Below are 287,618 nucleotides of genomic sequence, written 5' to 3' on the forward strand. Positions count from 1 at the left end.
CTGCATTGAACAGCAGAGCAGTTAAAAGACTAATACCCACTTAACAACACAGTATAAAGCAACTATTTCCAAACAGAACTTACTTTGAGATTGTGATTTAGCTCCCAATTAATTCAAATGATTCCTCCCTTTGAAGTTTATTTTCATTAGCTGACATCTGCAGATTCTTAGAACAAAATGTAACAGGATGTAGGTTTTTGAAACATTTTAATAGGAATTCTGAATTTTGCCTTCCATATGTAAGGCGAGTGGGCAAATACTTATCTATATAAATTCATATAATTTCATTGGCTTCAGTACAGATATGCTAATCTACATCACATGACAATTTGTTCTATTTTATGTAACTGAAAGCAAATACAGGATGATTTTAGCTTCGAAATGTATTTGAAAAAAAGTCATTGGTAGAATAATTGGGAGGAACAACATTGAATCCAGACATACAGTTAAATCCAAAGTAGCTACCATGCCATCATATTGTGTGTCACACCTTTGAACGTTCAAAAAAGTTTACAATGCCCTAAATCCCAAACAGAGAGAAAGCAAGGAAGAAAACAACAGACAGCATTTTACTTCTGTACAGACTGGATTAGGATAAGAGGTTCTGATTTTGGCAGGATACTGTGCATTCATGGTTTATTGCTTGATAAAAGAATTAGTTTTGTTGAGATATTGTTGGAAATACTGTGAATGTTATTCTTGTCATAAGAGAACAAAGAAACCCGCCTTGCCGGTGCTCTTATCCAGCAGATTATTCTTCCCTGATAGTTCTGAAGGATGTATATTAAGCTGTTAAAAAGCATTGTAATCAACTCATTATAATCAACTGATTCATTACTGAAGGCAAGGTGCTTCTAGGAAACTTAGCTACAGAACAAGTTGTAGTTTAGATTTAATTTTCCTGATGCTTATAAATATTTTTTTAAACTTTACTTTTCAGGTGATTCCTCCTTTATCTTGTTTTAGTGCATTTACATTTTATTCATTTTTTGCCTGCTCCATTCTTGCCCTGACCAGCTGCCAGTTTGCTGTTAGGCTGTCTTCTCAAAGTTGTGGTTTTGAAGCTCTTGCTGAGAAGGGTCTCCATCTCTCACTTGCCACAGAAACATTCTAGGCGCCAGCTATTAATCCAAAGGTGAGCAATGCCACCATGTCTAGCTGGGCTTTAGCAGACAGCCATTACTCTGTATCCAAATACACGGCTGAAGTGGCTAAGCACAAGAAATATTTTTACCCTCTGAATGAGAGGCTGCAGTTAAACGACGCTCTTGCTGCAGCTAAAACAGATTAACAGGTGAGCGAGCACTCCCCCTCCACGTATGTTACAGCTCTCCCAGGGATGGCCGAGTGGCTGAGCTCAGCTGTTCGTTCTGCTGCAGAGGCCAGGGATTCAGGCTAGCTTTTAGGCTTCATAACATAGTGACTGCAACACTAATTAATCTCCTTTTGGATACAGCACTGAGTCTTCTACCGTTATTAGGGGTGTTGCTCACTTAATGTCCTTAGTACAACATTTATACTGGAAATTATGGGGAAGTGGGATTCGGTCTGTGAAGGCAGCCTAGGTACTATGCTAGTCATGCATTCCATTTGCTGTACTCTGCCTTTATTGCCACAGACATTTCTGGTTTACCTTTGTTTTAATTTAAAATAGAGAAATTAATGGAACCTGGCTCAGGGATCTGACTGCTATTAGTATGTATCCTGAGTTGCAGTTTTGCTCTCCTTAGTGTAAGTGCATTATGCTGCGTGTCCTTGCAATGGAGTCTGAAGGCACCAATAGCTCTCAGTTATATGCGGGCAATGTCTCCCAGCATTCAAATAATTTCTGTAAAGTACAAGCAGAATGGACTGTGTTTGCAACCTTAACTTCAGCATCGCCTTATCTTTTCCCAACTGTGAATAAGCTTACAAAGCTTTTGAATAGTGTTTATTTAAAATGCAGAGTCTGCATCTGCATATTAGATACATCTGCGTATCAGACGAAAGTTCTCCATAAACAATTAGGAGTCAAGGCCATCACTATGTTGTCTGACAGACAATTTTCTCCTAATCTAGAATAACATTTTCTGTTGGAGATAAAATGTGGTCTTTCAAAGATATACTACTGCTTGCCATTTCAAGTGTTTGGGAGGAAGATTCTAAGGTTGGAAAAAAATCATACTATGTATTTTCAGAAAAAGAGAAGAGGGAGATTATAAAGAAGCTCATGAAACAAATATCACGAGGAAGATTCAGAAAAAAACCTGTTAAACTACTTTTTAGTAATCACCTAGAAAATAATAAATTGATTAAAATTAGCCAATGTGAGATTGTCAACAAAACTCCATATGAAACAAACTGAATTTTTTCTTTGATTCGTAACTGACCTCATGGATACTGATGAAGCAGTAGATGTGCTATATGTCTGCATCAGCGACATTCATTACATACTCAGCGTGAGGTTCTCATCACTAAGCTGAGGAAATACTGTGTAGGTGGGTCATGAGTGGGTAAGCGATTGCCTCTGAAGTAATTCTCAAAAACTAAGTATCAGTTGTGTACTATCAAACCAGGAGGATGTTTCAAGCAGGTTCCTGAAGGGTTCTGATCTCAGCTACATTCTATTAAATAGGTTAATGGACAAATTGGATAAGGAAATAAAAGGTCATAAAATTAGCAGATGACTACAAGAAACAAGGAGATAGCTAAAAGCATTTTGAAGAACAGAATAGGAATTAAAGATAATCTCGAAAAATCAGAGATGGCCTAAAATCAGTAAGGTAAAATTCAACAGACAAGTGCAAAGTACTACCCAGAGGAAGCAGAGCTCAAATCCTCAAATAAAAATAGATAAGGGATAACTACGAAGCAATATGTTTTGAAAGGTTATGAGGATTACATAGCATTACAGACTCAAGTAGTGGTCAATACTGTGGTGAAGGCGAAAAAGCAGGCAAACCTCAATGTGGGGTGTATTAAAAGAGAATTTTACATACCCTGCAGAAGATGCATAGCAGGAGGCCATGTCTGGGACACCTAGAGAAACAGGCTAACAAAATGGACAGTCAAGAGAACAGCAGGACCAACAACAGTTTTAGAAAGCATAGTCTGTTAAGAAATTTGATTTATTTAGCCCAGAGAAAGGAAGAAAAAGAGTAAGTCAAAGTGGTCTTTTGCAGACAAATGCTAGTTTATGGTGATTGTGCTCTGAGAAGAAGAAAGCAAAGAACCAAAGAAAGTAAAGACTTTGGTATAGTAAGGAACCCCTTCACCCTACACTTGGTGCTAAGGCGATGAAACCTGGAACAAGGTAGTTGGCTGTGGAGTCTACCTGAATGGAAGTTCTCTGAGAGAAAGGTAGATAAACTCCTGCCAGAGACAGTCGTGCTCTAACATAATGTTGCCACAATGCAGGAGTGCTGTACTGGGTAACCTCTGTGAGGTTCTTCTGTCTCAATGTTTCTAAGAAAATATCCAGTGGGTTTGAACTTCTCACTACAAGTGAACATTAATTGACAGTTAAGCTCTTGCTGCTGCTTCCATCAGCTTCTAAGTAAGAACTTTTGTACTCTACATTTTGGCTATTTCGTATTTCTTTTTTATTTCTCTGAAATATTTAGGTGATGGTTTTAATTCATTTGTGAGAGGAAACAAGAGAACTAAGGAAACCTAGTTTCAAATGGATTTGTGTTCACTCTGTCTCTCACCCTCTGCTGCAACAAACCCAGCATCTCTCCTAGCCCCTGTGTACTCTTTGCGTTGCACTTTAAAGCCTTGTGGCACTGTGCCCACCACCAACAGTGCTACCAGCTCCCCCTTGACTTTCTGAATTCTCCCCCACTAGCCCCCTCTACTGTTCCCTGTCTTTTGGGTAGGGAGCACATGCTCCAGTTGTTTTGGGGTATATTTACACTTAGTGGCCAACATGAGCGGCCAAATAAAAGACCAGAGGCAATGTAACTCTTGAACTCACTCTGCAGCTTTCCCCCCAGCACGAAAATGAACATGGTTTGCTTTCTTTGACCCAGCTGTGAGTTTCACAACACTTGTAGATGCCTGCAGAAACTTTGAGATCTTTGCACTGCTGCCAGAATTAGCTGAAATGAACTAATGGGATCAGAAATTATTGGCAGACAGAGAGGACTCATCAGACAGACAAAAAAAATGACTGCAAGAACATGATTTCTTTAGGTAATCAAGCTAAAAGTAAGAGTACTTTTATTTTAAAAACACTTTATTTTTCTTGTGGTTTTGAATACCATAAGCAATGATTTTGATAAACATCAGTTTATCAAAACAGTTTCTGTTTTGTGAGAGAAATACAACACATCATTCTCAAAGTTTTAGCACTTACTCTTGCTGAGTATACTCTGTATATCACCTAATTAGCTTAAGATAAAAATTAATATGTAGCTGAGGTTTTCAATACATTCCACAGCTACAACAGTTTTTCCTTTGTTCCAATTGGTTTAAACAATGCAATAATTCTGATGCTTCTAGCATTTCAAATAGTTCAGATAAACAAGATCTTTTTGTATAGGTCATACTCGGAGAAAGCAGGTTACGCTTACTCTAGTCTTTTAAAAACTGCTAACATTTTGCACTGCTATTTTTTCTACACTGTAATTAGAGTCAGGTTGAGCTCACGTGACATCTAAATGCAGACTTCTAGCCTGATAGGTAATACAATCAATCGAGACCTTCATGTACAGGTACTTTGAATGCAGCAGTGGTGACAGTTGTAACAACTCAGAAATATGCAGGACAGTGGTTAGATGCCTCTTGATTCCTCGCTGCTGGATGGCTTGAAGCAGCACCTCTGGCAGAACTGAGGCAGAAGCAGAGGAAACATTATTCAGTCACAGTAATCTTGTGTCTCAGGGACTCCCAGTCCATTTTCACATTATACTGGTCACAGCTGAACAGATTTCTGGCACAGTCAACTGATTACAAATGACAGGCCGGAATCATCAGTGCATTTTAATATTAAAATAAAAATACAATGATCAAAGGTTCCTACATCTCTTCCAATCCTTGGTTAACATCATGTAAATAAAATATTTGGTGGATTTCTTTAATCTAAGAGGATACTATCTTTCCATATTGCCAGTGCCCTGGATCTGGGCAATGAATGGTAGGCTTTGGGACCCACAGCATAGTTTTTGCAAAGCTGTAAGGTGATGCACATTTGCAATGGCTTTAAAATCTGTTTGTGCCTCATTTTGGACCTGGCTGCACACAATAGCTGCTTGGGAGCAGGTCTGAACTGACTGCAGGAGGAAGCCCTAGAGGACAAAGAAAGGCTCTTTGAACCCTCTGCGATGCAGCTGTACATGACCGAACAACGACTCCGGCACCCTTAATGAGAAAGTCCTCCAGCTAACCTCTCATCCTCTCCCTCTGACTCTGGTAGCACAGAGAGCACAAACACAGAGCAAACTGATGAGACAGGAAAAAGAGAGCCTTCTGACTCTGAGATAAGGGAGACACTTCCAGCAGCTGGAGTTGTGCTATAACCCGTTTGGGTCTTTGCTCCCGGCAAACTTTCAGGTTAAGAACAACAGCTTCTGGGGGTGTTAGTGAGGGACAAGGGGGCGGGGGGAGCGGTGGGTGCTACTAGAAAAGGGTATTTGGAAGGACCGTGAGGAGATCAGGACATAGAAGGAACTTGCTATGCAAGTACATTAAAGGGATATTTGATCATCCTGAGAACGTGTGAACATGGCCACTTAGCAGGCCTAGTGCAATTTAGATAGGTATTAGAAGTCAGGCTACAGTAGGGGAAGTGAATTCCCATCAGGGAACTGACCTTTCCTTTAGAGCAGTCTTTGACAGTCGGTACAGAGAATCAGCACAGGCGCACCGTTAAAAAAAAAAGCTTGTTTTATTTATGTTGCCACTGATATCTCCCCATGTAACTGATCCCATGTTAGCCTAGCTCAGTCCTGACAGCTGCTCCTATCAAAAGCCCCGGTTCCCACTTATCCATAGCAAACGATGCATCTTTAGGTATTTGTTCAGTGCAGACTTGGAAGCACAGACTCCCTGTGCTGTGCTAAACTGTAAATACCAGCTTCTGAGTTGCTCAGTATATGCAGTTTCTAAATAATCTCACAGGCTCTTCACTTGAGGGAAAGTTCAGTACAAGTAAATTATTCTTAAGCAGTGAATATCCTCCTTAACTGCAAGCAGCGAGAAAAAAAAAAAGTATTTATAACTTTCTCTTATCTACATGATATTACAATTATTAAAGGTGACCACGGGCAAAGATATAGTGCATTACATCACTAGGATATATGGACTGCAAACATAATTTACACTTAGCTATATTAGAATGACTATTCCTTTAAGTATCGTTTCAAATAATTCTAAAATAAGAGTATGCCTTAAGGAGCAGATATATCTTGTTGGTGGTTTAAAATTAGATCATATATTCTGCATGACTGAAATCTGCTCCTTATAGGATGTGCATGCACATGTGCGTGGGGGAGAAAGAAAAAAAAAAGGATCCTCTTTTTACTACTCTTTTCATCTGCACTTTTGAATTCCAAAATGGAGTTTTATATTAAACCAGAATGGAAGTAATTGTAATTAGGAGATTTTGCTGTGGACTACCTCCTCCAAAATTCACCCTTTGCTAACAGCCTCCTGTCACAAGCCCCTCATCCAACAGTAAGATACTGAGCAGGTGAATACTTCTGCCAAAGAAAATGCACAAAAAGTTAAACGTATGTTTAAATGCTTTGCTAAAATAGATCCGTATTACTGATCATGATGGCCCCACAACTGATGGCTTATCTGGAAAATCTTAACTACATCTTCAATGCATTTGTGTTGTTCCAAAGGTGGTTTCAGCGGGGCAGGAGGAAAGCGAGGCGATCAGCCAGCGCTGCTTTGGCCCCATGCAGGTGCTCTGGAGGTCAGCGTTGAAAGCCACTGGATTAAGGGCTTAGTTTTGAAGAGAGGAGTAGGAATTAGCATCGTGGTGTTAAAACACCAAGGGAAAAAAGGAGGAAAGATTATGGTTACAGAAATACGACCAGCCAGCCACTGTAGCTGAAGGGAGAGGGAAGTGGCTCAGTTCCCATTAGGGCGGGACGCACTCCGTGTCTGGGCTGTTCTGTGGCACGCCTGAGGTGAGGGAGACAGGCGCGGCAGCCCAAGCGAGGCGCCCGGGGAACTTGCGGACCACAGGGCTATCTTGGCTGTGGGCCCGGAAGCCCCAGAAGAGAAAGTTGCCCGTGCCCACCCAGACACCACGCCCTCCACCAAACGCCTCCCTTCTCCCTCCCGGGGCAGCCCGGCCGGCCCCAGGCGTCCCGGGGGAAGCCGAGGAGCGGGCCCGTGCCCTCCCTGCCACCCTCCCACAGCACCGCTTGAGGCAAGGGCGCCTTCCTCACAGCGGCACGCAGCCCACCCTCCGCGGATCATCGCTGCTGTAGCCGCCTTCCCCCAGAACGCCGGGCTTCTCCCGTTGTCATCCCCTTCGCCCCACAGCGGGGTGGGAGGCGGAGATATTTTTAACACCGCCCCCCCCTCCCCCGCCCCTCAGCCCCAACGGCTGCTGCCTGGCGGCGGTTCCCGCCGACTCGCCCCCCCTGCGCACAGGCACGGGGCGCCGCTCCACGCCCGGCCAGCAGGTGTCGCTGCCACACTCCCCGGGCAAGCCCCGCGCTGCGCCGCACCGGCCCGCGGGCGGCGGGGGCGGCGGGGGCGGCGCGGTGGAGCCTCACCCACCCCCCCTCGCGGGTCGGTTCCCCACCCGCGACCCCCGCCCCTCGGCCGAGGGGAAAGCGGAGCGGCTGCCGGTGCGGCGGGCGGGTCCCCCGCCTCCGCCCCGAGCTGGGCCGGCGGCAGGTGAAGCGAGGTGCCTCGACGCCTCTCCGCGGCGGCGGCGGCGGCGGCGGCACCGCCTCCCTCAGCGCCGCACGGCGCCGTCCTCCTGCCCCGTGAATGGCTGCCGGCTGACTGACAGGCGAGGCGGCCACACAGGGCGGCAGCTGCCTGGCGTACACCTATAAGGGCCGGCGGGGAAGGGGTACCGGGCGGTGAAGGGCTGCCCGCGGCGGAGCTGCCCGGTGAGCGGCCGCCCGCAGCCGGGGCGGGGGGGGGGGGGGCTGGTCCTCGCTCGGAGAGCCGAGCGGCCCGCGGAGGCGGGCGCCCGCCCGCCCGCTCCCCGGGAGCAGCCCCGCCTGCCTAGCCCCGCCGATCTCCGCAGCAAGTGGCAGTCCCGCGCCGCGGGCCACCCCCCCACCCCCCAACGCCCCTCCGGCAGCGGCGCCCGAAGGATGCGGAGCGGCGGAGCGCGGGCGGCGGCGGGGCGCCGCGGGGGGACCCGCCGCTGCGCCGGGCGCGGGCGCCGCCGCCCCTGCGGGCTGCGCCGGGCGGCGGCTCAGTGAGCGCGGTGGCCGCGGCGGGAGGAGGCGCAGGCGGGCTCGCCGCTGCCGTCGCCGGAGGGGCTGCGAGCCGCTCCGGGCCGGCGGTGGGGCTGCGCGGCGCCCCGCGCTGGGGAAGGCGCGGGCGGCGCCGCCGCCACAGGTGACTCGCGGGCCGGGGGCCGCTTTCCGTCCCGCTGCCGCTCGGCCGCCCCTGCGCGTTCGCGCCCCTGCGCCGCGGCCGCCTGCGCGAAGCCCGTCTTCAGCCACTTCGCCGTGCCTGCGCGACCGGGAGCGCCGGGGGACATGGCTTTGCTCCGGCTCCTTCTCCTCTTGCTCCTCGCCCAGCGGGGGCTCGGGGCTGCCGCCGGCCAAGGGCAGGCGGTGCGCGGCCGGGAGCGGGCGCTTAGAGGGAGGCCGCCTATTTACAACCACATCAAGAGCCGGGAGCCTCCGCCGGCCCCGCGGAGCCGCTCTACGGAGAGCACCATCTTGGCGCAGCGGCTCGCCGAGGAGGTGCCCCAGGACGTGGCCTCGTTCCTCTACACGGGCGACTCCCGGGAGCTGCGGCGTGCCAACTGCTCCGGGCGGTACGAGCTGGCCAGCCTCGCCGGCAAGTCGCGCTTCACCTCGCACCCCACCCTGCACGGGGCCCTGGACACCCTCACCCACGCCACCAACTTCCTCAACATGATCCTCCAGAGCAATAAGTCGCGGGAGCAGAACTTGCAGGAGGACCTGGAGTGGTACCGCGCCTTGATCAGGAGCCTGCTGGAGGGGGACCCCAACATCTCCAGGGCAGCTATCACTTTCAGCACAGAGCCTTTCTCCTCCACCCCCCAGGTTTTCCTCCAGGCCAGCAGGCACGAGAGCCAGGTCCTCCTGCAGGACTTGTCCTCCTCGGCTCACCGCCTGGCCAACGCCTCTGTGGAAACAGAGTGGTTCCACAGCTTGAAGCGCAAGTGGAGGCCGCATCTGCACAGGAAGGTCTTGAACACGGGCCCCAAAACTTTGGAGAACAGCTGGAAGAGGCGGGAGAGCTTCGCTGCTGATAAGAACCACATCAGGTGGTCCTCGCCTTACCTGGAGTGTGAGAATGGGAATTACAAACCCGGCTGGCTAGTGACTCTCTCGGCGGCTTTCTATGGGCTGCGGGCAAACCTCCTCCCCGAGTTCAGGTAGGAGGAGTGTTCCTCTGCTTGCTTTCTATCGAGAAGGGTGTAGGATGGGGTTTTGGTTCTGCCCCCCTCCTAGGGAGGGCATGCTGTGGCTCTGGAGTGACCCGATCAACCCTTGCCAGGTGGGTTGCTCAGTCACACCACAGAGCAACCTCAGGCCTTCCTGTTGAGCTCTTACCTTTGTGTGCCTTAGGGAGCTGTTGCTCGGTAAAAGAGTCGCGTTCATCTCCATCTGTAAGACAGCATTTGCTTTACCTGCTCCCATTGAAACAGGTGTGCATGTGGGTTACGTTCCTGGTGTGCTTCTGGTGGGGAGAGAAGAGCAGCAGTTGCCAGTTGTAGTTTATTTCTGACTGCAAAAAGAAAACGTTTACTGAGGTGTTATTTCTTTCTTACTACGCTGCGTAATTAAACCTAGCTTGACCTCAGCTATGATTTTAACCAGCTGGGAAACAAGACTTTTATGCCAGTAAACTGTGATTTCTGGTCTCCAGAGCACATCCACTGTGGGGTGCTCAAGCCTGGTCAGTGGTCAGTATGATTGTAGGTAAATAAGTATTTGAGACTGCAGTTCTGTCATAGTGCATGTGGCTATAACCTGAACTGGCAGTAGGAAAGCTTTCCTTAGGACACCCCCCAGTTACATAGCTGTGGAGCTGCTACCTGGCATACGGAAAGTATTGCTTATTTTTTTTTTTATTGCTGTTGCCACCAGGACTTTGCCACTGGGCTGCAGCTAGCAGAGAGGAGGATATAAAAAGGTCTTTTCTTGTGTCTTTGTATTTTGATAGCAAAGAGGGATTTCTCCAAAGAATGAGAGCAACCTGTGGGGTATGAGATGCCAGATTTTCCCACTGGCACTTCTGTGGTGGGGCTCACCAGTAGCTCTATCCCTTGGGGAATGTGCACTGCCCAGAAACAGCTGGTGTTCCTCAGGGGATGAGAGAGGAGCACAGAATTTGCTTTGTGCTGTGAATCACTAGGTAAAGATAGACAAGAGCACAGCAGACGCTGAAGAGATTTTGCCACACCTAGGTGTTGAGGCAATGGTGTTTGTGAATACTGGTTTTCTTGGCTTAGTCTGAAATCCAGTGGGATCAAATAGATGTGAATGCAGTCATGCATCCTTGGGAGGGGTGGGGGGGCACCAAAACCCAAACAAACCAGAAACTGTTGAATAAAGAGTGGCTGCTTATTACTCAATTGAATTACCTTTTGCCCTGAAGCTTTCACATTTATGGGGCTGGTAGGGTTAAGGTAAAATGAGATCATCTGCAGGCTGTTTGTTGCTGAGTTTGTCTCAAGACCAAAACCCAAGAATAGCTCTGCTGCAGAGCTCTTCTGGACCCTAGCAGGGGGTCCAGAAAAGTTCAGGAAACTTCTCATAGATCATTGAAATGCAGTGTTTCACACTTGATGAACTTCAGGATGCAGATGAAAGCTAGTGTAAGCTGTTGGGGATAGAGGTTCACATAACCTGAAGAACCACCAGGCTGGGGGGTGGGATGGCAGCCACTAACCAGCTGTCTGAGAATTTAGATCCTGATATAAAGCTTTAACTTAAATAAGCTTCAATCTTGACTTCAGAGAAGAGAAGAGACTTGTCCTCTAAGCAGAAGAGTGTAAAGCTGCAATCTCAGCTCTGTGCTGAGATCCTGTGATGCCAGGAAGCACCTCAGTGGTACAGGTTTCTGCTGTGGTAGCTCTGGTGTGCGGAACACACCAGGTCCATTTTGGAATAACCCTGGCCGACCAAGGCAACCAGTAGAGGTCCTCCTGGGTGCAGTACAAAGTACTGCCTTCACTTCCTCAGCTTCCCAGCCTCTGTTTACCATGTGGGAGTCACTTCAGTTGAAGAAATAGAATAACCTGTTGTAACTCTGATACTTCATAGGGCACCCGCTAAGCACATCTAAGTTCAGAGAACCTCCTTTTTTTTTTTTTTTTTTAGAAGATCTTGTGATGGGGTATGCTGTGCAAGTTCAAACTGTTGTATTGCTGTTGTACTGAACAGTTAGGACAAAACTAACAAAGTTTTGTTGTATCAAAACCAGAGATGAGTTGGTAAACATTTCTGAGAAAACAGGCCAGTAAGTTTTTGGTAACTGGATAAGGAAGCAGGTGGAAGAAGTATATGCACATACACATATATATTTATGCACACAAACACACACATATTCTGGCAAGGCTAAATGATAGTTCCCATCTTTGTGGTTTGAGGTATGTTACATGAAAGATGGGCTTCTAATAAAAGCTTATTATTTGGGATATTGAAAAAGTAACTCTGCAGCTGCATAGGAAATGCTATAAACAAAATACACTTCTCCTAAGACTTGTGGAATGTCTTAATATTTGCCCAAAGTTTTCTATAATTGATGGGCACAAGCCTCAGTGTGAGTTCTTAAGGGAAGAAATGGTTTAAAGTATAAGCATGTGATATAATAAAAATGTGACTCTAATGTTATTAGAACATTAGTATTAATTGCTTTAAGGTGCCTCTTGAAATAAGTTTCATTTCCTCTCACCAACTGTCTTTGAGTAACACAATGGTTTAACTTCAAATTCCTGTTTAAGGCCCAAATGGTAAAAAGCAGTATGTATTAACCTTCATCTTTTAAGAAAGCTACAATGGTTCTCCCAACACAGGACCTCTGAACCATCTGTTAGGAACATGGTAATGGATTGGTTTACGTGCTCTTTCCATTTAATAGTCTAGCATAAGATCATTGATGGTAATTTAATGCATGTCCCTTTAATACTCTTCTAACAGTTTATGTACTTTCTTCTTTGCTGACATTAGGTTTATGGCATGGTACATTAGGGTAAGAGACATTGAGGAACACATTATCTCCAGGGAAGAGAGTTCTTGCAGATTACAGAAGGAAAGCCTTTGCTCCTGCTTCTTGGTTTCTCATCTGTTGCAGTAACAGATGGGGTATGTCATGTGGTGTAGCAATGGAAAGAGTTTAATGAAGGCAATACTAATAATTACTACTGGTTATGTTCAATACATGCTACTACTGCAATGCTGTTGTCAATGACATTCTGAAAGTGCAGCAAAAAAACCCAACAACAACAAAAAAGCTTTTTTCTTCATGTTGTGAAGGGTTATAGTGCCTTCTGCCAGAGGAAGGGAGTGTTACAGGCAGGGGGCTCTCACAAGCAGCTTGCTATCTGTCTTTAATTTCATCTCCCACCTTCTGCCCTCCTTCACAAGAGATGACAGCCAAACTGTCCAAAGTGAAGGCCGAGGAAGGCGAGAGAATATGGTTGTTAAGTTGTCTTGCCAAGGCTAGCACAGTAGGCCAATACTGAGATGAAATGGAGAAACCAAAGACAACTTGATAAACAGAGGCTGTTGAGGCCCAGTGGGACCACATTAGCCCAGTGCAATGCTAAGCGAGCGGTGCTGACTGTCCACAGCTTCTTAGCAGTGCTTGCTGGTGTTTTGTCTGCATTCACTGGTTTTTGGTCTGCCCAAAGTGCAGGGAGAGAACTTTACCACCTGCTTACAAAATACAGTGTAGGCGCTCATTCAGAAATGAGGATCCACAGAGAGTAGAGGTAATCATTTGGTGATATTAATCATTCCTTTATCCTTTCTTAAAAATTCTAAGCTGATGCAGTTTGCAGCTGGAGTTCACCATCTTATGTCCTAATCGCTCTACAACTCTAGTGCCGCAGAGGGTAGACGATAGCATTTGTCACTGATCTTCTGTGACCCTCCTCTGCTACTTCCTATTACACAATGAGAATGAATCATATTCCATGGCACATGGTGATCCAGCTGGTCTCTTTGCAGCCCTACAGTGGAAGTGGAAATGTGTGAGAAGCTGCATGTTTTGAGTACATTTCCTTCTCTAAAAGTATTTGCTTGGCCCCTGGAGAGGACGTGGGAGGTTTTAATTGCTTTAGCAGTCTAGGAGGCCAGTGGGGAGGATCACTCCTTGATCTGGAAGAAAGATGCGCAAGTAGTTAGCTACTAGGAACATACAAGTTTAAGAAAAAAAAAAAAAAGTCCTCCAAAGTCATTGAGTTGATCTCCTGCTGTCACAAGCCCACTTAATGTCATCAGCCGACCAATCTCCATCTTAAAGTAGGTAAGTTTCCCTCTTGACTTGCCACTCCACTGGCATGCCAGGCCTAATGGTTGCATAGCTTCTGATTTCTGATCTAAATTTATTCACAGTCAGTTCTCATCCATTTATTCCTGTTCCAGAGCTGCTTTCTATCTGAAATAGCACTCTTCACTGATGTTTACTGCCCTGACCTATTTATAGGCAGCAGTCCCTTCTCCACCTTTGTTTACTAGACTACACAAAACAGCTTTCTTTAGTCTCTGTTATAAGCTCTCTGTTGCCATGGTCCCTCTTCTCAAGTCTTGTTCCAGTATTTCTTGAATGCTGTTAGTCAGATTCATGTGCAGTGTTTCAGCCTTGTGTAATGACATCAGTTATCCCCAAGCCCTGATGAATGAATTGCTGCTTTTGCAGTTCAAAAATGTTCTCTTGCGTGCTGTTCTCATTTTCTTTAATGTTGTATTGTAATATGTCAACATCTTGGGAACTGGTCATCACTCGCACTATTTTTCATCTGGGAGGTCAGGATATCTTTAGCATACAAGGATGTTTTTTCCTTCCCACCATGTTCCAACAATGCCAGGTAGTTTTTTCACCAAATCCAAGGCAGTATTTGCAATCTTTTTTAAGAACTATTGGGAGAATGCAACGGAATAATGGATGTTTTGGCAGAAAGGTAAAAAATCAGCAAGCTGAGCAAGTTGGGTTTTTTGTTTGTTTTTTGTTTTTTTTGAACCATGATGTGTTCTGGAGCATTTACAGATAACTTCATTCTGAAGTTTGGCTGAATCAAGTGTTACCTCGTAATATTTTTTTGTCTTCCTGACATTTGGTACTTCTCTCAATTATTGGAAAGGTATTCCTTGGTGCAAAGATTAATCTTTATTGCACAGTTAAATTTAGCTGTTTTTTCCCAAAGGCAGTGTAATGTAGTGATTTCCACTGTACTATTAACAATGACTCAGACCACTCCAGTGTTAGGCCATACATAATGGAGCTTTTAGTTAAGGAAACATTATTGAAGGCAAATTAAACCATGGAGGTAGAAGTATATATGACAAATAAGTAATTTCTTAGGGAATATACGTGATTTCATCTTCTGCTAAATATTTCACAGCTATTAAGTTGTTTGGTAAAATAATGTCCTAGTTTCAGCTGGGATAGAGTTAACTGTCTTCCTAGTAGCTGGTAGGTGCTATGTTTTTTGAGTTCAGTATGTGAAGAATGTTGATAACACTGATGTTTTCAGTTGTTGCTAAGTAATGTTTAGTCTAAAGTCAAGGATTTTTCAGCTTCTCATGCCCAGCCAGCAAGAAAGCTGGGGGGGCACAAGAAGTTGGCACAGGACACAGCCAAGGCAGCTGACCCAAACTGGCCAAAGGGGTATTCCATACCATGGGACGTCACATCCAGTATAGGAACTGGGGGGAGTGGGGGCGGGGAATTGCCGCTCGGGGATTAACTGGGTGTCAGTTGGCGGGTGGTGAGCAATTGCGTTGCGCATCATTTGTACATTCCAATCCTTTTATTATTGCTGTTGTCATTTTATTAGTGTTATCATTATTAGTTTCTTCTTTTCTGTTCTATTAAACTTTTCTTATCTCAATCCATGGGTTTTGCTTCTTTTCCCGATTTTCTCCCCCATCCCACTGGGGGGGGGGGGGGGGGGGGTGGGTGAGCGGCTGCGTGGTGCTTAGTTGCTGGCTGGGGTTAAACCATGACAAATAACCATAAATGTAGACATAAAAAAAGAGAGATTGTAAAAGTTAGTTACCTTTTTCTTTTAAATGTGGTTTAATTTCTTCCTTTAGCCCCCTTTTTTAGTTTCCCCCCAATGTCTATTTAGTCTTGGTACTAAACTAAGAAAGAAAATTCATTTTAACTGTTTAAGGAGACTTCCTAATTTTTTGTGATGATACATTAGTTGTATAATCCTGAAAGTATTTTAAAATGGTGAGGCTGAAATTTTTTTCTATAACACCCGCTGGCCCATATAACATGATTGAAGGTGTGGGTGGATTTAGAACAGGTTTTAAAAATGAAAAGGAATAATTTGTTTCCTAGAACTTCTGAAAGTCTTGGATTTATATTCCTGAAAAGAGGTGAGAACAAAGAAACGTCTTCCTATGATTTACTGTCTGCTTATAGAAACCCCCAGTATATTGTAAGTATTCTCTAGACAATCAATTATGTCTCTGACTTTTTTGTACAGGGTCATGGATAAGGATAGAAAACTGGATGGTGATGAAACAAAAGGAACAATAAGTAGGGATTTCTTTTTTAGAAACATGATTCAGCTTTCTTCACTATTGGAGAAACAGAAGCGAGTCTTTGAAGAAAGAAGTTAAATATGGCCAGCAGAGGACTGAAACACATACTGTATGTCCACAGTTATGTAGCACATGGTAGGTAGGTTGCAATAAAAGGAACTAGCTTTTTGGGTCAAGCTGCTGTTTCCACTCCTCTGTTCTCTACCCCTATCCCCCTTGAGCAAGGCTTCCAGCACAGCAGGCTGTCAAAACTCTTTTGAAGGGAACGGATGTGTGACAGTCCTTACTATCTGAGATTCAGTTCCAGGACTGTCACCTCCTATTCTGTCTATTCATGAACCTGGGCTGAGATGGAAAAATGTTCCTAAAGGTAAGAAAAAAACATTGCTGTGTTAAGTCAGATGAAAGGCTTACCTAGCCCTTTCTCCAAAAGCAGCTTCTGTCAGGTGCTTAGGGAAGAATGTAAGAGCAGTGAAAGTGCCAAATTCTCTTGTCTTGGTTATATCCCATTTACAAATAATAAGCAATAAAAAATAAATAAATTGTTTTTCAGACTATCTGAATGAGTGTTGGATTAAACTGATCTCTGTGATTCTAATTCACTTTTTAACCCGTTTTTGTCTTCTGCAATGTAGTTTGGCATTGAATTCCATAATCTAATTATGAACTGTTTGGAGAAAAAAAAAATTCTTTTCTGTTTTTAAATTTGCTCCATGAATCTAAATTCATTAGGAGATCTCAGATTCTTGTGATTAAAAAAAACACTTTAGAAAGTGTTCATTCATCTTCTCTGTGTCAGTCAGATTTTGTTGTAGGTTATACTAAGTATTTTTAGCATCTGCAGACTTTGTCACTGGTCACCCATTTGTGGTTGTCTGTGAATGTGTTGAACAAAGACGGGATAGTTGTGGTGCCTAGCTTGTTAACCACCCTGCATGTGAAAGCTCACTTTTGTCACATTGATACTCTCAAGAGTGGCTCAAAGGTTGGAGCCTTCCTGTCACTAAAGTGTGCAGTGATGAAAAAAATTCATTTTCTCCAAAGGCTGTCTCTACTCTGAGCAATTTTTATATCTTTGTTGTCTGTTGGCCTTACAGATTCTACTTCAGGCTTCCTTTTTGTGAGGTATTTTAAAAGTTTTTAGTTAGTAGACCCTATGTTTTCAACATGTTGCTTCTAAAAATGTCTTTTGTTTTTGTCTTAACATTCTTGTAGTTTTGTTATGTTCCTTGCCCAGGTTTATGGCTCTCCATTTTCCTGGCTGTTTGTTTTGTGGTTTTTTTTTAATGTTGGATTAATGTTGGATTCTGCTTACTTTTATGTTTTAAAATTCCCTTATTACATTTAAATAAATCTTCAGTGTCAGAAGATTGGGTATAGTTAGGCTGAGGCCATCTCTCCTGTGTGGGATCCTTCTAATTCAAATGCTTTTCTTGTATCATTTTCTATACTGTTCCTTGATGCCCTTTCTTTCCACCTGTCTCTGACCCCATGGATAGTAATGGGAACATTAAAAAAAAATACTGGTTTCTTACTAAATAGCTTGAGTTTGGCTCCAAGACCTTTTTTCATAGGGAGAATCTAATGTAAGTGGTACCCCACCATCACCAACACATCACATTCCTATACGATGTGATGCTTTGTGACAGAGTTAAGACACTGGCAGCAACTTGAACATCCTCAAGCAAAAAAACCATCACCGCCCCTCGAAGCATCTAGGAAGCTCTCTGACTAAACTGCAGGGAAATCCCCAGAGAGGCAGCTCTGTGTGCCATAAATCTGAAATAATTCTTCAGACAACAGAGGATTCATCGTTAAGTATTCCACCCTTGTAGTACTGTTCCAAATGGCCTAAAGGGATTTTCTGTGCAGGTGAATCCTAATTCATATGCCCACACTGCTATACCTTACTCTTCAGTTAAGCTTCATTTAAGTGAAAGCTGGCTCTCCTGTGAAAATGTGTGCTGAAAAGCAGCAGTCATGCTATGGCTGAGGAATTAAGTAGGTCTGTCTCTGTCCTGTTAGTAAGAAATTAGTGGTAACTGCGTGACCACATCAAAATCATATTGTATGTAACACCCCAGTAGCTTTTTGTGAATCTGGCTGGATATGCAGAGGTAATAGTTTTAAAAACGTTTAAGTGATGCGGAATCCTAAATTTTAACTTTCAAAAGCAATTTGAACCTGCAGAAGCTGCTGATTCCAGTAAGACTTATGACTGAAAGTCACTCACTTGTGAATTTGACACCAGGATTATTTTTGGATACTCAGTTGATGGTACATTGAAGGAGCTTCAGGTGTCAGGTAGTATGCACTGTTTGAAAATTAACATTCTTGAGAGTGTCAGCCTCCAAAATGAGAATGGTCAGAAAAGGTATTGCCCTGAAAACACTGGCTATACTAATTACAGTGTGCTTTTATCTAGAGGTGTGGGCATTTGCAGATTTGGGATGGCTGTAGAGAATTTGTTGTTCTTATCTCCTTGTTTTGTGGTAAGGATGACTTATGATGGCCAGCATGGAGGGGTGAATGGATATGGCAGCAAGAATCTAAGCAGGCATTTAGATTTGGGGGATGACGTCTGCTTCAGCATGTGATAACCATGTCTTATACCTTAATTATGGCTGCTTGCAATGCTTACAGGTGCAAAAATAAGTGTACAAACTTAGAAGACAAACTTTGAATGCCTGTTTAGCTAAGCTGTGGTGACCTCTGTGCCAAAAAGCTTCTGAAGATCTAGAGGACAAAGATATTGTTTATCACCATTTAAATGTTGGCAGGCTATTATTCTGTGCAGTTCTGGCTTAAGCTGGCTGGGTGAAAGAGAACATGCTCCTTCTGCCTTTTTTTTTTTATGATGTAACAGTAGAGGCAAAAAAAAATTCTTCTGTAGATACAGGTTTTACAACATGTTGTTACAGTGAAATATTATAACTACTGAAACTATCAAGATAGCTAGTAGGTTGGGAAAATAAGCTTAAATCAATTTCTGGCACAGATTTCAAGCAAACAGCATGCCAACAAACAGTGGTACTAGAAATTAAGACAGACATGAAAGCCTCTTAAAACAAACCTCTGACCTGACAGAAAATCCTTGATGACATCATTCTTCAATGATTATCTATTATGTACAATTCAACTAATATCTTCTTAAATACATGTTAAACAAGAATGTGCACTCCTTAAGTATCTATTTTGTGTAAGGACTGTAAAATTCTGGCAGAAAACAAATATTTATTGTTATAAGGAGATTAACAAAATTTACTTACTTGCCAGATGGTCCCCAATTACAAGTAATATTGTTACTAACTTATCACTGTGGCTTGGGTTCAGCCAGGCAGCATTGTCAGTGTGGATGAATGTGTTATGCTGACAAGCTGAGTCTACTCTTGTACTGTTGATATTTGTCTTGGTTGCTTCTATCAAGATAGCAGAGCTGCAATTATTCCCAGTTAGTTCAATAAATATAATACAGGTAGTTGGTCCATATACATTCTAGGAGGATGTGTTCTTCCATATATTCCATTTTCCGAATGCTGAATCAAAAATAACTGAAAATGTGGGTGGCTAAAACAGGCTGTGCCAGCTACTGTATTAATCACAGATGAATTTCAGAAATATATCATCATGTACATACTGGTGCACTCTCTGGGTAATAGCGGTGGGGTACAAGTCTGAGACTGTGTTTAAAATGGCAAAGCATCCCAAATGAATGCAGTAGAATTCTTGTATGCTTAAAGAATATTTTCTTTTGAAAGTGTTATATCCTCAAGTAGTTGCAGACCCTGTTACTACCTCACCAGAACTGTGATGTTACCATGAAGCATGAACATCTGTTGCAGAGGTGTAGTGAAAAAAACCCAATGTGTGCACCATGGGGGAAAAAAATGGAATGCCTATGGTAGATTGTAACTGTCAGGAAAGATTGTTTTCATATGCCTGCTTCTGGAGTGTACTGTTACTCCTTCCTGTAGATTTTCACCCTAGAAATTTGTAAAGCTCTGAGAAAAGGAAAGAGCAGAACAATTTAATCATATCGGAAGTTCAGTTTGTGCTACAGAAGAGCTGCAGACAGGAGAAGAGTGTGGGTAGAAATGTTTGTATTGAGTTCATGAAGACTGGGTTTTGTGAAAGGCAAACATTCTTGTAAGATAAGTTTTAACACAAGAGAAGCAAAGGGAAAAACGCATTTAGTTTCAAATGGAAGAATTGTCTAGTGTTTCTAGAAGTACTATGAAAATATTTTGAAATTAGATGATTTTCAGGCCTGCAAGACTTGACAGGGAGCTCCTGACAAAACTCTAAGCATAAAATGAAAGTACACAAGAGGTGGAAGCAGAGTCAGATAACCTGGGAGGAATGTGGAGACATGGTCTGGGCATGGCTGTGAACACGAGCGTCTTGTATTAGAAATGGTGTGGCCAGCAGGACTAGGGAAGTGATTGTTCCCCTGTACTAGGTACTGGTCACACCTCAAATCCTGTGTTCGGTTTTGGGCCACTCACTACAGGAAAGACATTGAGGTGCTGGAGTGTGTCCAGAGAAGGGCAACCAAGTTGGTGAAGGGTCTAGAGCACAAGTCTTATGAGGAGCGGCTGAGGGACCTGGGATTGTTTAGTCTGGAGAAAAGGAGGCTGAGGGGAGACCTTATCGCTCTCTACAACTACCTGAAAGGAGGCCGTAGCGAGGTGGGTGTGGGTCTCTTCTCCCAAGTAACAAGTGATAGGACAAGAGGAGATGGCCTCAAGTTGCACCGGGGGAGATTTACATTGGATATTAGGAAATATTTCTTCACCGAAAGGGTTCTCAAGCATTGGAACAGGCTGCCCTGGGAAGTGGTTGAGTCACCATCCCTGGAGGTACTTAAAAGATGTGTAGACATGGTGCTTAGGGACATGGTTTAGTGGTGGACCTTGGCAGTGTTAGGTTAATGGTTGGAGTCGATGATCTTAAAGGTCTTTTCCAACCAAAATGATTCTATGATTTTATGCATGGGTAGGGTTAGGGAAACCAGAGCCCGTATGGGGCTGAATCTGGTGAGGGACATGAAGGGCAACAAGAAGTAAGTATACTGGTGGCAAAACTAGGACTAAGGAGAATGTGGGCCTGCTGCTGAATGGGGCAGTGAACTTTGTGACAGAGGACGTGGAAAAGGCAGAGGTACTTGATGTCTTCCAAGAACTATAGGCTGATCAGCCTCACCTCAATCCCTGGAAAGACGATGGAGCAAATCTTCCTGAAAACCACTTCTGAAACACACAAAGGAGAAGAATGTGATTGGGAGTGGTCAGCGTGGGTTAAGGGGAAGGGGAAGCAGTGTTTAACCAACCCAGTAGCCTTCTGTGTATAGATGACTGGAATCCAGCTGGAGGCCAGCCACTATTGATAGACCCCAGGGGTTGATGCTGGAGCCAATTCTGTTTAACATTTTCATTTAGTGGTCTGCACAATAGGCTAGGGTGTGCTCTTAGCAAGTTCGCAGATGACAAAAATTGGGACGAGTGGCTGAGAGACCAGATGGTTGTGTTGCCATTCAGGGGGGCTGAAACAGGCTAGAGAAATGAGCAAACAAGAGCCTTGTGAAGTTCAGCAAAGGGAAATGCCAAGTGCTGCAGCTGTGAGGGAGTAACCCCATGCACCAGTACAGGCCAGGGGCTTAATGACTGGAAAGCAGCTTTGCAGAAAAGGCCTAGGGGGTCCTGGTGGACACCAGTTTGACATGAATCACCAATGTGTGCTTGCGGCAAAGATGACTGACAGCCTCCTGGGCTACGAGAGGAAGAGCATTGCCAAAAGGTTGAGGGAGGTGATCGTTCCTCTTTACCCAGCCTGGTGGGGCTCCATCAGGAGTGCTGTGTCCACTTCTGGGGTCCTTGGTACAAGAGACATGATGTACTGGAGTGAGCCTAGTGAAGGGCCACAAAGATGATTAAAGATTGGAGCATCTGGCAGACAAGAAGGGCTGAACGAGCTGGGACTTTTCAGCCTGGAGAAGAAAAGGCTCCAGGGGGATCTTACACATGTGTGTAAATACCTGATGGAAAAGTGTAAAGGAGACAGAGCCAGACTTTTCTCAGGGGTAGTCAGTGAAAGGCCAAAGTACAAGAGGTACAAATTGAAATACAAGAAATTCCATTTAAACATCAGAAAACCTTTTTTGACACTGTGAGGGTGGTCAGACAATAGATCAGGTTTCCCAGAGGTGGTGAAGTCTCCCGTTATCGGAGGTATTAAAAAACCCAACTGAACTGAGCCTGCTTTGAGCAGGTGGTTGGACTGGATGATCACAAGAGGTTTCTTCCAATGACAGCTGTTGTATGGATCTGTGATTTTTCACATCTATTTTGAACAAAATAATTGTATTAAAGAGTTTTCAAAGGATACAAGTTATTTAATCAATTCTGATGTGAAATTCTGGAAGTACATTTTCTTTCTTTCCGTCATGTGGCTCTGAGCATTAGGATGTTATCCTGCCTTCTGCCTCTTGGCCCACTAGAACATGCCACTAATTCTTCAAATTGCAGCATGTCTGGTACAAGACCATACTCGCATGCTTGCTCAGTGTGCTTACTGTCTGTAATTCCTCTGGCTTGTATGTGTTGTCTTTCTCAGAAGTAACCTCTAGGTAAGTTTTCTTTTGAAAATTTTTATATCCCTTTGTACTGACACGGTGCTTCTACAGGATCTGCTCATGATACCACACAGCAAACTGTTAAGGTGTTTCTCCTTTCCTAGCAGTGATTAGTTTACCCTTAATTTGTAATATGTACCTCTATCTTTGTGGAAGTGTTTGTAGAGGGAAAGAGGAGTTTCCTCTCCTATCAGTTAAAAACAAAATGTACACAAGGGAAAAGCTTTCCATGTAAAGGGAAATAACAACCTACTTCCCTAAGGTGCTTGAGAGTCTCCCAGGTGAATCTGTTGCAGTCCTAATAAGGATGTATCATCACTGTTTTTTCTACTGTACAAACTGATTTCTTTAGAGTAGTCAGAATGATGCTAATGCTTGAGAGATCCTTGCCAAGGTGCCTGGATAACATAAACTAGGAGAGCAAGGAGTAGTGTTGGCCCTGGTCCTACTGCCTGCTTCGTGCCTGTATGCAGCCACGGTGAGATTATTCACTTGCAGAACAGGTCCTGTCCCCAGCCCACATGCTAATATTTATGCTCAGGTCCAGAAAATACTAGAAACCTACCTGATGGGATCTGCATGTGAACAGATGAGGAATTAGTTACCTCTACTCCTATGAGCATCTGAGACGGATACCTTGTTATCAGGTTAAGATAATCCACTAACATCATATGAAGAGTTAGTCTGTACAGTCTGTATAGTCTGGCAGTTTTCCCCTTGAGGTTGTTGGTCACCTGGAACACAGAAAAAACAGTTCATTGGAATGGAAGCGTAGTTTTAGCAGTCTGTGGAGAAGCTGCTGTTCAAAACAAGAGTGGAAAGGCATAAAGCTGTAAACTAAAAATATTTCTGAATATTCTAGAAGCATGGTGTGTGCTATTTCAAATTGAACTTACTAGGGCCAGCACTTAAATATTTCAGGTCATTTCTAAGTGTGCCCAGCATCAGATTATTTAGATTTTAGACAGCAGACAGAGGAAGATGAAGTGCACCTATAATATCTAACTTCCTACTGGCTACCCTACACAATTTCCTAATGCATTCTTCTTCAGATCACTTAAATGATGTGCTTGTGTTTCTCCAATGACTATATAGCATGTCTGAAGATGAATGTCCAAATACAGCTGTTGTGGACACTTTGCACTTGGCTGTACTGGGGCTAGGGATGAGGGAGCGGTATTGTCCTGGTTTTGATCAAGCTTACTTTCTTATGCCTATTCTGATTTTGTTCATAAGTGGCCTCTCAGATATATGGCTTTGTAGCTCTATAATAATAATATATACTGAGCTTTAATTAAAAGAGGCAACATGCTTTGAGGTGAGCGAGGTGTTCTTGAGATAGAATTTGGGCCATGCCCTTGGTAGTCCACAGCCTGAAAGGAGCAATGATGGTGTTTGTAGTCATGGAAGTTCAGGCTGTGGAAATCAAAACTTGTGGCTGAAATGGTTGACTTAAAAGGAGTGGCACCCTAGATTTAAGAAACCACTACAGAGCACTCATCTGTTACGAGTGAGTCTGTGTAATGATCTAACTATCCAAAGTTGCATACTGATATTTTTGCTAAGTCCAGACAGCAGTGAAGCAGTTACAGATATGTGCTCTCACAAGATGATGCTATAAATGTTCTATGTACAAAGTCATTCTGGAGGTTATTTTAGAGAGAATAAAGACATTTTTGAAGGCTTTTTTAAAGATATGCAACTACGGTCTTACAGCCTTTTTTCTTTTGGTGATTTCAGAGTTGTTTATAAAACAGAGCATTGGCTTTGAAATTGAGTTGTTAGCTTTTCAGTCAAAAAAATTTGAGGGAAACTACTGATGATGAAAACTTGAGCATTCTTGGCATGGAACTAATACAGTTTAGACAGCCCTTGAGGACCTATGTATGTAGGAAATTTTTTTGTTTGTTTGTTTCACAGACATCAGTAGCCTACTCCTGGCTCATGCTACCTTTCTGCTGTATCGGGCATTATACCAGCACCAGCTGGCTGAGATGGGGAGAGAGGGGTTTGGGTGTCTGCTGGGGGAGGGCGCTGAGCTGAGGAGGAGAGGTCTGAAGTCACTGAAGGTCGGGGTGTCTCTGGGGAGAGTACAAAAAGGGTTTTGCCAGTTGTTTTGGTAAATAGCATTCCCTGGAGCAAAGGGGAGGATGTCGTTGTCACCGGGCATGGGGTTAAGGTGCAGTGCCTGGTACCGTACTTGGGGTCGGCTGGCGAGGTTGCTGGCCTCGGAAAAAGTAGTGCAGGTTGGTTGTTGTATTTTAGTTCTTTGCTGCATTGTAAAATATGAAGGGCATTAAATTGTTTGAGTGTATAACTTCTTACCTGCCACCTTACACTTACTCAGTGCATTAGATTTACTGAGCTTTTGTAATACATCTCAGTAAGGTCTAATGTAAGAATGTGTCTCTGCAGTTGTGGCTTTGGGAACATGATACTTCTCTGTTTTCAGACTTTTCATCAAATTCTGTATTTAGAAGAAAGATGTAGCTCCGCTTTGCAGGCTACAGCATCATAAAGAAGTTGAACCTATTTCTGTAGTCTCGGTGTTCAAGGCTGTTTTTCTCTATTTTCAGAGGTGTTGTCAAAGTCGACATCAATCTACAGAAGGTGGACATTGACCAGTGTTCGAGTGAGGGGTGGTTCTCGGGGACGCACAGGTGTCATCTCAACAATTCTGAGGTATGTCTGTCCTTAAGGGACTGAGCTACACTTCAATAACAAGTCTTTCCACTATGAATAATTTTCTGTAGTATAAACACTATCTATTTTATAGACTTTAAATGTTGTTTGTAGGCTGAAAAAAAAAAATCTTTCTGTGCAGGGTGTTATGGTATGCATGAGTTTCAGGAATGCCTGCATTTTAGAATATTGGTGTTAAATAAAACAGAAGCTAAGTTATTGTGCAGAAATAACAGCTGTAGGGAAAGAGTATTACTAGTGAAATGATTTATGAAGTTCTGCTTGTAAGTCAAACAATTATTTTACACTCAAAATCAAAATAGGCTTTTAATGTCAGCATCACTTTTGACTGGACCGCCTTGCAAAATACAGTGAAAGTAGCTCAAATGCTAATAATTATTCAGAAAAACATGGGCTTTTGGTAGAAGGATACAGAATAACAGACAGACTTGGATACTGTAATTCTTTCTTAATAGGAATGCCAACATTTTGACAGAGCTGACTAAATGTTTCTGTTCAGCTCCTTCCTGCTTCCCCTTTCTTCTGTAGGTCTGTGCCTGGCTCTGTCTGTCAGCATATCATAGATCATTCAGCCTGGCCAGTCATATGTGTTCAATGAAACTTTAAACCAAAATGCATTCAATGATTTTTCTTTTTATTGTGGCATATGATGTTGTTTTCAAAGTCACTCATTTGTTTTCTGCGATACAAGGCACCTTGGGCACTTCTGTGCTTTCAGAAAGGACAACTAAAATGTAGGGAAAGTTGATGGTTGTCTATCAGAAGTGAGGAGATGTTTGCCTAATTTGTTATAAAATTCCAGTTTATCAAAGCCAAATCTAAATTTAGGAAAATAATTGGTTTTGATGAATTTGTCTACTAACATTTTTGAGCAAGAAAAACTCAGAAGTTTTGTAAACATCCTTTTCGTTATTTTTCACTTGACTTTTTTTCTTAAAATAAACTTGAAATGAGAAATCAAGTAGTCTTTGATAAAGACTAATTTTAAATGAAATATTTCTGCAAATAGAAAAAAAAGGGATTTTTTTGTCAAGTACTTTTTGACTTCTGAATTCAATTTTTTAATATCTCATTTTTCTTCCTAGAAGACAATATTGTTTCCCATGAGATCTAGTAAACCTTGTTTTCTAACATATGCTAGTTATCCTGAATGTTGTTATATATTTTGGCAAGTGCTTCTCCTTTTCCTAATGTTTTATGAGCAAAATTGTCAGCAGAGAGGTGGGTTTGGAAGTTGCATCTCTTGCTGCAACCAAGAAGAGGGGGGGGGAAAAATCCCTATGAGAAGACTAAGAAAAAACAAAGCAAAAGTGAAATGGAGAAAATTAAGTAGGATCAATGGTGGGCTTTAACACAGCTTTGATCTGGTTCAAAGCCTGTTGTTGGCTGTAATGTACTCTGAATCGTGGTCTGTATTCTTAATATATAGGAAAACAGAATCTGAGTCAAATCAAACTGGATATAATTACACAAATACACTCCCCTTCCAAATCTAAGTCCTTAAGAGTGTGTCCTGGAGAGAACAATGCAAAAAGCTACTCTCTCTGGAAGAATTTGTTGGAGAAGGGGGGTAAATAAAAGGATTTTTTTTACTTCCCTGAAAATGAATTGTGAAGAGTGAAAAAAAAAGTAGGTTTTATTTCTCTGTGGAATTCACTCCGATTATGAAAAGGAGCTTTCTTCATGAATATGACATTTAGGAAAATCTACCTTCTATTTTATTATTGCACGTGAGGCAAGCGGAGTGTCATTTAGGAAACTGAGTGCAGAATGAAATTCTGCATGAAAAACAACCTTAAGGGTTACAGCAAGTTTTCTATGACTTGCAAAAACATTTTAATTCCACCATCTTTAGTGTCTCAATGGGCAAGCTGGAAAATATCACCTCTATGATGTGGATTCTTACTGTGCATGAGAAACTGAGGTGGCTGTCATGGACCACTGATGCAGAGTTGGTGTCTCTACCAGCTTTGAACCAGGACTGGGTTCTTGGCATTCTGGGCTTCACTCTCCTGCTGAGAGGATGGTAGGCATTTCTGATCTGCTGAACGAGAGAATAACATTTCTTTTACTTAAAAGGTACATTACAGATCAGTTCTTCATGTTGGGATTCTGGGTTGTGTTGTTGTAAAGCTGGCTGTGCTCAAGTAAGTTTCTTTGCAGAGCTTTTATTTACCAGACTCATTTGCACTGTCGTTTTTACTTCTCTTTTTTTCCCCTGTCCCTGTTTATTCTTCATAGTGGGTTTTTTTGTTCTTTAGTGCTAACAAAGACTGCTCTACATAGTTTACAATAATATTTTTTTCGTATAACACTTCTACTACTGTTGAGTCCAGCCTGATATATCAGTGTAAAACCAGAGCTGCTTTGTGCTCTTTTGACAATAGAAAGCACTACGTTTGCTGGTGTTACAAAGGATGTCTTATTTTTCATACTGGACAGTTGCATGGTTTTGTCATTTTGTTTTAGTAGGCCTACTGCGATGCTGTAGTCTGTGAGTTCCTGTGATGCAAAAAGGAATTAAAATATGCATTCCAGGGCAGAAGTTTTTTAATGAGTGATGCTGTATATGTGAGTGGCTCATGTTCACACCTAAAGGTGGTAATAACATGGCTAAGGAGACGAATGCCACTTCATGAATGGCTTTTCATCTTGTATGTAGAGCAAAAACCTGCCAGCTGTTTTTCCTTCTCCATGGCACTTATTAGAGTGTTAAATCAACAAGGCTCTCATGACTAAGAGAAGGGTATATAGGTAATACAAACCTCCTCCAAAATGAAACTTGCAAGCAGGGAGTGCCTTTCCTTATTATGCCTGAAGAGGATGAGACTCCTTGCTTAATAACAGTGACCCTGGGGATGGGGAGTTGCTGGGAACAATCTACAGAGGTTTCTCTCCTTTTACCCTATAGTCACCACTTTAGGAGAGTTCAGTCTGATGGAGACTTCTTCCTTTACAAGCTGGTCCCATATTCTGCTCTTCACACTTTGTTTCATTGGAATCTACTGTGTGGAATAAGGGTAAATTACATAGTTGTGCAACAATGCTTTTGACGTAGTTTGCCTTATAAATGCTAATGAAATTATATTGCCCATCCCCTCTTTTATCATCTTAGAGGCAGATACAGAAATACCTGCTGATGCTGGAATGCTCTGTCCCAGATTACAAAGACTGTCCCCAGCATAGTAAGGAAGAGAACGGAGATCTCTGGATTTCCAGTTCTGCTTAATTTAGACCCACCTTCCTCTCTTTAGTTTTCTTAGGTGACTTGAGTATTTAGTGCAGCATAGCCTTTCCATAGACTGTTTGGTAAGCCTTTGCCATAGTGAATTTCTGATTTGGCTCTAAAAGTCTGTTTGCTGAATAGCCCATACTTGGCTGGGCTACCAGTGCCTTTAAAGCTAAGGCACAAAACTAAATATTTCAGAGAGAAAACTCCCCTCTTCCCTAACACTATGAAAATATAGCAAGTGACAGAGGAAGGGCAAGGGTGTGTCTTAGGGAATGGACAAGAGGAGGAAAAAAACCAACTTACCGATTACTAAAATGCTTCTTTACTTTGTCTTTTATTTCAGTTAATTTTATAGTGGCTAAAATCTACTAGACACATTGCTGACATTTTCCTACTTTCTGTGCTGTCCTGAAGTGTTTATCTTCTCAATAAAAATCAATTGAAAGGGGGGAGATGGAGGTGCATTATGGTGAATGTAAATATATAGTAAACCAGTGGTCTGTATGTGCGAGACAGAAAAAAAGAAGGAATGGATGGGACCCAACTTCTACCAGAAAATAAATAGGTTGGTTTTGGAAGTACTGTATTGCCTTCACGTGCTCTGGCACAGAATCACTAGGAGATTATGCTAACAGTGACATTGGGATTTGGCTTTGGAAGGTCATCAGGAGTAACCTGATTATGTGATGGAATAGTTCTAGTGCTACTCCTTGCTTGAAAGAAGAATAATGTGTGGTTGGAGAATTAAAGAATATTATGACTCCAATACACAAAATGCTTAGACATACATACTATTCTTCCTTTAACTGCCACCTGTCCTTAGATTTAGGTGTTCCTCAGGAGATGGATTGGTGACTCTTAAATATCTTGCTTTATGTATGGTGCCCCCAAATACAAAACAAAAGCAAGAGGTGGGAACTTTAGATTCCCCATTTTTAAACTGACAACCTAAATTCCTAATATACAGTCATATTTCCTCTTGATTTGTTCTCTTTTTTGCACAGGACCGATATATCCCTGATTTCATAGCAGCCTAGATGAACTGGGAGAACAAGAATGCCCTCTTTCAACCTCAGGATGACTGGAAACTTCCCAGTCTAATTAGGCAGGAAGTTAGGTGAGACCTTACACAGGAAAGCCAAACTGCATTAGTGGCTACAGTGTATTTCAGTTGTGATTTTTTTTTTTCCTCTCTTTTTATTAAATTGTATAGGCCAAAAAGAGGTTGTTGGCCAGGTGTTCTTTTCTTGACCTGAGGGAAGAAGGCACAACTCATGGTGAAGCATAGAGAGCTATGTTCTCCTTCCTGCCCCCTCTACCTTGACACCCAAATAGGGAACAGTTTCCCCCAAAAAACACATGGGCAAGAGATTTGGATTCTGTGGGGCTGCAACAGATGAGACGGGTAATATCTGCAGGGTTAGAAATAATTAAAATGAATTGGGTAAAGAACAAAATGATGCAGATAATTCTGAAATTAACAAACATAGGAAAAATAGTCACCCAATAACAAATCCAAAGTAATTTCATTGTACAGGCAAAGCTGGTTATGGGGATAAGAAAACATGCGTTTTTTTACCCTGTTTGAAATCATAGAAGATTTTTCTTTTAATATATTAGATTCCTTCCCCATACATGCTGGCAGCAGCTGCTGGCACTTTTAGTAACAACTTTAGAGTCTGTGTTGAGACACCAACAATAAAATCAAGGCTGAGGAGCATCTGAAGAAATCAGCCGGCATAGTCCATTGAGCTCCGCCAAATGCCTCCAACCAGTAGCATCACTCCATGAAAAACGGCAGCAGACTCCACGCTGTTCCCCCATCCTTAATGAGACTGCCAACAGCTTGCAATGTGAGGCAGGCTCAGCTGACATCCCTTTGGGTTTCAACAGTATTCCACAAATGACAACGTGCAAAAATATCTAGAGGGAATGAGAGAGGCAGATTAAAAAAAAAAGTGGCATTGCTGTCTGTATATAGTGTGTGTATGTCTGTGTTTGTAGAAAGATGCATAGGCCTACTGTGTGTGTATTTATTCTGCACAAACACAAAACCAATTGAGAAAGGAAAACAAATTATCAGTACAGCCAAAATCTTTTTTTCTGTTGTTTAGTAAAACATTTGGGACCATCGTATTTTATTATACTGTATGTAGTGTTACAGACAACCAACTGAAAAAGGGGGAGGCGGGGGTTATTAAAAATAAAATTGTAATGGGATCTGAGTTGGGAGAGAGGAAAAAACCCAGCACTTCGCAGGTTTTTCAAACAGATGCTTTCCAGTGCCCTTGTCAAACTGGGAAAAGGCTATTAATGCACATATTCTGTGGGAGGGGAAGCATGATGAGATTAACATCCAAAGTCATAACTAAGTGGATCATGCCCAGTATTACTGGTTTTGCTTATTACTTGCCTGTGTTTTCTGTCCTGTCCATTAGGAAAGATGCAGTCAGAAATGAGGAAAAATTTGAAAAGAAAGCTGTTTGGTGATTCAATCTGAGTGAACAGGGTTTATGGAATATAGTTAACTTCTAATTTGGAAATAATCATCACCCATGGAGCTACAGACTGCATCCAAGATGGGGCAAGAGAAGTGCCCAGCTACAGATTGCATCCAAGATAGGGCAAGCGAAGTACCCAAACGAGGACAGAAAGCGTACATCAGGATGTATTTCCTCTTAGAAGAAAAGAAGTTCTTTAGTGGTAGAATACAAATACTAAATGCTATATCAAATCCTGGGCTAAAGGGGCAATCTAAGACAGAAGGGGGAGCAGCTCAGTTCAGTACACAAATAAAGAAAACATAGCCAGCACTTCTTGGATCCAAAAGCAGAAAGGCATATCTGTTCTCTCAGACTGACGGCTGCTCACAGAACTTGGTGTATTTGAAGAGCATGCAGTGACACAAAGAACACATTTCAGATGCTATTTTAAAAATAACTTTGCATCATCTGCATTCATGGGAAAAGTCCCTTTATGACAGTATACCATATCTAATCTGGTGTTCCCCCAGACACAATTACATAAAATAAGGTGGAGGTTTGTCAGAGCTTTTACTGATAAACAAGGTGCTGTGAAAACCAACTTTCAGTTTAAGGAAGAAGCAGGTTGCTTAGCTACAGCATCTTTGCCTTTTAAGAAAAAAATTTAAGTGTTTCTGTGTTTTGCTGGAGCTAATCTTGGTTATCAGTGTTTTCTTCAGAAGAAAACCTTTGCAACAATTCCTTTCATCCTAGTTAGCAGTGTTAACTTGAGTATTTAAATACATCTGGGTCAGTTCTATTTGCTGCTGTTTTCCCCCAGAGTTAAAAAGTGAAAAGCAGTAGGTGATTGGTTGAATGATGCTGACAAAAATTAAAATAGCAGGGAGGTATTTGGTTTCTCTTGCAGCTGACAGGCAATGATAGCATTGCATCAATTACCAGGTCTTTCAGATCTATTGCTACAGCTTTCAGGTGTTTCTCTGCTGGACAGAGCATCCTATTAGGCAATGCCAATTAGCTGAACTGGTGGTTCTCTGCATCTGTTTGGGAAGGAAAGAGGTGAGGCCCAAAAGTTTAGGTAGCTGCAGGGACATGGACAAAATATACCTGGTGGGAGCAGAGGGGAAGTGCAGAGAGGGGGATGGGCACAGGGAAGAGCTCTTCCCTGGAGAGAGACTGAGAAACTGACTGTGACTGGGGCAAGAGACAGAAGATCAGGGTCTATTGGGAGCCACAGAAGATCTTGCAGCAAAGAGCCTGGGGACTGTAACCAGGCTGGACTGTTCTCCTTTGGCAGGCTGGCTGTGAGTTACTTTTCCCAGATATGAAGTGCCAGTAGCTGTATCGGATCTAGGTATAAACAGAGCACAGCTTCATTCAAGGTGCTCCTTTGTTATCACTACATTCGGAGGACTGTACAATATCTGAAAAATGTCTCTAGTAGCATTAAGCACATTTAGATATATGCAATTAGATAAATATACAGCATTTTGGTATCAAAGCATCTGGTCCATCCTATGTGAGATTTGATACACTTATCTGGGAAGATACGCAACTACTTTCATATCGTGTGAGATAATATAAAGACTGTTAACCCATCTTACAGCTGGGACACAGAGGCAGAATTATCTCTAAACTGATAGACACCCTGACTCAAACTGAGGTGTGATCTCCAGGCGTGCAAATTACCCTCTGCACAGTTTGGTTTCTTCAGTAAAGGTATGCCAAGCTTGTCATCTGGAAGGGAGTCCTGATGTGCTCCAGCTAGGGCCCAGGCTGAATCATCTTCGGAGTGGGATTTTGGGGTGCATTACAGCATGCATCCACCCCATCCTTCAGATACTTCCAGGAAGGGTTAAGCATCCTGATATATTTTTCAAACCTGTGTTAGACCAGCTTTGTAGCTTTCTTAGTGATCTTGATTTGTGATAGCATTCTGGTCAAAAACGAAGCCACCCAACCTTCTCTTAGCTAAAAGCACTGTTGCTGCGCTTGCTGTCATTGCAAAGGACACCAGCACCCTATGAACGGTGCAGACTCTGTTCCTGACTTGCATGCCTAGCTGTTTGCTTACTCAGACAATATACTGCAGAGGGTTTTTTTAGTTGTTAAAATATGAAAATTCTGCTCATGCATGGCACATATTCTACAGTTAATTATTTTTGTTGAAAAAACATGGACTTGAGAAACAGTAAACTAAGGGAAAAAAACCTCGTTGTCTGCCTTATTTAATTAAAACTTTTAAAAAATGTAGCAACTGTTCCTCCTGCTTTTTCTATACTTCATGATACCTGCACAAGAGACAAGTTTAGCCTTGAGAAGATAGTTAATTCCTCTTTTTCTATAACAAATTAAAATTAGATTGAAAACATATTAAAGATCCCAAGATGAAAAACTAGAGAGAATAGCTGCTGAATCTTCATATTCAAAGCAATGTACTGAGCCATAGTAATAGCCTGAATGGAAACAAACTCATTTAGTTTTATTTTTGGAGCACAATTTTATAGTGCTAGATGTTCAGATACCATCATTTCTGTTGGTGACTTCTGGTAGGAGGTAAATTTTTTTTGCAAATGAAAAAGAACTGCTTTTGGTTTACTTATGCTTTTGTTTAGATCCCAGTGATTCACATGATTTGTTCTTCTAGTTTGCATTTGCTGGTACTGTAAACTGATGGCTATCAGGTCATCCATTCACTGAGCAGGGACTGGTCTCCTAGAAATTTCTCAGTCTTTACTAACCTACTTAATATCTTCTTTTGTGTTTCTTCATTGCTTTGTTGCCCTGTGCTATTTTAGATCATGAATATATTAAGCACCAGTACTAACACGGGAATGCAGAACACTTGATTTTTGATCTTTATCTTTTTGTATATTTCTTCTTTTCTTTTTATGTTTTGGCTAGTTTATAAGCCATTACTGAGCTTCATCGTATTACTGCTTTTCTTTCTTATTCATCTCCTCTAAGGGTTTTACTCTTCTTTCTGTCAGTGAATAAGTAGTGAAAGAAAACACACTTCTCCCCAACACCTTATGCATGTAAACTTCTTAAGTAAGATATTTACTGTCTTTGATTCCTCCTTTACTTGGAAGAGATGGTGAGGAAAAGTAGATGTTACTGTAGAGACAAATAAGACAATTTTATATTTGTCATACTGCACTGTTTTCTTCTTGCAGCAGGATCAGAATTCTTCTGCAGTTAAATTTAGTCCCTAGATTTACCACAACTGTTGTTCACAGGGCAATCAGTTCCCATTTACTTGCACAAAATAGAAAGTAGGATTTGCTTACTGAGCTCCACTGTCAGAATACAGTAGTTACTTCTTTTATACCACCAATTTAATCTAATATTTCTGTTAATTTTTTCATCTTTCAGATATGGTTGGCTAGGGGAAAAAAGAATTTCATGGAGTGGTATAACTGTGTATTCTAATTTAGGCAAAGTGAGTCCTGTAACTTTCATCTAAAACAGTTATGGTCTTACTCTTACGTTTGAAAATAAAGCTAGCTAGGTTGGCCTGACCTGAGAAACAAACTGAGCTTTCTCTATAGCAACCCTCAAATATTTTTTGTCTGTATGTTTTTATGTATACGTTTACTTACAGCTAATCTGTGTATGCGTGTGCATATGTGTGAACATCATATAAATGCACACACGTGCATGCCTGTATATACATATATAGGGAACTGTGAATGACTTGGTTGTTTGCACATAGGCATTTCGCTAGAACTGTTCTGTGATGAGATGTTGCAGAGGCTGGGGAGATACTGGTCCTTGTCTCGCGCCTAACCTATGCACCAGTACAGGTTGCAGGGCTGAATGGCTGGAAAGCAGCTTTGCAGGAAAGGCTCAGCGGGTCCTGGTAGACATCAAGTTGACCACGAGCCAGCAGTGTACCCTTGCGGCAAAGGCGACCGACAGCCTCCGGGGCTGTGTTAGGCAGAGCATTGCCAGCTGGTCAAGAAAGATGATCTTTCCCCAGCCTGGTGAGGCAGCATCTGGAGGACTCTGTCCCCGGAGGGCTGTGTCCAGTTCTGGGCTCCCCAGTTCAAGAGACATGGATGTACTGGAGTTAGTCCAGCGAAGGGCCACCAGAATGATTAAGGGTTTGGAGCATCTGTTGAACGAGGTGAGGCTGAGCGAGCTGGGACTGTTCAGCATGGAGAAGAAAAGGTTCGGGGGATTTCATCTGTGTGTGTAAATACGTGATGGAAAGGTGTAAAGGAGAGAGAGCCAGACTCTACTCAGGGGTGGTCAGTGACAGAACAAGAGGCAATGGACACAAACTGAAACAGAAAAAGAATGTTTTTTTTCACACTGTGAGGGTAGTCAGACACTGGAACAGGCTGCCCAGAGATATGGTGGAGTCTCCGTTGTTGGAGATATTCAGAACTTGAATGTACACAGCACTGGGCAACCTGTCCTAGCTGAGCCTGCTCTGAGCAGGGGTTGGGACTGGATGATCTCCAGAGGTGCCTTCCAGCCTCAGCTGCTGTGTGATTCTGTGGTCAGCTCTTCTTTCATCTTTCGTGTGATTTGTTTTTCCTGTCTGATTTATATCTGGAGAATATGGTATCCCTTTTGAGCTCTGTGTTTCCACTCTGTTTTGTTCATGCTTGTGTCAAGACTCTCCTCCATTGCTAACTGCTTTTCCTCACCAGTTGTTTCTTTTAAACTTCTCATAAGTGTGTGAAGATTTGCATGTGAGTTTTTTTGAGAAATCATTTATCTCTGATGCTTCCTCTATAACAAGTTCACTTTTTTCTCCTACTACAATAGGAGAAATAGAGTATATTCAGATTCTTATTTTTTAGTTAATAGCTGCAAACATATCTACTTATTTACTTTCAGAACTTTGAAAGCTGATTTACTAGAGATAATACTAAGATTTTTGAATGATGATACTGGCTTGCTGCTTGGGCTAGGATTGAAATATTTTTATCCCTTCATGTATGTTATCTAAGTATCTAATGGTTAGAGCTTTGAAAGGGGGGAAGATCTGTAATATAGTCATGGTAGTGGGATTTATTTGGACAACATACGCTGCATTATAAGATGTGAGTTTTCTGAACAGACCAAATTAGTCTACAATGTATAAGATACTGTCCTAGAGATAAAGGAGAATTGCTAGGGCTGTTCAGTAAATTGTTATTGACTAGTCTGAAATTATGACGTTTTGATACTTGTTTTCATCCTGAAATGGAGTAAAACCAACACCAGCAGTGCATTTTCCTGAATTAACATTTTTTAAAAAAGTATTAATTTTGAAATATGAAAATATGTATTTCAGGGAGCTGCTCTAGGAAATTGTATAATTTGAAAGACTGATAAAACTTGATTAAAAATGTGCATTAGTTTTAATCTTTTCTTATGGGGAAAAAAATGAGAAAAAGACATTTTGAGAAAGTCCTGTTGTATGGTAATGGAAAACGGCTTGGTAATAACATTTGGAGCAATTCTAGAAACCTATGTGCCAGTCAAAGCACCACCAAAAACATGTCCTTTTTTCCTCTTGAAAGTTTTAGAAACTTTTGATACCATTTGTCCAATTCCATCGCTAATCATATCTATCTTATGCTGTTGGATAGTCATTGTGTTTTTTAGCTAAACCAAAACAGTTTGTCTCTCTTCCAAGAAAAGAAGTCAAATAAAGCAGCACTCCAGACCTTGTAAACTTTTACAAGACATGATAAAACATCTTTATATTCCAATATGTGCAAGACATGGCACAAATTGGTTTTAAGCATGCAAGAGCAAACATTTGCCCTGTAGAGCTTGAACTCTTGAATTCATATTGTTCCAGAGCCCTTCAAAGTGAATACTGCATTACACTAGCTGAAGGAGGCATTTCTTGGTAGTTCAATTATACAGAATTTTTATGTGGATAACTAATAGGATGCTTGTTTGAAATAAATGTCTAAATAAAATGCTCCAATTGTCGTGATATGAATCTTCTGAAATATTTTTGTGAAAAATTCCAAGACCAATTAGGGTTTTTTTTTCTGGTAATGGAATGAAGTTTAATTTTGAAGTTTGAGTTTTCTTGCAGGATAGGACTCCATAATAATGATTGCTTTCTAAGGGACTGCTTTATTGCTACATAGTCTGTGTAATTATAAAAAGCGATTTTTCTGAAGTATTACTCAGTAAGCCACTTAAACAAGAATTATTTTTACAGGTTTAGTGCGTATTTCAGTTATGTTTCATTTCCATAGGTGATTGAGAGTTGTTTTTAATTATGCGTCACTGGATTATTCTAGCTGCTTTCTAACATTGCTTAACAAAAATGATACCTTATGGCAGTCATTTTTGTTACAAGTGTAACCTAAAAATATTTTCTTCGGTGATTACATGATTATAAGGAGTCACATTTTGCATCTTTATCATTGTATTGTACTGCACCAAATTTAAAAGTGTTTTCCCTATTTGTATAACTTTGTCATTACACTGCTAAATGATGACAATGTTGGAACACCTGGAATAATTAAGAGATGCATCAATTTTGAGGTCTTCACTTCTCACTGAATTTTCCATAGCTCTTGAGTTAATTCTGTGATTAAGTGTATATGTATGTTACACAAGGAATCACTGCCACATCTCACAGATGTATGAAAGAAAGGAAAGTTGGTGTGTATGTGAAGCACTACGTATGCCAGTGGTATCCTATGGCTGCAGAAGGCTCCCCCTTCCCCTTATTAAGCTAGAGCTACAAGCTTCAATGTCCTATTGAGAAAAGAGTGATGAAAGAAGAGGAAGGCTTGAAAAGGATGAATTCTATACAACAGCAGAATACTTACCTGCTTAGTAAGAGTTGCATGACAAGAATAACACTGTTAACGTTGTTAGCATTAACTCTTATTTACAGTGAAAGAGCGTCTCACTTGTAGATTGCAAACATCAAATGTTTGACTTTGCCTGTGCTTACATTCCAGTCCATTTGCTTTCTCTAAAGATATAAACACTGTTACAAAGAACAGTCCTTGGGTTTTTTCCCTATTATTTCTTGCCGTTAAGTCCCAGATAATTTTGGCTTGCAAGTGTGAGTATGTTTATAGTTATCCATTCAGACGTTCCATAGCTGTATGATTTCATAACAATAGCTTTACATTAGGAATTGGTGTTTCAGTCTGGAGCATGCAGACAGTCCTCACTAACATGATTTTAATCCTTGTTTGATCCTGAAGAACAGAGGCAGTAATCTGTGATCTCTGCAAAGGTGAGCGGAGCTGCTGACCTGTTGCACTGGCGCTCAGAGCCCCTGTTGTGCTTTGTTCTATGACCAGCTTTTTCAAGTATCCTCTGTAGCGAAGCATTTTAGATCTTGGAGGGAGAATGAAGGCAAATGGGATATGTTCTTTCCTCTTGCAACAAAGGCTGATCAGCTCACCATTCAGTGGGTCATTCTCCCTTTTTCACCTTCTCAGGTACTATTGATCTTCTTGTCAATTTAACCATCAGTACAAGCAACGTACTCTTAGTAAGTATAGCTCTGTGGACGTGGTCCAAATCGTTGAGGTCAGACTGGTTTCTGGCAGGCATTCATTCTGATTTCTGGAGCACCTCTGTGCAGGTTATAAAAAGTCTTGTTTCTGCTTCCTCTTTTGGAAAAGAGACCCCTTTTATTTTCTGAAATAAAATAACCACTTACCTTACTAGCAGCATTTCCCTTCATTTTTGGAATGACTGCGGATATCACAGTGGTCATATTCTACCTTTTAAGAAGCAGCTTTATATTGATAGCCACCACTGTAGTAATGTGTTTTTAATGTTTTCTTTCATTGGCAGTTTATTTGAGTGGAGGTGAAATCTGACTCTGTCTAGCACCTGGTGCAATGGGACCCTTGGGCTGTTTGGCTGTCTTGGATGTTACCAATAATTATTTTCACCTTTTGATACAGTGTCCTAATGGGGACAATCAGACCTGAAAGGGTCTTTCTCCTTCTCCTTCTTTCACCTTCTTCCCCCACTAAATCCCACACCATACTTTGCCTTTTTGGTAAAAAACAACCCCAAACAAGTGTGTAATTTGTGCTCTTGTGTCTGGAGTCTTATTTTAAATGGGAGTCTCTAGCTTAGCCTAGCCTTAGTTTTAGATTGTGTTCTTGGTTTTGGGAAGTATGCAGGTATAAATGAAGCTATTTGTGTGCAACTCTGCCTTAAATCTGTTTTTGCTTTTTTGCTCTCTACAATGACTATCCAGTGAAATGCTTTGGAGTTTTAGCTTTTCTTTCTAACTATATTTCTGATCTCTTCTATTATTCTCTTCCTATTATTTTTGCTTTCTTACCAGCTTATGTAGCACCTCTGGTAAATATGCTGGAATGCATTGGGTTAAAGTGAGTTCTGAAACCAGCAAAAACTTGTGTATTGTACAAACGTGTGTTTAGGCGTGCAGGGAGCAGCAGACTGCTGCATCCTCCCTTGGACCTGGGTCTTCCTCTTCTCTGATCTACGTGAAATCCCTTCTGCTGTCTGATAGCCAGGCCACTGGAGGGGGGTGTGTGTGTGTGTGTGAAGGTATAGTTATACATTCGTTTGTGTTGTTTATTTTGCGCTCATCACTATGAGTGCATATGCATTGGAGACTGGTGATATTTGCACTGTTAACCAGGAAAATCAAATCCAAATATGGTCCAACCTCTTCTCTCTCTGGTTTTCAAATGCAGACCAGATACCTTTCTGGAAGACCCTTATTAGCCATTCACATGCTTTTAGGATCCAGGCAGAGGTGTTCTTTTTGAAGCGGTGTGGTCTGTACTATATAGTTGGTCAGATTATATTACCTAATACTGCTCTTTGCCTTAAAATATAGTCAATAAAGTCACAGAAGTGCTGAATCATTTCATCACATGTACCTTTGGTCCTGTTACTCTTTTGGTTGCTGAGGGTTTTTGAAGTAAGTGTCTCCCCCCACTTTGATGTCTTTTCTAAACTAAATTGGCTGAGAGTCTTCCAAACCCAGACAATTACACAACAGTCCGGTGTGATTTTTATTTAGTCTAACCCCATTAGAGAGATTCCTGCTTCAGAGCTGGTTTCCCTTCTGCTTCAGCCACTAACATTTGTGAACTTTTTGCCATTAACAGCATAGCACATGTGGAAAAAACCCAAATCTTCTTTAAAACTGTAAAATGTTACTACTCTGTAATGAATTTCAAGAAGACAGGAGTTAATGTGGTTGCTCTAGAATTCCTGGTTGCTGGACTGTGGAGCAAACGCCAGTATGTTCCTAGGGCTGCACAGGATGAGTGGCTGCAGGGTGGTACTGTGAAGGTCTCTGCCTCTCCTGTGAGGGGTGAAAATGCAGAAATGGCAGCATCTGGCCCACCAAATCAGGAGCTTCTCTCTATTTTGAACCAGTTCTGCTCATATATATGGAAACACTTCTTAGCACAGCCAAACAAAAATAGAGCAGTAGTAGAAGAACCTTTTTTTTTCCTTCATGCATCTTCCTCAGACTTGTTAACCTGGTGGACAGTTAAGAGCCTAATTCCTATTAAGCTTGTGTCTGTAATGAAAATCAAGGGAAGATGTCCAGCAGGCCTCTGACAATTTTCTTTGCACGTTCGTGAATATCCCTGCTACATTTTGATTACAGAACTAGTCTGGTTTATTTGCTACATCGCATCTTGTTGAGAGAAACAAGGCGATGCATTGGGGTGCTGTGGCAGCCCGAGAGCCTTGTGGGGAGCACCACTGCACTGGTGACATCTCTCTCTCCCTGAAGATAGTCTGTAAGACGAAAAACAACAACGAGATTTTGGATGCTTGCCCGAGACTGCCAGTTTGGCTTTTGGAGAGGAAAAGCTACAGACGTGAACTGAGTGGATCTTGTTCAGGATAGATACAAGAAGGGTGGAGCCTCATAATAACAGTCTTAGACAATCTTTATGCAGAAGACAGCAGGTTTTTAAAGAAACAGCACAGCTTTTTTAAAGCAACTTGCACAGTTTGCACATTCACCTCAAAATACTGTGGCCAGACATCTGTAAGGAAAAAGTCCAGGTTCAGAACAGCAGACATTAGACTTCTTTAATTTTGTCTTTTTCTCTTTTTCTCTCTACTTGTATAAAGTAGATTCTCCCTTAAGCCGCTGCTAACACTGATCTTGTGAGAGTTGACTCAAGAAACTACTGACTGAAACGTAAAGATTATGTATTGGAAGGATGTTGAGTTGTCAAAACATCTAAAGATATTTACAGTGTAGATTCCCAAATTGGTATTTTTTTCAGCACTCCTTCAAAATAGTGGTGTTTTTATCTATTCCCCTTTCTCACAAAGAATTGCTTTTTCTTGCCTCTGTCAAAATGCCATTAACTGACATTTCAGATCTGATGGTCCTGAACGTAGAGGCACAATCTGATCTTCACAGGAAGGGCCCCCGGTATAGCTTCTTCAGGAGAAATGACGATGAGGATGTGTTCTGCAATGTGACACCATGTGCCAGAGTTGCTCTAGTTCTTACAGAGACAAATATTAAGAAATTTTCCCCCAAAAGGCCCACTTGTACTGGGAAAATACGTGATGGGTTCTATGTTACAGGTATAAGGAATACAGACATGTTTATTGTCATGTAAGTAAATGTTCCTAAAAGCAAATGTAAGTCAGACTTGAAAAATTTGCAATCAAGTGGACTGTATTCAAGCCAAGGAAAAGGGATAGGATGATAGGGAAAACGTCCCACTTAGTGGGAAAGGCCCATGGTTTTCCTGTTTTTCTTCTTTCCAGTTGTTTGTGTTTTTTTTTTTTTTTAATGTTTTGTAATGGATCAGGTTATCAATAACAAAGTAAGTTTTTAGGGCAGCAATTAACAATACTGGGATGGATTTAGACCTGGCTGGGCAATTTTGGGTGATCCCTTTCCTCATGCTGGATAGGAAGCTTGGAAACAAACTGCTTTTTCTTCTGACTTGCACTGAAAATATTTATAGTCACAAAAGTTAACGTATGTTGAACTACATCAACCTCTGTCCATGAAAGTCATGCCATTAAGTTAGTTGTTGTATAAGGACAGTAGTTTAAAAGCAGGTTTGTATTTGGCTGTATACAGTCACTTTGAAGTGATTAAAGCATTAATGCCTGGTTTGTCAGTACACCCAAGTGAATTCTGAGAGAGGAACCGTGTGCTTTTGCCATAGTGCCTTGCTGCATGCTATTGCTTTGTAGGACACAGCTCAGCATCTTCTAGGTCACAATGAGAAGATCCTTTCTTAGGTTTTTTTTTTTCCTCCTAGAACTTAAAAATTACAGCAATATTCTGTTGATAAAATAAAAGTTGTTTTTAGGTATGAGAAGTAATGAGGAAAAGAGATCAGCAGACTTCTTAGCTAAAAAGAATATAATTGTAATGAAAGATAAATAACAGGAGCCTTTTACTGGTGGTAGGATATTAACTAAACAAATCAGATGGGGAAAAAGCCATTTTATTAAATTTCAAATATGTAAACACTGAGAAGAATGCAGTCCTATTAATTTAATTGTTTTCATTAAGGTAAGTGAACCATTTTTGTTTAGTAGAGCACTATGTCAGAAGCTGTTATAATGTAAGTTAGCACTAACTTATTCTTTAGACTCTAAATTTAGACTTCTTCTGTACCTAAATTTCTATCAGGCATTTTTTTTACTGGAAAATCCCTGGTTTTAATGTTAGTTTTAGATTATCCAGAACAAAAGTAATGCCAAAGCTGCTCTGTAATAAGACAATTTTTTACCCAGTAGGAGTATAGTTCTGCCATTAGAGGAGACAAGGATTCCTAAGAAATTTTCAGAAAAAGCAGAGCAAGAAGCTGTTCCCATAGAGATGATAATAAGCACCTATAAAGTTAGTCTGTCCACAGGGTGATCTCAGGGTTTTCAAGTACACCATATCTACCTGCACCCTAGGTTCCTACTTGAGAGCCATGGTGATAGTTTGGGCAGGCCAGGCAGTCCTCTTCAGCTGTTGGACCAAGCCTTCTGAGGGATCTGGTACTGACTTCAAGCATGATTTGAAGGACCACAGAAATTTGGCAATTATTAACTTACATTTTGGGATGAAATGAGGACAAAAAAGTCTGCTGTGGTTGGTTGAACAGTTACGTCTTGTTTTACTCTTTTCTCACTGATGTTTGGCTGTAAAAGTTCATACTACTAAGTCATTTATACATAATCTCGGGGCTCGTGGCTGAAGATGCTAGGAGGAAGGAATTAACTGTGTAAATCTAAAAGAATGCAAAAACCTGTTCTTAGTGTGTAAACTTGGCATTATTACTCAGAGTACGAGATGTTTTGTCTTAAGGGCACCTTGAATTAGAAAACATTGAAAACTATTTTTTAATTTCTGTGCATTGATTTTAATAGTAATCTTAAAAAAACCCCAACAATAAAAGAACCCAGGGGGAATAGTTCCCACAAGTACTATGTAGGGAGTTCCAGAAAGAAAGTGATACTGAACTGAGTGTGAGTAGAAAAACTGGTTGCAATTTCAGAGGAAATTCTGAACTTCTTTCTGTAATCAGAAATGTCTTTGTATTCCTGACAGATTTCTGCATTAATACTATGTTACTTTATATGGAAGCAGAGTAACTTTAGTTGAGAAGCTGAAAATCCCTTCCTCTCCGCAGAATATTACTGCAGAAGAACCACAGAGGAAGTGTGTCTTTTGGTTTTGAGGTAAATGTAATCCTTTCAAGAGTAGTTTAAAAGATTTTTAAAAAAACACCACCAAACACAAAAACCAACCAAAAAAAAAACCAACCCAAAATCCCAGACATAACCATCTTCCTGATCATTTTTGTGGATAGTGCTTTGCTTTAATTTTTGGCGTTTCAAACAAAAGTAACACATTTTATTTATCTTGGTGTGGTGGTAGAAAGTGGGAATGCTTTTTTTCAGCAAGAAAATCAGTGTTCCCCATCCTCCTTTAGCCATCCACAGCCCAAGGAAGATTTCAGGCCAATTCAAGTAAAATACTTTTGGTTCGCACACTGGAGTGAAAAAGTGTTTGGAGAGATCTAATTGCAGGAGCTCCAAGACCTGTAGCTTTAAAACCATTGCAGTTGTGTAAAAGTTGCACTAAGACCATAGGAGTTGGCGGTGCCATGTGGACCTGCACAAGTATGGCTACTGCACGTAAAGTCAACAGAAGTTGGTCTGGTATAGGTCTGAGAGATGTTCAGCTTTGCTCCTCATTGGACAGTGCTGCTGTTGACTTCAGTTTAGGACTGAACTTCTCACTGCAGAAGTTTATCCTGCAAATGATTGAATGTTATCAGACGGTCTTTGAATTCAGAAAGTAATGATTAAGGCTTTTGAAAGCATTTAGACGTTTCCAAAGCTTTCTAAAATGCTTATTTAGGGAGAAACTACTGTATTAAAAGTTCACAAGAGTATGGGTTGTTTATGGGTGAAAGGACCCTAAATCCATTAAAATGGCCTCTCTGAAATACCTTTGTTCTTCACTCCCCCATGCATCTTCTCTCTTCTTGCCATGTGAGCACAAATGGACATTTGTCTGCCACCTTCTGCATGAGTGCTTGAGCTTCTTTCATTAAATCAGGCAGATGCCCGGTGCTTGGTATCTTCCCAATGCAAGTGGCAAAATCTGCTATGCTATTTTACAGGTGTCCCCACAACAGCTGGAAGTTTATTAGTATTCTATAGCATCCTGTGGCCTTTAGGAGGACATGAGTTGCTGAGGGCTTTCTTGGAAGAAGGTGGGAAAACCATTACTTTTGCTTTTGCTCTGCCTGAGAAGTCAAAGTAGATCAAATAACTCCATTATGCAAACAAGTAATGGATACATTATTCATCTGTGTCGCTCCCAGTTCATGCATTTTGTATATGATCTATTTCCTTCCATTTAATGAAGAAGCTAAAAACCCCTTGATCCTGCACTAAGTAGCTTGCTTTTTAAAAATTACTTTAACAATGGTCTTCCCAGTACTGGCTTGTAAGAAGCCAGATCAAGGTCAGGGCGTCCAGTTTACCCAAAGTAAAAAGGCTGGACCTAGTTTTAAAATTGGAAACTCCAGCAGTGGACATAATTTTCAAGAATTGTTTTACTGCTGCAGTTGGTTTTTATATAATAACTGAGTTTGCTTTTATATAATTGCGTGCCTGGATGAGATGAGAAAAACTTCTGATTTGAGAACTAGGTATTTTAAGAAAGAGCCCAACTGAAATACTGTGTGGTAGTGCGTAAGCCGACACAGGCAGGACACAGGAACAACCACAAAACCATGGATGAAATACAAAGAGTAAACTTCTTCTCATTACCTCGCACACCGGGAGATCTCCGAATCAGCAGCCGGGCAGGGGCACACAAGCGGGAACGCAGGCACCGTGGAGCTCGGCCTGTGCTAGAGAGAGAGAGATTTTGAACCTGCTGCTTTTGCCTGTACATCAGGGATTTTTTGCAGGCGTTGTTTTGCACTGTGCTTTGATCTTTCCCACAGCAGGGCATGTTCAATAGCGTGCCTCCGAATGTGTCACAGGCCTATGTTATCTGAACACAGATGTTCTACTTGTCAAGCACACAAGACTAAACAACGTTTAGTATGATATATGTGGTTTTTGACACCCCAGCCGCAAGTCACTTCAGTGTGTTTACAACCCTCCTCGCTAATCTTCCGTTATTTTCCCACAGGTAGGGAGCATATCTTGCTGCTTGTTTCATGTCTCATTCTTACCGTGGCAGGAGGAAGTAGAATACTTGAAGATTATTGAGGATTAATACTGACAGTTTAATAAAGGGTTACTTTTTCCTCTTGCTTACACAGGGTTTATATGAATGTGATTGCACAGACTCGAAGGGAACTGCTTCCAAGTTAGGCTCTCAAATCATCATTGCGTTTTTGAGCAATTTCAACCTAGAGGCATTGCTCTAGCAACTGTCACATGTAAGGTGTTTAGTTCTCCCAAAGGTCCCCAAACATGACACAGAGGGGTTTTTTAATTATTATTCTTTCCTTTCTGTTTTATATTTGTGGCTACTACCAAATTTCTATATTCATGATGTCTTACAGATGTTTTCACTTTAAATTCCACACATAAAAACTCAACTTGAAATCTCAAAATTAATATATGCTCTTGCTTCTTTATACAAGACAAAATCAGGGTCATGTTTGTTCAACCACATTAGTGTGTCATGTAGATACCAGTGATTGAATTCAGAAATAAGAATGAAATTCATTTATCCATTTGAAACTAAGTTACTTGGTCTTTAAGGTACTTGAGGAGCACCTTTCTCCAAAGTTGTGTGTGTGTGTTACTGCTAAAATGAGGGGAAAAAATTTCCTGGGTGCCATCTTTCCTCCCATCCAGCTCTATAGCAGGACCAAACTTACAGACAGTTTGAGCAATTTGCTATTGTGTTTAACCCTGAGTGTTAAATGCAAGCACGTATCTAAACAATTTCCAGTTCTTTTTTTTTAATGTTTTGGGTTTAAATGTTGTTTTGACATTGCTTTTCCCAAGTATTTGTATGCACGTTGTCTACAATATTTGTCAATTAATCAGTAGGTAGCAATGACGATAATGAAAGGTAAGCAAACTAATATGCACGTGTAGTCTGTGAAAAGACTTCCAGGGCTTACCCTGTATGGTTGGCTGTACCAAAATGGAATTTTTATTTATGAACCATTACTATAATTAAATTCCAATTTTTTTTAGGTTGTGTATTCCCACTGGAAAATAAGAAAAGTAGGTCAAAAAGCATGACTGTAAATATACAAGCTGTTTTTGGAAGCAGAGCTAAGCTCTTGGAGACTTTGTAAGTTCAGTTCTTTTGTGACTGATAGGTGCTGAGCACTCTGAAGGTTTTTTCCTAAGAATGTAGTGAAAAATTGAGGCATTACATTTCTCAGGAATTTAATGACAATACCTGTGTTGTCTTTAGTGCCTATAGGATTGTTAAATGTTAATGACCTTATTTTAGAAAATCAGTGCTGGGAAGAAAGGCTTGAGAGCCTTGTTTCCATATAACACTGCAAACGACAACAAGAGAATCAGCAATAAAGGAGCCAACAATAAGGTTGGCTGTCTGAAGTCTTTCGCCCTCAGATGAAAACTCTGAACTTGAATCTGTTTGCAGATTGGTTCAAGGTCCTAGATCAGGAAAACATCAGGAACAGGACAGAAGGACTTAAACCTCAGTGGTACTGAAATGCCACCTTAATTTTCAGCACAAGCTTAAGTGCGTTCCTGATATGAAGTGTGGCTTGGAAGGGACTGAAGAAATGAGGTCAGTATATTGTAAAACCTGTTTTCAATCAGAAAAGGGTACAAGACCACTCTCTTTGGGTATGTGGGCGACCCATCTTTGTAATGAATTTTTTTACATGCCTCCAGGAGGCTGTGTAGGATTGTTTGACTGAAAAAGATTGTTTGATAGGTCCATCTTGTGTCACTCTTTTCTGGCAAAAGTATTTTCAGACTTAAATGAGGACAAAAGTGACAAAAGTTGGTCCATAAGACAACTTCCATCTACCTAGCCCGGGTAGCTGTAGTAGCAAAGAAAGATAGGTAACACAGAGTTTGGGACAGATTACACCAATTTACTCCTGTCTGTATGTTGCCTGGTTAAGTACAGGTAGCTGAGTTGTTTCCTCTTCATGCTGGAGACATGATTTCCCAAGTGTTGCATAAATACTTATAGGACACCATACCTCATAAGTAATGTCAAAAAAGTAGGAACTATATGAAGAGAAAAAAAGATGAGGAAAATGCCATGACGAATGGCATAATCTTGCCTGTGCTAATCAAAAGGATGTGTCAGTATTTGTCCGAGTAAGTGAACACTAGAAACCTCTCTGGTCTGACAGACACAAAGCAAGTCATTTTTATTTGAAGACTGATAAAGGCATGCAAAGAAGCTAAGAGTGCTTATGTATCATCCAGTGAGCTTGGTGAGACTCCCCAGGCAAAGAAAACAGCGTGTGTTTGGGGTTCATTTCATGGTGAGGAGGGACAGCAACAGAGGTTGGGGGAAATCAAACAGATGGGTTGAGCCCTGTAGATCTCATTTGTTATCTACTGAGAATCTCTTCAGTCTCAGTTCTCTTGCAAAAGTGATAATTTCCCTACTGAGTAAAATTCACATTTTTTTAACTTGTCAGCATTGTCATAGCAGTAGAACTGATTATTAGTTTTAATAGAGCAGAAAGAAATACTGGAATTTTCTTGTTGACCTGGACCACTGTATAGGTCCCTACCAGTGCTTAGTAGAAACAGGGAAATCTTTTTATGTCAGTAGAAAGATGAAATGATGCTCAAGTTGTATCACAACTCTGTTGTTAGAAGCATGATGAATATAAATTTAATGAAATACGGGACCATTCCCATTGTATTCTCTGAGAAAGATGCTTATTACCCTTCTCTACTTCAGTTACACAGGAGCTCTACTGGGTATAGTGGGGTGATGTTAGAAAAAAAGTGTTATTTAATGTAAGAGTTGCAGAATCTAGGAATCCTCATGTCTTAGTCACCCACTATAAAGTATATTTTAAAACATCCATTTTTATTTAATCAGAAATGATTAAAAGCTATTTTCAAGCTTTTTTTTTATTTTGTTCTTCCACCTTCAGTCTCCATCTCAGCAGTCTCCAGGTTTCTTACAACATAGAAACATTTCAGTCCAGACAGTCCTTTTTGCAAGATGTGGTATTAGCTGATTCTAAGGGATTCCTTGCTTAAAAGGGAAAGAGGAATGTTTACTGGGTGGTTAACACAGGAAGAGCCATCACCCTCTGCATCCACAGCTTGTTCTGATTAAGATCAGTTGGCTTGCCATTGGATAAAGATGCATTTTTCATTAAGGTTTCATAAGACCAAGAACGATACATAGTTTTATGCATGTCTTTTTGGCATCTAAACCAATGTATTTCTTTCCTTTTTTTTTTAAATGAATAGCGATGCTGAATAATTTTTTATTTCTTAGGAGAAATGATTCTCACTGTCACCCTAGTCCCAACTAGCCCTACCTACTGTGAACATTAAAAGCAGAGTCATGTTTTTAACCCAGAAAAAGCTAATGGATTCTGTCATCCGTTTTTGCAGAAGGAACAGCCATGTTCCATCAGTCTGCTGTTATTTTTATTTCAGATCATTTTTCTCTTGCTTTCAGGAAAGTCTTCATGGTTGTGTTCACTGTATTATCACTGTAATAGACTGCAGCTGCTCTTTCACAGTCTTCTACCTTTGCAGAATGCCAAGATTATAAGTATTTCAAGGTGAAGCAAACAAAAATCAAAGGCACCAGCTGAATTGCCAACTGATAGAGTCAGGCATAGGGACTGAACAAAAAGCCTTCTAGTCTTATGTTATTACTCAAAGAGAGTACCCCAGATGCTTTCTTTGTTACATCTCTTGTGAAACAATTCTGTGCAGTAATTTCCTGAGAAAAGAAATCAAAAGACCAAGCCCTTGTGCAGCACGGGTTACCTAGAGTTAGCAATGAATTCCTGCATGAAATTGGTAGACTACAAGGCAATGACTTGGAGAGGGAGATCCCCTCTTGGTTTTACATTTCAAATGGTAAATAACCTGTTTGGTGGCATGATAGATTTTCTGGTGATAATAAGTCTGTTATTCCATATTCGCATTTGTCTAGCTTCAGTTTGTTTTTCATCATGAATCTCATAAGCAGATTCAGAGATAACATGTAAATATCAGCCTTGCTGTGCCACATATCTAAAGATCTCTTTTACTATTGAATAACTTCTTCCACTATAGATACTTGGTTGGTAATCAAATAAAAATTGCCACCTTTGTGAAAATGTTTCAGTCTGAACAACTCAGTCTTTTTTATCATGAAGAATTCTTCCTGTAAAGCCCATTTTCTAGTGTTCAGCTCATTTTTATGGATCTTTTCCTGAATTTACTCCAGTCTACCACTGATCATTCACAGAATGTATACACCAGGAATAGGCACACATCTCAGAATGTGCTTCACCACTGCTGAATTCAGAGATGATATAATCTCCCTACTTCACTATTTGATATTTTTTCCTGGTATTATATTAAAAGATTGTGTTCTCTTTTAGTCTTTCAGGTGACTGGAATGTTTACCTTTGTTCTTTTAACATGTTTAGACTTCTGACTGGATCAAAACTTTGGGAAAAAAAAATAAAAATGGGTGGTATCTTTACCCAAACTGTGAGCTGAATGTAGCTGTTAGTGAAATAGGAAGTGATTTTCATAAATTTTGTATGCACTGATATTTTTACTCGTTTTTTTGCCGCTGTTAAGAATTTGCATTGTGAAATACCTGCAAGTAGTGTGTTTGTATATCAGTAGCTGATATCAAAAAGAAAAAGAATGGGAAATTTGAAGTGAGCTGTGCTTGCAGATCTGTGATGCTTCAGTATTTACCTAGGATGCTTCCCTAAATGGGTTACTTACTTGAACCAACCATTATTATTTTGTTGGTTGGCCTGTTGCTGGTATGTCTATTACATCTTGCAGCACTTAAAACATGCCACTGAAAATAGCAGGTGGCATAATACCAAATGGTTTTAATTATCACTCTTCAGAGGCAATATTCAACAATATAGCATGCCTAGGTATCAGTTTTCCTTAAAACTTTCCAGATATGTTTACTTCAGTTTGAACTGGATGTTTTAATCTTTAGTGCGTTACTCAGAGTCACTGCGCCAGTGCTTAATGTCAGCTTTATTGAAGTAAGTCTTGGCTAAATTATCTGAAATCAATGGAGTTGCCCTGATGGACTGAAATCTGAAACTTTTAAAATAGCTTTGTCTACTAGGGGTGGGAGGAACCACTGTCTTTGTATAATTCTGGTTAAACAATTTTATTTGTCTCTACAGCATGTTTGTAATTACTCATTCAGTTTCAACAAGGTTTCTATAAAGGTATTTGATCTTGGTTGAATTTCTTCCAGTGATCTATAACCAACCACATGAGATGACAGGCTGTTCCAAAAGTTTGTGACTTTAATTGGTGAAAATAATAAACTTATTTCCATTCTGAGGTTATGTAACTTCAATTTCTAATAATTGGAATGAGTCAGGCCACTTTGTTGGACAAAGAGGCAACCAGTACTAGAAGTCTGTCTGGCAGAGAAGTATTTATGAAACTAACTGATTATTTTATTTTTTAGTAAATTAGAGTATCATTGTGCATGTTTCCCAAACTTTGACTCATTCCTATAGCTGTTTTTGACTTCTTCCTTTTATTTGTCCATATTTTTTCTGAAATTTGGATGCTAAGACAGGACACTGTCTTTCAACTGTGGCCTCATGAGTGCGATAGTATGATATTAACATTGTATCTTCACTTTTGCAATATTCATCTCCTGATATATGCCAAGATCAACTCTGCTGTCTTAGCAGTCAAGAGTAATTGGTGATGAATTTTGATCACTAATTTCTAAACCTTCAGAAGTCCTTGAGAGTTTCCTTTCCCCTATTTCAAGTTCAATCGTTATCAGGCTCCTAAGTATTTTCTGAAGATCTGAACTGCAGTCATGTTCTGTGTAACTGCTTTCTGTAACACTGTCCTTCATCTACCTTAGCTCCTTACTCCTTTAGGTATAAAATTTCAGGTAGAGCTATGCTAAATTGATTGTTCTATGAACTTCCTTAACTGGCTGTGAAATTCTTTTTTTTCCTATGTAATCTTAGTAGCACTTAGTTTTGATTATGCCCTTCTTGTAAACAGTGGTTTTCCAAGTTTGGCTTTCCATTTCCTAGGATACCAGGAGAAGTTTCCCATGTGTTAAGAAGGGAAAAAATATCTCTGCTCTTCTTTCAAACTGAATGCTTTTTTACATTAACTACTTACGCATTTGATATTAGGTGAAGAAGGTGACTGAATTTATTCATTCAAATTAGGTATCTTCGACATACTGTGTGAGTTACCTGCCCAAGCCTGGTTTTAGTTTTGGTGTCAGAAGATTAAAGTAACCCTACCCAGACTGTTGGCCCTGCATTTCTTGCTACTAAGAGTTAATGCTTTTCGTTATCCAGAACTGAAGCATTTTGCGTCATTATTTTGGGTAAAATTTTGTTCTGCTCATATAAATGAGACATTTTTGTAGAGGTTTCTGTAGCAGAAGGGCAGTGTGGCCTGTTGGACATATACTTTTTCCTTTGTAGTTTCAGCAGTAACTTGGCACCAGGAGCAACAGGGGTACAGATGAAGCTTCAGGTTGTAGTAGCTACATGACAGGTCTAGACATCCCTGTCTGGCTGGAACTGTTCTGAAAACAGAATGTCCTGGCATCCTGATGCAAATGGTCGGGATGTTTTTGTCCTGATGTTTTCTCAGGGCATGAGAATTTTTTTTTTCTACAAACTGCAGCTGTAGGAATTAAGCTGTTTCTGAGCCTCAGCTGTGATATGTGCACCATGTTGTGTTATGGAACCTGACACAGAGCAGGTCTCTGTCACATGCACCAAGTGGCTATAAAGAATATAGAAAAAAATAATTTACAAAAATCCCAAACAGAAAAAAAAGCACATGTATTTAGAAACAGAAGAAATGATTTTGTGTTTCTATTGCAAATTCCTGAGGTTATTCATTGAAGGTTTGAGTTGTGTCTAAATATTAGCTGTTCATTGTAAATCTTTCTTCATAAAACTGATTATCAGATGTTCTGTGGCCTTTTAAAATTGACAGCACTCAATTTTTGAAGACCTACAAATTAGTAAGGTCCAGCCAAATGAATGATGAATTACAGGTACACAGTGTCACAGCAAGGCTGAGCTGTCTTGTTCCTCTGTCTGCTTTGTAGCCTGTATCACAACCCTTTGCTTCTGTGTTAGATACACCCATAGGCACTGCTGTGCAGTGCCTGTGTTTTTCCGCAGTCAGCATTTTGGAGTGTGGAGGTCACAATAAGTGGTTAAAACTCCCATCAGCTTGAACCATTCATGGTCAGCAGTGGCAATAATTCACTGGGTGGTTTGGTCTACATCTTTTCCAGCGACTTTTCTGGGTGTCTTGGCCCAGTACACTCCGAATAGAGTAGCTGGATCTCCCTTACCCTGAAGATGCTGATCTGCTTCTGCCCTGAGCTGCTGTTGTCATCCAAATAGAAAGTAAAATGCTTCCCTCTCTTCTCTGTGATACAGTTAAATATTACCAAAGGGCTAACTTGGAGTGTCAAAATAAATCCTGTAATAAAGTGATGACTTTATGAAAAACGTCGAATTCTTTTCAGTCTGTACAGTTAGGATAGTTCTTCATGCTGATACGTGACTGTTGGCCTGGGAGAAGCAGATCTTCCTCTATTAGCACAGAAAAAGTAAATCTACTATCTTCAAAAGTATTCTTAGCTTTTGCAACCAAGTTCTGAGAGTTTACTCTGTTCTTATATAGTGTAATATTTTGCTTCAAGTTAGTGACTGTTGCCCCTGTAGAGCAAGCATCAGCATTTGTTGGGAGCTGGATGTGTTTCCTATGACTGTATTTCAGTTATATCTGGAAACTTGCTCACTGATATTTTTAGCCTGTTCTTGTCTTAGCACATTTCTAATTTTTGCTCTTTCTTCTTGCTTGTGTCTGAACAGTTTTGTTATTTCCTGCTGGCTAATGGCTTCTAGTAGGAAAGGCTGCTGCTGTGGTAATAGATTTTGATAGACACAATTCAAAGCTTCAGGAAAGCAAAATATGATCTACTTAGGCTGTCACTAACATAACAGAAGAAAGATAATTCTATAGAACAAATGAAAGCCCTTTAGTCTTGTGAAATTTTGTTTCTGCTCTTCTGGAGAAGTCTTCCTAGAATTGATACTCTGCTATCTTGAAAACAACAAAACCACTAACTTTACTTATTAAGATTTGTGTCTGTGTTTTCTCCGTGAGAGCCAATGCATACAAAATCCTACAAGGCTGATCAGACTTAAATGCTGGCTCGACTGGGGTAAAATGGCTCGGCTCCCAGCCTCTGCTTAGTATAGCATGTTTTGCAGGGAAAAAGTGGTTTTATTCTGCCTCTAGCTGTGTTACAAGAAATTGCAAATTGTCCCTCCCTGTTCACTTTCTCTGTGGCATTTTATAAACTTGAATCGTGCCTCTAGTGAAGCATGTCTTTTCCAAGCTGGAGAGTCCCACTCTGTTCTGTTCCTCACACTCATGTACATTTTCTCCTTAATTTTTTTTTTTTTTTTGCTTTGTCAGTATTGCTTTTGGCACAAGGGAGCTGTCAGCTGAAGGTCCCATGAGAAGCACAGGTCAGAAGCACTCTCAGCTTTCTCCATCAGGAGCGGTGCTTAGAGGTGGCAGGGCCACAGCGTCCAAAGTGTTTCCATTCCTTTCCTCTTTGGACTTGGATGCACAGTTGTGCCTTGGCTAAGAAGGCACCAGGAGCCTGTGCTGACCACTTGGCTTCCATGAGGTGTTGGTTCTGTGTTTATTGAGGCCAAGAACTGTACAGGTTCGGCTACAATTGCCAGTAGTTTCCTTGACAACTGTGCTGTTATTCAGGGTATACATCAATACACTGTATTCTACTGTAAGAGTATAGACTACAGCATAGAGAGGCAATGCCTGTCCCTATGGAAGCTGTTTTTCTTTTAAATTAAAGTAGCTATCCCATAGTTCATTTTAATCTTGAAAATACAATTTGAGCTATTAAGTGTTTCTAATTTTAGGGCTGACGTTAGCATCTTTACCCAAGTAGCAGACCATGGCTGTATATGAGAACTAAGATTAAAAGGGTTGTAGCCTCCTCCCCTTACCTCCTCAGAAGCATTGCCTGGAGTGGTAGGTAGCATCAGGTACATCAGGTGGTGTGGTGGTGGCTAGCTGGCATTGAAGTCCGCTTTGACCCTTACAGCCTAGTCCACTGTGGCAGTATAGAGCACTGAGTATATAGAATGGAATTATAGAATCATTGAATGGTTTGGGTTGGAAGGGACCTTAAAGACCCCTTCCAACCCCTCTGCCCTTGTTTGTCCTTAAACTAATGTTTAAAATTATTTACAATATGAAGGCCAGTACTTTAGCACTGTTTTTAAAATACATTTTTCAGATAATGATCTTTCTAGTTTAAAAAGAAGTCTGTGAAAACACTACTTGGAACACACATGTCTGGTATGGTAAATACCAGGAGAATGCACTGGATAATGTTGGATAAGCAGAATGTACAATTTGTCAGCAAGCATCATTCCCAAATTCAATCAATTGCTAAAAAACTAAGCAGTTAGTAATCAGAACTAAATCAAATGGGAAAAAAATTCAGAATGAAAAATTTGAAGTTGTTCTAGTTATGAATGTCTGGTTATTTTTATTTCTTATTTAAGTGTTAAATTGACTTTTGTGTTCGTGAAGCACATAGTGTGATGTGTTCAATAAATTAATAGCCAAGTGAGATGGTGTGCAAGAGGAAAAGTAACAGATCTTGGACTCCTTAGTAAGTATGTCTGTGTTCTTGTTTGTATTAGTGAAAACAGCCTGATTCTTCATTAAATGGATAGAATGTTGAAAATCAGCTTGGGAGTGTGGCTAATTTTGACTGAGGGCTGTCTTCAATAAAAACAGTGGATGTGAAAAGGCATGGCTTTGTGTATGTAATATATATAGTGTACGTAACATAGCTGTTGAAGATTTGCATTTTATTTTGGAGAAACAGTTGTTCAAAGAAAGATTAACAGAAAAGGACATTTACTCTTTTCCTCAAATAATGAAAGACAAAAGTGCAAAAACATTAAAACTTAAAACATGATATGTAGCAGAATCAAAGTGGAGCTTTCTGTTTAAAATAGGTGAATATCTCTTAAATTCAGGGTTTTTTTACAATAGTTCTGTACAGTATGGACTAGATGCCTATTAGGGATTTTGCGTACGAGTGTGTAAGAAGTACAGCCAGGCTGCATTCCTTGTTGGCATGGGGGAGGAACGCACGTGATGGCTGACATCTGCCTCCAAGCCCGAAGTGTGTTGTCTGTTCCCAGTGCCATCAGACAAGACTGTGCCTTTCCTAGGCTGTCTGGTACAGATCAGCTCTGCTTACTGTGTGTTCATAGCCGTGGTTACTTTTAAGCAGGGTCTACTGTCTGTCTCCCAGGATTATATGCCATTATATGACCATATTGGAAGCCTGTGGTGACAAAACGTCTGCAATTTGCTTCTTGCTGTAGGGTGGTTATTTCCTCATTACTTTCAGCTCCCTTCCTTGGCACTAGCTCTATACTAGTTAACTTTCGTAAGTCTGTGCTTATTGACCCTAGCATATTTATTTAATTGCCTGCCATGTTCACATGAGAAATGCAGTTGTAAGGAGTTTTCCATGAAAATATGTTGTACATTTCTGTTTTGTTCAGGAGTATTCTTTCAACATTTACATAAAAATCTTGTTAAATGGCTGGATACAAATACACACTGGAGCATGCACATAACTCCTTTGAATGTGAGTAATTTTATTGATTAGTTTGTTAAGTAGATTCAGTGTTGCCTCCCATCCACCCAAACAGGCTGGCAGACCCAGAAACAAATGAGGTTCCTCACTGGCTACAATACCTGTGGCAATGACTTGACTTTCCTATAAGACCCCAGGGAGGCAGAGCCCTGCAGTCTCTGCTACCGACTCCAGTTAAAACCACCAGCTCTAATGGTCTGCTGTAATCTTTGGGATACAGCTGTCTTCTGGAGAAAAGGGTACTGATTTTTCAAGTTGCTAGAACACCATCCTGTATCAACCTTCTCTTCCAGCCCTGGTTTGTTATTGTATACAAGGAGGTCAAGATATGTCTGATTTTATTTTATTTTTATTCTTTCCCCCACAAGTGGTGACTAGGTACCAGAGATACTTCCTCTTTCCATAATAATGACATTCTGGGAAGGAAGATTCCAAATGCATCAAGCAGGTGACAAAAAAAAGAAAGGATTCCTTTGTGTGCTGAATAATTCAGCACTGAAATTCTTTGACAGAGAGCACTGTGGAAGCTAACAGTTCACATATGTTCAAAAAATTCTCTGGACACATGAAAGGAAGCAAAATCAAATGAGGATTATCAAATCCAATGATACCACCTCTTAACCCCGAGTTGGAAGTTGGGAGAGTATTGTGAAGAAGTATCATTGTATATTATTCCAGTCCTTACGGAACTGGATTCTAGTCCTTCGGGGACTGAATTCCAGTCGTTCCCTACATTCCAGTCTTGAATTCCAGTCCTTCCCTACATTTGCCATTAGCCACAGTGCCAGATTATATGCTAGGTGCCTTTGCACCTTTGGTCTGATTTCACGTGGCTCTCCTGTGCTCTTAAGGGCTTTCTTCAAAGGATGCTCATAATAGGAAAACCAGCTGAGGTCCCTAGCTGTATGGAACAGAAAATGGGAGTGGTTGCTGGCACCATATAGCTGCAGCTTTCTAGCTTTATGGAGATTGAGAAGGGTTAAAAACAGTAATGAATTTCTTTTGCTTAGCTTTCTGAAGTCTCCCCTTGCTCTCTGCCTATCACCATACATTACTGAGTCCTAAACCTATGCCATTTTTTTTCCCCAAGAGATCCTCTTACAAGCATCATTTTGGACAGGGGACACAGCTGTACAGTGATCTCCTAGAAGCTAAGGGATTATAAAGATCTGTGGTAAAATTGGAAATCTACACTACAGCTCCCAGAAAAACACACAGGCAGACTAAGAAATTTTATCCCGTTGCTGAGTGCAGTTACATTTTTTTTCCTGCTAAGTCTATGTGATTATCTTTTGATAGTGGACGGCTAATAGCTTCTTGAGTTCTGCTACAGACAATTTGCGCTGTCCTTCAACCAGGGAGAGGTTCCTAATGCCCGCCTGGCCCGCTGGGCTGCTTGGTCGGGGGCTGTGCCACAGGTAATACAGGCTCTCTCATACACCCCTGGTTTTCCAGGGTGAACAAGTGAAAAGATGACAGTTTCTTGTTTTCTCTTTGCATATTTGTTGAGCTGGCTGTCCTGCACTAGTAACTCCTGCCAACAAGGGGTCTTACTAACTTATCTGCAACACTCGCTACACACAGATACTGTCTTTCTGGAGCTGAGCAATGACTTTGCACGATACAGCTTTTCACAGCAAGGTGTGAGCTTGCTTTTGGCTTCTAGCCTCCACTATTTCAGGACCGTTAGGCCATGAACATGATTCAATAGCAGGATTACCGCTCACACCTGCAGCACCTCAGGCAGACCACACGGGTTCAGTTTCACTATCCAGCAAGTTGATTTATAGCTCCCCTTTTACCCAGTACGCATCCCAGTACATTGTATCATGCATTTGCTACTTTTTTTTAAACTAAGGTTTTCATACACTACATGCATATCTGTACCCAGTGCAAAAAGGTGCCAAATTTGCTCCTTTTATGCCTTCATGTTTTGTGTACACCTAAAGTACACAAGCCTGTAGCTGTTTCAAATTATTATGGTATGCAAATAATATGTACCTTGATTCCAGATGTAGTTATTTTCAGTTAAAACCACAAATAGAGCAATTTAATTGAAAGCATCCTATTCTTTGTTAGCTTTGTTAGTTCTACCTGCTTACTCAACCCTGTCAGTACTACTGGGATCATTATTATTAGTGTTTAGGTTGTCTACAGGCTTGTGCAATTAGCATAGTCCCTTTTCAGTGTAAAGCAATTTTGCCTGTTGACAGATGTACTACATGTTATTCTAATGCATGTAATATCAAGGTGCCTGAGACCTTGCTGAGCTGTGATAATAACACAGCCAAAAATCCCACTGCTTGATCTCCATATTCTCAGCTGGCAACATCCCACAGTCATTTTAAGTGGTTTCCTTTAGTGGTAATGGTCAATAGATCATAAGACCTTCAGTGGTCCTTGTAGTAATATAAAAGTGGTGGCAAATCCTTTCTCTGCTATGGAGAGATGCTCTGGGTTCTCCTATGGTGTTGGGTTTGCATTGTGTTGGAAAAGAGACTTGAACATGGTTTCTCACAGTAGCTTTGATTGGATAGTAGCACTACAAAATTCCGAATATCATTTTAGACCACTGGTGGAACAAAATGAGACTGTTAAAGTCAAGGTGTTATATGAAAAGATCTCCGTTTTTTAAAAAAAATAAAAATCTCTGTCTAGTTACTGAAACACTAGAAACTTCAAATTTTATGTGTAGTAGTATCACTGGAAGTTTGCTACAACTTCTGTATTGTTTCTATGAAGTTTTTGAAAGTTTCTAATCTTTTTTTGTCAATTTTGAGAATCCTTTAGAGTGAGACAGAAAGTATGAAAATTTTATTTAACTCCACTGACTTCAATTTCCTCTAGATCCGGCCCAAACAGAGCCTCATATTTTTCCCCTTTTGCTGCCACTGGAGTGTGATACTCACAGAAGGACTGAATTTGGTCCCTGTTTACTTTCCCTGGTCAAATTTAGCCTTAATGATAGTTTTTTCATTACACTGGTTACTGCACTGTAAAAAGCAATGAGACAAGGAATACATTGCGGTTGGTTGCAGGGTGCTTTACGGTGCTGCTACTGAAAGAGATCGTAGGGTACAAATAATGCTTGGAAATTCTTATGTAACCTTGTATTATCTATGCCTTTGCCAAAGTATTTATTTACTGCAAATTGTGAGATGTGACCCTTTGATACCTGCTTCTAATCTTGTCTTCTCCCATTTCAGATATGACTTAAGGATCTAGTATATAATACTTTTTAAAAAAAGTTAAAGGAGAAGGTTAATGCTTCATAGCCGTTGAAATGTTTTTTAAGCTATTCTTGGATAGTACAAGGATCTGATTTCTATTTCTGGCTGCTCTTGAATTATTGGTTGCTAATATCACATCCAAATTGAAATGAAGGGGAAGGAAAGTAAAAATGTTATAAAAATGAAATTATATGATTTTAATGTCTGATATTGTGCCACTTGCCAGGAATAGAATAAAATGCTTTCTACCATTTGGTAATTGAGAACTGCTGTGTTCCATTAGCGCAAGGGATGTTCTGCTGATGATGACCGGTGAGATATTAACTTGCCCAGCCTCAAACAATTTTCTGTGGGGAGCTGTGGAAATTTGAATTCACTGAGTCTTACACTAGTGTATTTTTTATTCTTTGAGTTCTTCAAAGGCATAAAAGAATACAGTAAAGATTGCAAAATCACTTAGTGTTCCTCTGTCTCAAAATTACTGCGTTAGCAGCGATAAGAATTAATGTATTAATGTTATTGAAAGAAAATATTGATGGGTTTTGTTTTCTTTCCCCCAAACAATCTAAACCTGAGTATTACTTTAGGGCTATGGCTTGTGCATACATGAAATGTTTCCTAATTTTGGACTTGGATTAAATCAAAGCTGAGAAACATATTCCTATCCAAGAATACTAAGAGTTGGAATCAGCCAGGACCTGGTAACTTAATGAGCTGTGCCACCTTACAGTTGTTGTAGGCAGAGACTAGTCTGTAAAGTGAAATATTCATTTGAAAAGTCTAGGCCACATCAAATCAGATATTGTAGTCTCAGCCATGACTCACCGATTTCAAGGCCACATAGAGAAGATATGAATAACTGGTCTGATCACCTGCATAATTCAAAGCACAAAATGTCACTCGGTAATTCCTGCTGTGGAGGAAATTCATCTTTCTAGGATGTAAGTAAAAGCTGTCAAGTAGGATAAATTGTAGCTGAATTCAGGTATGTCTTTGAGAGAAGCCTACAGTCTGAAATTAGACTCTAATCGTGAGAAATTCCTTAGTTCCTTTGGTAATCTATCCCACTGTGTTACTCACGGCTGTGACTAGCTCATACTCTGCTATTGGACTGAACAGAGGTCGGATTTGAGTGGATGACGTGTGCCAATGCTAGCCTTTCTCCATTTCTACCTTTCTCCTTGTGCACTTTTTTCAAACTGTAATTCTCAACGTGATGAAAAATGTGCAAAGTGAAATGAAATGAATAAATTATAGTAGACCAAAGACTAGCAGGAAATAAAATTACCGGCGAAGAGACAATGAAAGGAGAGACTTTCAACTGCAGAAAGCACCTTATCCTGTAATATAGTGAATATTGCAGCTTCTTTGCCAATGGACAGAAGTGACGCTTATCAGCTGAGACAATTAGGGTAGTGGTGTTGAAATCATTGAAGTTGTTTAAGTTTGAGAACAGAATTTGGCCACTTATGATCCATTTTTAGTGTATTACTCATATAAAACCACAAAGATTGGTTTAGTTTTCAGAACAGGTGTCCTTAATGTTTATTTGAGCAGTCCCATCCAAATGTTCTGGAACTTCTGCTTGTCGTGCAGGGTATTTCTTGAAGCTCTCTTTGCAAAATTCTTGCACAGGGAGGAATGCGTTAGTTCTTGCAGAGTAAGTGGGATTTTAAGACTGCACAACCAACCTATATTTTGAACTGGGAATTGTGGAAAAGGTGATAGGAAGGTATGTAGCTTATCTCTATTAATTCAGGTAGGCTTAGCAAGGCTAGATTTTGAAAGGCACATCTCTGACTTCTGGGTCTAGCAGGATTCTTTCTTTTCTGCTGTGTTCAGTATTTTGTGCTTTCTCTCTCTCTCTCCTGTCTGCCAGTTTGGTAACTCTTTGGAAGAAGCAGTTACATTTCTGGGTACTGAACTCAAGAATGCTTTGCAATAGAAAAATACTTTGGGGGGGTGAGGGGGGGTGTTTTTCCCAATGTCACCCATCTGTCTCACCTCTCTCTCTCTCTCTCTGAAAATCTGATTACAAATGAGTATCATGCTGTAATTCCAGCCTGCAATATGGTGGCACCATTTTTGGTACAGCCAACTACTCTGTCAGAATTAATAAGCTGTACAAGTGGTTTTATAGAGATAATTTCTGAATTTGATGTACTGCTGGTTTCCACGGTCCTTCCAGTTGGCAGTGGAATCCTGTGTCTAGGATGTTGAGAGGTAAATTCAAATATATTGCTCCTTTATCCACATAACTTCGCATTATGTTTCAGCCGGCTGCGTACACAAGAAAAAGCACAATATAATCTAATTCTGCATCTTTATTCTTGTAGTAAACAGCATTTTATAAAAACTATTACTTTTAATTTTATTTAGATCAGAACAAATGCTTAAGATTATGTATCTGTTACATATAAAACTGTTGTGCTAACTGTTGTATTCTGAGCTGTATTCTTAACCAGTGAAAACTGAACGATAAACTTTATTTTCAATTTAACATTATACTGCTCTAGTACCTTAAGGTGTAGGCAATTGTCCCTAATGGTACTTATTTATTTATTTATTTATTGATATTCAAACGTGATGACAAGCACAAAGTCAACACTTGTGAAATTAGTTTTGAGAGCAACGTTACTTTGGAGAAGATGGGTTATCCTGATCCCTGTACACAAGGGGGATCTTTAACATCCATGTGCTCAGCAACCAGGGATAGGCAGAAGGGACTTAGTTTTATCCTCTTATCAAGGCTATAAATAACTTTATAATTAAAATATATAGCTTTTGTGAGTTGAGGTTCTGAAGTAATTTCAGTGTCAAATAGTGTCAACACCTTATCATTAGAGATACAGTCTGCTCATTATGTCTGATCTGGGCTGTGTCTGGAGTCTCCTGTAAGTGATGACCGTGAATTTTGGCCTTGGTTTCATGGGGGTTGTTAATTAATAGAGGCATTAACACTGCTGTGCAGCAGTGCCCATTTGTGTTGTTGATGTCATTCAGGATCTTATCAATTGCCTGCAGAAGGAGCTTGTAGAGGTGTGGTGTGGTGCAGGGGATAATAACTGTCCTCACTGTTCACTCAGCATCTCTGAGCAATTTTTCCCAGCGGGAATGACAAGAGCTAAGGAAAGAAAAAGGTGCTTGGGCACTAGGAGACAGGGGGGCTCACAAACTGAGCCAAGACTATGGACAAGCCTGAGCCTAATCCAGATTTTAGCTCCTGGAGCTGCTGAAGTTCCCTTTATTGGTACTCCTTAAGAGTATGCGTGTATTTGTCTAAGGTGTAAATATGTTTTCTAAGCTACAGTGACTACACTGTTCCCATATCCAGTCTTGCGGTAGCTCCTGAAGTCTCATGTGAGTCATTCTGGGCGAGTACGAGAAATAATAGCAGCAAGACATGCGGTGGCACTGGAGACGCTTAAATATAAGGGCACCCGATTTAGGGAAGAGTCACTGTGGCTCAGGAAACTTGTGCTTTCTTGGAGCAGCCTGGACTTCAGTCGTGGGTGTGCTGCCTGGCTGCTCTGCAGAGAGCCCGGGCAGGCGGCTTCCCTGCCTCTGCCACCGCTCAAACCCTCCTCGAGCAGCTCCGCAGGGCTTGCACGCTGGCTGAGAACAGCACCATTGCAGCCTGCTTCAGCCTGCTCTCATCGTGTATTCTTTGACTTTTAACACTGCAGTCAGGGAGCCAGGGACCAAAGAAAAAAAATTTTCGAAAGCGTTAAGGAGTTAACGTGCAAACCTGGGTGGATGTGCTGGTCCAAACCTGAGCTCTGCGCTGCTGCGGCAGTGCGGTTTCCCAGTGTGCAAGCCAGCCTGTTTAAAGATGGTATCTCTATGCTGCACTGCGTCCTGCAGCATCAATACACCCACTGTCTCCTGCTGTTTGATTCCTCCGGTGCTCAGGGAAATAGGACTTTTATAAATATAAACACAGTTGTGTCAGAGGAATTTGTGGATCTCTTAATAAATTGCTTCTCTTTCTGAAGGCAGCCCCCAGACCACTGACTCTAATAACGTACGTCAGAAAAAGTAGCAATACCCTATAATCACATATATACACACAGAGTAGCAAGTCACTTTGGCTTGGTTTGTACTTCTATTTCATGCTGCTTCTTCTTCTAAGCTGTCCTTACTTGCTGCTTCAAGATGAGTACTCTGTGGTGTGACCTCAAGTTTGTTTCTAAGAGGTGACAAAAAAATACGGAAAACTGAGAGAAAACTGCAGGGCGATATGTCTGTGACAACTGAAGTAGAAAACCTGTAAAAAGATGGTACTAAAATTTCTATTAGCCAGCGGGAATTTTGCTGATTCACGCCCGCCACAGATCTAGCCTGACGGAGAGGAAGAGTCAGGGAGACGGATCAAGTGTTTTGGCTGTGCAGAGGGACCAGGGAGCTCAGCCGCCTCAACATGACCTGCTTCTGGAGAGAGCTGGCACTTGGTGCATTTGGTAACTGGGCCTTTTCAGGTGAATCGAGCTGAGGCCTTCTGAAATCAGAATATGTACAAGAGCTGGCTACTGGGGAAAACGTTGCCAAGATCTATAAATACCTTTGAGGTAGTAATAGAAATGTGGGAGAGGAGCAGTGCTCTGCCTGCATCCATAGGAAGACAATTATCTGAATTTAAGTCCAGGGAAATTCCAGGCTGTGGCAGATGTTTGCTGGCAAACCTGCACGTGCTGGATTGAAACACTGCTGCCCCCAGCCCTCTGTGTGTCCCTGCTGTCAGAGACCTGCACCCCTGCTGCAGGGTGCCAACAAGGAATTATAGGCAGGTATTTTACCTGCATCAGTTTTCCATCCTGAGTTTTAATGCCAACCCACCTTTACCAGCTGGTGATGGTAAGGCCAGAGTGTGAGCTGAGTAATTCATCTGTGGCGGGGGCAGAATGAACACCCAGGGCAGCAGTGTCCCCAGCAGCGGCAGGTAGAGCCAGCCCTGCTAGCTGTCAGGCTAAATATTCAGAATAATTACCAACAGGTGGGTTCTCCAAGGAACACCTGCAAAACCTGTCTGTTTTGCATGCTTATATGTTTCCTCTCCTTATGAAGTATCTGAACACTGACAGGCTTTTCAAGCAGCTCTTTGTGTAACTGTCTGTGCTGTAGGTAGGTGCTGTAAAGCTGTGTCTTCAAATGGCGATGCAGTCTCAGACAAATAGCTAAGTTATGGTGGGGTAACAGACTACTGCTTTTTATTTAAGGCACTGGAACTATCAATCTGGTAGACTCACAGAGCAATTCAGATTGGAAGGGACCTCAGGAGTTAATTTGCATGTTCCTTGTCTTCCCAAATAAAATGTATTAGCTTAAACTTTTTTGCTGAGGTTTTAAGTGAAGCTGCATTACTTGATAACTCTAAGACAAATAAGGGGAATTGAAATATAAAAAGAAATTCAAGGGAATGGAAAGGAGGTTGAAGAGAATTTAGAGACAGCCATTGATTAGTCTAGTCCCCATGACAGTGTAGTTGAAGGACATGGCCAGAACAGCCACGGGTAGGATGGTCAATTTGAAGAAAGAAAAATCAGATTTCTAAAGCCACATCTGGCAGCAAGGGCTGAAACTTGAAAAATAAAGGGATTCCAACGCTGGAAGCACTCAAAGGACAGTTTACTCAACAGTAGAGTGGATCCTGTTGGCAGCAGTAAAAAAAGATGAATGAGATCATCTTCACAGAGTTTAGAAAAGGAAACTAAAAAATTTGAGGGTGAGATCACAGAAGAGGCTACCTAGAGAGTTGACAGATAAAGAGCATGAGGGTGGGGAGTGCGTTAATCAGGCAACAAAATGAACAACTGTGTGACGCAGTTTAGTGTGCCCTCAGCTGTGCCACAGAGCCATTCGTCCTGGCAGTGAGGTCCTGGGTATGAGAGACCATTTTGAGGCACCTGCTTCAGCAGCAGGTGGATAGGTTAGCTGAAATTTGATGGATCAAAGCAGATAACTAGATGGAGTTTTCTAACTTACCTGCCTTTGTAGTCACTAAATTTTTCTGTCTAATGAATTTTCTCTCTTCTGTAGCTCTGTGTAAGACCCTGAAAGAAAAGACTTGTAACTTCTGTAGACAAAGACTGCTTTGCCTTGTGGTTCATGTAACCTGGACCACATGTGATCCATAGATGGAAATTTGCATGACTTCTGCCATCACATTTGGGTGCTTGCTAATTTAGATCTTTGCACAATTTCTGATAAGCAGAGTTATAATTTATAGTTTATATATAAATTATGATAAGCAGACTTATAAATTCATACTGTTTGTTTCAGATGATCCAATCTGATATTTCTGCTACCATTAAGCGAAGCATGATGGATAAATGCCTTATCACATTTATGTCTAGAAACATTACAATTTCTTATTCAATGTGTCATATTTATCCACTTCTGCTGACAGCTTTAATGAACTGTATGTTTTCCAAGTTTCACTTTCCCTGTGGTCACTCATGAAACCATTATTGAATGGTCAATGAAGTCAGGCAATCAAGCACTTCAACAAAAAGCCTAACACAATTTAATTTGCCATAACGAGAAAAAAAGGATGTTATTTATTAAATAGGAAGTCTAATAATGAAAATATGGTGAGTCACAATGCAACTGGTGGTTTTCTTTTGTGCTATTAGTATACATGTTGTCTCTTTACTTTTTGATGATGTAATTTGCCTCACTCCTTCCCCCCAGATCTACCCCTATGGGAAGCTCCTCTCTAAGTTATATATTTGGAAAAGTAGGACAATTTCAATTCTTCATCCCAGAAAGGTGCTTTCTCCTCAGGCTTCTGAGTCATCATGGCTGTGACTCACATGGCTTGCTTTCATGAAGATGAGTCACTCCAAATTTTCTGGCATTCAGACTATCCTACTGTCTATCAGTGTGTTATCTGCTGTACACTGAGAAATGTTCTGAGCCACACAGTTGTAAGTAGACATTAGAGAGGGGTAACAAGAGAGGGAAAATCCTTAAGCAAGTGATGGTCAGTTTGATTTATCCTTTTGGGGGAGAGGGGAAAGTGGAAGGAGGTGATAAAGTATAGATTATTCTGGTGACGTTAGCAGATGTTATTCCTTTGACTGCCAAGTTCCGTGGGCAGCAATTTGGGAGATGGTGTTTAGGAGAGACTTTTCACTGGTTAACTGCGAGAAAGAGAGGGAGAAGTCCTTAAGAGGCTGAAATAGCTGATGTCTGAAAATAAGAAGCATTTCCTCCCCTCCAATAGCTGTAGGAAGCGTGTCAGCAGCTGTAGCAAAAGCCAAAGAAGCTGGGTAGCGATAACACACTATGTAAACTGCAAGAGTAAATACTCACTTTTTTTGTGAGCTGTTATTTCTTTTCTTCAAAGGACTCGGAGAAGAGTGGTAGCAGCAAAAATGGTTTTGCTTTGATAATTTGACTGTAGACATGCACTCTGAGAAGGCTCCCCAGAGCCTGGGCAGGTTGTCTCTCTGAATCTTCCCCCATTTGGCTTTTTCTCTGCTTTGTCCTTTTCTTCAAAGTAGGGGAATGGCACCTAGACATAAAACCAGCAGGGGAAGGAATAGTGTGTGTATGTCTTCTTGGATTTGTCCAAGACGAAATGTGCTTGAAGGGCTTCAGTGCTCTGCAAGGCTAACTCATGTAAAGCTGGGGAATATTGAGTGGTTGAGCTCTACTTCAATGCCAGAAGCAGGAGGCTCAGAAGATGCAGCAGAAAGGGCACTGGGTTAGGAGGCAGATTTAGATTCAGTTCCCTGCTCTGCTGCTGACCCATTGTATGACCTCTGGCAAGTCACTGAAGGCAGCAGAGGGGTTTCCTTATGTGCTGCTGATCCTCTGCTTCATTATGGGCAGCCTTTTTATTTTTTCCCATGGAACTCGCCATACCTCACTCTTTTAATTTAAAACACAGCTGGAGGAAGAGCTGCTGCTGGTATCCTTGTTCTGCAGTGGCTCAGTAATTAAAGCTGTCACCCAGGATGAAGGAGACCAGATTCCAATATTCTTCTTTCTGAGTGAATACAAAACCACTCAGATCAGAGGAGTAACATGCCACCAGGCTAATGCTGTTCTTAGCTGGGACGCTCATCTTCTTGTTGACTTGACGCCACTGTGTAACCCAGGATTCAAGATGAATCGGACGGGAGAAGAGGGTTGGGGAAAGCACTGTTCTGTAGCCAACTGGTCAGGGACCTCACTAGATACGGAGGAGACTTGCCTTCTTCCTGCTGCATACGTATTTTCTTTGTCTTGTATAATGAATCTTTAATTCTGTTTGATAATGCTTCAGCTACATGGCTGAGGAGCAATCCCCACCCCCTCCTGCCCTTCCTCTCCTTTCACATGTGCAGAGTCCAGAGTCTGGTGGTTGATGCTCTTTCTTGGGATTTACAAGGTGTGGGTTTGAACCTTGTTCAGACAAAAGGGACCTAAACCTATGTCTTTCCATGTCCCGTGCAACTGCCGTAACCCAAAAACTATCACTAAAATGGGGGAGAGGGGCAGATGCTCAACTAGGCAACTGCAGCCGGTGCCTTCTGCAGGGAACCTGCTTCTGTCGGTACTCATGTGCCTGCCAGGCTGGACACCATGTATGGGGGGGAGTAAGGTCAGGAGTACTTAAGCTTCTGCACCTTCCTCAGATGCCAGCATCTGTTCAAAGAGTGTAAATGCCTGGTTAGCTCTTACTAAGGGACGCTGTCAACAAGCTTAGGGCCTTCAGTATTGTATGACCCTAGTTCTGCACTTTTTTTGCAGGGAATGGGCAGGCGGGTCATCAAGACTAGTAATAGAAGAAGTGTTAAGGCTGAAGTCCACCTGCCATTTTTTGAACGTGTTTCTGAGTGGACTGAGGTAATGGATACTCAGAGCTGAAGGCTGGGGTTTTTGTCCCCAAGACTGAAAAGTTTTCAGACTTAACCAAGACACTTGAACTTCCTTGCAGTATTATCTTTAGTTTAGAACCATCTTTTCAGAAGATAGCAACAGTAGAATAGGCAAAGACCCTTGCTTGGGGTCGTTTATCCAAAAATAGAGAAACATTTAAAGTAATTTTAAAAAATTACATAATTTTGATTATGTTACAGAGTTTGCAGAGTTCCTTCTCCTATATTCTTACTTTGGCACAGTCATGTTTTAGAAGGGGCTTCACAACTTTATGGAAAATAACTTGAAAGAATTCAAATTATTCTGAATTAAAGTGTAAGATATTTGTTGCAACATGCATTTCTGTAGTTATTAGATTTGTTTAACATCCAACACCTCCAGACACACATGCTGAATTTGAGTCAAACTATTTTTAAGGCCTCAAACCAGTTGGCAGTGTCCCTTTAAATTTGCCACTGTGCTGGTTTCATCAAGCTAACTAGCACAATAGTCAGTGCCACGAAGAAGCTTAAAACATGCATATTTTATGAATATTTCAGAGAACTGCCACACAAAAGGAGAAGTAGGCTACGTCTACAGTATTATCGCTTCACCTATTGTAACCTTCTCAAGGATTTTTTTTTAGATAAAAGAGAAGCTGCAGCATATGATCACTGCAGAGCAGGGTCAGAGATCATAAGAAGGGGGAGAAAAACAATGACTTGCGGTGTCTGAGGACACTTACTTCTTGTCACCTTGGTGCATGCCATCCGATCATCAAACTCTGTTCAGAGCTTTATTGTAAGGTTATTGTTAGAGTCATTCAGGGCATATTAACCCCCAACACTCATTTCTGATTTTTTTGGCTAAATTATATGAAATGTTGGCTAGGTGTCTCCTATTTTTTGTTAACTCTGAAGCCTTGGGAAAGCTGGGAATTACGTAGGATTCACAGAACATAAAGCATCCTTTACTCAGTTTCTATCAACCCCTGTGAAAACAGCTTTTTCCCTTTAATGAGAATGAAGAGGAATGTCTGCTAAAATGAAATGCAGTAGTTGCCTGTTTAAAAATAAAACAGCACAGTGTGCATCCTTTTAGTGTTTTGACTCCTAGAATATTTACAGGTTAATTCAACTATAAAACACCATTGGGAATACTAGTTTAGATGTAGCATTATGCAAGTAGAACTAAGTGTGCAACACACTTTGTGGTTGCTAGGCCATGCAGAAATATGTGGAGTAGTATTATTGCATACAAATATATAGGAAGAACTGGAGTAGTTATTATCCATTGACAAAGGTGGTAGCCAGGGGCAGAGGTGACCTCCATGCAAGACAGAGATGATGTGTGCTGCGTGCTTTGGGAGGAGGTAGGTGTGAAGTGAAGCCAGCAGGGCTTGCTCCTGCTGCTGGGGCTGAGTGGTGTCAGGATCTGTGCCTCTTGCTGGGTGGCTGGGAGGGTGAACAAGCACCCCCTCAGTCTGTAAACCCTGGTGCTCGGCATGCAAGATGCTTCCAACCTGTGAATAGCTGCAGGCTGCAGAGTCCTCTAGCATTATTTCAGATTTCTTGTGAGGTGGCCTTTGGAGGACTATACACAAAAGTTTTAGAGGAGCTATTAAGGCAGCTCTTGCTGGAATTATTTTCCATTATTTACTCACAGGCTTTGTTTCTATGCCATCTTTTCTTCTTCCTGCTCCTATCTGGCTAACCATTGAAGTTGCTGATTGTACCACGTGTGGTTATCAAGCTGTTTCAGCTGGCTTCCCTCCCCAGCAGCAAAAAAGTGCGAGTCCAATATCATCTGCTTGGCACTTGTTTCTTTCTTCTGATCTCTGCCTCTTTGCTTCTCTTGACTTTGGTTTAACCAAAGTCCACTGTGCCCAGGCTTGAGCAGATCTCTGCCTCCTGGAAAACTCTTTTTTTCTTCCTGTTTTGATAGGATAGATATCAGGAGAACTCAGGAGAATTCCCTGAGCAGCACACCTTCCTTGTGGCAGCTGTTGAGACAGGACACGAGCTATCCCTAGGTATGATGGGGTTCAACCAAGTGGTCCTCAGTAGAAAAACTCACATTCTTAGTAAATACTTCACTCTACTAACTTCGGGCACCTTACATGCAGCCAAGTGCCTGACTTCCTGCGTGGGGCATATGAGCCCGGGCCTCGTGCTGTGGATGTACGTGTTCTTGGACCAGCTCACCGGCAGGGTGAGCTCATGTGGACTTGGAGAAAGGGCAGGGTGAGCTGAAGTCTGCCAGATCAACTACGCATACCCTTTGCAGCTGGGGCAGGGATAGAAACAGGTTCTTCAGGGAAGAACGTAGTTATCTGAATCATGGAATCGTCTTGCAAGTCCCCTAATGCATTGCCTTGTTTTTAGTGCACTGCTCAACTACTGCAACAAATGAAGCAAGGGTTACTCAGGCAGCAGGCACGTCAGTAAGCACCAGATTTGTCCCAAGTCCAGATCTAGCCTGTGTCCTGAGTCAAGAAGGGGCGACAGCCTGGGATTATGCAATTATAGGTAGTATCCTGTGATTCTCCTCTTTGTCTCAGTGTTTGCTGGGCCATCCTAAGTTCCTCTCCTTGCTTCTGGTGTCAGATAAAGCAGTGCTATAAGGGTCACAGAAATACAAATTTCAGGACCATGGGGCGGAGGTGGAAGACAGCGTCAGACAAGTCATCCCAGAAAGTCTACTGCTAAAAATAAAAATAAATGAAAAGAAGGCCAGGTGGTTTAGGTGGAAATGGCACCAGGATAGAGCTGGTTGTGATTTGTAAAATATAAGTCACATGAATTCACAGGCAAGCAGTTGTGTAATATTTATGGTACATAGCTCAAGAAAATGGTGGTGAAAGGAGCCAGTGCAGGGCGTTCAGAAATGCAGCTAATGTCATGGCCATGAAAGGACAGTCCAGGGAGTCTGCAATGGAGAGGTATATGTGGCTCACCAAGGCTGGAGTGTCACCAGGAGCATCACAGGGCAGTGATGGCCCCCACTCCCTGGAGTCACAGGCCAGGAATGGCCCCCACCCCCTGGCATGGTGTTGGTCTTGGTGAGCTGTGTTGGAAAAGTCAGAAAGCCAAGGGAACTGCAAGAGGGGAAACGAGGCTGCAGTCTGCTCTCCCCAACTTTACCTGGAGCAACCTTTCTGATTGATGTTCCCCGTAGGAAGAAGCTGTGACTGAGCAAGCAGGCTCCTGGGAGCCATGGTACAGTGCAGGACTGGGGCTGAAAACACATCCTGAATTGTTGTTCCTTCCCATCGGTCAGAAGCTGTGGCAGAGCCGGTCAGAACTTGGAGCAGACAGTTCACGGGTTATGCTGTAGTCCTTTGAAATACAACCTATTAGGTGTATATTGCATTAGAGACAAACTCATATCTTCTGCAAGTAAAGTGTGAGCAGATTTTCAAAGTTTGGGAAGAAGATTTTCTTTATTCTAGAAGGGGGGCGTATGGACCACCAATCACTTGTCCTTCCATGGGCCTTTCCCAATACTGTCCAGAAGTCCAGTGCAGTGGATGGACCTGGATCTTTCACTACAGCCCCTGCTTCCCTGAATTGCTGTGGGCAAAGGTCATTTGGCTGTTCTCTGGAGAGAAAGTTAGTTTTCTTTTTTCCTACAGAAAGTAAGTCAGGTTTCCATGCTCCGGGATCAGTTAGTTACTGGGAAGCAATGTCATTGCCTGGTTTCACCATGCTGAACACTTGCATATTTGTACCAGTGAGATGTAAAAAAACCTCCTTTTCTTTTATTATTTATTACTGTTGCTGGAGTTGTAAACACTGACCTCTTTTCAACTGAGTCTTTGCTGTCAAATACAGAATGGTTTATATATATAATGCCACTCCTGACAGCCTAATCCTAATAATACAGTTGGTAGAATTATGTGCATTATGAGTGAGGTGACTTGGTTTGCACCATCTGTTGAACAAGCAGAGGAGCTGCCTCTGCAAACTTTCTCAGAGTGGTGGTCTTATTGTCGCTGCCACAAACTGCTCAAACGGCAGGAGGCGAACCCCAGCATCACTGTGATGCAGGGAATAGATAATAGAGGATTTCATTTTTATGTTGAATAACAGGATGGGTTACAGCTTCTAATGGGAATGAATAGCCAATAATGACAGAAATGATCCTGGGGCAGATTGAAATTATTCCCATATGGTCTGGGGAAGATTTGTGGTAATATATGAACATGCAATTAATCTTGGGATGGAAGGAAAAAAAAACATAAAAGAAGGAAACTACCACTACTTGAGTAACCTTAGCCTAGGGGTGTAAAGGAGTAATGAAATGGGAAAGGAGTAAGAGACAAGCAGCAAAGATGCTGTGCAACCAAGTTATCTACTATAAAAAGAAAATGCAGTTAGAATGCTATGGACTATATTTCTTAAGAAATCTGTGTAGTGTCTTCATGTTGATATTTATTTAAAGCTTGGTTCAAACATCGTAATAAGGCAAGAGGAATTTTTCCACTAACTTTGACTGTGTTTGACTTATTTTCTTTATTGCAAAACTTCAGTATTTTTGTTTTTTTCTTTTATTTCACGTATACTAATGAGAACTGAGAAAACTGAAAAACGCATAGGCTAGTTTTAGAAATTGACTTCTTAGGTATATTTTTTTCAGAGGCATCCACAAAATATTTTGGTGGCTAATTCTTGCTTTACCTAGCTTTTCTCCACAATTTAATATTCCAAATTCAAGCCATCTCTTTTGGTTTTCTTAGAACGTGCTTGTCACATATGTTCTGTACCGTTATTTATATTACAAATGTCTAGCTGTTCAGCATTTGTCATTTGATTTTCATTGTTTGCATCATTATTTCTGTTGTTAAACTGCTTGGCTGATTATATGTGGGAGTTTGGTTAAGGGAAGATTCATTGAAACTTTTAATCATTCCTGAGTATTTTGTGAAAAACATGATGAAAAGATATCAATACGTGCATTTAAAGGTTTAAAACTGCTGTTATGAATGATAAAGATAGTGCATATTTGGAATGACAGCTATTTTTATTGCTAGATAGTTAAAGAAAGCATGATTTCTTACTTATGAAAGCAATACAATGATCCTAATATAAACACTTCATTAGTTTCTAGGTAAGTGCATTTTTGAACTGAACAACTGCAAATGAAGAAGGTATATAAAATTTAAATTCTTTTAAGGAAAGTCACTTTGAGAGAAGTATTAGCATTGCGTGCTTTCAGTCCACAGCCACTGAGAAATGAAATGAAAAACCATGTAATTTCCAGAGAAAAACCCCATCCTTAATTTAGCTGAAAGTGTAAATACATATCTGCTAATTAAAAATCTTATTAGAATGTTATTAGAATTGCCCAATACACCAAAAAGCAAATCTTAAATTCAAACAGAAGGCTAAGCACAAATGCAAATGTGTACCCATATCTTCACTGGAAAGACTAGAAGCACACAAATCAAAGACATTTTTATCTGTCAGTAATGATAATGGCAAAACCCAATAGTGGTTTATTCAACCTTGAACTTGATTTTATTTTTTTAAATGAAAAAATGACCTCAGTGAATTGACAGTTCAATTCCTGCATTTTCTTGCTATTTATATGTTTCTGTTCTGACACGGAAACTCCTTCTTAGGAAAGACATCTAATAATTATTAAAACTCTGGTGACTTAGAGGAAAAAGAAGATAGATGTTGCCTGCGTCCTAGACTCTGACTCCTATTTCTCCTAGAAATCTTTTTACACCATTGTTGCACTAGTTAGGGGACAACAAAGACATGTTTCTGGTATGTGGGGAAGTTTCTTGCTGCATGCTTGCTTTTCAACATAGCAAATCAGAATGTCTTGAATTGAATCCATGGGGAATACAAGATTAGAAAGTACATTTTATTTTCATAAGCAGTTCTCTGTAGTCCATCCTCATATTATATCCGTAAAGTTGCAACTACAGCCTTGGTTAAGATCGAGGACAGTCTGATTAACAATGTCTGTCTCAACAAGGTGCAGTGGACCCCAGCCGTGAGGAAATTTCCAGTGATTCTCAAATTGAAATGATGCAGGTCAAGGCTACCCAGCTTGCTATCAAGACTACAAATGTGGCAGATGATGAACTGAATGCTCCTGTGTTTTCTGGCTGGGCGTAGGTCGGTGGTGCTTGCTGAGTTGTTTAGGCAGCTTTGTATGATCTTTGGATCATTGGATTTTGGGGCAGATTCTTTTAGGCTGCAGACAAGTGACCTCTGGCTGGGAGAGGTCCATGAAGAAACCTATATGCTTATGGCGATTATTAATGCTTCTTTTTAAGGAGGGAAGGGTAGAGTATCTGATGGTGAGGCCACTGGTTAAATTTTGCTCAGGAAGCTGGTTTCTGATGATGATGATGAAGTTAATTATTGATCAATAAGAAGTTAGGATTATATTGTTATCCTTGCTTAATTGCTGCTTTGAACAGGACAGGAGCCTTACTGGGAAGTCCTAGTCCCGGCAGCGGTGGTGGGCACGAGTGCCTCGGAGTGCTGTCAAATAAAGCAGTTGATGGTTAGCTGCTTGGGGTCAGTGGTGAGCTGGTGCTGCTGGCTTCCTTGTGGCTGAGTGAGAAGTGGATGGGACTGGTTGGAAATGATAGTCTACTCCCCTTCTCAGAAAGCATGAAGTGTTGGGTGGTTCTCTCTTTTCTCAAGACACCACCAATCACCAGGAGCCCATCTTCTTCTGCTGTTGGATGGTTACAGAGGCTATTAGCATGCTGATGTCATGACTTTTATCTGTTGTACTCATGACTCATGGTGGTACTGGACGCAAGAGACCTTTCTTGAATACCTGTAGCGAGATTAAGCTATCTGCAGCTGTGGCAGTGCTTGGAGAAACATGGAAGCTATGGTGGAGACAAACAATTCTAAGACAAAGAATCATTTTTCTGGTGATTTCTACTTTTAATCAGTAAAGTCTCAAATATATTGGAAACTCACATTTCTACGGTCACCTCTGTCTAGGTCATACAGTTGTGATTGTAGAGATGTGCAAGCTCAACAACAACAGAAAAGTGCTGAAATTGAGGACTCTAATGGTGTTCAATCCTGCCCTGGGATAGAGTCAGACCTTGGCAGACTTCTGGGTACACTCCAACACCCCAGTGCTGCTAAACAGGGAATCCGCTGGAAGTGTTTTGGAGGCCATCCATCCAGGTTAAGTAGGGACAATCTTGCAGCTCAGTGAGTAAGGAGCACAGAATCTAGGGTCTGCGAGTGACAGGAGTGGGAGGAAGCTATGTTACTGTTGGATATATTTCTGTTGTAATTTTAGCTTGGTTTCCCATGGAAAAGATGCATTCAGGACTGTGTTGTGTGACTGTTGGGCTGTCTCTCATGCAGAAAAATTTTGAGCCAGTTGGCCCACTGACAGTGGGATGGAGGTCACAAATGTGTTACAGTCCTGCATGTTTAGTGAAGAGAAAGGAGCAGAGGAGAGTGAGACCTCTCCATGACGGAAAGGGCATGGGGTGACTTCATCTGTTTCAGACAGGAGAAGTTGCACAAGTGCAGGAGGTGTTGTAAGTGTCCCAACCACATGAGATGGTTTAAGTAGAGAGCTCAGTGAAACATGAGGTACATCTGTTAAGAAACCTGACTTCCTTCATTGTACTGCCTATAGAATCTTTTTTTTTTTAGATGGTAACAAAGGCATCCAGAGTAGCAAGAGAGATGTTAAATCCTGTTGTCACCCATCCTTTATATAGTCTAAGGTCTAAAAGCAAGGACTTTATATTCTGTCAATGCTATAAAGCACTGCACAGTCTGGGCAGGCATTTTTGAGAAAACTAATTTCTAACAAAATTCAAGGGACAAAGCCTTTCACCAAATTCTTGCCTACTAACCACAAAGGGTTCCTCTGCAGATTGCTTTGATGGGGCTCTGTTCCTCTGTGGCCTTTTAACTATTTGCTATTCCGATAGCACGCAAATAGGTAGTAAAGTGTTACACAAAGCAGCATTTCACTTGTCAGCTGCACCCCTGCTGTTGATGCTTCCCACTAGGGAGCCGTTGAGTTAAGTGGTGCATAGTCAGCTGGCTGTATTTTTCTTCTCTCCCATGCAATGACTTCACCTCATTACCTCCCAGGTGAAACTGGAGCTGTCTGCATCAGCAACCTGCTTCTGATTTCAAAGAATGAGTTAGGATTTATGACTGTTGACTGTGAAAGGCAGGGGCATTGGAGCACTAGCCTATTTTAAATCTATTAAACCAACTTTGTATTGCAATCACCTCTTCTGGAATTAATTGTTCGTCTTTCTTGGTCAGTTTTGTTTTCAAAGACTGCAGTAGAAAGTTGTAGAACATAGGAAAGGAAAGGAGAGAAACACTACAGAAGAAAACACGTGTTAAAATCTTCCCTGTGACTCCTGAGAAATGGCACAGTAATCCTAGATGTAATGTTCAAATAATGCTTGCAGCTCTCTGTTTATCAATTTAAAAAGTGTATAGCTATATATCGAAGTATGCAGAACATAAAAATGCATTAGTAAAAGAAGGGGGAATAATACTGGTTTGCTTGCTTCTCTGCTCTAGCAGCTCTTTAGATAATGCAGACTGAACACTTCTAATTGTCTTGGTAAGATACGTTTGAAAATTCATCAAACCCTTACCTATTATTCTAAACCAGTTATTTAAAAAGATGTAAATCCTTTTATTTCTATGGAGATGAGCAGTGACAAATAATTACAAGTGTAAGCTAGGATCAAGTGTATCTGCAAATAAAAGCCTGTGCTCTCCCAGGGTGTCTGCAGCTCGAGAGTGCCTGAATCCAGGCTGCCCAGTGAGAGGTTTCTTGGCATTCATGTCCTAGTAGGGTAATCCTATGCTGACAACACTTACAAAGAAGAAATCTTTTTTTCTTCATTTTCCCTCAGCATTCAGCATAACCTATTTAATGCAGAGGCAACAACTAAAGCAAAACATCACAAGCTCAGCTTGTTCCGTTTCTCTAAAACCCAATGTAAAAACTGAGGAAGTTGGATCACATGGAGCAATTTCACGTGTATTTAAGGCAGCTGCAGGCAAAGAATGAAAGGAGTGAAAAAATGTTCTCAAATCCTGTCCCCAAGCGTAGTTTCATACCTCTGCACATGGTGCTATTTGCAGCGCTGTTTCTTATGGGCCCCAGGTGGGAGAAGCACTTCCCACAGAGCCCTTGGGAGCTCTTAACGTGATGGTGCTCTACCAGCTTGCATGCCTTGTTTCTAATCCTCTTGGAGGTTACCAGCTTTCCATTAAGAACTGCTCTGAAGACACAAAAAGCACTGAAAATGTGGTCATACCGACTGCTTGAGAGGAAGTGCCTCGTGAAGCTGACAGAAGTGGTACAGGGTTGTAGGGAGCTGGTTCATCCTGACTGAGGATGCCCAGCTTCTCCAGCCAACCTAAAGGTGCTTCTGAGGTCGTGACCTTCTTTGATTGTGTAGGTTTCTCTGAAAAAATATTTAGCTGACATAAACCTCTGTTCGATGAGTTCTTAATTTCTAAGCATTTCACATGTCCTGTGTTACGGGGAAGAACAGTATGATTTGGTTTGTCCTTCGTTCATTGATCAAAAGAAAAAAGAAAAGGAAAAAAAAAAAAAGATCAGCAGAGCAATTCCTGTAGGCACAGCTCAGGGCTGTAAAGATGCCTCCTGAAAGGCAAAGGCTCTAGAAGGCAGACAGGACAGGACCCGGCACTAAGTGGAAAAGCCCGGGAAGGGCTCCCCGAGCTCAGAAATTGTGACACCGAACTGCTCCTGCTGTACTGCTGCCTCACCCTTGCCTGCTTCTCTGGGCTGTACTGCTGCTTTACCCTTGCCTGCTTCTCTGGGCTGTGAGTTTCTTGGGCAGGGATCATGTGTCTCTGCCATCTGGCGCTGTCATGAGTGCTGTAATATATAAAATATTTTAGTGCCCTGGTGAAACATGTGAAAACCTAGAGGGCACCTTGAACAGGTGTGAAAAAAAAATGTAAAAGGGGTGTTTCAGTGTAAGGAAATGGGAAGTAAATTTTACACTTCGACTCTACCCCACTAGTGTCACTTAATAAATCACCTAAATAAAGTGCTGCTATGAGGCATGGAACCACCAAGGAGGTATGAATGAATCAGTAGCCTGGTAGCTAAAGGGTGCACCTGAGAGGTGGGATGATTATTCTAAGGCACATTTGGAGACTTAAACTAAAATGCTCAGAGATCAGTATCTTGCACTGTTCCAGTGGAGTCTGAGAGAAACTGCTCCCAGAACAATGTGAGTGCTAGAGCAGTCTCTGGGGATGCAAGATGCAGGTTTGGCTCCTTCAACACAGGGGAAGGACCTGGACCTGTGATGCTTCCTGCACCATGGTAGGTGTAGGTACTCCTGGTTTTTCAGTGCCCGGTGGGAGACTACTGTTTCCACAGCCATTGTTGAACCCATGTTTCAATCATACGGAAATTAAACTCTCCTTCCCCTCACCAGTATTTTACACTGGAGTGGATTCAGAGAGTTAAATAGTTTAAATATGACCCAAACAATTCTTATTTTGCAAATAATGGTTGAAAAGTATTTGCTCAGCCCTGCCCGTGGTAGTGCTAGCGCTTTCCTTCAGCCCATATCTCATCGCTGTAAGTTAGCAAAACAGCAACAACCCCAGTTTTTCAACAGAGGCGCTAGTTCTACTCTCCTCAGTTGGTAGAATTCAAGTCTTTGTGATACATCCGTCACACGACATAATTTTGCTAGGGCAAAAAGGGGTGCCACAGCTGCGTAGCTGCTGGCACTGCTCGCGGGCAGAGCGGGTGCGCTTCCCCCGGGGAGGGCAGGCGGCAGCCGAGCAAGGCAAGGGGCATGGGAGGGGTCCTCAGCGTGGTCTCCTGGTTAAGATGACTGCAAAAACTACGTGTGGAGAGCTGGAGATGGTCCTTCCCTCCTGGAGAAGGATGGCTGTGGTCCACGTGCGGTCGGCGGGGACCCCCGCATGGCTAGCAGCTGGGGTGTGAGGGCAGGCACCCGAAACCTCCGTCAGGCAGGAGGGAAGGGGGAGCGCAGGGGAGGTCGGGAGCAGCCGTGGCGTTGGCTCCCCACATACTGGCTTGGCTTCTCTTTGAAAGTGTACAATTTCCTCTTGCTCCTGTTGAAACAAATAGTACTTATGTCTCCAAGGCATGCTTTTTAGCCAGGATTTTGTCTGGTTCAAAGCGGGGAGGACAGCGGACCACAGCCTTTGCCACTGGGTGGGACTGATGCTTTCAGGCCACTTACTTCCTCCATATTAAATAGGGCAGAAAGTAACATTGTGCTGTGCTAGGTATTTTTTGGCAGAAAAGTTGCAATTCGCTAATGGCCTTTCCCCAGTTAAATGCTGTACAACTACATTCTTGTAATTAATATTTAATCGGACGCTAATAGCACTTTATGCAGAATTCAGATGCGGTGGTGAGACCTTGCTGCATCTCGGAGCTTCGGGCTGTTGTGCTGCTTAGAGAACAGTTGTGTGAGCATTTTAAAATGATACATTGACACATAGCTCTGCTTACATCCCTGCAGTCAGTGTAGACGTAATATATTATAACACAGGTAAACTGACTGCAAGCTGTTTCGCTCTGTGAAATTTTACAACACTGACAAGAAAAGAAGACCTTTTGAGGCCACACTTCCCTTTGGAAGACTGGACAGTATATTTAGGAAAATATCGTGTTTATTGGAGTGGAACTGGCACTTACTGTTTCTTTTTAAGATTTTACCTACAAAATTGAAGGTTCATAAAAATTACACTAAGTTTTTCTCTTTCTTTTCTCTCCTTTCTGACCATCAGATCTCTTAACCGTGCCATCAGGTGACATGGCTTGATCTCTTGTGTTCCTGAGAATGAAACTTTGGACTGCACTGCTAAACAGAAAGCCTTAAAGCCAAGCCACAATTAAAATACTCAGTGAAATTAAATTGAAAGCTACATGTGTACAATTAAGAATAATAATGGGGGAGATCAATCTTCCTGGTGAAGCGAGTGTTGACATACTAGATATTGCCTTTCAGGTTTGAATGAAAATGCTTATAATGTTTTTCTTCAGTTGTCATTCAACCCAATGTTAATTACACTGTAGGGTTTCCCCAATGACATGTTTGTTGAGCTTTATGTAAGTGACAAGATGATTATGTCTAAAAGATTTGTAAATCTGTTGGCTTTGAGGGCTTAAATATTTGTGTAAATGATTCTTCCAAAAGCTGAGGAATGCTTGACATCTCCACAGATAACAGGATAACAGCTTTCTTACACACCCTGTTTTAGGGCTATATTTTGATTGTCTTGCTCATTTTGGTAGTTTCTTACTCCAGCAAAGCAACCATGAAAATCCGAGGGGCTGTTTCAGAGTAAGAAGCAAACCAGGACAGAGAAGATGGCAGAACCTGCCATGTAAAGAAGGAATTTCTGTTGTAGCTTTAAGACGTATGTGGCTATGACACCTACTTCTCTGAGAGCAAATGAGGAGAAAATGTATCTGAAGTTAGTGTCTTCAAGTAGGGTGTGCCTCTTACCTGTGTGAAAGAGGTAATTTGTTTGGGCAATACGTTTGATAGAATTCTGCAAAGTTATTTTAAAGGATGGAGTTTCATAATAAGCATCCTGATTGAAATCAGTGTGATTTTAATAGGAATAATATTCTAACAATTTGCATTTCTAAGTTGCTCCTGACACATTCAGTTACGGAGATGTGTGTAATGGATGTGAATGCCAGGATGACGGCCTAAAAACATTTAGCAACTTTCCCCCAGTTTTTCTATAAATTAAGAAGACTGTCTTAGACCAAAAAGAAAAGTGGAATAAAGGAATATGTGAAGCAGGTCAGAGAAGAGAGAGCTTTAACTGGCACCATTTCAGGTTGCACAGATAGAGAAACCTCCCAAGGAAGCAAACCAGGCTGCAGGCAGGAGCGGGGAAAGGGCAAATCCAACCTGTGCATTGCGGCAGATGGCCTTTCCAGTCCAGCGGGCAGTTTGCATGAAAGATAAGTTAGGACATTGTAAGTATGGAGGGTTTACACGATAAAGAGAGAGGATGCTGTCTATTGAGAGATCTGGGTGATTATTGAAACAGTGACATTGTCAGAGCTCAGCAATGAGTTACTGCTGCATAAAAATTGGCTAATTTACTGAAAGTGAAAAAAAAGGTGTCTCTGGGCTGTCAGAAGTTCTGCCAGTAGAACTTCTTTTTTGAGACAGGGGCTTTTTGCAACCTAATAGTTATTTTGCTTGTCTAGTAAAGATGTGAATCAGTTAGGCCATGTCACAGTGTTTTATGTTCTGAGCCAGCTTTTTCTGTAATCTTAAGTGATGCTACAAATAGATATTCCAAAGGATCTTCAGTTTTCTTGGAAAGAGCCTATCTTTGTTAGTCCTACCAGTGAAGCTCAGGCTGTGTCCATAATCTTTCTGGTATTGATTAGCGTGAGTAGGGTGTTCAGCAAAAATAATTCAAGTCCTGTTAACAATCATACAATCCTATAACTCTCTTCCTCCCTCAAAAATCTCACAGTCCACTTTACTGACTTCAAGAATAGCTCAGGGATTTTTTCCACCTGCTAAAGCTGAAATCCAGCTGTTTCAGTGGTAGAACTTGGCAATTGGTTGGCATCTCAAGGCAAGTTTACTCTACACTTTACAGCAAGGAGAGGGGCTTGCTGAAACTGTGGACTGAAAATTTGAACATTAAACAGTTTTAGGAAAGTATTCACTGATAAAGCTGGAATTTGATGAGGACCTGGGAAATCATGTGGCTTAATGAGTGTTATTTGCTAACTGGCAATAGCAACAGGGCTGCCCTACGTTCTGGTCCTTCTGGAATCTGCTGGAAGCTGGTGTTGTGGGTGGCACTTGAGGCTATGGTGGTCTTCGTTCTTTAGGTTTTATAACTTAGTAGTTTCAACAAATGAATTTATATGAAAGGAACTGAGTATATATTAAAGTATAAAAGCAGAATGAAGCAAAGTGGATTTGATTCTAGCATCATTAGCCAGTAATTTCAGTGAGGTGACTGGAAGCACTGGAATCACTGGCATTTTGTTTTATTTAAAGTAAAGGCAAATGAGAACAGAATTGGATCCTTCTCATTTTGTCTTTCAAGTGTCTGTTACAATAAACTTCATGTGACCGAGATTGTATACGTCTTTTGTTCTGTGCAGCTCTGAGCACGTTACTGTAATTCTGAAAATAACCACTAATCACTTCCTGAAGAATTGTCCTTTTTGATGAACTGCTGTGTATTTTCAGCTGTTTTTGACATTGTGCCACTAGAAGCTGGTTTGCCTTTCAAAAGTGTTTCCTCAGCTGTAGTTTGAGGTTCAGCAGCACAATTGCCTGTGAGGATAATTGGCTTTGTCTGGAAGATTTAGAGATTACAAGGTTGGGGAAGGAGTATGAGGGAGGAGGATACTGGATGGGGTCCTTGGGATAATAAGATATACTAAATTTCCCCCCCTTCCTCTATATTGTTAATTTTGATGTGAGAGAAACTAAAATAAGAGGAGCTTAGCTACTGTTTTCTGATGGAAGGAGGTTTTCATAAAAATGCTAGTTCAACTGATGTGATTTTTTGGAGGGCCCATATCAGCTCTGTTTAACTTGGTGCAGAAAGGCAAGGAGACCACCCTGGTACACAGCTGGGCTGCAGCCCTGACTGCTCCTCCAGTGGGCTGCCTTCTGGCTGCAGACTTGTTCCCATCTTCTCCTCCCCAGATGACATGCTTATATTAGATTGTATGTACATTTTGTTGGAATTCTGCTTGATACTGTTCTATATTACACTCTTAGAGTTAGAAATTTCTTATTGCCAAGCCATGCTTTAATCCAAATTCTGACTTGAGTATAAGAAGTAATCCATGAGGGTACTGACTGAGCAAGTCAGCAGTTACCAGTTAGAACAACAATTCTGAAATTTGCTGATTTGTAACCTAGAGATATTAAATGAAAAATATATAGACTATATGCACTAAGATGTGATTCAGTGAGGACATATGTTGCAACGTAGTGTTTCTGTGTTAAATCATCTGTCTTGAAGCTGTGGAAACTGTAATGAGAAAAAGCATGATGGGTGCAGTATATAAATGCCCATCCGTGCCCCCCTCTCACATGTGACAGCCGGAGGCAGATGAAGGGGCACTGGCACTCACCTGTCTGCTGGTGGAAGGATGCATTCTGTAGGTGGAGGTGTTTAATCGCCCGCTCACTTCTTTACATTTGGTCCTTAACTGGGGAACTTTTCCTTCACAAAACTGCTAATTTTTCTAACACAAGTCTATAAACATTCATTGGGGAGATGAAATTGTGCATTTACGGTAGATTGTAATTTGAAAAGTAGCCAAATGCTGAGTGCATCCCAATACGTTTCCCAAATTTACTTTAGCTTGAATATAATTAACTTCAGTGTCTATAACTTGCTCTGCCAGTACCAGCATCACTGCCTATATTAACAGGGTGTTTTTACAGGTCAGGGTAATTATAGGCGGCATACCAGTCCCAAATGAGCTAATAAAGATAGCAAAGAGTTATGGCAAAATCCAAGTACAATTCAGCTTGTCAGGTAACCTTCTCGATGTCACGGGAATACTTTAATAATATTCACATTACAGTGAGCAAGTTACTACTTTTTTAGACCAAGGATCCTCTCTTTTCTTCTTTTTTCTCGGAATTTCCTTATGGATACAATACTGACTAAATATCCTGGTATTTATATTAATTCACCAAAACACTTCTCATGGTACAAAGGTGTATGAAATGCCTAATCTTGAGATGCCTTGAGGATTTGGAAGTGGGATCAAAAAAGAAAGTCCCACACCCTGAGAAGTCCATAGATAAGAAAAAGATGTATCATTTGCAAGACAAGCAAAAAAGAAGAGTGTAAATAAGCAAAGGAAACATTTTCCTGGTGAGAGATAGGTAAGGATTGCCAGTAGGTAAGTCACATTGCCACTTTCCTGATGTATTTGTTCTGGAGTGACCATGCAGGTGCCTATGAACTTCTGAGCATTTTGAGCCTTATCAAGAACCTCCAAACTTGACCCGGAAGCGTGCAGGCTCTGTGGGTCGGCAGGGCTCTCGTGCTGCTGATAGAGAGTGCTCTGCTTTTTCACCTGATGTTCCTGACTTTCTTGAGCTTTCAAAACATTGCTTCTGGGTTTTAGGGTTTTCAGTACATTTTCTGCAGCTGACTCTCTGGAAGGTTGATATGAGTGAGAGTAGGATTTCACCATAAGCTTCTGCCATGGTCCATTCATGCAGCTTTATAATTCTATAATACAGTGAATACAATCCTCTACTATGATAACTATATCCAAAAGTTAAAAACTTAGTTATCATAGTAGAGGATTGTATTCACTGTATTATAGAATTATAACTTTTGTATATAGAATCCAGAAACTTCCTGGAATCTATGAAGCGATGACAGGACTTGGGAGAGTTTGCCTCAGACTCAAGAAAACTCAATAGAAACTCTTGTCTTCAGACTTGGCTGAACACCTTACAGAAACGCAGTAATACGATTTACCTTTAGGAGGTTTTTTTTGTTTTAATGAAGTCAATAGTCAAGATGGCATTTTAGAAGTCTCAGAATAGAAATTTGGAAGACCTGATCTATGTCCCATTTGTGCTGTTAGAAGATTTGGAAAAGTACTGGTTAATGTATTTGAACTGGGAATGCTCTTCAGACTACTGAATAGGCTGGTGCCTGGATTTGCCTCTTGCTTCATAAGCATTGGGAATAAGAGTCTGTTGCAGTAAGGCAAATGGAGAGTCTGTGTCATTCCTGGGGGTGAGGTGGGAGACTTTCTGGGGAGGTGGGTCACAAGTCCCATGTCCTTGGTGACATGTTTCGTTTTGCAGCAGAGTAAGAGTGGAAAGGACAGAGAAGGGAGAGCAATAACACAAAACATAAGAGTAAGTTAATTTTACAAGCTATAATGTTGTCATTCTTGTGGAATTGTTAACCCAGGAAGACAGGTGAGCATTATTTATTTATAAATATGAAACAAAATCTGATGCCATTAACTGCACGTTAATGAAGTTACTAACCAAACATTTTCTCTCTTAACCTAAAAGTTGTTTCCTTTTCCATTGTCACCTTTATAAGATCTATGTGTTACCAACTAAAATCTATGCATGTGAGACAGGACCTGGTTCTGCTTTCATTTGTCCTGGCTTTAGCTTCACTGGTCTCAGGGATTTTGCCTCTCCATAGAAGTTATAACTGTTGCAACCTCATCAAGTGATTTCAAAGTGAGAGTTAAAAAGTGAGGCGATACAGAGTGAGGGTGGTCTTTTGTGTGTACATGCATGTGTCACATTAAGGCTAGGAGGTCTTTGGTGCTATTTCTGTAGTGGCTTCCAATAAAATGGGTTTGCTCTGCCAGGTGGAAAGTAAAATTGACATTTTGCTGAGTCTGAGGCAAACTCTTCCAAGCATCTTATTGTTTGCTGAGGTTTGTTTGTCTACAGTGTACTGCTACCAGATGCTGTTTCACCATTTCTGAGAGCTCTGAGACCAAGAGGTACATTTCTATAATTAATAATAGAAAACAATTTCCTTTTTAATTTTAACGATGTCAGAAAAGATCCAGTCCATCATGCTTTGTGAACCAGCTCCTGGCAGCTGCTGAATAATAGAGGGAAAACTCCAGCTTGCTTTCTCTCTGGTGGAGGTACCATGGTCCTTGTTATTCATTAGGCCCTGTTTTCATGCAAGTTCATTAAATAGAATTGGTGAGTGATAGGTACCTTACTGCCTGAAGGCCACTTTGATTACCATGTTTTAGTGTTATCCTTCTGCCACTGTATACTCGCAAGTACTTGAGGAAGCAGTAACTACAGTGCAAGTAAACTTGCTGAATTTTCTGACATTCGTAATGATCCCTAGGAAACTGGCTTCCAAATTTGCAGTTGCATGCTTTTCAAATAGTGTTATCAGTAGTTACCCTGCCAGGAGAAGGAATACAAGTTCCAGAGTTTCTGGTTCCAGAGGTTTGTTTCATGCTTTGCTTTGGCTTCCCGCTGCAAGCTGGAACAATGTCATCTTTCTTGTATCTCTCTGGTGTTGCCATCTGCCATTGGGGTTAGCAGGGAACTCATTTTAGAATTGGTTAAGCCGTGTGCCGGTTTGGGACCTTGGCTCAAAAACGGTGCATTGCTGAACTGAGGGCAAGCAGAGCACTGAACAAATTAAACCTAGAAGTGCATTTCCTTCTTCCAGCTTAGATTTGAACTTAACCTTAATTTTGGTGTGTGTATTGTTATACATCTTGGAGGATTAATTAAATGTGGCTATACTTATGTAGTAAAGATTAGTTATAGTTCAGATTTATACAAGAAGAAAGCTGTCCTGCTTGGAGCTCTCGCAATGGAGGAGGGCTACTACCAAGACTTTAAGCCACCTTGACGCACTTGTGAGTCTGGGCTCCTCTGTGGAGGTCCCTGGCATAACACTGACCCAAAGCCCCAGCAGGGCTCTGGGACCTGTTAAGCTATGGGCGATATGCTCCAGCAGACACCCACCTAAAATTTCTGTGGATACAAGAGGACTCAGTAACAGAGGGACTCCGTGTTGGAGACAGGACAAGGGAATATTTGCTTTCATATACATGTCTAGGCAAAATAGTTTATTCTCAGTCCCTTAAAATAAGTATGCTTCTTATAGGTCTGTATCAAAGCTGGTGTTATACCATGAGCCTCAGAGAACATTTTTTTAATGGGTGGCTTTTGTAATGTTAAATGGAGGCTGACTGTAGCTTTGTATAAAGGAGGAGCTCAGCTTGGGCAGGAAGTGGCAGTTGGGCTGAACAGGGAAAAGTGGCTTTTAATCACCGGGGCACAGGAATAGCCTTGTTGGATTAAGTGCAAACCTGAGGGAAAAATAATGAAGAGCAGAGAGAAGCATCATTAAGTATCAAAAGCAGTCATTTAGAGAGAGAGCCTTCCAAGGAATTTAAATTAATGGTCAAACCCTCCAGCTCCAGAAGGCAACGGAGTGAGATATGAGTCATCAAGGCTACAGTGGCTTTGGATAAAAGGTAAGAATCTAGATTTGAGATAAGGGAAGCAGAAGAACAGATGAAAGATTTTCAAGGTGTCTGTCTAGAATATGGTGGCTCCATATAGGGAGCTGGATTGCCAGCCTTCTGGCTAGCCTTGGACCTAGAAGTGAGGGCTTACCTATAGGACAGTTACTACTGAAAATTAGGGCATTTTTCCTCAAAGCTGATAAAGGTTGCGAGAAGAAAGTAAGCATTCAGAGCAAAAAAACAGGATTTCATGGTGTACTCTTGTGGATGATCTCTCCTTGGTGTCCTGGATGAGAAGCAGTAGGCAACTAGACAGGTATTAATTTAATAAGTATATTGCTGTTTCATATTAGTATTAGTTATAACCTTTTGTTTCTGATTTGTTACCCAAAAGTATAACCCTATGTCTTGCCCAAAGGCATTTTTTAAAACGTTGTGCTTGCCTGGTGTAAAGAAGAGGCTGAATGAGCTAGCAAATAGCTGGCACATAGTGGGTCCTGTATATTCATGGTGCTAGCGGACATGCAGCTCCTCTGTGGGACTTGTACCTTATGATGAGTAAGTATACAGCTCCAGGCTGTGAAGATCAGTGTGAAGCTGGTACTGTCAACTAATGAGAGCCTGGGAGGAATTTTTTTTGACAGCAATAATATGGTGCTTCTTCTGACTGTGATATGACCCTTATGATACTGCTTGAACGGCAGTCTTGCCAGACCATGGTCTGCAGTGTTCTTGGGCAAGAGGAGGAATGATGGCTTTGTCACAAAATCATTGTTTCCTTTGATAGATGAAATTGTGAAAGAAGCTGGGTGATGAGATTGAAAGTAATCAAGAAGAATCTGTAGTTTAATAGAGCTCAGTTCATAGGTTAAACCTACAAACTGTGCTCCGAACTTCTGTGTTCTGAGGGACATCCCAACCTTGAGGATGGGAGACTTGTGGCTGGAAGATAGAGATATGTTTGACAAGTAGAAAAACTCTAGTTCTGATACTATCTTGTAAGCAAGATTAACTTTCTTGATGAGTTGACACATTGTCAAACTGTAGGGGCTACAATCCAGAATAAAGCAAAATTAATATAAGGATATTGATCAAGCTGTGGACAGAGCAGTCACTCTGCTGCAGGACTTGACTCTTTTCTTGAATGAAAGAAATACGCTTTTAAAATGCATGCTGCTGATGGACAGAACCTAGCTGGGAGTTTTGTTTTGCTAACAACCGCCAAGTTAACAAAAAGAGTCATTTAATTGACCATGTCAGACTCTGTTTTGTGGTAAAAGATGCTGTGTCTTCATTCAAGTACCAGTGAGGTGGGTGTTTTCCTTCAGTTGCAGTCTAATTTTGCACTAATATAAAATGAAAGGATACTGCAAAATTGAGCAAAGATATTAAAATTTGGATCCTTTATGCAGCCATCTTCTCCATCTTGTTTCACACAAAATACTCAAGTAGCATTTCAGTAAGAAATGATTTTGTGACTAGGAGCATCATTTATCCAACTTCGCATAGTTGGACTCAACTCAAGACTCCTGGCAGTCCTGAGTAGTAAAAACCTCTGGAAAAATGGGCCAACTTGTCTTAAAGATGGACTGAATGCCAAGGAACAGGAACATCAGATTATTGTAGCCTGGTTTCCTAATGCATTTTCTTATGCTGTTAGCTGACGTCTAAGAAAGCACCAGTGCCAGCTAAAGCTTTCTTGTGACTGTGGCATTGCAAAGAGCATTCTCTAATGTCTAATAAAAGGTATGTCCTCATGATGTAGCCTCTCCCTCAGCAGGGACACTGCTAAGGTATCTCTTCTCTATTATTTTCATGAAGCTTGTGGGAACTTATCAAGTTTCTCACCCCTACTGCACTGCCTGGAACCAGACAGTAGGTCCAAAGAGTTACTGTGGGTTGGGAAAACAGACACAAACTGTTACACACCTTCTCCTGTGTGATCACGTGTGTCTAGTTGGTGTGTGGAATCAGCCTAAAAATAATGTTTAAGAGTTAAGAAGTCATTACATTAATGGTTGCTGGGAAATGCAATAGAAATGACAAGTAGAGCAGCTGACTAGAAAATGTTGGTTTAGCAATGTTGTCCATGTTAGCTTATTAAAATTTTGTGCACTCTTTTCCACCATTTTATTCCCATCTTTGCATCATGCATCTAAGTTACCCATTGATTATAGTGGCTATTTGTTAGCTTTTGGGTGAACTATAGGAAATTTTCTCCCTTTCCAAATAGCAGGGCCAGCAGGCCATCCATGCTGGTGGTGCTTTAGCAGTCAGGCTCTTTCTAAAGAAGGGAGCATCTACCAGATGTTTGGCCACGCCCTTCTGTGAGATGAGCTGTGAAATTCCTGTGCACCTTCTGTTACTCTTTCCTATTCTGAATGAGTTTTCTTTGCTTAAACTCCACAATTCTCTTGATGAGTTACTGGCTTGGGCTGGCTATTCTGGTATTTCCTGTTGGCCTTTAGAAGAAAATGTGAATAGTGTTCTTAGTATTGTAAATAAATATTTTTAATAAAGTTTATAAAAGTGAAAAATGGATTTCAGAATGAAAGTCATTTGTATTGTCACAGTGCAGATAATTGCATTTATTGGCAGAGGTAGGCCAACTGTGAAAATCTGGTAAAAAAAATTAACTTCAATAAGTAATACAAAACTGAGGTTTTTAAAATTTTTTAAAACATTGTAAAATTCTGATAGTTTGTTAATAATTCAGGGAAACATGAACAGGTGAGAACGAGTACTCCACTACTCAGAACTACACCTTTCCTGGCGATCAGGAATAGATCCAGCTTTTCCCCCATCGAATGTTTTTGGCAATGCCTCACATTCTTGCAGCGTTTGGCAAGCTTTCTTAATCCCCTGTCTTACTGTGTGGCCCATCTTCCAGGCAAACTTTTGCAACACTTGCTGCCAAGTCACAGATGAATGCAGAAGTAGTTGGCAGAACCAGATGTCCGGAGGTAAAGGACCTCTGTGTATTTTGGCATATTCCTTGACAGCTTCTGGAAGGTCTTCTGCAGATAATGTTTGGTATTTCCAGTATTGCCCATGAGTAAAGCACAAAATTATCCTAGTGATAGGAAAAAAGGCGTAGAGATTAAGTATGAAGAGAATTCTCTCTAATGTAGGTAAGACACTAAGAAAGTGAATTAGACTTTGCTCTTAATACAGTTTAACCTGTGCTAATAGTAAAAAATGTCTTAATTTATCCTCAAAGCCAAGGAAATCTGGCCCTGAGAAAGTGCCTTCAAATTAATCACACTGCATTATTTAATGGCTATAAAATTATCAGTCCCTTTGGTGTGTGTTAGCAGGTTCCCTGTAATTGCTGCACGGTTCTCTAGGAGAGGAGAAATTGTAATATTGTTGTTTAGCACATTAATCGGAAGCGGAGTTTGATGTGTTCTAAAATGATATTCAGGTTACCAATAACAATTCCAATCTGTCATATAAAGAGGTTTTTCTTTTTCTTTTTCTTTTTCTTTTTTTAAGTAGCCTGATTGTAGCCTGCACAGGTATTTTCAACAGTAAAGAAAAAAAAGTCTTAAACACTGTCATTGCTGAGAACCTTTAAGTGTCCAAGCTACCCAGCCTCTGAAAATTGCTAAATTGCTATAATTTCATCCTTCTGTAAAGGATCTCGACTGTGGGAAGCATAGTTTGTAAACTGACCTTGGGTTCTCCATATGCATGACTACAGCTGATGATGAGTTTTCTGCTGCTCATCCCCCCACCAAGTAACCTGCTTTCACACACTGCTAAATTCACCTTTTTTTCCCTCTCACTGTCTTCTAAGCAAGTACCGTGATCTGTATAAATTTTTGATCTCCACTCTTCCATTTCTTTGCAAAATGCTCCATTCCCACTATTTTTTTTTCCCCACTAGCACTTGAATTTTTGTCACGTTTGTCCAGTAATGGGCTGATAACATTGGCATCTTGGGAGTGATGGAGAATCAAAACAGAACAGGGTTCCTCAGACATACAGCTGGGTGACTGAACTGATTCGCATTGCAAAAGGGGTTAATTAGAAGTTAAAGACTCTGCAGTCTCTTACATTTAGTGAATGCCCTCCTGCTTGAACTGGGGATGGTTTGAGATTAACTTTTCTGTTTGTGGTTTGACAGTAGTAACAAAAGTATCCTAACATAAAACCATAACTTGAATAACTTGCTCCATTTTCTGACTATTTTGACAGAGATTAATAAAAAGATTAATAAAAAATCAGACATTTTAACTTTAACAATCACATGGCGTTTATAATTACCTGTGTGAATGAGCTGAGACTCCTTACCATCAGTATTTACTCTGGTCCCATGGCTTAACAAGACAAGAATAATGAAAAATCACATCAAAAAGCAGTGGGGAGTTTTTAGCAAAGCTTCAAACTATTGAGACAAATATTGTCCTGACAGCTACCTTTGCTCTAAGCTGAATCAGATCAGCTATTGTTGTGCTTTGTCTGAATCAGAATTTAAACAATTCGGTGCCATTTTAAGTACTTTGTTGTTGGAAAATACATTTTTAGACTTGAATTTAAAAAATAATTAACTCCACTGATGCACTCAGAAGGGGGAGAAAAGCTACGGGGGCCTACCAAGTAACCCTGTGGTGTATATTATGGAGTGGCCAGCCCTGTCCTGTCCTTTTGGCAGGCTGGCTGCCTCCCGAGCTGTCTGGAGGCAAGCAGGGGGCTCCCGGGTGATGCACCAGGCCCTTGGATGTGTGGACGTGCTCACTCTTCACTTCTGAGCAGGCTGCAAGCACATTTTAACGCAAAACTCTGCTACTGAATGGTAAATGCAGTGAGAAAGTATAATGGGCAAAGCCTGTCCGATGACAGAGCTGTCACTGACTTTGGCAGGCAGAATTTTACTCTGATTTTTATCTTCTTTCATTTATTTTGATGAGTGAGCCTGCTTGACAACATGATAAACAGGATCGGAAAGGAGCTCACAGGGTCTCGCAGGACACCAACCTGCTCCAGCTGCCATCACGTGCCAGGCACAAAATGACTTTTACATACGTAGCATTTTCGAGAAATTCCATATGTGCTGCCCCTAACCAGGGTGAAGAAATGTGGGCTTATTTGTATTATTTCTGTTAAGCTTTTTCTATCATGACTTAGCTCTCATTCCGTCCTTTGAACAAGGAGTCGACATTAGAAAAGGGGCACATCCTCATTGCTGTATGCATGTGTGGAAATACAGATTTTGAAAGCTGATCTTTGAAAAACTTGAAATAGCCAAGTCAAGGCTGGCTGCATTTTTAGGTTTTTTTTGGTTTTTTTTTTTAAATTCTAAAATTACTGTTTTAACCCCTCTGCTCCGGAATGCCTCAGGACAGATTTATTTGGTGGTTTATCTAAGTTTCTAAATTACCTGTAGGACATGATGCCACATGCTTTCTCTTAAACTACTAGTTTCCTTTCCCCCTGTTCTCCCCTTCTATTTTCTGCTGTGGCCGTAACACCTGCTTTATGTATCTGCTGAATACTTTGTCGCTTTGTTTCTTCCTAATTAGATCTGATGAAGGGCTTTCTCTCTCTTATGCCAGAAGATTTGGCTCAGGCTTCCAAAGCACGGGTTATTTGAAGGATTTATTTTCTTTCCAACAAATATATTCTTTATCACATTAGATTTTTTCCAGCTTTGTCCTTTACAGCAAGCAGCATAAAATTAAACCAATACAACCTTTTTAAAACTGGTTTAGCTGTTGTGTCTGTGTTGATTCAGGAGCTATTTATCTATAAATCATTTCAAGATAAATATTCACTGATTATCTTTTTTTTTCCTCCTGACGACTGTGTAATTTAAAGCATACTATGTTAAATTTGAGCGTCGTTACATTATACAAATACTGAAAGCTTAAAATATAAACTTGCAAACCAGGGAACAGACAGCAAGAATAAATGTGCTGTGTGAATTGTACAGATGCCTATTATTCTCCTTTTAGCAAGTATTATGATAAAGCTGATCTGAATTGTACCCAAGCCATCTATAAGAACTAATGGGTGGAGGTTAAAGCAATGCAAATTCCATTTAGGAGTGTGATGTCCTGAAGGGCATATCAGAGGAAGGTTGACTCCATAGCCACCGTGCATCTTTCACTGTTTGCCTCAACACTGGCTGCTGGGCTCATAAGAGATGTGATACAAGCCTCAATGGAGCTTCTGGTCTAACCTAATGTAGCTGCTCTTATGAATTAAATAAAGCATGATTTTTGAAAAGCTGATGGCCACTGATGAAGAAAAAAATACGGTGTTTTTATTCCCAGAGCCTTGCTTTCACATTTATAATGAAATCTGAAACCAGGTCAGTTTTATGCTTCCTTTTTTTGCTTATGTGGAGGCGGATATTTTTCACACATCTGCTTTTTTTGGTGCTGAGTTCTATATGGATCAAATCTTAAGTAACTTAGCAACAGATTAATATTTTACTGACTGTGCCTACCCAGTCTGTTGTGGGTTGCTCTGTCTCTGAGCTCCTGGTGGCCTGAAGCCCACGACCAGTAAGGGTGGGCTGCCCTGGCTGAGCTAGTACAGCTTTGCAGGGCTCGGGCTCTGGGTCTGCCACGGGGGTCGCTGGGACCACGGTGCCACTTGCCGGGGCAAGGACAAAAGTTGCTTGCATGTGCGTGCTGTGTATTGTGTGGATTCACCCGCAGACAGCCAGGAAAAGCCTCTGTATCTGACAAAAGAACCCTGATTAAACAAATCTGGACTTTGTTTGCTAAACGCCTTCTGTACACCAGCAAACTCTTAGTTTATTTATTACCCTTTTCACCGTAATATTTACCACCATCAGTTAATAGAATATTAACTCTTAAATCGTTTGTAGAAAGAGGGCAATTTTTTGCTTTCCAGGAAAAGTATTTTCCCCATTTTTGGCCACATGATATTTAGTGTTCTTCCCTGCCTAGCTGCTGCAATTTCTTTAAAAAAGTCAGGCTGTAAATAGTTCCGTTTCCATGCAATGTTGAGCACAGTGGAATTTCAGAGTTCGAGACTGCATCTAGAGGGATCTAGGCTGCTTTCTCTCCTTCTCTCCATCCCTTCTTTCAACAGACTGATACTCTGATCCCTATGACACCTTTGCATGGGATTATGTGGACTGCAAGAAACAGAATTTGACCAATGGTTTTTAAGGTGTGCATTACATCTGCCAAAGGCTGGAAACAAGGATAATATCCTAGACCAAGGAAAGATAACAGTATTTGAAATATTTTGTTCATTTTCAACTTCTAGACTGGTCAGCGACAATAAAATAAAAGTTACAGACTTTTATTTGGTCTGAATGAGTATTGGATGTGTGTGAAAGGATCATCAGTAAAGCATTATTTTAATGCAGAACAGATTCATAAGCCTGTGACACATTTTATGTGAAGAATTTGTTCAGTGGGCATGGATTATGGATATGGTACTAGGGGTGCTGCAGTGTTTGCAGAATACAGTAGAAGCTACTTCTTTTCTTCCTTGCCTTCAAAAAGAAAATGCAGTCTCTATAGCAGCCTGTTACAAAGCAAGAAGCCAGAAAGGCAGAACAGAATTTTCCCCTGAAAAATTCTTTTTACTACTTTTAACTACTTTTTTTGCATTTGGTTAAAGAGGTTTTGCTGTCGTTGGACTTGCACACACACTCATCCCACTTGGATTTCTCCTGTCCTCCACCCTGTCAACAGTCACATTTCTGTAGGGTGAAGATGAAGTGTGAAGAAAAATTGTTTGTGTCTTCTCTTCCCATTTTTCCATTTTTTCTTCCTTTCATGTTTGTACAAAGGCTGAATGAATTTTCAGTGGTTTTGCATGCCAGTTTCTTGCTTATTAGTTGTTTTCCAATGGCAGCCACAGGCCCGCAACTGCATGCACAGACATCAGATTGGCAAAGGGTGCAAGAAAAGACAATGCCCTCTGGGGAACTGAGGCAAAGAAAAGCAAAGTGGCTTTCCCAACATCAGGCAGGATTATGTCCCAAAGCTGAAATCTGAGGTAAAAAAATTGAGTTTTTCTTAAGTGCCAGTGCAGACTGTCCTCTCTTGGTGTGCATTTGATTTTTGAAACTCAGATCTTTTTTACTAAACCTTGTTCTCTGTATCTTCCTCCCAGTCACAGGCAGTTAGAGATTGAAGTATATTCTGAAGTCACAGACAGTCAAAAGAAGTGAAATGTAAGGAAGTGAGAGAACAGAGGGTGTTTTAGTTAAATCATTCAATTGTTCACCAAGGAAGTGCTAGTGTCTAGTTCCTATTTGTGGGGGCATGTTGGTATAGGTGCACCTATGCTATGCGTACACCTATACTGATGGGAAGAGCATCTAGTACAGTAGCCTACTTTGATCTGATAAAGTGAAGTAAGCTATACTGAAGGAAAATAATTTTACCAGTGTTTCTACCTTTATGTTGCTGAACTGTTTCTCCCTTCTGTACTAGGAAGAGTCTGTTTGTTGTACGGAAATGGTCTGACAGTAGATGTTCTGTCACTGTAATAAACTTGCTCTGGTTGTCCCAGTGTCAAAATAAAGCAAAAGTGAAGTTGATTTAAAAAAAAACTTGTTTCACATATTACTTCCTCGAAAAGGGACAAGAGAGCTTAGAAGCATGGGGGTCCTGTGGTGTTGGTTTGCTCTCTTCCACCTGCGTCAGATTTAGGTCTGCAGCCATTTTCTTTAACCGGTTATTGGCTTTGTTTTGACTGGGTCAGTCTCCACACCGCTTTGGTTGCCATTGTGGCGGGGGCACCAGCACCAGCACGTGCTGCCTGCAGAAGGTTGGTGGCTTGGCTGCAGGTGTCCATGTTCTTCCTCACGTGGTGTGAGCTCCAGCCATCTGAAACCCACCTGCTATGCTGGGAAGAGTGCTGGAAACTGCAGGAAAAACCACAACTGTCTGATGTCCCACCTAGAGCCAAAGTACAGGAGTCAAATTTGGCACTTGGTTGGTTTGTCAGTGCGACAGGCTTGATTATAGCTGTCTTTGCTGTTTCTTGGTGATGAACAACAAGAAAAAACATTGGAGTGGTATATGATTATGGGAAAAGTTGCTGAGAAAATACTGTCAGACTGGAAGGGGTGCCTATTTATTCTTAGAAGTCTGCTGACAGTATCTTGTAATGTTTTTATGCTTGAATGTACATCTGAGTATGCAGTTGTATGATCATCTGCATGACTTTTCTTTTTTCCTTTCTTACAGTGCATGCCAATTAAAGGCCTTGGATTTGTGCTTGGAGCCTACAAATGTATTTGCAAGGCTGGATTCTATCATCCCAACATCTTCTCAGTGGACAGCTTTCAGAGTAAGTGCCTTTGCTTGAGTTTAAAAAAAAAAAGAAAAAAGAAAACAGAGCTAGAATTAATAATGCAGGGCTCCTTTTTATCCTCATCAGGGTTATACAGTAAAATCCCAGTGGTCTGCAAGTTTCAGATTATATAATCACTTAAGGAGTTCTAGCCCTTTGGTTTGTCATTCATGATACTCGTGAGGATCCTGTAAAACATACCCGCTTGAAGAATATTTGATTTGTAAATAAATTTAAAAACATGAAAAGAAGTCTTGCTATGGGGAATTAGAGATTTCTGGCATCTGTGCTCAAGCATAAGCATTGAGGGAATTAATCTAGTAATTTTCTCTTTGGTCAGGGCAAACTAGAATGCCCTAGCTTCTGGCTTTGTGCAGGCTTTAATTGTTTTCATTTTACTTCATTTGCAAAGGATAATCCAAAGGAGCATCCAAACTCTTAATACTTGCTGATGAGGAATTAGAGATTGGTCAGGCTGCTGAGTCTTGTTGGCTGTATGATATGGATGACATACAGCCTACACTTGCCCAGAATACACAATGTATGGTACTCAGACTGTGATGCTCACAGTAAGGGAAACAGAACTCTGTTGATACTCAGCAGGGAAAATATATAAACTGCATGCCCAAAGTTGATGTCTGTTACTTTCATCATATGACCAAAGCATAATCTCTGCGCAGATTTTGTGCCAAAATTATTGCGGTTATACTAGTATAGCTCATACTGCAGTCACAGGTGTAAATCTGTTGCTTGAAGGTGTAACAGGGCATCCTTCTCTGCCTCCTACTTTCGAGTAAACACCATCCCCATCTTTTTTGCACCATCTTTTAGCCAAAGGTTCATGTTGTCAGCTCCCTGCTGTGGAAGCAGTTTGTAGGAGATGGGATTGACAATGAGTAGCTTTCACCAAGCTTGGTCCAGGACTGCATGTATTATCTCCTGCCTTGTGTGAACATAGCTGTTCCTGTCTCACTATAAAAATACTTCTAGTAGTATTCAACACTTCACGTGCACCTCTGTGATACTCACAGATACAGATTCAGGTGTTTTGTACTGGTAAATCATGTGCAGGGTTACATGACATGGTACTTGTAAAAGCATGCCCCCATGCTACAGAGCTGCAAATAAAGCTTCCAAGTTCCTTCCTATACTAGTTACTCTTGAGCTCTGCTTTCTTACATAAAAAGTGATGGGGATTGTAGATGAGAGTCAAGAAACTTTTAGTACTAGGAAAGCTTTAGAATTCCCTATTTGTTCACAGCCCTGAGTTCCAGATATTAAATCCTTTGACCTGTGTCATGGGTTGACCTGTTTTTTATTGTTTCAGTCTGGTTTGCATATAGATTGGCCAAGATATCTTACCCCTAACTCAGTATATCTCATATATATATATATGTATATAAGAGAGAGAGATATTTTGTCTTCAGTATATATATGTAGCATAAATAGCACAGTGTGTTTGTTCAACAGTTTACCTGGTGAGTGTTTGTTTCCCTTCTCTTTTCATATTGTGGAGTGTCACAGAAGGCAGCCTTGTGATAGTGCTCTTTCTCTGAGCTGTGTGAATCTTTTGATAGAGTAAGGATGATGTTTAGTTGCTCCTGCAGTGCGGTGAGTTACAGTGGAGTTAGTATTTAACTCCTTGAATGAGCATATAGGAATAAGCCTTCTTAGATTTTTGTCGTACCAAATGCCACAGAACACACAAAAATAATGTGGCTAGAGATCATAACAGCATTGATCATTAAGGATGAGATTCATATATCTCATATCAGCTGTCTAAAATCTATATGCTTGGTATGTATTAGTCACCTAGGTTTCAACTGCATTCAGCATCAACAGCATGGCTCGCCTGGAGGGTAATTCTGCTGCTTTAGAAAGGCAGAATTTGTCGTTAGATGGGAAAAGTAACTCTTCAGGCAAATAACCTTTTTTCTCCATTTAATATAGAAGCTATAGCTAACTATATATCTACCATAGGTTGGATATTTAGATTCTGAATTGCTAACATAGAGTGAAATCTGTCTCATGAAAGTGTTTGCATATGCTGATGTTTTAGGATGTGTAATTAAATGATCTGGGGCCATTTTGATTTGAGCACGTGTTACTGTGAGCTAACATTAACATGACTTTTGAAACAGTAATAAAGAACTGCTTTAATTTATCCAGATGCAGCTCAATCTGCTAAGCTCTGTAGGTGATTTCAAAAAGTGAACAGTGAGACAGCTAGTGTGAGACTGGAAATGACTGTGAAGTAATGGGAGAAAAACCAGTGGTTCAAGGGAACTTAGCCCAGTCACCCAGCTGCATTCTGTAAAAATCAAAAAGGAAAAGATGACATGGTTAAAACGGCTGTAATATGCATTTGGAGGTTCAAAATGATGCGAATACAGGAATTCTAGACACGAATCCTGCAAGCAGTTTTAACAGAAACTGTCTGACCTGAAGATCTCTTTGTGGAAATAAGTTGAAGTCTGGTGATAAAAGAGATGAAACCAAGTAAAATGGTACTCGTTTAGAAAGTATTCCTAGTGGAAGAAAATAAAAAGGCAGGAAAGATTTGCAGGTCTCGAGATGTAAGTAAGCAGATAGATAGACAGAAAAAATTACCAGTTTTGTACTTGTGTGGATTGAAAAATTGGATCAAGTGTGTTGTGTCTTGAAATGGGAGCATTTCTCAATGATACTAGGATTCTGCACCACAGCAAAATATGGTTAACTACAGTTGCAGATTGTGCCTCAAGTGTCAGAGTTTTAAGCGGGGGCAAGGTTCTGCTTTAGGCCCAGATGAAAGTTTTGGTTTGAGTCTGAAAGATAGCTGTATAAAATGGCTTTGCAGGGATGTTGGACACTCTACATGGTTTGCTGGTGGGAAGGCTTAGAAGATTGCTTATCCGCCTCCTCTGCAAATTCAGCTGGGGCCCTGAATGCCAAGATGGAATTTTGCATAAACAGTGTCCTCTGTAGGAAAGATTCTGCAAATTGGTTGCTTTTCTGACTTAAAGCAGCATGATGTTGCTGCTCCCAGGGGGGTTGCATATGTTGCCAGTTACCAAAGTTTGTGGGGGTCAGGAGCACAGCTGAAATTTAGGCTGTTTGCTTACTGCATAGGAAGCCAGGTAGAAGAGCATTTCCCTCCCAAGGGTGACTTTGTTTTTCAGAACTGACAGTACCAAAATATGTAAAAACTTTCTATTTTTTCTGCATTAGTTAATGAGGACCCTGGGTACTAGTGGGGCACAGTTATTGCCGTATTTCCAGGGTCTCTTTTGAGGATGGAAATTGATTTTAGAAGAAAATGTATTTCATTTATGCAAGCTGCATTAACCTGTAAGTGCTTGAGTACATGATTATGCACTTTCTCCTAATGGCTCATTTTTAGGTAGCACTATTAGTGTAGGTAGAATAGACTAACTGCTGACTACATACATTTTAACATTTTTGTAACACCCTTCTCCAAAGCACTTGTGTTCTCTGCCTCACGGGGTAATCAGGTTTGCATTGGAAGGTCCTTAGTAGAACAGCAGTGCTTTGTTCAACCTGAAAGTTCATTCTTTAGCAATGCATCATCCATATATTGGAGAGATTCTGCTCAGCTCTTGTTGTTCGGATGTGGAACCTGCCCTGTGCAAAAAGGTGCTTGCACCAGAAGTGGCTCTTTTGTCTGGATATGGGACTTTACTGTCTCTAATGGTGCTATGATCACATAAAAAGTCCCAAGAAGGGTTTCCACTTCAATGAGAATTCCCATTTTTTACACTTGCCCTCATCTTTGGTTCTTCAACAGAACTCGCATGCGCAGATCTTTGCATGTATGAAGGCTGTCACTGACTTCAGTGATCCCTTTCTGGGGTGAGGATTATGACCATGGCTGATTATCAGGTTTTGATGCTGGCAGGGCCAGTTACATTCACACACACTGAGTTACTGCATCATTGCTGATGCTACTGGTGTTGTTTCTAATTTACTCTATTATAGAACAGGAGCAGAATCAGTCATTTGTTCTGCTCAGCGCTCAGCATGCACTGTGCTTTCTGTGTTTATCTTCTGAGTTTTGACTGGGGTCTGGGATGATTTTGTTTGGGGTGGTAGCAATCCCTGCGCTGGCACTTAGCAGTCTGTGGTGCCATTCTTACTTTGCAGAAAGGTCTCAGCTGGCAATGTCACAGCTGCTGAGGCACCCCTTGCATAGCAAAGTCTGCTTAGGAGAACCAAAGCTGATGCAGAGTTACCCTCAGGAGACCATTTTAAAAACAGATGGGCTGATCAGATGGAAAAATAAGACTAGGAGAGAAGAGAGAAGAACTAGGAAAAGAATATAATAGAGGGGACGCAGCTGAAGCATTTAAGCTTTTTGTTTTATTTTTCCAGTACTCAAGCATTTTCCTTATTATACTTCATATTAGTTTGTGTCCCTGTTGCTGCTTTCATCCAATTCTTTGTTCTTTTCTCCTTCCATTTTATCCTTTTTTTGTTACTGCATTTTATTTATTTTTTCTTTTCTTTTTTCCTTGAGGATGGTACTTTTTTACACCTTCCTCATCCTCATTTTGATCTCCTGGAGCACAGTCTTTCAGTGTTTGCTTCCATCTCATTCGTGTCAGTGCTAAAACCGTGCCTGCCTTACATGGAGCAGAATTGGCTTCTTGTCCATCTACTTTACCAGTGTCTAAAATTTATTGCCATCTTTTTGGGAGGAAAAACTGATTTTCTTCACTGGAGGAGGCATATGTAATCCAAAAGAGCTGCTGAGGTAGGAGAAGGCATGTCTAGCGGTCTGTAAGAGGCAGTAACTTCATGCTTGGCTTGGACTGTGTATGGTTTGAATTGATGTTACATTGACTTTGGTGAGGGGACAGGGCCAGACATAAAGGGCAGAAATGTTCAACTATGCAGTGGGCAGCAGTGCCCTGAAACATATAGTCAGGGCATAGTCAGGGCAAGGGTGTGGGTGGACAAACAAGCTCCTAGTCAGTGGTAAATGCAATGATCAGTTCTTTCCCAAGAACTTCTTTTAGAGGATCTGAAAAATGTTCTTTCTTTTTGGCAAGGAGGAAAGAAAAGATGGGGATTACTAATAACTCTTTATCATATTGTGTAAAATCTCAAGTAGATCCAATTTTTTAGATCTTTCTTTTATTAGCTATAATGAAGAATCATCTCAAAGTCAAAAGATAATCAGTCATAGCTGGCAGTGCAGGAGATGCATATCAATGATCTTCCTTTGTATACAGCAGACAGCATGACACCAGACAGATCTAAGCAAAGGCTTGCTGTTGTGTTATGAATTCATATCCTTGGGATATTTACTCCAACATGCAACTGTTTATTGGCTGTTATCCCTGTAGTATGTGATGAGCATACACATGAAGAAACTTCCGTGTATGACTCAGATAAGAAAATGCTTGATAAAATGGATTGTAATGTACTTGCAACAATTTGCAAGGTTGACTATTTCAGAAATAAAGTAAGAATATCAAGTTTAGGACCATGCAAAATTATCAAGGCATATTCACATAATATTTATGACTTAAGTAATCTCATAACTTTAGGTTTTAAATGATATTTTTTCAGTGGTTAAGTTTTTACACTGAAAATTATTTAGTTACCACAATAAAAACATATTAACAAATGGCTCATGTGTGGCTCAGAAATGTGAGGTTTTAAAGAGATTAAATAATCTTTTTGGAGATGGGCTAGTTGAAGGATGACTCTTTACAAAAATGATAAAGGAACAGGTGTGTGGTGGAAAAGCAGGTTGACGTGAGTCCACATGTTGAGGAAACGAAGTGGAAGACTCGGACAGTAGGGTGTGGAGTCTCTTGACTCTTGATTTGGGTATGGAGATGGGAGGTGGGAGACTGTGACTTCTCTCTCTGACAGGACAGTGTGGATCCATTTCTCTAGCTGTAATTTAGAAAACAGAGATATAGTGTTAGATATGGAGAAGGTGGTTTCTGGCAAAGCTCTTGGAGTGATAATGGGCTGAGGTCCATGGCTGTTTGCTCTGAAAAGAAGTTCCAGTCCTAGGTTATCTTCAGGATTAGTGTTCCTTAGAGGTTCCCCACCTTCTTGGGATGCCCAGGTGTGGTTATTTTCTATCTCCATTCCTGCCTCCCACAGACTGGGTCAGAAGGACACAAGATCTCTTCTTGCTGTCTGCTTGTATCTAAGAAAATCTGGCTACCAGCATGAGTCAGCACTACTCTGCTATATTCAGGTTTCCAACATCTTTGTTTAGAATAAAGCCCCAAAGAGAAATCCACAGTCTTCATGAGAAATACCAGCCTGTTCTTTGCTCACTGCAGGATGCGGGAGTGAAGCATCCTACACTGAGGATGAGGAGCACAGCATTGCTGGAACTGCTTGCCAAGTAAACAGACTTAGATATACAGCTTCTTCGTCCCTTTCCAGGCTTTGCCTCTCAGCAGATGTGTGCTCATGCGCATTCGTACATAGATTTGAGAAAGCAAGAAATAATTACCCTTGTAAATAACCTTCTGCTTCAAATGTTTCAAGCTAAAAGTCTGAAGACAGTTTCATAAGCCAATATGCATGTGCTACATCAGTGGAATAGGCTGTCTCTTGAGTTAAGACTAAACAGTGCATGATTTACTACTTTCACTGACAGAGGAGTATTTTGATCAAAGATATTAGAGCAATTCTCTAGTCTTGTAAAAAGCGAGAGAAGTTATCGCACATGGTACACCATTGATTTGGCTTCAGCCACATTTTCTTGTTATATTAGTATATACTACATATATATTAACATTTAACAAACATATTATATATGTTTATTAAACATATATTAAACATTTCAGCAAATTCAATTTTCCTTCTTATTTAACAATATTCTTTTTTGCCCCCTTTTTCTTTCACCTTTTTATTCCATGCATTGCCTGTAGGGTAAGCAGTGTTACAGGGCGTTATGGGCAAGTGTTAATGGATCAGAAAAAGTAGCAATCCTCCTGTAGTGGGTTCACTTTGATGGATGAGATGTCAGCTCAAGAATCACTGTTTTTTGTGGACAAAATATTAACTTGCCAATAGGTTTTCCTGGTTTCTTGGTGTGCTTCTGTGAACAATAGAAAATTATACTTAGTGTAAGTACACTGGTTTTGCTTTGGGGACAGAGTTAATTAAGAAGGTTTTAATCTAATTTGAAGCTAATTAATTCACTAGATAGCATCTTTATGAAATTGAGGAATAATCTGAAATAGGATCAGAGCTTGTACTGTGAACATTAAGTAGTTAATGAGTCTGTTCATGTGTCTGTAAAATCCTTTCCTTATTCCCAAATTTTTTGAGGTAATTTTTTTCCCCGTTCAGAATTCTCCTTCAAAGAATTTACTGTGCAGATTTAGCCCACTTTAAATACAATGGGAAAGCATTTGGCATTTAATAAGCTCACTTTCCCTCATATCTAAATTGGTCTGCATTTTCTGAATGTGACAAAGGAAGGTGAAATGAGAAAAGCAACCCTGGGAAGACATTTTGGAACTTAATGAGAGAGGCCAACAGGGAGGAAAAGGGAGTCAGCAGAGGACTGTTTTGCTCCTGTATGGATGAACTGCCCACCCTATACAACTAAAGGTGTCTCCCCTTACCCTTCTGGTACTTTCAGGAAAGGATGCAGAAAATCGCTTTTCTGGTGGTGAATTGTCAGAGGAAGTCTACACCTGCCTACCTTGCAGGGAAGGATGTTCTTACTGTACAGATGATACTCCCTGCTATGCACAGGAGGACAAGTATTTACGGCTGGCTATCATCTCGTTCCAAACGCTCTGTATGCTGCTGGACTTCATAAGCATGCTGGTAGTCTACCATTTTCGCAAGGCAAAGGTAAGCAGATGTGGTTTACTTTGATATTCCTGCCCATTGTGTGGTACAGACTCATTTATGTTAGGTGTATAGCTTCTCATTTTGACAGTCGAGTACTCGGGTAAGGAGCTCAACTCAAGGAGAGGATGGGATTTCCAAACCAGAATACTTCGCTTTAGGTGTGGACGTACCTAAATTGTTTATGTAGTTTTTGAAAAAAACGCTGAGCAGTTTGTGTCTCCCAATGAAATCTGCTTACATTTATAGATGGTTAGCAAAAATCAAGGAAACCTATTATGTTAGAAGTAATTTTGGAAAATCTGGCCAATTATGCAGGTATCTAAGGAGGCATGTGGGTATTTATAGTCTCGGAATCTTGAAAGTTTCTGTTTTACCACTGCTGGGAAAGATGTTTAGCCTCAGTATATTTACGAGACTAGCTGGAAAATAATTACATCAAAGAAAAATCTTTCCAAGTAATTCTAGTTCCTAGAGAGTTTAAACTTGATTCTATGGTTAAAGATTTTTTTCCTCTAAGTATGAATATATTAAGGAGTGTCTGTAAATTGCTGATGCAAGCTACGGATATGTTTTATGTACTAACCTAATGAACTTTCTGCATTTACCTCACTCAAAATCTTTTAACATGTAAGAACTTGTGGAATCTCACTGTTGCCTCAATAAACACAGGATAATCTCTGAAACTTCCAATTTACTAAAAAAAAATGAATTGAAGCTGGCACATATTCACTACTTAAATTTGGGAGACGTAGGTGTGCACACAGTATGCTACATTGTTGAAATTAATAGCTTCATCCACTTTCCATAACTAGATAAGCATTTCCATTTTGGTTTTTGGAACACTTGATCCCACAGTCTTCCTAATCCTGCAGTGTCTGTGTTACAAATGCATGGCTCATTTTGAAAGACTTTAATATCCTGGCAGGAAATCACAGAATGAGCAGTAACATTCTTTTTTTTTTTCTCTTCTGTTTCTGACAGAGTATTTGTATTTAATGATATTGCATAAAATGATTCAAATTACAGACTTAATAGTATTTATGAAGTTTTTCATTATGGAAGAAGTCTATTGTAGGCATGTGTTTAGTTGCTTAGCAGTAACTTTGCAGAAGAACTTTATTCCAATTTTGCGAGGTTTTAGTCCGCATGGTAATGTTACTTGCTTTTAAAGTCATAGACAACATCATGAGAGAAGCATTCCTTGTGAGTAAAAACTTTACTCTCTAGATGTACAAAGTGAACTGAGTAGATTACCTCATATGCAGCTGTTGCAAGTTTGGCTTGATTGTTTTTTTCCACACTGAAATACCGATTGTTTTATAAGAAATTTCTGTATTTTCTCATAAATAGTTTGAGATCAGAGGTGTGTAAAATTGCATACACTCTTGCACTTGCACACTTACATATGTTCTGATATATGTATCCACTACAGTAAAAAAAAGATAGATCTTTATTAAACATACTACAGAAATCTCATATTTCACAAAACCTGCTAGTAATGAAAGGTGCATTTTTACTTTTGTGATGATTAGTCATTGCTCCAAAGTAGGCTATGAGTAAAGAACCAGATGGGATCTGAATATTTAATATCAAAGCAATACCAAAGAGGCATATACATATCTTTCCTTGTTTCTAAAAAACTTTTCCCACTTTGTGAAAAAGTTTGAGCTCATTTTTTTCCAGATTACCTCTTACCATTAGACATCATGACATCTGAAGGAGTGAGAACCAGACATACACCAAAACGTTCTTTTTTCTGGAAAGAAAAGTAATGCCTTTGGTACATTGCATTTCATTCAGTTGGACAGAGTTGTATTCAATTATAGTTTTTGTACCTTAGAAGAGAGTTAACTTTGCTCTAAATGTATCTCTCACAAGGAAAAGGTGAGGAAAAATGACAGAAAAGTAATATGGTGATTAACAATCCTTTCCTGTATGATCGATGTTTTCAAGGAGTAGAAAATGATAAATAGATGTTCCATTGCTTTTCATGTCATTCAGCTCAGTTTTTTCTTGGATTCCTTTTATGTTCTTTATCTTGTTGGTACAGCATGATTTTAAAAAGAAAAAGATCTTGTGTGATTACCATGAAATGAGAAGCTGTATGAAGGGCAAACATACTGAGAACAATGAGTATTTACGTAAGAAAACTGCTGGTTACATTGGATAATGACAGAAGTTTGGAGTGAAGGAAGAAAACTATTAACTGACTGTGTACTCTCCACCAAGGGGGGGAAAGTCATGAAAAGAAAAGAACAGATATTGAAATATATTCAGAATATCTGCATTTTGAGAATTTCCAACTGCTAGTGAAACAAACCTCAATTAGGTTAGTATATCTGTCTATGATTAAAGTTACCATGTTAAACTGCTCATTTCTATTGTGCTGGGTGGGTGTCAGAGAAGAGCATTTTTTGGATTCTCTCCCACGTATGACACCACAATATTAAAATAGTTAGAAAAAGTAATTTTTAATATAGCATTTTAACAGAAAGAATTGTACTGCTACCATATCAAGGAACAATCTTCAAAGTCTTTAAAAGAGCAAAAGGTGGGGGTTAAGAATAAAAAATGCTACATTAAGGCCCCAGTGCTGAAAAGAATGAAGAGTAGATACATGGCATTTTGGTACAGTTGTTAATCAGTAAAATGAGCTCAGTAAAATGGAAAGACAAATGGGATCAGGTTACCACTCTGGTAAAAGTGACTGTGCAAAACACTACTTAATGCTTGTAGTTCATGGAGGCTCCTGGTAAATACTAACTTCAGAAAGCTAAGGTCCTGAAAACTTAAGGTCTGCCAACAGAAAGCAGCTTGGGAAGAAACACCCCTAGCACCTTGACTGTGATACTGTGAGTACAATAATTCAGACAAAGAATGATAAAGGTCCATAAAGACCCTTTAGATTGTGATGGAAGTGACAACCCTGGTCTCAAGAAAAATCAACATATCACTAAGAGCAGATGCAGATCAGAAGTATTTTAGAGAAGTAGTATCTCAGCTATTGAGATCATAGTGGTTGCACATATTATGACCAAGCAGTACTTATAATGGAAACTGCTGTGGAAGAGTCACTCATCAGCTTAGTTTCATCAACAGTGCAGAATATATGCTAGATCCAAGCCAGTTACTAGAAGATCAACCATTGGTAAAAGATCTACTGCTCCACTTCCAAAAAACATAGCAAAGAGAACAGAGATGTTTTCAACAATTACTGCCAAAGTGTTATTGACAGAATGTGACAACACGACTTTCATTTTGACATGATCTTTATTACTGACCTAGGATGTAATAATAATGATCTACAGGGAAACCTGGTAAATATCAACCAAAGTGATTCCATGAGTGAAAGATCTTCACAAAATAAATGATAATAAATAGGCAAAGCCTATAGCAAGCCAGATGACTGGCTTCTAAAATCCAGGCTTCTCTTTAGAGAAACCTTTAGAAGTCTCTGAAGTTTTCAGTCTCTTCTTTTGGAACTTCTAAAGGTTCCTCTAAAGAGTCCTCTTCTTCAGACTTCTGAAAGAACTCCTCTACAAAACTGCTGAATTATTTACTGTGGAGTAAGCTACTGCTTACATTAGTAACAGTGGAGGAGGAATGGAAAATAGGAAATGTGACATCTATGTTTGTAAAGACTTCCTGTAATGGTGACAAGAACTAAAGATCAGTAGGTCCAGCTTACATGCTTGCAAATTCATAGAAATGGTAATAAAAATTAGAACTACTAGGTCCATGGATTAAAGTGGAAAGTGCTTTTGTGAGAATGTGATGCTGTATAAATATATTTATAGCTCTGTGAAGGTGGATTATGAGTATGTGGATATGAGAGTACTTTTTCCAAGGTCCACCACCAAAAGCTCTTAAAAATTATGATCTCAAGGGGCTAGGTGAGCTACACTTGTTGTAGGTGACCAAGAGATGACAGAGGAAAAGGTAGTGCAGGAAATATGGTATAAAATCATGTAAGACGGGGAGATGTTGACATGTGAACAAATATTCATGGTTCCTCTTCAGATATCACTAGATGGTGTTCAAGGGATCTCTCAAGTGGTTAGAAAAAACCAAGTAGGTGTTTTACACAACTTTTAGTTGCTTTATGTCACTCATTGGCAAAGAATATCATGGATCCCAAAGTATAAATCAATTCAAATAGAGATTAGAAGGAATCATGAAGGATATTTCCATTATTGGCTGTTTAAACACAGCGGTTTTGGTGAAATATCTGGTGCAGGAAGTCCATAATTTTTATTGTTCGAAACTGGGAAGATAGACCAGGAAGGATCACTCTCTGGTGTTCTCCTTTAATAATGCAGCACAGGCCATGACCTGAGGTAGGACACTAGAGTCTGAATCAGAAAGCCATTCTTTTGTTCTCCTGGCAAAGAGTCATTAAGTTAGATTTCATGCCTCTTCTTGAAAGCATTGTAGTTACTCATGTAGACCTGCATGTAAGATAGGTGGCAAAACAAAATTCAACTCATTTGTCTGAGACACAGTTACTCCAAACTATCGCTGGTACCACTGACCAAAATCGTGGCATTGCCAACATGTAAATGAAACTGCAAATTAGTGACTTCAAGCCGTAGTCAGCATTGGCAAACAGCACAAAATGAAACTGCGGAAAGATACTGTGAGAAAGCTCAGATCGATGCTGAGGAATTCATTTGAGGCTTTGTCAAACACAGGTGAAAGTGACTCAGCTGCCCCAAGATTAGCTCAGCAGCAATGTTATTAAACTGCAAGAGTCATAACTGGAGAAAATCACAGGCAGAAAATGTGGCCCTTTGCCAAGAGAAGAGAGAACTCCAAAATGGTAAGAATTAAAAAAATCAGGAAGAAGGTACAAAAGGAGTAGCAGAAGCTAAACCACTAGTGAAAAGCATTGTAGGAAAAAGACAGAAAAAGATGACAGATAAAGCAGATGCCACTGCTATAATGGGAAAAGACAAGGCATTTCAGCAGGAGAGTAAATGGATGAAATATGCCAAACAAAGAAAAAAAAGGAAAAAATATTAACAGCTAATACAGAAGGGAAAACAGCTGTGCTGATCACTTCAAAGAAATTTTTACCTATTCTAGACAACCCTCATGCCAAGCAGTAGTGAACGCTGAAAACCCTGAGCCTGGCATTAATGCAAGCTGCAAGAGGCTGAAAAACTCCTGTGAGATGGAAATGCATGAAAACCCGTCAGAAAAGTTGATGACACCTGACAGCACCAGTTTGACACTGAGGGAGTTGTGCAGTGAAGCCTGGGAAAAAGAGTTTTCCTCAATAGTGGAAACATCGGAGTTTTATTAGACTGCCCTGACAGGGTGATCTTGATCTTGCTGAATACTGCAGATGGGGAGATGTTGAGGCTTCTGCAGTGTAAGAGAGGTAAAGGGACACTGGATGCAAAACAAGGAACAGGCTCAACTGAGTCTCTCAGCACTTTGGATGGACTAGATATGTGTCCTAGCAATTGTAGAGGAGTATACAAAGGAATAGGCTCCTCTTAGTTGTTTGGTTTTCAAAAGGCTTTGACAAGACTATGAGAGGATCTTGCAGAACAACCTTCAGCCCTACAGAATCAGATCTTCACAGCTGCATACAGAGGTGCAAAACATTGTCTAAGTTGAACAACTAAGAAACAAATCAGCTCAAGGTGAACACTAGCAAACATCCTTGTGTGCTGTGGCATTATTATTGACTGGATAATGCAAACATTACTACTAAAAACACATCCAAAAAGTATGAGGCTAAGCTAATAAAATTAGCTGGCTAGGCAATGACAGAAATCACTGATGCTAAAACAAATACTCTCAAAAATGAGAAGATGAACAGTGATTTTGTAAGAAAAAGCATCAACAAAATAGAAGAATTCATCTATGTGAGTAGTTTTATATGAGCCAACGGAGAGATCAAACAGGGAGTACTGATGAAACTGCAGTACTGATTACATGCTATGTAAGGGTAGCAAAGCTATATGGCACCAGAAAGAAACAGAATGTTTAAATAAATATAAATAAAAAACAGATTTTTTTATTTTTTTACTTCAAAGTTAGCATAGGATTTCAAGGGCTATATACCTACCACAGCCTTAGAGAGGAAACAAGCTGTGTTGTAAACACTTTCTTATAAAAGTACTGGACAGTGGAAGGACATCACCTGCAAAGAACCTAAAGAGTTCATCAGTTATCAGCTGCCTTTTCAAATTAATGAGAAAGAAGAGCTGAAAATAACTGACCTTTGCATAGTGTCATACCAACTCAAACATGGAGCTGTCAGGTAGAATACAACTGCTGTGGGAATCGTAAGTGCTCTTAATAAATGCTAAGAACCACTACTGGCAAAAAGACCAGAGAAGCTGATCTCAGTCGTAGCATGGAAGAAGCTAATTGCTACTTCAGTGATGAAGGAGGGATGAGAATGTGGGTAGGGGAACTGCAGGCACACGCAGGAGGAAACCCTTGGGGGATCTGGTCTTTCCATCTTCCTAATGTATCTGTGGCCAGCATCTCTGGGTATAAATCCAGCACATCAAGGTAAAACTGACAGCAACCAGCACACTTGGAAAAGGTTGTTTTCAGCTCTGAAAAATAATGGAAAAAGTGCTTAGAGGAGAGTCTTCAAAACAGCAGTTTGGAATGATGTTGCCATATGGCATTAACAGTGATGAAGGACTGTGATAGAGGCCATTGAAATGAAGGTCTTTGCCCCATTTGAGGCCATTTCCAGGCCCAAATATTAGAAATTTATAACTAAACTACCTTTTATTGTACTTGTCTGTGTCCGTCCCCCGTCCCCCGTCCCCCCCCCCCCCCCCCCCCCATTTCTGAACACTCAAGAACTGTTGGAAATACAGAAATACAAATACATTTAATGAGAGGAGAAAAATATATATCTGGAACACTGATCAAGGAAAAAACTCACAGTTAACAAGACCACATGGCTAATTATTGACAAGAATAAATAATTTTACCTCTCTTGATGGAAATGTGGCAAATAACAACAACTGACTTTTTATATGGGTTTTACGCTCTCTTGAATACAGATTTCCAGTATTTGGAGTTCAGGGTAGCTAGATATTCTATGCCACCACTTTCATATTTTTCCATTTAGTGTAAATACATTTAAGTTTTCTGCTAAATATGATTTCAAAACCATGAAGATAGTCCCTAAACAATGGAATTTTAAACACTGCGCAAAACTGCACATAGATGGAAAGGCACCATGCAAATTAATGCTGTAGTTGCCCTTTCTAATACTGAGAAATCAAGAACGTCTTTTCTCCCTTACTGCAGCCATGATAGGATGCAGTAATTCAGAGTGAGATAATCACAGGCTATTGATGTGTGATACATCTTTAAATATTAAAGCATGCTGGCTTTGCAAACATACCTTTTTTGCTAATGTAAATCAGCCAATCCTTTCTTCTTTTTTTTTTTTAACTCTACAGTGGCATCTTGATGGGCTTATGCCTGGATGCCTTTCATCTTTGGTGCACATTCTGCCTTCTTCTCCCTAGACATCAATTTCTGACATTTCAGCTGAAGTGGAAACTTGATAGAGGGAAGAGATCTTGCGCAGATGGAGCAGCTGCCTTTACATGCTGTGCTGGTGGGCATACCTGACAGTTCACTCAGCATACACACATTCTGTGCGGTGCATTATACACCCTTTCTTCATCATGTCCCACAGTGAGAACCTAGTTTCTTGTGATTTCTTAGGGAAGTTTATTGCAGTCTTGAGGTGTGCAGCTTTTTGGCGATGTTGTTGTTTTAGTGGAATTCTCATTTCCTTTATTCATAAAACAGAACTCATAAAATGTCCTTTACTGTTTTTCTGCCTAGTTAAGATACGCCTTTAGGGACGCTCTAATTTTTTAACTCTCACATAAATAATTGCAGGTGCCATATTGAAAAGATAAGAAGTGCAGAGGCTGTTAGCCTGCGGCAGCAGTTGGGATTCAGAGATGACGTACTGGCTGCTGGAGTTCCCAAAGACAGCAGACGTTGGTAGGCATGGCTGTGATGGTGGTATTGCCCTGTGTTTGCAGGGTGTTGTGGCATTCACTTCATATGCCCGAAGGTTTCACATCTCTGTATATTTGCATTCTAATACATGGTTTAGAGGAATTAAGTACTTGTGAATAGAAACATAAACCTAGTTCCACTGTAGACACTTTAGGCCTAATGAAAAACTCAAGTGTGAAGAAAATAAAGATCTAGATATAAATTATGTTGGCTGATTTCAGTTAGTCTCATTAACAAGAGATAATGATGTATACAGTGTTCACTGGACAGTCTACCCCTAATGTACAAGGTAGGTCTTAAAAATGTCTTTTCATCAGTACTCAACAGTAGCTCTAAGGATTCAAAAGCTACAATCTCCTCTATATAGCTTTATATTAAGCTGTTGTGGGTTTGTGTGGAGGGGTTTTGGTAGCAGGGGAGGGAGCTGCAGGGGTGGCTCCTGTGAGAAGCTGCTAGAAGCTTCCCTGGCTCCAAGTCAGACCCTCCTCTAGCCAAGGCCGAGCCCATCAGCAAAGGCGGTAGCACCTCTGGGAGAACAGATTTAAGAAGGGGAACTGATAGTGAGTGGGGGGATTGGAATGTGAGAGGAACCCCTCTGCAGACACCGAGGTCAGTGAGGAAGGAGGTGGAGGAGGTGCGCCAGAGGAGGGGATGCCCTGCAGCCTGTGGTGAGGCGGCAGGCTGTCCCCCCCCAGCCCATGGAGGGGAGTGGGGGAGCGGAGGCCCCCCAAGATGGCCGTGACTCCATGGGAAAGCCCACGCTGGAGCAGTCTGTGACTGAAGATCGGTCTGCAGAAAGGACCCATGGTGGAGCAGTTCATGAAGGACTGCAGCCCATGGGAAGGACTCACGTTGGAGAAGTTCGTGGAGGACTGTCTCCTGTGGGAGGGACCCCACGCTGGAGCAGGGGAAGGGTGAGAAGTCCTCGCCCTGAGGAGGAAGGAGCGGCAGAGACAACGTGTGATGATCTGACCCCAACCCCCATTCCCCGTCCTGCTGCGCTGCCGGGGGGGACGAGGTAGAGAGAACCGGGAGTGGAGTTGAGCTGGGAAGGAGGGAGGGGTGGAGGGAAGGTGTTCTAAGGTTTGGTTTTACTTCCTAATAGCCTTGTTTTGTTTTGATTTGTACTAAATTAAATTGGTTTTGTTTCTTCCCCAAAAATTAACTTCCCCAAGTTGAGCCTGTCTTTTGCCTGTGACCATAAGTGGGGAGTGAGCCCTCCCTGTCCTTGTCTCGACCCACAAGCTTTTCTTTATATTTTCTCCTCATCCCACCAGGGCTGGGGTGGGGGAGTGAGCAAGCAGCTTCATGGTGCTTTGTTAGCAGCTGGGCTTAAGCCACGACATAAGCCAACATTTGTCTCCACAGAGTTGAATTACACAGCACCTTAGGGACCATCTGGAAAACATACATGGTTTATCAGGGAGTGCACTGCCTTTGAAGTGATGCGAATCATCCATGGACTATGACACATTTGCCCCACTTTGGCATTGAGACTGATTCCTGGCCTTTACTTTCTTAACCTTGATGTCTTGCTATTTAAGACCCTGCAATCTATGAATCATTGTCATCTTCTGTTCAACCAATACTCCACAAAACTCTACAACATAGAGCCCCGAAGTTCAAATTAATGGAGACGATAGTAGTGCACTTGCAGTGTAGGGTGCTGGCCAGGAGATAGCTGTCACCATAGACAAGGCTGTACTAGCCTTGAAGTCATATGTAAGTTTAACTGTATTACACTATGATTTATACTTTTAAAATAAATTATGTAAAATAAAGGTAATCGAATCCTTTAATTTCAGCATATATTTTCCAACAACGAGAACTATTACAGCATAGAATAATTTTTCCAAAGCTGTTTCAGAGCTAGAAATTAAACTGAGCAAACTGCTAAGATTTTTGGTTGTCTGTTACTCTCTGTCTTTGATTCTTGCTGAGCCTTGTATTTTTGGCTCTTGTAGGGAATAAGCTTTCCCCACTGATTCTTTGATGCAGTAACTTCAGGACAGTTGCATTTACCTGAAGTTTCATTTGGGTTTGTGAATGGGCATTTACAGATTTGCTGGGAGGGGACTTCCTATCATGTCAGCAGAATAACAGCGACATTATTTATTTATCCTGCTATTTGTCTTGGAGTTGTATGCTTCTGTGAACCTTCCTTGTACAATCAATAGCAATAGAAAAGTCCCTGGTGGTTTGCACAAGGTTTTTGGCATGCCTCCCTCTCCAAGAGCAGAATTCTGTCTGAAGTAGGCCTTTCTTTTTGTTTTAAGGGTCTAAGTGTATAGGCTCAGAAGAATTATTCCAAGCATGAGCCCAATTTGTGGAGGGACTTCGCAACCAGGAAGGCTTGCAGAATCTCATAGTGCTTTCATAGTGCAAAATTTCATTTGCTTGATGAGCTCTTTGTCTCTGGGAAAAGCATTTGGCCAAGGTTTGGAGATTGAAATGTGTTTTTTGATGCAGCTGGGATTTGCATTCCAGGGTGCCAGTGTCTGGACCCCATTTTGACGCTGAAAACCAGTATAACTAAGCAGAAGCACATTTGAAGATGAGAAAATAATTTTTTTAAAAAGTTTCACTCAGAGTAGGAAGAAATAGTTTAAGAAACTGGGAAAACAAACAATATCAAAAAGAAATGTAGTATGAAAACTTTCAAATATCAGAAATAAAACTGTATTGGAAACCTTATTCTAGGAAAAGTCTTGCAGTTTTTACTGATTTTTTTTTTTTTATTGTAAAAGCTTTATTTAATGTTAGCATCCTCAGAGAAACTTTATGTGCTACTTTTTATGTGTTGTTTTGGCCATATCATGTGGTGGAAGCTGAACACATCATTCAGACTAAAAAATATGCCTGTTTTTCATTCTTTTCTTCATTTCTTTGGGTGAAAGGTGAAGGTTTATAGCTCACAAGCAGCAGCCTTTTGCTGTTAGCTTCTTTTTAGGACTTCGTGCTGTGAACAGTCATATTGATTTCTGCCTTCCCTGTCCCAGCTGTGCCTCTTTCTGTCTGGAAAAAAATCTTGACATTTTTCTGTGACATCTTCTCATCAATATCTATATAGCTGAAAAGAAACCTTGATCTCCTCCTGCTTCCCTCTAAGACATCCCAGCTACTGCTTTCTTAGTTACTCTAGCAACATGCTTGTTATCTAACATCAGTTTGGACTCTGGAGCTCACTTTGCCTCCGGCTATGTCTAAGCCTTACTGAACTCCTTCTGAGTTCCCTTTTAATACATGTTTTCTGCTGGTCCACAGACCTAAAATTCTTGTCTCAGGTTGTTATCTTGTCTCTTGACTACCACAATGTCCTTGGAGCTGGCCTTGGCAAATGCATTCATGGCCTGCTCCTACCTATTCAAAATGATGCTACAAATGATTTTCTGTCCTGCCACTTTGTGTTGTCCTCATTGCATCTCCTTGTTGACAACGTACGTGAGCTATACCTCTTGGTTTTTGAACTCCCACATGAGCTTTTCTCTCTTGATGGCATTTCTTTGACGCAGAAGTGTCAACACCAGCCTCCATCATAATCATCATCTTATTACATTTTTCAAAAACCACCCCTTGTTCCCTCCATACTTTCCTCATGCTTGGTAGATGCTTTTTGAGAGCATCCCCTGCTCTCCGTATCATGTCTTCAGATTTAAGTGCTGACAAAATACGTGACTACAGGTGGGATACTGATAGGCTGGGACTATTGATTGCTTGTTACGATATGTGATATTGCCTTGTTGTTCCATTGTTCTTCCCATCTGTCCTATCTGTCTGTTGTCCCTTATCTTAAATTCTTAACTTTGTGGAGGAAGGACAGTCTTTTTTACTTCTCCTTGTGCAGGGTCCACGGTAACTTGAGGCTGATCTGGTGCTGGGGCTTTCAGCAATACAGTGGTAGCAAGAATAATTAAGTTATACATAGCAATATTTCCTTCAAAGGCAAATGTGCTTTTATTTGCGGTGAAACATACAATCCATGATCTAAACTTAATGAGAGATTACTTAGTGTAATAAATTATGAAGAGCTGAAAAATCTCACCATTTTGGGCATCAGCATTTCTCAGATCCAATTACAAGCTATTAGTTTGGAGTGGTTTAGCCACTTGGCTCTTGTAAAGTAAAAGTGAATAAAATAAACTGGAGTTGGATTTAAAATCCTTAGAATTATGAGGTTTTGTTTGATTTGAAACTATACTATAATGATCTTAATCTATTGTTCATTTTCCTTCTCAGTCATGTGAATAATGAGATTTTTTTTCTCTTTATCAGATTAATTCTAACCCTTCTCTTACATCATTCTCAGTTTGTTTCCTCTGAGATATCATGAATCTTGAGCTTTGCAGTCAGGCTGTTTTCTTCTCCTCTAATTTATCATAAACTATTTCTACATGATTGAACTGTGATTTATACAGACTGTTCTAGTGAGCTGTGGTATTATATTCTGTAATAGATGATGTCATGTTGAATAAGAAAGCTGAAATTCAGTTCAGGTATTCTGAAGCTATTTGTAAACTAAATCAGGGGAACATGCTCACTGAGCCCCACCTCCTGCTCATGAAATTTGGTTTTGTATTCCATCAGATTTTTTATATATTCCGTTTGATCTCTTGCTGATTAAACAACTATCAATATTAAAGTGCATTTTATTCTTGAAGACCATAATGCCTTTGCATCTTCCTTTCATTTCATTTCTGCATTAATTGAATGCATAGCCTAGTGAAACAGGCACTTTAAGTCATCCAGAGTTTTGATGATTGTCATTTTACATATTCAGCTTTTAAATTAACCATAAGGATGTGAATAGACTGGAACTGAACTTAGGCATTATTTACCTCATTACTGATTTTCCTTCAGCTACTTATTCATTGCTATTTGGTGAGAACCAGTTATCTTGATCTAAAGAGTATGTCCCTGAGGAAGGTATTCCTGCTCTTATAAGAAAAGATGTCCCTGGGACATTAACCATTTTCACTGTGAGGGTTCTTTACCAACAAACACTGTTTTTTCAACTACCTGTCTTGTAGTTGGGGTAGTGCAACTTATATGCAGCAGGACCCATGTTTCAAAATGCAGAACACCTTATCTTCATTGTGATATATCGTAATGGGTTTTGTTACTTGTATAACAGAAAGGATCAAGGGCCACATGAATTGAAAAATAAAGTATTTGGGGATTTCTTGGATCCCTGACATCTTGTGCACTTTTAGTGAAATTGATTTATGATTGATGGCTGCTTGACCTTTGCTTTTCCTGATTTTTTTTTCAAATAAAAAATAAATTTAATAATTATATTCTTTTTGAGCTCAGCTATAACTAATAATAGAAAAAAAATTGACCTTTGTGTAAGTATTCATTAAAGGGAAATGAAAAAACATGAGGATTATATTTATTTGGTTTAGGAGTACTGCACAAAACCTGCAAATACAAGAAAATTCTGACAATTTGCCAATATAGCTTAAGTGGCAGCACATAACTGTATCTTTGGAAAATTGGCCTTTGCTATGAAATGTACTGTGTTTGCAATACATATTCTATTATGAGGCTATTATTCAAATAGAACAATTATCATTAAAAGTATTTGTCAGTGTGGTAAGATGTTGAATGGGACACAGGATTTCACCTTGATTATTTTACAAAGAAATTTTCAAAAGAGGTACAACTCTTCCTCCCTTGAAGTGAAGAGTGTTTCCTGCAGTTACCTGGGAATGAATTGCTTGAATTTTGCACATAAACCAACAATAATAAAATTAAAGTATAGCCTTGTTACGGCATTCAAAATTTCCATTTTCCTGGGTAGCAATCCTAATCAGTCCCTGAATTTGTTATTAAGAAAATAAAGAAACCATGACAGCACCATTCCAGGGTACCTAACAGGCTTCAGGGGACTCCTTCCAGTTGCTTTTGTGCCATTCTTTAGTCCCTAGTAGTCCTTGTCCAGGTGCAAACAGTGTTAAGATAACCACCACAAAGAAATGCAGTTCCACTCTTATCTGCTCTCCTTAATGTCAGTGGCTGTCTGGCAGCTGCCAGGTCCAGCTTTTGTCTCTTAATAGAGGAGTCAAACATCTTGCTCTCTGTAGTTCAACCTCAGGGACAGAAAGATCTCTATATTCTATTTCTTAAAAGTAAATTTCAAGTGAAATAAAATTTTTGAAAATTAGCACTTGAGTTTTTCCACAAAGCTTCTTCACTGAAAGAGGTAACAATGTGTTTGTAATTGGGAAAAGTTACATGGGATAAGAGGCAGGAAAAAGGTTCAATGTGCTTTAGAAGCACAGCATATGGAACTGAAAGCAAAAATATAGTCATACTGAAAAAATTTCTTTGCTGTGAAGGCATATTTTAGTAAGAAAAGGAACTGGTAATAAAACATTTCAACCAGCTCCACTTCAGAACTTGACAAAATCTCCTCTTCCTTCTGTTGTTTGATAGAAGTAAAGAACCACCTATACCAGGAAATGAGAATTTGAACAGGAAAGGTTTTCAGAGAAGTAAGAGACAGATTTGGGAATACAATCCAGTAACTTCCCATCACATCTCTTGTGTCCTCATGTGTAGAGTACGATGGATCTGCCAGACCTGCACTACAGGGTCATGCCAGAGCTACCCCTCCTGGGAGCACCAGAGAGCGAGTGCACCGCCATCACATGTACATTTAGCTAAGCTTTTGTTTCACTTGTTTTGAGACACTTTTGTGTAGTAATTTATCTAGTCACTTCAAATGCATGAGCTTAGCACAGCAGGGCAAACCTGTATCTGTTCTCTGTTTCCTTGCTTCTGTATTGTTCTGTCATGTATCCATATGTGCTTTCCAGCTGTACATTGAGTGGTAGATATCCTTTACAGTTTAGTAAGTATGAATGTGTTGTATTCAAAGTTGAGATCAAAGACAAAATATGTCTTCATTTTTTTCTAGTAATTTCTTGTAGGCCTTGTTTATCTGTAAGGCAAGGTCACATTCTGGTGCTAAGCCACCTTTGCAAAAGGAAATTTTCTTGAAATCATAGCCCAACTAGGTTGTTCGTTATATTGTGAAAGTGGCAGAACTGTTTAATGAAAGTGAAAAAAAAGCAAAATATGCCAACCTTTTCCCCTTGCTAGGTTTCCATGGTACCATGCTTGTATAATACACAGTGACATGTGGCCCTGGAGAAATCTGCAGTCTTCCTGGACTGACACCAAAGTCTACAGTTCTGCTAATTCAATAATATACAATGTAGCAGATACAGAATGACTTTAATTTTATTATGGCTTTTAATTTCTTCTTTTTTCTCCTCTCTGAAAATACTTTGACATTCATTTCACTGACTTTGTGTGATGACATTCAGAAATCCAATGCTAATTAATGCTGCTGTATTTCCTGGATTGCTTAGGACCACAGAGAATTGAAATGCAGTAGCTTCTATGCTTGTTTATCCATCTTTTTAGCTTTTTGTTTTGTTACACTTGATGCAACTTAGCTGGCTACGGGTTTTTTTAATTTCCCTCCTGCAAATAATTGTTAAGCATTTATTTATGACCCTTTAGCAGAGCCCAAGAGGCACGTATGACTTTCCTTTCCTAATGTGATTTGCCACAGAAATGGTGTTACTTTCTGAGATCCAGGGATGGGGAATGACTGTTTGTCTTAAAGGGTTCTAATGTGGTCAAGATCTTATGGATAGAATGAAGACTGAGCAAATTGCAAGGCATAAAGCAGCCCTTCACAAAAAAAATTTTTTGCAGGCCTAGTCAAGTAAATGTGCTCCACTAAGGTAATTGGTAGCGGGAAACAGAAAGTAAGATGGAGGATATTTGGCCTGTGCTACCTAGGAACTCCCCACCCCCTCATTAGTTTCACAGGCAATCAACAGTAAAGCTCTAAGCTGAGAGGTGGACTGGCAATGGCATGCATGGAGCTGAGGAATAGTTCCTTCCTGCCATGGAGAAAGCCTCAGGAGCAAACCAAACAGTGCAGTAACACTGAAATCCTGCTTTCAAAGTGTTGTGACATGAATGTGATCTGGCTTTACCTCTTCCTCTCCAGTGGCATCTGAGAGTTAGACTACATGTGCTTGCTCTTCACTTCTTGTAGTCACCATTTCAGTTTTCCTCCTCTTGTTTTGGTCAGTTTCTTTATGAAGTAGCTGAAGGTAATACCAAGAATAGAGAATGAAATTCCATTTTTACGTTCCAGAAACATGCAGTTCCAGCTCCCTCAGATCCAAAACTGGAACCAATAGTCAGATAGATAAAAAACTCTGGCTGAAAAGCAGTCTTGGAATGAGATGGGTGAGGAAGCTCTGTGAAAACCCCTTTCCTCGATACCATCATCTTAACAACGGCATCTGTTCATATGTTGTATGTCTAGGTCTTTGTTTTATCCTGATCTTTTAATTAATCAGATATCCCGGGTAGCACCCTGGCTCAAGAAGACCAGGAAGCTCCAGTGGAATCAGGCTGAATACGAGCCAACAGTGAGTTCTCACCACAATCCAGGAAAAAAATGTATACTGGGCAACAGGAGGATGGCCAGCAGACAAAGGAAAGCTGTTAATCCTCTCAACTCAGTGCTAGTGAGGCTGCTCCTGAAATACTGGGTCCAGTTTTGAGCTCTGTGGTTCAAGAAGAGTATGGAGAAACTGGGAAGAGTTCAGTGGATGGCTACCAGTGGGAACTAGAGCATATAACCTACTGGTAGAGCTTGAGGGAGCTAAGCTTGGATAGGAGGGCAAAGAGGAATCTAAGGGACAATTTAGGAGCAGCCTACTTGAAGGGTGATTACAGACACATCCAAACTCTCCTTAGTAATGGCAAGTGATGGAAGTAACAAGGGACAATAGTCACAAATTGTGGCTTGGGAGGTTTAAGCTGGGCATTAGGAAAAACTTTCTCGCTAGGAGGGAAGGCCCAGACCAGAGTCAGCTGGGTAACACATCAGTTACCCAGCTCCATTCTTGGCGGTTTTCAAGATTTGGACAGACAAAGTGTGGCTGACCTGATCTAGTGTTGGCAGTACTCCTGCTTTGATCAGCTAATTGATGTTTTACCTGTGTCAGTAGTTCCAGCTTTAACTATCTGTGTGGTGTTACTTTGTCTTCTTTCAGTTTCTCCAAATCCATTCACTAGATTAGTAAGTATTTTTGCTCTGCCACCCTACCTAGACATCTCCTTCTCTAATATATTCAAGAGAATAAAGGGTGGTGATCTTACTATGAAAAGTTGTGCAAGTCTTAAGTTTGACTTGTCAATTTTCCTGTCAAAAGACTTTGCAAATGAATGTTTGTTTGCAGATGTGACCCCTAGGATCCTTATTATTTCTAGCTTTACCTGCCCATTCTATCTCACTTTTTTTTTTTCTTTTCAGATTAATACATTTGTGTTTTCTTTCGGCATATTTCTTCCATGCTAGCTCCTTGCCTAGAAAAGCTATAGACATCAAACTCATAATGAAATCAGGATGATCTACATGTTAAACACCTGCATGGTATTGAAACAGCTCCTCAGTCATGTTACTTCTGTTCAAGCACTGATGAGTGGTCACACAGTCTTCTGTATTTTGCAGTAGTATGTTGGGGTTTTTATCCCTTTTCTAGTAAAGGTATATAAAAAGAATCTAACATATTCCCCTTGGGCATGCACTCTCTCTTTCATTGTTCTTTCTTCTGTTTGAGTCTTCGTTTTCAAAGCAGGCAGTAGCCCCAGTCCTGCTGGTTTGGATGAATCCAGTGAGTTACTCTGTGTTAAAGGGGTGCTTCTGTCTCAACTGGACTGCCCTTCACAGAACAGCACAGACCTACGGTGATTGGCTTCCCTCCTGTAATAGTGGTTTTAGTTGTTTTTTGTTAATGAGAAGAGATGTATGAGAAAGTTAGAAAATAGCTGTATTTCTCTGATAAACAGTGAATGAGGCTTTCCATAAAGGAATTGCTCCAGAGAGACTGCTATGTTTGCTTCACAGGAGGGCAGAAGTAAGGAACCAGCCTCTACTTCCTTGTCTTCCTAGTTCAGAATGTTTTTATGTGCTGAACTGAGATTTCAGTATTGAAAATGCAGTTAATAAGAAGAATGCCTCTGACTGTCACTGTGTTTGGATGACACCAAAGTCTGGCAAGGTCTCCTTTCTCAGAGGGCTGCCTCGGATCCCAGCACCCTGATTTTGCTTTCCCTGCCCTTGCCCCAAGGCTCTGTCTCCTTTCCATCAGCACATCTTGCTTGACTGACCAAAAGAATATGCCATGGGGTTACTGTGACCCACTATTATGTCTTGTCTTCCAAGGGGAAGCCTACAAAAGCCATTTCAGTGTAGCTGCTCCTGAACTTGTTTACAGACTGAACATGCTACATCACATCATGTGTTGTCATGTGCCATGACTCTGACCCTATACCTGTGTGCAGAGCTGCAGTCAAATCCTGAATCTCACATGGAGGTGATAACTAACCTCTGAGCCGGTAATGACTGTGAGTATTTCTTCACTTTGTGAATAGTTTTAACAGTTTACTTTAGATCACCAACACTCATTTAACTTTGGGTAGTCACTGAAACACGAAAAGGTGAGTAGCAGCTCACAACTGTTAATAGCTACATCCCGGCTGAGAGGAGTTGCTGTGAGTATTTCTAGTGTCTTCCTCCTTGAGTTGGAGTGCCAATCCAGTCTGTAGTGGCTGTATATAACATGAGGGTATGTGCTCAGCTATGAGTCCTGTCCCACTGCCTAAGTCACACTAGTTTACTTGAACTCACCTTTTCCATAAATGCCTCTCGAAGTACATTACATACAGATGCAAGACATTTTACTCTTCTGGTGTGCTGATTTTTCTGTGTAGGTGTAGCATGACATACCCGGTGATTCAGAAGTTACCGAGCCCACCAAACAGGGGCCTTTTTGTCCTCTGTCCTCACACTACTTCATTATTTGCATTTGCTATTATGTACCTAAACCTATCTTGCATTTTGCTAGCTGTCCTTTTTGATAGCTTTGTATGAAGCACCTGATTGCAATTCACTTGAATTTCTCTCATGGCTGGCAGCTTGCATCAGATTTGCTGGAATTGTCTTAGTGGACTTTATTGTTCACTGGAGAACTGAAGGTTGGTAGCTACTCTCTAATAATACAGGCTTAGGATGAAGAAGATGGTAGAGACTAGCATATACCTGGTCTTGAACTTTAATGTAATACATGCCATACTATTTTAATTGTTTCCTTTTGGTTTGATTCCAGTATTTCTGGATGGAGACTGGATTGAAGCTAATGCCTAGTTCTATCATTATTTTTCCTCCTTTGACTTACCTATAATAGTAGTAAAATTATTTTTTAACCAAGATCGCAGTTAATTAAAAAGTAAACAAACCTAGAGAATGTGGAAGTTGTATGGTAGAGGTAGCTAAGCTAAGTATGAAAGTTAGTATGAAGCTAGAAACAAAATAAATTGCAGTTATCACTTAGGTGTCAGCAGCGTGTAACGATTAAGTGAGACAGAGAAAACCAGAAAGGACAGTTTTACTGATACAAGTAAGTAAACATAGATATAAAACCTAAAAGGGAAATGAGCACACAGACGAAGCAGCAACAAACAAACTGTACACAAGATGAACAGCCAGAGAAATAAATAAGCAAAAACCAAAATAAATGCCAACAAGCAAGGCAGATGCAAAAAACCAAGCAGCTGTTAATGAAGAGAAGAAGAAATTGACCAAATATTACATGCAAGTAGAAGAAAATCCCACTGTGTGGAATTTCAGGGCTATTTCCTAAAATGCTCTGATTTCTGTGAATTCCATTGGAGAATTTTAATTGTGCAAACCCTGTAGGTGGACACCAGTTGGTGGAGGGTTTGGGTTATTATTTCTTTCCATTCTTTCATTTGTTTTCTTAAACCAGCAAAGGCTTTTTTCCTGAGGTGTGGGTGCATATTCACTGCTGTGTATATTGCAGATTCCCATGAAGTCAAGCACTTGTGATGCTGCCCACAGCCATGCTTTAGGGGCCTGTATTTGCAAAGCCTGTACAGTGGAGGATTCAACTTTTAGTGGAAAACCTGGTGCTCAGAGACTGGTGGAAATACCATCTATCTAATATTGAATATTTTTATCTAATAGATGAATTTTAAACCATCCTGCTTTAATTTTGGTTTTCTCCTCTTTAGCTATTCCCTGTTATTAAAGCTTCAGTGCTGGATGAAGACTTTACTTCCTGGACCTTACCTCTTGGGCTATCGTGGGGGTTCTTGGAAGACGAAAGTGTCCTATATTTTTTAAATCAAATGTATGTGGTTTTTGCTAAACCAAAAGCTTTTGTGTTACTTTTTTGTTGTTAAAATACCTCTTTTTCTTTGCAGTAGAGAAGATTAACAATTTGAGTTTCAAAAATGTGTTTTAGGAGAATTCTGATATTTCCATTTCCATCCTATTTTTTTCTTTTCTCTACACTTATGCAAAAATAGTTCTTTGGTTGTACTATTTCTTATTTGAAGTTTTGTGCTTTTCTTCATTTCTGTGGATGGCATTCATCTCTGCCAGAATGTCTACTCCATTTGCTGAAGAATCCTGTTAAGAAAAGTGGTGATATCTGTAAATGTTGGGTTAAAACTCCCATTCACCAGGTATCAAAGACTGAGATAAAAAGCACAGTCAAAACCTAGATTCAAGCTCATTTTGAATTCCAGTGTTGCTCTGTAAGTCACTCTTTTAGGGCAGGAAACAGAAGAGCATAGACAGAATTCACAGAAAATGGTTCTTACTGGAATACGGGTGAGAAGAAAATCAGGGGTTAATTCATTGTTTTGGAAGAAGAGCTGGAAATGCTGAAGTTCTTTGCCCCTGCAGGTTATCTTATGATCATGCTGCCCAGAAAAAAGCTCAATAAGAAAAGACTGATCAGGATGCGAAAGACTTGTTTAGAAAAGGGTGTTCACACAAGCTGTTCGAAGACCAGCTTTTTTAGATCATTTCTGTCTTCTGTGTATGATACCCATTTCAGCTACTTTCTTGGCAATTCAGTCATATACAGATGCATTATACAAAATAAGAAAAAAAAGATTCTTTAGTGGTTTGAGTATTGATTAGTCGTGAGAGATGTGACTTCACTGACCTCTGCCAGTGTCTTGGATGGTGTTGGGCAGACAGACCCCAGTGCATTAATTCCCGGTGAGTAAAGTGCTGTTGTCTTACAAAGATGTGAAGAAAAACTGTACCAAAATGTGTGGAGCTGCCAGCTACAGCAGAGTCAGGGCCACAAAAGGAATCTTGTGGACATGGTCCTATAATGCTTTTTTTTAATTTATGATATAGTGCTGGGAAATTGACATCACAAAGTGTGAAGCTTGTGTTTATCGGAAGCAGATTTTAAGTTTTTCTAAGCTTTCTAAGCTTTTTTTTTCATCTGCTGCACACAAAATTTACATCTCGTTCAGGCTAAATTTATGTGTTCATTAGAAGTGTGAAATAACTCATACTGCCATTTATAGTTTATAAAAATATTTGCACTTTCTATTATACATGTCAAAGTAGTATGCATGATCCATAGCTTCAGACATTTAAGCTATAAAATAATTGGGTGTCTAGTCATTTCTTAATTAAAATAACCTGGAAGTATTCCATTTAATGACTTCATAACTGGCATCTAAACATTTACTTCCAGCTCTTTGGTGTTATATTAGATCAGAACAGAAGTGTCTGCAGAAAGCAGTTTTGAAAAGTTGTCTATGTGTATTGATTTTTATAGTGCCATTGGAAAAAGTTGAATGCATCTGAATACAGAAATATGGGTACATAAACAATTTTATTACAGCAGCCATAAAAGAGAACATCGTCCCTTCAGGTCTTTGTTTGATGTTTAGGGTAGCTTATAACAAATGAGTGTCTCACAAATACAGAATCAACGTGTTTGGGGCAATTTTTTGTCTGTTGATATATGTGCTTTTTGAGTGTCTCTCTGGAGCATCCTTCTAGATGATGTGAAGCAGGGCTGTTACATTGGGAAATGCAGTATAGGAGTGCTGGACCATCTTTACATTAACAGACTAGTGGGTGAGGCTGCTCATCTGTCCAAGTGACAGAAATTATTTAAATAAAGTACTGACTCAGTTGAATTTGATATGTCATTGAACAATGGGATCACTTGAGCCTAAAAAACCTGACACTGGCATTTCAGTTACCAGTTTCCCAGCTTTTTGCATTTGGGATTGTGTTTACGCTTTACCCAACATCATAATAGAAGAAAAAAACCCAAAACACTTAATTAATTAAATATAAGCTGCACTTGTGGGTCGATATTCAAGCTTCAGCAATTGCTAAGGCAGGCATTGCATTCTATTCAGAAAGATAGGTACAGTATTTTAGCTATGTGTTGGTGTTTTTGTTTTGCCTTGCTTTTTAAGAAACATTTCATGGAAGCATGTAAGTTCCATGAGAATTTTTGCTAGAATTTCTAGCTATTTTGCTAGAAATACATATGTGTCTGTTTCAGGGTGCACTTTTAGAGAGAGGTAGCAGAACAGTTTTGCAATCCTTAATATGCAAGATTAAGGTCAAGATCCAGGAGGAATAGTGGAAGAATTCGAAAGGTCTAGAAAAGAGGAGCCATAATAATGATTCTCAAATACATGAAAAATTCTGGCACAAAATTAAGGAAATAAGGTGTGGTCCCAAGATTTTCCTGGGAAAATCTTGCAGTGGTTGAACCAAATAGCCATCATTATCATCTTAAGACCAGTGGACAACCATTCATAATCGTCACTCCAGGCTTTAACTGTGACTAAAATAGCATCAGTAGCACCAAGATGCCCCTGAGTTGTTATATTAGTGTTTTCCTCAAAACAGAAACTTTGATGTGAATACCCATTGGAAGTAACTTCTCATGATAATTTTTGAGGTGGACACTTGTGTAGGATATTGATGATGTCTCTGCTGATACACATGCTTTAGACAACCTTCGCTGCAAAATTTCACCATGGCTAGAAATTAGGTAGGTCCATAATTGCCTAATATTAAAAAGGCTTCCTGAGTATTTTCTCTATATATCTTTCAACCTATGTTCAGCACATTAGATGCTGTCAAAGTGACCACTTGAAAAAATGAATGATGAAATAGGAAATCTGAGTAAGATTATAGATTCACTGAAAAGGTGAATTTTTATCTAGAAAATTCCACCACTCTTTTGCAAGCAGAAACTGGACCCCAGGGCACCAGAAATTTGTCTGTAAATCCATTCAGATAGAGATTTTTGGTTTTAATGATTGCCTTGCTTCTGAAAGATAAACAACTCCCATTTAAAACCATTAGAGAGATTACCATAAACCATTGATTCCAGCCCACAAGAGGATTTTATGATGTGAAAGAAGGGGATTTTTCAAAAGATTTTTGGCAAAGCCTCTCTTGCTCTCCTATCTGCCTGCATTGCTTGCAGTTGGGAAAGCCCTGTGTTCTTCCAGAACAGTGTATGAAACAGTATCTCAGGGGAAGGAGATGGTTAAAGAAACAGGAAGCAGTGTTGATGTTTTGTCTTTAAGGTAAGGTGCAGATGCACTGTACATAAATCATCAAACTTATTGGAATACACTTTGTATTAGGAAAAAGAATTTATTTTTAAAAATTTTATTTTAAAATGTAACAAAACTATGATGGAGAGACTGCATTAGAATCAGTGAGGAAATGGCATGATATTTTACAATCCTGACAAGTTAATGTCTGAATCAACATCTTTTTTCAAAATTTCAGGAAAAATAAAAGACGCTTTCAATCTAAGAGCACTCTCTGTATTCAGTAAAACTGTAGATTATTCATACATTTTATAGAAGCCAAGTCATTAATATTAAATAAGTCAAAGTGTTCAAAGCACTTCTTGAAATTGAAATAGTACAGAACAAATTCTACAGTTAAATTTGTATCTGTAATTCCCATGATCCATAATTCGTCACACTGGAGAGCAATTTTAGCAGTTTCAAAACGTCTCTAGGTAATGTGTGTTGAACAGTATTTAGCATAGAAAAGAGTGATTCTTTTAAATTGGATTTTGTAAAACACAACCATTGTAATGGGTCTGTGAATTAAAGAATGTGGAGCGTGCCAATATGACAGACAGCTTAATACTGTGCTTTAATAAGTGTTACTGTGCAAGTATTATACTGACAAAAGTGAAGATGTCTTCTGCAAAGAGCCCAGCATCTAAATGGCACACAGAGAGAATTTTATAATATATTGTGTTGTTTTTTTGTCTTCTAGAGTATCAGGGCTTCAGGGCTGGTGCTGTTGGAAACCATTCTTTTTGGATCACTTCTTCTGTACTTTCCGGTAAGTCAAACTATAAGTTTTCTGAAAAATTATATCCTTGCTGGCATTTTAAAACACTGTATGAATCACCTTGGTGAAAATATAAATGTCAAAACCATTTATGTAATGATTAGTTTAATCTGACTATAAAATGTGCTGTGTTCTGTAAATATTCTTAAGAACACTTGATTGTTTCACTATATTTGTAATAATTCTCCATTTTCAGTTTAGGGAGCTTTCCAGTGTTTTTTTGCTTGCAAGTTTTTAGGTGCTCTGGGTTAAGCTGAATTTTTGCGTTGAAAGGTGATACCTCTCTAAACTATGCTATTGGAAAAATATGCAAGGTGTGTTTCAAAAATCCCAGAAAACCTGAGTTTTTTAATTGCCACATAAACCTGATATAATGACTAGACAAAGCAAGACATCAAATTGTAAATTGAATGAAGCTGATAGAAAGTGCAGATCAGGAGACAGAAACCAAGGTGGAGTTGTGGATTATTTTAAAATATGTTTATGTTCTCTTTTCCTCAGTAGTCAGAATGTTCTGTGCTTTTACAGACCATCATGTAGTTACTGAGATACAAGCTGGAAAACAAAACTCCTTAGCAGCTGCAGAACAAGTAGCAAATAAACTGTAGTAGAATGAGGTGTGAAGAATACTATAATAACACAAATCCTGAGGGAATTTTTATACTTCTTTTTGTTTTTGAATTGTGGGCCTTTCAAGTTCTAAAGAAAGTGTGTGCATTTCTAGGATATTTTATGTGTTTTTTCATCTTTCACTTTGCAGATGCCAGGAAGAAAGAAGTTTTGTTTTTTCCATATCGCACGAGTGCTTTTTACAACTTGCAATACCTCTCCCCAGGGTTTTCAGAGCTTCTTTCATATTCTTTTCCAGTAAGCAGAACAGAAAGCCCATGCACTGCTTCCTCAGCTGGTATAGAAATGCTGTGAAGCAGTTACAGAAATTCATAGTATAAAGCATAATGTGAGGGGTTTCCTTTCCATGGCTGTCTCCTCTCTGCTTTTCCAGAGAACCCTGGAGCCATGTAGTGGCTTCCCCAGGCAGAGGCTCCATAAGAACCAGTCAGTGTTTGTACAACCTGAACTCCAAAGTATGCCAGAAGCCTCATCATAGCTCTTGCTGTGTGTGCAGTCTGCTCACCTGTCACTGATTCATCAGTTGCTTTCCCAGTTCTTGTCTTGATCCTCTAATTGCTGTATTTCACAAAGGACAAACGTCCTTTGGTGGCTGTCTATCTTCAGGCTTCAGGTGCTCAGTGTCAGGGGTACTGAGACATTGTCATTGGAAAAAGACATCTCTCTCAGCAGTTGACTTGAAGAAGAACCATACTGTTAGATGCAAGACGTGGCCATCCACAACCTTTCAATGCAGAGGGAGAAGAGAGGAAAGGAAATGGAGCTGGGAGGGAGGGGTTCAACAACCGAAGCATCCCCTTAGCTTTTTGCCCATGTTTAAACATTTCCTCCTTTTTTTTCCACTGATATTAATGGTGTTAAATGTACAGCAAGTACAAAATGACAGTTTGGCGTATTCTGAGGAAAAATCTTTTGCTGAAAATTCCTGATTCGCCTGTCTCCCAGTTGGGATGTAGATACTTGACTAGAGCTTGTCCTTCTCTGCACATCTCATTCTCATACTATATAAAACTGTCCACTGAGAACACATTCTGTTAGAAACTAATATGCAAAGTGTACAACCTCACTTCTGTCTTATAGCAGTTTTATGCTCCCATACTCTTTGCTGGGGCTCTCTTTCTTTCTTACACAGGTAATTACTAATCAGGCTGTTACTCCTACAAAAAAGAGAGAAATTTTATTGTTTCTGTTTCCAAGGTCTTAGGGGAGGGATGTAGAGAGTATGGTAGTGGGAGGTCATATTAATGTTTAGACAGAGAATTTATTCCTGATTTCACCAACTGCAAGAATATGGGTTTGTAAAAAACAAGGAAGATTGGGACTGATACAGAAATATCTGGATTTCAATATCCCTGTCCCTCAATTCACTGCAAGGAAGATGTCATCAATTTCTGATCCAGGAAAAGAGAGTGGAACAACAAATGTGTGAAGGCTATAAAGCATAGCCAGAGAGATCTATTATATAACCTTAAAGAAAAGCCTGTGTTTCTGCAGGGTGTGAATTCTGGGGTGTGAGTCCTTGGAATGTGAGCTCTTGACTTTTTGCTGTACATGGACAGTATCTAAATGTGCTCACCTGCTTCTTGGCTGGGAAAGGAGCACAAAGCAGAGCAGGATGGCATGAGAAAGATAGAAAACCCGAGCTCTAAGCAGAGAGTCTCTTTTGCACCAGCTGGCATTCACACGCATGTTCATTTATAGCAAGGTGTAGGGCATAGCTTATCATCTATCATATTGGTTAGAAGTCACATACCTGCAAAGCAGATCTTCTTTTTCCTAGGTCATAGCCATTGTTTATTTACTTCTTCCTGTTATTTGGTGTTTTTATTTGTTTCTCAGAAGAATTGGGAATATTCTGCAACTCGTTGTGGTTAAAAACTTAGTAACATAAGCATGGAGACAGTTGTTTCAACTATTTGATTTGGTCCTCATTTTACAATAAAGGAGTACTTTAAATCTTTTAAGACTAATTAATTTAGATCTTACCTCTTGTATACCCGAATTCGGCTATGTTTTCCACAGCTAGCATGAAATGCAAGTTAAAATACGGAACGGAATTCACCAGTTCAGGCCAGACAAGCATCACTGCAGTAAGACATTCTCCTTTAACATAAGCCTGTTTTCCTTTTTATATCATCTCTTCTTCTATTGTGATTTGGAAGGTAAAATCAAAAAGCTTTACTTTCATGCTCAACTAAGTGCAGGATTACACAGCTTGCTTTAGTGCATGTACAATGTAAAGAGATAAAATGACAGCATTTCAGTTCTAAATAACTCAAATCTCTATTCATTTAAGGATTCAGTGCAAAATTACATTCTTATTTAAAAATCAAAATCCCTGTAGATTTTCTCAATACTGCTTTAAGTCTTTTGCATCTTTACTCTCTGTTCCTCTACACTTTCCTAAGTCTCGCTTTTTCTAGATCCATTCACCCAGTCTGTCTTGGATTGTTTTGAGAGCCTTCAGCATACAAATTTCACTATGTCCAGAACGGCTTTATTGCATCTCTGACTTTCCCTACCCTCCAATTAAATGGAAACCAAAACCTACTTTGTTACATCGCTTAATTTCTTTCGCTAATTGTCATTGTTTTCATGTCTACATGCAGTAATCTATTCATAGTGTAGCATCATTAATTGAAAAATAATATCACCAGCCAGCTGCTTTTGGTGAGAAAAACAGCTGTTACAATGCCCTTCTAACCAAACAGGAAGTGCAAATGATGGTGTCCACCAAAATTTATTACTCAAATTCTGCTATACTGATAACAACACACTGATCTTCTCTGAATTATAAACAGGCAGATGAGCTTTGTCTATTACAAATGCATAGATTTTATCCAGCAGTTGCTGGGTAGCTCTCATGTCTGAAGCTCTCATTTCTTGTATTTTCTTTAGTTCTCACAGTAACACTGATGGACCTCCTCCAAATGAATGCTGGGCCTTCTAATTGATTTTGCTTATATTTCCCTGTTCTTAGATTTTGAATAGGGAACCAAAACCTGACTGTCCTATGGAGGAGTCTCTTAACTTCTATGCTTGGCATGAGGGGAGGATTCTCATTACTTTCCTCTTCCAGAAATACTGACTATGGTGGAGCTTTTAGACCTTTCCTAAATCCCTGTCTTGCTAATGCTTGGAACACATCTTGCATTGACACAGGTTTGAAAACTCTTTGCATGCTGCAAAGACCTTCAAATAAAGTGAGCACAAGAACAATATTGTAAAAGAGTAGCCTGTTAATTGCATTAGGGGTCAGATCTCAGCTGATTTTAGACATCTGTAATGGACACAAGTTGGAAAACAGGAAATTCTGGTTAGATACCAGGAGACTTTTTTTTTACCATGAGGATGGTCAAATACTGGAACAGGTTGCCCAGAGTTTGTGCAATATCCGTCCTTGAAGGTATCAGGACTTGACTGGATACAGCTCTGTGCGACCTGACCTGCTTAGACCTGCTTTGAGCAGTCGGCTGGACTAGATGACCTCTGGAGCTCCCTTGCAAATGAAATTATTCTATGAGTCTGTGTTTCTTATATACGCATCCATAGTTGAAACAGTCATCCTACGCTCACCAAATAGTGAAGAGAAACTGGGCCATTTATGATTTGGTTTAGACTTGGAACTTGAAGATGAGGTGGATCATGGCCAAGGCTTCATTGACTATAAAGGAAGCCTGGGGTACTTGCCTCAAATGGTGATGAATTCCACCTTAGGCAACTTTGGGTTATCTGACATATTAAACATCTTCCATACTGCTAGTCTACTTTAACTGAAACTCCAAAATGCACTCCAAGATCCATGCAATATTATGATACAATTTCCATAGCCAGTGATAAAAATTAGTGAGTACCATGATGCAATGAGAAAGGGAGTAATTTCTGCTCCGTGTCCTTGACATAGCTGATAAGAAGGGTTTAAATTCCAGCAAGTGAAAGTTATGTTAGACAGTGGGGGAGGAACCTTTATAACAGTGAGGTCAGTTAGACCATAAGATGAACCAGCTTAGGAGGCTGTGGAGTATCTTTTTTAAAGACTTATAGGATTTTTCCCTTCAGTCTTCTCTTCTTTTGGCTAAAGAATCCAAATTCTTTGTCTTTACTGCTATGCCTTGTTTTTCCAAACCTCTAATTATAGCAAGGCAATGTTGCCATCAGTTTAGAGAAATGGAGCTGCTGGGTGGAAGTGCACTGACTTCCTAATGCTCATGAAGCAGTTCAGTAGCGAAGCCTCGAATAAACTTTGTGCTCAGACATCTTGTTGCATGTAGTAGGTGTTAGGATCAGTTTCTGGGACTGTGTTACTCCCTCTTTCACAGTCAAGCTAGAATGACCTACCCTTTTGTGTTATAAGAAGGAATAGAAAGTGGGGAGTATTGGAGCTTAAATGTGGATGTGGGCTTTTTTCCCTTAAATAATCTGTATGTACATTAGCATGGAAGAAGTGAGCCGTGAGTGTTTGGAGGATTAGGCTGTGGTAGCTCCATTAGTCACAGCCCTGAGCAGAGCAAGCAGGTCACTGGAAAGCTCTGGTTTTGGCATTAATGAATGTGAAAACAGAATAGTGCAAAATACTTTTATGCATTTGTCCCTCCATATATGCCTATAAGGGATGCATTACAAGAGCTCAGTCAGTTTATTCCTTACATGTTGGTATTCACTGAGGCCAGCTGAAAGATTTTGCTTTTTCCAACACATTTATTGCTGCAAGCCCACTCTGATACCCCAGATGTTTTAGCTTGATTCTTTTTCAGCATATAACTACATCTTCTTTACTCATAAAATAGTTTTTAAAGCTTTTACAATGAACACCTGTCATTTTGTTGTTCTTTTTTCACAGTAGCTAAAGAACATGCCTGTCTTCAGTATAGTGTTCATGTCACTGAAGTCCAAGGACACGGTGTAACTATCTGCTCTGAGATAATCACTACAGATAATCACTCTAGAAAAGGATCTTTCCATTTTATTTGGATCATAGTTCATTAGATGTCCAGTCAATGGAAAAGCCAAATTTTAAATACCATGTTGCCAGGATTTTATATGTACATTGTCTTGCTTGGGCAGAGAAGTGAGGGAACGAGGCAGAAGGTTATGCAATGGTTTGTCTCTCTCAGTCAATGTCCTTGTCAGACGAACATACTTTTTGAAGTTAACATGCAACCAGTAAACCAGTAGCTTTTTTTGAGAGCCAGCTTGCTTTGAATGCAAAAGCCAAAACTAAGCTGGTGTAGCCTCTGTACTACAAGCTTCTGATTCAAAGTACAGAAACCTCATAGGCACTGGGAACACTTGTGTCCTTGCCCTGAACCACACTAAGAAAAATGTTTATGACTGCTTTTATTAACAGGAGGCAGACACTGAAGAATTTCTGCTTTTTTAGTAAGTGTATTTGAGATAGAAAAACAAGATACACAGTGTGATAGTTCTTCATGGTTCTGTTGTCAATAATCTACATAGCTATCCTAAAAAATCTAGCAGCTGCTATCAAGGAGATAACTAGAAGCTGTTGTATATATGATTATCCACATCTAGATCTGTGATTAGCTGCAGCTATATGTCTCCTGACCTTGATTAGGAGGTCTGTGTATATGACAAATGTTTGGGATATTGGAAACTCAGTAGAGCTGTGACATCATCAATTCTAAGAAATTATACAGGTGGAATTTGGTGATGAGATTGTTCTGTGTGTTTGTGTATGTCTGTGTGCTGTGTTCACAGGATACCTCAAGCTGGAAGGGACCTCAGGAGGCCTCTAGTCCAACCTCCTGTGCAAATGAGGGTCAGCTATAAGACTAGCTATAAGACAAGGTTACTAAGGGCTTTATCCAGATAGGTCTTAAAAACCTGCAAGGATAGGGACTACCCAACCAGGCAGTGTGCAAGCACATAATCAAGTCACGTGATTGTAGTTTTTGAATTGTGATGAAATATGTGATGTTGTTGGAACATGTGGGGTTTATAAATAACAGCCTGTAGATAGGTCAGTAAAGGTGCAGGTGCTGATTTTACTATCTTTTCACATCTTGGACTCCCATGCTTATACTTGTGACACTACTTGCGATACCAAGACAAAACCCAATTTCCTACTGCCACAGATCCAAAGGTACAGTACAGGATTATAGGAGGGCAGTGTTACTTTTGCTACTCTGAAAGCTTTTTTGAGAACTGAGTTTGAAGGACACATTTGTCAGAATCTAGGTTCACTGAGTAGCCAAGTATATGTGTGCGTGCAGGGCTTGAGAGCTGGAGAGAAAAGGACAGCAGTCGGTGACCTGAACCAACTGCCACATTGGGTTTTCATTGACCTTTTTATTTTAAATGACTGTCTTGCACTGCTGGCTTGCAGGGACTTATGCAGTACAGTCTTGTCAGCCCTTCATTCAGTGAAATTAATCTTGTGGTGAGGGGAGCGGGGCAAGTTCTTGTGGTCTTTCCTCTTTACTCATAATTCCACTGAAGTAACTCGCATGAATACACTTACTTGCATGTATAACAATCTCTAGATAAAGACCCTACATTAACATCTTCTTTTCAAAGTAGTATTATGAAACAAAACCACAATCCTGAAAAACAATGCACAATGTTTAGCCAGGGTTTTTAAATTTTTTTGTTACAGTGTGAGCAATAACGTACACAAGTTAAAAACCTGCTACATTTGAAAAGTAAAAGTTGTGGGGAGCTCTTTTCTGATTATAGAAGGCATTGACACAAAAAATTATCAAAGGTTGAAATGTGGCTACATTCATATGGAGGAAAATAGTTCTGGGAATATTCATGGTGTGCTCCTTACCAATGCCTGGAACTGTGCTATAATAACTCATCCTCTTTGCTCTGCTCTCTAAAGCCTAAACCATTAGGGGCTTGGCTAGCCCTTGAGCGGGAGACTGCAGCAGTGCCATAGGGCAAGCCAAGGAATTACTGAAGAACACCTGGTAGAAAGAAAAATCTAATTAGTGAAAGTCTTCACTTGGCCATACTGTTTCTGCTGAATTGAGTAACAAAGCAGGAGAAAAGTCTTATTGAACGATTATGTACTTTATTGTATATAACTCTTGTTGGATCTCTGTGGCATATAAGCTAGAAAGGATAGGAACATTTTTCTTGGCCAAACATGATTTGATGATCACATTGACCACTGGGCAAGTGAACTGAGTCAATATGCACAATGTTTTAGAATATGTTCGAATTTTACTGTAGTGACTTAAGTTTATGAAAAAATGAACACATGAAAAAAGGTGCTCTCATGTATTAGTTCAAAATATAAATGTCATAGATCTTTTACAGGAAAGATAAGGAAAAATTATATACCACATTTGTATTAAACTGTAAAACTAAAGAGACAAGAGTTTTTGATAGTATAGATGAGCCAGGATTGAACGTTCCAGAAAGGAAAATATTAAAAGTTGTAGTCAACATTGACATATTCTCAGTAGGGCATAATCCTGACATCAATGATTTACCATCACTGATTAGTTGAGCACCTGAGAGACTGCATGTTGGTAGGAGATAAATTTCCGTCATTCTTCACTTGTCCAAGTGTCTTTCAGTGAAAGCTAGGGGCATGTTCATATTTTTCCACCAAATGTCTTTTCTCATTGTTTATTCATGCTTTCATATGTGAGACCCAAGGAGCATCAACTGTCATCAAGTAAAAGGACTGTAGCTTGTCATTAAATGTTGCTGAACTTGCTAGACTCAGCTGTTGCCCGCTTCCTTAGTTCAGGGTTGTTATGGTCTGCATCGACAAGAATCTGAAGCAAAATGAAAGCAGAAGCAGTTCATGCCTAAGGAAGACTTGACTTAGATAATCTGATACTACCAAGCTGTTTCTGATATGAAATTCAGTGCAATTTTAAACCCATGCTGTCAGAGTGAAATGGGCGGTATGATAACTCACCATGCCTTGGAATATGAGGTTGAGATATTAAAGGTAAGACACAGATGGGTATAGTATGTACAGCTGAGTGAGAAAACATGATATCTTACCTATCAACTTCTATGTCACTTGACAGAGTACTCTGCATCAACACAGAGGAAAAGGGAGACAGTATCTCCATCTCAAAGCCTGTTCACTGTGAATAATACAGGAACTGAAATATGCTTTTTTCCTCACTCGGTTTTTGATCTCAGTCCCTCTTCTTTTATGTATGAATGCATTCAGTATTTCCTAACCATCTACTTAGAGTTTAAGTATCACACCATGGAGGATGATTAGTGGTTAATGATTAGGAGAGATGAGAAATTCAGTGCATTACAATGGAGAAAGAGAAAAGTTGATGTTTTTGGAAGAGATCCTTAAGAAAGGAGGTATCATCCATCAGAGATGAGACTGCTCTTATTCAGTCATTCTACATGCCGAGAACCGAGAAGATGAAGGCAATGATATCTCTATGGTTTTTAATACCAACTGCTAGACGTTGTTAAGCAGTTTTCAGTTTACAGGCAAAATGATATGATAACTAATGAAATCTTTGCACTGGAAAAGTCTTACAGAATTGTAATAGTGATAGTAGAAAGTTTTCATTACTGTGTCGCACTTTTAAACTTATTTCTAAACTCTGGAGTAAGAGTTTAGTGGGATTTCAATCAATGCTTTTACACCAAAACCACTTATCACCTGATGTAAATAAGAAATTAGCTTTTTATTTGTAGAGAGGAACTGGAAAAAGTAATATAAATACTTCTGAAAGCAGAGACAAGTTTACAACAGGAAATATAAGTTGCAATATAAAATTATCCAAACACATCAACAAGGACTAGTGTATAAGATACGCTGTATTTCCTCTGTTGTTGATAATAATAGAGTTCTGACAGAAATATTCAACATTTTATTTTGACAGGGTTAAAAAAATTGAAGAGTTGGGGGCCAGCAGGTAAAAAGTTTGCCATGAAACTAGCCAGATTGATTTATGAAAATGAGGCATTCAGAAGAGTATCACCTGGGTCTAAATCTACAGCACATCAAGTAGGGAGAGATGAGATTTCTGTTTTTAGAAGTAACAGTAGTACTGGGGATGGAACAGAAGATGTTCACTAGAGCAAGCAATTAGTCTTCACAAAAAACCAGCTTTTTCCTATGTAGTATAAGCCTTCTAATTTATTACATACAACTCTGTATATTAGGACCACATAGAAAAAGCAATAGTATTTTCAGCAAACTGTTGTATATAAACTATTTGCTTTCTAGATCCTCTGCCTTTGTGGGACTAAGCATGGATCTGCAAATATATGCAAGTTTTGAGGAGGCTATTGAGGAATATCATGTCCTTCAAAGCCAATATACAGCATCCCTGTGCTGATCTCTCTTTGAAATCTGAATCCAAAGTAGATTTCTTGTAGTGGCATGATACAGTTCAGTAATTTCTGCAAATTCTTGGAAAAAAAAGAAGCAAAGAGATAAATATGTCAATTCAATCAAGACTGTTATTGGAAATGGATGGGAGGATTTCAAAGCTAAAAAAAAATTTCAGCAATTCCAAGGTAATATATATGGACAAAACCCATAGAAAATAAGTGGATGAAATGAGACTTTCTTTCATCACACAAAAAGTTATAAGTGGAAGTACATAATATTTTTATACAGTTCTGTTACAGCGTATCATTTATCAAACATATATTAAATTATTTAAATCATTCACAATTTTCATTATTTTTTGATGTTAATCTCTTAAATAAGCCAGGGTCCTAAGCCTTATTATATATATTTTAGTTAGTAAAGCCATGTAAAGAGAAAAAGGAAAGGATGATAATGAGAAAAAATAATAGATAAATTTGCCCCTGAGAATTAGAACACAGCAAAAAGTCTAATATAGCAACAGGAAAATTAATCCAAAATTGAGCAATCAAACAGTATAGAAATGAAAACAAGACAGAAGTGACATCTTGTACCTTGATATAGTGCTGACTTTTCTCTCATTGTCACAATTACATGTTATAGAAGATACCTGTAAAACCACAGAATGTACATTCAGTGCTTGTTCTTTGCTTGCATACAGTTATTTCTCACTACTCCTTGCAAGCTTTCTTTTCCTAAATGACCACTTACATAACTGTAGAAGATAAATCTTTTGTTCTTTCCTTGTGCTTCCTCTGTATTGATGTGTGGTTTCTCATCTCATATTTAAATTATGAACTCTTTGGTACAGGGATGTTTGGCATAGCTGTGCCGTGCACAGCCGGGTCCTGATCAATGAGTAAGAATCACATTACAAATGGCTGTTACTAATAATAACAAAGAAAGTGTTTAAAAATATTTTATTAAAGATGTGAGCAAGGACACATTTGACAGTTAATTTTTCATCCTCTCAAAGGTTTGGTAGCATGCAACTGTTTTTATACTGCTAGAGATGATAGGTACTCCATGAGAATGATCTAAGAATATTTGGTTTAGGCTTGAAAAAAGCAAGCTATAAAAATACTAACAGAAAAAAGCTTGATTCCAGTTCCACGTGGACTGCATCTCAGAACTACTCTACTAATTTCTATGGAGCTGCACCCAACTTGCATGACAAGACATTAGATGATAAACAAAGCAGCAGGGAATAGTAAGAAGAAAATCCATCACTCCCACTAGAAAGCCTCAATCTGCAGGATGTAAGATAACAGGGGGAACAGTGGGAATGCTTGCAATGTCAAAGGGCAAGAGCAAGAAGAAGTCCCAATTTTACTCAATATTTCAGTCTTCTACTGAATAGTCATGGAACCATGAATCTGTAACTCAGATTTGTCCGTTTTTAGGGGACTGACCTGAGCTCATAAGGTACAGACTGTCCTGGTGAATGCGTTCAAGCATTCCATGTAAACTGGAGCAGCTCTGCTAGCATGGGTTGAGAACAGGCCAGCTTCAGATCACCCAGCTGCCACGTGGTTGGCATGCTGTGACAGATAAGGGTCTTTGAACTCTCTCAAACCGATCGGAGGTTTAAAACTGCTTTTCCACGGCCTGAGTGAGGTTACTGAGTCTCCTGGTCTGGCCTCGCCTGCAAGACTGCCTCCTACATGCTAACAGCTGAAGAGAGCTCAAAAGGGAGTTAGACACTGCATAGTTTGGCACTGGCATGAGTTAGGTGGGTTGGTTTGTGTGGGGTGCTAGTGCTGGAGGGTGTTCAGGTGCATGCTAGATTAGGCAAGGTTTTTGTGACTAACAGCATCCTGTAGATGCCTTAGTCCCCTTGGCAAGTAAGGACTACCAGTTAGCTGTCTTGTCTCCTTCTCATCTTATATATTGCAGACAAGAGAAAGTCCTTGCTTTGTATGCCCATTGTGAGATTGACTCAAGGCTATTGAGAAAGGCAGTAAGCCAAAAGCAGGCAAACGTAAGCCTAAGCAGTCATTTGGAATACCTGAAAGCTTTATCAGTGTCAAGTTCATTGGTTTTAAAAGTAATCTGAAGGGCCAAATCCACTGGAAAATGCCAAACATAGTCATAGTGTACATACACATTAATTCTGATGTATTCCGCATGTGTCGGACTGGTACACATGGGCAGATCCACCATGAAGGCAGAGCGTGTTCCTTGGATGTGCTGAAATCTCAGTGCTTTGTGATGGAGTAAAGTTATGTTACAAATTTCTCACAGGAAAGCATGCCCTCTGCTGCTGCCGTGGCTGGGCTCCAGCCAGGCAGCAGCACATCACCGCTGCGGGCATTTGCTGTCTGAGAGCATATTACAAAGAGGTTTGGTTCTACTTTGTGCTGAACGTACAAAGTTTGGTGAAGAAACATTTTGGGATAAAGGGAAATCTTAATAGTTCTTTGTTTAACTTTTTTTCTGTTAAATGCATATTGAAACTGCTTTTCCTGTATGATCAAAACTTTTTTGGTCACTTTCACTGAAAGATGTTTTTAATTCCATTACATGTATATCCAACAGGTATGTTTTTAATAGCATATGCTGGTACTTAATGCAGACTGTAATGACATTCGGGAAGAAAAGTGAAGGAAGTTTTGTTGGCATAAGGAAGTTCCTTCCACTTTTCCTTCAAGTATTGTATCTTGTTCAAAGTTTTTTCTTCCTTTTAAATTTGGGAATTTTCTATAGGAAATAGTTAAAATAACCACTGGTTTTAAACCTTGAAGCTATGATTAAGTCTTCAGAAGTCTTTTTCCATGTCAATCCAAGTGTGCAAGTTGTCACATTATTCAGAGTCCAACATAATTCTATATATTCCCGTAGTATGTGGTTAAATCTACTAATCTTGCTTGATTTGTTAATTAGCCTAATCCTTCTCAAATATAGTACACATTGGGGTACAGAGCAAGTATTCTCAAAACTCCTAATCTGAAATCACCAGCATGTTGAACCATTGCAACCTTGCTTTGAAACTCTGGCAGAGCTTCCTGGCACATGGAGTCAGCTCATCCTTTTTTCTGTCTTTATTGATAGCATTGCCTTGAAATCTGCAAAGAACTAATCTGTAAAAGTCTGTGTGCTGGGTTATTTAGTTAGCTATTTATATCCATATTTATTAAACTTCTATCTACTTTCCAAGCCTCAAGGCATATTTATATCTTTGAAATCATAATCCAAATAAGTTACTGCAGTAGTAGCAGGCACTCTATGTTCAAGTAATCACCAGTCATTGCTACAAGAAGAGAAGGCAAAATGCTGTCATAACAAGTCTTTTAAAACCCTAAGGAACATCTATATCAACCATTAATTCAACATAAGGCTCTGTTAGACAATCATGTGCTCTGTTTTATGAAGACCCAGGAATTTTGGAAGTTAGCTGAATCAGAAAATACCCTAAGTACCTTCAATGTAAGTCTTAAGATTAATAGATTCAGTAACATAAGGGCATTTGCCAATTATACAGGTAATAATAAGGTATCTGCCAAAATCCAATGTCACCAAGAATATAAAAAAATCTAAATTAATTTTTTAGCTGCTTTTTATATAACTTTTCTGGAACTAAAAGACATGCAACACTACTAGGTTTACAGGAAAAGAAACTTGATCTGCTTTGACTTCCACCTGAGATTACTTTCTTTGGGTTACATAGTTACTGTAGTTGTGGGAGTAACACAAATAATAAGGAGCACTTCTTTTCTCAGGCAGGATATCTTCTCTGTTTAGGATAAGTGCCATCAGCGCTTACTACATTTGGAAAAGAAACCTTTAGTATTTTAGGCTTTCCTCAAGGGTCTATAAACCAAGCTAACCTGATAACATCAAAGGCTTTTCATATCAAATGAGGTATCTGTGAAAGGCACTCATTTCTGTTTTGACTCTCCAGTGTGTGTAGCAGACATCAGAGATGATCAAGAACTTGTAGACATGAAATTAATTTTATGATAGATAACTAATATTTTTATACCATAATTAGCATGTATTATTGTTTATATTAATGACAAGGCCCCAGATATGGATCATATGAAACAAACAAGCAAGTTGACAGAGAATTAATTATTGAGAAGACAGTAAAGTTGAGAAAAGTCATTCTTTTATTTTCAACAGATGAAAAAAAAATGTGGAACCTTGATCTAACTTCAAGTAATGTTTAGTCTTAACTGATTAAGAAATAGGTTAGAGAACAGGAAAAAAAAGAAAGTTGAAACCACTCAGAGTGAAAGAGAGAAAAAGAAATAGAGGACAGAGAAGTCCCTGTTGCTAAGCACCGAGTACTCTGTTGGTCTAGAGAGCATGGCACACATTCTTAAGATCTTGTAGTTATCTAAGCAAGTTCAAAGAAATGTGGGGTTTTTTCCCCTCCATGTGTGTCTTTCATAAAGTAGATGAAATTTTGTAGCATGATACACTGAATCTGCTAGGTTAATTTCCTTAGACCGTCTAAAGTAATGCATTTTTCTCAGACATGTCACAAGTAATCCTGTCAAAATTTGCCTGAATGGGTTTGTTTTAAATCATAAATAGTTCTGATATATATAGTAAGTGTTCAAGAACCTTGAAGAAAAAGAAGGTCATGGCCTTCTGAGTACTCCCAGCTCCTCATCTAAATGTGGGTCTTGAAGTGTTTGTTTTGGCCAGTTTCAGATATGGAGTCTCACTGCTTGGATGTTTTATCTCATTGCTGTCTGTCTTTCTATCTATCTTACCAACCTGACTTCTCTTTTTAAAAATTGCTGTGTTTCTCCCTGGTCCCCTGGAGCTTGGTTATTTTGGTTTCCGTTTACCATCTCATTCTTAGTTCTGGTGACAACTGTTCATTTTGCTCTTAAATACTTTGTCCTTCTGCTTTTATGATGGTTTTATTGTACAGTTGTTTATCCAACACCCCAAGCAGCTTGGTAGGGAGGATGGAGAAGGAAGTTCTCATAAATAAATAATTGTTGTTAAATGCAGAGGACTGCCTAACAGCAAAATGCAGTAGAATATGTCTCTCCTGGTAGAGGGTAGGCCTCTTCTTTGTTAAATCCGTGAAATGTTTGGAGGACTCCCCCTGTGCTCAGAAAGGAGTGGAAGATTTGAAGAAAGCCTCCTTCTGCCATTTTGATGATCTGTTAATGAACACATTTTGTGGACCATGCAAGTAAGACGTGTCAAGAATGCAAATGAGAGATCTTGCCCTGGAAGACTGGTATTTCTAATGCTTTATTTTTACAGCTGCAGCAACAGGAGGGAACCAGCAGGTACTGATTATAGCTATTTTGGTCAGTGTCTCTGGAAGGAGGAGACCAAAGATGGTTGAATAGTTAAGCCATTAGCAGGGAACGTGTTTCCTATCATGGCTTCAATTTTTACCGTGGCAAGCCTTTTAAGGACTCAACTTACCATAGGGTTAGGCATTGCAACTCCAGATTGCAGTGCCTAATTTTGGTGCCTTGAGGTCAGGAGTGGTAATCTTTACATTAGAGGGCTGCATGCTCAGAGACACAGAAGCCATTACACCTGCTTTGCTAGCTTAGGGAGTTGGAGGAGGTGCTGAAGAGAGAGGGGTTTGTGGTTTATGATCTGCCTAGTTTTTGTGGGGGGGAAAATGCCTTCCTTCACAAAGGGCTGCAGATTTGAACCCTCTCTTCAGGTGCACCATGCAAGCCTTACTTTCTGACCAAGAACAGGTGGTAGAAAAACCCAACCTAAAGATAGCTTTTGTATCCAATATCCCACTTGTTAATGTTTTCATTCTGAATGCAACACTAAGGTTCAGTTTCCCTCTCTGGCTCAGAAGATAAAAACTTGGACCACCTTGAAGAAAGTTTTAGCGCTTTGGCTCCAAGTTGCTGTAGCATGAGAAGTGTTCAGCCTCTTGTGTTGCTATTGTTCCATTTCACATTGCTTCGTTAAGCAGTAGTAAATGGGTATAAGCACAAATATTAATCTAACTCTACAGTGTAGTAGGGAGGTATTTTACCTATTGGTTATGTTACCTGTTGGTTAGAAGGGGGAGACATGGCTTCTAATACCTGCTCCAAGGAATGCTTAAGTTATTTTTAGGTATGAGCAGTGAGTAGCATATGGACCTCAACTGTTATCACTGGAAAAACATAGCCTGAAGTTGGTTGTTTTCCAGGCTAAAGTATTAACTGTCAAGAACTTTCCTCAGAAACCTGCTAATTATTGTTTTGACTTATCAGTCTAAATTTTCAAAATAATAAAAAATTGGCTTTTCTGACTTTCTTTTCCTTATCTACAATTTATTTCTCTACAGTTATTTTACATGTTTGAAATAAAAGGCAATTTTAATCACAAAAAACCAAACCCTAAGTTACAGAGAAAGCATAGTTCAGCAAAACAAACTGCAAGTCCTAATGCTGTTCTGGGTGTTTGAGTTCAAATCTTTAGGACCTGAAAAGACATCATATAATGTGAGAGAGAGGACTGAAGTTTTTAATGACAACTGAAAAAGTCATTAAAGATCAAAGATATGCCCATCAAATGCAACCTTACATCTCAAATGTTTTTGTGGTTTATCTGTTTCTTTTTGAAAAAGAAATTGCCCATGTCAGACAATTAAGAATTCATCAATATGTCTACTTGTGCATTTGCCAATGCAGTTTTATGGAAAACCAGAATATATGCAAAGGTTAGCAAATGCGGTATTTGGAAGAGGAGATGTACCTATTATGCCTTAGGGATTTTACTGTTGCTGATTTTTCAGGTAATGATCAGCAATACAGGTCACTGAGGTGTCATGAAACTTTGTTTTCCAGAGAAAGAGAATTTAGTTTCCCCCAGTCAATGATTTCACATTGTGCAACTCCCCTTTCACCTGACTCCTCTCTTTCCTCCTGCACCGCTGTACATCAGACTTCTCACCAACTGCTCAGTGACCGCCACAGACTCTAAAGTTTTTGAAGCCCACACTCAGATTCCTGAAGATCTGCTCCAAGCTCCATCCCTCCTATTTTCCATTTCCATACAGCATTTCCAAGGGGAGATTTCTGTTCTGATTTGTTGTTCTGTTTAGTTAGTTGCCACCTACACATGTTGAAGCTTTTGAACACTGCTCTTTCAGAGTTGAGTATGTTGTTCTTGTACTATTAAAGAAATATTCCTCCTGAGGTCTGTAAAGAAAAATTCTTCTCAGGCTTCTCTGAGTTCATCCAGCTATGTTGCTGATATATTGCTCGAGATTGCTTCTTGACAGCTTGTATTCAATATGGTAGTCTGAGATCATTGCTTTTCATTTTAAGACTTTTGCATTTTTCTTCTGTAATGAAACTGATACCTGTCCGTTCAGAACATAGCCCTCAACAAGCTAGTGTCTATTACTTTCACTGCCATCTTATTTCTGTGTTTGTGCATTCCCTAATTAGTTACCTTAAAGTCCAGGAAACACGCCTCATGTTCTAGGCCCATTTCTTTCCAAATCAGTTGAATTGCCCTAGAGTTCTTTGCTTCCTCTGAGACCCCCCAGTTTAAAATAGTAGTAAATATTAAATTACGCTAAATAGTTCTGAAGCCTTTTCCAGCTTGTTCTCTTCTATAGTATTTCAGAGTTGAATGATGGGCTTTACACAGTCTGCCAGGTTACTAGCTTCATGCGAGCTCATTTGAGAAGGAAATTGCTGAGAACTGTGAGTAAATCTTTGGAGTGGCTATTTGCGGTGCAGGGGAGGAGGTATTAATTTTAACTCTGAACATCACATTTCACCCTAAGGCTCCCTTTATAGCCTGTGGAGAAAAGTAGGGACCTCTGAAGGACAGCGCTCGTAACCCACCTTAGGTGCCTGTAGAAGGACAACGTGAGTTGCTCTCTGCCTATGATGCTCCCCACTGAATACAGAGGGAGCGTAGGCTGACTGTCTTGGACTTAGGCATTTCACTTGTATTCCCTAGCTCAGGTGTGTAGACGCTCCACTCCAGATTTCTATTTCCTATAGAAATATAAGGATTATAGTATCAAATCACCCTAGCTGAATGTGGTAAAGGAGAGTGAATAGAGAGAACATATCATGTGAAGGCTCATGGAAATGCACTGTGAACCCTTCTGCACTAAAAGTGTATTTCAAGGTTGCTTAGGATTGCAGGAGACTGATACTGAGATTCTGTGTTGCTTTTCATAAAGAAGAAAACATCAGTCCAGATATGCTTGAATTGAATTATGCTGCTATTTTGGAATCAATGTGCTGTAGAATTGGTATGAAAAGTAGCTAACTTTTGAAAGAGAGTCATGATTTTGCAGGCAAAAAAGAAGTCACGAGGAAAGCACCAAATCTGTATATAAATGCATAGATATATAAATATTCATACACGCATGCAGTTAATGTTATATGTACAAACACACATATACATGCATGTCAACTGGAGAAGGGATTAGGAAATGTCTGTGTATGTAGAACTTCCACTTTAAAAAAAAAGCTTTGATGTTTTATTTACAACTCTCCACTCATATGGACACATATACCTATAAACACAGAATAAAATTCTGCAGCACCATAGTGTCAATATATGTCTATAGTCTATAGGATCTCAAAGTTTTGTGAAAGCATTCATTTTTGCACCATCCAAGTATCTATTCTGTACTGCTTTTATTTATTTAAGAATGTTTTCCTCCTCTGAAGCTCTGTGACAGAAGAGGAACTCATATGTCTCCTGAGACCTAGTTGTTCACCTTAATGCAAAGACTTGAAAGGCTTGGTGAGTCAGGCTTGTCCAGTTAAGGGTTAAGTGTGCAGGCTAAGTTCCATGAGAGGTAGGAAATCCTATCTCTAAAGGAGCAAAAATATTATTGATTAATTGATCCAGCAGTATGTTGCATGTGCATGACAAGGAATGTGAGGCCCCAGCTACCTCTGAATTTGAATTCAGATGCCAAGAGCCGGGAGCTCCTACCTGAAAGAGATGCTTTTCTAAAGAGTCTTTAGCTCCCAGCGCTTCTTAGGTAGCAAGAACAGTGATCAGAAATGTGGTGGATGATTTACAAGCCTAGACAAATGGCAAACCTCATGACAACAAATGTGCAGTAGCAGAATTTGTTTCTAGTATGTTTTCAATGGCTGACTGACAATGAAAATAGGAAGACAGGAATTATGCTGTAGTCTTCATTCACCTGCACCTTGGAGCCTAAATACAGTGAGGAAATAAGAAGCATGTTTTCTTGTGTGTAGTCCTTCCAGTAATCTCTAGTTATAGAGGTGATTGTTTTTTTTCTTTTCTGTCCATGCTTAAGAACCAGAATGGCAGAAATACATCACAAAATAAAAGTTCTGTGAAGAAAAAGTTGCTAATGAAAATCTGGAGGAAAAGAGTTGTCTTAGGAACATAGAAGAAGAAAGGTCTCCTTCTTCACTGAGATCAGTCCCCTGCTCTTCCAGGCAACCGTGGTAGTAATCCCACACATACATTTATCACATTCACTTCACCTTTATTAGGCCATTATTGAACTACTGCTTTGCAGCATCCCTGAGCCATCTGTAGGTAAGTAGTGATTTACCTATGGATGTGTCTGTGTTTCCAGAGAAGAGGACCCATAGTGCATGTGCATACACTCTGTGCAGAGGAGGGCTGGTTCTGCAGGTTGCTCTGCTCCAGTGCTACAGAGAGGAATGGACCTGATTCATGCTGTTCTTCAAAAATCACGTAGAGATCATATGCGACATGGAGAAAATCTCTGAAGAGCCTGATCGTTTTGAATATAGAAATTTATTTTGCTAAATCTGTTGTAATTTATCTGTCACAATAATTTATCAATATGTGCTTAACACTACATAAATATTTTTCTTGCCTGAATTTATATAAAGCAATTTTTTTCCCTTTTGACTGGAACCGAAGAGCATGAGCACTCTGGCCGTCTTAGCCAAGCAAACTGTTGACAATTTTTTTGGAAGGCAACAATGTTCATCATATCCATGTAATAGAAGAACTCTTAAGAATGGCAGTTGAAAGAGAAATAGTGTTTCTTTCCAACTGCTATAGTTTTTACTATGGAGTGAATTTTGAGTTTGCAGCTGTGGCTAGTTTCTTCTGGACTTTGTTAATTGCCCATAATTAATTAGGCTAATACATAATTTGCGTAATATGGTTAATGTAGGTTTAAGACCAGTGGGATCATAGATCATGTTATCAGAGTATGTCACCCATTTTCACAATTCACCCAATTACCTCTCTACTGAAGCTGATAGCTTCAGTTTACCTAAAACCGATTTCCCAGACGGACATCCCTTCTTGATTTGGGAACTTTAAGAGGTGGAGTGTTCCCACCACTTCCTCTGGAGGTTTGTCACACCGTGGCCTTTGGCTTGTCCCCACTGCTGTTGTTGCTACAGGGACATAAGCTGAAAATGAAAAGTCAATAGTTCCAGCAGCGATGTCTGCAGTAAACTAATCAGCACTGGCTGGATTGAGATGTCCAGCTGGTATTTTGTGGAGAGAGGTTTTCTAAATTACTGGTTGTCAAAATAAATACCGACAAAACTTCCCTGCAGAGGGTAACAGCCACTTCTGTCCTACTCTTTGCTGTGGTTTAATGGGGTATTTCAAAGACCTGGTCTGTCCCTATTATCTTTTCCAAGTAACCACCTTAAAAGTTGGTGTCAATAAAATTCCTACGTTGGCTCCTGAACCTGCCCAACGTGTAGTTCAGAGAGAGCATGCAGCCAGGAAGGAGGTATTCCTGAAGAACCTAAACCATCAGGTAGTTTTTTCTCACAAACTTCATGTTAAATACTTCACTGGCTTTGTTAGATTAAGACAAGGAGGTAAGGTATTTTTGGAACTCTAAATAGCTGCATGTTTTCTTTTCCCAGGTAGAAGTCACTATTTGAAAATATTCACATAAAAACCATTTTCTGCACTGTATATTTGTAGGGATTTCAGCCATATTGTAATGAAATGCAAAAGTCTCTGTGAGTCTGTTTTATGACCTGTGTCTTGCATTTAGTATATTTGACAAGTTGCTATGAATAATTTAAGTCTATTATGTCTTGATTTAGCTGCAGCTCTTGCAAGATTTATTTTAATATAGACTACTTTACCATTATGTTTTTAAAAGGTTCTTTTTTCTTAAAATCACAGACATGGTCTTAAAATGAATTGTTAGATATTCCTTGTTTTTAATAAAATATGGTGTTGCATAGTGCACTTCATTATTCATAAAATGAAACTAGCATATTCTTAATCCTATTGTTAAAATATGTCAAGTATTTGGCAAATGACTGGGCTGAATAGATGTCTATCTTTTCCATTAGAGATGTTTCAGCTCCTTAAAATGTTTCCTTTTCTGCTTCTTAGGTGACCACATCTTTGTTAAGAAAAGATAGTAGTACATCCAGTAAGAAAGTTTTTTATTTTTTTCACATATGAAGTAGGTAAACCAGGACATTCAGTTGACTGTTGTCATCTACCCAAGTGGCATGTCACACTGAAAAAAATGTATATGAACAGATGAAAGAAATAGTTCTATTATGAAAGTTAACTGGTAGAAGAAGCAGTTTATTATATTTTAGAAGATATTTTGACTTTACAACTTTTTTGATTTTCCACTTTGATAATTTTGCATTGGTGCGAAAAATTTTTGAAGTGTGCCTATGCACACATACCTGTTGCCTAGATAAAACGTTCTAATGCCATTACTTCTAGTAATTTTTAATTACATTTTTTGAATGTAATGCAGACTCTGAAAATAGAAACACTGTATGGTTGAGGAGCTCAGCTCCTCTACACTTCACTTTTGCTTCTTTTCTCATCCTCAGCGTGCATGTGGCTGGAGCCCTGAATGTCCCACCTGCTCATCTTTGCTTTTAGTGTTGCTGCTGGCAGAGCATGTCTAATAATCTCCACTCAAAACCTGCCCATTTACTTGACCAGGAAACCCACATTTTCACATATATTTCAATATTTAACTGGAAAGTAATCTAAGGCCTTTGTGTATAAGTTTAGGAAGAAGAAACATCAAATGAAAGAGTGCGGAGCATAAATGTGATTTACACTGCTCTCGACACTTGCAGCTCTTTTTGAGGACAGGGAGCCAGATATCTTTTAAATATTTGGGTAGTTACCTTTTAGTGAAGTCAAAGGCACCTAACTGCCTGGCTAGCTCCTGAGTATCTTTAAAATCAGATCAATGACTATACATTAATTTTGTGCTTCAAGACTGAGGCTGGTGAGCTACATGAGTCAGGAAAAACATTTCTCCCCTGTGCACAGTTAGCTACATGGATTCTGGTGGGCTTTAAATTTTCAAACACAACAGTTGTTTCTGTTTTTAAAAATCTTGTTTAAACAGATTTTAAACCTTCTGTGGTAATGTGTTGATTTCAGTGGAAACTTCTGACATTCAGCCAAGTCCACATCTGGCCAGCTTGAAGTCTCTGAACTGCTGATATCAGCCAACTCTCAAGTCCTCAGGGACTGCCTTCTGAGGCTGTTCAGGCTGCTGTTAGGGTAACTGTATTTAAAGAATGTGAAGCTGTCAGAAGGGAGCCGAGAGAGAGAGAAAGATACATACATACCAAAGATGGAAAAATAACTGGCACATCAAAGTAGAGGGATAAGAAGATCCACTGGGCCAACCAAGCCCATTCCTGTTTGGATTCCCTGGAAAGTATTTATTTTCTTCTTTTGCTCTATGGTGGTGGTGGAGCAGAAATAGATTTCAATGAGAACAAGGGAAGAGTAGCATACAATTTAGACTTTATTTTCTTTTCTCTTTTAATATGGGATGTGACTAGAGCTATTGTATAGATTTTTAGGGTTTTTTCACTGTTGAGTTTTTCAGTGTTAGGTATTTTATTCATTGTGCTACACCTTGTCGTGGTCTCAAAGGAATGTCTGAGCTTCAGACCTTCTCCCTGTCTGCTGCAGAAGCATCCAATAACTCACAGTGGTCAGGAAGACACCTTTGCTGGGCAAACATTTGCCCCCAAGAAATTTGATTTGCCACCTCCGGTAGCTCCGTGCCTATAGCCCCTTAGGCTGGGAGACCTAATACTTCCTGAATGACCATGTTTTACTGTTTTAGGAGCACCACTCCCTGGGCCAGTGCCATTGAAATGTCTCTTTGTATTTGAGAAGCTTACAGTTAAAGATAAATAGTTTATTCTATTACAGTGAAAAGCTAGGTGTTAATTTCTGTGTTTAGAGATAGATACAGAGAATGTATGTGAATATATGTCTCTTGATTTAGCTTGGTTTCAAGGTGATTTCTGTTTCTCCTCAGTTCCCCAGATGGTTCCCACAGCTGCCTGGGGCAGGGGTCTAGTCCTTTTGCTAATACTAGTTCTTATACTTTTCTTTCCCCAAAGAGGATACAGAGTTAGTGTCTTGTTTTTCTTTGTATCCCCTTTCTCTTGTTGGTTGTGAATTCACCCTTTGCACTTATAGCTGATTCAGCCAGGCATCAACTGATGTCTCTCATAAGTTAAGGAAGTGTTTTCTGACAAAGTTTTAGCCATTATTAGGAAAAAAACCTGGAATGCCCTTCTCTACTGTGTGAACCTTGTTGGCCATAACACTTCATTTCTTGTGAACAAATCTGTTTACAGACTGCAAGCACGTCTCTTTTCAAAGACACTGCGGATTATGTATTAACTTTTTATTACTTGACTTTCAAATACTATTAATTAGGCCAACGTAAATAGGGACAGTGAAGCTGGATCATTAGTAACTCTAAGTAGAGGCTAGAATTTATAGCAAATGCATTTTCAGGCCATGTGTTCAAGTCACTTACAAATGAATATTTCCAGAGCTGGTATGATCTGTGACATATCACTTTTTCACTTCAAATTGAAGGAAAGACATGATGGCATCTTGGAAGTCACATGGACATTTATTTTCCTCAAAATAACCTATTCAGAGGTACCCCATCAAGCATTAGCTGAGATCTGCCTTATGAACAGGAAAAAAAAAGGGGGGGAAATAATTGAAGATATATCAATATAAAGGCATACTAAGTATGCAGTCTTGTGTCAAACCAGAATGATCTTGAAGGTTCTGTTTGCTTAATCACCAGATAAATCTCTCAGGAGGCTAAATGAGCTCCACTGTATGTTCCATGAAGAGCTTCAGAGATCTGCTGTTACTGCCTTATGGGTATGAATCCAAAGTATAATAAAAACTTAGTGACAGCAAAGCATTCTGATGAATCAAGCTCTAGAAGTCTGTCCTTGTATTTTACATCAGTGCTGGTGGTTATGCACTTATACTGTGTCACGGACTTCCAAAAGACTTTACAGGCAAGACATGCCTTTGCTGAAACATAGCCAGAGGTTTAATATATGTTTTAAGACAGGCAATGGAGAAAACCTATCTACAGTTGAAAGTATAGTGAGAGGGGAAAAGAGGATTTCGGTAGGCAGAATTTCAAGCTGGACTTTGTGTGGGCAGCTAGGAAAAACTTGTCTTCCTTTATGAAGAAACCCAAATGATCTTAAATGGCTACAAGTTTTTTGACTTTGACATACGCCTTATCTGAAATGCATTGCCCCCAGCAGCAGAATGCCTCCAATGCTGTGTACTGGGGAGTTGATTCAGTTCCAATTCAGAGGCAAGAATAAAACCTACTGAGTAGTTACTGTGGTTTCCTGCAGCAACTGCTTGCTTTATAGTAGCATTGAGCTAATGATCCAGCACAGCTCTGCTTTAAAATTGTGAGATTTGCAAGGATAACAGGGTTTGACGGTACTGTGTGTCCATAGGCCTATTAGAATAAAATGTTATGGCTTAAAAAGCACATGTGGTTTAAAAAAATGGGATGGAGATAGAAGGAAGTGTTCTTATGTAATTAGCCTAAGTATATATTCAGCTGTTATCATACGTCTGAAATGTTTTGTGCAGTTGCACCGGAAATATTTGTTGGTAGTACAGGATTGGATAATGAGTTGTGCATTCACTAATATTTAAGCAGATGCTCTGAGCTGTGAATCATGTTTTGAACAGTGGTATGTGGTGCCCGTAGTGTACACAGGCTCATGAATGCCTTCATTCATGCCCATCTGTTAAGATGGCAGTGTGCCCACATACAAGTGGATTGGTCCCTTTTCTAGAAAGCATAGTGCCAGACTGTTATGAGTTTGGATGGCAAGCTTATCTAACGTTGCAAACAGCATCTCTGTTGCAGGAAATCCCTTCTCAGTATTAGGACTGAAGCATTAATAGGTCACTTGATGGACTAGGTTACCCTGGAGGGTATTTTATGTGTTGAAAGAAACTACTGAAACATGGCAGAAGAAGAGAAGACTGCCCATCTCAAAGAACAGCAGGATACCGAGAGGAAGCGTCTGATGGCTTGTTCCGTATCAGAATTGCCTAGAGACAGCCCAAGACAGCTATTGCAGTCAGGCAAGGGCAGATGGTGTTGGGCAGTGGAACAGATCAGATGGATCTCTTCACAGTATCTCCTAGATGCTTGTTAATGGAATTAGCCCAAAAGGCATTATCTTAAATGGCTGCATCATGTCCTGCATTGAACTGTGCAGAGTACTTTCAGCAAATTCTGAAGTTAAATTAAAAAAGTAGGTAGTTTTCCTGTAAAGCTTTTTGGGTTAACTGGGCACAATTTTAAGAGAAATTTGGTTATTAGAAAATGAGAAAAAATAAATACTTTTGCATCGCTTTTATCTAAAGTAGGTGACTTTCACCTTGGATCCATAACCAGATGCTGCTGATGCTCAAAATTCTAAGCTCTGTATCTCATTTCTGTGTATCTAACATGGATAACATCCCTGCTCATGGCACTAGGAACTAGATGATCTTTAAAGGTCCCTTCCAACCCAAACCTTTCTGTGATTCTACAACTGAGGACAAAAATAAGCAGAGTTCAAAAGTGAACACTTTGGGGTTTTTTAAGTTAAGGTCCTGCTCAGAATTTTTCATGTTTAGGTTTAGGATTTGTAGCAGTGACAATTCCATGTATTTTTAAAAATTTGTTCATTGACTTCTGATCTTTTGAGACATTGTAGCACTGCCCATTCCCTCTCAATGTGGAGTATAGAAATGTGATGAATAAAAAGGAAGGTTTGATCTATTCATGTGACTTTTATGGCTTAAGGATTGAAGTAAAAAGCAACTTGTCTTAAATACATTACAAAATTGTTACAGCTGGCTAGTGTTTGGCTTAGTCCTCCTAATGCAGATCATTAATTGACATATAATGAAGCAAATTCCCTAAAATAAATGCTGAAGTACCTTTCTAGTTGGTGGAGATGCGTATTTAAAGACTGAAAGAGGCCAAGATTCTGTCCAAGTGGCTGAAGTCCTGAACTTCTTCAAGTTTATTCAAGGTACCTGCCCTTATCCGTGGGTTATCTAAGGAACTCGCATTAGTAGGGCTGATTTACTAGATCCCTACAATGTAGGTAAAAATTACATGCCTGATTTAGGCAGACTGAATCCCATTCAATGCACCCTGGGGAAATGCACAGTATTAATTAAAATGCTTTCACCCGGACCTGGTGCCCAAGGTGAAGGGCAAAATTAATCATCTTATAATGTGCACAGTAAAGTTAATCTGAAAAACAAAAGAATATTTTGTGCTGCGTGGAAGTATTGCTCACTATTAACATTATAGAGCTCTGATAGGGTGGTGGGTTTGTGGTTTTTTTCTTTTAAACAATCTTTCTAAATGCTGTGTATCTTTTAAAAAGCAATGGCACTGAGGCTATAAAACTCATTATTTGCTCATTTTTTGTGAGGACAATGTCTGTTATGCTTTTGACCATTAAATTGTTCAATGTTAGTTCTCTTTGCACTTTTACTGTCCTACCTGTCCTGATAACAAAAATTTGCTGTAGTGGGCGAGGTGCCTGTATCGACTTTAGCCGTTGTCTTTAGAGAGCGTGTGTGTCTGTTCATCATGTCAGCTGAATAACTGAGCTGGCTGATCGCTGTGTCAGCAAGCTAAGTCTCTCTTCCATGTCCGTAATTCTCCAGCTCTAAACATACTTGACAGTTAGCTGGTGACCTTAGAAAGTCTTTTCATCTCTGACTCCACAAGTGGTAGCGTGACTAGTGGGACAATATTTTGGAGAGGATAATAATAGCTTAAAACACGTTGAGGTTAAAAGCAAACATCTAAATGCATTTGTCCAAATGACAAAGATGAGCCACAGTTTATGAAGTCTCACGCACAGGTGCAGTAACTGGTATATGAACAGGTACTGTTTGACTTTTCTTCTTCTGGTTTCCAAATATTTTTTCCCCAGACCTTTGTTGTTTAAGGAGCAGAAACTGCTGTCTAGTATTTAAATGGATTTCAGGAGCTGGCGAAACAGGGGATATCACATTTCCTTACATGCAGTGACATCCATCAGCAAAACCTCTAAGCATTTTTAATGAGATTTATGCTGCTGTCATGGTCTAATGCATTATAAAAGCAAAAAGAGAAAATGAATTACTGTCAAATTTTTGGTGGGCAGACTAGTCTTTTAGAACTGCAGAGGGATTCCCTTGTTCTGCTGAGAGCAGCCTGGGTATGTGGGTGAATGCTGTGCTCATCCTACGCTCCTAGCTTGGAGCTCAGCAACCCTTTGCTGCATATTTTTTGTCACTTTAAGGAAGCCTTATCTCTGGGAATGACAGTAGGAAATAGGGGTTTTGGTAACCAGAAGGTAGAAGAGGCTGATATGAAACAAAACCAAGACTTCTCTGTGTTATGTTTCTTTTTTTGTTTGTTTTTCAGCTAGGGAGAGTGACGGATGGAGTGCAGCAGCCATATTTTTCACTAGATGCATATTCTTTGCAAGAATGTGATTCCACTAAGATGAAAAACTTGAGCATGGCTTTTGGTCTACTGAGCTTCCAGGGCAGTGTTTCTATAGCCCCTTGGCTCCAATCCATTAAAGATTATTCAATTTAAAAATTGTGCCACTAAAATTCACTGTGCTTATAAGAGACTTAATGCTGACAAGGGCTTAGAGAGGGCAGTCACCTGAACATCCCAGTGAGCCCTGATGGGAATGGGAATGATATGTTCTTAGAATAACCTTCTGGAAAACCTAAGAAGCAAGCAAAACATAAGTATAGCAATTCTTGCTGTTCAAAGCCTTGGTCCATGCCAGACCTCATCCAAGTTACAGAAGAATAGGTAGAAATGAATGTTGGCCCTTGGGAGGACATTGTAACTATTCTCCATCATGTAAACACAGGAAGACCTAAAAGGGAATCAAACTTGGATCAAGTCTTACTTCCGCAATGTACTTGACCACTGGGCAAAGGAGTAGTTAAAATGTGTCTACATTCAAATGGGAAAATGAGGATAGTTTTCACCAATAGAGCCTTGCCTCTGCAGCCTTCATGGTGAGCTGCCACATGCCAGCTCACACCATGCTGCATTTGAAGTGGTGTTTTCTTGGTTGATAACTAGCCAAATGCCTCAGCTGCTCATACAAATGGTTCAATGCAAATCAATGAGATTTTCTGGACACAAGCAGTTAATATTTCAACAAGCAACTGCAGATAAAATTGCTGTGTCAGATTGCGTGGCAAAGAGAGCTGTTGCCCTTGTTCAGAAAATTCTATGCCTGGAAAGTTTTCAGACCTTCCCATTTCAATCATCTGAAAAATTATGCTTTCAGATCAACTTCGAAACGTTCAGAGTCTCTGTATGCCAGTCTTTTTTTGACATTGTTTTTCTAGTTTGGAAGAATTGAAGATGAAACAGAGGGTTTTCTACCCCCTGGCAAACCTCAGGAGGCAGGTTACTGCTACAGACTTTGCTATGGTTCTGCAACTGTCCTAATGTGTGTAACTGTGTATTAGGATAAGAGGTCATTACTGTCATTCAGTCCTTTCTGAGAAGCATCTTGTTGGATGCTCTATTTACCAAGCATGTTCATATGTGTGTGGATGCATTTTGGTTTTCCAGCTGATTTTCCAAGGACAAGTGGGCCTTTTGCTGCACGCTGTTCCCTTCCTTACATGCAGAATTTGTCAGATTCCCAGAAAATGTCTACCTTGAAACATGTCAGTCCAATAACAGTGAAAAAAGCAGATTAAATTTTGCACCATGGTTTGATTCAACAAACCATGTTTTTTGAAGAAATAGCTTGATTCTGCTGTAAAAAAAACATGCCAGTGAAGCACAGCAGCTTCTTCTATCTCTCTCAGCCCACATGTCTGCCATTTTTGCCCCCACTCTCCTAAATATGTCTATGTCACCCAAAGGACGTAGTCCTGGGCTTTTGGCCAATATCCTGGGCTTGAATTCCCACACAGAAAAGCATTTACTTGGGAAAATAATATCATGTGGCAGCCAGTAGGCACAATACTACCTCAACTGCCAGAATGCACTGACTCTAAATGAAGCTGTGGCAGATGGCCTGAAATATTTCAGTGCTTTCCTTCTCTAGACCAGGATTACCCAATTAATTTGTGCTATGGTGCGTTGGGGGTTTTGTCAGGTTCTGGCCAGACGGGTGGGATGCACTGGATCTAGCTTTGCTGGACCAAGCAGGGTCTGCAGGTAGGGTGAAGGCAGTGTACAGCCAAATCCCTGGCGCAGCAGGCTCCTGGCGGGGCTGGACGAGTAGGAAAGAATATGGGGTCATCCCTCAGGACACCAGGGACAATGTCTGTTGGAATGAGAAGAAATGGACTCCTGGTTCAGATCATGACTGAGCCCACTATTTGAGCAGCCCTGTTTTAGATAAGGGTGGCATTTTACTTGGTAGTGATGCTTTTATACGCACTATACCTGCAGAAGTAGCTTTATGTTACTGTTTATTGAGTGTTGTCCTCATGCATGGTACTTGGTAGATAGAGCAAAAGGCCAGTAGGACCTTTCTGTTGTTGTGATTAGAGAAATCCATACGTGAACAAAAAGGTTATTTTTGTTAAGACAGTGGTGATCTATAAGGGAGATTTGGTATAGCTTAGGGAAAATATATGGAGAAGAATAAGAAAAGAGTCAAATATGACATCAAGATTTTGGGGTTTTGGACAGAGAGAGGCTAGTGCAATCATTTTTAGTGCAGCAGAATAGTTGGCAGAAAAAAAAATGAGCAGCTATCATTTTGCTAGGTTTATTAGAAGGAGTGACTTTGAAGTGTAACCTAGTAAATACAGTCCATCAAACCAGAATTAGGCCAGCTGCATATTACTGAAATAGCTCAAGGAAAATGTCCTTGTCTCTTCTATCCTCTTCTCTGGGTACATGTTTTCACTTGGTTAAGAAAAGTCAGTGGAATTGCATTTAAAAGTGTTGTCACTTCACAGTCTGTCACAGGGCTTTTGCCAGCTCCCTTCAAAAGGAGTTGGTGCCTAGAACTGTGCCAGCTGGTTGATCTGATCATCCCATCACTTTACTAGAAAATCTAAATATACAGCAGTACGAGCTGAAATATGTCTGCTGTCCTGTTTTGCAACTATTCTGCATTTGAATGAAGAACTACTTTCACATTAAAGCAGTACTGAAGCTCTCTCTATCTTTCTGTTCTATAGGTTGTCATTTTGTATTTTGAGCCAAGTGTATTTCGCTGTGTTCTCCTAAGATGGGTTCGTCTTCTGGGCTTTGCTACTGTTTATGGAACTGTGACGCTCAAGCTGCACAGGTATTTCACATATTATTAATTTCCATCTCTGTGGGAGTATGTGCAATCTGCGTGGTTACTTAGATGGAAGAGCTGCAAATATTATAATCAAGCACCGTTTGTGATTTTTAAAAACACTGTGTATTTCTTCTCACTATTCCTGCTCAAATTATATGCTACTAGTCCCAGTAGAGAACTATGAATGCCGACAGCATTTGTTGAAAATTATATACATCAGCTGTAAAATTGTGCAAGAACCCCTTTTCACAGAAGGTGAATATATGTTCCTTGAATATAGGAAGATACAGAAGTGATCATAGAGTGTTCAAAAGTGTTCAAAAATTTCCTTGTAAAGTGTTCAGAGAGAGATGCTTTCTAAGTGTTTAGATACAGCTATGGTGGGTAAAACAATATGCTGTGGTGTATATTCTTCCTATGTTTTCTTATGGCTTATAAGTCAAAGGCTGCTTTCTTCAGGCAATCACAGCAGACAGGCTACACACTCACAAGCATCAGTGCCCACCAGCAAAAAGTATGGAAAATTCTGGGTTCCATGGGGTTGGCAGTGCATTCACATGTGATTCAGAGATTAAGATTCAGAAACCCAATTTCAAATCCCACTTCTACAGTCCCCTTAAAAACTGAAGCCTTTTCTGGGTATACTGGATAAAATCCTAATGCTTCTTCCTCTTTAAACTTTAGTGAAAAAAATTAGTGATACATTCTGCAAGTATTTTTATTGAAGCAAAGAGACATGCAGTATGTGTATATTGGTACTTGAACATCTTGGATGAAGTAGGCTTGCTCATCTCTTTATCTTAGTTTCATTACTGTGTTGGCGTGTTAGATAGAGGAGGTTTGGTATTATACTTGTAAACTGAATGAGGACTGAGAATATCTTGTGTTTCATGTTGCACTATTGGCTTGTCACATTTTCGGTGGAAAACTGTGCTTTCCCATTGAAATAGAGCCTCTTCTTGCAGCTCCCTTTTATTTGTGCCCTGGTTACAAGTGTACACTGTAGCTGGTAAACTCTGACTGTATAATGCTATGTCCGGCCACATCTTTGCATTGATAATCATCCAGAAAATCCCACACCCTTTTTCTGGGATGAACAATTTCTGATGCAAAAAGAATAACAACTAGAGCACTGTAGAAAAGATGTAGCAGAATTGGTGACTTTGCCTGGATGTTTTGTTATGTATAGCCCAGATATGTAGAGAAACAACGTAAGACTATGGAAGACTCATGTTGTCATTGCAGTTCTGCTACCCTAACAGGCTGTTTATATGATTTTACATGATGTGAGGAAGCAATATCCTGACAGGGCAGTGGATCTTCCATTTATATGAATTTCTGCAAAATTGGGCAGAAAATCTTGCACTTCTGCTTTGCTCATTCAGCTGTTCAGTGTTACTTTGCACCTGTGCTGACAGGGTCAGCAAATGGGACAAGGATTGAATAAGAAACCAGGAGTGAACTATGCCTCAGCCTTGATCAGCATAAAACAATGAAGGCTAGCAGCAGACTGGACTGTATCAACAGAAGAGCAGCCAGAAGGTTGAGGGAAGTGATTATTCTCCCTTACACGGCACACCTTAGACCATATGTGCAATGCTGTGTCCAGTTTTGGACTTTCCCAAGACATCACTGAACTTGAGTGAGTTCAGTGAAAGGACATCAGGATGGTCAGAGCTTGGAGCGCTGGCACTGAAAGGAGAGGTTGAGGCAGCAGGGCTTGTTCAGCCTGGAGAAGAGATGTGTTGGAGGAACATAACAGCAGCTATTCAACACCTATAAGGAGGTTACTGAGAAGATGGAGCCATGCTCTTTACAGTGGTGTGTATTGGGAGCACAAAAGATAACGACAGATTGAAATGGGAGATTTTAACTTTATACAATATATAAATTAGCATCAGTGTCAATGTCATACAAGGAAAACATTTTCACTATCAGGGTAATTAAGCAGTGGAGCTGGTTGCCCATGAGGTTTTGAATTTCCATACTAGGAGGTTTTCAAAACCCAACTGGATAAAGCTTTGAGCAACATGGTCTGGATTCAGTGTTAAGCCTGCTGTGAGTACTGGGTGACCTTCTAAGGTAATTCCAACCTGAATAATTCTATATTTCTTTGTGAAACATGAAGAGAAAAAAAAAAAAAACTATTTAGTATATTAATCTAGAATTACTTTCTCTAGGAATCTATCCTTGGTTTCCACCCAGGTATCCTGACCATTCATTTCCTACATTCATGATACTGTGGTCTTTTTTTAGTACTGAATATTTCAGTCAGGGAGCGTGCCTTGCAGAAGACCGAGTCAAGTTAGATATATGTTTTATTATATACATTTGCAACAGTTATGCTAATTAGGAATAATATGATGCTAATAGAAATTTGGTAGACATTTTTGGCAGATCTAATTTAATCCACAGGCATTGCAGGGTTGAAGAATGGCTTACTGCAGACACCACAAATACTCATGACAATCACTGGTTCCCTCCTGCAGGTGACCTGTGTCTTGCCTGGGGGAAGAACTGATTCCTAGCAAGGAACTTGTGATTTTTCTAAATTTAATGGGAAAACCAATATTGTGTAAAAGCAGCTGTTAATGATAACCAGAAAGTCTAAAGCTGTATTTCTCAACAAATGAGGTGCTTTGAGTAGCACTGGAGCATGAAGGTTATCCAAAGCCAGGTAGGAGGCACTGGAAACACTTCTTTTCTTCGTGGCTTTGTTTTCCTGTAGCTCCCCACTTCCTGAGGAGGTCTTTGAGGTTTCGTTAGGGTCAAGCATCAAGGAGAAATCAGAAAAGTAGCCAAAAGCAGGTGCTTAAGGAAAAGTAGAAGAACAGGGAAGTCATGTACTGCTTCATTCTTTGAACACACGTCACAGTCAATTTCTACAGTGCCTCATCTTAAATTGCCTCTTTCTCACTCATTGTGCATTTTTAAAATAATGAGCTGATGTTTCTGGGGGTGGAAGAATGAGGGTAAGGAAATGAGCTTAATTTAAGAAATCTAGCTGTAGAGCTGTGAACATAAAACTCAATACTTTCCTCAACAGTGATTCTTCAAAATAATTCTCTCAAGAAATAATGATGCTTCAAATTTAACCTTTTCGGTTTAAAAAAGCTGCTGATGTTGCATCTTTCAGTATATTTCTGTGACTGAAGACTGTGTCCTTTTTCAAAAGTCCTGTATTTTATGAACAGGTTATCTCATTATTTTTAATAATTTGTAAACTTCTACCATCTTGCTGTCAGGATCAGTACAGAATCCTTAATTCTGGATTAAAGCATAACAATGGAAGAAAGCTATAGGTATATACATACAGATATACGTATATGCATATGTGCATGTGTATATACATAGGATAGCTTACACACGTTTTAGGAGAATGAAACCCAGGAATAGCGTCTCTAGTTTTCGGAGTCTCCATTTCTTATATTAGTAAGAAAAAAAGGAGGAGAGTGAGGAAGTGAGGAGAATGAGAAGGTATGGAGAAATTAATGTTCCAGGTATGGAAAATAAGGCAATGACATACAATGGTCTTTTTTTTAAGTAGCGATGGTGGGATGGGCATGTTGGGGGAGAACAAGTAGATGTTAACACTATGAGGCAATTCTGCACTTCACCTAAATGCCGTGCTAAGATTGCCATTGCTGTGCCTTGCCATCTGGTACAGTCGGAGAAAGTAGTGGCGCTTCTTACAGGTCTTTGTAGGTGATAAAGAAAAGAGGAGAAGAGCAGTGTGGGTAGTGTGCGGTGCAGCATGTCATGTGTCGTGGCTCAGTGTCTTACAGAAAAGGAGACTCGTGCTAGCAGAGAAACCAAAGAAGATGTAAGTTTGCTTCTTGAAGCACTGGAGTGGAGGTGAGCATTGACAGTGAGAACATAAAAGAGGAGGACATGGCGTAACCTCCTCTTGTAGCTAGGGGAGGGAAAGAACATACAGATGATCCCAGCTAGAAGTGGCTGTTGGGAACGTGGTGCAGAAAGGGGCAGAAGGTGCCTCAGCAGCTGGAGCCTGTACAGTTGGGTGGTCCCTAGGCCAATTTCACAGTTCATAGTGCCAATAGATGGTAGTTCCATAGTGCCAATACACCACTACCTGATGTTTCCATGAAAAGGGGCACTAGTGATGAAGTAACGCAGAGAGAAGTTTTGTCTCAGAGTAGTGGTTACTGTATAACCTCAGTAGGTGGGCAAGGACAGTGAGATGGGTATCGGCTGTAGCAGTGAGCTACCCTTTGTTTTTGAAATGAGTCAGGCCATTGTGGTCATTTTGGTGGAACCCTCCAGAAAAGTGGGAGATTTAATTTCTATCAAATTACTTGCTTTTTTCTTATGGAAAGCAAGTGAAGTGACTTCAGGCAGATGGATTTTGCTGTTGGATTTTGCCACTGGTTGTGGTCTGTAGCGGTTGTTATCCCATGTGAAAAAAAAAGGGAAAAATTGTTTTGGAGGCAGATGTTGCTGTTGCAGAAATGCAGTGTCCTGAGCTCTGGTCTGATACTGCATTGTGAAATTGTTTGGGTTTCTACTGCTTTAACTTGACTGGCAGGATTAGGTGTTTGAGTCTGTTTGCAAGGCAAGAAAAGGGGTGGTTTAGTCAAGCTGTAGAGATGGTTACACCATAGGGCCTTACTATAACCATTCTGACCATTTGTCTTTCTCTTCCCTGGAAGTAGTGTATTTTAACACCTGAGAAGTTTGATCTTTGTTGTATTTATGCAGCTCTGTTCATTTTGTAAATACAGTTCCTGTGATGTTATGGGAAATGCATGTGGGCAGCTATTCCTGTTTATTATATTCCCACAAAATAAATCACAGCATCAGCTGCAAGAAAGCCAAGTGACCTGTCACTGTGAACTCCCCTCTAAAGACCAACCATCCCGAGACAAACTTGCTGTGGACACTATGGGTGTATGTTATAGGATCTATTCCATGGTTCTTTGTGCTGAAACTTGCCATAAATTTTGCCCAGGCCTTGGAAGGAGAATTTGTCTGCCTCTCCTTCTGAGGGATCTGTGGAACTGTCTACAAATGAGTGATTTCCCCTCTCCTCCTCCTGAAAGCGCGCAGACTGCAAGGTGAGTTAGAATTGACTGCAAGACTGATAAACTTTAAAGTACTCCTCTCCTGGATGAGATGGCTTTTTGTAGGAATTGGGTTTGAATTAACAGATAAACCAGATAAAAACTGAGGTTAGTTTTGTGCAGTTACATAACAAAGGTGTAATCTCAAGTTTCCCCATTAACTTTAATTCCTGATAATGCAAACAAAGCTCAATGACGCCATGTTTCTGTATGTTCCATGCAACCTCACAGAAGGAGGTTCAATGTGCAGTTTCCCTGGTCTCTGACTGCATTGTCTTAAGCAGGAGAAGAGAAGGGTCAGACATGAAGCTGCCATCAGAGAAGCAGTAAGTGATGTGTCTAGCACACAAATCTGTGCAGATCCCTGGAGGGAGGGAGATGAAGACGTGAAGACATTTTTCTGGAGAGGGGAGAGACACCCAGTCTGAAGCCTTGGCTGAACATTGTTGCCTGAGCACTGCTTGTTATCATTCCGGCTTCAGGAAGAAGGGCAGCTGGACTTCTGAAAATAAACATCCTGCACTGAGAAGATACTTGGTTTGTACTGCCAGTTTCTCTTCTACAAGGAAAATTAACTCAAGAAGGTTGCAAAATTTGCCAGTGCTTGGCAAAGAAGGGCTCACAGCCATATATGTTTTGCTGTGGGCTGCTGGAGCTCCATGCCTTTTTGATGCTCTTGCAGCTGTAGCTCCCTGTTCTGCCTTTTCTCTTCAGTTTGTGTTCATGCGAGAGCTGCATGATGCTGCTTTGACTATCAGAGCCAGCAGCAGTGCAGAAACCATAAGGGTTAAAAAAGAGCCTTCCTTCATTACTGTCACCTCACTATCACCAGCTTTGTTTCCCTGTAGTGATGACTCAGATGAGAGGGAGGTACCCAGTTTCAGCTAAAAGAGACATGAGGAAAAAAGAAAGGCATCAGGTACTTTTTGTATTTATTATGAACTTAATTTAATTAAGAAAAAGTAAATATTCTGTGAGAGCAAGGCATCCTTGTCCTCTTCCACTGCTTTTTCCACATGTAGCACGTTTACCCATCTTTGTTTAAAGAAGAAGGAAAGCAGCACACGGAAAATGTGCGTGGATTCTTATGTCATTTGCATCATTTGAAGCTCACATCACTGATGCTTCTTTTTTATGAAAAGAGAGTTCAAAGATAACAGTGAAGAAGAGGTTGTATACACTAAGCCCTACAAAGCTTTATGGAAAACAGCGTTGGGGTGGAAAACAGACCTTATGAATGTTCCTGCAGATTGAAGGCTGAAACCCGCGGCATCAGCAGGTCCTTCTCTGCCTGATGTGCCCTGGGTGGTCAGCGGGCACGTGCGGGCACGTGCTGCTGGCTGCTCCCGCGCTGTGCCCTGTGCCTGGCTGCTGGAGGAAAAGGCAGAGAAACGGGGGCTTTAAGGGCTGGGGGCAGAGTGGAAGGCTGGGAGATGCAGTTTAGGGAGGAAGGGAGTTGGACTTGCTGGAAAAGTGTATGCGCGTATAGTAGGAGTTCATAAGGAATGAAGTTTCACTAATTAGACTGGTCATGGAAAAATCTGTTTTCTTGTTAGCATGTCTTAACCTAATTAATTCATTTCCTGAGTATAATTCATTTCTCTCGCCTGCTGCAAACTTTTGCTTGTTTGTTTATTTATTTTCATGGTATACAAAAACCCAGGTCTTTAGACAACAACTTAGAGAGTTTAGTAAATTCCGTATAGCATTCCTACATGATGCACATTCAGGATGAAATTCTCATTTTCGTAGTTCTTCTAGATTAAATAACAGTCATATTCTATTTTATTGTGGCCTTTTTCCCAATGAAATCTGCATTATTAAAACCCTATTTAGCTCTTTTGTATCCCTGTCATTCTCAAGCAATAACTAGCCTTAACTAGATAGCGTAATGTTTCTGTTTCATATTTCTGAATAAAATATCTACTTTCATATGTATAAACTAATAAAATGTAGCATAACTGTTATTAAGACACTTGGTGCAGAATTAATCTTGATGAAGCACAGTGTAGAAGTGGGACTAATAAACATTATCTTTAAGCAAAAAAAATCAGTGGCTTATAAAGTATGTAAGATTATTAGAGTACTGTGATCCTGAAAATATTCTCATCCATATTCCTATTAATATTTATTTTATATAAAAATATTGTAGATACAGCTGTACAGTTCCATGGCTGCTTTTTTTAATCACCTTAATATAGCACACATTCTGCTTTATCATAGTAGACTGAGTTTGGCTAAGGAAAGTTCAAAGAGAAGATAAAGAAAGTATATGGTGTTTTCATATTAAATTATATTGCTATCATGATTAAAAAAAAACCACAAAAGTGGGTGGGAAGGCCCTCTGCAATGATCCACAGGTATCACAAAACCTTTCAGATGTCTTGATGGCATGCAAAAGCACCATGTGCGATAATGGGAGAAGGGGCTGGTTTTGCACATCAGATTGCACGATAGCAGAAGGACTTCGGAACTGGAGCTGGAACCCATCCTCTCAGAGACTTTACCCAAGCCCAGGACCCCCTCAGGAGGCAAAACTTTGTGTTGTGGTGCAATATAGCAGCATCTTCCTTCCAGGTGGGCATGCATTTGTGCATGCATTTGTGATACAAGTAATGTAGCTCTACAGACTGGGTTTTTTCTCGTTACATGGGAAGGACAGAAGTGATCGGTGGAACAAGGTATCTGCTGCCCACCTGTCTGCTGGGTGGGATTATGGCATGAAAGAGAAACCAGGCATTGCACTGCAATACATGAGTTATAGGCTATTGTGGAGGAGTGTGAAGAGAAGTTAAGTATGTGACTCACACTGCATGCACAGGGGCTGATCACGGTTAAGAGGAAGCAGAGATTTGCAAATTACATACGCTGATTGTCAGTGAAAAGTCATGACTGGAGGGGAGGCTTCTGGTGAACTACTGTGAAGGGTCAGGAGTAAGCCTGATACTATTTAGCATTTTCAGTTGCAATGAAGAACCAAGCATAAAATGATTACTCATAAAATTTGTGAATAACACAAAGCTTGGTGAAATGGTAAATTTTGTTTCAGAAAGGATAGTAATGAAAAGTAATCTTTATTGCTTGGTAATTTGGGCTTAGTCAAAGAGATACACTTGAATACAGCCAAAAGGCAAATTATAGTTAAGGACTAGTTAAAGACACAAAGTTGAGGAGGAGTTTTAAAGGTTATCAGTAGAGAATTGATTTCGCAGCAGGAGGTGACATCTTTGAGACTAATACAAATGCATTATGTCCTGTTCCTGAGATGCGTTTTTAAAGGGGGTGTGCGATAGATGGATGTGGTTCAGAAAGTATTTGAGGGCTGGGAAAAGTGCTTGATACTGTGAAACCTAATCTGTTTTTTAGATCAGCAAGAAGACTGAGAGATGACTTCTTGTGTGGTGTATAAACAAGCAAGGAGAGAAAAAGTAGTCACAAAAGGCTCTTTAATCTACTGGACTGAAGTTTAATAAGATCTGGTAGCTGGGAGCCAAAGCCAGAGAAATTCAAATGAGCAATCTGGCACAAATTCTTCTCAGAAGGGTGCTTAGCTGTTGAAAAATCTAACGAGAAAAATGAGGAATTTTTTGTGCTGCTTTCAGATCAAAACTGAATCCCTTCTTGGAAGATATTCTATACTTAAATACTACTACAAATTACAGGAGTTTCTATTTTAAAAGGCCTATATTTGGCCTTTATTTTATGAACATGCAATAGAAATGATAGCATTCATGTTAGTATGTGTCTATTGAGAAATTAAGCATATTTATAAACTGAAATGACATATTTATAGTTGTACTGTTTAATGGGATACACCAGTTGCTTTGAAATTGGTCCTGATCACTTACCTTAATGCAGACCTTTAGGGCTAGGAAAACTGGTGCCTGGACCAAATATTCTCAGATACTAGTTGCTCTTTTCTGGATTATTGTGAAGGCCAAAAGTTGCCACTATGTTCTTGAAAATTGAGTCTTTATCTGACCAACAGTGACCAACCACTGGTGACATAAAATGCTGTGTTGCCATGCTATAGTATACACAGGGGTAAAGCTTGTCAGCGTTGTACCAGTCTGCGCATTGGTGAGTTATCCTCATATATGCTTTTCTGAAAGATGTCCAAGGTTCTATAAGAATTTTAGATGCCATGTATTAGATCCATGATCTGAACTGGAAAGCTTAAGATAACACTGCCTTGGCTGCTTGAAGTTCAGGAATACATAGACAGTAGGTCCTGAAGAAAGCTTCAGTATTTATTAATTCAGGTACAAGTATCAAGCTATACCTTTTAGAGTAATCTGTAATATTTTCAATTAAAAATTACCACCCAAAATTGTATTAAAAATTAAAACTCCTTTGCTATTGCAGAGCATTGCAGTACAGTGCACTGGTGGGCTTTACATGCAGCTGAGTTTTGGATTTTCTTGACTTGAGTCCTACCTCTTCCATGTGCACAATGTGAGCCTCTGTACATAATTGCAGTTAGTTGTGTACTGTTCAAGCTGGAGCCTCTGTTCCTGGGAAAATCGAAAAATACTAGCAGTGAATAATCAGTGTAAAATTTTGAACGCCTGTTTCTAATGGGTGAATTAAGTTAGCTAGCAGCGCTGGGTTACTCAAGGGTCTCTGGGTCTCTTCCCAGCCATCACCACCATTGTGCTCTGGCAGTTCATAGCAGGGCGGTTGTCCTGGTGGAGCCATGTTCTGCACTTGGCCTCTGCAACAGCAACATCTATTATTTTCCTGAGATCTTCTGAGCAAAACAATCTCTCTCACCCCTGCTGGGATTTCAGGCACTCCCAGGCGTGCCTAGGGAAGGTTACAACTTCGTGTGAGCGCAGGGCTGCTGTGGCGGAGCCCCTGCTGTTGGCAGCCTCTGCCTCCAGCATTGGCTTGCACAGAGTTGTTGGGAAGTGGCAGCCACTCTTGTGACCACAAATCTTCCTCAGCTTTTTGTTTCTCCTTGCCTATCTTTTAATATATCCATTAAGAGCCTCTGACTCTGGCATCAGTTTCCGCCACTCCAGGCGTTCTTGTTTTCAGCTTTCTATTCTAAAAACCGTCAGGCAGCGGCAGCCAGGGATTTGTTGGTGCTGCCTTGTTTCTGTATGTGGACCAGGGTCTTTCTCTGATGTTTTTCAGCATTGCTCTGATATCATTTCCTACCCTTCAATTGTGAATGGTGCAATTTGGCATTACATGTCTGAAATCATACTTCAGCTGAAACTACGTAAATTCATGGCCTCTAAACAAGGGCCAATGTCAGAAGGTACAGTGGCAGTTTCACCAGGGCTAGTAAAAAGAGAGTTGATTTGTATAAACGTGGGATTGTTTGGTACCATTGTCTCACTGAAATAAAGCTAAAAATTTAGGAACTGTTTATTTCCAGATGTTGCAATCAAATATGTGTGCACATTTTTGCAGAGCTTCTGTGCTTCTGCTTGACTTGGCTTTCTAGTTTTGGTGTGTGACAAGCTTTTAGAATTTTTTAATGCTACTGTTCATATTTGTTTTATAAAGTCATGTATTGAACTTCATATTTGAAATTATTTTTTTATTAAACTGTGTATTTTCTAGCTCTCCTATGGTTTCCTTCAGTCCATAAATGACCATCATATATTCCTTCTGACATATTTCTCTAGCACCTCAGAAATCACTCTCTTGTTGGCTTTGAACAAAACTCCATATAGTGCTGAGAGCCTTGAAACTGATAAAAGGGCTGGAATTACACTGTCCCAGCCATCCTTTAGTAACAGCCTTAATTACTTTATGCAGGATCTTTCCTCAGCAATAAGTCTGCCTTCTATCTTAGACTGGGCAGGCTTTTTTTTCTTTTAAATCGGATTAACATAATCCGGCTCTGGACTTTGCTCCTCTGCACTTTTTCAAATGCTTTGGAGAATGTGGCTGCAATGACCAAATCTCTTCCAAGTTTTTATTCAATTTGCAAGCCATACTTTGCTAGTTGAGAAAATAGCCTATGTATTGCTCTAGGAACCTTATAGGTGCTGACTGTCAAACTCTTTTTAGAAGCAGCAGTTGATGGCTTCTGGTGAGTATCAGCTAGCCTTAGCCTCTGATGAATAAAAATGTATTATACCTGTGAAAAAGAGACACTGACCATTTTACCATTTGAATGTATTAAAATGTAGGGGTTTGCAAGGACATATGTAATGTTCAGTTTTGTCTGTGGCTCAGTCTCTTGTAAGGAAACTGTCGGTTATATTGGCTGGCACTCAGTTCGGTTTGTTTGCTTCCTACAATGATACCTCAGAGCTGGAAGCCCATTGAATAAACACATACTGGTTTTTACATTCTTTATTGGGATTTGCACTCACATCTGCTGCACAGCTGTACCATCAGGATCGCTGATAAGGACAAGACACAAAATCCTGGTTGACCATTCTATGTGTTTTCACATCCTTTTCTCATTTCGGGAGGGAAACATGATGGTGGTAGCCACTGTCTATTTATACTCTTCTTTGAACTTCGTTCCTGTGCTCGCTGTTTCTCTCATGTGGTATTCTGGTATTTGTTTGTCTTTGCCCAGAACCACTAGCTCTCATCAAAGATACTTAGACCCTTGGACAACTGTTCTAGAGTTCTTCCTGTACCAAAATGACACTTATATAGATTAATGGGGTTTGTGCTGACAGCTTTTGTGGTTCTGACTGAAAATTTAGGCGTGCCCAAGATAACCTATATCTCACACAGAGGAGACAGTAGGCATGTGCCATGTATTGAAGCATGGTGCAGGAGTACCAAACAAGTGCTGACACTTGATTTTCTCCCACAAGGTACAATGTCATGCAGGTACCTGAAAGCAGTAGAGCCCTGGAACAGTGTGCCAAACATAGAATCATAGAACCACTTAGGTTGGAAAAGACCCTTAAGATCATCAAGTCCAACTGTTAACCTAACACTGCCAAGTCCACTGCTAAACCATGTCCCTAAGCACCACGACTACTACTTCCCTGGGCAGCCTGTTCCAATGCTTGATAACCCTTTCTGTGAAGAAATTTTTCCTAATATCCAATCTACACCCCCCCCCAGCAGAACTTGAGGCCAACTTAAGCAAAACCCCTAACATTTAATAAATAGCTGAGGCACGCACCTCACTAACATAGACATAGTGCTTCCAGACCTGATACTGTACAGCATCTCTGTGCCGTGTCTCCTGAAGATGGGAGTATTGCACAGTTGTCTCAGCATTTGGCCTAGTCCATGTACTCCAGGTTTTCCCTGGCTAGGGCATCCAAATGTTTCTTTCACGTTCTTACTTATATTGTAGCCTCACAGGGGCAAGGTTGCACCTTTAGCTAGTCTTCATTTCCCTTCTGGAGAACCAGAACTACCTATTCCCTTGCTTGTTTTTCATAGCAGCAAGTGACTTTCACTCCACTTAAGCTGATGCCATGTGGTAAGCAGCATAAATCACTGATGTCATAAAACTATAGGTCATTTGGATTCTTATGCCACTGCTATGTTCTGCCAGGATGTTCCTCAGTTGCCTGTTCCTTGCCTCTCCAAAGAAGGGTATAGCTGAGCGAGACCAAGAGTGAGGCATACTTTTATCCTCTTAAATCACATGCATTTTTGTTGATAAAAGCTATAAACTGAGTCTTCTAAAATTATCTATTTATCCATATGTATATTTAAGTTAACAGCTTACAGGATATTTCCTTACCACTTAACTCCAAAACTACCCTTATTTGTCATGAGCTGTGCATTTACTTTGAGCACTAGGCATTATTTCAGGTGCCATTTTGACTTGTCTGCTTTGGACCACCTTAAGGTTAATGGTATCATACTTTGTTGGTTCATGCATCACTGCTGTGCAGCCAGCAGCGTTGCTGGTTTAGGGTGTGAGTGCTTAGCTGGGGCAGGCAGACTTGTGTCATTCTTCACTTTCTTTGAACAGTGGGCATGGCACTAGACAGGGCATCTATGTTCTTCAAACACCTTGTCTAGTGCCATCAGGTGCAATGCAGTGTTTATTGTAGATTCCTCCACATGCCTTTTTGTCCCACAGGTCTTCTGATCCCAAGTTCTGTTTAGGTAATTTATTTGATAGACAAATCCTGGCGACTTTTTAAAGGGCTAATTCTGGGATCCTAGTAATTCCCTTCTGAGTTTTTTCAATCAGATGTCAGCCACAACCAGGTGTGTTACTCAGCTGCTGCACCTCAAATGACAAGACCAATTCTTCACCATAGATATGTTACAAACCGTCTTTTGGGTGTCTGTTTAAAATACCACTTTTATGAAGAAAGTCCTGCACTTTCAAATTTCAGCGTAGCCGTTTTGTGGCTAGCTGTCATTGTCTGTGCCTGCTGCTCACTCCTCAGCACTCCTGGTTGCATGCGCTCAGCTTGCCTGGGTTTGAAGGGTTTGCCAGTTCCAACTCCAGGCACCATGAAACACCTAAACTGCTTCTTGAGCTGAGAAAGATAGGCTGACTACAGAGAACTAAGAGTTGTCTGTATCTTGTTTTTTTCCTTTCTGTAGCATTCAGAAATCGTGCAGAGCCAAAGTCTGCTTTATCCAGTGGGCACAATCCAGTCAGCATTGCGCGACAGGAGGGCCACAGCCACCAGCTGCAGTTGCATTTTGCCAGACCTTCCTTCCTAAAGGCACAGTTCCCCACAGCTGGCAAGCGCATTTGTGTACGGAGTTGCATAGTGGCCAGAATGCAATGTGTTTGTTAAACCTGCAGTCCAGCCAGAGTGCACAGGCTTTCTGGAAAAAACAAACAAACAAACAAAAAACCCAACCCAAATCTGCTTAGGCTTGAGATGTGAGTCTTCTTGTAAGAAAAAAGCTAGAATTTGTAAATCAAGTCAGTGAACTTTGTAGTTGTTTTCTGCATCTTGTTACTAGAAGTATAGTGACTGTATTAAAGCCACTGACAGAGATCATCCTGCAAATCCAAACAATATGATTTATCCCAAATTCCAGAAGTGTTTCCTGGGTGGGCTCCCAAGCTTCTGGAATGAGCACAAGACTGTCGAGAATAGCAAAATTGAGTAACCTGAAAGACAGTGGAAATCAAAATGAGTAAGATAGATTTTGTAGCTATCTTCTTAGAAGGCAATGCACATTTAAGCTCAGCTGTTTCCTAGTTTGTTGCAGCCTGGATGCAGCCCTAGCAGGCTTGGATGTATGAAGAGCTGGCAGCATGCCCTGCCCTGGAAAGCCTCAGGTCTGTCATCATGCATCTGCATTAACATGCAAAGTCAGAGTCATCAATGTCATTTGCAGGACTTGTCAGATAGAATACAGAAACCAAATGATATATCTCAAGACTATTTTCAGTTAAAACAAACCATGTTTTCCTTTCCCTTTTGTCTCTGTGTTCAGTTAGACTGCACTAATTTGTTTTATTTTTGTCTTCCTGTTATATGAAACACCACATTTAAGCTGCTTGCTATATTCAAGAATCCAAATCTGTTTCTTGTGTGATTAGCTCTTGTTGCATGGATGTCACCATGTCTGAATTTGGGTCAATGTCTGACTATTAATAAGGAAGGAGTCTTTTTAATTCCCCCTTTTTTCACTGTTTGTATCTTTGGGTTATTTGGTTGTAAAGCAAGGTCATTGCCACTGCATTTTGATGTCTCTCTGACTGGAATATTTCTGTTTAAATAACTACTCTTTAAAAAAAAATCATGGCTATCAACACCCTTCTAATGTGTATGTGGCCTCAAAGCAGACCTGGGACCTTTTGTCCTTATTTCATCTTTGCAGATTCTATGGAGCTTTGAGCTTATTGCATTTTTCTCTCATTCTGTTCAGTCCATTTTGTTGTCAGTAGGGTCTCATTGCTGTATGTGCGTAGATTGCCTGGGTCTGCATCTCTTACATCTTTTACATTTGACTTAAGTGAGAATCTCCGAATGTTTTATCTGTCTCATAGCAATAAAACTTTCCTCTTTCTTCCTGAAAATTGTGGCTTTTAAATTAGCTCTCCTGTGTGCTTGCTTAATGCTACTTCAGAACAGCAGAATAATTTTAATTCAGTTTATCTTTAGAAACATTATTCTTGTTTTTCTAGATTGGCTTAGAACCCTTGACAATTAAACCTTTGACCATAATTTATATAGTCTTTTTTTTTCATTGTTTTATGGTGAACACATAATGTGACACTTTTCAGAATTCAGCTTGTCCAGACGATGCTATTTCTTCCTGTGCAGGAAAGGAAACACAGAAGATAAGAGTTAGTGTTTCTTGCAGTTGACTTTTTTAACTTGAATATTTTATTGCAGAATGAAAAATGAACAGAGTGTTTCATTTATTTATTGAATTTGTATGTTGCACTGATATATATAACTTTGCAGGGGACTATGAGTATTGCATTACCCTCTTCATTAGAATGGGTGACAGTGTTGTCTAGTAATAAATTTGGAAAATAAAAGTGAAAAGGTGTACTTTAGTGGGCCCCTGAGAGCAGAATTTGTGATACTTTGTGGAATATTCAGTGAAAGCTCTGAAGAAGTTCATAGAACAAGTTATATAAAAGAGCTTCTAATGCTAACTATACTTTTAATGCTAATACACTTCTAAAGCATATTAAATCTTAAGATTTAAGGTCTGAATAAAAAGCTTGTTGCAGAAAGCATACTAAGAAATATTAGTAACTTCTGAGTTTCTTCCATCTATCTATACATCTGTATACTGACTACACAAAGATTACAGAATCACAGAAGAGTTGAGGTTGGCAAGGACATCTGGAGATCATATAGTCTAACCCACCTGCCCAGAGCAGGGTCAGCCACAGCCGTATGCCGAGAGCCATGTACAGTCAAGTTCTGAATTTCTCCAAGGACGGAGATCCACAACCTCTCTTGGCAACCTATTCTAGTGTCTGACCACATTCACAGAAAAAAAAGGTTTTTCTTATTTTTAAATGGATTTTCCTGGATTTTAATTTGTGCCCATGGCCTCTCATCTTGTCACAGGGCACCACTGAGAAGAGTCTGGCTCCATCTTTTTTACTCCTTCCCAATCAGATATTGCTATACATTGATAAGATTCTCCTGGAGCCTTCTCTTCTCCAGGCTGAACAGTCCCAGCCCTCTCAGTCTCTCCCTTTATGAGAGTTGCTCAAGTCCTTTAAATTATCTTTGTGCCCCTTCACTGGGCTCGGCTCCAGTATGTCCGTGTCTCTCTTGTACCAGGGAGCCCAGAACTGGACACAGCACCCCACATGTGGACTCAACAATGCTGACTGGAGGGATAGGACCACCTCCCTCAACTTGCTGAACATACTCTGCCTCATACAGTCCATGAGGCTGATGGCCTTCTTTGCCACAAGGGTACATTGCTGGCTCATGGTCAATTTGGTGTCCACCAGTATCCCCAAGTCATCTTCTGCAAAGCTGATTTCCAGCCAGTTGGCCCCAAGCATGTACTGCTGCATGGGGTTATTCTTGCCCAGCTGCAGGACTCAGCATTTCCCTTTGTTGAACTTTGACATTCCTGTTTGCTCATTTCTCCAGCCTGTTTCAGTCCCCCTGAATGGCAGGAAAACCATCTGGTCTCTCAGCCACTTCTCCCGGTTTGGTACCACCTGCAGACTTCTTGAGGGTGTACTCTGCCCCACTGTCTAGGTCATCATTGAAGAGGTTAAACAGTGTTGGCCCCAGTATTGACCCCTGGGGTACACAACTAGTGACTGGCCTCCAAATGGACTTCTTGTTGCTAATCCACAGCCCTCTCAGCCTGGCAGTTCAGCCAGTTTTCACACCAGCTCACTGTCATTTTCTCTCACCTGTATTTCATCAGCTTGCCTATGAGGATTTTATAGAAAACTGTGTCAAAAGTCTTCCTGTGTCAAGATAAATAACATCCACTGCTCTTCCCTCAGCAAGCCAGTCATCTCCTTGCAGAAAACTATCAGGTCAGTCAGGCATCATTTCGTCTTCATAAATCCATGCTGACTACTCCCAGTCACTTTGTCCTTAATGTGTTCGCAAAATATTTCCAGGATTTATTTCTGTCACCTTCCCAAGGATTGAGATGACTTTGCCCAGCCTGTAATTCCTGGGATCCTCCTTCTTGCCTTTCTTGAAGGTCAGAGTGACATTTGCTTTCATCCAGTCAATAGGAACCTCCCTTGACCACCATGAAGTTTCAAAGAGTATTGAAAGTGGCCTTGCAATGACATTGGCCACATCTTGTCATGTCCCATGCATGGACTTCAGTATATCCAGTTCACTTAAGCGTTCCCTAATGTGATTCTTCTCCATCAAGGTTAAATCTTCCTTGCTCTAGACTTTCCCACTGGTCTTGGGGACCTGGGATTCCTGAAAGCAAGTCCTACTAGTAAAGACTGAGGTGAAGAAGGCATTGAGTATTTCAGTCCTTTCTGTGTCACTTGCCGCCAGGTCTCTGCATCATTCGGCAGTGGGCCTGCATTTTCCCTAAGCTTTTTTTGGTTTTGCTGCTGCTGCTGCTGTTACACCTGTAGAAGCCTTTCTCGTTGCCAGTTGAATCAGTCCTCACCAGACTGAACTACAGGTGGGTTTTGGCTTCCCTAAATCCATTGCTGTATGCTCAGACAGGGTCTCTATATGCCACCTGGGTCCTCCTTCCACTTCTTGTATGCTTCCTTTTGATGCCTGAGTTTAGTCAGGAGCTCCCTGTTCATCCATGCAGGCCTCTTGCCACCTTTGATTGATTTCCTGCAAGTTCGTATGGTCCATTCCTGAGCTTGAAGGAGCTTGAAGCTTTTTTCTGTTCTCTCAGGATCCTGAACTCCACCATTCATGTTCACTGCAGCCAAGGTTGTCCCTGACCTTCACAGTCCCAGCAGTTCTTCCTTCTCTGTAGGCATGAGGTCCAGCAGTGTCTCCTTTCCTTGGCTCCTCAGTCATTTTCATCAAAAAGTTAGCATCAGCACATTCCAGAGACCTCCTGGACTGCCTGTGCCCTGCTGTGTTGCACTTCCAGCAGATGTTGGGGTTACTGAAAACCCTCATGAGGACCAGGACCTGCAAGCATGAGGCTTCCACCAGTTGTCTGAAGAAGGTCTACCTCAGGACCTGCTGCCTTGTATTCCTGATCAGGCAATCTGTAGCAGATACTCACCGCAGTGTCACCATAACAAGGCAGAGCTCCATGAATCCCAGCTGCCCTCTCACAAACAGAGCAGCTTGCCCTTCCAGTCTGTCCTTGCCAAACTGCCTGTACCCATCCATGGAGCACTCCAGTCTTGTGATCAGCAGTTACTTTTAAGGACACCATTAGTGCTGTCGCTTCAGGGGGTAGTCCTAGCTGTTAAGGCAGATTCCTAGCACTGTGGTATTATGCAGTGCAGAGGAGGGAACAGCAAGTGTTTGTCAAGACAAGCAACTTTCATTATTTTCACAAAATTTAAATTCAGACAGACATTCAGAAACTAGTTTGCAGGAAACTAGCTTCCTCAGAAGTGCTCATGATTAACATAATTAGCAGTTTTTTCTGATTACTACACATACTTAAGCATATTGAGAGTAAACATAGTTGGATGAGCATTTACCTGGCAATAGAACATGGAAGTTTATGAAAGGATTAATTTTATTCAGATATTGCTGACACTCTACAGTGATTCTGCACTATGATTCTTTAAATTTCCTTTAATTGTATGTTGTATTTTATACCAAAAATTGGAAGAACATGCAGAATGCAATTTATCTCCTCCAGAGCACGAATGTAACTGATCTGTTTCAATGACCACAGTCATTAGCATGCCAGATCCATGCAGAAATAGCATACGCAAAAGCACAGGACTGGTCTGCACTGCTGTGTGCCGTGCTGCTTGTATGAGCCAAGCTGAGGCTAATCAGAGCAGAAGAATCCATCCCTCTTTAACAGTTTATCAGATGTCAGTTTCATACAGCTGGGGCTTTTTTGTTGCTTGATTTTTTATCTATTTGTTCCTTTGCTATGGTATTATAAACAGAAGACATGCATTCTTCTCATTCTTCTGTATTTGACTTTGCTCTGGCCAGAATTTGTTTCCTGCTTTAGCGGAGAAGCTGCTGTGCACATACTGATGTTCATTTTCTTATACAGTCATTGCTCCACTTGTTCTTCCGTCAGGAGAGGTCTTTGACATACTGCAGTATGAGTGAGATTTGACCTAAAAAATTCTGTGTTTGTCTGTTTACTGTAGAATTTCCTTTTTTCTAAAGTTCTTAGTGAATGCTAAGAAGGAAGCATAAATAAGTTGGGCAATATGTCAGGGAATTTATGTGACTAGCAGCTTGGTTACCAACTAATGCGTGTTTGTCCTTTGCATTATCTGCATTCAGAAGAAGAGACAGGAGTTTGCAATAATGAAGGCTTGGAACCTTTTGTCATTGTTGCTTTTGAGAATGGAGGATTTTAAAATGTAAAATAAGAAGACTACCAAAGCAAGGGGAGGTCTGTGGGTAGTACTGCAACCTTTAATAGCTACATCTGCACTTCTGTATTGATAGGGTAGAGGCATATTTATATGTGATGTTATTCCTGCATCTTAAGTATCTCTTTTGAGCCTGGAAGTTGCACTGAAAGACATGAAGCTTCTGTGGAAGCCTTTGGTATTTAACTTGCATGTTGGACTTTTTATTCTATGAGAGGGTCACTCCTCCTCCATGCCAGCAACTGGCCTCTTCCTTTCCCTACTGTAAGAGATGCTTAACATAGACAAGTAACTCAAAACCCAACTGTACAAGGTCCTGAGTAACTTGATGTCGTTGATAGCTTTGATCAGGAGGGTTGGGTTAGGTGATTTCTTAATCTCTCCCTTCCAACCTTGGCTATTCTGGCATTCTGTGAATTAATCAGCCAGAGACACAATAATTCCCCAGATGCCTGATGAGCTTTAATACACTTGCTAGGATTTTCATCCCCTTCAGTGTAATCTACTCGAGGTGCACATTTGCAGAGGAATATTGTTAATAATAACAATATTTTATCATATGGAAATTTTATCCAAAGAAGTTAGCATTGTTTATGGTCTCAGTTTCTGTTGGTGGTAACACTGCTGTATCTTGTGACAGGTGGAGATGTTCTGATTTTATCTGTTGTAAGAGTGGTTTGAATCTTATCTTTTGCAGACAAGCTGAAGAATAAACTTTCCTTTCAAATATACATGAAGGTCTTAGCCATGATACCTGCATGCACAACCACGAGATAAAAGTTATTATTTATTCCACAAGTGGAAGGAGAACACAATGCTGATAAAGAGTTTCTTTTTCAGTAGAGTTGATATAAAACACTGCTGCCTGTCGATCACATTATGAAGTGGTTAACATTTATTTTATTAAAATGGGCACAAAATCCTCATCAAATATTATAACTAAATATCACAGTTATATGTCTTTCCACAGCTTTCTGTACCACATCTCATTAACCCCTGTCATATTTTCATCATATAATAAGGGTGTTGTCAACCCAGCACCTCTTCTTGAGCTCTGCTGAAGTACTGAAGTCTGCACTGTTGTATCTGACAGGATGATTGTGTCCAGTGAGTGTGATCACTCTTTCTTACACCTAAAGGAAGTAAAATAGTAGGACAAGTTCTTTCTGTTACATCTGTGCTATTTGATTATCTGCCATGGTAATGAATGCATGTAAATGAGAGCAGAACACATCAAACACATGGACCTTTCAGTGCATCCTCCTCCTCATTGTCCTCATGGTTGAAAAGAAATGCAGATTGGATTGTTCTTGTTCATGATTACTTAAGTCTTATTTTGTTAGAAAAAGGTAGATAACTTTGAGGGCTGCTATGTAAGAACTCTGCATGGTTTATTTATATGGACTAGTAGAGATTTTTGCACATATTAACTGTATTAATTTGAGGGGAAAAGCATAAATTTTGGAAATTCCACAATGTAAATTTCATCAGTGTTTGCTGAAATTCAGGAATATTTTTTTAAATAAGGTTTCCATATCCGAGTATGATTAGCAATGAAGTGATAAGATTCAGAGGACGATGTGATTTAAAAAATGTGAATATTTGTATGGCTTTATTTGGATATGTAAAGGTGCAGATGCTTCTGGTCATCCAATATGGAAGCAGCTGTATGAACCTCTCTTAACCAGTTCACAGTAACTTCCAGCACTGAAACATTCTGACAGAAGGAAAGTGAAAGGAAAAAAACACACTCCAAAAGACATGGAAGAAACAGAAGGGCGTAAAAACGGTGATGTGTTAAAGTTTATAAAGACAGGAGAGGTTTTTGTCCCTTCGACTGCTGATGTTTGCTTCCTGCATCTTTAATAATGGATTACCATTTTAAAGTAGTGTGTAGGATACAGTACTTCTCCTGGTTTCTTTCTTTTCACTGGGATTTTTTCAAGGCAATATACTTAAACCAGTTTAATTTGAAAAATACTTCTCTTGAGTATCTTCTGACAATGCGGCTAGGCCCACAGTCAGTGACAGCTTTGAGCTGTATGCACCTTGTCCTGCAGGAACCTCCTTCAAAAAGGGAAAGAGAAAACTCAGAAAATGAGGCATCTGTTTGACCAGTCAAGGTGACTGGTTTTTTTAATGGAAAAAACACAAGGCAACTAGATATATCAAACCAGAAATAACAGTGTTTGTGCCTAATTCTTCACTTGTGTACTATGCCCTTGCAGAGCAGGTCTTGATTTGATCCAGCTTAATGAATTTTGAAGTTACATCAAGCTCTCCACAGTCTCCTCTTGTTCTTGGGAATTTTGTTTCCAGGCTCCTGGGTCTGCTCCACATCTCCTACTGTCACCCACTGATGTCTCCCAGATCCCTTCCTGAGCTTGCTCAGCAGTCCATTGACAGACAGGGCAATTTCACTTCTGTCAAAGAAGTCTACTGACCCCATCATTTCTGAAAGAATTGTATCTTTAGTATCTTACAAATATAGCCAACACCAAACGTCACACGGAGTTTGAAGATCCTCAAGAAAATCTCATCAGCATGAGAAACTGTGTAAGGAAAACACAATTCAACTCCTAAGGAGAAATGAGTTTTGTTCTGCTTTTCATCTTCTACAAGTGGAGTATTCAGAGAAATGATTTGGTCACTGAAGCTTCTGTGATGACAAACCCAAACTCAAACTCTGTGGTTAGATCTTGTAAATGAACGGCTTTGTTCCTTTACAGCAGGGATGGGGAACCTTCTGGCTGCTGGGGCCATGGAAACTGTGCAAACACCTGACCTGGTCTGTGCATTAACGGGCTCCCAGGGATGTCAGCTAGTAACTGCCCGGCCTGGGTGACTTGAAGTGAAGAGCTGCACCTGGCCTACAAGCTGTAGGATCTCAGATCCTGCTCTAGAAAAGTCAGTAGCAGAATTGTATGATACTATTATAAGAACACCTTTAATAGTTTTTAAGTTGTCAAAGCAGCTAACTAGACAAAAGAGATCACGTAACAGCACATCTCATTTTATGCTGCTTTAGTATAGAAACTTGCTGTGTAATTAGAGATAAAAAATAAGTAAATTAAGGAGATCTTTTTAGTGAAATCTTTTTATCTTGTTCAATCCACAATGTAGCACACGTGAACTAACAGTTACAATATCATATTAACCACGTGTAATGGGATACAAAGGGGAAAACAATGAAGCATTCATCTATAAATATGCTATGGATGTATAGTTCAGTCCTCACAATAAACAACAGCTAGCAGAGTGAGTTGTAATTCACTCAAGTCCACTAAATTTTTGTTCACTGCTTTTTTATCCAGAGAAAAGCCTTGCATTCTTCTTATATAGTACCTTAATAAATTAATCTAATAATTTAAATTTTTAAAACTGGTGAAACATGTAGTGCAGCTACTGTAGATTTCTAAATCTTACAGTCCTGTTGAAAATTTCACATGTATTGTTTTTCTTAAAGCTGCAACTTGTCACATCATGCAAATGGATCAGAATAACTGCTGTCTTTTAGCTTAAAAAGAAGGAGGTATTTTGGGTTTCTGGCCACATTAAAAGTGCTGAAAAGGTACTGTCTTTTTTAAGTGAGGCTTATCATTCTCTGATCAGAAGTACAATGCTTGCCCGTGAACTAAGGAGAAAAAGAAAGGAAAGAAAATCTTCCTATATCAAGATACATAGCAACCCCCAAATCTATTTTGGCCTGGATTTGGGCTTTATCCACGGCAAGACTTTCCCTATCTGTATTATGATTATTTTGAGAACAAAAATACAAGCTTTGGCATAAGGTTTTGACCAAGCTACCTTATTGCTGATCACTAGAAAATGCCTCTGACATTTGAAAAGGTTGTTGAAATTGCCTGTGAATGTTTTCAGTGGGAGAGGATGCCTGTATGGAGCAGCACTAACAAGGAGGAGAATTTGTGTCATCCCGGCTGGTTTTACTCATCAGCCTTTGTTAAATGAAACATTGTGAGCCGGGATCAGGAGAGGAGTTGGCTTTTGTACATTCAACTCTAGAGCACTCTGTGAAGCAAATTTTGTAATGAAAGCCTTGGAAATGTTCTTGACCTATTGTAGGAAAGGATTACCAGGAGGGAGTTCTTGCATCTATTTTCACAGTGTAAGCTTCCCAATAAATAGTGACCTTGAGGTCTTTTGTATTGCCTGTTCTGAAAGTCTTTGATAAGGGTAAAGAACTGAATGGCTTTAGATTTACAAAAAGATAATAACCACCTGATGATTTTTAAGAAGCAAATAATTAGCTTAGCCAAAGCTTGTATAGGCTGAAGGATTTATAATCTTCGGTCTAAACTACTAGTGGCAGGAGTCTTAAGGATCTATGAATTAGGTTTCTGCCACAAAACCGCTGCAAATTTGAATGAAGAAAAAAGCTCAGCAAGATTGGTTTGCTTATGGAAAAAAATGTCTGAGGAGCTGACCTCATTTTTACCAAGTGAGGGATGTAGTTATTTAAACATAGCTATCAGGAGGAAATTATTGAAATGGCTATGTTAACCATTCAGTAGCAGACCCAGAAAGAGATGGCTTTGTGCCTATCCCAAGGACCCAGAATTTTTAGAATTTTAGGAATCTCACATAGGATTCTGTGGTAGTGAGCTCTTTGGTGCCACCAAAGCAACTGTGTGATGTAGCCTTAAACCCAAATAGTTAACAAACAGGAGACATGTCACTGCTAGTTGCCTGGGGACAGATTGATGGGGTTTTTATTTGATGGTTTACATAGTCAGGGTGTGCTCTGTAAGAGTGCTGCCTGCTCAAGAGTTTGACAGCAGAGGGTCAGATGTTTCATTGACACTCTGTAGTTCTGCTAATCTCAGCAGGATTCACGGGGGTATTAGTGCAGTAAGTGGTTTATTAGAAGAGATAATTAGCACAAAGCAGATGAGGATTTCATAAATAAGGAGACTTGGTCTGCATCACTGAAACCTAGTTTAGGTGACATGGCAGGTCCCCTTGTTGAGCCTTCTTACCTCTCAGCTCCCCAGTGCTTGGTACGTCCAGCAGCACACGCCCAGGATGGACAAATCCAGTTGAGGAATGGCCATTTCACATAAGACCTACCTGGATGTTACGGTGATGTGAACAAAAGCGCTTCAAAAAGCAACACACACGCACACAGTTTCAGTGTCTCCTGCAATGGGAGCTAGCAGGCAGCCGGAACAGATGCGGGCAGCAGGGCAGTGAGCTGGGGAGCGAGGAGGCACTGGGGAAAAGCAAACCTCAGCTGGTCTGTCAAAAGACTCCAGCTACAGTCATTGGAACTGGCTGCAGGCAGAGAAAGCTTTTTGATCTATAGTCCACCAGGAAATTGAGCTTTTCTCAGGTGGGAATTTAGATTTGCAGGTGAAAGGAGAAAATAAAGCATATGTGCAGCATGAAAAATATCAGAATCTAGGCTACATTTAAAGAAATAACAAGTAGTTTTGTTCGTTCATTCCAGGCTTACCTGCAGATTGACAGACAAAAGCTACTTCAAATCAATACAATTTCATCAAAGCAAGTCATATTCTTAGACTCTTTCCATGTTACTAAATATGCATGAGACTGAGAATCCAGGGCTGCTCACATGGGAATGAGTGAGTGGTTCTGATTGGGGTGGGAAACTAGTAGACTCCTGTTGCCTTCCAATACCCGGAGCCTTCCCTTGAACTGCATGTGATTTCCCTCCCACCTTCCTCAGTCTGCTCGAAGTCTTGGAAATTATGGCAGCACAGTTTATCTCCTATACATTGATCCAGAAGGGGAACTTTCATTTAAGCACTGTAGAATTACTTTTATACATGTGGTAGTAAAACTAATGTAGGAAACTGCTGTACGGAGTAGGTTAGCACGAAGTCATGACCCATGTGTCTTTGCTTACAAATGGTAGTTTTTAACCAGGCACTGAGGTAAAACACATTTTTAAACTCCTCTTCACAGCTTGCTTTTCTAACCATACATCTGATAAATTTGTGTTACATTGGTTTTCCACAATAGAAAATCACTTTAAAACCTTAGGGAAGATATCAAGGAAACTGTACTTTCAAAATCACATTTTTGAAAGTAAATACAATTTGTTAAGGAAAAAGGGCACCACTGTTTCCCTGATCACTCAGTACACAAGATTATCTCATCATAATTTGTTAATGTACTGTCAGGATATCCTCAGATATGAATATTACCATTTATTAACCACAGACCCCCAGGTGAAGATTTGAAGCCCTGCACGCTTCCAGTACAGAGGAAACAATCCTGCAGCACAATCTCCCTCCCTCTGTTTCCAGTACCATTGGTACCTAGGGTTTACCTTGTAACTATCTGGCAAGCTTATGATACCATTAGTGCTCTCCTGTGCAGACTAGCCTTCAGCCAGCTTGTGCTCTGTTACCAATTACAAAATCCAGTGCATTTGGAAGGGTTAGTCAATTCTTCTAAGAATTTGTTGCCTTTCATGGCAATGGTCTATTACAAAATTCTTTCCTGAAATGGAAAATGTGGGAGATAGCCTATTATCTACACTCTCACTTATTGCAAGTGTGGTGCGAAGGAGTTGAGATATTTTGATGGCTATCAGTGATATGTGGCCAAGTTTGCTGGCTACACAGAGGATGGGGACTCACAGGAGTATTCATACACCCAAATAATTGCCAGAACTTCTTTTTCTAGTTGTACTTTTTCACTGGACAGGACGTGATGCGTATGGTGCTGGTCTTGCCATGCCGTTGTCATGCTGTTGACATGGCACAGCTCTCAGCCCAGGTTTGCCCAGGTCGAAGATGATCCGACTCAATAAAGCAAAAGAACGTCCTGATTTCAGTGAGTATCTTCTTCAGTGCTGGACTTAGTTCTGTTCTATGCTGAGGTCTTAAGAAATCACTTGTAAAGTTGACCATGACTAATTTGGAGACTTTCAGCTGGGGTGTGGTTTAGAAAGCTGTTCATTTCTGTCTCTCAGTTGGGTTTTATCCTTTCCAGCAGAGAGCCAGTAACTGGTAGTATGAGTGCATCTGAATATGATTTGTGAGGTCTTGAGTCTTAAGTGTTGATGTTCTTTCTTCAGTCATCTTCCCTGATGTGGAAATAAAACCTGCACTCAGTAGTTTTGTATGTGTGTGCACCTGTGTGTCAAGTGTGAAGTGTAGGCTCTCTTTTGTATTGATATGGTGCCATCAGTACCTTTTCATTTTTAGTAGAATCACATCAGTTTACAAACTCAGAGTAACTAGTGGCACGTTCACTATTACTCTGGAAAAAGCAAATAAGACATAATCCCTGCATCATAGGAGGGCAATATACTTCATAAGAGCTTGACCCATTATCTTTCTGATGTAGCTTTCGTATCACAATAAAAATCATCAGTCTGGAACAGAACAGTTCACAGGATGACTCAGTAGAGCCACAAAATGACAGATGCTAGAAATAAAAAATAAACAAACTGTGCCACGTCATTGCTGTCAAAGCAAGATCCTTCACCTGTTGTTTCTGCTACTTATGCGGTCAGCTGATAATTTGGGGGACATGTTTTCTGTTTGCAGGACAGATTATTGATATGACATGAAAATTTGGTATGGTTTTCTTTCTTTTCTAAGATCACACATTACTTCTCAGGATGTAACTTCTACAGCAGCAGACACGTGCTTCGCTTGCTGTTTCCAAGCTGGTGATCCCAGCCAGTCCTGTGAACCAGCATGCTCTGTCCCTCTGCTTTGGATCCACTTGCAGCATCACTTCTCTTCCCAGCTACGGGGCTTCCCTTGGACCTCAGCTCTCAGTATTTGCAACCAAGCCCTCTCCTTGTCCATTTATATGGAGCCAGCCACCCCCCCCCCCCCCCCCCCCCCCCCCCCCGAGAAAACCCTCAGACCATAGTGCTTAATTCTCCCCAGACCTGACAGTGCAGCCAGCAGTTGGGAGTTACCTGCAGTGGTCTCCAGGCAGTTCATTGAGCCTGAACTGTGCCTTCTGTTCACTCTGTAAAAAGGACGGCTATTGCATATCAGCTTTCATGCTGGCTGTAGCAGCCTGCAGGTCAAAGCTTTGCTTGAAGGCAGCCGTGTCTTCCAGCAAAGCAGGTAGAGCACATTGCAGTGTTCTGTCTGATCTGCCTGATAATATGTCACTGAAAATGAGGGTTTCATTATTCGACAACAGCACATAAAAGTGGATTGCACATGCTGAATGGTTTTAGCTGGGAGAAGAGCTAGAAGATGCTGAGGAAGATGGTTAAGTTTCTTCTTCTGCCTTAGAGCAGAAGCTGTGCATCTCAAACAGTGCCCTAAGCTTCTACCAGGGCACTGCGTGGCGCTACCAGGCGTTTTGGGGGTAGATAGGACAGGATGAGGAGGCTTTACAGTTGACATTGCCTTACTTGATACTCATAATTAAACATTAAGTTGCTGTGGGATTTGAATCCAGGGCTACATCTATATTCATAAATTAAGTAGCACCAGAGAACATTTGTGGGCACTGGAACTCCATCCTCTGTGCTGCTGAATTGTTTTAGCAGTCCCTACCCTGCCCTTGGCCCATGCTAACCTGAATGCTCCCAAGCCGTTCCCAGCGTGGTTCAGGAGTTGGCACAGGCCCTTGCAGCAGGCAGTTTGCATGCAGCCGCCCTGTGTTGGAGGGTAATAGTGTGGGTGCTGGCTGTTCTGTGCTGGTTGGTATGAGTGCCAGGGACAACCTGGGCATATTTAATTTCCTAGTATAGATGCAGCCCACCAGCTCCACTTCTTACCTCCCTGTGAGAAATCTCTCCCATTTACATAGATGGAGAACAGTGCGGAAAAGGAGGACTGAGCATTGTCTACCTAGAAGTCCGGGCAGGGATTTGAATCAAGAACTCCCAATTTTCTGATGGAGGGTACCAGTCATCAGACAGTATGTGCTTGCTGAGGCAATTTGGTCTTGTATTGCAGCAATTCAACTTTTTTATGGTGAACTTTGATAGTATATGAGTCAGAGGTACAGGGAAGGAGAATGACCCTCCAGCCTGGTGAGTAGGCATGCTCTTGGGAGGGGAAGCTCCTGGGTACTTGTCTCTGCTTTGATACATGTTCAGTAATAACACAGAAGATGAGAGGAGACGGAGCCCATCAGCCAGTGTTGATGTGGTGAGCAACGCAGGTCTAGATTCACGTTGCGTCAGAAAGATGAGGGAATTGCAACTCTGGAGCTCGTGTTCTGGTTAAGTACTTTGATGCCACAGCCTCTGGAAAAGGAAATTTTCAACACTACGAATCTAACCCAGCTTTCCTTACAGCTTCTCAGAAAAAGAATTTTTGAAAAAAGAAAGTGTAAAGGTTGGGTTACATGTCGGCCTACCTGTCCAAGGTAGAAATGGTGGTGGTGGTGGATGCTTATTTTTGTGAGAAAGAGGAGGAAAAAAGAAATGTGGTTTGATTCATATTGGAGGGGTTTTGACTGCTGTACTGCAAACTGTTACTTGTTTCGCTGTGCTTAGATCAATAGTGTAACAGCACCCCAGCCCTCTCCCTTAGAAAGCTGTCTCACAGTCAGCAGTTAATGAGCTAGTAATGGCAAAAATGTAAAGGGTCCTGCCTTGTTACGCCCCGAAAAGGCTCACATGTTGGCTTTCAGTAGAATGAGAAAAAATTTACTTTGGAGAGCCGAAATGCAAAGGAAAGTTTCTAGTAGTTCTCAACTGGTTTGTATGATTTCTCTAATTCTTAAACCTTCATAAACACGTATGATGAGATTTTTCTCAAATGGCAAAGTATAGCTGCGAAAAGACAGTGTTTTCTAGTTTGCTACAAAAAGAATACCTTTTCCTTCCCTTCAAAGAAGCTAAGTATTGATGGGCATTCACAACAGGGAGGAGGAAAGCCTTCACGTACTGATTTTTAGTGTTCTAAAAATGAGGATTTACCAGTGCTGCCCTGGAACAATAGTGCTGCGGCTGAGCAATGCGGAGGGAAGTCGCTTGCCTTGCCTCTGTGGACTTTTCTGTCTCTCCTGCCTGAAGTCTTTGGGAAGCTGCTTCCAACATAAAACACTTAGCATCTGTAAAGGGAGAGCAGAACATCTATCAAACATGGAAAGATCAAGAACTGTGACTCCCTGCGGAGTAACTGTTGGGAGGGAAACAGCTGAATAATGTTGAACATATTCAGATCTCTGACTTCACCTAATGCACACTGTGAAGGCTGTGTTTGTAGTCAAACGATGATTCATTTTTATGGATGTGGAAAAGCTTTTGTGCTTCTGCCTTAAAAGACACTGCTCTATTATTTGTTTGAGAGGCAACACCAGTTGCTTCTGCCTTCTCTTAGACAAATATAAGCATAAATATTAATCTGGAGTGTGGGGTTTTTTTGCTGAAAAGGCGGGCCTGGCTGTGGAACAACTTGGAAGGTGGCTTGGTGCTTGGTATGCTGAAAAGACCTGAGAGATGACAAGGGCATTTAAAAAAACAACTTTCTGAAAAAATTCAAGTTCCCTAAACCTCAGTGATAATTTGTCCCTTCTTGGATATCAAGAGTGTTCACTGGACATGCTCATGCTTAGGAATCAGGAACCACTGTAGTTTTGAGGACAAAATCACTGAAACAGCTCACCTCTTCACTTTGAAAGGCTCCTCACCCCAATCTCTAAAACAGCATTTAAACTTCAGCCCATCCACTTCTGAAGGTTTGGGTACAGGAAGACTTCTCTGATAGCCTTTCCTCACTGCCCAGCCTTGGTAGCTTGGCAGGGTCAAGGCAGAGCACTGCAATGGGATATTCTGTGCTGCTACTACTCTCTCTTCCTGAGGCAATTTCCTCAAATTTTGGTTGCCATAATGCTCCCAGCAGGACCTTTTTCTGCTTTAGCAGGTGATGATGGGTAGAAAATGCAGGTGATATTTCCTTGAACAGTTCTTGGCAGGAGTAAACCTATCCTAATAGTAAGTGCAAGTATTTTTAAAGTGAGTGTTATGTGTTCAGTGGCTGTTACATGGTATATGTGCCTGACATATGATATGGCTTTTCTTATGATGCTTCTGTCCCATCTCAGAAAACATGTTGTTGCCTCTAAACAACTCAGAAACCACTTAATTAGCGAAGTGCCTTCCATGGTTATTTCTATGAGGAGTAGGTTATTGTCTCGGAAGCATCAAACTCAATGGGAAAAATATCCAATAAGTGCTAATTTTTTCTCTGGAAATAGCACCATTGGGGTGAGCAGACAGCCAGAGTCAAAATGAAATGAAATCTCACACACGTGATTGCTATTTTATGGAAATTACCTTCCCTTTTCCAAAGACAGAAGTCTTCCACTGGGAGCTGGAAGGTACAAAACAGCTTGACAACACAGCATGTGAATGCATGTCTCTAACATAAGCATAGCTAATATTTTCTACTATTGTTGTGTAGCACTCTCTGGGCAGCAATCAGTTCCATTTAAATACGATGAATATGAAAGTAATAATGTTTCAAATTTCACCCTTGTACTATTGTCAGGGGAAAGAATGTTGATAATTTGTTTTAATAATCTGATAGTGAAATAAAATGAAAATCTAATTCCTGTGGCACTGCTAGTGCTTTTCTTAATTCTGCATTGTCTGAATTTCTCAGGGTTTTGAAGGTATTCCTGTCCCGAACTGCTCAGCGTATTCCATACATGACAGGTGGGCGAGTGATGAGGATGCTGGCTGTTATTCTCCTGATAGTCTTTTGGTTCCTTGTTGGCTGGACTTCTGCAATAACCCAAAATTTGGAGAGAAACATTCCACTCATTGGCCAAGGGCAAACATCTGACCACCTGATCTTCAATATGTGCCTCATAGACCGCTGGGATTACATGATGGCTGTTGGTATGTTCATTTTCTAGCTTATCTTTAATTTCTAAAATAAAGGTTGGTTGTCTTTTCATTTTTCTTCTTTTAGAATATCTTAAAGTTTTGTCAGATTGCCTAATATCATGTGAAAAGCTTCTCAGGAAATAAAATATCAGCATATATGGTTTTTAAATGGGCTGAGAAGTAAAACATAATTAAAATATATTGAGACTTTTATCACTTTCAAAGGTTTATAACTTGGATTGTAGTAACAAAGCGATGGGTGCTGAAGAAATTTCATCTTTGAAGGCGAAAGGTATCTAGCTCTTCTACACTACTAAAGTGAGAAAATGTGGCTAGATTAGTGGAGGCTTTTTGCTTCTGCACCACAGAACTGAGCAGAGCTCTCATGTCTGAGGAGGGAAAGAACTTGCAAGACCACTTGTTCATAACCTTAAAGAAATTAGTATCAAAGTAATGGGAAATGCACATTAAACATCCCAGCTTAATGTATTTGTTAGATGTGCTCTCAGTGCTCGGGATAGGCAGGAGCTGAAAAATGACACCCTGCAGAACTCATATCAAGGAAAAAAATGACAAAAAAATAACAAACAGTAGATTCCCCATGCCAGGGTTCAGTTATATAGCATAACGTGCTTCCTCCTAATGGCCAGACAGCTTCGGTGCTTCTGCACCTAGAGCTGTTGTTTCTAGTACAGCCCAGGTCTGCCACCTACTATCTCAAATACATCAGTGTTTTGAAATCCGAAATAAATTCTTACCTCTCTGCCCTTTCCCTGCTTCCCCCATGGACATCCCACTGACACAGCCCTGCTGCTGAGGTTTAGGGAGAGGTAATGGTGGCTGGTCCACATGAGAGTGCAGACGAGATGGATAGAAGCAGCCTGGGGGTATGAGGAGTGTTTTCTATGAGTGGTGTACAGAAAGCCAGCTCATGGTAATGCACAGCAGTTTTAAAGGGCAAAACACTGCCGCCATCTTCACCAAGGACTTTCAATGGCTCTAAGGTGCTCGGTGCACCTCTGTGCATTACCCAGCTCCCACAGCTCTGTGCTCTGACCTTCTCTCCTTTGTGTAAGATCTTGGAGGTAGTCAGGCACACTTGGTACCCCATGTGTCAATATGCTCACTGGTAAGCTATGCAGAGAGGAGTATAAAGGAGTATGTTTTGAAATGCATCTCAATTTGTGCCCTTTTGGAGGGGTGTACTGATAAAATATAATTATACTTTGCAGTAATGGAATAGTACTATCATGAGAGATGATGTAAAATCAAGAGAATTATACATGTGGAACACTTGATGATGTCATCTGCACTAACGCATTTTGCATCAAAAATTTACTGCATTTCACAGCCAGTAATACAGTGAAGTTTTATTAAAACTTTGATAGGGGTGGTTGTTGCATAATGGTAAAAAAATGTTTTTATTCTCTGGATTTTATAGCTGTGGTAGTGTAGTGATTAACAACTCAGCTCTTAATACCTAATTATGATGAATAGTCCCTTTTTGGTAAGAAAATGCTGTCTGCCTAGTGTTGGAAAAAACAAGGATAATTTTTAAGGTATATTTACATTTAGAGGGTTTTTTAATGTTTTTCAAAATACACTCAAGGGCAGTAGAGGCAAAGCTAGCTCTTGAGCCTGAACAAAATCGGGGAGAATTTCTTATGTTCTGTCATTTTGCCTTCTTACCCAAACTACCTTATAAACAGAGTTATGTTTGTGCAAGTCTTCAGTAAACTATGCAGCCACATTAGTGGTACCAGGAGATGTATGCCTACAAGTCTGTACTAACATGTGTGTGTCTTTATATATATACATATATATATATATATATAGGTGTGTGTATGTGTGTGTATATGCACTTCAAGATTTTTATTGGTAATAGCAGTCTGAAAAGCTTACAGCAAGTAGAAACTAGTGCAAAATTAGATACTTCATCTCAAGGGGTATGTCAGCAGAAATACCCATAATGCAGAACACCCTTTATTCCTATAACTGACTGAGAGCAGCCTTTCAAAAGATTCTATGTGATAAATTAATTGATAGATTATGATATTTGATTTAAACTGCTAAAATAAAAATGACAGATGATAATTTATGAAAAGCTTGTTATTTAATGTAGTCAGGCACAGTATTTTATATAAAACTAGGGAGTGTTTTGGAATATATTCTGTCACCTGTAGCCCTTGCTAGAATACCTTCCTGTTTCACTCGGCTGTCAATGCTTTACTGAAATGCAGAGAGGGAACTTTCAAGGTCGCAGATTAGTGAAGTGAGAATTAACAAGGCTCTGTTAGAAAGTCGTAATGAGATGAATCCTTTATGCTACCAGAGATTATTGGAGTTAGGATTTATGAAGCGTTTTCCATACTAATCATGCTACTTAGGCTCTATCTCCGGAGACTTTTATTGCAGTGAATGTTTTATATTTACATTTCCATTAAGTTTAAGAGGATACTCTGTGAGAGATGTAGGGACCTAGACACAAAGGTTGTCACCATTTCTAGTATTGCCTCTGTACTCTGTGATACGCTGATGAGAAAAACTAGCATTCAGTAAATCTTATTTTGTCTACATAACATAATGTAAGTTAGTATGCATTTTCCTTGAGATTGGATACTTGTGGGTAGCTTATTTGTTACTTGCCTAGATTCTTTTATTTCCTTTGTGTTCATTTCTGCATCACTTTCAAAGTTGGGGCATCTGTCTCACTGACAAGCCATGGCATCATGGTTGACAATCTGAGATTTTACAGAAATACCTGAGGGCTTGAAAATGCTCACCCACAAAGCCTTTTTCCTATGGCCTGAATATATTCTATACCTCTACCTGTCACAGCCAGATTCCAAGTTAGAAAAAAAAACAAGCGATAAACTTTTGGTACCTAAGGGCTCGCAGTGTCACAAATCAAACTATTATTTTTTATCCTAAGGGAAAAATCCTATAAGTGAAACGGATAGCAGCACAGGATTTTAAAGAACTCCCCAGAAACTAGAGAAAAAAAAGCAATAGTGAGTTTAATGAACAAAGCCCCAGGCAGGAGGGAAAGGCAGGCAGAGAGATAAACATGCATGCACAAACACAAATAAAAAGCAGAGGTGAAATCTTGGCAGATGAATGTTCCTGATTTCAGCAGGGCCAGGGTTTCACCCAGCATGGATGGGATCTGAGCAGTAGTTTTTAAAAATGCCCCCATGCATTCCATTTATGGTTTTCAATGTTTTATTTAAACCAGAAGCAAATGACAGGTATTAACTAAGCCCAGGGAGGTATTTTTCCCCAGCACCTGTTTGATTCCTGGTGGCAGGAGCTGTGCTGCTCCCATGCAGCTGGCCTGAGCTGCTGCCATAGCCCACTAATTGGTGGGTCATGCTTTGGGCCCTGGGCTTCAAGAGGATTTAAAACACAAGGCTGCATCATGATTACTGCGTGCCCTCAGCCATGAAAAGCAACAAAGTGAGTATTTCAGGCTGTTCCCAAAAAACCTCCCTCCCACTGTTCATTTGTTGATATTTAACATATATAATCTTTGCATCTAAAGAGGGCAGGAGTTGCCAGGACAGGCTCTGACAGATTGGGCATTAAGACTGCCTGTACAGTTTTGAGCTAGGGCATTGTAATACAGCCTTACGAGGCCCTTTATTAAATTTTCTACAGACCCTCTGCTGCATTCAGTGAATGAGTGATTATTATTTCTTTTTTGTTATCCCCATTTGATGTGGCCCTATGCCATATTCCGGGTATGTTGTTCAGAGCATGCAGTGAATAAAGAACTGTTCATTTCCAAATGGGCGTTTTTAAGCCATGTTCTCCTTAGCATCGATGTACAAAGATTAAAGCCAAAATTGTCAACAGCAGCTATCCATTTTGAGTGTCTGTCTTGAGACATCTAGGGACTGGTTTTTCAGAGTACTGTTCATAGCCTCCTCTGTGGGGAAAACACAACCAGGAGGCACTTGTTAGAATTCAGCACTGATGAGGATCTGGCTTCAGTTCTCACATTAGATACTCAGAAAATGTATCATGTAAAAATAGTGATCACTTGTGAAAAGCTTACTCTAGGTGATAAGACCAGGGCTGTATAAACTGTTTGCAGCAGAAATAGGAAAAGAATCCTGTTTTACAAAGGAGCCTTCAGCTCTGTCCCTTTCCTGCTTGTAACCCACTACTCCCGCCACCATGTACACCTCTCCCACAGTCCTCATCACCATCACCGTGCAGTTTATGTCCCTCATCTCTAGGACATGATAAATTTGGAAAGGGTATGGGGAAGAGCAACAAAGATGATGAGTGGTGCTGGAACCCTCGGGTTGAACAGTTTGGGTTGCATTACCCCCTGCAGTAATGTTGCTTTTTCTTGGTATCTGTTACATCACAGGTGAAATCCTGTAGCCTTTATTTAGGCACCATTTCTACAAAGTATTTCTGCTAAGGAAACCACGTTTGGGTTGCCTTAGCCACATGTTTCTGTATTGGTAAATGCCATATTCAGATGCTTCTGCAAGCCATCCGCCGGAGGAGATGGCTTTGGGAGAGGCTGGAAGATGCTTTGACTTCCTCTTGTCTTTGCACCACCCTTTTTGGAATCCACTTCTTGTACTGTTCCAAGTCTTTCCAGCCCTCCAAGTACTTTGGATACCATTGGCATTTGCTTGCATCCTCTTTAAGATATGGGAGAAGAGGTCCCACACTCAGTTTGTGTTCAGCTGCTGTCGGTAGATCTTTCTATCCTGTTCTCCCTCTTTCATCCACACACAAGCGAAGAGGATAATGGCACACAGGGAGACAGAAGAGTGGCCAGCTGACTTTAATAACAACAGTAGGCTATGGAAGGACTGAGGCAGGACAGCACATCTGTATAGAGGAAGGAATAAAATACATGAGTATGAGGGCTAAGAGAAGTGGAGAAATGAGGGATGTTCCTAGAGATTGTAGACCTGAGCATGAGCATATCTTTCACGCAGTGAGACTCCTAGGCATGTTGCTCTTGCTCAAGTCAGTGGATATGTCTCCATTGCCAGCAAAAGCCATCTCTAGGTCACCCTCAAGCCATGGGGCCCACAGACCATGGGTCAGCATGTCCCTTGCGTTACTTTGAGTGGACCTGCAAGGCAGTCTTGTGGCTGCGTGGGGGACGGAGTGTGCTGTGCCCCCACCAGCCCATGGACCCCTGCTCTTCTTCCTCAGCCTTGCAGCTACAGACCATGGATGTTCTGGTAGAAAAAAAAAGTCAGGATCTGGCACCATTAATTCTTTCTTCATACATAGGTCTCTGTCTTGCTGTGCCTAGCTAATTAAAATTATGCTGAGATATGGTGAGAGAGACAGATAAACCTCTGGTAATTTTTAATTTTCTAGGAATAACTCAACACTAAAGACTTATACATGTAATCACAGATCATTGAAATATACGAAAATCCTGTCAGTTGAAGAAAAAAACTTCTCCTATGACATGGTGCAGCTCTCCAGGTAGGAGATTGGACACAGTGAAGCAGAAAGAGACTGCGCTGGCTGGCAACACAGGAGCAATCGAGGACACAATTTTTTTCCTATTTTAAAATGGTGCATGCTCAGCTCCAGCTGGCACTCTGAGTGAATGAATGGATGGAAGAGCCATGCTTCCAGATCTGTAGCTCACTTCGATTCAGTAAAGGGGATTTAAAATGTAGACATCAGTCTGATGAAATGAAGTGTGATGGAGGAGTGGATGTGTTGCTGTAGCTGTGTTATGGATGCAAGTAGAGCTGTAACCAGTAATTTGTGTCCAAAACCTGACGAAAAAATGGTATAACTGTTGGAACAGCACTGTTTTGCCAACAGTGCAAAGTTCAGAATACCAAATGAACTTAGTCAAGTCACAGCTGTTAATGGGCTTTCCCTTGTTAGTGTAAGGAAAGGATGCAGAGCATGTCACCCACCGTTTCTGGAGAGAAGTGGCCTGTGCTTGGCCTACAGTGGTGCTTTTTAAGCAGTCATGAAAATCGGCTTTAATCCTGCAGGGGTGTCTTCTTTTTGCAGGTAGCTTTTGGACAGCAGAGTGCAAGCAAGCACAGGAGTGGGTAGGCTGGCCTGAAGAGAAAGGCATTCCCGGCAGGACAGGAGGGCTGAGAAGCAACCGGGACAGCCTGAAATAACTCACTTTCCTTTCCCAACTATGGCAGAAAGGAAAATCACAGTTTAGGATTTAAGCTCTTCTCAAGTATGGGTAAATTTATTTCCACTGTCATCTTGCAGTGATAGGGTGGCATTATCCCCATTTTACACAGCCAGAGCTGAGGCACAATAAGATTAGGGTTATATGGTCCATTTAATCTGGGTACCCATTTTGCAATGCCTTTGGCTCAGTTACAGAGCTTAGTCAAATCTATATATAACATGTTATGTATGGTCTCACTGGCTACAAAAACAGCCCTGTGTGCTTAGTTCTGCCGCAAACTGCAGCAAAAATGCCAAAGTTGGCACCCAAATAGCAAGAGAAATGCCCTCTGTGATCATCTCTGCAAAGTTTGGCTTGAGTGGGGACTTCTTTCACATGCACAGGAGCTTGAGGTACAAAGTTAGAGTTCAGTTGCGCGTATGCACAAGACCACTTTTTTTTCTCCCGCAGTCTTTTCTCTCATTCACTAGACATCTAAATGTCATTTGCAATAAATTACAGAGCTTACTTCAGTAGCCAACCTTGATTTATCTCTGGAATTGCTCTGTCACATGCATTAAATGAGTCTGGTCTCTTAAGAAATGATATAGTTAACTGAAGATTATATATGCAAAAGAGAGCAAGTTCCGGTTGCAGCAAAGAATATAACTAAGTAGGTTGATTAGATAGTGCAAAGACCAGATAAAAGGTTATGTGGCTAAGAAATAGGTAGTGACTAGGAAGAGAGATATTGAAAGATTAATTAATTTGTGCACATGACATATTGAGGTCACATTACATTTTCATCTCTTATCTTCCATTCATATCTACATCCATTTATGCCCTTAAAGCAATTGTGCCTTTTCTTACCCTCTTATCTATCAGAGATTTGCACCGGAAATCTTAATGTAATGCCTGGTTTGGTTTGTTATAGAGTAGCTACTGCAAGTTTATTCAGAGCTCTTTTATGCTTTATTTTTTTGACTTCACATTTTCTGTCCAGATAGCTGTTGACAGCCCTCTCTCCCAGGAATTTCCATCATTGCTCAGAAGGGGAAAAGAAGTAATTTCTTATTCTTGTGCTTAATATGTAAAATGGGCTAACTTATAAACCTTATGATAAATCATACCTAAAGGAACAAGGTCATGTGTTTTGAGCTTTGAGTTTGGTCTTGGCAGGTTTGCAATATACAAAGATATTCCTTTAGTGGTCAGGAAGTCACTCTTCTACACCAGGATTTTAGTGGAAAATTATTCAGCAAGCCATATAGAAATTTCATATCACATCTCACAAATTTTAATCATTAAAGATATTTGGTGCAAAACAGTCACTAGTGTGCCATAGACAGAACTAATAAGGCCTCGGAGATGAGTGGTACATAAGAACCTTGCAGCATGGTAGCCAGATGTGCTCCATTATCTATCTATCTGTCTGTCTGTCTGTCTGTCTAATCTGTCTATTTTAAATTAGTTATATCTGTGTTTTTTACTGGTGTAATAAATACATTAATATGTCACCTTATTTTATATTGAGAAACCAAAAAGGCCATATAGAAATGCAATACAGCAAAATGTTATAACATCTTCAGATTTTTGTTACAAATTGCACTAATAGTCTGTTGCTAATTATATGAACTTGATTTCCCCCCTGAAGCATAGCTTCTACATGATGCATTTAAGCCGTGTAATTAGTGGTTTAGATAATAAATTGGTTTTCTATCAGTCTGTTTTGTTTGTTATTGCTAATGAAATTATTGCAACGTTGGGCTTAGCAATATAGGAATTTTGTTATTTTACCTTGTGTTTTAAAAGCTATTACCTATTTGTGTTGCATACCAGATGTCACACTAATTATTATCTGTGGACTCTGCTCTAAATGTAAAGCTTTTATAAAAGCATTATGCATTAAATGATGCAAACTACTGTCATGTTCCAGTTTATTAATACTTTGAAGTCTCCTCATATTGTCTTAGGAACTCCTTGTAAATATGATTGTGAAACTGGAAACTGTAGAATTTTCAGAATTAATCAGATCCTGGAGATCAAATGCTACCTTCACTCCTATTTACCCCAGCTTATTGAAACCGGTTTTTACTATGGAGCTGTGGCTTTTTCACTTTCATTTGCTCTCTGAGATACCTGTATACGAGTCTGTATTAAAAAAAAAAGCCTAATTCGTGTAAATCTTCAAACTTAGAACAGATTTTTTTTCTTGTAAAAATAATCAAAATTTGGCCCACAATCTTTAGTTTAAGTAGGAATACCTTCAGCACATGCACTTTTATACATGTATTTTCATCCCTTTCAAAGCCAAACTTTTTCAAACTTTCAGCCTCTGTTAGCCCTTGTAACTGGTCTTTTCAATCAGTGAGAGGCTTGGGGCTCTTTTCAGTTGAGGAGGAGAAGGAAGAATGGACCAAGGGTAGTTTTGTAGAGTATGCCTGTTATTCACAGTTAGCACATCTATTCAGGCTCTGCTGCTAACGTTGGGTTTTTCACTGCAGGGGGACTTTGAATGAAAGGCAAAATGAGAGGAAATAGGCTCTCTGGCATGTTGTGGGGAATACCTGCTGAACTTAATAAGAAGAGTTTCCACAGAGCATAGGACAGTAAGATCTAGTGATTTGGCTTTAGCAACCTAATTCTAACCATTTTCTCCTTTTCAATTTCTTCTAAATCAATATGGAATGATTAAAGCAATAAATGTCAGTGCTTTGAAGAGCAATACATTTCAGTGCCATTATTCTGCATACGCAGAACTTAAAGAGAAAAAACGAAACTGCTAACAATTTTAAAGGAGCCTTTAATCTTATTTCATTGAAGTAAAATTTGTATTTCACTTGCTCAGAGAAGACTTCAGAAGCAAGATGGTTTGGCAGGTGATTCCTGTGTAGGTGTTTTTAAGAAACCAGAGTAATAGACTTCACTGGTAGCATAGCTAATTATCTAGGAATGAAATGGAAGTAGCAGCCAGTTTGCCCAAGTGGTGAGTGTATGGGGGATGTGGGAAAGACACTTGCATACGTGCTTTTGTAGAGCTCAAAACCAGGTTGGGACACGTAGTCTCAGAAGATTCATACCATACTTTTTTCATTTTGACACTCAGTAAGGTCCCAAGTCAAACTATTGAACTTAAATTGTTTTTTATTGTTGGGATTTTGGTGAGGAAGAACACAAAAATAGCAGCATGTGTGGACTATGCCTTTTTAGATGTTTGTTTTAACGTAACTGGTAAAACTGATGGGTTTAGGTAGGATATGTTCCTACATAAAAAGGTGGTGTTAAAGCGAGGCCATCTATTTTTAATAAAAGTAAGAAACATGCGAGTGTTATTTCAATCTGCTGCTAATGGCAGGGTTCACAAGCATTTGTGTCCTTATCCAAACCAGACCAGTAATGATTTGCTGATCACTACCATGGGGTGATGTCACTGATCACCAGTTCTAACTACAGTATAGTAACATGTATTGGCAAAAATAAGCATGACAAAGAACTCATTTTCTATTATACTACATTTGCAGTTTTTACTGCAAAAATCCCACAAGGCAAAAGCAGTGTATAACAACAGTATCACACTCAGTTTCTGAAGCTGGTCCAGATCAGTGCCAGCATTGCAGGGGTCTGTCATGGAATTGTACATTGCTGGATAGGTTCAACCACTTCCAGCCATCATCAACCCAGTCTGCGAGGCAAGAGGCACAGGCACCAGCTCTGTGTGGCGGCACTCGGGGGGAGCAGTTCTGGAAGGAGAGGTTTTTCAAGATGGGTATGAAATTATTTAATTTGTATCAAAAGCAAAATGATGTCACAGAAGACTGTCCACTGGAAACTGAAGTCAGAGTACTGCTGGGTGCAGATGAGTAAGCTCTAACAGGATAGTTTAAACTGATCCTGACCCTTTACTCCTCTTTTCTTCCTTTACTCATTTTTCTCCTAACTGAGAGAAGCACATCATTTGTTATAATTACATTAGGCCCTCAGAAATGACTCATCATATTATGGGCACCAGCAGAATTAACTATCATGGATAGAGGAAGTTTTTTTTAACCCAAAATATATTGTTTTACCTGAGTTATAAACCTTTGAAATGAAACTGATATTTTAAAAACTTGTAATCTAGTAGTAGCAGTGGTATCTGCCTCTATAACAAGAACCAGAGCTACAAATAAAAATACTTGTTATTTTAAGTGATGTCAAGCTTCTATAGTACCAATTTGAAAAACAAGCAAGACAGTATTAGACATTGTCTTAAAGTTTGTCAGTTGAAAAACTCAAACACCATGAAGGCAAAGGCTCCTCATCTAGAAAAAAGAAGTGTATAAAATGAAAACCAAGTGTATCATGTGCAGTGACAATATCTGAAAGACTTTGAATGGCTATGTGTGTACATATATACATGCATGAGTGTATACTGTCTTTGCATAGATACTCACACATACAGAACATACTATAGTACTTCAAATTTCCTTCCTTTTTCATACATAAAACTAATTGCAAATTATTTCTTTTTGTTCTTCTCACAGCTGAATTTTTATTCCTCTTGTGGGGTGTTTATCTCTGCTATGCAGTGCGGACAGTCCCATCAGCATTTCATGAGCCACGTTATATGGCTGTTGCAGTTCACAATGAGCTCATTATCTCTGCTATATTCCATACAATTAGGCAAGTGATCTGTAGATCTAGTAATTAACTATTTATCTTTCAGGTTTCATATGGTGCAACTTGAAATGGGTGACTGGGGTAGGATGCATAATGGGAGGTCTCATAAATATTTAATTCTGCAAATTAAGTGATTACTAAACTTAAAACTGTTCCCGTGGGTTTCAAGAATATGTACAACTTGGTAATTGTATAATTAGGGTTTTTTTCAGTTATAGCTAGCTGATAAGTTCTTTGATCAAAGTTCAGTATGTATGATAAATCAGATATAGCAGAACTACTGTCTGTCTTCAGTCATCTGCATATGGCTCACTGGTTTGTATCCCTAAAAAAACAGCAGGTAAGAATGTTGGTTTACATGATTTTTCCCAGTGTGTACAGACTGGCAAGGTGCAGCTGTATGTTAAGATAATTGTACTGGTTTGTGCATGAAGCATACTGTTCTATATGCTGACATAAAAAATTCTTATGCATATGAATCTGTAACAGTAATATAAAGCATGTGTTTCTTATAAAGTTTATAATGAGCTCTACATTTTCATACTTGTAAATTATTAGTATAGTAACAAATAAATAAAGGTCTTTGCCAGAGCTACATGAAAACTACTATATATGCCTTTCCTACAGAGTATCCTGTAAAAATGAATTGGTCCTAGAAAATTCAAAAGAGCAAGTTAGCATGAATTTCATCTCATGCTGCAAGAGATTCTTATGACTTTCTTATGACATTCTTATGCCTTCCTTGACCTCCTGACAGACCGTATCTACTAAGATGATTTTTTTTTTACATCGCTCCATTGACAGTTTTCAAATACTCTTCTCTGTTCCTTGGTCTGTCTCTTGAAACTCACATTTCTCTCTGCCTTCTTGATGTTTGCTTCCATGAGGCATCATTTTTTCTGAGTAAACATCAGCAAAGCAAATCTTTCATCTCTATTCGTTCCAGGTGCTCTTTTCCCTATCATTGTTATAAAGTTCTATATTCATTGTTATAAAGTATTATAAAGCACTTTTCAGGCTTGCAACTTTTTGTTTCCTTCACCTTCTCCTAACCCCATATCTCAACATCCACATACTCTCAAAAGCTTCTTCTTTACTCCCTAACACACACATCTGCAAAAATGTTTAAAATCTGTATTTGATGGAAGCATTTTTCTTTTCATTCCTGATAGACAAAAAATTCAGTTACAATACTTTCGAATTGATTATAACCAATATGATAGCCTCTCAGTCAAAATTTCCCCCCATTAATTAATGTTCCTAAACCATATTTTGGGGCATGTTAGAAGATACAGTTCAGTGCATTAGGAGAGCTATTATGTGGGCTGCAAGTTTCTTTCAACACTAGAACAGGATGAAAGCAATCTTGGATTAAAGAGAGGGGGAAAGGGGAAAATGTGACATTTTAATACATGCTTTATGAAGGAGACACAAAAGGGTTAGGTCTTTCAGTTTATCCTAGTGAGGATCCTGTTCCTTCAGCCTAAGGTCTGCTGATTTTGTTCTTCCATCTTTTTAAAAAAGAATGTACATTTTGTATTGATTCTTTTCCCTCTGTCTGATAAATGCTGGTTTGTTGAAGAAATATCATGTACTGTTTATGGATAGGAATGAATAAAATGCACTGGAACTACATGATCCCTTCTGAGATTATGTGCATTTCCGTGTATACAAGTCTTAATCCAGTCTCTTTGAAGTTCACATTTCCTTACTTTTTTTTTTTTTTTTTTTTTTTGCTTCTGTCTTCCCTGCCAAGTTCTGGATGTAACTGAAAGAGTGGAAGTGGAAGACTCAGATTTATATGACATATCTGAGTTGTCATGAAGTTGAAAGCACTGGAGTCTTGAAGGACACCCACTATTACAAGGCAGCCATCCAGTCTGAAAACTCCCAAAGCTCATATAAGATTGATGTGAGCACTAAATAAAACCTTGAACTGTTTGCATTTTGTTTGCCTTTCAAGGTATCATTCCCATTTCAGAAACAGAGGATTCTTGATTGTCTTCAGATCAGCATAGCATTAAATTCCTGCATTGCTCTTTCTCTTGTATTACTGAGAAAAACAAAATTTATATGGAAAAAATCTCATTCAGATAGAAACCCCATCTCTGCTAGGTCTGAATGGCTACTACAAATCCCATTTTGCTTTCAGTGGTATGGCGTGGATACCTTAATCAGTCATGGTTTCATGCATAAAACAAGCAAAAAGCCTTCACAGAATTTGAGGATTGGAGCTGTTAAGGGTTAGCCAAATCTGGTGGGCATCAGGACCTGCGAGCTTTCTCCTGTCTGTCTGATGGATGTGGCTGCTGCTGTTCCCATTTGCAGGCCTAGCGTGGCCGAGCACATCCATCCGCTACGTGCAGTCACACGCAACACATGGCTGGCCACATGGACCAGCGCAGGTCCAACACGTACAGCCTGGTCCTGTTCCTCCTCTGCAGCTGATGATGCTCACTACTGAAACATGCGCCCTGTGTAGGTTCACCAGCACGCTACATTCACGGGTCCTTCCAATACGAGCACAGTCCTTAAGCCAATCTAGTATCCGTCTTTGGGTTTGGGGCCCTGTAGCCAGTCACGGGCTGAGACCCTGGGTCTTCCCAGGTGCAGGTTTCCCACGTGCTGGCTAGTCCAGCCTGAAGTTTGCTCGTGAATTGCACATACGCGCATGCACGATGTAGAAAGTGAGATCACACAGACGTTAGGAGAAGGATTTAATGAGAAGATAGGAGATATTGCAGTGATCATGTGCAGGGCTCAGTCACTAACAACTTGCTTACATGTCACTAGCCCCTTTTATCCCCCCTTCTTTCCATGCTTTTTCTTCCCCCATCTACCTTAGCCTCTCTCTGTCTCTATCTTGTCTTATCCCAAATAAACAACAAACCCCACATTACTTTTTTCCTATTGGTCTTAGTTTTGCTACATCTGTACTCAAATTTGGTATTTCTGATATCATTAGCTAGGTAATCACAGCCTTATATGCTGTTACTGATTTGGTTACATCAGTACCACTGACTTTGCAAGTTCTGCTCCCCCAAAGGCCCCCAATGCTCCCTTCAATTACCTGTGAAGTTTGCCCATCTTTCAAATGACTTCCTATTAACCACCTGTGAATTCTTGCCATCCCTCACAGCATTGTCTGTAAATTTGGTTCACTTTTCACTCTGTTATATCCAGCAGTTTCTCATGTCATCTTCAATAGTTCTCATGTTGTGTTCAGTTAGCTAAACCTCAGGCCCAAGCCACCTCATATCCCTGCACACCTCAACAGCAACATCTCTGTAAGAAATAATTATAATATTATATTGTGTTCATGAAACATTTCATTTACAAAGTGTTAAACAAGAAATGATGACTGTATTATTACGGCATCTAAGCCAGTGTTTCATGCCAGACTATTTCTGTTAACAAAAGCTTCTGCAAAATGTACATCTGTGGACTTGGATGTTGCAAATGTCATTTTTATCTGAATGATTTTTGTAAACCTGCAAATTACAAGCCAGTGGCACATCAATTCATCCATTGCACTGCTTACCATTTCTATCTTTGGGACCTCACTAAAGCAGATAACCCAAGCATGCTCCAGCTAGCTTTAACTGCAGCACTTGTTCTACCACTCTTTTAGAAAGCTCAGCAAGGATTTGCTTCATCTGGAGGTTCAGCCACTTATTTCCTAGCATTCACAGGGCTCTTGGTCCCTGCAGTATTGAGCGGGGCGGTCCTGCAATCAAGACCGTTTCTCTGCTCCCTGCTAAAATGTATTTCAGTTCAGTTCTCTCTTTGATGGCTTATCAGCCACACTCTGTAGCTGTGGTCTATGGACACCCTGTATTTTTGAAGTGCGCTGCAATTTATCATAGTACATGTGCTTACTTAACCTAAAATCATCCGTTCGGATCCTTAATGTATGTAAACTTCCATAACTCAGTTCAGGCCCAAGAAGCTGTGACAATATAAACCATCCAAAAAAACCAGCTAAATAGAGTGAGAATGATGGAATAAGCAATATCCTTTAAGGTCTGTTGTTTCTTCTTATATTTTGTTTTGGCTTGTTTTGGTTTTTTTTCGTCTGAGTTGTTTTGAAATTGTGGTATGTAAGTAAAGCACGTGGATGTAATTTTTAGTTTGTATGAAAGCAGTACAGAACAAAACCAGTTGCATTTGGCCTTTAAATTAAAAGAATCCTAAGGAATAATAAAAATGTTAAATGTAATGCACTGGAGAAAAGGCAGTGAATTGCAACCCTGAATTCTATTTTCAGATTCATTCTTGCTTCAAGACTTCAGTCTGACTGGATGCTGATGCTGTTCTTTGCACACACACACTTGACTGTGACAGTCACTGTTGGGCTACTTCTGATTCCTAAGGTATTCGAATCTCCTGTCTCTTCTCTTTTGCCAAGACCGAGGAAGATACATGTTGTCACACAGAAGCAATGCTGTATAAAATTAGCAAGCAACCGATAGAAAAGGAAGATATAAAATTTGGCTATGTTGCCTAAAAAGCTGTATATTTTTTTATTTTAAAAACTCTTATACATTTTCAGAGATTCTTTCTTTCAGCTTTCCAAATTCCAGGGGTTTAAAGTACTTAAAATGTTGATGTGATCAATACAAGAAGGAAAGGAACCTGCCTAACGATGCTTATTTCAGGTATTTGGTTGACCATGCTGCTGCCGCCAGAGTTAGCTGAGATCAGGCAAAGAGTTTAGGTGAGGGGATAGAAAGGCTAGGATGGACTACTAAATAAAACTGGAATGAGGAGCTTGGACTAGCCAAGAGATAGAGAGGTTAGGATTTAAACCAGGCAGTTGTTACAGGCTGAAAAAGAAAAGCCCTCTGCGAGACAGAGCCTGGGACAGACAGATGCTGTATACTGGGACAGGCATGGCCTATGGTACGGAGCCAGGTACGGTGGTGGGTAAGAAGATGAGTGTGTGTGGGACACGAGAAGATGGAGGACGACAGGAGGCAGGGAAAAGAAGAGGCAGAGCTCGGAGCACTGCGGCACGCCTCCCGTCAGGCGCTGGGAGCAAAGCGACAATATGTCAGTCTCACCAGGGGCAGGAGAACCACCGGCAGCTCCACCTGTCTCTAGCAGCAGTCCACAAGATTTTTAGACAGTACCTCAGCAAAGCAAATGATTTTATAATGGCTTTTGAAAGGACCAATAATATTAATCAAGAAGTCAAGAGAACAGTAAAGGTGAAAACTACATATGAAGGAAGGACACTAAGCAGTTCAAGTTGATACCGCTTTCAGGTTAATGAAGCTGCTATTCCCATCTTTTGCCTATGTGTCAGAACAGGATATGCTGGTAACTGTCAAATATACATACATTAAATAGTCATAACAAGGGGACACACTGATGCAGCCTTAATACTGAATAACCTCGTTTTATTTTCAATTACTTTTCTGGTCTTTAGCAATAATCTTACTATTTTCTATTTTATATTCATATACTTCATCATATATCTTCAAAGGTGTCTTTCTAGACTAATCTAGAAAATTTGTTGACCTTTCTGAAGCTGACTCATAACTACTGATCAACATTTCCATTTTTAGCTTATTAACTGTGTAACACTATACAGACTTTTCTTCCAGCATGACAAAGAATTCAGGGAATTAAGAGAAGATTCACAAGGTTTAGTTCCATTCAGAAAGTTCTGAGGCCAGATGGCTGTGTGGACAATAGTAACTACAGATGAGTGAATCAATATGGACAAATAAATAGCTGACAACCACTCTCTCCAACTCTTGATCTAAGCATTTGCTAAAACTTAGAGAGATTAACTTGACTACATTTTTTATTTATTTCCATTTTTTTTGTTTGTTTTTTTGCTACCTCATCTCTTCCTTTTCAGTGTTAGGATCTAAAATGGGAGAATTGCTTTCTGCAGGATTATTCAACAGTATGGAATATAAAATACAGTCTTACAGTTTTAGCAGCCTAATTGGGAATACTGGCTGAAAGTCTATTTCTGTACTAGCTTAATTTAAATGCAATTTAAAGAGGTTCAAATAAGCATCAAAATAAGTGGGGTTTTTTTCCTTATGCAAATCTCTTAAGATTTACCAAGTTAAGCCATCATTAATAAGAGTTCCTGCCATACAATACTGATATTCTATAGGACACTACTTATGCCAATGATGTCTATAGCTAGTATTTTGAGTTCAGAAAATCACATGAAATCCATAGAAGGATCATTGTGCCATAAAAACTGTTGATGTAAACTCTTACAGTGATGTTGAAGTAAACTTTTGCACTGATGGCAACATCTTTTTTATGAATACTTATTGCAGTTTTCACATTCAAGCAATAACCCAAGAGATGATATAGCTACAGAAGCTTATGAAGATGAGCTTGATATGGGTCGATCTGGATCCTATCTGAACAGCAGTATCAATTCAGCATGGAGTGAACATAGTTTGGATCCTGAAGATATTCGGGTATATATAACTCATTTAAATAGCATTTATTTTCAAGAACAACACTTTTTCCTACAAGTAAACTCTGAATTGCATCCATTTGACTTTTTTTGCAGATATCAGCTGAAACATGCCAGCTTAGGTCTCTCAATGATTGTGGTATCAGGTCATGTAAAATCTCATGGAAAATATTCACTAGTGTGAAGAGAAGCTGCATTACTAGTTGTAGTAGAAGTCATACTGGAGGCTAAAGAGGAGGAATCGTCCACAGCAAGAGCCGTTTATCAGTTTACATATGCTCTTTGAATTATCTTGAAGAGCAAACAGGATTTGCTGTCACTGTGATTAGTCATTTGTATGTAACATACACATAACTATATAACATCAAATTTTAAAAACACATGATTAACAGAAAAAAATACTTTATTCCTATCTTACATGATAAAAGGGCTTGTGTTCCCAGAATAAAGAATAGCTATAGAGTTCAGCAGGAAAGCATACACCACAGCATTGTGAAATCTGAAACATACAGCATGAATGTATATGAATTGTGCATGCTGTATGATGCACAGCTGCGGAAGGTAACATGTTTGTGCATGAGCGTTGAACTTATTTTTGAAGTGGAAAAAAATGGCATCCAAGTTGATGGAGAAATGGCATATTCAAAAATTAGAAAAGGCAGTAAAGGCAGTTTAATGCCATTTTTAGAGCAATGGGTAATGCATTCATCAGGCTGCTTGTTAGACCGGACTCACTCTGTACATACTAGTTTTGCCATTCACTTTGCTTTGCAGGATGAGTTGAAGAAACTATATGCCCAGCTTGAAATCTATAAAAGGAAAAAGATGATTGCTAATAACCCACATCTCCAGAAAAAAAGGTGCTCTAAAAAGGGCTTGGGGCGCTCGATAATGCGACGTATTACAGAAATCCCCGAGACCGTCACCAGGCAGTGCTCCAGGGACGAGAAGGACCTGATGGAGCACAGTGCTGTGAAGAATATGGCCACACTGAGGAAAAACCCACAGGATTCCATGAGTTCTGCAAAGCCAAAAGAAGAGACTTTGAAAAACAGAGTCTTTTCCTTAAAAAAGTCCCACAGCACTTATGATCATGTTAGGGATCAAACAGAAGAACCGAATAGCTTAACTACAGAAAGCACAGAAGTTATAGCTACTGAGAATTCGCTTCTGGACTCCTTGAATGGTAACAAATTAACCAAAAATGCTCCTGAAAAAGTTGAAGCTGTCTCTACTGAATCGGTCCCTTTGGTGTGCAAATCAGTAAGTGCACATAACTTAAGTGCCGACAAGAAGCCTCTGCATCCAAGAACATCTGTGTTACAAAAATCCCTCAGTGTTATTGCTAGTGCCAAGGAAAAGACTCTGGGACTAACGGGTAAAACACAAAGTCTAGAAGAAAGCACTAAATCTCATAAATCTCAGCAGAAGGGTAAGGAGGCCAGCAAAAAGCACTCAGCCTCTGATAAAGGGGAACATAAGGATTCCCACCGGAAAAACTCTACCCACTCTGAGGAAACAAAGAAAACCCATAAATCTGGAATTATGAAACAGCAAAGGGTTAATCAAACACCTGCAAATCCAGACACAGGCCCAGGTAAGTCTCTGCACAAGGACAATTTCAACATAGGAGAAGTTTGTCCTTGGGAGATATACGACCAAACTCCTGGTCCTGTGCCTTCCGACTCTAAAGTTCAAAAACATGTGTCTATTGCTTCCTCAGAGCCAGAGAAAAACCACCCTTCCCAGCCAAAGGCGAAGACTCATCATAAGCTGAAGACACCTGAGGGGTATCAACAGTCAAATCAAAAGAGCCCAGAGAAGATGGAGGCACCCGCTCGGGAGACACAGGAGCAGCAGGTCTTTGAAAATGAGAAAAAACAGTCAAATTCCAAGTCCCAGGTTTCTCCTGGACTGAAGTGTGAGAATGTTAATAGATATACACCTAATACCTGTGCTGGGGAGCGGGAGGAGCTACCCCAGAAAGCACCAGAAAATGAAAACCTCAATAAATTGGCAGAACAGAAAAAAAATGCCTCTTCCGAGGGAAATGTGCTTTCATCTGACTCCCATAAGCCAAGTAGTTACTTACAGCAACCTTTAGCATCTCGAGCTGAAGTCTGCCCTTGGGAGTATGATACACCAGATTTACCAAATGCAGAAAGAAGTGTAGCTTTATCAAACACCTCTGCTATAAGTGCAAATAAAACAGCAACACCTCGAAAATAAAGAGGCTTTTGGACTGAGGAGAGTAGCAACATTGAGAAGAAAGACAACAGGAAAGACAGAGGGGACTTAGGCCAAAAGGATCTGAAAATTCCTAAGGAGCATCACTTAAATTAAGGGAATCAGCACTACAAATAAGTAGGAGTTAAGCAAAGCAAATTATCATTAATGTTGTTATTATTTATTTGTTGAGTGCCAACAATGTCATTAGCAGTGCCCAGAATATGGTCCCTGCTCCAAGGATTTTACTGTGTCAATGAAAGAAACCTGCCTTTGTGAAATCACTTCTCTTTTAAAAGAAAAAAAATGGTGGTAACAAACGCACAGTGTAGATCTTAACTGAATTATTTGTGAATGCCACAACCGGCTTTAGCTTGCCCTTGGGACTTTAAAGATCCAGCAGAAGTAGGGCACAGAAAATGTCCTGATGGCAAAAAGGGGTATCAATGAGCAGCTTATTAAAATGACGACTTTTCACATTACGTATTTAATCTAGATAGCACTGCTAACTCAATGCATCCCAAAAATACATTTTATATAATGATTGCTCTCATTTTCTTATTACTGTGTGTTTAAGTACATTGTTGTGTCTCATATTAAAGCATTCCAGATTGTCTAATTTTTGCAAATAACTTTGATATTATGTGACACAACAACACATTTATGCAATCTGCAGATACTTTCTTCTAATTGCAAGTTAAAATACCTGCTGTAGACTTTTTTGTTTATATATAGAATTGCAGTAATCTTTCACTGGCTATGGAAGCCGTAATTCATATTGGGAAATTCCTTTGGGCTTTGGAGATTTTTTTTTTCCTTTCCTGTGATTTATATAGTGAATTTTTTGGTTTACTCTCTGCTATTTAAATTTATAGTTTGATACTGTATTATTCAGGGGTTTTATACGCCGTAAGTTACTTGTTATGCACTTCCCTGTTAATGCTCATAGACTTTGTTAATAGTGGAAATTCAGTCGTCTTAGCTGCATATTCTGGTAAATCTTAGGACAACTTATCTGTTGTTTGTTACTAATCAGAAAATATCATCTAGCAAACCAAAATTCTTACTTTAAACATCGATGGTGATGATCTTGTTCAGTATTGCATACTGAGCATATCCTGCTAAATAAGACAAGCAAGAATGACAACAAATATACCCCAGAAATGATCACCTGTTTTACTAAAACCAGACAGCTCTGGGAAATGTATTAGCTAGCTCATATAGAACAACAGTGTACCATTTATCCCTGTTGGCAAGCCTCCAAAATTTGGCCTCTGGAGTGAAGAGAGAAGTCCAAAATATTACTCTTCCCCCATATATGCAATTGTAAGAGATAGTGGGAATGGAAATAATGGCATCTCTCTCCCACTCTCCAAAATGCTTTGATTTTTTTTTTTTAATTTATTTATACATACATTTACAGTGAAAGTGTTTAATACAGTGCTAATTTTCAGTAATAGCTACAGTCCTCATCGTGCATATAAGCTATATTCATAGATGGCCCATTCACAGCTATGAGTCTTAGCGATGGTTCACCATCCGGGCCTGAGGACGTATTGTAAAGATTCTGAGGAGTATCACTAATAATAAAAAAACCCTCAGCCATCTAAATGCAGTACCAGTAAAGTGCTATTCGCTAGAATCGGCTATACATACAGGACTCCAAAACAAAGACAGCTCAGTCCTAAAGAACTTGTGCAATTTGAGAGAAGTGATGGGATTCAGTGGAAGAACATGAAATGAGGATGATTGAATAGAATGTGTTGTTTAATATATATATAATATATATAAAAATAGATATTTATATATGTTTAATATATATATAAAATGTCATATCTAATACACACATGCACATACACGTATGTAGTATAAACTGATTTTTGTGGCATCATAGAAAAAGTGGCTTAAGATAAAATGCAATGAGCAGGGGGACTTGACAAGCTGGGCATGAGGAGGACTTCTTTAGTCCTTTAAAAAGGACAGGAGTCTATGGGCATGTCTGCACTGACAGATCAAGATGGATCTGATCTTCGTACTGCCTCTGCTAAGCCCAAACCTGGAACATGCCAACATCTGAGCCAGCTGGGGACAAGTTGGCTCAGGTCTTAGTGCTGTCTAAACACATTGGCCTCACTCATAAATTCTGCTCATTAAAGCGGCCGAACTGCCCCAACGAACATGGTTAGCCTGGATGGTGCTCAGTTCCACCATGGGGACATGCTGACTTAGGTCTTTGCTACCCTGGGCTTGTCTGACTCTCCCACCCCTCTTTTGTAGGGTGTAGTTATGGCCTAGGAGATAACGGTCTTTGTCTTCAACACACATCTTCTGGCCGGGACCCTTGCAACCCAGAATCCCTGTTCACCTGTGAAAGGGAGTCAGGCATCTGAGCCTGAGTGCTTTGGACATCTGTGCACCCACTTTGCACACACAGTGCCAGTGGCATCCTATGTCCAGCCCAAATCCAGCTCTCTGCTTAGTGTGGAGAAGAGCTGAGGTTAGACCTGGTGTGCCCAGATTCTCCCCTGCCAGCCCCAGACACTCATGGGATTTGTCAGGATTTGATCAGCTGTTCAGAGAGAAAGTAACCCTAAATTTCCCTGCATGGGAAGAAGTCCATCCTGGGCACAGAGCTTGCTGGGAATCTTCCAGGAGCACACTGACCCTGTGTGCAGAGAGATGCACAACTTTAAACCTGCTGAGTATGGTGACCACCTCGTGCCTCTCCTACTCCTCAAGGGAGGTTCTGCAGCCCATCTCAGCAGTGGTTTGTGTGAACAGGGGATGGGGGGGCAACCTGTGGCAGGTTGCCCTGACTCACTAATGGGCGTCAGCGCTTTGTTGGAGCCAGGCGCTGAGGTTAGAAGCGGGCATCCATGGAGTAGTCATGAGAGGAGATGTTTGTATGTACTCACTGCCTCTTGGGAGACAGACGGTCACAAGGAGCAGGTGCCAGCCCTGGTGCCCTCGCTCGTCTTGCCCTCCATCCTTTACTTCAGGGCCAAGCGAGAAGACGCTGCCCCTGCCCTGCTCTGCAGCAGCCAGGTCGGGGTGCAACGTGCACCACGGGTGAGGGGATCCACATCAGCAAAGTGTCCGCACAGTACCACTGCCCCTTGCCTCACTGGCAGGATGAAGCCCTTCATGCATGACTTTATCTGTGCTACTGCTATCTATCTACAATTCCTTGCTCGTTTTCTTTTCCCTTTCTTTCTTTTTTAAAAGACAACTTCATTAGAAACGTGGAAACAAAGCCCATTCCTTGGCTGGTGTAAAACAGCCCAGCTGCACAGCAAGCAAAAGAATGATGGCTGATTTACCAGGGAAGGTACTGGCTTGTGTATTCTTGTTTGGTTTTGTTTTCTTTCATCCTGACCCTTTCCCTCACTTCTTAAAAAATGTCTGTTATGGTTCTTTAGGCTTCTTGTAGTCACATCTCCTAAGACTGATACAGTTGGAGAACTTTCATTTAGCAAGCAACAAAGCTTTCCCCAGTTTATTTAGCAACCGATATTTGGGCTACAGATTCAATTGGGACTTCAAATTATTTCACACCTAAGAAAATGAGGGGCCAAACTTCACACAACTCTTCTATTTCACTATGATGCTGCTAGAAACATTGCTTAATGAAGACATACTAAGTTAGACATAAATAATGTTCTGTATTTCATAGATTTTTCTCCACCAGCATATATTGGCTAGATTGCTTAGTTGTCTTTTTCTGGAGTTTCATTGTCATTATTCAGCCAAGAGAAGTGCAACTCTAGAATTAAGATGTTTTCTAGCAGATCTGTTAAGAGAAAGATAATAAACACTAAGGTCACAAACATTTGCTAGGTTGTCCTTTTAAATGCATGTGCAAGCTTCATTTCTCCTTTATTTCTAAGCCATTGTTTATAAATTAGATTTATACCAATCTTATTAGACTTGTATAATTTATGCAAGATTATATGCTTTAAAATATAAATCAGTACACACCTATCATCAGCTTTGGTGGCATCATAGACCTGAAACTGGACAATACTTTTATATTTGCTCTCCTTAGGCTTTTGCATGCATATGACAACAGGCAGGCCTGAGAAAACACTGCCTTTTGACTTTTAACATTTTAGCTACTCCAAGTTGTAGAGTATATAAAGCTGTAAGTCTCTTCACTTTACAATGTGGTTCTTATAACAATGTTATCTGGCAACCAACAGCATCCACCATGAAATACTTGATAGATTTATGTTGTAATGTGTTGCAGCATGTAAATAATGTAACTTCTCTGCAATAAAGCACATTTATATGAAATCTGTCTGGAGGCTTTTGTGTTGTGATTTTTCTGAAGTCATTACTGATCCAAACTAAACAGGTTTCTCATTAAACTTGTAAAATAACTAATAATGAGTTTTACAGCTTATATGATCTTATCACGTCAGCATTTTCCGAATTTTCCTCATATTTTCTTGACATCAACCTTTAGACTAGATGTGTATTGTGTTCAGGATTTCAGGTTAAGGAAATAGCTGTAGTGGCTGGAATTCTGAGATCAAAACTGTAGGGTCCATGCTATATTCTCGTGAATTTAATGGCAAATAGAATGTTAGAACATATTAGGAAATAAATAGATAGCATGTCATGATGTAATTGTAAAATCCTATAGCTCATCTGTACTACACGTGTGCGTGCCTGGATTCCTCATCTGGAATATGTCTAACAGACATAGAAAAGGTACAAAGAATGGTAACAAAGATGATCAGAGACAGAGAATGGCTGCTATGTATGGGGTGACTAAATGAACTGCAACCTGTTTAGCTTGGGAGAGAGATGACTGAGAGAGGGGTGAGACCTATATAAATTTACAAATGGTCTGAAGGTAATTAGGAAATTGGCATTTGCTGGGTTTTGTCATGCGGGAACTACAGAACACTCAGGGTGGCCATCATGCAGCAGTTTAAAACATATGAAGTTTTCTGCTACGTATGGCATAAATAAATTGTGGAGCTCATTTTCACAGATTGCTGTGGATATCATGAGTTCAAAAAGCATTGGAGAGGCCATGGAAGAGAAATCCATCAAGATCCCTGAACATGGTGGATACAAAACTCTTAAATCCCTAATCTGTAGATGGCTGATAAGTAGGAGAATTGTCTTTGCATAATTACCCAGTTTTCTTTCCATAATCGCCCGCTGCTGGTTCTGGTGCTAGATGACCATTTCCAGCACAACCTTTTTATGTTATGTCTGCATGAATACAGATAGTTAGGCTCTATTAGTTTATTTTCTGTTGTTATCCCTGTTTTTTTAATGACCCATTTTGATGTAGGAGTTCTGGTAGGTTCTTGCACAGGCATATATATATATATATATATATATATACACATATATTCACTTGTACCTTTCCCAGTGCCTCCTGGGTTGAAACGCTGCCATCTGGGTAACCAGTCTGAGTCATGGTATCAGGTATAATGGGGACATGAGGGGGAGAGAAGGGGAAGGGAATTAATTACATTCAGTAAATGAACTATGTACAAGTCCTCTGCAAGCAAGAAGTCCAGATATCAGTAAAATAAGGCCTGGAGATTTTCCTCTGAACCACTTCATGGGGCTCAGCTCAAACCTAGGGCAGCTTTGCTCTCTCAGGCACAGGGTGTCAAAAGTAATAGTGGCCTTCTGAGCTCTACTTCTGACATTTTCACAGCTTTTAAGAAGTAAGGGGATGATTTCCAAAGTTCTGTGGCTTTGGAAATCGTCAACAGCTGTATTTTCCAATACCCTCTTGCTTATCCTATTATAAAATATATCTCAGCCGAGAGGCAACTGTGGCTGCCCCTGCCCACCCATGAGAAGCTGGAGGGGTGGGGTCCCACCAGCAGCCTGCTGGCACCCACGGGGAGGGTATCAAGAAGACAGAGACGGGCTCTTCACAGTGGTGCATGGTTGGAGGAAGAGAGACAAGGGGCATAAATTAAAACAAGAGAGGCTCACGTGGAATATTCAGAAAACTTTTTCACCATGAGAAGTCAAGCAGTGGAGAAGGTTACCCAGAGGCTTTGCAGTTCCCATCCTTGGAGCTTTTCATGCACCAACTGGATAAAGCCCTGATCTTGTAGCTGAACTTGCTTTGAGCAGCAGGTTGGACTGGAGACCTCCCGAGGTCCTGCCTGAACGGTGCCATCATCCTATCAACAGTGTTTGCTGCTAGAACATGCTCTTCACATCATCCGTTTGAAAGCCTGCAGATGGATACCCCAGGCAGCTTTGACTCCTGCCTAAGAGTACAGGACATGTAGTCATCTATACAATATGTAACTGTGGGCAAGCCCTCCTAACAAACACCAGCTGCTGTAATAGAAAGGCATTTTGCTTTTGTTATGATCCCCACAGTCCAGAGAGATCACGGTGACAAAGTGAGGAAGGAAATTACTTTGTTTAGAGCTGGTTGGGAAGAACAGTTTTAGCTGTCTATGCTGAGTGAGTGCTTGAGCTGGTGAAGAGTTGAAAGAATGTCTTCTGCCAAAAAAAAACAAATCCTGAAAAAAGGATAATGTTTTTCTCTAACATTTTGAGGAGTTTTTAAACCGGTACTGGATTCTGAAGGAACCATTAAAGAAATTCTAAATTTGGGGCGTTTTGTGAGTGCAATTCTTCAAAATGGCAGTTGATTTGGTTCAGGGTTACAGGGCTGCATGCCTCCCTGCAGAGAAGTTATTTCAAGGTGAACAGGTTTTTTTGTCATAATAAAATAGTATTTCTGACAGGTTGGAGTGAACTTTTTCTAACTCTAAGGAGCTTTTTTTCATCAACTTGAAATTTGCTTTAGCAATGCTAGAAATTTAGTAAAAGATATTGATTGTTTCACTTGGTTTGGCAGGCTGCCATCATGTTGCAACAGTCGATCTTCTGGTTCTTTAATACTTGGAAAATTGAACATTATCTCTCCATTTATGCAGGTGATTTTTCTTTTTTTTTCATTTATTTATGAGTTAGCTCTTTTAGTCGCTGAAAGCGTACAAACAAATCAAACACTGGACACTTTATGATCAAATTACTGGATTTTTAGTTTTCTGGATATTTGAGTTGGGTCCAATTTTTCATTGTGTCAAAGCATGGAAAAACATTACATTGGACCTAAAATAGCCATATATTTTTGAAACGTGAATTTATCATCTTCTGTGTAATATAGATACACATATCTATATAAAAGTGTACAGAATCATTATTACATCTCTGTAGCTGCAGAAGGCAAGGTTTTTCAGTAGATGGGTAATAGCCTCTAAAAGCAATTAAAAGAGAACATTACTAAGCCTGCTCAATGGAAGTCTTCTAATGAAATTCAAACCACTGGGTGTCTTTCAGGTCTACCAGCATAAAATGTGTGCTAAATTAGGGCTTGCCTGCATGTTTGCTTCTTGGCTGTTGGGGAGATGTTCTGAGGCAGAGCAAATGCAGATGCCTCTCCAGTCCCACCGTGGCATGGGCTGTCGTGCCCACATGTGCGACCTCTTGCTTTTCTGCTTGCTGTTGGCCTCCTGTGCCCCTACTTCTTGATAGGGAATCATGGAGTAAATTTAAAAACCTGTATTTTGTTGATCTGCTTGGCAAACACCCATAATGGTGGCTTTCTGCTGTACCTTTTCCCCTGGTGCTGCACAAAAGTTGACAAGAGCAGTGGCAATGAGATGGGTTTGGACGTTGCAGGGTTGCCGGAGCAGGGCAGAGTGAGTCTTTTGGAGGCTGCCTGGATCTGTTTGGAGTTGAGCACTATTAGCTGTACTGCTTGACAGATGATGTTGACAGGGAATTTAGACTGGCTGCAGTACTACAGATGAAAAACAGGTTGATTTGACATACCTCAGTGCTAAAAATAGTATCATATAATGATGTCTTTGTTCCGTGAAGATTTTTTTGAAGCTGCAGGGTGGCAAGAACTGTGTGGTTCCAAGGACACTTCACTAAGGAATAATCACAGCAGCACTGGAGAAGACACCTGTCCAGCTCTGTTCCCACATCACGTTTTATGAGGTATTTGGCAAATGCACATGATTTGTGTAAGCTAGCAAAATTGGCTAGTGCTCCTTTGTAGGCAGTGTATTTTAATAGTTATGTTTCTACTCATTTTAATGCTTTTGTTTTATAATATTTCAATTTCCCTTTGTTGACAGCAGTTTTGTTATCTCTGTGATGGGTTTTTTCGATTGTTTTACAGGAACTTGCTACAAAACTTTGATTTGCATCTCAACTGCTCCATTGCAAGGCCAGCGTTATCCTCACAAATTTTTTTTGTGTTTGAAGTCAGAAGGCAATGGTTTCACAATTTATGGAATTTTCCTTCAGAAATAGTTACATATTTTAAAATACAACTTTGACTTTTTTTTCTGATTACTTTAATTATACATTCTGTTTTAATGACGAACAAAATTGCAATAAGTGAGAACTGCTAGCAAGATGCTACATTCATAACATTGTAAGTGTTATTTAGATGTATTTTTGCTTCTAGGATTCATGATTAACTGTAGATTGCAGTTGTGCACTGCATGACCTTTCATTCCACTGTTTGTTGTCTACATTACAACTGGAATTGCAAAGTCATATGACAAAAATACAGTGCCTAGGTAGGGTTTGGGTTTTTTAGATTTGCCATCTCATGAGTGTATGACAAGCATTTTTACACACAAGCTAAACTACTTGCTAAACCACTTGTTTTGATGTTTTATGCATTACCTTGTAAATTTAGATATTATTCTTCTTTCCTTGGGAACAACTTTATAATTCAATAGAATGGACTAGCAGATAATAATAGAAAATCAATGAGATAAAACTGCATATTCTTTTTCTTTGTCAAACTCATGATAGTGAAAATGTGAAAACCCTGGCATTTCTGGGGAAGAAAACAAAACAAAACAATGAGGATTTTGTTTATTTCCCATTCAGAACTGGTTTTTTTAGTATTAAGGAGCTTAAAGAAAACTTTACTACATTTCTGATTAAGCACATACTGCCCTGTACATTCCATCTATTTAAAATACTTGTGATTTCAGCTGAAACAAGTACGTATCTTGTAGTTCTTGGTCCAAACTCAATTGTTACTAGGGGTGCATTTGACCCAGTGAGGATGGATTTCAACAGAAGGTGCAGAAACCAGGTCTGCCTATATTAAAGGTCCATGCCTGTGGATGACTGTGTTTATATTAAGGCACCATTTTATGCTTTTCCTGATTTTACCTCACAGTAAATTGCCTTTCTGTGGAAGTAAATTATTTGGATATTGTTACTTTAAAAGTGTGTGCGGGTTTACAGTATCAGACAGGTAGGTTATAAAAGGAAATACATTTACACAAAACAAACAATGCAGGTTTTAGGGGCTATTCATGCAGAGTTCCTACTTTCCTCTGATTTTTTCTTGTCTCCTCACGTGGGAAACACATTTTCTAGTGTAACTTAATAAGACCCAAAAGAATACTTAGAGGACAGGAGGTATTACTGAATGAGAGGCAAACTATTAGTTGGTTAATTCTTAGCATAGAAATTACTGATTTTCAAAGCCACCAGAAAAGGAATTTAGTCTCCAGTCCTTTTTGAATTCAATGACTTCTTTGAAAACTCCAATCTGAGAGACTAGATTATTGTTTTTGATGGTGTGATGAATCTTTACAAATGGCAGTAGCAAATCTGCAAAGTCAGTAAAGAGTCCATGCACTCATACAACCGCTTGGAGAAACAGACTGATGCTAAGCCAGGTGGACTCTTGGCATGGGAAACTGTTTTATATAGCACACAGGACTACACATTGGCTATATCCGGAATAAATCCATTTTGGACTACAAGGAATGGGTTATTAGAGCCAAACGGGAGAGAGAATGTGTTTGACAGCATAGACACCTTTTCACCAAGACTGGGATGGAGAGACTACAAGCTCATTTTAATTAGGCCACCAAATGAGCTGGCCCATGTTAAGTCAGGATCTGGTTCACATTCCTACCAGGGAAAGAGAAACCTACTGTCAGCAATCCACCTGACACAAAACAAAGCATTCATCTTCCCAAGAGCTGCCACTGCCTGTTCACCTCCCTGCTTTGCAGCTGGTGGTCCCACCAGGTGCTTACTGCCCTTTGCCACCCTGCAGGTAGTACAAAAGGTTCGCCTTTTCATTGGAAATGTCGAAGTGGCCTCTGCTTGGTTTTGCTGTCTTTTCAGCCAGAGGCCAGAAGCATTGTGGTGCAAACTAAAGTGCTTTTCAGCTTTTTCTCCCGGCTGTTCAGCTTCCTTTGATCACCCAGAGTTACTTTCCCCAGCTCAAGTCCTGGGCAGGTGGCAGCACTATTATCCTCGTCTTCTCCAAACATCCCACTTTATTTTTAAATCACATGCTACCACACAGACTAGAGCCTTCTTGGTAGAATACCTCCCCCCGCCCCAAACCAGAGATAGCTAGGACAAAGCCACACTCATTCATTTTTCTGCCTAGCTGTAAATTTCCAGTGTAATATTTGGCAAATCATTTAGGGGCAGATTTTTTTACATAGCCTTAGTCTGTCTCACAGGCTCCCTATGCCTTAATTTTTCATCATTGTGTGGGGATGACCTGACTACTTCCAAATGATGGTAGGGAGAAGGATTTGGTCAAAATCTTACTCCTCATAGCACTAAGAAACAGGAGCATGATAGTGTTCCTCACCTTTTATATGACAAGAAATTATATAGTGTTCAATGGCAGTAAAATGCATATTGATTCACAAACTAGGTGGTTATCAGCTTGCAAGTTATAGAAGCTTGGTTAATGTAAGCAATTTTTATTCTATGTGAAATTTCCTCTTGGCTGTTTTATAATTTGCAGTTTTTCTTAGCAAAACAGATAAAACCCAGACAAACATGAAGTTGAAATGACCTGACCTTTTCCTACATTAAAGTTCTTGCAGCCTCCTGAGCTTTTCAAACGTTGGAAATGATTACTTGCTGGTTTTTAGCGTGGGCATCAGGAGTTCTCCAGAATTTCCCTTGCCCACCTGCACAGCTTCCTGGTGCTATCGCGGCATTCCTGTGTACACACGAAGAGCGCATCAGAAATCCTCCTACCTTCTCCAAATACTATCCAAATGTCATAGGGAAGGTCTTGGGTATTTGCGTCTCTGGTACATCTGGTACAGTTTTCTATGTCTGTTTAATTTCAGCAGCTCTTCGTCTCTTTTCAATTCCATGGAGCCAGGTAAATTCATAGAAATAATATCAAAGTCTGTTCCTCTTTACATCCTTAACTAAAATAGCTGGGATCTGTAAACAGACTCAGAGGAAAGGTAAGTTGTGGCATAATGTGGAGATCAAACCTGTCATGAGCAACCAGTTTATTTGTATTTAATGTCACTGTCACAATCTTCACTCATAGTAAACCCAGATCTTGAAGAAAGCTATAAGTGCCCGTCCTGATCCTCCTTTCTGGTGTTCTCTACTGATCTCCTTCAAGGACTGCATTTTATCCCCCTCTCTTCTCTTACAAAGAGTGATTGAAACGAGCTCGTTTACTAACATAGGCTCAGATGCACAGATGTTTCCTAGACTTGCCGCTTTACGTCTATAACCCATGGCTGCAGACTTCTTTTATAATCCCTTTTGCATGCCTGATGTCCAGCTCTTGCTCAGCCTGATTAGAGCTCTTCTCCTTTAGTGGGATTTTTCAGCTCTATCCATTGCCTCCAAGTAGAACACTGAAAACAAGAGAGACATAGAAGTACTAAGAATTTAGGTGTTTTCAAAAATCCTATTTACCCTGTCTCTCCTGTTCGTTTCCTTGTCTTTGATTCTTAGCTTCTCCATCTTTGTCTGAGACACAGAAACTTTGCATTACAGTTTTCCTCTGCCTTTTCCACTAGGCCTGTGCTTGAGCCTTTGCTAAACCCTTCTGGTTTTCCTAAACTTGCAGCTTCAAAACCATCTCAGTTAGCAAAGAATCATAGAATCACAGAATCATAGAATCGTTTAGGTTTGAAAAGACCTGTAAGATCATCGAGTCCAACCATCAATCCAACACCACCATGTCCGCTAAGACCACATGCTCCATCCTCACATCCCAAACATTCATCACCCCTCACCTTGACTTTGGCTCTGAATTCTCCTCTCCCCTCTGACACATGTATTTTGGTCCAGACACTGCTGCCCACTTGACTGAACCACCTGCTCTGCCTCGTCCCCCCCAGCCTTTCTGGATTCTCTGAGCAGCACAAGGCAGGAGTGGAAGTATAATTGCATCAGTTTAGGTTGTGCCAGGCACTGTAAAAAGATGCACATACAAAAAGAAGTGCTTCTATTTTTTTTTAGTCCTTACAGCCTAGGATTATGGGAAGATGAAGACAAAAGCGAAAGAGGAAGAGGGGTGACTGTCACGTGAGTATAATGAACACAGCACTGACAATAAAAAAATTCTTCTCCAGCTACCTATTAAGATATTGTTTAAGATTTGTTAGGAGAGTTTTCAGGCAAAAATAAAAGACAAGAGCGATCGACATAATTTTAAAAGATAAAAACAATTCTGTTGACTAAACTAAAGTCTGCGTGTATCCGTAGTGTTTCATGAACCACGTGCTCTACAATAATGTAGGAAGACTCCATGCCTGTTTACATAAACTGCAAATTCTTCAGAGAATTTTATAGCTCCATTTTCTAGGTGCTTTGCTGACAGCAATCTAATGGTGTGCACAGACTGCTGCTTCTTTCTGGTCCATCTCCCAAAACCTTGATTTTCCTTTCTTAGGACCATGCTGGATTAAGATTTGCTTTGTTTAGAAAAAGCTGTTTCGGTAGCAGCTGGCTGTAAGCAGGGGCTGTAGTGCTAACAGATGAATTGCACTAAAGGACAAAGTCTTTGCTGCTGTTCTGTTGTACCTCCTGGATACATCTTTCAAGTGTCTTGGATTTTGAATTAAATGCTCCCTTATTATTATTACTACCAAGAGGAGGAGTCCTTTCACCTTGCTGCTGTTGTCCCTCTGCTGTGTGACAATGATGATACTGTTCATACAGTCTGTTTTTTCCAGCTCCATCTAATGACAAAGACTTCACTGTCTTGCTGATCCTAACCAGGCCAGGTTGGATGGGGCTTTGAGCAACCTGATCCAGTGGAAGGCATCCCTGCCCATGGCAGGGGGGGGTGGAACTAGATGATCTTTAAGGTCCCTTCCAACCTGAACCATTCTATCATTTGATCTATCATTCTATCAGATCAGCTTTCTGGCTGAGGCACTACCCGTCCCCCACTACTTTCTAGTGTATTTAATGTCTCACTCTTTGGAGTCTGTAGACACCTTACATGCATGTTGTGTAAGTTAAGTTTTTGTTTAGCAAGTTGTCCATTTAACTGGACATTTTCTCTTGTATGCAGTCCCTTGCTTCTACATGGGACTGCAGTGGACAGTCTCCTCATAGAGGATTTCCATGCTGCCTGAGTCTCTGTGTCAGTCTTTGCTTCCTAAGGGGTGTATTGCAGTGGTTCGGCATTGCCAGGGAGGGATTCTGACCGTTTTGGTGGCTATGTGCACTGGCAACTTGGTCTTTCTGTTGTTTTGTGGTACCCAGCAGCAGATACTTTTGGGTGGGACTGTCTTGAATGAATCTCACTATGTGGAAATGTACATACGAGTCTTCTTTGGACCCTTGTATGTTTGATGTAGATTTATTCAGTATATTCACTGGAGTCGATGGTGTAATTCATTTCACATTAAAGACAATGCCTGTAGGAGGTCATTTAAATGGCACCCTAAAGTTGCCATCTTTCCATTTTCCAAGGGAGATTAGGATGACTAGCTCAGATTTAGAAGTATCCAAGATGTCTCATACTAGGTGAGATGTGGGATCCCACATAGGACGTGATTCATCCTATATTGTACATATTGGCACTGACAATGCCTTAGTCTTCTTTCCAGCCTCCCAACTTTTCATCTGGCAAGGATCATTCAAATACCTAATCTTACAGCATGGATGACTGTCTGAGTAAGGCAGAACAGGCACAATCCAGACAAAATCCTTCACTTTTAAGAATACATAGTACTCATTAGTATTCAGTATAGAGTGGTAATGTATACAGAAATAATGTACTCCTTATCACTAAAAGGGAGCTGATCTGTTTTGATCTCTCCCAGGAGCTGAGCAGAGATCTCATTAAATTGAAGTGTCTCTTTGGTTATTGATCACTCTGTTTACTGTACACTTTGTATCGTTGTATGTTGTGTGTATACTCTCATTTGCTCCCTTGCACACAGCAAATGAATAACAGCCTACCATTGGGGGATCAACAAACCCTCATCAAGTCCAAACAATAATTATTCCACGCTCTCTGCAGCAGGGAAATTCTGTGCTTTCTGCAGTAAGAGATGTCTGAAGGAATAAAATGTAATTACAGTTCCACCTAGAGCTTGGTCAAGCTCCATCTGTTTTGCTGAGATGAACATTACAGCTACGAACTGTGCCAGGAGCTGATATGTAGGAGTCTGCCTGAGTTATCAACCTGTTGTCTGCTCCTTTCATGAGTGTGGTTCTCTTATTTAGTGGCAGTCTGATACGAAGCCCAGTGAAGCCACAGGGAGTTTTTCCACTGACTTAAGTAGGTTTAAATCAGGCCTTTAAATAAAAATCCTCTCTTTAGAAGACAGGATGTAACAGAATGGTGAGGAGCTGTGAGTGACTTAATCATTACATTTACTCAGCTTTATGACTAATGCCTGTGTCAGTTAACAAGTTTTATTAACAATGTAGTGACCTTGAAAACTCTGTACATCTGACTAACTCATTCTCTTTCATGAGTAAGTGCTCTATATATTGAGCAAGGATGTAATTGAAATGATGTCATATAAAGTGACTTGAAGCTTAAAATTACTTAAATAATATATGGATTGCAATTTCACTTGAAACTGATATAGTTTTTAAACATTGAAAGAATACCTTAAATTACTGAAATTAAGGGTGGCAGCATAGTATCAGTACCAGGTGAAAGATATGTGTATAGTGAGGTGAATATTGAGGCTATTAATCATAGGTATAAAGTGTTAGGTAGTACAGAATTATTCCAACACTGGAAATTATTAAATGTGGATATGATGAATTTGGGGTCTATAATTTGCCAAGTTTGAAAATCTGTATGACAGTGAAAATGGATATCCGTGAAGTGTAGGGACCGTAATGCTAATGTTGTGGCAGGTCATGCTTAATATGAAGTGGGGCTTGAAAGATGCTCCATACACAGGCAAGTGCAGAGAGCTGGACATAACTGCTGTACAGTTACGGGAAGTGGATGAGATTCACTGTATCAATGGTGAGGGTGCAAATGGTACATCACACGCCAACCCACTCAGAAATCTAACCACCCCTTCTTTCTGCCCCCAAAATGACACTTATCACTGAGCTAAATCGGCACATCTACTTGGCCATTTAAGTTCTTTCTCTTCCTCAAAAACTTATATGCCATAGCACAGGTGTGATATATGCAGCGTGATCACAGCTCCCGAGATACATAGCTGGCCTGCCTGCTGTTGAAGCCAATCTTTTACACCACTCAGCTAAATATCATACCCTTTCTTTGAGAAATGAATATCCATACATTTCTCAGTGCATGCATGTTGTGTTTTGCCCTGCATTATAACTGTGCAGGCCATAGCAACCATCCGTGTAGTACACTACATCCATCAGTAATGCACCGTCATTGAGCACCATGACTCCGTATTCCCCCTGATGGCCTCATTAACTCAAGAAACAGGTACCAGGACCCATGTGCAGGTGAGACCTGACCTTCTTCCAAATGCTTTCTTAGTTAAACCCTTTCTTTAACCCTGCTTAAATGTGCAAAGACAGTACTCCTGTGTCAGTTCCCTCATTCAGGAGCACAGTAATGGCACAGCATTTCCAAATGGCAACACGACTCCACAGCCTAGGGATATGCTCTTTCACCACAGTGCTCAGCTGCAACTGCCCAGGCTCCTCTCGTTGGTTTTGGAGATCTAGCACAGGGCTGTTGGCATCATGTCCTGGTGAAAGGGCTGAGCCCAGTTCAGGCAGGTGAAATAGTCCCTGTGAGCACTTCTGTCAAACCTGCTGTACAGATCACAATCGTTCCCCGAGATGACTGCCCTTCGTACCACGTTCCAGCCAAATCCTGTACTGTGAACTGACAGGAGTCATGATTCTCCTGTGCTGCAAAGGCTGGGGGGAAAAGCAGTAAGAGAGACAACTCCACCATGAAAGGTGTGTGGGAGGGATGAGGGAGGGAACTAAGGAAACCTGGGAAGTATCGGGAACTTTCTTTGCGATGACTACCCAAAATAGTATCCATCTGACTAAGAGCCAATATTGCTATCCGTGAGTCTTCTTAGGTCCCCTTTACAAACAGAGATCGAATCAATACAGTTGATGGAGTGTTATGATTTAACCGCAGCCACGAACTAAGCACCATGCAGACGCTTGCTCACTCTCCCCACAGCGAATAGGGGAGAGAATTGGAAGAGTAGAAGTAAGAAAACTTGTGGGTTGAGATAAAGACAGTTAAATAAGTAAAGCAAAAGCTGCACGCACAAGCAAAGCAAAACAAGGAATTCATTCTCCAATTCCCACCAACAGGCAGGTGTTCAACCATCTCCAGGACAGCAGGGCTCCATCACACCTAACTGTGACTTGGGAAGACAAACACCATCACTCCAAACATTCCCTGCTTCCTTCTTCTTCCCCCACTTTTATATGCTGAACATGACAGCATATGTTTTGGAATATCCCTTGGGTCATTCGGGGTCAGCTGTCCCGGCCATGTCCCCTCCCAACCCCTTGTTCCCCCCAGCCTCCGTGCTGGTGGGGTGGGGTGAGAAGCAGAAGAGGCCTTGGCTCCGTGCAAGCACTGCTCAGCAGTAACGAAAACATCCCTGGGTTATCAACACTGTTTTCAGCACAAATCCAAAACAGAGCCCCATACTAACTACTATGAAGAAATTTAACTCTATTCCAGCCAAAACCAGTACATGGAGTCTGGGACACAATTAGTCTCCTGCTAAACTCCACATCTAAGAGATCAGATAAAACACATCTTGTCAGCACTGGCACAGGTTGCCCAGGGAAGTGTTGGATCCCCATCCTGGAGGTATTTAAAAGACATGTAGATGTGGCGCTTAAGGACATGGTTTAGTGGTGGACCTGGCAGTGTTAGCTTAACACTTGGACTCGGTGATCTGAAGGGTCTATTCCAACCTAAATGATTCTATGATTTTATACTAATTTCTCTCTTGAACATGATGGAAGTTAAGGTTCAAGTTCAAGTTCAAACATCAACACTGACCATGTACATGTCTAAAGTATAACCAGGGTAAGAGCCACCACTGTTGTCTTTACTGAGAAAAACACATTTCCTTCCCAGAATACTGTTAAGCAGGATTACTACTTAATTATGAGTAACAAAACCTGTTTATGTCAGGTTTGTCAATAACTATAATTGTTAAGCTCTCATTTAACTTCTGTGGGTATACTGTAATTTTTTCCCCCAAATATTCCATAATTATAATTATCCATTTTAATCTTATCTTGAATAGGCTTGAAGTGTTTAATAGAAGTTTGGGGGAATCTCAAGTTTGCACCAATGCAGTTAGTTTGCTGTCAGGAGGCGAGTGAAGTCTTTATTCTTAACTCTGCCCCTGTGCCTACAGTTCCTGCACCACCTGCCTGCCAGCCACCCTGGGCTCTTCGCTACAACATGCTCTCTTGCCCCATGAGAGCTGCTTTGACTTCAGCCAGAATCCCTCTGGGAGCATCGATGGTAGGCAGCTGGCAGTGTACCACGACTCTCTGCTGCAAGCCTTCAAGCGCTGCCTTGTACCATACTTTCATGAATAGCCAAAGTAATTTATGTAGAAAAAATAGTTTGTGCGTGTATATATATATATATATTTAATGTCTATGTATGTACATGTATATATGTGTGAGTGTGTGGGGTGTGTGCATATATATAATGCATTTAAATACACACATAGACACACATACACATCTATATCCAAATATCCCTGATTTATGTCCTAGGTGCTGCCTAAAGACCCTGACATATAAAAGCAATTATTTAAAAAATACAAACAAAATCTCTAAAAGTAGGAGTCTAGTACTGTATCCTAACTTTATTGTTATGCATCTGTATTCCATCACCATTGTAGCTGCAAATCCATTAGGCTATACCTTTCCTCCAGTAATGTTTATGCAATGCTCCAGATTTTAACTGATCAAGTAAGAAGACAGTCAGTCCATGTACATTGAATAGATGCTACTTTGGAGAAATGTGACTCAGAATAAAGTGCCATTGGGGAGGTTTTCTGTGTTATATCTACTAAAATGAGTCACTATGGAGTGAACTGCTGCTTTTTGCAGGCAGACCTTTAGACAAGAGACTGAGAAACATCAAGAAGTTCTGAAACATCAGCCTTGTTCTAGAAATCCTTTTATGTAAAAGGAAGCCAAGCTACTCCAACCTGCTCTGACATGGGATGCTATTCCACGTCTTCTTCTGTCTCAGTTTATTGGGGTTTACTATCTGGCAGTGTTTTTCCCAGAGTGGAGGAATGCTCTGGTGGTGTTAACATTCCCATTCAGAGGTTTCCAGTGTACAAAATTCTTCTACATTCTGTACCTGAGTGTTATAAATGACTATGCTATTGCAGCTGTAGTCTTCACTGATGCTGGCAGTGTACTGTGTTCTTAAGATCTTACTGAACACGGTTAAGGTTAAACATATATGGCAGCAGCCTGAAGAGAACTAAAATGTTTAAGTTACAAGAAAACCTATAGCAACTTATGAATTCAGCCTCAATTTTAAGTCTAAAAGAAATATGAGCATTTTTGAAAGTAAGGAAGTGCATAGCTAAAATATCTTGGAAACCCCAGTTCTGCCCCTCTAGCAACAGCAACAGCAACTTCCTTCCTCCTGGCAGAGCTTCTCCGAGACATATGTTCTTTGAGCTGACACACAGTGTGTTGCCATTAGGGGAGGACTAAGGAGAGCTGGAAAAATAAAAACCCTGTTCTGTGGAGAGTGTCATTGCTTGCTTATCTTTTCAAGTTTAATTATAAAATCTAGGAAGAGTGACTGTAGCTTGGAGATGATGGCAACATTGGTGCATCATGGAGAGTTATCTTCTCTTTGTTTGACCAGGTGTACGTGATGAATTACAGAAGCTCTTACTGAGGAAAGTTACATCAGTACATTGCCATGAAAAGTTTCAATGGGCTGGCATTTTCTGACAGCAATATGAAAGGCTTAATGAAAAAAAATTCTTAACCAGCGCCAGTGAGGGCATCTGTGCTATTGTCCTGGCACAATAAGCGTCCTCCGTAGCTTAGTTTTTGCCCTTTGACGTGTTGCTTTCAGAAAGGTTTAAAAAAGCTTCCTGTAGCTATTGCTGCTGTCTCCCACTAAGCCAGACCACTGCACGGCATTACTTCTCTTCCTCAAAGTTAATGCTGAGGAAATCATCAATAAAATGAAAAAGTGATCTTAAGCTGCATCTAAGAACCATTGTTTGCTAGAGAGGGAGCTGGAGGAGCGGCTTCACTCATGGTTTGCACCTCTGTGGTTGAATCAGACAGAAACGCATTTCTTCCCTCTCTGCCTCCTCCTACACCCTTAAATAATAATGCAGGAAAACATTTGAAATAAATGGTTAGTTCTTTGATAGAAATGTGTATCTTTAGTTTCCTTACTTAAATGCAGGGACTTCATTAGGTGGAAAAACCAGCTTTTGTTTATATGAATTTATATGAATTAAATAGCTGCAAAGAGGGTCACAAAAACACCAGTCCTAAAGGCTTAAACATCAGAAGGCAATTAAAACTTGAGGCGTTGCACATACTGAGAGAAAGAGCGGCTATACAAAAATAACTTTGAGGAGGATACTTTCATGGCAGAGGAGCAGCTAACTCCTACATGCAGCAACACATACAAGCAGCCTACTTTTTGTCAGGAATGAATTCAAGGGTCCCCAAGGGTGAACACTGTCACTCTGCGTTCACAGCTTCAGGTGCAAGAAAATCCACTGCAGCGTGCGCTCAGTCCTTTAGTGGAGCCTGGGAAACCCAGCCTGAACTTCGTTACACTCTTCATTTCAGAAATCTTCTTACCAATCCATACCCACCCCACTGCAGGTTTCACAGAGAGCCCTTCACTGAGCAGGTGAGTTAATTCTCATCTCCTTCTCCTTTTCCAGCAGCACTGGTGTCTGGGGAGCAAGGATCCAGGCAATCATCAATTTCTCCTTCATGCAGAGGTGGATTTACCTGGGTGAGTATCTAGGCCACCTAACGATACGAAACTGCGCTGTCCCAGCTCCTTCCCCTTCATCGCTGGTGTTCGCTGCTGGATTTCCAGGGTCTCTGAAATAATCTTTTTACAACACTGCTTCAGAAAAAAACACAATAAGCACTTCAAATTCCCTGTCTGATCTAGGTATTCCTTTGCACTCTTCAAATCAGGTGCAAAACGACAACATCTCCAACACCAGTGGCCACATCAATTAGTAAAAGATGATATTTTAAGCAGAATTCCCTGTGGGAGGCTCCATTTTCCCATTAGAAACTTCCTTCTCTTTCTTGATTATTTCTCTGTCATCACTGGTATTTGTAATTCCTCTCATTTTCTGAGAACATCATTAATATTATGCACCAGATATGTAATGAAGTGACTAAAAAGGGGTAAACTAGTTCACAATAGGAAGCCAGAAGTGTACCAGGCTGTGGACTAGCCTGTAAAAAGGAGCTCCAAGTATGAGGCCAGAACCACAGCTGTATACGTGGATATCTGTTTCATACAACTGCCTCTTACTAATTTATTTATTCTTTCTCTGAACCTCAAGTAATGTTACTCCACTGGGAGGCTGTGAATGCATCGTGTGGGCATAGACTAGGAAAAAAAATTGGGCCCAGCATGTTTCCATCCAAAGATGTGGAAAACTTTGATCATACATTAGGCAAGAAAGAGCAAGATTAAAATCCTTTTCCTGGTACTAAAATTAAATCAAAAGTGCAGAAACGAGTTCTGCAGCCTGCCACCAGCCTGATCCTACTGAGGGCTGCAATTTAGGCTAACATTGTGGCAACTGTATTTACCCAATTCTGATAGGAGAGTGTCGGTCCCTCAGGGCTTGAGAAGTTAGTCTCCTCTACGCTGTGTTTTCTTTTTTTTTTTTTTTTTTTTTTTTCTCTGTAAACTTGTTACATTCAGGTTTGGATCTGAAAGCTTTTCCTGTCTCTCTGTTTGTGTATATTTCAGGTGGCTTTGTTAAATGAATCTTCCTAGGGTACCGTGGTACTTGCAGCATTGAAAAGAAGCACTTGATGCTGTGAGAAATTTGGGGTAAAAGCAGATCCTTCTTCTCCTTGGGCCTTCTGCTTCATGTGTTATTGCCTCCTTCCTCCCCTGCAATAGGGAGCACTGAAATCCTATGAATACCATGTTTGGGCCATTAGCTGGAGAAAGACAACCTGGAAATGTGAAGTTATCTCTTTACTGTGGCAACTTCTGTAAGCAAAACATGACTGGCAAAAGATGTGAGAGACCATATTTCTAGCTAAAGGCAAATACAAATTTTAATAACTAAAAAGGCTTTACAGACAGGAACAAAAATATAATGCATCTCTGATTTGCAATTTTCTCTTTAAGTCCTCCTAAATAAACTATCTGTATAGAGAAAGTATATTGCATACATGAGGTCAGTGAAAACATACAAAACAGGTTGGTGAAGTTTGTTCTATTTTGTGATTCCCTGATAGTTAACATGGATATTATCTTCAGAAAATAGAACATATGCCAGTCAAAACTGTAACAGTGGTTGGAATAATGTTGTTAAACATGTGAGTGAATCTTCATATAGGAGCACAAGTATTGTCATACGGGCTTCCATGTATCTCTAGCTCCCATATACCTCTTACCCAGTAGGCTGGCTCAGTAAAGAAGCAAGTGGAGGATCCTCAAAGGAGGATGCAAGTATTGCTTTAATAGGTCATTATAGAGTAAGCAGCCTATTGGGAGGTAGCCCACTCACTCAGAATAACTGTATCACTGATGTTCACTCTCCCGTTGTTAAATCCTGCTTTGTTGTGGTGACCGGATTTAGAATCCTTTTTCTGCTCACAGATTGCTGATTTGTGATCTGCAACAATGAACCCTCAGTGTAATCTCCTGTGCCATTTCTTCTTAATCTAATTCTCCCTGATCGTTTCCCCGCTGAGCGGTGGGGAGGGTGTGGGTGGTGGTTCAACCCAACACCACCAAGGTTGGGGCCCTGCTGGTCCTGGGAGGTGGTGGAGCTCTGAGGGCCACTTGGAGCACATAGGAGAGGAGCAACCACAGGCCACTAACCGTCCACCTCGGGCATCTGAACTACATACCTGTTTTTTAACTGGCGGTACTAATTTGGACTGCTGTTATCTCTAATCATTCCTTCCAGCCACCACTTTGCATGCCACCTGCCACCTCCCACCTCACTGCTTACCCAGCTTCACTGTAGTAAGTCTTCCTGAACTCTTCTCCATTTCTCATCTTTTAATGCAACTTCGGCAGGGGGAAGGGGCAGTGTTAGCTGCAAATTATCTCATTTTACTGGACTTTTCCCACAGTAAGCAGGTTACATACCATTCCTGCAGTGAATATTATAGGCTCACCTTGTGCTGTGCTGAAAGCATGTTTATCCTGATTGTTTGCTTCATTAACTGCAATTGAGTCCAGTAAAAAAAAAAATCTTAGGGAAGAGATTAGTGAGGCACAATTTTTCTTTGGCAAAGTTCTGACAAGAACATCATGATATCATGGTTACCTAACAGTTTCACCATTTCACATTTTAAATTATTGTTACAGCCAGTTATATACTACTGAAAATAATCCTGAGTGATGTACGTTTTTCCTGAGTTATCCCTATTTTTTAATGATAAGAAGACAAACACCTATTGCTTTCTGTTTCTCTCTTACAGCCATTGCATTTTAAGAGCTGAAGAGAGCAGACTGTGAGAAGTAGGAAATGCCAACAGCGTGGAGGTGTTTAAGCCAATAGCCCATTGCAACTGAGGAGTGTCCAAAGTGAGTCTATGAGAGCACATCTGGTGCAGAAGTTACAGATGATGATTCAGACCTTGGTGATGTAGGTTACAGTAGTGAGCATAACACAAGGCTATAAAGGAACCATCATAATGCCATAGATTTACCTTACCCCTACTAGATATGGCATTAGGTAGCCAAAATTTAAGCTTAGGCTATATAAAATGAGTTGGCGACACTTGATTAAAAACATGGCAAGATTTACAAAATGGGACTTTTTCGTCATTCTGTTTGTTCTGCATTTATTGCTAGTTGAATAAAGCAAGCCTAAAGGGATATCCTGCATGAAACATGATTGTTTTCTTGAAGGTTAAGTTCATTAAATCAAATTCTGACCTTTCAGAGTTTACACTGGCTGAGCCTTTCTGCTCCCTGGACCTCCAAGCAAAACTGTCGGTCCACAGATCTCACTTTTCCACAAACATTCCTCACCTTTCCAACCATTAAATGCCCCCCCTTGTTCTTAAAGTGTTTGCTGCCATTCATCAAAATGCAAAAAACTAAAGGGCATCTATGAAGCAACTGTTAAAACAACATGGCTCCAGTTCTAAGGGAAATACTTTGCAAAATAAAACCATTTCTGCAATCACAGATTTATCAGCACAAATGTATAGTCATAAGAACATCTGCACACGTTTATACACACACATATAATATATATAAATATATATGTACACAGACGCACACTTAAGCAGGTAAGATACTTTTTAGCTTGCTGTGATGTCTCTACTGTGGCCCTCACCTGAATACATCATGTTCCTTCAACTCCAGTCCGAGATGAATAGATTGCCAGCTGAATTGAGTCTTTTTATAGCGCTAGTCCGTGGGGAAATTCTTCAACAAAAATGCTTTTCTGATCACATTTGCAATTCATATATGCTATGAACAGGATTCTATTAATTGAACACTGAAAAAAAAAATCCTAATTATTGCATATATTATTAATGAACTTCATGCCTCTACAATAAGCAAAACAGCAATGTTCAGTACCAATGCACGTTCTGAGAGTTTTCTCACTGCGGTTTTTGTACAACTGCTCTTCAAATGGTTATTTTTTCCTAAGGATTTCTACATTTAGATGACAAATCAAGCTTCTCTAATTGCCAAATTGTATCTGCTCCTTCACCAAGAGACACCTCACAGAGCTTCTGAGTCAGAGTAACCAGGCAACCCTAAGCCTCTAGACTAGGAGGCAAAGAAAAACGTGTACTCCTACAGAAAGAAGAAAAATGATCATTTCAATCTCTGTTCAAAAATTTGTCATAATAGATATAATGTTTGCTGTGACTCAAACATTTTAAAGGTTGATATAAATCCTCAGGCTCCCAAGATGTCCCAGCCGGGAGCTGAGGCGTTTCTTGCCAGTTGTCCCAATGCTGCTGGACAAACTGCAGCCCTGACGAGAGGTGGTTGGGCAGCGCTGGGCCTCTGAGCTCCAGCATGGTGATTCCTGTTGACTGTGTAAAGTCAAACCAGGGAGATACCAAACACCAATCTATTGTTTTCCCTTGGGAGAAATCCCCTGATGGTCTGGTCAAAGCCAAGCCTTTATAGTGCAAATTCCTGCAAATCCCAATGATGACCTTCCACCGAGAGTAGGTGCATAAGCCCAGCTGTACTTTGAGTCTCTGAGGGTTTATCCGATGACCTGACAAAGACCACAACCAAATATTTATACATTTCCAAGCTCTCCATTTGTCCTCTGTCATCTCCTCACAGGTCTCGTTTGTCACACCTTCTCCTGGGACTATCTCTGTTCTAAGCTTAGTGGGTAACATTTTCTACAACTGTCACACGCATTGGTCCAGAAACCCTTTGCCGTACCAGGCCAGACCAGACTGTTGCTTCCTCTGCAGAGGAGTTGGCAACACACCTGCTATCAGGCCATGAGGACATATCCTGTGGAAAGCCACCTTCCCATGGCATTCTAGCTGTCCCGTGATTCACCAAAAGCACAGTTCCCATGGTAAAACATGGCAGGTAAAAAATAGATAAAATGTTAAATTAGGCATAATACCTGTCTAAACTACCATGTGAAAGGGTAGAGGTGAGAAACTGAATGTTAAGAGTCAGTGATGCCAAAAAAAAAAAAAGAAGGAGCCAGAGGCAAGGGCCATCAGCACTGGTCATGATTTGGGAGGTGGCTAAAATGGGGACTCGGGGCATGTCTTGGGGTGCTCCCACATCCTGGGGAGTGCTGCCCTGCGCTGTGGGCAGCGCCAAGGAGGAGTGCTGCCATGGCTTCAGCAAGGAAAGCAGCAGGCGGGAGGGCCAGTTATTCAATGGTGGTTCTGTGCTTGGCCCTCTCTCAGAGGTAGGCATCTCTCATAGCTAGGCAGTTGGGAGGCATGGGTGAAATCCGCTATCCACAGAAGTAGGAGTTTGGGCCATCAAATCCCCGTCCTGATTGCTTTTGGTCAGCTTGGCTTCTGGATGCAGAGTACTAAAATAGCAGCAAACTGACAGATATTCCTCCTCTGAGCTCTCTAACCTTCCCTTCTCTTAAAGGACATGTCTGTTTGCTGATGACCAGCCTCCTCCCTGCTCACTTTGGGGAGCTTTTGCCCCACTTGTGGTTGTTAGTGGGTGACCCAGGGGCTAGTGAGTCTCTTTTCCATTGGTGGCTGTGGTTTAGAAATTTTCATCACAGTCCAAAGGGATGTTCTCCTGCCTTTAATGAGCTGACACCCCCAGATTATTCAGCACCACTCAGCCACCATGAGGTGCCTCAGGTTCAATTACACAAGATCATGAAGGTCTCAGCTACACTGTGGGTACGCAGTTCCCAGGGGAGCAATGATTTCTGCAGGTTAATATCAGGATTTCCTCGTGTTTAACTAGGAAGAAGAATGAAATCTAAATACTGGAATTATCTTTGCATGTATGTGTGGCATTTACTGTCCTGTTTTTAATGCTAGAGTTACCTTACGGCAGATACTTCTAACAAAATCCTCTGGGACTATTGCTCCTCGCACGTATTTGCTTCCCTTTTGTCTCCTCAGGGACTGCAGCAGTGGGGAGCAACAGACCTCAGCTTTGCTGGTCCCTCTGGCTTCCTCTGACCAGGCTCTTTGAGGACGTTCTCAGGATCTTGGAAGAGCGGGACTTTTCTTTTTTTTCTTTCTTTTCTTTTCTTTTCTTTTCTTTTCTTTTCTTTTCTTTTCTTTTCTTTTCTTTTCTTTTCTTTTCTTTTCTTTTCTTTTCTTCTTTCCCTCTCTTCTCTCTTCTCTTCTCTTCTCTTCTCTTCTCTTCTCTTCTCTTCTCTTCTCTTCTCTTCTCTTCTCTTCTCTTCTCTTCCCTTCTCTTCTCTTCCCTTCCCTTCCCTTCCCTTCCCTTCCCTTCCTTTCCCTTCCCTTCCCTTCCCTTCCCTTCCCTTCCCTTCCCTTCCCTTCCCTTCCCTTCCCTTCCCTTCCCTTCCCTTCCCTTCCCTTCTCTCTTCTTTTGGTTTTTGGGTTTTTTTCTCACACCAGTCCATTGGTTTCTTCCAGCCACTTGCACTTTGGACTCTGCCCCCAAGGTCTGACACTGGGGCCTTTGCCACAGAATTCAACAGCCTCACAAAGAAAAATGCTTCTGCTCAGAGCATTTCCCCATGGCCCCACTAGGTGACAAGGAAGAGGAAGAGGAGGAGAAGGAGAAGGAGAAGGAGAAGGAGAAGGAGAAAAGGAGAAGGAGGAGGAGGAGGAGAAGGAGGAGGAGGAGGAGGTGGAGCGGGACAGAGCAGTGTTCACTGGCCCCAGTCCTAGACAGCAACCAGTTGCATGCTGAACTTCAGCTGTGCATCTTAGCTCAATTGATTTCGCTGGAACATACGTGGATGTTTCCATGATTTGCCTTGGGAAAAGGGATTTAGGTATTTGTTCAAATGCATAAATTAAGGCTTTAATAGTCCATTTGTTTTAAGTAAAGCTGCTCCTGGAGTTTGATATAGTTTGAGGCATTAAGGGGTGCGACTGGGCCCCACACTGGGTAATTTTTCATTTCTGCCATTCTTAGAAGCATATTGGATTACTGCGTTGGTGTTTTGTGAAAAAACACGGCATGAGAAATGCTGTAATCCTGGTATCTGAAGTGGTCTGGGCAGCCTGGCCGGAGAGGGGTGCGCACAGCGGCAGGGCGGGTGGGAGAGGGGAGACCATCCAAGGGCAAAACTGATCGATGGGCAAAAGGTGCTGGGACAGTGCTGGGTGCCAGGCTGGAAACGGCTTCAGCAGTGAAACTGGGAGCAGTCAGCAGAGTCACAGGGCTGTAAGTGAGAGAGGCACAGGACCCTTCCCCACGGCCTTTTCACCCGTCGGAGCTGTCTGGACGTGGTGCTGTCTCCCGGCCCCCAGGAGACCACCAGTGCTGGTGGCTGCCCCATGGCTGGGGCTGCTGTGTGCCTACACTGGGGTGGGACAGCTGGATCAGCCCCCCGAAAACATCCGCTGCACATAATGAAAGTGTCTAATGAAATCTACGGCTCCTTCAGGGTAAGCAAAACCTACCTGCAGCCCCCCAGTGCCCATCGCAGATGTCCCCGTGCCTCCCACCCATGAACCTCCCCCAGTCCCCCTTCCCAAAACAGCCTCCCTGCAAACTCCCCCTCTCGCGGGCCCCGTACCACTCGCTGCGCATCCCACGCGTGGGCACAACGGCACCGCCCAGCAGCACAATGTTATTTAGCATTGAAAACTGAATTCAAAGAACATTCCTTAAAAACTGTATGTTGTAAAATGTATGGCCTTACGTATGGAGACGTATGGCCTCCCATTTATAGGGAGTATTTTGAAGGCGAGCAGAGGCGCAGAGCTCCACCTGGTGATGCTGCGGCGCCTCTGCCGCACCCGGGTGGGACCAGGACACGGGCTTTTGCAGCTCTTCGCTGTCGATGAAGGCTCTGGGTGCTCGTTCCAGCTTCCACTCGTAGCTTCTGCTTATGAGGGGCCAAACAATATTTTAAACGAAGGAATTTTAAGGGGGAAAAGCCCTACAAGATTAACACCGGTGTGTGTGTTGAACCATTTCTAGCATGACGTCAATCTAAGTGTTCACAATAGTTATCTTACAGCACTACAAAATCCTAAATAACATTTCCCCATTACTGCAGGTCCCAATACAGTTCAAGACTTAAAAAAAATTATTTCAGTGCTGGTTCAATGCTTAATTAGGCACTCACTCAAACCCAAACTTTCCCAAACTATACAGAGTGGGGAATATAGAGAGTGCTTTATTTGCAAGTGTCCTAAGCATTTGACATTACTTAGTGAAATCTGCTGGATTTCTATGATATTCAGTGCTCATAAAAGCCGCTGAGTCAGATCAGTAGGTATTTGTGACAACACTATTTCTTTATCTATAATTAACTGCAATGGAAAAAAGTTCCCCCAAGTGGTTTCTAAGCCCATTGCAACGTAAAGTAAAAGAGGTGGATGGCTGTGGAACGAAAAATCCCTTTATTTATGTGATGGTTACAGAATAATAGAAAAGAGAGATGCAAGGTAAGTAGGTGAAGATGTAAGGATGCTACACAGTATTTATGCCTCTCCTCTTTATTATACTGCCCAGTTTCTCACTGGCAGGTACTGGTTTGGTAATCAGAATAAAAGGAACTGCCTGCGCTTCCAGCAAGGTGTTTTACACCTTGGTTTTAGGAGATGAGAGTGCAAGGGAAACACACTGCACCAGGTGGCCCAGGCTGCAGTAGGTATGCACAGGCACCAAGAGCCAAACGCTCAGCCCCACTGCAGAGCACTGCATGGACAGGCACTTCGTCACACGCGCGTGGCAGCCTCCTCCACGCAGGCATGGGAGGGGAATAGCAAATTGCCAGTGCATACTTCTGGATTTGTAAGCACTGAAGAGCAAAGGATAAAGAACAGAGTAAAAAATGAAGGTGGGGGCTTAAAGGACTCTCATTAGCTTCCGCATGCTTTGCTGCAGGCGCTGCCTGCTGCTTCTTTTGCTCCTGTGAGCAACTCCGTGGACTTCCTCGGCGCTAGTTGAGTGTGAGGCTTGAGGGAGCTCATCACATGGAACAAACCAGCAGCATCTACAGCTCGTGTCCTTGTGCTTTTTGAGTCCCTGCAAGTAAAGAATGCTAGCAAAAAAGTTTGACATCCGTGATAACATGTCTGCAAACATGAAAAAGTCACACTGGTTGTAGGCAGTGGGAGGAAGGACTTATTTAACTGTATCTGTCTAAGGTAACAGCTAACGAGCACCACATTTCACACCCCCATAAAATCATCTTCCCAAACAAGGGCGGATGTAGAAAGAAAAAGAAAAGCATCTATCTGAGCATCACATACAGTTCTGGGGGTCTCATCATAAAGGCAAAGCTGGCCTTCGGCAAAACGCACAGGATAAAGGAATGAAAAGTAGAGCAGAGACAGCGGGGATGTCACACCTGGAACACATCAACTCCTCATGACTTCAATACCACATCACCCTCTTGTGACCAGAGGGCATTTAGTCTACAAGTTAGTGAGGGCAAATGTGGGATTGAAAAATGGAGGATTTAATTTTCAACAAATAGCCAAACTTGTGATGCCAAGTTGTTGATAGCAGTAAGGGGCCAGACCTCGCAGGGGCCCACATAGTCCTCGCAGGTGGTGCAGGTGGTCATGCGCTACTCGTGCAGCAGGGATGGAAGATGAGCAGGAGACAAAGTACAAGCTGCAAATGTAAAATGGCCCCTGAATAAGTGAGAAAAAGGTCCCGGAGTCCTAGAAAAACCTCAGCCCTGTTCTTGATAGCAGCCACAGAGGAAAACTGAATATTCAGGAATTAACAGCGGCAGAGTAGTGACTAATGCAGGCAATGTCACGTGTCACAGTGTAAGTACTGTAGAGTTGTTATGTGGAGCCACCTTCTTTCTCCACACAATAAAAGCATACAATAGGCCTAAAAAAGTAGTGTTTAAGATGATCAGTATATCTAACAGCTACTACTTGAAAAGAGAGTAAACAGCCTGAAAAATTGACATCCAAGGGAGATACCCAAGAATTTTTTTTAAATGAGAGATTCTACAAGGCAAGCGGTTATTTGGTATGGCTCCACGTACAAGAGCTGGGCATCATCCTGCAAAACTTATGCAGAAAGGACTTAAAGCAAAATGAAGGCTCTTTTTAAATCTTGTTACTCCCCCACTGCAGGAACGGCAGCACAGGCGAGCAGAGGAGCAGCCCTCGTTCCTTCCTGTGGCCAAAGCTGTCAGAGCCACACACACGTTCTTTGTATTTGAAATTCAGCCTGTGGATTCAGTGCCGTGTCTTCCACAGTAGCTGCTGTTTCTCTCATAGCTATTATATCCTCTTTCTGTATTAGTTTTAAAAACTGCACTTTACATGAAATTAGCAAAATTAGAATATTTTTAATGCCATGTAAGATGCAGATGGGCAGGTTTGGGTGGCAGAGGTGGCCCTGGCAGAGCCGCAGGGATGCCAGCCACTGAGCCGTGCACAGGAACAACTGAAAAGCGTGGTGAATGGGGATAGCGTGGGAGGTGATGGGGAAGCCCACGACCCCAGCAGTGTGGGTTTCAGTACCCTCAGGGAGGCAAAGGGAACTGGAGGGGTCAGTGAGGTTTCAGATGACCGGGAGAGTATATTGGTTTGGACTTTGAGGTTTCGTCTTTGAGCAAAGGGCATGAGACCATGTGCATTTCGGTCATGTTTTGAGGGAGAGATGTGGGCTTAGGACAAGCGCATCCAGTCACCTCTGAAGTTGGGTTTCCACAGAAAATTCATGGGGAATATTCGTTTTCCTTTAGTCTGCCCTCAAAATCATGCTCCAAATCTGCTTTGTTGCAAAGCAAAATGTTCTCAGCAGATCAATTCTCCTTTCTCCATGGGATTACTGAGGGGAAGACTATTATTTAAAGCTGGCACAGTGAGAACTACCCTCTTCTGTGAATAAAAAAAATGTTTATTCCCAACCAAATGCTTGCAAAGAGCTAGTTGCTCTGTGACACCGTCCTAATGTTTAATTTCTTCAACTCTCTATTTATGAACAGCTCCAGTTCATTTGATTTACTTCAATGTCTGTGGTTTATTGAATAGCATTCGCAGTATGGTTTGTTTTGTTGATTATCCCTAAGTATCTAAATTACTATGACTTGCAATTAATTGTGCATTATTTTCTATTCCTTTCTGAGAACAGGCTTAAAAAACATGTTCTCTTTTTGTAAAACTGGTTTATTAACCAGTGAAGCCCACACAGTACAGAAAGGTTTAGAAATTCATGGCTATGCAAAGGCTGATACTTACTCTGGGAACATTTCCATCGCTGGGTGATGGTGGGATGGAGACGTGGGGTTGGCCTCATTCCCTCTCTGACAGGTCAGAGGAGGAAGCAGGAAGGCAAAGGTATGTGAAGAGGGGCTGGAGCATATTTTCTGCAGAGTCCCTACCTCCAAGGGAAATTTGTACCTTTGGGAGATGGCTGCATGAGACAGAGCCAGCAGGTTCCCTTCTCTGCTCCTAGATGCCACAGGGTCATTAGGGGCTCCAATCCATCATGCACATACTAGTTCTTCATGGACGTCACTGTCTTTCCTCATTGAGATGATGAATATTCCCTGAAGGACTAATACTTGGAAAATGGTCTTTAGAAGGGAGAAAAATTTGGAACAGTTTTACCACAAGAACAAGTTTATGAACAGATTTTTGTCACCATGTATGTTGAATAACCTGCATGTCATCATTTGCTAGTGAAATAAAACTTCTGAATTAAAACATCTTTATTTATTGAAATGACCCAAAAGCATGAGGTGTCATCCCATTGTCTCCCAGGATGTGTAGTTCTGGTACACTATGGGGCTGGCTGCGTGGCAGGGTAGCAGCTGCCATGGGCCACCTTCATCCACGTCACTCCCACCAGGTACCACAGTGGCTGAGGCCACCAAATTGGTCATTACTGGTATCTTGTTTATCTACAACTGTGTTTCATTTTGTTTTAGGAAATGGGCATTTGCTTGAGCCTGATTCCTCCAAGTAGGATTGCCTCCCTATGGAAAATTCCACCAACTCCCGCCCCGAGTTGTTGTAAACTATATAATGGAAAAGAGGCACCAAAAATGTATTAAAATTACAGTAGTTGTTTTTTAATACTGGGGAAAGAGTAAAAGAGAAAGGGAAATACTGAAGATATGTTAGTTTCCAGGAAGAAAGGAATGAAAACACTGAGGGGCAAAGAAGGTCTCTAAATTTTCCATGCACATGTAATTTAGAAGGTAACATGGTGATAAATTAAATATAAAAAAAATTTTAGAGTTAATTTCAATATACATAAGAGGAAATGCACTAAGCGTTGCTCCACATTTTCCCATACAGAATGCCTCTTTTCACTCATCTCAGAAAAAGGCAGGCATAAATCTTTTATATGACTAGAATAAAGGTTGTGGGATACTTTATTCAAGTATCTTTTTTATCTTTTATGTTTTTTATCTATGAAAAGAAATCTAAAACCATCAACATACCTCAAAAGGACATGTTGTTTAACAAATGCCCTCATTACATGTAACTCAGTTCAAGCTGCAGAACTGTGTATAAAAGCTCGAGCAGCCATAAAATCAGAGCCTCACTTAGGCTGGAAAGGACCTCCAGTGGTCCACTGTGTGGTGGCAGGAGGGCTGGAGTAAGCAAATGTCGTAGGCCTCCAGCACAGAAATGGAAATCGCAGCACGGCTGTTGATCTTGTTTCTGTCTTGTTCCCAGCATCCTAATAAGATGTTGTCAAGTCACAGCATCTTTAAATAATTTTAAATAAAGATTTTGCTAAGAGACGTTCAGCTGAGAAGTTCAGTGAGAGGCCAGTGAGAATAACCCAAAATGCAATTTCTCATCTTCATCTTTCACCCTTATAAATTCTGACGCTAAACAATAATACCTGGAAGAAAGCAATTTTAAGACACTAAACCTCCAGGTCATAACAGCCACAGAGACAAGCAGTTACGTGAAGGGGAAGTGCTGGAAATGTGTGTGACTGCCCAGGAAGGTGCACGGTGTTTCCCTAAAGCCAGTCTCTATGGGTCCATGGGGTGAGAGGTGAGTAAAACAAGTCGTGCTCTGAAGCACATGCCAGACAGCAAATGCTGGCTGGGGTGCCTGGTGCAGCTTTCCTCTCTCCTCTGGTACGGGAGAGCATCGCAGGGTGTCCCCCAGCGGAAGGAGCATGGATGCCAGAGCCGGCTCTGCTTTGGCAGCTGCTGCCTCTCCCCATTCCCCCTTTAGTTTACAGTTGACATTTGAATTGTCCCGGATCTGGGGAAAATTATGCCCCCCACAGTTACATGCCCATCTTCTGCCCCTTCCCAGTTCAATAGTGAAGAAAAGACAGAAGTCAAATAGCAAAAAGTTCTACTTTAGAAGGTGAAGTCTGGCCAAATCTGGCACGGTTTTGCCATAATAACACGTGAACTTGCCTCATTCACTCTTGTCACCACAGGTGGACATCACCCTCATAAGGTGACGACAACGAGCCGTGGTAGCACATCCGCCACATTCTTTCTCCCGGGGGAAACATTTACTTTTGTCTCCTGCTGCTGTGAAGCAGTTTAAATGACAAAGTGGCTGTCTGGGCCCCCAGACATGCCGTGGCTCTGAGCTCACCACCCCAAGGTGGCACGGCAGCCCCAGGTCTCCCAACAGCTGTCCCCTGTCCCCCCCTTCCCTCCCCAGAGCTCTCCTAAGGAACTAAAATTCTGGTGCAGTTGCCCTCTCTGGTTTCTTCTTTTTGCAGGGGGAGGATGAGTGGGTTAGCAGAGAAAGTTGCAGAGGAGGGGGTGAACCTTACTTGGACAGTGAGCGGCATCTGACCTGATGCTAGTCCTCCAAACGTGAACCCTCTGTAGTGAGGGGTTAGCTACCTGTCTTCTGCAAATGCCTACCTTAGGTGGGAGTGAACTGTCTTTTTTAAGTCTTGTCTTGATCCAATGATTTTTCACTTAGGTGATTATTTCAGATGAAATCTTTGCATTTTGATTTTCCTAAGTTAGACAAGAGAAATCTCAGGGATAGGCTGAGAACGACACGGACACGGACACGACAGAAATACCGAGGATGACTGGACAGACATGGACAACATCTGAGAGTACACATGAGTTTAGAATATTTCCTGCCTTCCTTTAATGTAGGTTTTTCAAAACAGGTTGCAGTATTGCTGTAACTGTTGCAGTGCAGGAATACTCTTTACTGACACTGACTCGATTCTATTTTTATTTTTTTTTAATTCCTGGAAAGATTAACACTGGGCCCATCAGAAACTAGACTTTCCCAAAAGGATGCAACTATTCACATTTCGATCTACTCAAAGAAAGACCTATCCTAAGATTCAACAAAATGTGAATAATCTTTCATCTGCGAGGCAAGGGCAGAGCGAGGAGGGAAGGCGGAGGAGCCTGGGTAGCCATGGAGGGGGACAAGGGCTCAGGCCATTCTGCCTGCCACTGCTGCCCGTGCTGCCAATTCGCAGAGCTAGTCCTGCCAGCGATTGGAAAGAAAAAACAGCCAGTTCCCTCACTTGCATAGCAAACCCCATCAAATCCAACTCCCGGGCTTTCTCACAGGAGCTAACAAACGGATGGCAATGTAAGCTTTGAAAGACATGGAAACAAGTGGATCACGATGCATCCACGAGCCACAGTACAACACAGCATTTGCTATCGCTGCTTGAGCTCACTGGTAGCCCCAGCACAGAAATCCTTCCTGCACCCACACTGTTGTCAGCAACGTTAAAGATCTCAAGCTTCTGTGCATTTTCTGACTTAATCTTTTTGAGGTGTAAATGTGGATGGAGATGCAAGGTTATCTTTTTGTTTGAAAGGCAGACCTTTGTGAGTGCATCCATCTGAGATAAATATCACATCTCTCTTTCTTTTTTGATCAGATCACCAATTTCTGCACCTGAGACCTAGATCTCAGAGCCAAAATCTCTCATTAAACATTAAAAATTTTCAGGGAGACTGGTAAAACAACTCCAGTTTCCCAGTGGCATAAATGAGACCAGAATCTAGTCCCCTTTCTGCTGAAAACTGGCATGACCATTGAGCTGAAGTGCACATCAGGAAAGATGTCTGCTTTAGCCTCCATACCCTCCTGCAGGATGCTCTCAGTAATGTGGGTTGCTACGGTGAGTCTGAGCACTCAGGGGCATCTTTGGCCAAGCATTAGTGGAAAGCTCCTGGCGCTGATACATTTGATGTGGTCCTGTTTGAGGAAGCACAAGGGTGATGATAAATTAATGGAGTCTGACTTTGCTATGGTGGATGCAATTGGAAAGGGACAGAATAAACCCAGAAACTTCCACCATTGAGACAGAAGTGTTTGTTTACAGCTAAGAAAAACAGAAAAGTCAAATTTAAACAGTTACCTCTAGAAGAACTCTGTGGAAAAAAACCTAAATTTTTTGCATAGTTTCTGCCTGAGTTAGTAAAAAGGAGCAGTAGTGTCAACTGTGGTTTATACCATTCATTCGCTCATTCCAGGCAGTTTTATCTGCCTTGAAATGGGCAGTAGGGACGGTGGATTTACCTGCCTCCCAGGATTTTCTTCTTCCCCTTCACTCGTTCCCCTCTAGCTCCTCCCCAAGCCTACCTCTTGCCAGCCCACACACTGCAGGATTCTTAGCAGCACCACAGCCACTGCCTTCGCCCTTGCTGGGTGCCTATTGCAGAAAATACAGACAGGGGCCCTCTCTATTTCCTTATGTGTAAAGCACCTTTCTCCTTTGTGTATGCATTTTCCTCCAGTTTTTCATTAAGATTTGCTGTAGGAGGTGGTTTGTGGGCTTCACACTTTGATGTATAGGTTTGCCCACAGGGCCGGGCTAGCTCCCTCCACCTGCCAGTCATGTTAGCTCTTCGTTAGGAACTGTGTATCAGGCTCCTCCTGGAGATTGCTGGCACAGCCACAACCTCATGGATATTGTAATTATGGCTGATTAAGATGAAACAGCACTCCGTGGAGCTTATTTTGTCTTTATTTGCTTATGTGTCATTTGGTGTACTCTGCCAAACTGCAGTGTATTGAACATGTAAAGGCAGAGTCATCTGAGTTAGCACCTTGGCTTTGCTCTGCTGTGGCAGAGCTTCATGCCCTGCCTGTTCCCAGCTCACTGTGAATTCTGAGGTCTCAGGCTCCTGCCAGTTTCATGTTGCTTCTTTTGAAGTTGTCTCTGTTGACATCTTGTCTGGCACAGATTTTGATGCCCAGTTAAAGTTGACTGTTCAGGTAGGGATGCCTGTCCCGTTGTGTGTGGGACATGCATGCATTTCCCTGTGTCAATACACTGGCACCATGGATATCTGCAGCACCCACTGGTCTAGCCATGCATTGCTCATTTCATAATATGTAGGAGAATCATAGAATCATAGATGGTGCCAGAACACAGCTGCCAAGTGAGTGTAAGTGATCCCAGCTGCAAAATGTACTATGGCACCAAATGCTCAACAAACAAGGCTGGATTCTGAAGGGCTGCACAGGGCTAATGGGACAGAGCAGGAGTCATCAGGGACGATGTACTTTGGCTTCAAAAGGGGTTGTGCTAGCTAGTTAAGTCATCATTTTGAAGTTGCCCCTAGAGAAATTAAATTCCATCTTGTATCTTAAATATTTTCTGTGCTACCAGTAAGATGGAGTCAGCCTAGCTAGATTTTCCTTTTGATAGCCCATGGCCTTTTCTGCAATGCCCAAAACACAAATACAGTCTGCTGTGCTGTGCCTCATACAAAAATAGTAATTAAAAAAACCCTCACCTTAAATGTTTGGTCCTAAAATTGGTGAATCTCTGTACAAGTATAAAGTAGGTGACTAAATGTTCTAGGACATGTGGCATGGTGACAGTGTAAATCAGATGCTGTAATCACCAATTTGCTTATCCTTATGGGTATTCAATATAAGCGATTCAACATCCTGAAATGTGCCAGCTGTCAACATGGGTGCCTTGCAGCACTGAAATACGGATTTATGACGCACTTGTGTTTCCTTCCTGTACTATACCACCCAGGTATATGAGCTCTGCCCTTGCCGGCTGCCCTCTCAGTATTTTGATGCCATTTACCCTTTTAGTCTTTGGCTGAAGATAAACCACAGCAAACATTTTAGAGCTCTGTCAGATTATACACATGTGTTTGGATTCCTGAGCAGGTGAAATTGGTGATAAAATTGCAAAGCTCATGAGCCTCCTGTTCTTACACCAGGCAGCATCTACTGATATTTTAAGCAGCATCTACCTGTCCACCATACTGAGGGCATTTTGCTTCAGGCTTATGTATGTAAAAGGAGGAAAGCAGAGACATCAGCAGATGTAACCACTCATGAAGGTGCCAGTTCTCCTTCCCCTCTGGCTGGGGAAGAGATGTGAACTGTGAGGTTTGAAAGACCAGACCCAATGGGCAGCTCTTGTTCTTCAGACCTAGATGGCTTGATAAAAGCGTTACGTTTCTTGTCACCTGTTTGAAGCTAGGTAGCGTCTATTCTTTTGTTCAACTATATCTGCGGCAATTGAGTTAGAGTTACCTAAACCTCACGGCGTAAATTGGTGTGTGCTTCTGAAAGGTGGCCCTGGGTGGGGAGGAGCAAGGCAAGGGGTGATGGAGAAGGGCAAGGGAAACAGGACCTGCTGTCCACCCACTGCAGCACCCAGCGGAGCTGACAGAGGGACACCGTCCCCCCAAGCCGTGCCCATGTCCCCCAGGGTGAGGGGCAGGACTGCCTCTGGGCAGTGGTGAGACCATCCGGCCAGCACAGGGGCACTTACAGTTACCTAATGATACGATTTTTACAAGTTGTGGATTTCCTCTCAGCTACTGCTACAGGCTGGTCTTGACTTAGTGAAAACTTCATTTCACTCTGGCTAAAAAACAAAAATTGTCAGTTACTGGTGTACTTGAGGGTACTCTCAGGACTATTGGCTTCATTCAAATGCTGAATAGACTTAATGGATGTCTTCAAAATGACCGGAACTTTAGGATAATTAGAAACTGCGAAGGGAGGAAAGTTATCAATGGTATTGCAAATATTTACAGCAGACTAGTTAGATACAGACTAATACTTGCACAGGGCTGTGTATGCCAGTCATAGCGTTTGAACATTTCAGTCCTTTCTGCAGTACCAATACAATATTTTGAAAGTTAAGTACTGGAAAATATGATGTCATCCTCCAAAGTATGAGAATGCATTTCAAATATTGCAGTTGATGATTTTTGAAATAATTTTTGGCTAACATTTATAAAATAAAGCAGAAACTAAAATACTGAGGATGCCCCTTATCTCCAGTAATTGAGATTTTAGAAGAATACAAAATTTTTAGACAAACTTGAAAAAAATCTGCAACTTGACAGTGTACAGGTAGGACACCATAGAAACATCCGCATAAAGTTGTACTAACTTTGTCATGCTGAGCCAAGTGCTGTTTTGACAGGATAAGAAGCTAAAACAAATTGCGCAAAGCAGTTGAAAATCTTTTCTTTTAGGCTGCGGTATCACTCTTGTGTCCTGGAAATGTAAAAATGAGGTAATCTATTAGCTCACCACACACTGTGACATCAGTTTCCAGTTCCTGCCAGCAGCTCCAGCATCCCACACATGTCTCCCTCTCAGCCTTTCACTGCCCTCAGACACTTCACTCGACAACATTTCTTCTAACTGTCAATTTATTACATAGTTGCCATGGAAATTTGTGCTGAAATACCAGTTTCTTCTTGAAGAGATTTGGGGTTTGGTTTATCCCCCCACTCTGCAGTGGCCTGGTAGCCCCCTCGAGGACCCCCCAGGATCACGCACTGCCAAAGCCAAGTACTTTGTGGAGACAAAGCTGCTTGGATAACATGGCATCTCCCTCTGGGAAGTTTCCTTCTGGTCAGTAGTGTAAAGAAAAGCCCTGTTGGTGTCATTCCACCTGGCATGTTACTTGTGTATCAGTTGAACAGATTCATAATGTCAAAAGTGCCATTTCTGTGTGTTTTGAGTCAGGTGGACAGGGAAGAGGTCACCCACGTGGTCTCTGGTGCGGATGAAACCCAAACTGCCTGAGGCTGCCTCTCCCACTGGGGGTGGCTCCTGGAGGCATTCAGGAAAAAGAGGCAATGGAGCAAACATGAGCTGGGATGGGGAAAACATGAGCTGGGATGTGACTGTGGTGTCAGGGTGTGCACTACCCGGCCACCCAGCTGTTCGTGACCCCCTGTCCCACATCAGGTCTGGTGGCCTGGATGAGTAAATCGTGAAGCTCGGAGCATCCTCCTACCCCAAACTTACCACTCACAACAACTGAGCTGATTTTGGCTGGAGAGGGCTGCATGAAATGTCTTCATTTTCTGCTAATACCGTTCAATATCCCCTGACATGAGTTTGAAGGGAACTGTATCTTGCAATCATCTCTGAAATGTCTGGGAGAGGTGTGATCTATTTAGCGCTGCTTCCTTAGGACTACATATAATGGCATGAACATTCCCATAGCTGTGTGGCTGGTCTTTACCACGAGCCTTGTGACATGCAGCATGCTTCTTCCAGCTCTTGGAGCCCTAGGATGTATGAACATCTCAGCTTTCACCTTTTAAAAAATTACTACAGTTGTGAAGACAGACATGAAAACATGATGCAAGAACAGTCTGTAGGTACAAAATTTAAAATACCCATCAAGCTTCCATTGTAAAGGGAATAAGGTGGTTCATTTTAATTTTTGTCTGTTAATGATATGGTTTGGCAGCAGCCCCATTTCCAGGCTTGGAACAGCTGGGAGGGGACTCTGTTCCAGGAAAGCCTGGGCTGCTGGAGTGATGCTGATGAACTCAGTGGTATAAATGAAGGTGAAGGTTTGCAAAATCAAACCTTTAAAATGCATATAATCAAAACAAGTGAGATTTGTCATCTCTTCAGGGTCTCTCTAAGTGGTTGCCTTTTCTGTGGTGAATGTCATCTATCCTGAAATCTGTTTTCTTTCTACAAGAAACAACTGGGGTTTTGACCCTTGCCTTTTCCTTGCTGGCATCTGATCATACGGCTTTTTTTACAGATCAGCAGCTCTGCTGTAGGTAATAGCATTCACTGTACCTCATGTAGTTTCTGAACCAGACAAAGACAATAATTAAAGGGAATACAGAGCATGAAGCCTATTTCTCTTGGCACTGCTATCAAAATTGAGTGTCTTCATTTTATTTCACCTTAGTTGCATTGATTGAAATGTGAAATTGTGTTAGTAAGTGGCTCTCTCCTGCCTATTTATTAGGGTTCATCTGTTCATTCAGGCAGGCGATGGCCCATATCTAATGCTGAATCCTCTGTTGCTTCATACAAGCTCCTCCTTTGACAAAAGAAGGATTTTTAGCCTTAGAAATTATTTTGAGACCTGAAGTACAGCAGTGCAGTACAATGAAAAATCCGATTAAGCTAATTAAATACTACAATTAGATTAATATGTTCACCTGAATGCAGGAGGCCACCATGACTATGACATCTTGACTCTTGCCCAGCTTTTGGGCCACATTTTTCAAATTGCCAAGTTCATTTTCCGCTGTGAAAAAGGTGTAAAATTCATCTGACACTAGCTGACATGTGGACATGAGAACTTGCCTGCGTGCGTTAGGTTGACTACAGGAGGGAAATGAGCTTATGCCGAGGGACAAAGTGGTAGGAATGGGAAAGAAGGTGAGTGACTTTCGACTTGGATCCCTTCAGCTAAGCAGAGAGTATGCCACTAAAGACTTTGCAATAGAGTATCTGCTAGATAAGTGTCTACGAGGTCCAGGAAGCCCTGAAGACACAGACCCAGGTGGCAGGCAGCAGTGTCAGCTCAAGGCTGCAGCCTGTGCTGCTGCCTGAAATGAGGATGACCACTGACCATGTTGTGTCAGCAGCTAACAGCAAAACCCACGCAGAGCTGCTTTCATGTCCCATAGCTGGACCTTTGAAGTAGAAGCGCGCTCAGGTTTTTTCGGCTACAGTTGAGAAAGAGCTGTGGTGGAGCTCTGGTGGCTTCCAGAGCCAAGAAGACAGAGCACTATAAGTCTAAGCACCCAGGGACTGCACATCACAACTTCCACCCCAGCATTGCTCTTCTCTGGTTGAGTGCAGAGATGGAGTTTCTAGGTACCACAACCTTTCGGCACCAGATGCCACCTTGACTGCATTAAGCTGAAGGTTATGGATTACTTCTAACAACGACCGCACATACAGACACTTGTGATGCAGAGCAGTGGGCTTGTGGCGGGCGTACGGAGGCATGGGGCTCCCATCTGCACCAGGAGCACACATCCTGGTGTCGCCCATCCCCACTACTGGAGCCCAGATCCCCACCCGCCCATTGGAGCGGATGCTGTTGGCTTACCCTGTACTTACAGCTCTTACTTTTAGAAAGTTATATTTTGCTTTTTTAGCAACTGGTTTCGAGGTGGGTTGCCTGCATTTCCGTGATAATAACTACTATCAATTGTTTGTGTACTGCTGTATCCTGTTTCTAACACAGGACCCAATTACATTTATGAAAACTACTGTGTCAGAAAGTACCAGCAAATTATACCAAAGAAATCTCAAGATGGTTTCACAAGTCATTATTATCATCATATGAGGTCAGGAGGAAACTGGTTTGTTTAGTGACACATTGTTTGATTTAGCAGCTGAGTGACTCACACCAAATTGAAGATTTGTTGCTACACTGAATGCCTAATTGCAAAGATAAGCCGTGCTGTTAGTTCAAAGATAAGTGTGTAGGCTGGGATGAGCAGATGCCAAAATCCTGAAGACAATTACTGAAGTTTAAATTATAAAGTCTGAATTGAAAGCTGTGATTAAATACGGACTGTTCTTCATTAATCACTATTTAGGATTTTCCCTCTTTGTTTCATTCTTCACTTTGACAGAGGTAACCCTATAGAGAGGACCTGAAGCAGAGCTAAATACCAGTGTCTGATTTGAATCTTGCTTACAGGGATCCTCCATTTCCACAACTTAATTAACACCAGTGAAGCTACGCAGGTGCAAAGTAATCAGAATTTTGGCCTCATCCATTCTGTCTGAGATGGGATGACAGCATGCAGACCTCTCCCATCATCTCTGTGCTCTGCGCTTGTCCCAAAAGTCATGTATGTGAGCCTCACGCAAGCTGTTCCATGTAATTGCTGATGCTCACTCCTTCCTCACTTGCTGTCTCCAGTGCGAACAGGAGCACCTCAGATGAGCACCCAGTGTGAGCGTGGGCTCCGTGGTGGCAGAGAGTCTATGGGACCTGGAAAAATGGGGTGCTGAGGCAGGTGCGGCTGGAGCCCCTCTCCCTGGGGCAGGACGGGGGAGAGCTGGGAGGGGGAAGACCCACTTTTCATGTCCAAGCTGTCAATTTTAAAAGTGCTAGCAGAGGCACTACCTGTTTCTTAACTGGGAGCTGGAAGTCTTGTCTCAGTGCCCAGACATCCCTGGGGCATTTAGAAGGGAGACAGCAGAGATGAAGCTCACTCTGACCGGAGAACCAACTATGTATATTTAATCCGATAATCTTAATTTTTCATCTGGTAAATCCATGAATGCCATAAACCATGGAGGCAGGAAAAGTGCCTTTGGTTAAAACTGAAGCTCCTGGCCTCGTGCCCCCAACAGTCGAGGGGTGAGCACCAGCTGTAGCCCAGCATTGCTGCTACAACACCCCACGAAGAGCAGCCTCATCTCCCACCACGGGTCCCCTGCAAGGGCCACCTCTCTCAGGTCACCTGCCCACCCTTGTCCTGTGGCATCTTCCCCAGCTCTTCACTTCGGGATCTTGCAGCAAGGCCATCATCATGGCATCACCGTGCCTTCATTGCATGGGGTGGTGGTGGTCCCCTCAGCACATTCGGGGGTGCGTTTGGGTTTGACCCCTCTCCAGTGCAGCGAGGGGAGGCACAGGGATTCTCCGCAGCGGGCTGGCAGGGTTGACGGGCTCCCAGTTTCCCCAGGGAGCCCCGGGCACCAGAAATGGCCGAGACACCCCTGAACCACCTCCTTCCTGCGGGAAAGGATAGGATGGCAGAGATCCTCCCTCGCTGCTGTGAGCTTCTTTGCTTAGCTCACCAGCAGATGGTGTAGTCCCTGACACCAGCAGCTGCTCAAGGTATAAAAGAGGAAAAGCTTAATTATTCCTGCAAGAGAGCCCGTATGCTCCCCGCTCCCCCCCCTGCTCTGAAGGATTGCCGCTGGCTGCTGTCTTCTCGGACACAGGCAGGCAGGTGTATTTGTTGTGCGTGCACATAGCAGAAATGACTGTGGCTGACAGAAGCAAAGGCAGAAGGTCTGATGCAACGCTGTGGTAATTCCCGTCGCTGCAAGCAGTGCCGCGTTTGCCAGGGACACTGCTTTTGCTCATTACTGGAGCACAAAGTCCAGCGTAGGGTGGCGGTTCCCCAGTCAGGTGCCTCCACCACTCCAGTGCCCTTGCGCGATGGCAGTGGGATAACGCCACCCTGCCCGTGAGCAAACGTGTCTGTCGGAGCACTGCCCATTTGTTTTCCTAGGTGGAGACCGGCTTAAAAATGCCCTCTGCACTTTCCCCAGCCCAGGGGAGAGGGTATTAATTCCCGTGGCTCGTCAAGGAGCTACAGCGGGGCTGTCTGGCTGCCTGGGTGTCTTTGGCAGGGCGGCTCGCCTGCTGAACCCGCAGCACACGTTTGTGTATTTTGCTGGGGGGAAGCTACAGGATGTATTTGAACAGGGTAAGCACACAGTGAAAGCTAAGAACAGAAATCATCAATAAAATAAACCCCAGAGCTGTTGGCTGAAATCCCACAAAATGGGCACTGTGAAAGGCACAGGCGTGGGTTTGCGATGCTCTCGGCACAGCACTCCGTGGTTCCTGCCACAAGCCAGGACGACATACCGAGCGGAGGCAAGGCAGTGCTCCGTGTGCCTGCACAGCTCTCCTGGCTGTGACCGCAGAACCAAACCTGCACAGAGGAGATGACGGAGCCCTTCATCTGCAGAGGGCACCCCGAGCACACCCGCCATTGCTCTCATCACACCCCACATTCAGAACTCAGCAGCTGCAATAGTTTTATGGGAGTTACGGGAGAAAATATTTATTATCAACACAAAGCTGACAGCCATCTTTTCCCATTGCTTTGGGGAAGATTAAATAAGGACCCAAGAGCTTATGGAGGTAAAGAACCAAAGTGATAACTGGTTTGATTCAGCTGGATCATGGATTTGGGGGGCAAGTTACTCAGAAAGCAAAGCTTTTCCTTTCTCTGAGAGGGGGGTACAACTGCACCGAGTGAATCATCACTCCCAGGGGAAAAATAGCCGGGTGAAAGCCTCCCCACTGTGCCTATGAAAGTGCTGTCTGTGCCCAATTGTTCCCGTGGAATAACAATGTTGGCTGCAGGGCTTGTTCTCTCTTGCAAATAGATTAGGCTGCTGCCTCTTAAGCTTATTGGAGATATTGCCCCTCAGCCCACAGGATTACCTTATCAGCAGCAACCAGATGGAGCGTATCAGGGCCGTGCCAGTCATTCCACACCTGTTGAGCCTATGTGCAAGCCAAAAAATTAATTGCTTAGAAATGTAAAAGCAAAAGCCTAAAATCATGAAAAAAAAAGATTAAAGGAAAAAAGCGGGGAGGGCTGGGAACTTCTTCCCTGATATTGGTATCCGTGTCAGCACATTTTGGAGAATGACTTATGCGGCATCTGATGCAGTTTGCAAACGCAAGAGAGGTGGAGACCCCAGAGAGCAGATATTTTTGGCAAGAAATACCTATTTAGCGGCTACCAGCCATGTTTAATTTGCATACATTTAACTCGTGGAGATAACAGCAAATGCAAAAAGCTTTCTGAAAGGATACCACACAGCGATGCCGTTAGCTTCCCTCTCCTGCTCGGGGTGTCACTCCCCCCGCCAAAACGCTCCCAACAGGGCTCCGTGCTCGGAGCTGCGAGGAGAAGCTCCCGTGTCGGCGCAAGTCCTCTCACCGGGCCAGGCTGCGTCTGTCTCCAAGCCTCCCTGGGCTACGGAGCGTGAAAGAACAACGTTTCTCAGCTCCCTGCCCGTGACAATCTCCAAGTGGCAGAGCCACGAGCGTGAAGCGGATCAGATCTCCACGGCCGCCACGGGGACATGTACCATGATACAGCTCAGGAAGCGAATATATGCAAGCTCTCCCGGGCAGGATCAGGCTGGCTCCATCTTCTGTAAATCGCTAGTCATGCTTTGGGTGATGGGAATAATGGCAACAAATTAGGAAAAAAAATGCATATAAAGATGCATATGGAAAACCTGGCATTTTTAGCCCTCGCCTTCTGCCCTGAGGAGCCCTGGACCTGGGGAAGAAGTGAGGGCGCAGGGGTGTCACTCAGCTCCCTGCACCCGTGGGTTCTCATGCAACCGCCGCAGCACTGGAAGAGGCAGAGGGCTGTAATCTCAGCCTGCCCCACACCTCGCAGCATCTCTGCATGCTGCTTAATTTTATACACATAATTGATATGCAGCTCTGCCTGTCAGGCACACAGGCTGCGGCTGGGCAGGCAGCACAGCAGTCTCGCCTCCACAGCAGCCAGGACTGGCAACATGCGGCGGGGTGAGCAGGGCACGCTCAGCTGCCCTGAGGCTGTGGCTAAGGGGAACACAGGCTGGAGCCCCGGAGCACCACACACCTCCAAGGAGTGCCCTAGGCCTCCTGGCAGATACAAGCCTACCGATGGCAATCAAAATAAGACGCAGAAGATGCAACTTGACTGTCTGTGCAGACACCGGGGAGATAAGTTTCCTTCCTCTGTCTCTGTAGGTACCAGGAGCCCAAAGATGCAGGTGATGGCAGACGGCTGTGCTATGGAGAAATGGGGGAATTGCCTGTCACATCCCAGAGGAGTCCCACTCCAAGCAGTTACTCCTAGAAGCCTTATTTTTGGAAATGTCTGATCATTTTGATTCCCTGAAACTAACATTGCATGATTCACACATTTTGCTGTGACCTATTAAATGACGGCAGTCGTTCCACGATCCTTTATTTACGGATACAGAAGGAAAACAGCACTGCTAAAACCAGCAGGGACTGAGGAGTGCTCATATTCAATTTGCGCAGCATGAATTATTCCACCTAGTGGTTTTGGCATCATTTTTAATTAAAAGTGGCAAATCTCTTAGGCCAGCCTGCATTTGTGACCTTTAGCCCCAAATTTGTTAACTCCTCGCTGAAATAATTAGGCTTTAATTCTCAAGCTTCTCCTCTTCTTTTAGTTCTCTCCCATGAAGTGATACAGGCAACCATAAGAAATTTCTTATTCTCCTTATTTACACTGTTCAGACTTGTCTGACCTCTTAAAAGGAGCTGGACTCTGATACACTGCTTCTCTACAGAAGTAAGTCCACAGCTGTTATCTTATTGCATGGACCATTCGTGCTGTGTGAGGTCACTGAAATCTTAAAGTCTATAACAGCATTGCTTGAAATTCATATGGGGGTGAGAAGGAGAACAGCTAACAGAGCCGGTCTATTTTCATGAAAATAGAGGACCACTTCCTTAGCATTGTATTTCACGTACTGTTGTAGGTAACAACAGTTTTGTTGTCCTCAATATACCAGATAAGCCTTTGGGAGCTAAGGACCATGCTGAAACTGGGTTTTATGTACCTGCCACCAACAGGAAATATTTTTTTACACCTAGGCTGCAGCACTGATAATGAAATGGTGCTGGGAGCCTTGCTGGGCATGGGAATGCCTTGCTGTCCATACTGTCAAATTGTCAGATCAACTCCCAGTGTGTTTTCAACAGGGGCTAACAACGGTTCTCTTGGACCACTGCCAGTCCCGGGGTGGGGGGATAGCACAGGCTAGGGCCGTTCCTGGCGGGCAGCTTGGGGTGGGTCACATGCCTTTTCTGGCATGCTTAGCATTAGAGAAATATGTAGAAAGCTGGCTCAAAGATCATTAATAGTGGAGTCACGTTTATGTAGGAAAGATCTACATACTGTTTAAAAAAAAAAAAAAAAAGTGCTGTAGAGGCACCTATACCTGGTAAAATGGGTAGGATACTTCTTGTCTGACTGGTCTACCCTTCAGCTGGTCACTGAAGGCTCCTGCAGTGTCAGTCAGCAGAAGTAGGTGCCTGTAAGCCTTTACCTACCTGACCTATCTGCTAGAAGCGTTTTTTCAGATGGGATTAATCACTTTCCTGGAATTGCCTGTTCCTCTTCACTGACTTTAAAAAGAGAGTTGTATGTGTTCATTTGGCCAGCTGAATACCACCTCACGAAAATGGCAGGGAAAAAACCTTTTCCCTTTGTAAGAAACGGGATCTGAGTTTCTCACTGCCTTTTAGTACTGGAGGTGCTTGATTTAGGGGCAGAGTCTCTGCACGCTCCTCTGTAATGGTGGAGAGAAGCAGACACCTCCAGGGTAACCCTGCAATGCCTGGCTCTCCAGGGCTGCAGACACCAGCAGATGCTGCTGCTCTGGCAGGCAGCTCACTCCTCCACTCAAACACAGCTGCAATCAGTCTGGCTGAGGTAAGTGAAAATATTTCCCAGGAAATAATAGCAATGGAAGCAAAAAAAAAAATATCAAAAATACAATTGAAATGCATCATGGCAGCTCTGCCACACTCTACATCTACCATAAAGCTATGCTTTATGGAAAAGGTGCCTCTTAGGGTGCCACAAAAGGACCTATAAACACAATCACTGTAAAATGGTCATCAAAAACGTGAGTGAGAGCCGGAGGGGGGGGGGGGTGGGAGGGGTTGCACAGTCGTTCTGTAACTTCGAGCTTTGTGCAGAACAGTTGCAGGTAGGGGAATATAAATACATATATATTTATTTACTAAAAGTTATCAGTCAAAACGCTAGCAGCAAGATTTTGTCTTTCATGAAACAACAGTGACATCCAGTGGTACTGAAGGTGTAGCCGAGGAAAGGTAAAGCCTTCCCTGGGACAGGCTCCCTCACCCTGGCCCCCTGGAGGAGACTGGCAGGGCGCAGGCAGCTCCAGCTGCCCACAGCCTGGGACAGCACTTCTGTAATGGATGAACCTGTAAAAGAGGAAGGGGGGGGGGGGGGGGAAGTCTTTTCAGCGCATGGATTGAGAGGCATGCATTTCAGAGATTTTTTTTTGTAACTGCACATACAGGGCACACACACACACCCTCCCCCCGTTTTCTGAAAAACAACATTTGCATGTCAATCAAAGTCTACTGCTATGTAAACTAATGCATGGTATAAAAAATTATTCCCGGGCACTGAATTTCACTTGTTCTAAGACATAATTAAAATTGCCTCTTCCCCCCCCCCCCCCCCCCCTTTTCTGTTTTGCACACTGATTTATAATCTTCTCAGAAATATTTTCCTTGGGCTTTCTCTCTAATCTCTCCAATTTCCCTTTCTTTTTCTTCCATTTAGATTTGGATTGGCTCAGTCAAATTTTCTTTTCTACTTCTGACCAGTTCTCTTGAATAAGCTCTCAGAGAGCGTCTGTCTCATTCTGCTGTCATTTTGACTTACTTCCTTATCGCTTTCCATTGATTTTCTTGTAGGACTTAATTTTAATCCAATTTACAGTGCCAGTAATCTGGGTAGCTTCTTTTAGTTAGATTTAGATTCCAACTCATTTCCTTTCCATTGACAACTGTCTGACTTTCTCCATTTAAATCATTGTACTCACTCTGTCTCGGCCAGGCTGTTCTCTTTCCAGCTGGGGCTTGCTGGCTCTCGCCTGCTGCTGGCTGGAAAGCCAAGTGAGGAACTGGATGGCTGGGAGATCAGGTGGCAGGAGGCAGAGCGTCGGAGACAGACACCCTCCCCACCGTGGGTTTCAGTTATTTCGTTGTGGCAAGAGCAAGCAGAAGGAATGCAAATCTTGCCTCTCCGCCAGCTCCCCCAGCGATCATGGCACAGAGTCCCACTGACTGCAGGAGCGCGGTGCCAGAGGTGATCAGTTCTGCAAGGTCCCAGGGGATGTCAGGTCCAGCTTCCCAAAGACATCGATAGGACCCACGGACATCGATGGGAGTCGGGCTCTGTCTGGCACGGGTCTATTGCTCCCTGGGTTTGGCAAGGAAGAGTTGTTTGCCATGGGCACACGTAGAGGCATTAACTGGTGGTGTGAAGCCAACACTCAGTAATTAAAGCATTAGAAACCCTCCCCCTCAACCCCTGAACACACAATGCATGCTCTTGTTCCTGTAATAAAAGGGTCAAAATTTGTTGCATTTTAATTGCCCTTAGTCAGTCACGAAGCTACAGTGAGCTGTGAACACTCTTCTTTCCAGGGTAACTCTAGGAGGTATTTGTAGCTGTATGATGCTTTTCTTTCTTTGGTTTCTTTATTTTTCTTCTTTCTTTTCTTTTCTTGCATGATTCACCCATCCAATTCCTTCTTTGAAATGTAAATGAAAAAGCTATTCCATCGGATCTATATAGAAAATCATCAATGCTCTTATCTCTAATAGCCTAACCACACATTTGGGGAAAAAAATCCCACACTACAATATGAGCACATTTTTCTCTCAGAAATGTACTTCTTTATAATATTTAATTAAAGATAGAAAAATAATCTTTCTGGTTATTTTCTGATAAGTCTGTCTTTCATTTCTTCTGTAGGAATAGTGGGCAAACTCTTAAAAAGTAGCTGTGCTTGACAGGAAAGGAGCAAAGCTGCAGTATTTTCTGCTGCTTACGTTGAACACCACTGCCACAAACTTGGCTACTTCTATTAGGAAACATTGTGTGCTCTTTCCCTGCCATATACTATCTTTTGTCCAGTTGCCAACTGGCTTAATCTCTCATCAGCAAATAATTTTCACTTAATGAGAATTTATTCCTAAGTGCCTTCTCCGTCAGGAGCACAGGTTTCCTCTTTGTCCAGCACGAGTCTTTCTATGCAGATGGCAGCAGTTATTGGAGCATGATGAGCCTTATTACAGGTATTGATTTGTCTTGGGCTGCTGTCTAGACAACTATTTGCATTGAACTACCACACACACACACACACACACACAAAGATCTGCCTTCATTTTCAGTGGCTACTTGTGTTACTTGTCGGGGTGTAGGCAGGCTTAGTCTGATCTGCTCAGGTGATACTCTGAAGCTGTGCTGCTCCATAACTTGTGAGGATGCAGCGAGCAAAGGCAAGGTGGAGACTGTAACGGACTGTCACAGCTCACAGACTGCATGGGTTTATTTTTAGATCAGTACATCAGACATGCATTTGAGTAATGGGAACCTGCTCTCAGCTGCTCCTTCTCTGAGTGACTTTTTGAAGTAGCTCAGTACTTCTCTCAATGCCTGCTCTAGGCTTCTCACTCCTGCGAGGCAGGAGAGGGATGGCTGCCTGAGCACCGCAGGAGGAAACAAGGGAGGTACAAGAAGGGTACTGAAGACAGTGAGGGTAGCACCTACCCATAAACATAGGCAGGGTTGAAAGTCATTACAAATATCGTCAAGACGTCCTATAATATTCTTATCTTGACATGGGCCCACTTCTTGCTACACTCCTTGCACTTGCTTAACTTTTAGCAAATGAAAAGTCCCACCAGGGTCTTGGAGCTCAAATCTTGTTCTCTAATAACATGCAAAAACACTTGAAGGAAGTTTCATGAGCAACACCCTATTATTGTCTTGCATCTCTGCATTGATACTTGCTGTGCTGTGGCTCGAATGTTTTGCTTTCAAATTGAATTGCTTTCAAACTGCGTTTCTTTCACTTCTGAGGAAAGCGCTGCCATGATACCCTGAGTACTACTGCTGCACACAGGCCTAGTCAAAGCTTTTCAAGGATCAATTTGCAAACAAAAAGAGATTAATTTCCTTCAAAGAACTTCTCTGAAAAAGACTAATCCCATTTCTTTACTGTCTCCAATATTATGCTGGGGTTGGTTTTCATGTACTTCGAGATCTTTACGGAAGTGCTGTTACATCTGTTCAATATTTATGTCTTCATTTTTTTTAAGGGCCATAGTATTATTTGCAGTCTCCGTTTGGCTTCTTCTTTGAAAGGGGAAAAATGACCATCACAATCATTATCTTGTCTGGCAAAAGATGAAAGAGGGCTTGCTCTAGAGCAATTTTTAAATCATGAGGCTGTAAGTTTCTCTTTAACAAGGTGTGTTAAAACAACAATAAAGTTACGCTTTATACCCTGCTCACATCTGCTGGGCTTCTGGTCCCAGCTTCCGAGATTGCTTGGGACTATGAATGAATGAAAAGCAAGCTGGGTTGGTGTTGTGGTTTTAGCCCAGCTGGCAACTAAGCACCACACAGTTACTCATTCACATCCCCCCACCTCGGTGGGATGGAGGAGAGAATCAGAAGAGTAAAAGTGAGAAAACTCGTGGGCTGAGATAAAGACAGTTAAATAAGTAAAGCAAAAGCTGTGTGCGCAAGCAAAACAAAACAAGGAATTCATTCTCCAATTCCCACCAACAGGCAGGTGTTCAGTCATCTCTAGCACAGCAGAGCTCCGTCACGCCTAACGGTGGCTTGGGAAGACAAATGCCATCACTCCGAACGTTCCCTGCTTCCTTCTTCTTCCCCCGCTTTTATATGCTGAGCATGACGCCATATGGTCTGGAATATCCCTTTGGCCAGTTTGGGTCAGCTGTCCTGGCTGTGTCCCCTCCCAACTCCTTGTGTCCCCCCAGCCTCCTCGCTGGTGGGGCGGGGTGAGAAGCAGAAAAGGCCTTGGCTCTGTGTGAGCACTGCTCAGCAGTAATGAAAACATCCCTGGGTTATCAACACTGTTTTCAGCACAAATCCAAAACATAGCCTCATACTAGCTACTCTGAAGAAAATTAACTCTATCCCAGCCAAAACCAGCACAGCTGGGAACAGGGCCCCCACTGCCTGCCTCAGGCAGCCGACATCCTCAACCAGGCATTCTTCTCTGTGGGCCTCATCGGGCTGCATGGCTCATGGGTTCCCATGCAGGGGATCGCACTCAAAAGGAAAGTCATTTCATCAGCACATCCCTTGTTCTGGTGGTTTCAACGCTCTCCTAAAATGTGGGAGACAGAGTTTGATCCCTCCCAAGCTGAGCAAATCCTGCAGCCCTGGAGAAGTGCCCTAACTAGCACACAGCCCTCATAAGAGGTCCAGGCAGACCAAACCCATGGTGTGTTATGGCACCTACCATTCTCCTCTGGCTATCTGAGTTGGTGGAAGGGGTGACCCCCCCACTGCAATGGCCTGGAGGATGCCTGCGGGTCCCTCAGACCTCTCCAACCAGTCCGTGCAGGTAGCGAAGCTCCCATGCGGGGTGGGCTGGGTGTCTACCTACAGCACCTTTCTCCATGGGTATACAGAATTTAGGAAGATTTGGTGATGCCTTCCATAAAATACTGGGGGGACAGTGCCCAAATTAAACTCCTAAAGTAAAGACTAAGTCCACCTCACACTCACCCTAGAAACGCTGAGCTGCCAGATATGCTTCCGCTTCTCTGCCGTGACCCATTTATCGAATTATGATATTAGCCATGATTAGTTGTACTGCTGCATTTGCAATCAGTTTAAAATTAGCAACTTCAGTTTGTTCGTTTTCAGTAAAACTATCTCAGGGCCTGAAAGTAAGCACAGCTTGAGAAATAATTGAAGAGATCTATAGTTCAAGTCAGGCAATCTCCTTAAGGATTTGGGGGCTGTTCAGAAGGTATCTGTTGTCAGTCACCACTGGACCCTGATCCCATCAGCACTTCCATGCATGCAGTCAGTAGCTTACATTTTCAGAAATGACTAGTGAACATTGAAGCTTAATATGAAGGAATTGCTCTCTGCCTGTACATACCTATTACGGTGCCTGAAATCAGACCTCGACAATGCAAACTCGGGAGGCCACTGGCCACTTGGTAAATACAGGGCAAGGTGTGTATGTCTTTTTCAGATCTTTGGCATACATATTTATTTCCTTCCATGTCATGTACTATTTGCAAAGTAGGGTAATAAAACCATAAGTAAATCTAAGATGCAGCTGAAACAGAAGTAGGTATCTGGGTGCGCAACCCTGAACAAAGGAAGTCTTTTCAAAGAAGTCATTTTAACATATATCATTTGTATACATGCTCCCTTAAAAATTTTACCTTGAAGGGAAATTATCTGGAGAAAGACTATCTTGCAGTGACGTAGAAACACAAGGAGCGATTTCATGACACTTGAAATCACGGAGGCTCTTCTCATTGAACTCAATGCGAGCAAAGCCAATGTTTCACGGCTCTCACATCAGTGTGACTCACACAGGCATGCAGCTCTGTTACCATAGCATCAGGGCTCCTCTTGCAGCACATTTCCCATCAAGTGCTGGTTAAGATTTTTTTTCTTAAATCCAAGGATCTAAAGCAAGTAACGTTAATGAAATGTCTTAAAAAGAAAAGCTATGCTCTGCTAGTATTGCATTGTAATAAGGATACTGAAACTGCAAGTTTCCCTTTGATTTTTCTGTCTCCTCTTTTGCAAGATGTTGGATTATCATCTTCCATCAATATAGTATAATTTCCATTAGCTGGAATGGAAATTTGCCATGAACTATGGAAAATGGATGGGAGAATAAATGTAGGTACTCCATCTTAGCACAGCACTCTGGATTTTGTTTCTTACTGTTATGTATATTATAGATACTGCACAAACAGGTAGATAGTAAGTGAAAATCCCTGTCCAGTCTTGGTTCAAGACCCAGTTAAACAGATAAAATAACAAAGGAATGACAGGATGGCAGTGACACCTCCTTGTATTTTCAGCCTACGGCCTGGATTTAGGAACTTCAGGTAATTTTCTGGGTTGCAAAAATTAGAAGCCTCATCAACCAGGATCCCTCAGTCCTGCCTAAAGAAATGGTCACCTTCAGAGCACTTTTGATCCCATTGCTCTGAGACATAGCCTGGGCTGATGATGGTCAGCCCATTGTCATAATTAAATAAGATAACTTCAGCCCCTTGTTCACATTTTGTAAGTATGGAGAGATTTTAAAAAAATGCTCAATTTGTGTCTCCAGGTCCAGGTTATAATTCATCATTTACAAATATCTAAAATCATGTTCTTCAGCTCCATGAAAGTACTTTTGACTCTACCTATACATTTTTATTGGCTTCTCTGCTCTTATAAACCAGCGTGCTCTCATTAAGTGACAGGAAAGCCTACCACTGCTGTCTTCCTATAAATCTAGTACCTTTTAATCAAAGAAGGAAGCTTTGTATTGTAGCAGGCAGCTTATAAAGTGGCTTTTACCAAGCTGAGCCACTTATTTGTAAGCCTCTCTATTAGGGAGCTACAGATAAGCCATTCGTGAACCGAGCAAGGTCTGAGGGCTGGAGACCAGGGTCTGCTCTCAGCAACACCGATGCACATTTGAAGCAACCTCCCTGAAGTTGATAGCTGGTTGTATAAAAGTTGAAAAGCCCTCCAGCCACACTCTTGTCCACCCCAATGTGCAGGCATTTCTTCTCTAGAGCTTCCTGTTGTTATTGAATGAAATATTTCATTCAGAGGGAAACAGGAACACCACTTCGTTTTTCAGCACCCTTTTAATCTTGCAGCAGGATTAAAATGCTTTTTGGTTTAATACTAATCATATGCCCCCTGATTTTAGAGTGGCCTGGAGTTCCGCTAAATTGTTTGTGTGGCATGACAAGGGTGCTTCTGAGAGGATTAGAGAATTGTGTATGTCATTTAAGGTCAAAAAGGCCTCCCGTTCATTTTCAAAATACCAAAACTTCTTCTCCTAAAAATTCAGTTTCCCTGCAAATACAACCATATGCGTACTGCTAAAAATTAAGATACCTTTTGTCCACTTCAGAGGCCAATCTGGTAAGGGAAGCATCCCACATGTGATCAGCAGTGATTGCTCTGTGCTCTCATCTCCCAAGGGGATGTCCTGAGGTACCCCCAGTCTTCGGCTCATGAGTGAAAATCCCCTTTGGCACCCTGGTCTCACGCCAGCAGCACATATCCCAGGCTTGAGCTAGTTTCTTAGTAGACTTCTCCTTTTGCCAGTTTGGGATAGTGGTGTTTCTCTGTAGTATTACTATTTCCTTTACCTCATTTTCCCCCTCAGGCAAAGCCACTGGGAAGCTTGGGTTCAGGATTGTGCAAACATGGATTAAAATCTCCGTAAGGGTCAAAACATCTGTCTGCAGATCTACTGCGCATTTTGAAAAGAGCTCTTTTGCTTATGTAGCCTGCTAAGTTCTTAGACACAGTGATAAAAGGCAAAGAGACTAAATTAAGAATTCACCAATTCTTAATTGTAGAATTAAATTATTTTCTTATAATTTATAAGAAAAGCCATTACCACTTTTCTAGTCAATAGATTTAGCAATGTTTTACAGTTTCTCTTCCTAATCCTCTGTTGCATTTAAGTGCAAATTTTTAGTTCATGTAAGAGTGTGAGGCAAGACATTTGAAGGTTTGGGGTCTTTGTCAGCAGAGCTGATTGGCAGCCTGAGGCAAAAATTACTCATTATAGTGGAAAATATATGGAAGAGATTAATTTCTTATTGTGTTCAAATGATTTTGGGGAGGGAGTTTTCTATGCTAGTTTAAACTCCTTCTCCCTTTCCTCCTGCCTCTTCTCACTTCTCCCACATATACTTAGGTGGTTCCTGCTGATATTTTTACTGCTTCTTTATTGCAATATATTTATTTTCAAATCTTTGAGTGTTTAAATTTGTTCTAAAAGCAGATGGCTAAACAGTGAAAATAATTTTACCCATCTCAGCACTATCTGAACTGAGCTCTGTCTTCACATAGTTATTCTTATTAGGCATATTAGCTTTATTTTAAAACATTTCATTAAGTTACTTCATTTGCAAATCAGTCATTTAGCATTCCAATCTTGTCTATAGGAATATGTTCCATATAAGATCAGCTTAAAAAAACTTGACTTGGGAGAGAGAAGATAAAGAAGTACAGAGAAGGCGAAAAAATAGTGACTGTTTCTCATATGCAGCAACTAAAGGGCATTAAATGACATTTCTAGCAAGTCTCAAAAAATGAAGCAATTTGACAGAGAATGCATAATTAAACTGTGGAACTCAGTTGCTGCCACAAAATGCCCAATGTGGATACCCACACAATGCTGGGCACTGGAGATAAGATAATGAGCTAACCTGAGCTTTTGTCCAGCTCAGTCTGTTGGGTCTTACACTCTCAGGTTGTTGTTGTGTTTCTTATCCTGCCTCTAGAAAAATGTAGAAATGCATCTATTATTAGAATATTAGACAACAAGTAAGTCCATGTTAATCCATGGATGTAGTAGGAATTCTTATTGTATACGCTGAAAGCCTAACTGCCTCATCCCACGGGGGCAGGACTCATATGGTTCAGGATGACTTCCCAGCTCTAGCCTCATGGCCCATTCAGCATGTGGAACAGATGCACCGTTTTGTTTCTTAGCCCTCAAGGAGACTGATCACATTCAGATGGTAGACGGCTTTTTGAAAATAAGAAAACAGAATTTGAATAGACATGACAAGCCATGATGCATCGACACTGGCAGGGAAAAATGTTTCCTTTCTGTGCCAGTCCTTCATTGTCCACTCAGGTAAATACATTGCCTGCCAAGGAGTTCTACTGTTTGCATATATACAGACATATGCAAATCTTCAACACTGTGTTTCAGGGAAGGCAATAGGAATGAGGCAGCCTGGACTCAAAGAGTCTGATCATGGTCAGACTTCAGCTCCATGTCTTTTTCTTTCCCTTTTAAAGAGAAAGAATACGTCCGTATTGCTTGGAAACGTGTGCCTGAAAGCTGCTGGCAACAAGCTTTTTGTATCATCCGCTGTCACACACAAGCCAAAACCTTGGCAAGGGGAGCGCTGCACAGCCCTGGGATGCAGCTCACTGCAGAAGCCCTGGTCAGTGCTGCTCCTCCCCGGGCTCTGCTCCGGTGCTTCGGGGGTAGGGGGGCTCCTGATGCTGCTGGATGGCACTTTTTGGAAGAACTTGAATGCATTTAAATAGCCACTGCCTATTCTTGGGGGTCAGCTGTGAAAGGTACCTCACAAGATGCTGCACTATTTTACATAACCTATGCCTTGTTTTTCTTTTGTAAGCTGTGTACCTCTGGATTAGCTAAACTGAGGACCTGACCTGAACTTCTCCATGGTCAAGCTGACCAGAACTCCATGGTCAAGCTAGGCTAGCAAAGATACATGGCATTTTCTGTAAAACAAGGGAAATTATGTGGCTTGTTGACCTGTTTTAAGAGGAAGAGAAATTTGGTCTAACTCTTTGAGTCCTTGTGCCCTAATGATTTAGAAACATCAGCCTTTTCAGGTGGGTCCCTCTTTCTTTGGGGTCAGAGTGTGCTGTGATCCTCTCCTCCCTCCTAATTATGAGAGGTTTCAAAAAAAGTATTGATAGCTTTTTGTATGTACAGCTTATTTGTGCATGTGTTTTTGGCAAGGTTGGAAGAGCATTTGGCAGCTCACCGGATGAAGCACCCCTGTCACTCTGTCGCTGCCCATGTTGTCAATGCCCATTGCACAGCAAACGGGCAGGACTCCCTCTTGTAGAAAAGAAGGTCGAATGATGCAGTGTGGAAGCTCCACAGCATTTCCCCAACCCTTCAACCTCTAGGACTCCCTGAAGGATTAGTATGCATCTGTTTGGTGTGACATTGGGGAAGACACAATCCTCATTTATAGTCACCATAATGCTGTTTTTCTATGCTGATGCAGTATTTTAAAATCCTGGCTCCTTTACTATTTCTGCTTGAGTTTTTTGTTTCCTCCATCTTTGCAGCTCAACAGATCAGCTCCATTTAATTTGAAATAAAGACAATGGATCTCAGCACAGAAAATTTCCACTCTTCAAGAGGAGAAGAAGGAGTCAATAAGCAGCTGCCACATGCACAAGCTTTCTGTGAGGGCTTTTCTCAGACTCAGCAGGGGAAATGAGATTCAGGCAGACTGTGTAATCAGTGATTCTCTCCAGCTCCTGAAAGAGGGCAAATAGACTTAAACATCCAAATTAAAAAATGCAGCTGAATGGGCCATGAAATACAGTATCTACAAAACTAGCCTTCTCTGAATGGTGTTCTTTGCTTTGCAGAGAATGCAGCTCCTGTGTATGAGTAGCTGTGGGGGAAAAAGGAAGAAAATAGAAGACAGCTGTGCAAAATAAATATTACTTTACTGCTGTTTTAAGCATAAAATATCTCTAAGCTCATCAGGGTTTGTAATAGAGGGGTATTATTTTTCGTAAATGAAAATGTCACAAGTCCAATGTATGGGTTCGTGAGTTTAATAGAAATGGTCTCTGTTGTAACGGTACACTTTATATTCTAGTCACGATGCATCAGCAGTTTATTCTGGAGTTCATTCTGAGGAGGTAATGACTAGGAAAATGACAAAGAAAACTGTTACTGACCATTAGTGAGCAATCACTCTGTCATATTACCAAGATAATTTAGATAAATGTGGGGTTTAGCTGTCTCCAAGGGAGACGGGATGCTGATATCTTAGATAGTGCTGCTTTTTAAAGCTTTTCCATTTGATGAATATATATTTTCACCTCAAAGACACAGACTAGTTCCCCATATCTTCCTGATGGAAATAGTAATAGCTCATTTCAGCGCTGTCATCTTTGCTTGGTTGTGTAGAGCATGAAGCTACATAGTTTTGCAGCAAATATGGAAAGCTCTGTTTGGAAACATAAGGTATTTAATAAATGAATGTAGAGCATACCATGTTTTTCTTCAATTGGCTTCCATTATTTTAGCAGCTGCTAATTATGCAATGTTGATATTTAGAGAAAGAGTAACAGATTTATCTGTTCCATCTGGATAATCAGGCTTTTAGAGCATGTCCTTCTTCCAACATTGGACTTAACTCTTCCTGTTTCTTTTTTCCTCCTGAGGCTGTATCAGGTTAAATTAAAAGGTGCAAAATTTCAGTTGAGATAACTAGACAATTTTGTTCTAGTTTTTAAAAGTAGTTTCCCTGTAGTCATCACTGGAATAAGAAGGCTTACAAGGAGCTAAGTTGGATCATCTTGGTGTTAAGGCATGGATTCATAGCACACAGGTCAAAGACTTTCAAGATCCATCTGCCAGCATTAGGTTTAGGCATCCTGTATAATATGGGCTTTTCCATGTTGTACATCAAATACCACACCCTTCTCCAAAAGTACATAGTTTTGCAGGAAGGTTTTGTAGCATTCAGATGATTGCCCACATCTAAAACCAGATATTCAGGTGCAGGGTACCCAGAAAAGCAACGTTTGCACATTGTACATATGGTTGAGCTATACATGCACAGGGCGATCCTGCATAGTATGTGGAAGTGCTGTAAAGCCAATTCTGTAAGGAACTCAGTTACCAGTGTACCCACAATCTCCATATGTCCATGAACAGCCCTAAAATGGATGTGCATCTACTGATCTTGCTTGGCAGGAGCCACTCAGCCCTATTTCCCCAACCTAAGCTTTCATCTTTAAATTGACTCCACATTCTTGAGCATTGCCAAAGTGGTGACATCTCCTTGAAATGGAAAATATCCTGAGTCAGGGCCACAGAGAGGTTCAAATCACTCTTGACTTACCTCCAAAGCCATTAACTCTCCAGGCACAAATGACAATTCAGTAATCTTTTAACTAGAGATCAAACTAAACAGAAGGAGGGCTATTATAGTCTCAAGAATTGATGTGATAGGTTTAGGATTAGACCCTGTTACTTGTGAACTTGTGGTCAATTTTTGCAGCACAGCATGGTGCTTTTGCCTCAATGTAAGTGGCATAGCAGTTGAATATTAGAAGGCCAAAATTAAGTGAATGGATGGGACGTGGGGGAGCTCAGAGGACAAAACTGGTGCAGAGGGCTTGTCAGACGGGCAGGCTGGAAAGGCAGGCTACTGTGTCGTGGACTTTGATCGGATAGAGGCGATACCTGGACAGTGTGTCAGGATTAATTTGGGACATAGAATAAACTGCCATAGGCTTTCTGTGGGGCTGAGATTCTGTGGGGCTGTGATTTTGTGGGGCCCTGCCAGTTTGTGAGAATAATTGGCAGCCCTGATTGCAGCCTGCATGCACACACTCCCCTAGAGCAGGGTGCCTTTGCTCTCTGAAAATGACTTAATTTTTTCAGAATTAAGTCATGATCTCTCAACCCTTGGTGTCAGCACTGCTGAACAAGAGAGTAGATACAATCACCCCAACTAAACATATACTCAGCAAAATAGCAAACTCATTTTGGGTGCTTGGGTGCAAGTAATTCCTCTCTGCTCAATTCCCCTGCCTGGGGAGGCAATCCCTCTGCCTGCAGGTAAAAAGAACCAATGAAAGCATAATTAATAAATGCTAAATTGTCACCATTAACGTATCATCGATATAATTCACTCGATTGGTTTACACTGTTGATTTATTTTACTCAGGCCAGAGTTTTCTGGTTTTTTCAGCCTCTTTTTAAGGCAGCAGAAGTCGTATTGAACACATGATGCCACAGCTATTTCCATAGCAACAGGATCTTCTAAATTTTGATTGGGATTTCTTGGCAATGCTGTTTTTTTCAATGCCTGGTATTTGAAGGAGAAAGCCTTAGTCAAACACAAACCTTTAAAGAAGACATATACAAAGAAAACAACTGGGAGAGAAAGATATTTATTTTATGGAAAAGCTCTTCAGAATTTAGTAGGATGTGTTTCTATAAGGTTTTTGAACCCACAGCAAATGTGAGATAAGATATATACTAAATATACCACATAGCATGTAGTGCCAAAAGATGAGTAAAAGTATCAGCCTTGGGATAACGCTTATTTCTTCACATCTAAAACACACATCTTTTTCCCCCAAAAGGTGTGTTGCAACACCTCCTTTCTTTCTTTACAACAGATTTTTCTCAGTGTGCAGGTTCCTCTTTCAATTCATATGTGTTTTCACCAAGGCTGCCTCGTCTTTAACCAGGGACCAAAGGGAGATTATATGCTTCTGAAGTCACTTAGCAGGTACTCGTTTTTGTTTGTTTTCTTTTTTCCGCTAATACATCTCTACTTTTCTGAACTTTTCAGTCTCCATGTGTTTAACTCACTGAAAGTGTGGTTCCCGGAGGGGAAAGTGGAAGGATATATACTTGTTATGCAGTCAGAAAACTCAGACTAAAGATGCTGATGAACTGGCATAATCTCTCTAATACTAAGTAAAGGTTTCAGGAGCTTTCTGATTAATCTGAATCACTCCTAAGAAATAACAGAAGAATAATGAAGTCCCAGCGTACTTTCTGCAAACAGTAGCATAAAGGCCAGCAATGATTTAATTTGGTAATCTTATATAAGCAAAATCTTTTTATTTATCCTAGCTGGTAAATTAACGTGAGCATGGTGGTCCTCCAGCCTCCCATCAGTTCTGTACCTGGAGATGGAGTCATGGAGCTGGGTCAGTTATAAAATACAAGTTTGCATTCCTTTGCCAGGCTGAAGAGTGCAGGTTTACTCCACAGAAAGTCCCTGGTTTTTCAGTCTGATCATTGGTGAAAATGTTCAAGTCTACCATAGATGGACAGAACATTCAGAAATGTATAGAAACGTATCTCCCAGATAGACCCTAGCAGGACAGCAACTACCACGGCATCCATTACTGCACTGAGACATTTGTCAGTTTACCACTTTTTCAATTCTTTTCTATATTTGTATTGAATAATTATTGTAAAATGTGAAAAGTGTATTTGTTGTTTGATACTTTTTCTCACAAAAGCAGTACTAGTGGCCAGCCCACAACCACCGTCAGCCCTGGACTTTGCCCTGAGCAGCGCCCAGCAGCTAGAGAGCAGTAAAACCATAAGGCAAACTTGGTATGAGGCATCCTGGCTGTACCATTCCAGACTCTGAAATTTGCACCTCAGAAACTTCCTGAGGCAGAAATAACTTTATATTTAATATCTTTCAGTGGATTTTTCTTCCTGGAATTTGTCTTCTTGGTCCTATGGAAACAATGCTTAGAAGCCACAATTCTGCATGCAAGGAGTAACACAGTTTTACTGTACATCATGGGAAAAACACCCTCATGTGATTTGCTTTGAGCTTGTGATTTTTTTCATCTGAAGTCCATCTACTCTTTCCTCACTGTTACGTTTACCCTGTCCAGGTCACTCGTGCTTTTAGAGAGTACCTTTTTCATTTATTGCTACTTCAAGCAAAAGGCATCCTAGTGTACTTAGTACTTAGATGGAAGCTGCACTATACCAATAACCATCCAACTCCCTTTCTCTGAGCTTCTTCTAGTTCCAGTATGTCCCCCGTGGGCTGGGCTCTGAGGACCAGAACTACATAAACAAGTCAAGACGCAAATGCATCATGCATTTACAGAGAGGCGCAACCATTTTCTCTGGTTTGTTCTCTGTTCCTTTCCTGTAACTCCTCATGCTTGGTGCATTTCTTTGACTGCTATTGAATTTTGAGGTGACAGTTTTAATGGGATACTTATAGCCCAATTTTTTGCTCAAGTCAGTTCAAACTTTTTTCATTGTGCTTTACATTTATCTACATTCAACCTCATTCCCTAGTTTTTTGCCCAGTCCCACAGCACTTGCAGGTTCTTCTCCTGCTCTTAACAATCAGCCCTTGCCTTTCTTTCCCTGAATAACTTTGTCTCACTAGCAGGCCAAGTCACCTGCCTGCTCACCCCTTTTCCAGATTGTCTATGACTATGCTGCACCACTCAGGCCCCATTGGTAACCACCTCTACTGTTAAAGCTGACCATTTGTTCTCATCCCCTTTTTCCTATCTTTTAACCAATTAATTTATTCAGGCCAGGGCCATCTCTCTTCCTCCCTGACAGCTGAAATACTTGACAAGCCCCTGATAAGGGACCTTGTCAAATAACTTTTGCATATCTAAATACATGACATCATGTATGTTGTCGTCTAGATCTATTGATGCTGGCTGGAAATCACCAGGTCTCAGCAAGTTGTTGCAGTTTGGTTTGTCCATATTTGCTCCATAACTATTCCCACTGACTTTTCATGATAGTTTTTTGCCCATGTATTTGGTACTAGATGTCCCTAGTACAGTCTGATGGTTCATAACCAGCACATGGAGCGCAGGCTTTATGGGGCACATGCTGTACAGAAGCACTGAAGGTAAAACAACCTGAGCATTACCAAGGCTCTTGTTTCACATCTTCTCACTTCTGAAAGTAATTCTAACACTTGTCCTTTCATGCACAATATGGATACACTTCCTAACACGCATGTGTTCTTTGTTAATGATTTGATATGTTATTTAACGAGTACAGTAACTGTCATGTTGAAAAAAAGAAAAAAAAAATAGTGTGAGGAAAATGGTACAAATCCTCCTGTCCTCCTTCAAATGGGGTAGAAAAAGGTCCAACAGTGTGGTGTGTCTGCTGATACCCCACACAAATAAATCAGTTTGACAGAACATTGGTGGGATGGAAAAACTGTGAAGTGCTGAAGAGACGGTTCGCAGTGCCTTGCTGTGAGCACATCAGTGGTGGTCTCCTGGCTCCTGCTAAGACCCACCAGGCTGAACCCCACCAGCCACTGAGACACCGTCACATACGTTCCACGGGCCCCAGGGCTGTAGACTGCGTGTCTTGTGCCTGGTTTGGAGACCTCTTCCAGAGTCTTGTTGCCCATCGTGCCTCTGACACCCCCAGATGTCTGCCCTTCTGCCCCCTCTTCAGCAGCATCAGGAGAGGGTGCTGGCCCTCCACCTTTATCACTCACTGCTCTTCTTCTGCCTCAGAGCAGGAGCAGTGTGATAACAACACCCCCAGCAAAGGCAAACCGCAGGATCTGCTGTCTGTCCTGTAGCTGGAAACGGGCTCGCCCTGACTTCCCCAGCGGTCATGCGGCCACCCCTACAGCCACCCCTACAGCCACCCCTACAGCCACCCCTACAGCCGTCGTACGCTCCTGCGTCCCCCGCAGCCCCGCACAGCTGGACAGCCGGTACGTTTTAATAAGGAAGGGGGGAAAACACAGACTGAAACGCCGAAGCTGCCGGTCAAATTGCCTTCCAAGATGTTATGTTTCCCTGGAATGGTGATGCTCTTATACAGCCTAGGGAGATTTTTAAATTGCTGTTTCTCACCATACCATCATTCAGGTTGTGGATACCCGATAGTGCGAGGGGAGGCAAACTGTGCCACTGATGGAGGAAGGTAGGCTGTCTGCCTGCGGCTGGAGAGAGACATGACCTAGTGTTGCAACACAAAAACTAGAGTCTTTATTTTCTTCTATTTTTAATGATGGAAGCCATTCTATCTTCTATGTACTAAGTGACACTGCAATATTATTTAGGTTCTCTGTCAACACACCTCCCCCTGCAAAATCTTAACTTTCCAAAAACATGAGGAAAAAAATCAGCTTTCAGTCACAATTTTCTAACGTTTTGTAGTCAGCTGCTCGAGGACACCATTATGTGCCAGCCATTTTTTGAGCAGGGATTTCAGTATATCATACCAAGTGGTTATATGCTTGGGTTAGTCTAGCCGAGAATAGAAAATCTGTGCAAGATATATGAAGTAAAAGGACCTGTGGGAAGTAAATGAGTTCCCATTCTTGCTGGATCATGCATAAGATAAGGTCACAGCAAGACAAAATAGGGTCACTTTCAGATAAAATATATGTAATAGTATCAGCAAAGAGTTGCTTTGATTAAAGATAACTTCTAAAGGAATTAAGTGATGTTATGAAAGCTATTTCCAAATATAGTTGCAAGATAACCTTTACTGCATTGCCTTTATGGTTATCAATTAAAATACATATCCCCATGAAATTTAATCTGTCAGTTATAATAGCTTTGTAAATCTTAATGTTCTTCTATGTGTAGTTCAAGAGGTAAATTCATGGCTCAAAAAAGAGGACATATTCTTTCCTTAAGGAGGTATCTAGTACTCCACAGGCACACCAGGTATAAATAAATACAAGCTCTTACACATACTACACACACATATGCATACACATACATGAAAGTAAGTTATTCAAACCCTTTTATTTCTTTTAAAAGTGCTACTTCCATGGTGCTTTATGTTGAACTAGGTGATTAACTCCTTTATTTGCGGGAATGTGGCTTCAACATTGATCACATTTTCCTCTGGCCACCATCAATAAAAATGAAATAATACAGCATAAACTAGACAGCCATGGATTCCTGATGTCTAGTCCGCTGGAAACAAGAGAGAGAAATGAATAAAGGAATAGATGTCATTATTTGCTCAGGTTTATTCTCGGGAAGCAGAGTCCTGAGCCAGCCAAAAGATTATTTTTGCAGTACTGCTCAGGGCCCAGCACAGTTTTGATGGTTTTGATCTCTAATTTCCTTTTGCCTACCTAAGACATTTCAGCCCTTAGGGGCTAAGCATGGCTTCCTAGCCCCATGTGTTTCAGATCAGGCTATACTACATCTACTTCTTCAGAGCTGCTTTTGTCCACCGTATTCACTAGTAGGAGGGTAGGGTGACATGGTGCTATGCTTCTGCGCTGTCTTCATAAGCCTCCCTGTCTCACACTACCCCAGGGAATTACCATCAATTTTCCCAAGCTAACAAAAGGCAATCCTGAAAAGGACCTCACTGGCAAAACTTCAGGAAAATTCAGCGTGCTACAGAAAATATGCTTCATGAGACAGACACAATGTAGCCTGCCTAACTGTATTGCTTTGCTCTCCAATAGACTCCTTTTATTATTGTATTATGGTAACCCGAATAGGACTACACGTCCTCTTTACGCTTAACGATCCTATGCATTTAGCTAATTTTGCCTTCAAAATACTGGTGGGGACATTTGTTTTCCATGAGTTGTGTCATGGACATGCCATAGCCTTGATTAAAGCAATATATATTATTCAAGCATAATCAAACATGTTTTGGGCTTGGTGAGTTGCTGAACAGCACAACCATAAATTGTATGTGAACATTTCTCCAAAATAATGCAGATACCTCAGGTAAATGATGCCACTGTGTTATTACAGAACCTTTTATACTCATACAACCTCAGCAGATTTATTAGTAAGTTTTCTTCCCTCAAACCTCCTCAGCCTGCTGTAGGTGACAGGTATAAACCCAGAAGACTGACCCTCCACAAATGCCAAGCAAATATAAAACAATTGCAGTGCCTTTTACCAACACATCAGTCACTCACCTCCCAGCACATCAGTCACTCACCTCCCAAGGCTGCAAGCTTTTGATCTGGCTCATTGCAGCCTTTCTTACTTCTTGTTCTCTGTGTCCTTTGTCAGGTTCAGGAACGTGTCAAGCCCCTACTGAGCGTGCTGCTGCTTGCCCCCCTCCTCCAAAAATCAGCTGGTTCACTTCCAAATGGGAAAGATTATTTGGCTTTAGTACAGTTATCCTGCTTCCCTCAGAAAGTGTCCTGGCGCAGCCCAACATACCTTCACTAGGCAATAGTGAACTAAGAGGGTGCATTTTTTTTACCTTTTGCTTGCTAACCTCAGACCCCAGGTACTTGCCTCGGGTGTCTGGTTTTCAGAGTATTCCCTCCCATTGTAAGAATTTACTTTCTACTAAAAGAAAACCTCAGCAAATTACGTCCAGTCTCTGCTTTTACATTCACATTATATAAACATATTTATATTTACAATTCAGCAAAATTTTCGCAACAAAGTGTCTTTTTAGTCCTAAAGCTGGTCCCCTTCAGTCTGGTGGAAATGTAAGGAGTTTATGGCACATGTTTTAGAATAAAACAGGGCACAAATCCATCTGCTCGGTGTCGTGCTTGACTCTTGGATCCTGATCTCTCAGATGACATTGATTACTCTGCATCTAGCAATTTAGTATCAATTTTCTTACATTCTGGGGTCTCCGTAGATAGAGATCTTGGTGCTTTAATTTATTAGATTGACATTTTGTTCCCCTATTAAACAAAAAGAAAAGGAAGAGTTGAATGCCAGGGTTCATCAGAACAGTTATTTCTGATTCAGTCGTTGACTATCTGGAGCATAAATATGGTTGTTTTATGTAGGAGCAAGATGTATTGCTTTTAGTTTTGCATTTAGGGAACATATCATTCACTTCCCATTGCATTTAATTTTACCATAGGGAAAAACTTAATGTGACTTATGAATAAAATCATTATAATCATGATTATTGAGCAAGATGAGAAGAAAGTTTGCCAGGAACTGAGCAATTTCTATTCCTTGGCTTCACATTCTATTTAGTGAATAATAATGTCATTTGGAAAACAAATGAAGGCTAAGATTAGGCTTGCTAAAGAGAAGACAAGAACTGCTATTAGGCAATGTTTCCTCTCAGGTTGTTAGAAATAATGTTCCATATGTTTCAGCATTTCTAGTTTTGCTGATGTAAGTATTTTTCTTTTTACATAACTGACTTAAATCATATGTCCTAGAGATCCAAAAATACACACGTCCCTCATTCAGATAGCCAGATCCTGCTATCATGTCAAGGCTGATTAAGCGCAACTCCTTATTAAAGTGTTAAACTATTGGCCATGGGAATCATAAGATGTGATTTTTTTTTCCTGCTTCTTGAGGACCCAGAGCTGATGATTGTTGTCATAGGCAGGGCTTCTCCTTGACTGGGTCATTTCTGTACCATGTTAGTGGCTGTGCGTCCACATCACCACCGTGGTTCTGATGAGGAGAGCACTGTTTAATGCAAACCACCACCACCTATCATGTGGTATAATCCAAGAGTGTGCAAAGTGTCTTCCTTGTGGGTGAAGCCAAGCAGAAGCTGGGCTCTGCAGGCACACCCTGGGTGCTTCAGCCAGCCCTGGGTTTTTGGGGGTGGCCCAAAGCAGCCCCCAGGTGCAGGCAGCGTGGACATCTGGCCCTCGGCACCAACAGCTTCACTCATCAGTTCTGCCGCTGCTGCGCCGCTCCTCCTGCCAACACAGACAGTGCTTATCCACTCGTTCTTCACGTCAGGAAAAATCATGTTAGATGAGAAACTGACAGGTCTGTTTGAGATGTGGCCGGTAACTGATGGGTGTCACGGGACTGACAGATCAGTCTATTGTAACGGCAGAAGGAGGCTGCTGTGCTCGCTGTTGTGTGACTGTGGCTATCGCAAAGCAGAAAGATCCCCCCCTTCATTAGTATCTGTACTACCCAGTCATAACACCTGCAATAGCTGGAGGAAGCAGGGCAAATATTTCTAAAAGAAACCCAAGATTTGTTTACATTTTCAAGTGGTGGCAGCAAGGACACTTTATCTGTAACAATTTGTTCTCATGGCTTACTACTCTCCCTATGTAAAAAAGGCCTCATTTCAAATCCGTTCAGTTTGCTGAGCAGTTCAGCAGTCCAGCTGCTCACCTTTGCATCCCTGTAGCAGCCAGCTAGCACTGGCTTGCTGCAGGGCTGTCTTGATGTGAGTGCCCCATCCATGTCCCATCGCTGCCCCACGCAGCTCCTCTCCATGGCCCCCAGTCCTGTCTGTACAGCTCACGCACAGGCCGTTGCTGCAACCCTGGCCTTTGCCATCCCTGCCGCATGCAACACGTGAAATTTTGGGAGACGAAGGAAGTAGTCCGAGGAGTAAGCTCCTTGCCATGAGCACCACAGCAAGAGCAAAGGCGGTGTGTTAACTCTGCAGGCGACTACGTGATTCCCTGTCTGCATCGCCAGCGGGCATCCTTGTGGCATCACCTGGCTAGATGCCCAGAGAAAAGCAATGCATGTAGTCAAGAAAGTGCTACCAACATGCTCTGAGGCATGGGTGTAGACACAGACCCATCTCTCAACCTTGGAGCGGGGGACTGCCTGTGTGGAAGAGCTGCTACCTAACATGAATAACCCCTCTGGACTTCAGCATCAGTGCCCACACATATTTCTAATGTAAAGCAGATGCCAGCTGTGTATTTAAGAAGTAAAACAAAAGAGAAAACACAAGAAGTTAGACAATTGGATGTCCTACTGGTTTCAAAAAGTGTGTCTTATTTGGCATTTTCTCCCATAAAGTGGCCTTTGAAGGCGGGGGGGGGGGGGGGGGGGGGAGGCATGTGGAGGGAGGATAGTGTCTTTCTCATGCTCTCTCTTTCAAAAAACTTGTATCCAGATAAGGTAAAATTTAATAATCTCACCCAGGACAATTACTTGGATTCTAATAAAACATGTAAATATAGTAAAGATTAAAATCCTCCTGTCAATAAAGAACTTGCATCTTTAAAAGTTCACACTAAACCAGAGGGAATGTCTCCTGACAAAGGCCCTTCAGTTCAGCAGGATGCTGTGACTGTGGCTTCGCAGTGGAAGTCTGGCCAAGAAACAAACTACTGTTCTGCTGTTCCCCCTCCATCCTCCTGGACACACAATAATGTCAATTAGCTGAAGGGCTTGCAAGGCTTTCACTGCTTGCGTGCCCTCGTTTCAGTTCTGCAGGCACATCTGGCAGTGTCACGCTTCACTAACACTAAGTGGTAGCTTATAAATGGGTGAGAAACAAATCGAGGAATATTATTAGCCAACATGAAACTGCATCAGTCATGTTAAGATAGTTTTAAAGTAATAGCTACCATCATTTTAATTAGAAGAAAATGCATACCATTATTAGTATCTAGCAGGAAACTGTAAATAGTTCATCACCAGGAATATGCTATGCCTATTGATTTCGTATAATATCACTGAATGAAGTCATAACTCTGAACTGTTTTAACAAGTCATAACCCCATTTTTGTAAGATGTCTGTTTTCAAGAGGTGGTTTTAATCCTTTTGGTGCGTTTGGGAGAATGTGGGATGTTTTACTTTATTTAGTTCATTTATATGTTACGAAAGACCAAATATATCTGTCTTTTTACAAACAGGATGATGCCAATTGCCGGACAAGAGCTCTGTGAAACCACCTGGTACATGGCATCTATTTTAGCTCTTGTATTGCCCTAGCACATTCGAAGTGAAAGCTTTGCAAGATACAAAGCTCATAGGCCTCCACATCCAATAGCTGCTGCCTGATTTCCACAGTCTACAGAATATGGCTGAGCAACAAGGCTTTTCCATGCAAATAAGCTGCTTCCCAAGTTCAGCATGACATTAGTGCCACTTAGCTGCTAGCAAGGCTGAAGCTGCACAGTGTCACTGGGATCGATGAATTGACTCTTTATGAACGGTTGTATTTTAGTAAACGGTAAAGCATTTATTTAAGGAGAAGTTTGTGAGGGAAATGAACCGGAATTTTATTGTGATCTATCTGGCTTTGGGGGACTCACATAGTTAAATCACTGAACAGATGAGGAAATGAATCTTGGCTGACTGTAAATGCAAAGTGGTGGGGTGCAATCAACAGCAATCTGTACGTACATCGGTACTTACTTCCCTTCTCTTTCTCAGCTTTAACCGACGTACCTGTTTCGCTACTGAAGGGAACAAGATAGGAGTGTAACTACTGCTACTAGTAACATATAATTGACATTATTTATCTTTAAAGTGTTTGCAAAGATTTGACTAAATAATCTTCAGAACTTCCCATCATGCATAGCCAAATGGTTTCTAGACCTTCAAGGCAGCATTTTCATGTATTTTGGCAAGAGTTCAGGGTCTCTGTATTAAGACGAGGGATTTCTCTGCACACACAAGTTCCAGTTTGATCTTGTGAACTGTCTGTGTCCTTAGGAGTAACTTTCAGGACCCCCAAAGACAAGGTAGATAATTGCCTGGGTCGCTGTGAGGCAGTCAGACAGCCACAGCCCTGCTGCCTGCTCTGCCCATGCCGGGCCCTAGGACCCCGACTGGTAACAGCTGCTGTGGAGGAAGGAAGGGGTGAAGACTGGCAGAGAAGCAATTACTTTCAAAAGAGTTTTGCTACATTGTCCCAAAAGCTCTTAACACCCCGTTTCACATACCTGCAGCAGCAGAGCAATTGCATTAATGACCTTTCACTGTTCCTCTTTCCTCATTCCCAAAACCAGCCATACCTTCATCCTAGTTCAGCTGCTTCTCCAACACCTTCACCAGCCTCTCTCCCTTAGAGGGGTATTAAATAATTAAATTTGCCTGTACTGCAATTGTCAGCTATGCTGTATTTTATTCTATATGCCCCCTTTACTTTTGTTAACAAGACAGAGAAATTGCATACCACAAATAGATCTTGTTTGGAAAGAAAAAGGACACTGGCAGGGCAGCAGCAGGAATGGAGAACAGAAAAAGTTCAGTGAAGAAATTGCATTTTGATGTAGGACTCCAGGTAGAGTCCCCTGGTCATATACCAGAGCAATCAGGGCAGTGAGACATGGGTCACATATTTGTGTCTTACCTCTTTGGTAGAGCTATACATTTTTAATGTAAACCAAACTGAAGAAAGGGCTTTCTGCAAAGGCTGGAACCATTCAGTTCCCAAAGTGCTCCTGAATTGCTCAGCTGTGTCCCACAGCGGCTCCAAGTTTGGAGGTCCAAAAACTGCATATGAGAAACTCACATCTAAGGAAGGCACCTGCACTGGGCTAGAGCATCCCATTTTCCAAGAAATAAGAGAGGGCAGCCAGTAAGTTACCCAGGAGGGATGCCAGAGAGGAAACGTGAGATAATTCTGGAAAAATTCCCCAAAATCTGGAGATAATTCAAAGCAAACTGAGGCAGCTGCCTTGTGTAATGGCTGTGATAGCTTGACTGCAAGCAGCTATCACTCCTGCATAGCTAGCTGTGTAACCAAGGGAAGGACCTTTTCACTCAGGGGTGTTATCTATTTAAAAACAAAATTCAAGATATTAAATTTCTGCAGTGTGAAGCCAGTGGTCCCCTTCTTTAAGCAAAGAAGGGGACCACCCTGTACCAGTGCTATTGAACTGAACATCAGGCAGCCGGTGCCCTGGAGCAGTATACCTTCACCAAGTGTTTGGTCTTGTACCTTTACAACTAGAGAATCCTGAAAACCTTGCACCTGCTTTGCTGCAAAATGTTCCCTTTGGTTCAGAGTGAAACCATCCTGTTTGGGTATATATGAGAAAACAGGAGCCTTCTGGAGGAGCAGCAGCACAGAGCAGCTGAGGGAAGAGGTGTGACACCAGGAGAACGGACACGCAGTGGAGGTGAGCAAGGTTTGGTGCTCTTCTCCCCATGGATTCAAGCCCAGGACACCTCTCAGGAGACTGCTCTCTAAAGTATTCATGACTAGGGAAGGAGTGATAGCAGGAAGCCCCTTTCTTACAGATTTTTTTTTTTTTTTTTTTTTTTTAACATTTACATTTCTTCCCACCCACACAGAAATAAAGTGAAAATTATGCTCTCACCTACTGAGCCATAAACCCTTTTCAGTCATTTGTGGTTTTTGTCTCAATGAATCTTCAAGTATTTTAAAGAGCAAGGAGGACAAAAGCACCTTTCACAAGGATAATTATCTAATGCACCTGCATCAGAAGAGGGCCTTGTATTTGATTGCTTTAAAGAAGAAAAAGAATCCCATGGCAAACAATGGAATTATAAATCTATTATTTGGGATTATTCCATGACAATAAATCAGTGACTGCATCCCTTGGTTCCATTTTCAGCCTCTGTAAACTTCTTGGTACCCCTTAATTGGTTTGATTCTTTTATTGATTTTTACAGCTTGCAGGGGTCACCAAGGTTACAGAGAAGCTGTCTCTCTCCTTAGCCCACTCTGTGTTTCCACTCATTGTATAATAAGCCTCCTGCTACCTTTTAAAATACTAACTTACTCTCTTTCAATATTTGAAACAAAGTACCAAAAATCAGCATTAAGCATAAGGAATTCATTGTCTGTAAAATGCTAGATTTTTAAATAGTTTTGAATGTAGTAAAATAGTGCAGAACCTTATTATAGGAATTGTAGCATGACTGAGTTTACTTACATATTTCAATATTTATGTCTGGAAAAGAGACAAAGAAAAAGGGAAAAAGACAGCCACCAAAAAAAAAGGAGCAATTATTCAGAACTCAGTTGCCTGAATTTCTGCTCACAGTAGATATATGATGGTGTCCCTCCCCTCCATCATTGCTGTCACCTGCAAGGGCTGCTAATAGACATTATGAGGGTCTCTCAACTATAGAAGTGCTAATAGATGCTATTCTAATGCTGTCCATCATAACAAATCATAATAATTTACAGCATGTCCATAGAGAGATAGGAACAAAGCAGAGATTAGTAATTGAAATAGTGCAGTGGCAATTAAAGCGCTTGTGGTTAGCAGCTGCTTCTAAATTGCTAGAAATGGGTATTTACATAAACAAGGGCTTTCCTTTACTGAAAGGGTCTTGTGTGTCATGTAGGGTTTGCTGTTCTCTTTTCTACTTTCTGGGCATCCAGCAGCAAATGTAGTTCAGCTGCATGATCATATTTACTCCTTCCTCCTGTGAAGAGCTGCTTTAGGCCATTTGTATGACTGGGTGTCCCCTAGTAACAAAGCAATTAAATTACCCTGAGGAATAAACCATATTCTTAACTTGTAATCCAAATGCAGACATTTAGTTTCTCATACGCTTTTTGAAAGGTCTTTCTTAGGTATTTTGAGATTCAGTCTGAAACTGCCTTCTAAAGAAATGTGTTCGGTCTTTAGACCTTCAAGGTAATTCCTGTCTGAAGGATAGGATTTGTCTGAACTCCCCCTCTATGGCATTGCCTTCTATCCCTGAGGGCATGCAGAGGGGTAGCCTTGCCAGCTAAGGATGTATCATGGGCAGGTTTTCTTTTCTGATTGTTCTAGATATTTTCCAAATAAATGAGACAAAATTAATAGGGGGAAGATATCATTTCAACCCACTTAGTTATGTTTGTACCTATTATTAATCAACCAAATTCTTCTTTGGTTGCAGAACCAGTACTTTCAAAGAGAGATTTCAGTACCAAGTGACCCAGAAGCAGCCTGTGCTGAGGTATGACGGGGGCTGGCGTTGGCTGCTGGTGCAGGGCACCGCAAGATGGGCAAGAAAGTGGGAAGGAGAAGGGTGATGCTGGCTGTGAAGGAAGGGATGTTTCAGCACTCATGTACCAGTGGGAGGGTGTGACGGCAGGGCAGGTATATTTGAGAGGCACAGCAGGGGCACACTTGGCACATGTGCAAGACAGGGCAGGCAGGGAAGGTTGGTATAGGGTCCTCCTGTATAATGTAATTAAATAAGTTTCTGTGGTTGATGCTTCTAAGGAGACAAAGACAGCTTAAGGCAGAGAATCTATTTCAAAGATGATTTAAGGTAATCAGTGAGCAAAGAAGCTTGCTGGGTTGTCTGGTTTTGTCTCTAATGGATGCAACAAGCTCAGGAGAAGGGGATGTTTCTAGGAAAAGCAAAAAGAATAGTATTAGAGAACATACAAGTTTACTTCACTTTATAATGACATACCCCCCCTTTACCCTCTCTCCACAGGAAATGTTCTCGTAACATGCATCCTAAATAGGAAAGCTTTGCTAGTGGACTGTTACAAACTAAGAAGGAAATATCACCCAGAAACTTCCTGACAAAAGGCAATTTTCAATGTCTGCTGACAGGATGATGTACTGATAATCTAGCTTTACCTTTTTTTCTATAGGGAAATTCTGTATAGGAGGCAAAAAGAGAACTTTTATAAGACACAAAGAAGAAATAAGAGAGAAAAGCTATTTTATCTCTGGGAATTGAACACTGTCGATTAAGTTATCAGATACAACAATGTAGAACAGTAATATATTAGAGATGTTTTTTGTTACCTTTTATAGACAACTGACGATGACTTGACTGCCATCTGTAAGCATCTGGAGGGAATGAAGATTTCTCACAGCGCAAGGTTCATTTTTTTCAGAAAATAAAGATATCTAGTCAAAATGTCATATTACAGACAGGCAATGCAATCTAATAGTGAGAAATTAAAACTGGACAGTATCAACTTGATAAGGTATGTATCCTTCATGGTATGTGGCATTTAATGATTCAAATGTATGCATTAGAAAGGTAGTGGTTTCTCTGTTATTTGAAGTCTTTAGACTGCATGTTTTTCTAAAAAAAATTCTCTTGGATGAAAGTTTGCATCTGTATTACGCAGGAAGTCATAACCAAAGGAAGATCATGGTCCCTTTCTGCCTTTAAAACACAAGGTTCTATTAGCAATCTGCCACCTAGGCAGAAATATCAATTTGTTGGAAACTTCTTCACAGGCATCAGGGGATTCTGACACACACCTTTCGTTTGTTTTAGTTCCCTTGCACAACTTTGCAAAGCCTTGACAAAGCCACGCATCATTTCAGTTTGATCTCTAGGCTGGCAATGATTACACTATGGAAAATATAGAACCATAATTACTAGTATGGATTTCTGTATCACTGTCTATCATGGCTATTACACCACTGATGAAACCTGCACGTGCTGAGAGCTTTCTACTGTTTCCCACCCAGACAGCTCTAACAGCTCCATTTCCCTGTTGCAGGAACAGTCCTTGTTCACTCCTCAAAGTTTATGATGGAGGTAGTCAACTGTGCTAGTATGATCCTTTTCTTTTTCTTTTTTTCCCCTTTTTTTCTATTAAGTGATATACCAGTCTTATGTGATAGTGTCAAAGTCATTATTCTGTGCTTCTTGATTTGTCTTTCTGTTCCTTATCATTGATTAATGATTCTCATAGACTTCTGCCTTTGACTTCATTTTTCACCATTTTTCATATTTTATGATGCATGCAGATGTGTGCGATAAAGACTCATCAATGTCAGCATCATTCTACATCTGTTTCTTTCCCAGAGATCACCCTCTTTGGCTAGATCTCTGTTGGCCCCTTTCAGAGATGGGGTACTCAGGCTGTCTTTCACTGATGCCCTGCTTCATGTTGGCTGTAACTTTTGTAGCCAAAAAAATCTAAAATCTAGCATTTGGTGTTTGGGGCTTTTGAGGATTGTTTGCTTTGTTGGTAGGATATGTCTCAAACTGAAGGTGAAGTGATGTTCCGTTACAGCTGGCAGAGCATTAAGGTTTGGAAAATTTCAGTGGAAAAAAGTTTTAAATAACTGTCTGTGTTTATTACTGAGTGCACAAATCCTCACTGCATTTATATCCTGCTCACCTACTGGCGTTTATGGCTTCCTCAGACAATGTCAGGGAGGCTGACTAGACATCTCTCAAACCTTACAGCTGACTATATGGTACCTGTACCTCGGTCACTGGTAACTGACGGCGGCTGCTTTTCTAACTGGCTTTACATCTTCCAACCCTACAGTTTTCTCTGTCCATTTCCTTCCTTTTCTGGATGGCAACTAAAATTTTCTTCTTCTCAGTGATGGTCTCCTCTGTTGTGTGACTCACCCGTTACCCATTTTATTCATTCAGACCTATTTTGTATCTTCACTGTAATATCAGCTCTTACTGTGCCTGCTGGGCTGGTGTTACCTGCCACTTGGCAAGACCTGCATCACCAGGTGACAAAAGCTTGCTTGAGGAACCAGCCAAACCAGAGCACAGGCTTCCACCTATCAGTCCCAGTGTCTTGACAGTTTGTATTGCCTGGGTTTCTTCCCAAAAATTATTAAAGAAATTAAATTTCCATAGGATTGGAGTAAAGGTCCTTTTACAGGTTGAAAGCTGAGTGAGGAGCAAGGAGCAAGTGGTAGTATTTAACAATCACTTTTCAGGAGGGGGAGAAGTCAGCAGTATGGACCAGTCCTGGGACAAGTTTTGTTCAACATCTTCATCAATCATGGTGAAATCTCCAGGTTTGCAGGTGGACAAAGCTTTATTGGGTAGTGACATACAATCTAAACCATGCCAGATGCTGGTGAATGGAACTGACAGCCACAACACAGGAGGGAGATCTTTGATCTTCAGGTGCCCTGAAGTCATTGGCTCAACGCGCAGCGGCAAGCAAGAAAGCCAACAAAAAGTTGCACATCAACAGGAACAATACTGAGAACAAGACGGAGTTTTGGTACTACATCTTGTACCTGTTGGCACACCCCCAACTTCAGTGGCGCATGCGATGCTGGTGTGCACATCTCAGGAGAGACATGTGGAAGGGGCAGGGGCAGCCCAGGGGACACAGGGGTGGGACAACTGCCCTGCAAGGAGAGGTGAGAACACCACCACTCTTTGAACGGGGCACTGGAGGAGAGCCTGGCCTTTTAGTCTGTCCTCGTAAAGCAACTGTAATTCCCCCACTGAGGATGTGCTTAACATTTACAAGATTGTGAAGATCATGGGAAAAATGAATGCAGACATGTTATTCACAGAATCCCACAATCTGAGAACTGTGGAGCTTCATGAAACGAGTAGGAGGTGAGTTTAAAGCAGACGAAAGCAAGCACTTGCTTACACAGCAGGCAGTGACCAGCTGCAGACACCTGCTGCCATGGGAGGTTTCAGAGGCAAACAGCGTCAGTAGGTTCAAAAGCGCTTATGCCAATTTTTTGACGAGTCTATAGGGAGTTCTTAAAAGGCTTAAGCTGGGATAGTCCTTCTAACATCCCTAACCCAACAGCCATGGATGCTGGGAAGGTGTGAGAGGATGGACCACAGAATGTGGCCAGGCTCATGTGCGCTCCCCAGACAGCAGCTCGGGCTGATGCTGGCAGAGATGGAGCTGGTCGTTTGGCTGTGACCCAGCAGGGCACCTCTTCTGTCCCAATACGAGCATGTCCGATGCAGTAGGGCAGCCCCAGCCACTACAGCAGCCAGGACCTTCCCCTCC

General features: G+C 41.0%; 1 protein-coding gene across 1 annotated transcript; it reads left to right on the forward strand.

Moving 5' to 3' along the window:
• Window positions 1–8,400: 8,400 nt before the first annotated feature.
• On the forward strand, window positions 8,401–214,373 carry GPR158 (G protein-coupled receptor 158). Its single transcript, XM_049798758.1, has 11 exons — window positions 8,401–9,535; window positions 25,092–25,197; window positions 96,588–96,690; window positions 104,318–104,535; window positions 128,762–128,830; window positions 159,246–159,355; window positions 190,399–190,637; window positions 201,285–201,423; window positions 205,688–205,793; window positions 207,729–207,875; window positions 208,649–214,373. The coding sequence occupies exons 1-11, from the start codon at window positions 8,664–8,666 to the stop codon at window positions 210,101–210,103; spliced, it is 3,564 nt and encodes a 1,187-aa protein (XP_049654715.1). The 5' UTR covers window positions 8,401–8,663; the 3' UTR covers window positions 210,104–214,373.
• Window positions 214,374–287,618: the final 73,245 nt, after the last annotated feature.

The sequence above is a fragment of the Accipiter gentilis genome, chromosome 4 (assembly GCF_929443795.1).
Source record: "Accipiter gentilis chromosome 4, bAccGen1.1, whole genome shotgun sequence".
Taxonomy (NCBI): domain Eukaryota; kingdom Metazoa; phylum Chordata; class Aves; order Accipitriformes; family Accipitridae; genus Astur; species Astur gentilis.

Bases quoted from the DNA above. Each gene is read 5' to 3' on its own strand.
- GPR158 (XM_049798758.1), top strand. From the start codon at position 8,664: ATGGCTTTGCTCCGGCTCCTTCTCCTCTTGCTCCTCGCCCAGCGGGGG. The intron at 25,198-96,587 runs GTATGTCTGTCC...CCTTTCTTACAG, and splicing joins GTCATCTCAACAATTCTGAG to TGCATGCCAATTAAAGGCCT. The intron at 128,831-159,245 runs GTAAGTCAAACT...TCTGTTCTATAG, and splicing joins CACTTCTTCTGTACTTTCCG to GTTGTCATTTTGTATTTTGA.